A 288,358-nucleotide genomic window follows, 5' to 3' on the forward strand; every position below is an offset into this window, starting at 1 on the left:
CAATAAACGTCTCATTTTTACTAAAATAAAAGTACTGATGGTAGAGACATAAAATATTCATAGCATGTAAAGTGTGAGAATCAACACATATAACTAGAATAATTAAAATATCCTGAGTTGTTTTGTATTTATTTTCATTTATTTACAAAATTCTGTCAAAACTTGAGCGTTTGAAAAACAAAGATAACTTGTCCCACTATATAATTTTAGTAATGATTCTAGTTCAGTGTATCTAGAAAGGTGCATTCAATAATTATGAAAAATTGTAAGTTGGTGTCCTAAAAAGTTTCCAAGATAATGGCTCACGAAATTCGATAATTTAACATTGGCGGCATAGGACATACAAAGTCCCCTTAATTATATCCAAAACACTGTGACAAAGCAATGTTGGTGAGGCTACCGTTGAAGTTACTTGAGCCTATAACTAGTTGCAACTCGTCCTCGCAGTTCATTTGTCATGGACTTTTATCGCCGATAGCACACAGCTTGCTATCGGAATAAAGAGTTTAGACAATAATGTGGAAACATCAGGGGGAAACGCTTGCTTGAACATAAATGCAAGCTTGTAAGCTGCGCTGTTGTATTTGTCCGCGAACGGCACCTCACTTTGCAAGTATCAGTGGTGGTCACAACATTGTTTTGTGTTGTGAGTGCATTATGTCGGATATAAGTGACTTCGAACGTGGGCAAATGGTTGGAACTCATATGTTGAGTGTTTCCGTGATCGTAACGAAGATTTATACCGCATACACGGAAAGAGGAAAAAGCATCCGCTAAGTCACAATGCGGACGAAAGTGTGTGTCGAGTGACAGGCTTGCGACGAAAAATATGAAGAAAACAGTTCAAATGGTTCAAATGGCTCTGAGCACTATGGGGCTTAACATCTATGGTCATCAGTGCCCTAGAACTTAGAACTACTTAAACCTAACTAACCTAAGGACAGCACACAACACCCAGTCATCACGAGGCAGAGAAAGACAACAGTTGCAGAAGTCCCTGCAGGACTGAATGTCGCATTCGTGAACCCTTTCACAACGAAAATAACACCAAGCGATCTCCATATGCAAGGAATTGCAGGGCTAGCTGGAATCTGAAAGTCGCTCATCAGTGATGTGAATGCCCGTAACAGAGAAACATGGAGCCGAAGCCGTAAAACTTGGAATATGAAGCAAACGAAGATAGTTATTTGGTGGGATGAGTCTTCTTTCGCACTCCCTCGAATTTCTGGTCGAGTTTATGGCCCAAGATGAAACGTGGTGGGTTCGCTGATGACATGGGTAGCCATATCGCGATATTCCATCGCCTCATGGGTAATCCCAAGGACAGCATTATTTCCAAGGACTGTGACCACTTTAGCTGACCTGCCCCACCCCATCGAACAGTGTGTTTCCCAATGTGGAGATTGTGTTTTAAGATGACAGGGCCCCTGTTCACACAGTTCGAATCGTCCATGACTGGTTTTATGAGCACGAGAAGAATTTACCCGTCTCCTCAGGCCTCTACCACCAACAAGTCAGTATAGCTCAGTTTTATTGATCCTTTGTGCTCGACATTGGTCAGCAGGGTGCGTCATTGCTATCCGCATCCATCAACGTTACCTGCGTTTACCACTACTTTCTAAGAAATACGGAAAAAGATTCCATGGAAACCGTACAGGATCTTATTTTATCCATTCCGAGACGATCGGAAGCTGTTTCAAATGCCAATGGTTATCCTACACCGTATTAGGCCTGGTAATTTGTCATGTTTTTAGTGTTTCCAATTTTTTTCTATCCCTCGTATGTGTAAAATAAAGCCAGTAGTGCTGAATCCAAAAATGTCATAATGAAATAATGGAAGTACTCACCTTGTAGCACCATGTGACTAACTGGAACACTGCTAGGCTAAAGAAAATATGAAATAAAACCTCTCTCTCTTCCTGTTTCTCACTCTGTCTCCAGCCACCAATGAGAATACCTCATTATTTAGTAATACTTAACTCAGAAAAAATCGTTGAATACCAAACAAATGCAGCTTCCCCACGTTGAAATGAAAGATGTGGTACATATCTTTATTATTTTATTTTTCTCCATACAATATACAAATTAATAGTTCCGTAAACACTTAATATGCATAAATAAATACTTTACAAGCAGTCAAAAATTAATTCATTAAACATGCAACAACAGCATTTTGCCCAATGTTCTGCAATAACTTGAGTAGACAATTTCAACAGGAAAGCTATCGTTATTTGTGCAGTATGATATGTTCGAAGTAACAGGGTGACAGACATATTGTTTTTTAGAAAAAGACAAAGTGTTTCATTTAATTTATGAAGTTGGGGCAGAAGCTGCACTCGATAACAGGAAGTACAGTAAAAGATTTTTAACTTTTTTTTGTCATAAACAACAAAGGGTTCATACATGATCAAAGCTGCATAAATGGTACAATAATCAGTATCCACATAGATATAATTAAAAAATTCCACATAGAACCAACAGAGTTATAAAAGCGAAGTAAAGATATTAATAAGGCAGCCAGTTCACAGTGTGGAAAATATCTTCACATAAAGTGATTCGAGAGTCTATCTCCCAATAATTTTGAAATCAACCATTTCACAAAGAAAATATCTACACATACATTCACCCTAGATATATTTTCCACTAGTTTTCAAATCAACCGTTTCAAAAACTCCGTGCAGTTGCAGCAGACGATAATCTTTGCATGACTCATTTATTTGCATTTTAACGAGCGAAGAAATTCTGTGAAATGGCACCTTTAGCGTAGAAAAACAAGATATATGAAAAGATGGTAGTAAATTACTGGGTGTTAATGAGACGAATCATGATAAAGAAGCTGTGGAATAATGTTGTGGTAGAATAGTTCTGTTTCGTAAATAATTAGAGAAGTATTTTTGCTAAGTACGTTGAAAAAGGGGAAAGAAATTGTACATTTTCAAGAGAATAAATGAACAGTTGTGAGCGACAGTTGCCAAGAGATTTGTAGTACTTTCGTTTAGTATGCTTATCGTTGTGTGGTTCGTAAATTTTGAAAGAGAGTTATTATCTCTTGCCTTTTTGTGATACAGAGACAAGATCTTATACCACTGAAAGTAGTACTAGGTCAGTTTTCATCTTACAGATGAATTTAAGTAAACAAAATTCAGTGGCAGGAATTATTTCCAGTTTTGGAAGTTTAATGTCATTGCAATCGCTGCGTACAGCGTACGTAGCTTTTCTTAACATTAAATACAAAGTTATTTCACATTTTTTTTTACCAATTCACGTTTACAAATTCTGATTCTAAATAACTAGCTTCTCTATAAAATATCGCTACAGCGTACAATTTCTGCCTTTATTTGTTGAGTGCTGAAAGCGCTTTTCTACCGTAATTATCTTTCGTACTTCGTAATCTGGAACCTTCGCGGCTACCGTGCACTAAATCCAAACACTAAACTAACTTTTGACTGTGGTGTTCTGCTGGCGTTGTTGATAGTACAAATTGAATACTACTTAGCACTTGCCGATCCGTATTATGAATACAGGACTGCAACCTCACTTTAGAATCTATGTGCCTAATAAGCTTTCTAAACATTCTATACTCCGATTTAGCACGTTCTTGTAGTCGGCAGGATTCTTCACAACCGTACACAGAGAAACGTACAAAAAAGGAAGGGCCTTGAAGCGAAACGTTAGTTTTGTATTGAATCAGCTCTTGATATAGTGTGTAATTTGATGATCGCTTGTTCGAGGTTCATAATTGACTAATGGATGGGTCATGGATACGGGAGTTTACGATTCGCATTCCCAGCACTCCCAATGGCAAAAGGCTCCCGGCCAAGTGGGAAGTGCGACGATGTTCAACCAGTTGCTGACTGCAAGTGCAAGGCATTTGATAGCCGGTTAATCATACAACGAAAGAAGTGTGCGATGTGCAGCAGGTTATAAGAGTGTAATCGAATGCAGTTGTCTTTGATCAAAAAAGTCTCATTAAAAAAATTAATATAATTAGAGTATTTTTGTAATAGCCGAGTCGTTCAGTTCATTTGAAACAGTGAATCAAGTCTTTAAACATGCTTATGTAAATGTTTCACTGGAGAATATATTTTATGCGTTAATGTATTAATTTTACATAAAAGGTGGAGAAAATTTTGCGAATGACGATTGGGAAATACGCAAGAACCATTGTCAGTCATGACGGATGTTGAGACACAATGTTGGATACGCACATACGTGCTACATCGTACGTGGCCGATATTTTCTTTCATCAACTCATCTCTGAAATCTTACGTTGTCAATAAGGTTTTTGTTGGAAACAGAAACACGGCGTTACTTCCGATTGAATATATTTACAATCATTACGGCAAACAGTGGGGAGGAGAAACTGTGCAGAATTTCAAAATTTGTGCTTCAAAATTAATGTATAGCTGAACAACATGTATGTCGTTTCGTGTTCTCGTAGATTTTCAGTCTTTGAAATTAATTACAATGAAGTCTTCATTGTCCTCGCGTTATCTTAATACTGCTTAGAGAGGCAAAGTTGATCAAATCAAAGACATTGTTGATCCCTAAAAAGCAACTTACGACTGTCAAGATTAAAGCAAAACAACATATAATCTCTTCACTTTCGTAGCTACTGCACTGTCAACGTGTTTTTAGGTTTTACTTTTCTAGCGATAGTGTTGCCTTTCTCAAAGTAAATTATGATTCCCAGAAACGACTGCTTTATTTGTTCTGGTAACATATGAAAGTGACAAGAATTGGTTCTTATCTCAAGCACCAAACGTAAGCATCTCTGGATATTTTATACGACAGCATTTCCTCTTTCTAGGCTGTGCATTTGTCCCGAAGGAATACTTTAAAATTGCCGGCATTAAAATTATACGTTCGACGTTCTTTAGGGTCTTAGGGTACGAGAGACTACACAACAATTTTTTACTGGGAACTACAGTTGGTGGGTGAAAACTTTATAAGATTGTTACCTCCTAAGCGTCGTTAAAGACCGGTAGTTCCTCGTCGATCACTAAACGTCATACATGTATTTATACACAAACATTTTTACGTATGGGAAATTTAAATAGAAAGTAAATATAGTTTTCTAAAGACGTTGAAATAGTGTGTTAGTGTGGAAACTAAACGGCACACCAAAAAAGCGCCGACTGCGGCGCCGGTTGGCGGCGTCCGTCGACATCTCACTTCGGCCTGGAGTCTGCAACAAGAAACATCAAAAGTAATCCATTATAAATATAACACTTTGGGCACGCTCATTAGAATATAAACAGAATGCCAGCTGTTAGCGACATTATTATGCATTGATTTCTACAGGATGCTTAAGGAAGAATTACAGACGATGTAGGAAGCTTTTGCACAAGCTGTTAGAGTTTAATAAATCGTTTGAACGTTACTGATGCACCGTCGTTCTGCTACAAGGCTCCAGCAGACGGATTTCTATATGAAGTGCTGTGTGCTGCCGGCAAGACGTGGCGAATAATACACTACTGGCCATTAAAATTGCTACACCACGAAGATGACGTGCTACAGACGCGAAATTTAACCGACAGGAAGAAGATGCTGTGACATGCAAATGATTAGCTTTTCAGAGCATTCACACAAGGTTGGCGCCGGTAGTGATACCTACAACGTGCTGACATGAGGAAAGTTTCCAAATGAATTCTCATACACACAGCAGTTGACCGGCGTTGCCTGGTGAAGCGTTGTTGTGATGCCCCGTATAAGGAGGAGAAACGCGTACCATCACGTTTCCGACTTTGATAAATGTCGGATTGTAGCCTATCGCTATTGTAGTGTATCGTATCGCGAAATTTCTGCTCGCGTTAGTCGAGATCCAATGACTGTTAGCAGAGTATGGAATCGGTGGGTTCAGGAGGGTAATACGGAACGCCGTGATGGACCCCAACGGCCTCCTATCACTAGCAGTCGACATGACAGGCATCTTATCCGCATGGCTGTAACGGATCGTGCAGCCACGTCTCGATCCCTGAGTCAACAGATGGGGACGTTTGCAAGACAACAACCATCTGCACGAACAGTTCGACGACTATCTGCTCGGGGACCGTGGCTGCGGTTACCCTTGACGCTGCATCACAGACAGGAGCGCCTGCGGTAGTGTACTCAACGACGAACCTGTGTGCACGAACGGTAAAACGTAATTTAATCCACGTTCTACTTACAGCATCATAATGGTCGCATCCGTGTTTGGCGACGTCGCGGTGAACGCACACTGGAAGCGTGTATTCGTCATCGCCATACTGGCGTATCACCTGGCGTGATGGTATGGGGTGCCATTGGTTACAAGTTTCGGTCACCTCTTATTCGCATTGACGGCACTTTAACCGTTAGATTTCATATGTGTTACGTCCCGTGGCTCTACCCTTTATTCGATCCCTGCGAAACCCTGCATTTCAGCAGGATAATGCACGAGCGCATGTTGCAGGTACTGTACGGGCCATTCGGTATACAGAAAATGTTCGACTGCTGGCATGGCCAGCAAAGTCTCCAGATCTCTCACCAACTGAAATCGTCTGGTCAATAATGGCCGAGCAGCTGGCTCATCCCAATACGACAGTCTCTACTCTTGATGAACTGTGGTATCATGTTGGAGCTGCATGGGCAGCTGTACCTGTACACGCCATCCAAGCTCTGTTTGACTGAATGCCCAGGCGTACAAAGGCCGTTGTTCTGGGGACTGATTTCTCAGGATCTATGCACCCAAATTGCGTGAAAATGCAATCACATGTCAGTTCTGGTATAATATATTTGTCCAATGAATACCCGTTTATCATCTGCATTTCTTCTTGGTGTAGCAATTTTAATGGCCAGTAGTGTACTCGCCGCGTCCTTGACGTTTGATACGTAACGAGTGCCAAATGGCGAACAACTCAGTAAACTAGTCCAATCTTGGCGAACCGCAGGTTCCTGAGTTGAGTCCTGATGGGCAAAGCAGATCTCGTAATCGTGAGCTCAGTGCGTGTTTCGCAGAGTACTGTGCGGAGTGGTGGTGCAATATTGTGTAGTATGTGCTGACGGGGAAAAAAATCGTCGCACCAAGGAGTTGTGCGACATAAACGAAAGCTGGTAGGCGTGTTTCTACATCTGAAAGATGATGTCTGTTTAATTTTCGCACCAGTTTTGGGTTCAGTACGTGCTGTAACGGTCTTGAGCGCTAGTTACCTTCGATATAGGACATGGTTAATTGAAGTTAGTCAAGAACGCCTTAAGGCGACAAAGGCGCCATTATCAACAGCTCACTGAGCTTGAACGAGGTATGTAACAGGGCTACTAGAAGATGGATACTCCTTCCGCTATGTTGTGGAAATACCTAGACGGAGAGTAGTAACTCTACATCATTGTTGGCAGTGGTTGTCACGAGAATGTAGGGTCGGAAGAACGCCGGCCTCCTGATGGCTACGTAGCACTACCAAGTGGGAAGACCATCGTGTCCGGCGTATGGCTCTGGCGCATTGCAGTGAATCTACAGTGGCACCACAGTGACACAACGAACTGTTACAAATCGGTTACTTAAAGTGCGCCTCCGAGCCAGACGCCCTGTTGCGTGCATTCCAGTGACCCCAAATAACGGCCACTTGCGACATCAGTGATGTCAAGCCAGAGTCACTGGAGGCAAGGTGGAAGTAGATGTATTTTGTGATGAAAGCTGGTACTGCCTCGGTACCAGTGATGACATCGTGTTGGTGAAGAGGAGGACAGTTGAGGGCGTGCAGCCTGGAACCAACCTCCCTGCGTGGTAGACACACAGGACCTACATCTGGAGTTACGGTCTTAGGCCTTCCTGGTATGACATCAGGAGCACTCTCGTGGATATCTCATGCACCCTGACTGAAAAACTGTACGTCAGTCTCGTGAATCGACCTCTTGTGCTACTATCCATCAACAGCATTCCAGAGAGTGTTATCCAACAGGATAACGCTGGCCCAGATACGGTTGTTGCAACCCAAGATGCTCTACAGAGTGCCTTTGCCTGCTCGATCACCACATCTGTCTCCATTCGATCTCTTATGAGATGTAATCGGATGACAACTCCAGCGTCAACCACAAATAGCATTAACCGACGTTGTATCCACCAACCTAGTGCAACAGGCATAGAACTCCATCCCAGAAAGTGACATCCGGCACCTGCCTAACATAATACATGCACGTTTACATGCTCGCGTTCAAAATTCTGTCAGCTACTCCAGCTAGCTCTTTATTCCCAGTAAGTAATGGCCGCTATCGACAGGGGATCTCAAGTTGATTCCGTATTTCTAGATTTCCGGAAAGCTTTTGACACCGTTCCTCACAAGCGACATCTAATCAAGCTGCGGGCCTATGGGATATCGTCTCAGTTGTGCGACTGGATTCGTGATTTCCTGTCAGGAAGGCCGCAGTTCGTAGTAGTAGACGCCAAATCATGAAGTAAAACTGAAGTGATATCAGGTGTTCCCCAGGGACCAGTATCAATTGCAAAGCGCTTTAGAAAAGATTGCTGTATGGTGTGACAGGTGGCAGTTGACGCTAAATAACGAAAAGTGTGATGTGATCCACACGAGTTCCAAAAGAAATCCGTTGGAATTCGATTACTCGATAAATAGCAGGATTCTCAAGGTTGTTAATTCAACTAAGTACCTGGGTGTAAAAATTACGAACAACTTCAGTTGGAAAGACCACATAGATAATATTTTGGGAAGGCTAGCCAAAGGTTGCCTTTCATTGGCAGGACAGATACAAGACGCAACAAGTCCACTAAAGAGACAGCTTACACTACACTCATTCGTCCTCTGTTAGAATATTGCTGCACGGTGTGGAATCCTTACCAGGTGGGATTGACGGAGGACATCGAAAGGGTGCAAAAAAGGGCAGCTCGTTTTGTATTATCACGTAATAGGGGAGAGAGTGTGGCAGATATGATACGCGAGTTGGGATGGAAGTCATTAAAGAAAAGACGTTTTTCGTCGCAGCGAGATCTATTTACGAAATTTCAGTCACCAACTTTCTCTTCCGAATGCGAAAATATTTTGTTGAGCCCCACCTACATAGGTAGGAATGATCATCAAAATAAAATAAGAGAAATCAGAGCTCGAACAGAAAGGTTTAGGTGGTCGTTTTTCCCGCGCGCTGTTCGGGAGTGGAATGGTAGGGTGATAGTATGATTGTGGTTCGATGAACCCTCTGCCAAGCACTTAAATGTGAATTGCAGAGTAATCATGTAGATGTAGATATAGATTTGTTGATTTGCAGAGGGGACCAAACAGGAGGTCATCAGTTCCATCGGATTAGAGGAGGAAGGAAAAGGACGTCGGCCGTGCCCTATAAAAGGAACCATCCCACAATTTGCCTGAATCGAATTAGAGAAATCACTTTAAACCTGAATCTGTATGGCCGGATGCAGGTTTGCACCGTCGTCCTCATTTCACATTTGCAGTGGCTTATTTCGTGATTACATTAATCCGTCATCTTTCAATTTTAATCTCGTGAATATGTTACCTTGACAAATGTATTCCCAAAATTTCATTACTCTATATAATTAATTTCTCGTCTTGTGATTTTTTCCGCCAGTGATTATAGGAAGCTGGAGTCGTCGCTTACACGCCCAGATGAAAACCTCAATGTTGAGACGTTCCACGTGCCGATGGAGTGGATGACTGTGGAAGGAAAACAGCTTTCAGCAGGCAGCCTCAGGAACAGGTAATATACCCCCGCTTGTATAAGCCTTACCTACGCGAACGGGGTACTGTCAAGGTCGACCAGAAGTACCATCATTACATCAACTCAGCTCACTAGAACACTCCGAATGGGTGGAACGTCTAGGAGGAACAACATCCAAACTAACCGAATTACTGTGGAGGATAAGGAACAAGCTCAGCTCTTAAGATGTCAGTTACCTTTATCGTGTAACGCAGATGTTTTCTCAGTATTGAAATTAGTTGCCGGTATTTTTTTTTAGGTTTTCGCATTTTATACTCAAAAAGTGCATCCCAGGTATCCTTAAATTAGTGAAGCGGGTCAGAAATGCACTTATTTGGAAATAAGAAAAAGCGCATCGGAAGGATATGGTGTTCATGTAAGAAGCATAGGCAAACGGGTGAGTGGCGAGCTTGACGAAACACATATCTCAGGCTTCCTGGTGCATTATTATGTACCGGATGGTTATAATTAAGCTTTCCCCGTTTAACACGTTATAACACGGAAAGTAATTGTCGTAAGAAGACCAGGCTTGATAACATTAATGTCCAGAGTATGGGGCGTATGATTTCCATGTGTCACAGCGCCACCGTCCAGTTCTAACAATGGTCACCAGGTGCCGTGATCAGAGTCAATAGTGATTCATAGTCTCACGCGCATGACAAGTCGCAGTGCACTTTTTCACTGGTCAACATGAGCTTGGACACAAGGAGCAGTGCATTATTGGCGAAGCTCTATTATCAATACAACAGTAATGCTGCAGCTGCTCTTCGAAAATTTTGCAGACTGAAAGTATTATGGAAGGGTTCTCTTTCTCTACCTGTTGTGCAGAGCATGATGAAGAAGTTCGAATCATCTGGAGAGCTGGGCGTCGCACCGGAAAGAGGCTGATGACCGGTTCCAACACAGGTGGTTGATGACAACTCTGCTCGCAATTGCGCAATTCCCTATCTTCAGGCAGTGTGTGTGCTGTGGCATGACAGTAGAACATCTCGTGGTCCACTATATGGAAGGTGGTCCGAAAGTTTCATGCGGTATCCGTCCAAGATCCATATAGTACAGCAGCTTACACCACAGGACTCACAACGACGTGTTGACTTCACTCTTCACTTTCTCGGAAGGATTGCAGTTGACGAAGCCTGGCCCTGCGCCATCCTAAGGACAGACGAGTCTCATTTTTCTCTGACGGGCCAGTGAACACACAGAACTGCCGAGTTGGGGATCTTCACATCGTATCAATGTACATGAAGTTCGTCTGTATGGTGAACGTGTCACAGTGTCGGATTGCTTCACGGCTACTTCATCATTCGCCCAATCGTTTTTGAACAGGTTGACGCTCAAGGACCAAAGACGTGCAGTGTTACTGGCCAGCGTTACTGCGATATGCGTCGACAACATCTTATACCCGCCCTACAGGAGAGAGACGCATTGAACTCAACAGTTCTCATCCAATATGGGGCATCACCGCACATCACTCTTAAAGTTCATCTGTTTCTGCGAAACACATTTGGAAAATATCGAATTATCAGCCGATCGTTTCCACAGTCTTGTCCGGTACGATCACATGATCTCACTCCCTGTGATTTCTGCTTGCAGGTCTACCTGAAGGACAGAGTTTAATAGGGGAACATTCACACATGTGCTGATTTGAAGCACAGCATATCAAGAGGTAGGCAGCATACCAACGGACATGCTTCGTTCTGCTGTACAGATTGCAATCCTGCACTTTCAGACTCTGCTGGACACTGATGGTCGCCATATTCAGCCGCTTTTGTAGCAGTAATTGTAGCGGTATGTAATGGTATGATACACCCTAGCAGCACATTAAAAGTGCTTCAATTGAACTTATTTTGCGTTATTTCTCTTCCCCATATCCTTGACATTAATGCTAGCAAGTTTGGTCCTCGTATCGTAATTAGTTTCCGTGTTATAACGTGTTAAATAGGGAAAGTGTCATTATAACCACGTGCTAGAACTGCTCTTGAGTATTCAGCCGTCAAGATAGTGACATCTTACGGGAAACTAACTTGTTCCATCCTCAAGCGCTCATGATCACTGAGTATCTTCAAGAGGATGACGAAACGTTCGTGATATATCTTATTTCGCGAAGATGGCCCATAATTAAAATTGCTGCCACCAACTCGATCACTAGACGAGCCAGTCAGGTCCCGTCCACAGCACTCGATAGAGTCGACAACGTATCAGCACTCCCCCTTCCCCCTTGATTGAAGAGCGTGTGTTGATGTCAACAGAGCACTAGAATTGGCGACATGCACATTTTCCGGGAAATAAGTACATCTAGCGAGTAAGCCGACGAAAGTGGAACAGCGAAGAATAACTGTAAATAGGCCTATCTCTAGAGGGAAGACAGTGGTGAGGCGGCTTTATCTGTCCCTGAGGAGGAACTTAATTTCGTAGCGACCTGTAAGCGTTCAAATGTCTTCGAGAAGTCTCTAAGACAGCCATCTTTCAGCAAAAAAAGGGAATTCTTTAGGACTGCTCCAGCTTCAGAAATAGTAGCTGAAAATTTACTTAACACGCCTACTGGAGAAAAGAAAACGAAATAACTAACAGAGTGACGAGGAAGAACATCAAACTCCTCTCTGTCGCTTTCCAGGAAAAACTGGATTACTGTGCTCACAAGCAGCTACACTTTCTTGAGTTTGCGAAATCGGAACGCCGACTAACGAGACAGCAAAACACTTAAAAGCTCTTCACTTGCCAACTGTCAACACCACGTACGGAATTCAACGCATTTCGTACAACTGCTTCTAAACCTGCGACTAGGCCACAGAAACCTCAAAGTGAGTTTAAACGTGATTTCTCTCCTTGCTAGGGTACGTGGATAAACATCAACGAGAAGAGTTGAGGCCATATGAAGAAAACCTTTGAATTCGTGCCCACGACAATCTATTCTTATTTAACGTATACTGTTACGTCCACGGCGTTGGGATGACGATGGCCTGTACATTGTCACCAGTGGTAACTAACATATTTGTGGAGGTTTGGAGGAGGAAGCTCTCATTTCGGCCTTTGCCCTCCTTTCAGTTGTGTAGGTGACACGTTTGTAATCTGACCACACAGACGAAAATACCACATGGGTTCTCCCAGCCAGTAGCTCCATACCGTCATTTCATTTCCTTTTTTGTGATGTGCAAGTGTTCCAAGTGCACTAATTCACAGCGTTCGTGACTAAAGCAGTCTAATAACGAAGCAAAAGCAAGAACAGGCGGTTTTTCGGAACAACAGCTACAATAATCGGCACATCGAATGCTACTTAAGCCTATACCCTGCCCGACAGAAAAAATGAAGCACACAGAAGGTGAAGAGAAAATGATGTGAAACTTCACAGGTTGAGAGAGTATGTGACGTTATTTCAGTTACAAAATCTAGCCAACTTTACAAAGAACATGACAGGATGAGCCCACTAAGCAGTACTACCTCACACTCCCCCGATGACGGCTAGAGTGGCCGAGCGGTTCTAGGCGCTTCAGTCTGCAATCGCGTGACCGCTACAGTCGCAGGTTCGAAGGTTCGAATCTTGCCTCGGGCTTGGATGTGTGTGATGTCCTTAGGTTAGTTAGGTTTAAGTAGTTTTAAGTTCTATGGGACTGATGACCTCAGCTGTTAAGTCCCATAGTGCTCAGAGCCATTTGGACCATTTGAAACCCTCCCCCCTCCCACTGACTCGGTTGAAGAGTGTGTCATAAACCTGTAATATCTCTCTTGATGCGTGCTGTCCAATAACTATTCTAGCAGATCCTTCACATCTTGTATACTGGCACTGTCACACAGATGTGCTTTGGGAGATAGAGCTGCCTTGTTGAAAAGTGGTACCACGACACCGTCACATGAGAGGTGAAACAGGAGGACGCAAGACGAGCGTCAGAATTCCCTTAATCATAACCAACCATGACCTGAGATCTTACCTGAGCCGTGCACTGCTCGTGTTCATCCCATTAATTGTTTGTCGTATTATATTACGGTAGTGCCGCCCCGTTTTCTTATCCCATTTACTGGTCTCACTAACTTCCTGCCTTACTTGCCCGTGAGTGGCAGCAGCAGCGCGCTTAGATAAGCGCACTGTCGTACCATCTCTACAGCAGCAAGCAAGCACCGTGGCGCGGAGTCGGGCTGGAGCCGCTGGCGGTGTGCACGAGCGGTTGGAGTGTGAGGTGCTGCTTGCGAGTGCTACGAAGTTCGTCGCCCACCGATCTTGGACATGAAATCTGAGTCCTCACTTAACTTACTATCGAGCCCCAACCGTTTACATCTCTTCGTTTGATCCTGGTTGTCGCTTTTGGGATATTCCTGCAAGCAACAACGTGTGTGTATTTAAATTGGCTAAGATTCCAGCCGTCTTCCTGTGAAATTTAGCTTAATTTGTTCCCTGTTATGTAAGTTCACCAGTGGTATCTTCTGCCTTGTGGCCGTTGACGTTCCGATTACCTGCCCTGGTCGATGACGTAATTTTAGGCAGTGTATTTTCCTCGTCGTGTTATTGCTGTCGAGCGTGGCGTGTAGTTCGAATGCGGAGGTGTTGTTGCTCGTTGTGGGCTTCAATTTTCTATGTGTCATGTATTGAAACCTTGTGGTCGTTTTGCTGGTTGCATGGAGCCGAACTGAATTGGTTGATTGGTCGGTCGTCTGTCTGTTGGTTGGGCTGCCTCCAGATTAAGAAGTAGTTGGACAGGCTGTCTGTCTCACCTGTACGGGCGTCAGTGTTACAATCCCACGCCAACCATAGGAAACCTCTGAGCGCCGTTCCTTGCGTAGTAATTTCCATGCTTGGATTTTAGTTATTTAGTTGATGTGTGACTTTCAGCTGAGTATCAACATCTCTTAAATTAATGTTCTTTTCTTGGCCTTAAGGCATGAGATTGTCATATTTTTATCTCGGGCCTTCAGCCGAATTTTCCTGGTGAGGTTTTAAGATAAGCCCTTCTGCCTTTTGCCGAGCGGAGTGGCCGTGCGGTTCTAGGCACTGCAGTCTGGACCCGAGCGACCGCTACGGTCGCAGGTTCGAATCCTGCCTCGGCCATGGATGTGTGTGACGTCCTTAGGTTAGTTAGGTTTAATTAGTTCTAAGTTCTAGGCGACTGATGACCTCAGAAGTTAAGTCGCATAGTGCTCAGAGCCATTTGAACCATTCGAACCTTCTGCCTTTTGACTGAAACTCCTCTTATTGCTTAATATGCGATATGCGGCCTACTTTCCTAAGTTGCTAAGGCCTTCAGCCGATTAGATTGAAGCTTTAGAAAATATTCTTGAGTGAAACCTCCAGAAGAACATTGTATTTCAAATTTTCTTAAGCCTTCTGTCTGGGATTTTGAATGTTGCCCTCAGCCGATCTAAAGTTAATCAAAGGAGGTCCATTAAAGTTTTGGGTGTTTTTCATCCTTGTTGTAATATTGTGTGTTGATAATTAAAGTTTGTATGTTGAGTGCAACTGATAGGAACTCATTTTGACTCCTTTCCACAACCTAAACCACTCTGTCTTGCTAGCCCGGGCATTTCAATACCTGGTAGCTTTAGAAAAGGTAAAGGCACGAGACAGGCAACTCTGACGTTACGGTTAATAATGGAAGCAAGACTAAAGAAAAATCAAGACACGTTCAAAGGATTTTTAGGCCTGGAAAAAGCGTTCGACAATGTAAAATGGTGCAAGATGTTCGAAATTCTGAAAAAAGTAGGGCTCGTATTAAAAAGGGTGTAAGACAAGGATGTAGCCTTTGACCCCTACAGTTCAATCTGTACATCGAAGAAGCAATGATAGAAATAAAGGTTCAGGAGTGGAATTAAAATTCAAGTGAAAGTATATTAATGATACCATTCGCTGATGAAATTGCTATCTTGAGTGAAAGTGAAGAAGAATTACATGACCTGCTGAACGGAATGAACAGTCTAATGAGTACAGACTATGGATAGAGAATAAATCGAAGAAAGACGAAGGTAATGAGAAGTAGTGGAAATGAGAACAGCTAGAAACTTAACATCAGGATTGATCGTCACGAAGTAGATGAAGTAAAGGAATTCTGCTACCAAGGCAGTAAAATAACCAATGACGGACGGAGCAAAGAGGACATCAAAAGCAGACTACATCTACATCTACATGACTACTCTGCAATTCACATTTAAGTGCTTGGCAGAGGGTTCATCGAACCACAATCATACTATCTCTCTACTATTCCACTCCCGAACAGCGAGCGGGAAAAACGAACACCTAAACCTTTCTGTTCGAGCTCTGATTTCTCTTATTTTATTTTGATGATCATTCCTACCTATGTAGGTGGGGCTCAACAAAATATTTTCGCATTCGGAAGGGAAAGTTGGTGACTGAAATTTCGTAAAAAGGTCTCGCCGTGACGAAAAACGTCTATGCTGTAATGACTTCCATCCCAACTCGTGTATCATATCTGCCACACTCTCTCCCCTATAACGCGATAACACAAAACGAGCTGCCCTTTTTTTGCACCCTTTAGATGTCCTCCGTCAATCCCACCTGGTAAGGATCCCACACCGCGCAGCAATATTCTAACAGAGGACGAACGAGTGTAGTGTAAGCTGTCTCTTTAGTGGACTTGTTGCATCTTCTAAGTGTCCTGCCAATGAAACGCAACCTTTGGCTCGCCTTCCCGATAATATTATCTATGTGGTCCTTCCAACTGAAGTTGTTCGTAATTTTAACACCCAGGTACTTAGTTGAATTGACAGCCTTGAGAATTGTACTATTTATCGAGTAATCGAATTCCAACGGATTTCTTTTGGAACTCATGTGGATCATCTCACACTTTTCGTTATTTAGCGTCAACTGCCACCTGACACACCATACAGCAATCTTTTCTAAATCGCTTTGCAGCTGATACTGGTCTTCGGATGACCTTACTAGACGGTAAATTACAGCATCATCTGCGAACAGTCTAAGAGAACTGCTCAGATTGTCACCCAGGTCATTTATATAGATCAGGAACAGTAGAGGTCCCAGGACGCTTCCCTGGGGAACACCTGATACTAGCAATGGTATAAAGGGCATTTCTGGCCAAGAGAAGTCTACTAATATCAAATATCGGCCTTAATTCGGGGAAGAAATTTCTGAGAATGTACGTCTGAAGTACAGCATTGTATACTAGTGAAACATGGACTGTGAGAAAACCGGAACAGAATGCTGCGGGATGACGCGGATGTTACGAGGAGTCTGTTACTTGTTCTTGGATGTTAGGCCCAAATATGAGTGCTTACAGTACGCTTGATGCACATTCCTACCTTGTGGTGGTCAGGCGTGAACGACCAGAACCTTCGTACATGTTTGGCTGTCCTTGTGTTCCTACGCAATATATAAGGTCACCGTCACATCCGAATGCCACACGAATCAGGATATTTCGCGATTCATCTGCATCTACATCTTCATGATTACTCTGCAATTCACATTTAATTGCTTGCCAGAGGGTTCATCGAACCTCAATCATACTGTCTCTCTACCATTAAACTCCCGAACAGCGCGCGGGGAAAACGAGCACATAAACCTTTCTGTTCGAGCTCTGATTTCTCTTATTTTATTTTGATGATCATTCCTACCTATGTAGGTGGGGCTCAACAAAATATTTTCGCATTCGGAAGAGAAAGTTGGTGACTGAAATTTCGTAAATAGATCTCGCTGCGACGAAAAACGTCTTTTCTTTAATGACTTCCATCCCAACTCGCGTATCATATCTGCCACACTCTCCCCCCTATTACGTGATAATACAAAACGAGCTGCCCTTTTTTGCACTCTTTCGATGTCCTCCGTCAATCCCACCTGGTAAGGATTCCACACCGTGCAGCAATATTCTAATAGAGGACGAATGAGTGTAGTGTAAGCTGTCTCTTTAGTGGACTTGTTGCGTCTTGTATCTGTCCTGCCAATGAAAGGCAACCTTTGGCTAGCCTTCCCAAAATATTATCTATGTGGTCTTTCCAACTGAAGTTGTTCGTAATTTTAACACGCAGGTACTTAGTTGAATTGACAGCCTTGAGAATCGTACTATTTATTGAGTAATCGAATTCCAACGGAATTCTTTTGGAACTCATGTGGATCACCTCACACTTTTCGTTATTTAGCGTCAACTGATACCTGACACACCATACAGCAATCTTTTCTAAATCGCTTTGCAACTGATACTGGTCTTCGGATGACCTCACTAGACAATAAATTACTGTATCATCTGCGAACAACCTAAGAGAACTGCTCAGATTGTCACCCTGGTCATTTATATAGATCAGGAACAGCAGAAGTCCCAGGACGCTTCCCTGGGGAACACCTGATATCACTTCAGTTTTACTTCATGATTTGCTGTCTACTACTACGAACTGCGGCCTTCCTGAAAGGAAATCAAGAATCCGGTCGCACAACTGAAACGATACCCCATAGGACCGCAACTTGATTATAAGTCGCTTGTGAGGAACGGTGTCAAAAGCTTTCCGGAAATCTAGAAATACGGAATCAACTTGAGATCCCCTCTAGAAAGCGGCCATTATTTCGTGCGAATAAAGAGCTAGCTGCATTGCACAAGAACGATGTTTTCAGAAACCATGCTGATTACGTATTCATAGATCGTTCCCTTCGAGGTGATTCATGATGTTTGAATACAGTATATGCTCCAAAACCCTACTGCAAACCGACGTCAATAATATAGGTCTGTAGTTCGATGGATTACTCCTACTACCCTTTTTAAACACTGGTGCGACCTGCGCAACTTTCCAATCTGTAAGTACAGATCTATCGGTGAGCGAGTGGTTGTATATGATTGCTAAGTAGGGAGCTATTGTATCAGCGTAATCTGAAAGGAACCTAATCGGTATACAGTCTGGACCTGAAGACTTACCCGTATCAAGCGATTTGAGTTGCTTCGCAACCTCTAAGGTATCTACTTCTAAGAAACTCATGCTAGCAACTGTTCGTGTTTCAAATTCTGGAGTATTCCATTCGTCTTCTCTGGTGAAGGAATTTCGGAAAACTGCATTCAATAACTCCGCTTATTTGCACAGACGTCGGTAACAGTACCATCGGCACTGCGCAGCGAAGGTATTGACTGTGTCTTGCAGCTTGTGTACTTTGCATACGACCAGAATTTCTTCTGATTTTCTACCAAATTTCGAGACAATGTTTCGTTGTGGAACCTATTAAAGGCATCTCGCATTGAAGTCCGTGCCAAATTTCACGCGCCTGTAAATTTTAGCCAAACTTCGGGATTTCGCATTCTTCTGAATTTTGCATGCTTTTGTTGTTGCCTCTGCAACTGCGTTCGGACCTGTTTTGTGTACCATGGGGGATCATTTCTATCTCTTACCAATTTATGAGGTATGAATCTCTCAATTGCTGTTGCTACTATATCTTTGAATTTGAGCCACATCTCGTCTACATTTGCACAGTCAGTTCGGAAGGAATTGAGATTGTCCCTTAGGAAGGCTTCTAGTGACACTTTATCCGCTTTTTTAAATAAAATTATTTTGCCTTTGTTTCTGGTGGATTTGGAAGAAACGGTATTGAGCCTAGCTACAACGACCTTGTGATCACTAATCCCTGTATCTGTCATGATGCTCTCTATTACCTCTGGACTGTATGTGGTTAAGAGGTCAAGTGTGTTTTCGCAACCATTTACAATTCGCATGGGTTCGTGGACTAACTGCTCGAAATAATTTTCGGAGAAAGCATTTAGGAGAATCTCGGAAGATGTTTTCTGCCTACCACAGGTTTTGAACTAATTTTTTTTGCCAACATATCGAGGGAAGGTTGAAGTCCCCGCCAACTATAACCGTATGAGTGGGGTATTTATTTGTTACGAGACTCAAATTTTCTCTGAACTGTTCAGCAACTATATCATCGGAGTCTGGGGGTCGGTAGAAGGAGCCAATTATTAACTTAGTTCGGCTGTTAAGTATGACCTCCATCCATACCAATTCGCACGGAGTATCTACTTCGACTTCACTACAAGATAGACCACTACTGACAGACACAAACACTCCACCACTAATTCTGCCTAATCTATCTTTCCTGAACACCGTCTGAGACATGGTAAAAATTTCTGCAGAACTTATTTCAGGCTTTAGCTAACTTTCTGTACCTATAACAATTTCAGCTTCTGTGCTTTCTATTAGCGCTTGAAGCTCAGGGACTTTTGCAGTACAACTACAACAATTTACAACTACAGTTCCGACTGTTCCTTGATCCAAGCACGTCCTGTATTTGCCATGCACCCTTTGAGATTGCAGCCCACCTCGTACTTTCCCGAGGCCTCCTAACCTAAAAAACCGCCCAGTCCACGACACAGAGCCTCCGCTACCCGTGTAGCCGCCAGCTGAGTGTAGTGAACTCCTGACCTATTCAGCGGAACCTAGGCGATCAAACAGAGACACACACTGTGGGCCCTTTCAAACTCCCTAGGGCTCTTATAACACTGTCTTACAGGAATCCATAGCATCTCCGTGTCCTTCACAGTGATCTCACAACATCTGACGTTGGTCACGCCCTTATATACCCTATCAGGACTGGTAACGATACTAATTCACTCTGACGACAGTTCTTCCTGTAACAGAGAATTGCAACAATAGTCATTTACAAACCTTCAAATGGCGTATACGTGTACCAAGTTACATTGACATCCGACCCTGCCGTGCTTAGTCAGGAGAGCAAGAAACCCATAGTAAGGGTATCCGTCCTTTACATCGGAAATAAATCTGCCAGAATTCGAAGGATTATCCGGAAACACAATCGCTAGTGAACGTACCGCTCGGCGCCAAAGACTGAAGCTTTGGAAAGGTCTTGAATAAAGAACTCATTTTCAGAAAATTGGTAGCCAACGCTGTTCCAAGCCAGTGAGATATATCCGACCATTGGACTGTAAAAGACACGTGCACAAAAAGCAGCCGGCACGTGCATGAGTAACTACCAGGGAAGTCTTCTACCGCAGATCGATAACTCCGACAAGGATGTGCATGGAATATGACTAGACGATGGCGTCACAAGCCAGTAAACTTTGAGACAGCAACCTCAAGAAATCAGAGGAGAACCGGCTATGTGGAGGGCTTGTAAATACAGGCAGAATTTTTTTGCCAAATAAAGCGTGGGACTCAGCTTTATGCGTGCTCAAAGCACAACTTCATTCAGCTTGAAGATTGGTTCGCACCGAGGCAGCTGAAGAGCTGAGTCTATGCCACGAAGACGTACCTCCTCCACCCTAGTAGTGTCACGAACACTGTTGCTATACCACGCCAAGTCTGCCTTCGAGCTAGAGGGGGTTCATTTATTAAGCAAGCAAGATTTTTATAATCTCAGACGTTTGTACAACCCAAGGACTCGCATGCAGAGCAGAGAAGCACAGACTTCATGTCAGTCACGAAAATGCAAAGAGAAAAATCGTGACCTGCGGGAAAGGCTGTACTTAGATTGATGGTACACTTCGTTGTGTTTGTGTTGGATAAGTTCACTGAAATGTTTTGCATAAGGCTTCATGGAAATTCGCTTTTACAGCATGGAAAGCTGTCATGGAAGCACCTTGGGGCAGCTCATACTCATGAGCCAGAGGGGCCCATCCTCACTAGAAATTTTGTGGTGGAATTTTATTGTGAGTATTTTTTTCAGTATTTTATCATACATTTTGAGAGAGACGATTCTGGTGTAATAAGGGTGAGGCAAGCACGTCCGGTCTGAGTCTCGCCTGTTGTGCTGCTTGCGAGCGAGTGGATGTTTGTTTCATTCTGCGTAGCGGCTTGTCTTCGTGTACGTCTCCATCGACCATCATGACGTTTTCCTACCGCCAAACCACGATTAAATTAACTTTCCCATCCGATCATGAACGATCAGAAGCGTATGAATTCGAACTCTTTACACGGGACGAAATGCGTCTCTCACAGCAAGATGTTCTTGAAGTTTTCATCAGTAGTACCGACGTGTAAGTCAGGATGTCGAATGAAGATATGTGCGCCTACGTTATGTGGCGTCATGCTAACCATCTCGGCTTCCGATAGACTTCATGTAAACTGAAGATGGAGGAGAAGAAAGGAAAGGGAAGGGAAGGATTTATTGGTGTCAGTTGCATCGGAACTTTATGCGGTATCAGCGGCGACGAGTGAAAATGTGTGCCCGACCGGAACTCGAACCCGAGATGACCTGCTTACTAGGCAGTTTTGTTAACCACTGCGCCATCCGGACACAGTGTTTATTACAATTGGGGACTGATTACTCAGATGTTAAGTCCCATAGTGCTCAGAGCCATTTGAACCAAGTTTAATGGACTAGCCACGAAGAGTCAATGAGCAAAGATGTGGGACACAGAAATCCTAAGGAACGAAGAGATGCGCTTGAAGGTCTCTTTTTGAAGAGGAATGGACATCTCTAAAAAGTGCAATCACAGAAGTTGGAAAGGTAAGCACCGTTACAAGGAAGGCAAATGAGAGGAAACCATGGGTAAAAAATGTAATATTTCAGCTGATCGAAGAAAGAAGAAAGTACAAAAAGGCCTAAGTATGATACCAGTACACTTCCCTTGGCCACGAAAATCCTTTTTGCCAGTGCTAGTCTGTTTTTTATGTCCTCCTTGATCCATCCATTTAAGGGATAATTTTTCTGCCTACGTAGCAGAATGCCTTAATTTCGTCTACTTCGTATTCATAACTCTGACGTTAAGTTCCTCGGTATTCTCACTTCTGCTACTTCTCATTACTTTCTGCTCTCTTCGATTTACTCTCAGTCCATATTCAGCACTAGAGCTCTCCATTTCGATGACAACAACCGCTCGAGCATTTCCGATTTCGTGCCGCTGCTCGACGGCTGGGAAAGGCCCACGCTGCGATGCGGCTGTGGCCGTCTAATGCACCACGTGGCCGCTTGTCCTCCACCTCTCGGATATCGGCTGGACTGTCGAGTTCTGCCGGGCGGTCGAGCGTACTCACAATCTCGGACGGCGACAGTGCAGCCGCCGCGCGCTCTACAGTGCCGAATCGCATTAGAAACCGTGTGTAATCGCAGTTGACGACCTGGCTTTGAGCAGCGCAGACAGCGTTATGGATAATCCAAGTATAGGTAGTAAACGTTCCATTCATGAAACGAAGAGATGTATTATGGAGAGAATTAAGAGCGGCTCATTAGTCCTGAAGAAGAAAGACACGTCGGAAGAGGAGGCGAAAAGTGAATCGTGGAAATCGTTTGCACTTGTAGTGGATCCTGTCACGCAGGTTTCTTCTGGTTTCGTGCAATGTACCACATGTGATACCATACTTTCGTACCAGTCAAGGACAACAGGTATGCTTCGGCACTACAAAAGTAAATGTGGAGCAGAAGTCCACCGGCCGCTTGCAGTACCAAGTAGCATAAAGAAAGTTGTTGTTGATAGGTTGTTCGATATGAGTGGAATAGATTTGCTACCGTTAAATACTTGTAGTAAGATTGGCTTCAAGAATTATTCACAGGAGCTCATCACTGTTGGCTCCACTTACGGCAAAGTCAGTGTAGAACATGTTCTTCCGCAGCCTACCACTGTATAGCGGCATATTAAAGAAAAGGCAGACAAAATACGGGTGACAATGGTGCCCAAGCTAATATGTGCCTTAAAGAACAAAATGTGGGCTTTAGACGCTGATCTGTGGTCTGATAACTACAAGAAGAGAAATTTTTTGACTGTGACGTCGCATTATGTGAATGGAGAGTGGCGGGTAGAAAGCTTGTTTTGATAACAACCGAGTTTCCGGACGTACCTTAGACAGGAGAGAACATACGGCACGAAATCGAAGAGCGGATGCTTCAGTTAGGAATTAACAAGAATGATCTTACGAAATGTTACTTTGTCACCGACCAAGGAGCTAATATGAAGAAGGCACTTGAATCTTACGACCGTTTGCCTTGCTTTGATCACTGCTTGATGACTGCGCTTCGTCAAACATTTCCAGAGACGTTTTTAGAAGACGAAGCCCCTGAAATCCTGTCGTGTCTACTATCAGCAAGAGCTATAGTAGGCTATTTGAAGAGATCGGGTCACTCGGGGCGTCTGCGGCACGCTGTAAAGCAAGAAGCTGTAACTCGGTGGAACAGTATACTGTTAATGCTCAATTCCGTCATAAGTCAAATCGACGATATTCCAGATCTACTGGAATCCCGGGGGCAATCGACTCTCTTAGAAACCTTCCAAGAAGGGTGCGTGCGAGGTGTTGTCGCTTTCCTAATCCCCTTTAAAGAAGCGAGTTTGGATTTCTAAATTGCAAAGATAACAACGCTGGAACGTGTGCTGCCGTGGTACAAGAGTCTGTTACATCATTGTGAACCAATAGACAGTGACAACGAGGTAAGAACACTTTCTATAGGTTACGATCCTTCATACAACTGTTGAATTATCAGAGTGCAATTATGTATATAGGGTTTCCTTTTCAGCTCATGGCGAAAATAAAAAGGAGAGCAGCATACTTCTTCACAGAGAAGTGCAAAATTGAGGCTATCCATTACGTTGCCACGGTTCTATGACCATCACGGCTTCATTTGAAGAAACTCACAGCAGACGAAAAGCAAGCCGCGTATGCTGTAGTTCGACCATTGTACTCGGAACTGCCCGTAAATGGTAAGGTTCATGCACTGAAACCAATTAGTAAACGAATGTTTGTTTCTTTAATCTGCTATCTTGATCTGCCATGTTGATTCATACGTGATAAATGAAAATGTGATATTTGGGGAAAGTTTCGCAGCTTGAACATTCCACAATGCGTTTTGATGTAATTTGTGCGATATATATAAAATGTCACCGTAAATATAGTCGTTTAGTATCCAGTAATTCTAACTACGATGAATACATATTTGAAGGTGACCTGAATATGTTACGAATGTTTTCATTCATGTTACAGTCCATCGAAGCAAACAGTGACCAAGTTCTTCCCATGAAAAAGTCCAGGATGGACTGGAGTTCGAATGAGGACGACGAAGATGGACACACAGATGGACAACAGGTTCCTTTCGCTCTCCAAATCCGACTGTAGCTGTGCCGAAGGACAAATTTTGCAGAGGTGGAAAACTCACGCGGGGTTATTTCCAAGGCTGTCGGTAGTAGCCAGAAGAGTTCTCTGTATTCCTGCCACTAGTGCTGCCAGCGAGAGAAATTTTAGCCAGGCCTGTCACCTGGTGTCCCGCAAGAGATCGTGCCTGGAATCAGACAAGGTGGATGATCTCTTATTGATCCATCACAATTACGGAAGTATTCACAACATACCACGTATCACAAGGAAGGAAACATTCCTCGGACTCTATAAATATACGATTCCACTTTCATTGGCTTCACAGGAAGAAGTTCAAACCGCCATCTGTAGTAATAGCTCCAGGAACACAAATGACGCCTGTGTATCAGAGAGAACCAATGACGAAAAACGAACTGTATAGTCCTGATTCACTTGTAACGTTATTTACAGATCTTCATTTGTTCAGAAATTAATGTTTGTGCAACAAAATAGCGTGAGTATTACTTTTAACTCCGTCATTCCTTCTCGATCCTGCATTCAATATTAGTACAACGTATATGTGGCCGAGTTTGGAGATAGGCTACACATAGTCATGATTAGACTACTGTGTTCCCGTGGCTAGTCGTGAACAGCTTCCTTCGCCGGCGGCCAAGCATCCCTCAGATACAGGTCGACTAGAGCGCCGTCTCCAGCCCAGACGGACTGGCAGACACGTTTGCTGAAAACTCTACAGCTATATGGAAGGACGCGGAAATAGAGGCAGTACCGAAGACAAAGGATGCTCATCTGGCCACCAGCCACAGACCCATCAGCCTGCTTCCGTCTCTCTCGAAAGTGTTCTAACGGCTCTACATCGAAAGGCTGCTGCGTCACGTCGAAGAAGAGTCGATCAAGAGCAGTTTGGGTTCAGGTGCGCAAATTCCAGCACCCACGAGCTGCTGCGGTTGGTAAAAGAAGCTATGCGCTCCTGGAGACGCGAGAGTACCTTGGGGCGGTGCTAGTCTATATTTCTAGGGCCTTCGTGTGGCACAAAGGCCTCGTGTACAGACGGAGTAGTGACGTCACGCGCAGTCCTGATCCGCTGCTACCTCACCGGACGGACATTCCACATCTGTACTTACGACGCAAGATCGACGCAACGGCCGACACGAGTGGGAGTGCCGCAGGGGTGGAGTTCGGCCCTCTGCTGTACTCCATTTACGCTACCGACCCTCCGCGGGTAGTGCGCGTGAAGCTGGCACCATATGTCGACGACACGGCGCTACTCGCGCGCAGTATGAACGCGGCAGAAATGAGGCGACTTTCTACAACTTGGATGCGGTGCCCTTGTCGCTCGGACAACCAAATGGAAATTGAAGTATAACGCCACCAAGTGCCAGGCAGTGGTGTTCACGAGGAAGCTGTTGCCGCCACATCTGCCGCCGGTCACCGTCATGGGAGGCCCCCTACCATGGAGCAAGACCGGCCGCTACCTAGGGGCTACTCCTGACCATCGGTTGACATGGCTGCCGCACATCAGAGACATAAAGAGCACAGCAATAGGGTGACTTCGCGCCCTATACCCTCTACTCAACCCGTCGTCGTCGCTGCCTCCAAGCCATGACGTAACACTGTATCTGACACTGATAAGACCAGTAAGCAGCAACAGCGTGGGAAAATGCAGCCGACACCAACATCGGAATGCTGCACGGGGTGCAGAACCGAGCGCTCAAGCTCGCTCTGAGCCTTCCGAGAACATACAGCACGCAACTGCTGCACCAAGGCACTGGCATCCCGCTGTTGGGCGAGAGATTCAAACAGACAGCACGCCAGTTCTACGGAAAAGCGGAACATTCCTGGAACAGGCTCATTAAGGACCGCAGGCCGACCACGAGTTGGCCTGAACTGTTCCGGGAGTATCCAACTACTACAGCAACCTGAGGATGATACAGAAGCCAACCAAACAAGAGGAAAATCCGCAAAGAGAGCCAAAACAAAAACAACACTGCCACAGGGATAGTGTACCAAACGCTCAGCCTACGCAACAGTAAGCCCAGGATATGCTTGTCATTTTCAGCCACCACCGACCAAGATGAGATACTTCGATAGCCGTTATATTGTCGCAGAAGAAGCTGAGTAACATTACCACCGTGGTTAGTGGTTATGATACTGGACTGTTGCTTGGCGGGTCGTGAGTTCAAAACTCACCTGAAGTGTAAAGAATCATTTTACTGGAATGTTCTGTAACTGTATATATACCGTATGTGTTCTGGCGAGGCAGTTCGCTACGGGCGCTTGTATGTGCAAGTGCCGAATAAACCTTCGTTGAGTGAAGTTAGTGTTAGTCATTCACATTATTCTACGTGACAATATTCTAGTGGAGAGGTCGGGTATTGGAACTTGTGACAGCGCACGTTATCGACGACACAGTGGCTCCCATCAGGCCAAGACAGAGCAGCCGCTTACGTGGCGTGAAACCCCCGAGTTCGAGCCATATTCAACAGATTGCAATCTATCGGACACAGAAGAAGAAGAGAACATTACGATGACAGCAACTATGTGCCACCATATGAGATATCCTTCCGGGTAGTCTGATGACGATGGCCAAGATCCAAACAAGGGGCTGAAGGTATACGAGCGTATAGCAAAATTTAACAAATGGGATGAACCGGTGTGTTTGGCTAACGTATTTTCCTACATGGAGGGCACTGCCAAGCAATGGTATGAGAACAACGAGGAGAAGTTGACAAGCTGGGAAGTACGAGGGTCAGTCAAAAAGTAATGCCTCCTATTTTTTTTCTATGTTTAATTGTCAGGAAATTTAAATGCAATTACATAGGTTGAAAACCACAACATTGAGGATCATTTTGTCATTTTTCAATGTAATCTCCGCCCATCTCTACAGTTTTGTTCCATCTTTGAACAAGGGCATGTATCCCAGCACGGTAAAAATCACAGCTCTGCTTCCTAAGCCATTGACGCACGGATGTTTTGACGGCCTCCTCATCTTCAAAATGAATCCCACGATGAGCTTCTTTTAGTGGCCCAAACAGATGGAAGTCTGATGGTGCCAGGTCAGGGCTGTATGGGGGATGAGGCAAAACTTCCCATCCAATTTTGACAATCTCGTCAGAGGTGTGACGACTGGTGTGTGGTCTTGCATTGTCATGCAAAAGAAGAACATCTGCCATTGATTTTGTTGGGCGAACTCGCTGAAGACGTGCTTCAAGTTTTTTGAGGGTTGTGACGTATTGAACAGAATTTATTGTGCATCCCTGCTCCAAAAAATCAACCAGAATCACACCCTCTGTATCCCAGAAAACTGTTGCCATAACTTTCCCTGCCGATCGCACAGTTTTGAATTTTTTCTTCCTCGGCGAGCTTGTGTGACGCCACTCCATTGACTGCCTCTTTGATTCGGGTTCAAAAAAATGCACCCATGTTTCGTCCCCGGTCACAATTTTTTTCAGAAACTCATCTCCCTCCAAACGGAAGCGCTGCAAGTGTTGGGAGGCTATTGTTTTCCTTGCCTCTTTATTCTGATCGGTTAACATTCTTGGAACCCACCGTGCACAAACTTTTGAGTACCCCAATTGTTTAATAATCGTGATCACACTGCCTTTACTAAGAGAAATAATGCGACACACTTCATCTGCAGTCACCCGACGGTCACCACGAATGATGTCATCAACTTGCTGAAAGTTGTGTGGAGTCACTGCACTCACCGGCCTGCCGCTCCGCTTTTCGTCAGTCAACGGTGTTTGCCCTTCAGCTTCCTTACAACGACGAACCCATCGTCTAACAGTGCTGACATCCACTGTCACAACACCATACACCTTCTTCAGTCTTTCATGAATGCGTATGGGCGTTTCACCTTCTGCATTCAAGAATTCAATCACACAACGCTGTCTCAAACGAACATCGATGTCGGCCATCTTACAAACTTCTGCTGTGCTGCCACCTGTTGACACAGAAAGTTACTACTGCAGTGGATTGCAGAAGAAGGTTTGAGGAATGGCGCCAAATTCAAATTTTTCACTTAACTTAATTTTTTTAAGTAGAAAAAAAATGGGAGGCATTACTTTTTGACCGACCCTCGTATGTCAGGCGGAACTGTGCAAGTATTTTGGGCGCCACACGACAGAAGTGCCAGGCTGAAGATAAATTAAAATGCACGGCACAGCGTCAAGGAGAAACAACAGCATCCTGCATTTAAGACGTCTTGGTGTTGTGTTAAATAGCGGATCCTGATGCGGCATTGTAGGAACGTAACTTCGCCTGGGTCTCGACTTTTTCACTGTTTTAAAGGGAAATGAAGGACAAGAGATTGGGTTCAATGTTTGTTCAACTTCCTCCCTTATGACTTCTTGAAGCGTCTCGGTTCTTTGCTCGCCGTGCAATCCAAGTGCCTTCTGAACTTCCTCTCTCATTATCTGACGAAGAATGAAGGAGGAAGTAAGCTTGCACATCTAATGAAGGGTATTGCTGAGGACTTGTATCAAGCTCTACTCCTGAAGGACGTTTCGACAGCAGACGACTTCATAAAATGGTGCCAGTATATCAAGACAATACATCAAAAAAGAATTACATGCAAGAAGTTTGAACGGGTTCCAAACGTCGTATCGATGTCGGTGATTGAGGAAGGAACTGATTTCACAAATGTTTTTCGTCAGACAGTGAGAGAGGAAGTTCAGAAGGCACTTGGATTGCCCGGCGAAAAAAAAATCTAGGCTCTTCAAGAGGTTATAAGGGAGGAAGTGGAACAGGCATTGAACACAATCTCTCGTCCTTCATTTCCCTTTAAAACGGTGAAAAAGTCGAGACCCAGGCGAAGTTACGTTCCTACAACGTCGGAACCTGTTTGAGCACCAAGGAAGACTGACGTCTGGAGGACCAACGATAACCAGCCAGTTAGCTTCCAGTGCGGACGACCGTGACATGTGGTGCGCTATCGTCGAGAAAGGCGGCGGATATTCGATGACGACCGCGCCAGAAGACAGCAGACCGATCCTAGGCGACGCTAACTCCGGGACGACAAAGATGAACAAGAAGATGTGGGTGCAGGACGACATAGGTCACCATCACCGCAAGCTAGCCGCTCCCCAACACGCCGATCAAAGTTTCCATCGCCTTTTAGAAACTCCTACAAGATTACTTTGCAATTCACAAGTAAGTGCCTGGCAGAGATTTCATCGAACCACCTTAAAGCTGTTTTTCTATCGTTCCACTCACGAACAACAAGCGAGAAAGCCGAACACTTAAATCTTTCAAAAAATGGTTCAAATGGCTATGAGCACTTTGCGACTTCTGAGGTCATCAGTCGCCTAGAACTTAGAACTACTTAAACCTAACTACCCTAAGGACATTACACACATCCATGGCCGAGGCAGGATTCGAACCTGCGTCGGTAGCGGTCGCTCGGTTACACACTGTAGCGCTTAGAACCGCACGGACACACCGGCCGACTAAATCTTTCCGTACGATCTCTAATTTCTCTTATTTTATTACAATGTTAATTTCTCCCTGTGTAGGTGGGCACCACCAAAATACACTCCTGGAAATTGAAATAAGAACACCGTGAATTCATTGTCCCAGGAAGGGGAAACTTTATTGACACATTCCTGGGGTCAGATACATCACATGATCACACTGACAGAACCACAGGCACATAGACACAGGCAACAGAGCATGCACAATGTCGGCACTAGTACAGTGTATATCCACCTTTCGCAGCAATGCAGGCTGCTATTCTCCCATGGAGACGATCGTAGAGATGCTGGATGTAGTCCTGTGGAACGGCTTGCCATGCCATTCCCACCTGGCGCCACAGTTGGACCAGCGTTCGTGCTGGACATGCAGACCGCGTGAGACGACGCTTCATCCAGTCCCAAACATGCTCCAGGGTAGTTGACTTACACCTTCTAGAGCACGTTGGGTGGCACGGGATACATGCGGACGTGCATTGTCCTGTTGGAACAGCAAGCTCCCTTGCACCACTGGAGGCGGGCTGCACGATGTTGGGGCGTGAGCGGAAGACGGCCTAACGGTGTGCGGGACCGTAGCCCAGCTTCATGGAGACGGTTGCGAATGGTCCTCGCCGATGCCCCAGGAGCAACAGTGTCCCTAATTTGCTGGGAAGTGGCGGTGCGGTCTCCTACGGCACTGCGTAGGATCCTACGGTCTTGGCGTGCATCCGTGCGTCGCTGCGGTCCGGTCCCAGGTCGACGGGCACGTGCACCTTCCGCCGACAACTGGCGACAACACCGATGTACTGTGGAGACCTCACGCCCCACGTGTTGAGCAATTCGGCGGTACGTCCACCCGGCCTCCCGCATGCCCACTATACGCCCCCGCTCAAAGTCCGTCAACTGCACATACGGTTCACGTCCACGCTGTCGCGGCATGCTACCAGTGTTAAAGACTGCGATGGAGCTCCGTATGCCACGGCAAACTGGCTGACACCGACGGCGGCGGTACACAAATGCTGCGCCGCTAGCGCCATTCGACGGCCAACACCGCTGTTCCTGGTGTGTCCGCTGTGCCGTGCGTGTGATCATTGCTTGTACAGCCCTCTCGCAGTGTCCGGAGCAAGTATGGTGGGTCTGACACACCGGTGTCAATGTGTTCTTTTTTCCATTTCCAGGAGTGTATTTTCCATTTGGAGAGAAATATGTTTGAAATTTCGTTATAAGATCCTTCTTCAGCGAAAAAAAGCTTCTGTTTTAATGATTGCTGCCCAAATTTACCTATCATATCCGTGACACTCACTCCCCTATTCCGCGATACTACAAAACATGCTGCCCTTCTTTGAACTTTTTCGATGTCCACCGTCAGTCCTATGTGATGCAAATCCCACATAGCGGAGCAGTACGTCAGGAGAGGAAGCCCACGCCTATCGTAGACATTAATAGATCTGTTGCATTCTCTAAGTGTTCTGCCAGTAAGTCAAAGTCTTTGAATTATTTTCCTCCAAACATTATCCGTGTGATAGTTCCAGTTGAAGTTATTCGTAATCGTAAACACTGTGTGTTTCGTCAGTGGATCACTTCATGGATGCTGGACATGTCAAGTTGTTATACTTTTGAAAAATATGCGTGTACAGATATTTACGTAGAGATCTAACTGAACTAGAATGGAACAGAACAATGGCAAGTAGCTTCTTCTGTTGTTCATAGTGAGATCAGGTGATAGTCGAGCTAGAAGGTCTTGTCTCTTAGTGGTAGCGCTAATTTCGTACACAGACTCGGCATGGGAGGTTTCTGTGACGCTAAGCTATTCGTCAATTAACGGCTCAGCGTTTGCTACATACATGCGTTTTGGAAGGATCTGCGGTTCTCGGCGACAGTTAACTATCCACAATTCACCGAATCCGTTCTTAAACGAAACGACAGAGGCTGGGATGACCAAGTTATTCTTCAGTGGTATGCGTATCTTACATTCCACTACAAGATCCCTGGGTTGATGCATGGCATGACACATGACTGCAGGAATGATCACTTCATCGAACACATATAGCCTCCACACACTCGGATGCTCATCTTCCTGTCCACAGTATCTCATCCCGTCTAGCATAATCTTCCAGCGACCACAATCTATCATTGCTTGAGAAGCTCTCAAAAAGTCCCATCCGAGAATGACGTCATTACTACTCTCTTGTGAGACGATGAATTCTAAGGGCTGTGAATGACCACTTATACCCACACGAACGACACATCTTCCTGTACGTTTTACATATTAGGCACCTTCAGCACAGATGTTTTGCTTTCGGCTAATACGGTTTTCTGCAACTGGCGACGGTACTTGTCCGAAATGACTGAATATGATGCTCCAGAGACCACAAGAGCTTGGGCTGATCGGCCATCCACGAGGATATCGTCGTACTTTCCTATCAGTTTTGTAGTGATCGACGGCGGAGTATTTTTCTCTTCGGCGGTCTCAACTCCAAGGAAGGTAGCACCCTTTAGTTTTTCAGGTTGCGCTACAGTCTGGAACCGAGCGACCGCTACTGACGCAGGTTCGAATCCTGCCTCGGCCATGGATGTGTGTGATGTCCTTAGGTTAGTTAGGTTTAAGTAGTTCTAAGTTCTAGGCGACTGATGACCTCAGAAGTTAAGTCGTATAGTGCTCATAGCCATTTGAACCATTTTTTGAAAGATTTAAAAGTGTTCGGCTTTCCCGCTTGTTGTTCGTGAGTGGGACGATAGAAAAACAGCTTTAAGGTGGTTCGATGAAATCTCTGCCAGGCACTTGCTTGTGAATTGCAGAGTAATCTTGTAGGAGCAGATCTGAAAAAAAGCTGCGACTACTACCGCTGCCATCTTAGGGACGCAGAAAAGGCCTCTTGAAGTAAAACGAAAATAAAGGATTTACAAAACAGAAATGGATGGTTGAAATTACTAGTGAACTCCTTCTCAACGCAACACAAACTGCTGGAAATGCGGAAGGTGAAGTTCAGTAACAACTTATTCATAGCGTTACATCGTTCTTCAGAACAACAATAGCACCTAAAGTTCATGTGTATCTCATAATTATCACAGGCTCTAAAATAAGTGTTAGATTAACTTTTCCTGTATGTGGTATTTAGTGGCAGTGTCCTGGTATCTAACAGAGCTTTCAGATTTCTTTAACAGAGCTTGTTTAAAGAATCTTTTGATACCGCAAGTACCACTTGGTCAAACAGAAACCTCAACTCTGGGATATGGGATTATCTGGACTAACATTCGCGAGCTTTCCAAACAGCTCCACGCCACAGACTCATTGGTCAACAGGAAGTAAACGCGATATGTGAACGAAAAAATTTATAGTTGTTTGATATCATAAACTGTGCCATCTTAGAAAGCTTGAACTTAGATCTCATAAATGGCTCTGAGCACTATGGGACTTAACATCTGAGGTCATCAGTTCCCTAGAACTTAGAACTACTTAAACCTAACTAACCTAAGAACATCACACACAACCATGCCCGAGGCAGGATTCGAACTTGTGGCCGTAGCGGTCGCGCGGTACCAGACTGAATCTCCTAGAACCGCTCGGCCACAGCGGCCGGCGTTCTCATAAATCTCTTCAGTTGGGATGCGTTCGAGAGCTGTTATTATGGAAACGAATTAAGTTTCATGCTAACAGCGGTTTACGAAAGACCACTGGCAGAGCCGTAAAGAGTCAGAAAAAAAGCTGATAACACTGGTTTCTTCGCTGTTACGCTGCAATAGAAGTAGCACTATGGAGCAGCTAATATTAACATAACAACGCTGAACAGCGCATGTTTGCACATTTCACAAAACAATGGCTAACACACACGTAGCCTTAACAATAGCAACTGCAATCTCGATATCAAATCCCACTTTTAGTCGGGCAAGAAGACAGGTTCTTCGACTATTCCCTGTCTGTACTCCAGTCCATATGATCTGTGGTGTTAGCCGCATGAGAATAACTGTCTATGTTGAACGCTGTCTTCAGCAGATGCGAGAGACGCTAGGTATATTACGTGCGCAATACTCGTATTTACGTGGTACCATAGTCTAAGAAAACGCAAGATAAGTTTTCAGACGCAGAGTTACGACCTGTTCGCCACCTGGGTGCTTTGAATAATGTAGCTTTTTTATCCTTTTCCTTTTTCTACCGAGCAGCAAATATATATTCTAAGCTCCCAAGGCATCCGAAGAGCTTTTTAACATTCTCAGTGTTCCTTTAAATTCATCGTATTTCTGGGGTGTTGTTCGCAGTACAGCATCGAGCGGCATTTGCCATGCAACAAATCTACTACTGGCATTTGACTACAGCACGCCGATATCGAATCTTTTCTGTGTGGAAGAAGAACCGAGATGGTGTTCGGAGGATGTTGCTGGTTGAGAAACACCGAGTGCTTATAGCTGAAGTGCAGCTACTCACAGAGCTCCAATGTGGGCTTCAGCAATCGTATGGCAGCGAAGCTTGGCAGACATTCTAATGCGTTAGTGCGGAACTGATCAACGCTGAAAAAAAAGTTAGTTCCAGTTTTGGCCATCTGGTGCAAACCTAGCGCTGTGAATTCAAGAAAGAAGCATAGAAATATCGTTAATTGTATGGAACGTTTTCAGTCTATTTTACATAGTTATCATTACAAAACCCAGACGGTACAGTTGCTGAAACCTCATGATCCGCAGCAACGTTCAAATTTGTTCTTCTGTTGTTGATGCGGTTAGAAGTTGATGACATGTGGCCGGCAAATATTCTATGGAATGACGAGGCAATTTTACTCTACAGGTTGTAAGTATACACACGTCAAAAAACGTTTTGCATCACCTCGGTTCCGATAGTTCCGGAAACTGTTCAGAAAATTGGAATAGAGATCAACATAAACATCATAACAGCCCTTTTTATTGTTCATGAAAACGACACATTCTATGTCGTACCACCTTACAGCGAGACCTTCAGAGGTGGTAATCCAGATTGTTGTACACACCGGTGGCCAACCGGCGTGGCCGAGCGGTTCTAGGCGCTACAGTCTGGAGCCGCGCGAACGCTACGGTCGCAGGTTCGAATCCTGCCTCGGGCATGGATGTGTGTGATGCCCTTAGGTTAGTTAGGTTTAAGTAGTTCTAAGTTCTAGGGGACCGATGACCACAGATGTTAAGTCCCATAGTGCTCAGAGCCATTTGAACCATTTGTACACACCGGTACCTCTAATACCCAGCAGCACGTCCTCTTGCATTGATTCATGCCTGTATTCGTCGTGGCATTCTATTCACAAGTTCATCAAGGCACTGTTGGTCCAGATTGTACCACTTCTCAACGGCGATTCGGCGTAGACCCCTCAGAGTGGTTGGTCGGTAACGGTGTCCATAAACAGCCCTTTTCAGTCTATCCCAAGCATGTTTGATAGGGTCTGGAGAACATGCTGACCACTCTAGTCGAACTGTGTCGTTGTCCTGAAGGAAGTCATTCACAAGATGTGTACGATGGGGGCGCGAATTGTCGTCCATGAAGACGAATGCCTCGCCAATATGCTGCCGTCATGGTTCCACTATCTGTCGGAGGATGGCATTCACTTATCGTACAGACGCTACGGCGCCTCCCATAACCCCCAGCGGTGTACGTCGGCCCCACATAATGCCACCCCAAAACAGCAGGGAACCTCCACCTTACTGCACTCGCTGGGCAGTGTGTCTAAGGCATTCAGCCTGACCGGGTTGCTTCCTAACACGTCTCTGACGATTGTTTGGTTGAAGGCATACGCGACACTCATCGGTACAGAGAACGTGGTGCCAATCCTGAGCGGTCCATTCCGCATGTTGTTCCGTCCATCTGTACGGCGCAGCATTTTGTCGTGGTTGCAAAGGAGGAACTCGCCGGGGACGTCGGGAGTGAAGTTTCGCATCATGCAGCCTATTGCGCATGGTTTGAGTCGTAACACGACTTCCTGTGGCTGCACGGAAAGCATTATTCAACATGGTGGCGTTGCTGTCAGGGTTCCTCCGAGCCATAATCCATAGGTAGCGGTCATCCACTGCGGTAGTAGCCCTTAGGCGGCCTGAGCGAGGCATGTCATCGACAGTTCCTGTCTCTCTGTATCTCCTCCATGCCCGAACAACATCCCTTGGGTTCACTCCGAGAGGCCTGGACACTTCCAATGTTGAGAGCCCTTCCTGGCACGTAGTCACAATGTGGACGCCATAGAAACGCGGTGTTGATCGACAGGTATGGTTGAACTAAAATAATACGAGCCATGTCCCTTTTTCTTCGTGGAATGACTGGAACTGATCGGCTGTCGGGCCCCCTCCGTGTAATAGGCGCTGCTCATGCGTGGTTGTTTACATCTTTGTGCGGGTTTAGTGGAAAAAATTGGAACACATTTTTCCGGTGTAAATCGGCTTCACATTAACGCATTAGCATATCTACCAAGTCTCGCTGCCAAAAGTTAATTACCTCCGCAAGTAGCTGCACCCGGTACTACTGTCTATAATGCATACGTGTGCTACAGTCACCTGTCCGAGGCGGAAGACCACCCCCGCCGCCACCACCACCGCCCCCGCCGCCACCTGGACCGCCGCCGCCGCTGCCACCGCTATCCGAATTCTTGGAATGCCGCGACTGCTGCTGCTGCTTATGTTGTTGCTGTTGTTGTTGGTTATGATGTTGCTGTTGCTGGTAGTGCTGTTGCTGTTGCTGTTGTTGTTGCTGCTGCTGCTGGTGCTCTGGGGAGTCGGGGCTGTCTTTGCTGTCCGCTTTGCCTGCAACAAGAAATACGTATGTTTTACAACACGTGATAGTAGAATGTGAGATTATACCCGCAGTAGTTCTCCTGAACAAAGCAGCTCTAGGACAGACGCAGGTGAACGAGTGCACACAGTACTTTACACTCACATTTCCGCAAATGCTTGTAAAGTTAGCAATTGGCCCCCCACCCACCCCCCTCACAAGAAATAGCTCAGTTGTACGAAGAAGCACTGGAGTGGAACACAGCTTTATTTCTTATCTCACATGATAGTTTAAACATTCTTTCCAAAGATTTCCGTAAGTAAACGTGACTGATTCCTAAATGCTATCACTACAAATGCCCTTTCAGGCTAATCATAGTGTAATTAAGAGGCCACAACTACCGCCCAGTGGTAAGTCCTATCCTCATAGAATATATCCTTGCGCAACCAGGTAGCATGCAGTTCAAAACCTTGTTTGTAAGTGTGTCCTGCGAAAGACGCCCTGATTTCAAAATTAAATATCTACAATACTAAGATCGATAAAGGAGTGAAAAACAGATATATTTATTCTGAAATCTAAAAGAATTTTATACAGAAGTTTCGAAATAGTTCGAAAAACTGCTAACAGATGGCGCTGCACGATCTTCAGTTCGTACAATACAAGCGTGAATAGTTAAACTCGTCGTCTTCAACCAGTCTTAGCAAATGATATCACAATCTTTTCGAAGTGTCTACCACTCGCAGTATGGAGTTGGTACGAAGAACAATGGAATTTTCCGTCACATCCTGTACTGTCTCAACGGAAATCAATTCATGTGCCGCACAGATCGCCGATTGAAGCTCTTCCAGCGTGGTGGGATGGTTCCGGTAGACAACGTCTTTCAATACACCTCACAAAAAGAAGTCACAAGGAGTTAGAGTTTATGGTTTTAGGGCGCAAAACTGCTACGGTCATTAGCGCCCGGTCTGTGACTTAGGAAAAGGTAAAAAAAAACCAAACTGGAAACCAGCAGCAATGGGAGCGAAACTCAAAAAAGTGGAGAAACTGAAAACAGAAAGAGCTTCAAATGACTGACGTCATCTCATTGCCACTAATAAACTCGAGAACGCGATCGGCTGAGCGCGTGTCATCTGCTAAAATGGAAGATGTATCAAGCGACAGCTGTAGACGGACGCGCAACGGAGTAAAATAGGGGCACTCAAGTAAAATGTGTCTCACCATCCACAGTTAAGAGCACTGGGGACAAAGAGGGGGAGGATCGCCACTTAAAAGATGTCGATGGCTAAAAAGACAGTGCCCTATCCGGAGTCTAGTTAAAATTACTTCCTCCCGACAACGAGTTCGGGAGGAAGAGGTCCAAGCACAGGGAAGAGCTTTCACGTCCCGCAATTTATTATTGGGAAATGTCGACCAATGCGCGTGCCATAAAAGAGCAACACGACGACATAAAATACTCCGTAGATCGACGAAGGGAACCATGCGAATAGCAGGCTGAAGAAAAGAGACTGCAGCCTTGGCCGCTATATCGGCCATCTCGTTTCCACAGACACCAACATGTCCTGGGATCCAGAGGAATGCCACAGAGACGCCCCCAAGTGGAGCACGTGGAGGCAGTCCTGAATCCGGTGGACTAGAGGGTGGACAGGGTAGAGAACTTGGAGCGAATCTGAGCATATAATATACTGTATCCGCTGATGGCGACGGATGTATTGGACAGCCTGGAGAACAGCGTAAAGCTTCGCATTAAAAACCGAATGCTGGTCGGGAAGCCGAAATCGATTGGGGCTGTCGCCAACAATATAGGCACTCCCAACACCAAATGGTGAGGAGTCAGAGTGCGTGAATATTTGCAATAATCCAACGCAGTGACTCTATTCCTCAAGTATTCCTCAAGAGAGTGAAACACCTTTTCGGTGCGATATGGTTTGGCCCCGTCTCGCATGAAGCACTCGGTGCCTGGTCGATACTCCAACGCTAGCTGTGTGGCGTAAAGTGTTCCAAAATTGCAGCGTACCGTTCACGAGTGATCGTTTTTAGGCATGAAAAGTGGCTAACAACGCCTCCACTGCATACCGCAGTCCGGGAAGTAACTCTTGAAGAATAAAGTCGTTCTGTTTCATACATACGGCTATTTTCGGAACCCCAAAATCGGTGGTTTTATTTATTCAGGACCCTATTCGTATGGAAGTGTGCTTCATCTGTGAACCAGGTGCAGCCAACATCACTTCCTATCAGTACTAATCATCGTGAGACCCTGGTACACAAAGTCAGCTCTCTGTGTCACAGCCTGTACAGGTATGGTCTGGTGACATTGGATTATGAATGGAAACTTGTGTAGGCTCTGTCTCAGTAACTTCTGCATGCCGAAACACTTAGAAACAGTCTCTTCTGTAATTCTTCGGACGGATTTCCTTAAATTTTGCTGAATAATTCCAGAGATTATGGAAACATTTTCATGAGTAACTAGAGTTTACCTGGGTGTCTATATTCGCCATTGGATCATAAGCCACGCTGCCTGTCCGTTAGAATTGTGAAAGGGTTTGCGAATGGTTTCAGCAGCAGGTACTTTTGGAAAATTAAATCGTGTTTGAAAATTGCGCTTTGTTGGCGTAGGACTCTGTTTTCAATTGTGATACTCCAGCATCAAAGCAAATAATTTCAACCTCTTCATTTGGTACGCTAACCTCCTTTCATGTTTCGAAGGTGGAAGTGATCACTGAGCTGCGGCACCTTATTCAAATGCTCCAAGTATTGCAATTATATCGCTATCTGTTAGTAGCTTTTAGAACTATTTCTATATTTCTGTATATAATTCTTAAAACTTTCAAAATAAACATACCATTTCCTTCCAGAACGATATGTTCACTCTGCAGAGGAGTGTGCTCTGATATGAAACTTCTTGGCAGATTAGAACGGTTTGACGGACGGAGACTCGAACTCGAGACTTTTGACTTTCACAGGCAAGTGCTCCACCGACTGAGCTACCCAAGCATGACTCACCATCCCTGCCAACAGCCTCATTCGTGCCAGTACCTCGTATCTCGAGTTCGAGTCTCGGCGCAACATACATCTTTAATCCGCCAGGAAGTTTCATATCAGCGCACATTCCGCTGCAGAGTGAATATCTCATTCTGGAAACATCCCCAAAGCTGTGACTAAGATATGTCTCCGCAATATCCTTTTTTCCAGGAGTGCTAGTTCTGCAAGGTTCCCAGAAGAGCTTCTGTGAAATTTGGAAGGTAGGTGACGAGGTACTGGTAGAATTGAAGCTGTAAGGAACGTGAGTCGTGCTTGAGTAACTCAACTGCTACAGCACTTGCCTGCGAAAGGCAAAGGTCCCGAGTTCGCTCTTGATACGGAACACAGTTTTAATCTACCTGGAAGTTTCATACAGTTTTTGCCCTCGTCTACCGATCTTAGTTTTCAAGATATTTAAGTTTGAAATCAGGGACTCCTTCGCGGGACTCTCTGTATCGTTACAACTTCGTGAGTGTGAAGAAGGTGTTGTATCTTGGCCAGGTAGTGAATTCATCATCTGTAAATTACGCTGCTCCGCTTCCAGATAGTGATAGACAATCATGAACGTATACTATCTGATCAAAAGTACACGGATACCTTTTAGTCTACAGTAATACTTCCAGCCTTCGCTTTTATGAACTCTGCTGGGGCCACTTTCAATGAAGTGTCTCAATGTCTATGGAGGAATGGCAGCTCATTCTCTCCCAAGAGCCGAAATCAGACGCTGGGGATCTGGAGCGAAGTCGATGTTCATACTCATCCCAAAGGCGCTTCACTGTGTTTACTTCGGGATAGGTAGGCCAGTCCATTTCAGAATATGACTGTCCATAAACCGTTGCCTTTCAGATGCTATTTTGAGATAGGATGCATAGTCATGCTCATACTAATAGTCATTATCTATGAACCTACTGTACGCACTACAAAATGCTGTAAAATGTCTTCAGATCCTCCTGAATTGAAGAACAATGAGGGGACTACATTCTAAACACAAAATACACCAGCATACCGCAACTATACCTCGTTCGTACTTAATTGTTGGTTTTGTGCATGATGGCAGGTAATGTTCTCCAGGCATTCGCCAAACGCAATCCCTTCCATCTGATTTCCATTAGGCACAGAGTGGTTAATCCCTCCAAATAAATCGTTTCCAGTCATCCACCGACTAGAGACATCTTTACACCCACTCCAGCGTCTCTTAGAAGTGACCTCATTGAAATGTATGGCTTACGGGGAGCTGCTCGACCATTTTGTCCGTTTCCCTTTAACACCTTAGGCCCATTAATCGAGCTTGCTGGGCTGCTGGTAACACTCTGGATCCCACGAGTGATTCCATCCGCTGATTTCGTGAGATTTTTTACGACCCTCCTTCTCAGTCATCGACATTCTCTGTCCGTCAACCGACGAGGTCTGTCTGGTCTTGGTTGAGCTGTGGTTGTTCCATCGCTTTTCCACTTAACAATAACACGAATGGTCAAATTGGGCATCATTAGAAGGGTCTGAAAGGTCCCTGATGGATTTGTTACTCTCGTGGCAGCCAGTGACTAGTCCACGTTCTGAGTCACTTAGCGGCGCTGACCGTCCCATTGTGATGTTATGACGTTACTGTTTCTGTGCTGATAACACAATATCCTCGCCTTCTGTCATACTGGCGAGTCCGTCTCTTTTGTCATCTGACATTCATTGCACGTTGCATTGGAGTGTTCGGGTACCTCATATCATATAGTGCATCTTCCGAAGTCATTAATAGCCATTTGACATCAGGTAAATACCTCTTCCAGACTTTTCCATATTAATCGTCTTTGTCTCTTGTTTTGACCATCTACCAACCATACGCCTGTTTACACGTCCCACCCACAGGTATTTAATTTTCATTGCAGTAATAATTACACTACTGGCCATTAAAATTACTACACCACGAAGATGACGTGCTACAGACGCGAAATTTAACCAACAGGAAGAAGATGCTGTGATATGCAAATGATTAGCTTTTCAGAGCATTCACACAAGGTTGCGCAGGTGGCGACACCTACAACGTGCTGAGGTGAGGAAAGTTTCCAACATATTTCTCACACACAAACAGCAGCTGACCGGCGTCGCCTGGTGAAACGTTTTTGTGATGCCTCGTGTAAGGAGGAGAAATGCGTACCATCACGTTTCCGACTTTGATAAAGATCGGATTGTAACCTATCGCGATTGCGGTTTATCGTATCGCGACATTGTTGCTCGCGTCGGTCGAGATCCAATGACTGTTAGCAGACTATGGAATCGGTGGTTTCAGGAGGGTAATACGGAACGCCTTCTGGATCCCAAAGGCCTCGTATCACTAGCAGTCGAGATGACAGGCATCTTATCCGCATGCAGCCACGTCTCGATCCCTCAGTCAACAGATGGGGACGTTTGCAAGACAACAACCATCTGCACGAACAGTTCGACGACGTTTGCAGAAGCATGGACTATCAGCTCTGAGACCATGGTTGCGGTTACCCTTGACGCTGCATCACAGACAGGAGCGCCTGCGATGGTGTACTCAGCGACGAACCTGGGTTCACGAATGGGAAAACGTCATTTTTCCGGATGATCCAGGTTCTGTTTACAGCATCATGATGGTTGCATCCGTGTTTGGCGACATCGCGGTGAACGCACATTGGAGGCGTGTATTCGTCATCGGCATACTGGCGTATCACCCGGCGTGGTGGTATGGGGTGCCATTGGTTACTCGTCTCGGTCACCTCTTGTTCGCATTCACGGCACTTGCATTGTAAGCAGAACATAAAACATTCGTGGTTCACATACGTTGCGTTAACCCGAATGTTATGGAGTATTGTTTAACGTATGAAAGTATAAATACAAAATATGCACCAGTCCCAGCAACAACCGTGTGTGGTTAACTGGCTCTACTCTCAGTAACATACCGCAGTTTGATGGTATACTATGCTAACTTCACATAGTTTTAGTGATGGTGAAGCACTAATGAAATATTCTGTGCCTGGTTGGGCGCTCAGTCTCCATTCGCCGTGAACAGCACCGCAGTACGAAAATCCCCACGGCTAGGAACAGAAGTCGCGTTAAAAGATACAAACATCTTCACGACGAAGACAGTCGATTATTTTCTGACAGAATGCCCTCGCTGATCCCCACATCATGCGTTCAGAATCGATTTTGTATTGGACGTATGCCACGCAAAACTAAAGGCTGTTTACACTGTCCGTCCACCACAGTTGTGGAACTTCAAGATGCTGAGGGCTATTAGGATTCTTCACTTAAAGTGCGATAATCATTTTGGCTTGTTTTTAGAAGTGAAACTCGGACACCTCAAAAAACTTGTAAAACTTAAAAGAGAACTCTCATTTGACGTTATGGTGATTAATTATCATCATAACCATTACACTGCACACATTTTTTTTTCTGCTGACCTTTTTACAAGCAATCCATCCACCATTACTCATAATTTGAAACCGAACATGTAGTTTTTTGCAATGGAATTCATAAATGAAATTTCGTGACAACTGTAATATCTCTTTATATTCTACTAATTATCCCTGCACAATTCTATGAGTAAATTACGTTTCGTACTTGACCATCTATATACTCGCAGAATCGATGCGCAAAGTAGTACAGTACTATTAGTATTCCATGAGCGCATAATTACTCTTTGTAATATTCTCTCTGGTGTGTGTTGAGAGGACTTTTAGGATTTTCTCCGTGCCGAATAGCCGCATTGAGTAATTGTAATTTTGCTATCAAGATTACTGAAAGAAAGAAATTGGAAATATATTGTACGCTAATCAAGAGAATATATGCTGAGCATTAACGTCAAAAGTGTATGAGGAATTTCATTATATATGTATTTTCTAATTGGAAATTTGCACGGATGTGTCGTTTCGTTGGTAATCAGAAGGGAACTTCCGATGAATTGGAAACGAACCTGCAGTTATTAGATCCAAGAGCTCCATTATTACATCGGATAATTAAACTCTATCAAAGCAAACTTTCCGCTTGATCCGAGGTTAACAGACTGACTACGCAACGCAAGAAAACCAAGACATTTTATTTACACAGGGTTGCAGATCGCTTCGAATCATCGAGACTGCGGACAAGGAGAGTCATCGTCCTATTCTGATTAAACGAGTAAAGCTTAATTATAACCTTCTTGAGCGACTGCGATGACTGTGATATGGCTGCTTATGAATGTGATCATTAATAAAATACTAATAACCAAATTTCCTCCTCACCAGCAACCAGTATAGACACAAAATTAATTAAAATTATACAACGAAAGACCGAATTTTCATTCTAAGTCACACAACTTAGTAGTCATTAAAAATATTCATCTCGATTGAAGCTAAGGATTTGCGACGATCAGCGCTCGCAGAGCACAAAAATAGCTACACAATCTGCGAATAGTGAGCATTGAGCAAAATGGTTTATTATTTACGGTGGGCTACTAACGGCTAATCGCTGTCACAATTAAAGTTAAAACTGACGTTTCCGGTAGCACGTTCTTTTCAAAACTGCCAGACGACCGGTATGAGCAGAAATATCTGTGAGAGGAATGGCAGTGCAATAATGGAAAGTCGTTGGCAGAAACTCCGCTTTTGACGCAGCCTGCATTGCATTTTCTAGGTTGCACTCACTACATTGCAAGCGACATCTGCTAGCCGATTTCTGAGTGGAAAGACCTGCTGGATGTTCACCAGCAATAGGGCCTGTGTGTCAGAAGAAATCGACCTGTAATAAAAACTATTAAGATCCTTCCTCTCGTGTAGCGCCCGGTTTATTCGATAAGCCACTTATCTCCACGATCTACCCACGTCCCCTTTCCCCTTGCAGATTGTAATACTATGTTTATCTATTCGGTTCTTTTTCTAGGTTTCAAACTAAACGAAGACTAGTTCCCACATGGGGAAAGAGAAGCTAAACAATAAAACAGTGAAAAGAAATATGCGATACTCCCGGCAGTGTTCTGAGAGCGCATTTCTAAAAATAAGTAAATATCTGCGTTTATTTCATATTATTTAATTTTGAAAGTATGTTTCAAATAGCGTGCCGTAGTTATAAACCATGTCTACCATCAGCATTCAATGGATCGATATTATAATGCTTGTGGAAAAGTGTGAGTAGAAAACATAGGAACTGGCGAATATAATCTCTTAATGTAACACGCTAGTTAAATTAGGTTCCATATTAATATCCGATTCTATTATTTTCACAAAAAGAGTTCTGGCCCATGTATGTTAAAAATTTGGGTTGAAAATCTACAAATTTGTATTTTGTTTTCATTTATTTTTGTTCGGCTATCACGAATCGAGCCATTTCCGCTACGATTTAATTCTATTTCGTTGGCATATTATGATAAGACTTTCATTTTGAACTGAGTACAACATATTACTTTTATTATCATTATTTTTCTCTATCTTCTTTGGTGAACTCTTCCTTATGTGAACTGAATTATTTCTTTGGAGCAACACAGTTATTGAGTTCTAGCTTACAGTATTATTTGGGTGGCTGCGCAGTCCAGCTTCATATGTGAATGCTGCATTCAGCTATCCAGTGCAGCTTCATATGTGAATGCTGAATGTTGTTTTGGTCTGAAGATAGGAACTCATCCTCGGTGAGTACGTGGAGAACTGTTGAGAAGAACCCCTTAAGCTGTCGTGTCTATGATATTTATGAAATAATTTCTACCGCTTCACTCACTTCTTACGAATATCTAATTAGCATGACGCGTTTCTGCAGCATGCTGCCAACATGAGGTTCATTAGAATTACATGTACATTACAGTACTCTTAAGTGCCATTACAAATTAGGTTAATTTGCTGTGTCTTCCAGTGAGGTATCGAAATAGTATCACTGATTGTATGTCGATACATGATTTCACTTGCAGAATTCCAGAGCTATTCAAAAGCATTCTCCCCAATCGAAGTAAAAAATTCCGCCGACTTCTTAATGTGACGTCACACCGCCCTACTAGTGGTTCAAATGGCTCTAAGCACAATGGGACTTAACATCTGAGGTCATCAGTCCCCTAGAGCTAGAACTACTTAAACCTAACTAACTTAAGAACATCACACACACCAAGCCCGAGGCAGGATTCGAACCTGCGACCGCAACAGCAGGGCGGTTCTGGACTGAAGCGCCTAGAACCGCTCGGCCACAGCGGCCGGAACTACTAGTGGGACCAGCAGAGTAGCAAGGTCTTCTGCTACCAGTATATGATATGTCGGGAGCACAAATGTTACAATCACCCGAAGAGGAACCCCTTTCTTGACGATCTTCGAAAGACCATTTAACGTAGCGGGGAATAGCTCAATATCAATTAACACTCTTGGTAGTTTCCTACGACAAAGAACCTTTCTTCAGGAGGCTGCTAGTCTTTCTCTCAATTCTTTTTGTGGGGTCAGCACCGACCTTGAGATACACTGAATCAGATGGTAAACGCTGCATCTTCTAAAAGTAATCCTGCTTGTCCCAAAACGCTGTGGCACTTCCCTGTCCGCGAGTTAAATAACAATATCCGGCTCAGCTCTAGGTGAATGTTAAGCAGCCTTCTCAGTTATTGTTTGGCCTCATGGCTGTGAGAATTTGGACAGATTTTTGTAACACCTGAATTCAGTCCACCCAAATATTCGTTTCACGATGGAGGTAGGAAAACATGGTTGCCTTCTCTTTCTCGATGTGTTGGTGAAGAGGAAGGTTGATGTAAGTTCGCACAGGCCTTTTATAGGAAGCCTACTAACGCTGACAGGCAGATAGTTGTCACAGTCCGGCTCAGCTTCATGGGGTGCTTCGTCCGTTGCTTCACAGGGTGAACGTCATCTCAGATCCTGAGAGTTTCAGCTGAGTTAGCCCACTATGAGGCCACCTTTCGCCATAATACACTCCTGGAAATTGAAATAAGAACACCGTGAATTCATTGTCCCAGGAAGGGGAAACTTTATTGACACATTCCTGGGGTCAGATACATCACATGATCACACTGACAGAACCACAGGCACATAGACACAGGCAACAGAGCATGCACAATGTCGGCACTAGTACAGTGTATATCCACTTTTCGCAGCAATTCAGGCTGCTATTCTCCCATGGAGACGATCGTAGAGATGCTGGATGTAGTCCTGTGGAACGGCTTGCTATTCCATTTCCACCTGGCGCCTCAGTTGGACCAGCGTTCGTACTGGACGTGCAGACCGCTTGAGACGACGCTTCATCCAGTCCCAAACATGCTCAATGGGGGACAGATCCGGAGATCTTGCTGGCCAGGGTAGTTGACTTACACCTTCTAGAGCACGTTGGGTGGCACGGGATACATGCGGACGTGCATTGTCCTGTTGGAACAGCAAGTTCCCTTGCCGGTCTAGGAATGGTAGAACGATGGGTTCGATGACGGTTTGGATATACCGTGCACTATTCAGTGTCCCCTCGACGATCACCAGAGGTGTACGGCCAGTGTAGGAGATCGCTCCCCACACCATGATGCCGGGTGTTGGCCCTGTGTGCCTCGGTCGTATGCCGTCCTGATTGTGGCGCTCACCTGCACGGCGCCAAACACGCATACGACCATCATTGGCACCAAGGCAGAAGCGACTCTCATCGCTGAAGACGACACGTCTCCATTCGTCCCTCCATTCACGCCTGTCGCGACACCACTGGAGGCGGGCTGCACGATGTTGGGGCGTGAGCGGAAGACGGCCTAACGGTGTGCAGGACCGTAGCCCAGCTTCATGGAGACGATTGCGAATGGTCCTCGCCGATACCCCAGGAGCAACAGTGTCCCTAATTTGCTGGGAAGTGGCGGTGCGGTCCCCTACGGCACTGCGTAGGATCCTACGGTCTTGGCGTGCATCCGTGCGTCTCTGCGGTCCGGTCCCAGGTCGACGGGCACGTGCACCTTCCGCCGACCACTGGCGACAACATCGATGTACTGTGGAGACCTCACGCCCCATGTGTTGAGCAATTCGACGGTACGTCCACCCGGCCTCCCGCATGCCCACTATACGCCCTCGCTCAAAGTCCGTCAACTGCACATACGGTTCACGTCCACGCTGTCGCGGCATGCTACCAGTGTTAAAGACTGCGATGGAGCTCCGTATGCCACGGCAAACTGGCTGACACTGACGGCGGCGGTGCACAAATGCTGCGCAGCTAGCGCCATTCGACGTCCAACACCGCGGTTCCTGGTGTGTCCGCTGTGCCGTGCGTGTGATCATTGCTTGTACAGCCCTCTCGCAGTGTCCGGAGCAAGTATGGTGGGTCTGGCACACCGGTGTCAATGTGTTCTTTTTTCCATTTCCAGGAGTGTAGTTATAGAGATAGAAGATGTGCTTTGAGCTATCGATCAACTGTACAGCGGGTGACTGACGATAATACCGAGGTCGTACCAAAGTCTACAGACTTTTTGCCCTGCGCAAGGAGCATTTCCGACAGGATTGGTTGTATTTTGCGGAAATTGGTTGTATTTTGCGGAAATATGTTGTGAAATGTGTTTCTCGCCCACCATCTAAAATTAGGGTCCTTTAGATACTGTAAAGTATTATCTCTGTTTGCGGAAGACGCGTGTCTACCGTATTCCTTGTACTTGTGACATGTCATATATTGGTCATACTACCAGGGCTGTGGAGGACCAGTGTAGCGAGCAAAAGCATCACAGCCTAGCAAACATGTTATTGCAGAACATTGTCTTGCCACCGGTCACCATATGAAATATAACAACACGGATATTCTGGCATTTACTTCTAGCTACTGGGATAGTGTTGCAAATGAAGCAGGCGAAATTAAATTAGCGGGTAACTCGGAGATTCGAATCCTGCCTCGGACATCGATGTGTGTGATGTCCTTAACGTTGATTAGCTTTAAGTAGTTCTACGTATAGGGGACTGATGACCTCAGATGTTAAGTCCCATAGTGCTTAGAACCATTCGAACCGTTTTTTTTAGTGGGTAACCTTACAAATAAAGACGGAAATCTTGCTTCAATTATACATGGAATCCTCCCCTTTGTCAAACGTCAAAGGTGGTTATTAATTTTTAGCATCTTTGGTCGTGTGATGGTGCAAGTGTTTACAATGTGTGTGTGTGTGTGTGTGTGTGTGTGTGTGTGTGTGTGTGTGTGTGTGTGTGTTTCCTTACTCTCCAAATCGACGTTTTAAATTCTATTATACAGCGCTCGCTTCCATGCCACAGGTTTGCCTTGAAAATGACAGGGCGTGCACCTGTCGAAATAGCGGCCGTTGTCGAAGACGTCATCCGGCTGCATTCCTGTAAAGTTTTTGAATGTTGTTTATTTCATTTTCCTCTAGTACTGCCAAGGCATTAGTAATTCTTACACATTCCATAATACTTCTTCCTGTTGTGACACTACTTTTTTTTATTGGAATCAGTTTTAAGCTACATCACCTGATTCGAGTAGATTTGTCTAACCCCGCCACCGTATGTCCTACTGACACCTTTGTTCCTTGTGTTATGTTCAAATTCGTGGCTAGTGTGCTACCTTCCTGGGACGTGAGAAAAATTGGATTTCATGGTCGAACGGCTGCTCATAAGCCACACATCACACCGAGCGGTTCTAGGCGCTACAGTTTGGAACCGCGCGACCGCTACGGTCGCAGGTTAGAATCCAGCCTCGGGCATGGATGTATGTGATGTCCTTAGGTTAATTAGGTTTAAGTAGCTCTAAGTTCTAGAGAACTGATGACTTCAGAAGTTAAGTCCCATAGTGTTCAGACCCATTTTTTGAACACCGGTAAATGCCAAACGACGCCTCTCTTGGTGTAAGGAGCGTAAACATTGGAAGACTGCACAGTGGAAAAATGTTGTGTGGAGTGACGAACACTGTACACAATGTGTCGATCCGATGGCATGGTGAGGGTGTAGCGAATGCCCGATGAACGTTATCTTCCAGCATGTGTAGTACCAACAGTAAAATTCGGAGGCGGTGGCGTTACGGTGTCGTCGTGTTTTTCATGGAGAGGGCTTCCATCCCTTTTGTTTTGCGTGGCACTATCACAGCACAGGCGTACATTGATGTTCTAAGCACCTTCTTGCTTACCACTGTTGAAGAGCAATTCGGAGATGGTGATTTCATCTTTCAACACGATTGAGCGCCTGCTCAAATTGCGCGGTCTGTGGCGGAATGGTTTCACGGCAATAACATCCCTGTAATGGAATGGGCTTCACAGAGTCCTGAACTGAATCCTATAGAACACCGTTGGGATGTTTTGGAACGCCGATTTCGTGCCAGGCCTCACCGACGGAATCGATACCTCTGCTCAGTGCAGCACTACGAAAGACCGGGCTGCCATTCTCCAAGAAACGTTCCAGCACCTGGTTGAACGTATGCCTGCGAGAGTGGAAGCGATCGTCAAGGCTAACGGTGGGTCAACACCATACTGAATTCCAGCATTGCCGACGGAGGGCGCCACGAGCTTGTAACCTCACGTGGTTCCAATGGCTCTGAACACTATGCGACTTAACTGCTGAGGTCATCAGTCCCCTAGAACTTAGAACTACTTAAACCTAACTAACCTAAGGACATCACACACATCCATGTCCAGATCAGGATTCGAACTTGCGACCGTAGCGGTCGCTCGGCTCCAGACTGTAGCGCCTAGAAACGAACTTTCAGCCAGATGTCCAGATACTTTTGATCACATTTGTTGCTGTTTACACAGAGATACTGCCATTGAGTCTTCCTGCTGTCTCTGTTGTCTACCACGTGAATAAATATGCGTAATGAATATAGAGGTATACTCGTCAACTGCCAAGATCGCTAAATGTTATTCTATTTTGGAGGACTAGTTTCGGCAGTTTAAGTTGTCATCATCGGATCTCATGCAAGCACGAGTAAACTTCAAGGAATCCAATGGTTCAAACGGCTCTAAGCACTGTTGGTCTTAACATCTGATGTCATCAGTCTCACAGACTCGCACTACTTACTAAACCTGACTAACCTAAGGACATCACACACATCCATGCCCGAGGCAGGACTCGAACCTGCGACAATAGAAGGAGCGCGGTTCCGGACTGAAGCGCCTAGAACCGCTCGGCCACAGCGGCCGGCCTCAACGAATCTCCATCATCTGTACGATATATAGTGTCACATCAAAAGAAGTCATTCCAGGAATATGAAGTATGTGATGCACCAGCAAAACAAGGTTTAAATAATATGTGATGCATGTTGCACCGACTCCATTCATATGTTGTATGAACATGAGCTTATGTAGTTGGTGCCACATGCATGACATGTTCTGTAAACCTTGTTTTATACTTGACAAGTCGATGTGTCACGTTCTTCATGACCCTGGAATGATTTCTTATGACGCGACATGATATATTGTACAGATGATGGAGATTTGCATTTGTATCAGATCCGCTGACGGCAACCTAGATTGCTGAAACCGGCACCAAAAATAAAGCTACAGCTAGCGATCTTGGCTGTTGATTTTTTTTTTTTTTTTTACTTCTATATTCCATATTATCCTAGACCGGCCTCATACTTGAGTAATGTCAGACATATGAAATATGCATTAGGTTGCCTCCCACGTTTGCCCCTGCAGCTGTACACATCAAATAACGTGCCGCATATGCAAACATCATTCTCAGTCGTTTCTTTGAATTTAGAAGGCCGCAGAGCGTACTGCTTGAGGTACATTTACACCTGGGTGCCTTGCGGCTAGTCGCGGTTCCCCCAGACGCGAGTAGAGGCGCTCAGTGCGAAAACGGGTGCGAATGGAATCCACTCGCACGCACAAGCCGAGGAAGAGGCATGCACCTACACGCGTACCTTAAGTACGATACGACACCTCAGTGTCGTATACAAACTGAGATGGTGCAGTGTTTAACGAACTCGGATCTCTTCCTGAGGAGGGGAGGGTGGAGTGGGGGAGTGCCGGGGGGGGGGGGGAGGAGAGGGGGGAGCATTAAAATAATCTTCCAGTCATCAATATTTCGAGTTATCCGGTTCCCCAAATCATTTAAAGCGAATTTTGGAATGGTTTCCTTGAGTACTGGGACACAGTTGATTTCCTTCTCCCTACTACTATTGTCTTTTTCTATAACGACCTCGTCATTACCAGAAAGTTAAGCAGTGGTAGCCCTTTTTCTTACTTCCTGACGTGCCTCTGTGAGAAAACGCTATTAATCAGTCAACAAAACGTCACGTGCAGTGCTATGTAAGCATTAAAATATTGTCTGTGGAAATGTAATGACAGACCACAGCTGCATATAACCGTGATCAGCATCTATAAATGCCCTAGAAAGTGACGTGTAGTTTGGCTCCTCGGAACAAACGCTCTCTCAATTGTAACAGTACACTCAGATGGACACCACAGTGATGCTCTCACTCTTACTGAAACAGTCAGTGACGAAAGGCGATTTTCATTTTGCAGTCTTATTGGAATGATGGCCGTATGCAGCAAACGCCATATCAGCATGAAGTGTACTTGTATGCTTGGATATTCAAAAGATTAGCATTTCAGTACAATAGCACGAAGCGAATAGCGAATACTCTGCTCAACAATTACAGGACGAGAAGGTAAGGCTATTATGAAAAGGTCCGAAATACGGAAAGATTCCCATTAGGTTACATCATTATCTGGAATAGATTCCGAAATCAGATACTAGATTGTCAGGCATTCCCAGGAGGAGATGTAGACTCAGATCACCATGTAGTAACTTTGAAGAGTAGGCTGAAGTTTAAGAGACTAATCAGGAAGGACCAAGGCGCAAAGAAGTGGGATACGGAAGTACTAAGGAATGATGTTGTAACGGCTCTCCAACCCCAGTTCTCGATACCAGTAATATCGTACTACTTTTCTGCGAAGTAACAGACATATTTTTGTGACAATATTCGCATTTGGTTTTATTAATGTATAGGTATCGATGGCATGGTATAGGTATCGATATACTACAGTGATATGGTTCTTGTGTGTATTCATTTCTGTGAGACTGTCATAATCTTTGACTTACTTGTAACCGTTTTGGCGCGAATGCGCACAGAGCAGCCTTTGTTTCACTTTGCAGAAGTTAAGTTGTTATTTCGCTTTGTAAAAGAACAGTCAAGTCTCGTGTTTGGTGTAAGTGGAAATTAAATATATGAAGATTGATGCAAAACAGTTTTCTTGATGATGTGACAATTAAGAAGAAGTATATGTGAATTTACAAGAAGTTTAATGAAAATGTGGATAGTGAACACCAAGTCAAAAATTATTACTACCATACCATTATTCTGATCTGGGATTGTTTGATCATTAAGAATTTCCTGAAAAACGCATTTGTTATGTCTTCAAATATTGCTAAAATACAGATCTAGATCTTCTAGCACTCAAAGTGGAATCACCCTAGAATCAACAAAATGAGCCATAACAACTTCGACGAAATCTACATGGGAATCCATTCAAGATAAATGCCAAAATTAATGAATTTTTTACAGTGACTTCATTTATTTCCATTATGACAACACCATCCACAGTCAATAACTTTGTTGTTGCCCGATTAAGCGAACGTATGTTGCGTGAGGAACATTATTAATCTGATTTCTCTCCGCCCCCGGTAGCTGCGTGGTCAGCGCGAAGGAATGTCAGTCATAAGGGCCCGCTCAGCGACTGGGTATTGTGTTGTCATCATCATCATTTCATCCCCATTGGCGCGCAAATCGCCGAAGTGGCGTCACTCGAAACACTTGCACCTGGCGAACAGTCTACCCGACAGGAGACCCTAGTCACACGGCATTTCCAATCTGATTTCTAACCTACTTTGCAAGTGGTGGTATTGTTATAATTTGAAATACTTGAAGTTCTCTAAGGCTATAGATACTGCGATAATTAGTAGTTCATTAGCCAGTTCAGCTGAAGACTAAAGAGCAGTGGCCTATTCTAAAAAGGGCAATCACAGAAATTGGAAAAAAGCATAGCTATAACGAAGATAACTGCGAAGAAAACTTGGGTGAACAGAAGAAATACTTCAGTTGATCGATGATGGAAGGAAGCACAAGAACGGTTACGGAAATTCAGGAATACACAAATTCTAGTCACTTAGGAATGAAATAAACAGGCAGTGCAGACACACTTAGAAGAAATGGCTGTATGAAAAATATGAAGAAATCGAAAAAGAGATGATTGTCGGAAGGTCGACTCAGCATGTAGGGAAGTCAAACAACCTACCGTGAAATTGAAAGTAAGGGCGGTAAAATTAACACTGTCATGGGAACTCCACTGTTTACTGTTAAATACAGAGGAGAGAACGGACAGATGGAAAGAGTACATCGAAGGACTCTATGAGATGCCTGATGACGCAATAGAAGAAGAAACAAGAGTTGACACGGGACAGATAGGAAATACAGTATTAGTATCAGTATTTAAAAGAGTTTCAACAAGTTCAATTAAGGCAGAAGGAATAGATAAAACTCCATCGGAATTACTAAAATCAATGGGGGAAGTGGCAACAAAACGACTATTCACGTTGGTCTGTAGAATTTTGAGTCTAGCGATATACCATCAGACTTTCGGAAAAACATCATCCATCCAATTCTGAAGACAAAGATTTATCGCACAATCAGGTTAGCAGCTTATGCATCTAAGTTGCTGACAAGAATAATATCCAGAAGAATGCGTAAGAAAAGTCAGGACGTTTTAGATGAAGACCAATTTGGCTTTAGGGAAGTTAAACGCACCAGAGAGACAGTTCTGACGTTGTGATTGATAATGGAAGCAAGATTGAAGAAAAATCAAGACATGTTTATAGGATTTGTCTATCTGGAAACTTAAGATAGCCCAATATGTTCGAAATTCTGAGGAAAATAGGGATGAGCTAAGAAAAATAGGGGTAAGTTATAGGGAAAGATGGGCAATACACAATATGTTCAAGCACCTGTGTAAACAGTAAGATTGGAAGGCCAAGAACGAAGTGCTCAGATTAAAAAGGATGTACGACGGGGCTGTAGTCTTTCGCTCCTTCTGTTCGAAGAAGAAAAAAAGACAGAAATGAAAGAAAAGTAAAAGTATGGGATTAAAATTCAGGATGAAAGGATATCAATAATAAGATTCGCTGATGACATTGCCATCCTCAGTGAAAGTGAAGGAGAATTAAAGAATCTGTTGAAAGAAACAAACAGTGTAATGACTAACAGTATATGGACTGAGAATAAATCGAAGAAGAAATAATTAGAAGTAACAGAAATGAGAACAGTCAGAAACGTAACATCAGACTTGGGGATCACGATGTACACGAACGTATAGGATTCTGCTAACTCGGAAGCAAAATAACCTATGTAGGACAGAGCAAGGAAGACAAAGAGTAGACTATCACTGTCAAAATGGCATTCCTGGCCACGAGGCCTTAGTTAGAGGAAGAAATTTCTGAGAATGTACGTTTTTGAGCACAGCGTTGTGTGGGGAAACCGGAACAGAAAAGAATTGAAGCGTTTCTGCTTGGTGCTGCAGAAGAATGTTGTAAATAGGTGGACTGATAAGGTAATGAAAAAACTGAAGAACTCGACCATGGTGGAGAAGTGGGACCTAGAGAAAATAAGATCCAACAAAGAACAAATTACAGAAATGCTGTCACTTGAGTTTCTTAACACATTACGAGACAAAGAACCACCTGATAAAGGCAACGAGTACTGGAATATGATGAAAGAAGGAACTGTTAAAGCAGGACAGCAAAACATAGGTTATGTAAAAGGTAAAAGGGGAAAAAACCATGGATCACACAAGAAATTTAAAAACAAGAACACTGAAGATGCAAGATACATGTACCGAAGGTTAAATAATGAACTGCGAAGAAAAACAGAGCAGGCTAGGAAAAAATTGCTAAAAGCGGAATGTATTGCAATTGAAGAACTGGACTGGAAACGAAGATACGACTTACTATACAACAGAGTTAAGACTATGACATGGGATGAAAACAGAGCAGGAAGTGCTACTACGGAAATTTTGAGTAAAGACGAAGAGGTAGTGTACAAATATCGTGACGATGTCCTCTAGAGATGGGAAGAATATCTGAAACAGCTGTATGACACAGATCGCAAACCAGAAACTCTGGAACTTGAATCACTCAGCAATGTAAGTGATGACGAGAAAGGACCAACCATCATAATGGAAGAAGTAAAATCCCCCCTAGCTGCAATGAACAATGGTAAAGCAATAGGTACAGATACGATACCAGGAGAAATATTAAAATGCTTGAACCAAGTTGGAATACGAGAAATATTGAGGTTATGTAATAAAATATATGACAGTGGTGAATGGCCTGAGGACTTTCTGATAACAGTAATGAATCCATTACCGAAAAAACAAGGAACCAAGAAATGCAGTGAGCACAGGACAATCAGTCTCATTTCACATGGAGCAAACGTGATGTTAAGAATTATTAATAAGAGACTTAAAAAAGTAATGGAGGAGAATCTTGGCGATGAGCAGATTGGATTCAGACGGAATATGGGCACCAGAGATGCAATAGGGCTCCTACGAATCTTGGGAGAAAGGTTTACTGAAACAGTAAAAGACCTCTATATGTGATTCATCGATCTAGAAAAGGCATTTGACAATGTGGCTTGGGACAAGCTGGCGACTATAATGAGGGAAAAGAGAGTGGACTGGAAAACCAGAAGACATGTAAACTCATTATGCCTGAACCAAAAAGCTTCAGTTAAAGTGAGAGGAGAAAGTAGGAACTGGATCGGACTAGGAAAAGAAACAAGACAAGGATGCTGTCTATCACCTGCCCTTCTCAACCTCTACTTGGAAAATTTGATTGACCAATGAGAATTAGATGACAAAGGAGTAGAAATTGAAGAAAGAATAGTAGGGTGTTAGAGGTTTGCTGATGACATGGTCCTTCTAGCCATAGGGGAAAAGAACTACAGGATTTGCCGACCGCTGTGGCCGACCGGTTTTTGGCGCTTCAGTCCGGAACTGCGCTGCTGCTACGGTCGCAGGCTCGAATCCTGCCTCGGGCATGGATGTATGTGACGTCCTTAGGTTAGTTAGGTTTAAGTAGTTCTAAGTAGGCGACTGATGACCTCAGATGTTAAGTCCCATAGTCCTCAGAGCCAACTGAACAATTTTTCTGAATTACAGGATTTAGTGGACACCATTGAAGCTAACGGAAAAAAATATGGAATGAAAATTAACACAAAGAAAAGAAAAGTATTGGCACTAGGAGGTAATAAAGAGATAAAAATTATGCTGAATGGGGAAATATTAGAACAGGTACAAAATGTTAAGTTTCTTGGAAGCGGGATAGACACTGACTGGAAGTGCAGCACAGAAATTAAAACAACGATAGCAATGGCAAAAGAGGCATTTTATAATAAAAGGAGAATTTTCTGCAGCAGTCTTGACGGAGAAGTGAGGAAAAGACTCATAAAACGTTTTGTATGGAGTGTTCTTCTGCAAGGCGCTGAAACATGGACTTTGAGGAAGAAAGACAGAGGAAGGCTGGAGGCTTTTGAGATCTGGACATGGAGGAGGATGGAAAGAATAAGTTGGATGGACAGAGTAAAAAATGAGGAGATACTGAGAAGAGTGGAAGAGAAAAAACATTTACTAGATGCAACAAAAAGAAAAAAGTAAGTGGATTGAGCATATATTAAGAAAGAATCACGGACTGATATAAACAGTTTTAGAAGGTTATGTAGAAGGGAAAAGGAAGCGAGGAAGGAAGAATTTCAGATACTGGATGACGTGATGGACGGTACAACATACAGTAGCCTTAAGAAGAAAGCAATCAAGCAAACTGCTGTGAGCTCTGAGGCAATCATCCCACCGACGCACCAGGTTGACGATAGCCGTTCGAGAAAACACCGTGTTCTGCTGTGCGACGAAGTCCGTTACTGCCTCTAGCACATCATCGTCCCACAGCAATCGTCTTCTTTAAGGGACCTACGGCGTAATTATCGCATGGGAAGGGATCAGAACTGTAGGGCGGGTGCTCAAGTGTCTACAACTTGAGTTGCGTTACAATATTTGCTATATGGCGACGTGCGTTTTCATGTAGCAGCAACACCCAGCACGAAACTTGGCGCACCATTCTACAAAGCCGGCAGACACACTGCACAGGCCTTGGAATGAGAAAGAAACTTCTGAGAATGTACGTTTAGAGCACAGCATTGTATGGCAGTGAAACATGGACTGTGGGGAAACGGGGCCGGAAGAGATCGAAGCGTTTGAGATTTGGCGCTGCACGATCTTCACTATCGGATGATCGTCTGCCAGTATTTGTGCTTCGGCAATGAGCAAGAGAATAACAGCACCTTGGTCTTGTTTGGACGAATTTGGTAATAATGTCGCCATACTTCACGCTTTGCTTCTACCGCACGCACGTCGGAAAGACGCGAATGCCGCACTAATCCTTTGGCTTCAGGTCTGTGTCTTATACACCCGCCTCAGAGTTGCGCTACTTTGCAAATATACTGCAGCATCGCCCTCAAACCGAAACGTTTTGATCTCCACTTATGCAAAAATTACTCTGGAAAATTAAAGATTTTTTCCAACTGTGAAAACGGTGCCAAGGTGTGTGATCATATACCTAGGACCAAACAGTTGTAATCGAGTCACTTTTGTGAATATGTACGTAACGGACGATGTGTTACATTATTACTCTACTTCATACCAATTAATTAGCAAGTGAAATCAAATTAAGAAGAATGCTATCAAAAACCAGTTTCAGTTTAGAAACCTTTTGAGACAAAAGCTATTGTCAACCAACAGAAATTTCTATTTTCGACACGGGGAAATTATTAAGACATTTAAGAAACTCAGTCCATCTGCAAATATCACGTATACGATATAAAAATACATTCTGTTTCAAGGCGCAAGGTGATTCACAGCTAATGAAGTATGGCTTGACCGTTCACGCTTTACGTTACTGGTTTTAAAAATATAGAAAATCTTACAGACCATAAAACTCATAACTGAAGAATCACCAATATTCTCAAAATAGCTTCAATATATTACGCAACACTTAAATATGTGCAACTCTTAATATTTATAAATGCTGCACAAAGAGCAACCTCAAGCCTCACAACAACAAAAACGGTAGAAAAAGACGAAAAAGCTTATGGCAGTCCCCTGTGCTCAGTCTGCCATTTGATTCGAAACTGGGTCACTGGATTGAAGCACCGATCAGGAAACATCCTGTATTCCGAAGTACACTATCCACCAGACATAACACTCTCCCCTAATGAACCCAGAAATAATTGAAATTTCGTTGTTTGTCATCACTCCTGGTGTTGCAAATTTTAAGTGCCAACTGTGTACATCTCGATCCGATTATTCCAGCGAATCCCGGTATAGTATCTGCCTTCCTAAAACTAGTTGTATGTGGTCATTGCATTTCGAATGCTCACAGAGGTTTAGCAGTTGTTGCTGTTTTCAGTAATTAATGGCCACCAATGAAATAAGTAGACAGTACGGGGAAAGGGAATGTATGTTTTTCGGTAAGCAACAGTGCAGATCCTTATCAACAGCTTTCCGGAATTTATTATTTAGCTCGACGTCACTATTACTGCCTTTGGTATGATTATCTCGTTGTGTAAGGAAGCGAGCAATGAAACTTAGCGACATATGGACAGTGGCTCTGCAGAATCGCTAGACAGTTTTGTCTTTGACGATAATCGATAGTTAGGCGAACAAAGCCAGCGAGCAACCAAGAGGCCCATCTTCTTAAAAAAATAAATAAATAAATTCACGAGCGGTCTGTTGCGACCAATAACCACCTCAATCAATCTTTTTTTTAGAAAGGAGATAAGGAAAGGAGATAAAGATTTTTATTGTCTATAATAAATCATACAATCTCCATTGACCTTTATTTTACAATTACCATTCCCAACTTTGGCCCATATAAGAAGGTAGTCATCAGCATTTAATTTTTTCTTCTTTCTGGTACTCAAAACAAATGGCATGCTTGGAACAAGAGTACCATAAGGCGGTTTAGCCAACAGTCCTGTAGTCTCAGAAATACTCCATGTCAGAATGTTAGCGTCAGGAAAAGCTTCAAGGCCACCATATTCTGCTTGATTGCCCCATACAACAGCAAGAGTTAGCCAAGTACTACCTCCAAACACTGCTTGTACATCACAGGTAAAGTTGAGATGGAGTCCACGGAAAACATTTGGACCTCCAATCAACTGCTGTTTATTAAATTGACCAGCAAGGTCAATATCAATAGCTTTCAAACTGCGATAGACAGGTACACTGCGCCGCCAGCGACGACGCCATGCACGCCGCAGAGGCATTGCTGTGGCACGTTAACGTGCAGTGTTTGGAGGTAGTACTTAGCTAACTCTTGCTGTTGTATAGGGCAATCAAGCAGATTATGGTGGCCTTGAAGCTTTTCCTGACGCTAACATTCTGACATGGAAGACATGGAGTATTTCTGAGACTACAGGACTGTTGGCTAAACGGCCTTATGGTACTCTTATTCCAAGCATGCCATTTGTTTTGAGTACCAGTGCCGTGTGCATTCCGGTGGGGGGGGGGGGGGGGGGGGAAGTCATTCCGGATGTGGAACTGGTGCTTCCGGATTCCATGAAGAGTACAGGGTGCAGCCAACTGCAGGTGGTGGCTCATGTCGGTACCAACGACGTGCGTCACTTTGGATCGGAGCAGATTCTGTCTGGTTTCGGGCGGCTAGCGGAAATGGTAAAGACTTCCAGTCTTGCTTCCGAGATTAAGGCGGAGCTCACCATCTGCAGCATCGTCTACAGAACCGACTGTGGTCTTTTGGAGCAGAACCCAGTGGAGGGTCTGAATCAGTGGCTCGGGCGTTTCTGTGGCCTTGTAGGCTGCAGATTCCTTGTCTTGCGCCATCGGGTGGTGGGTTCCGCTTAATAGGTCAGGAGTTCACTATACACAGGGGGCGGCTACACGGGTAGCGGGGGGGCTGTGTTGAAAGGACTGGGCGGTTTTTTAGGTTAGACGGCCTCAGGTAACCACAGAAGGGACGTCCGTCTAAAAGTGGCCAGGTAAAACACAGTAAGGTAGTTGTAGTTGTAAATTGTCGTAGCTGTGTTGGTAAAGAACCAGAGCTCCAAGCCCTAATAAAAAGCACTGAAGCTCAAATAGTTGTAGGTACAGAGAGCTGGCTTAAGCCAGAAATAAGTTCAGCCAAAAATTTTTTCAAACGATCTAACAGTGTTCAGTAAAGATAGATTAAAAACAGTTGGTGGTGGAGTATTTATTGCTGTCAGAAGTAGTTTGCCTTGTAGCAAAATTGAAGTAGATAGTTCGTATGAAATAGTATGGGTAGAGGTTATACCAGACAATCCGACTAAACTATTAATTGGATCGTTTTACCGACCCCCAGATTCAGAAGATATAGTTGTTGAACAGTTCAAAGAAAACTTGAGTCTTGTTTCAAATAAGTATCCCGCTCATACAATTATAGTCGGTGGTGACTTTAATCAACCCTCGATATGCTGGAAAAACTATACGTTTAAAGGCGGCGGCAGGCATAAAACGTCATCCGAAATTGTACTGAATGCTTTCTCAGAAAATTATTTTGAAGAATTAGTTCATGAGCCCATTCGAAGCGTAAATGGTTGCGAAAGCATACTTGACCTTTTAGCAACAAATAATCCTGGACAAATAGTGATTGTTGTGACGAATACAGGGATTAGCGACCACAAGGCAGTTGCTGCTAGGCTCAATACCGTAACACCTACAACCATAAAAAAGAAACGCAAAGTATATCTATTTAAAAAAGCTGATAAAAATTCTCTTAACACCTTTTTAAGAGACATTCTTACCTCCTTTCAATCTGATCATTTAAGTGTAGAAAAGTTGTGGAATGTTTTCAGAGAGATAGTATTGACAGAAATTGGGAGCTATATACCGCATAAATTAATAAGTGATGGTATTGATCCCCCATGGTACACAAAACGGGTCAGATCGTTGTTGCATAATCAACGAAAAAAGCATGCCAAATTTAAAAGAACGCAAAATATCCAAGATTAGCAAAGTTTTAAAGAAGTTCGAAATATGGCACGTACTTCAATACGAGATGATTTTAATAGTTTCCACAACGAAATTCTGCCTGGAAATCTGGCAGGAAAACCCAAAGAGATTCTGGTCATACATAAATCACACCAGTGGCAAGACGCATTCAGTTCGAACATTATGAAGTACTTCGAAGAATACGATTTATTGACACATAGTCGGCACGGTTTCAGAAAATATCGTTTTGAGAAACACAACTAGCTCTTTATATTCATGAAGTAATAAGTGCTATCGAGAGGGGATGCAAAATTGATTCCATATTTTTAGCTTTCCAGAAGGCTTTCGACACCGTCCCTCACAAAGGTCTTCTAACCAAACTGCTTGCTATGGAGTACCGCCTCAGTTGTGCGACTGGATTCGTGATTTCCTGTCAGAAAGGTCACAGTTCGTAGTAATAGACGGAAAGTCTTCGATTAAGAAATAATATCTGGCGTTCCCCAATGAAGTGTTATAGGCCCTCTATTGTTCCTGATCTGTATTAACGACATAGGAGACAATCTGAGTAGCCGTCTTAGATTGTTTGCAGATGATGCTGTCATTTACCGTCTTGTAAAGTCATCAGATGATCAATACGACTTGCAAAATGATTTAGATAAGATATCTGTATGGTGCGAAAATTGGCAACTGACCCTGAATAAAGAAAAGTATGAAGTTATTCACATGGGTACTAAAAGAAATCAGCTAAATTTCGATTACGTGATAAGTCACACAAATCTGAAGTCTGTACATTCAGCTAAATACTTGGGGATTACAATTACTGGAACGATCACATAGATAATATTGTGGGTAGAGCAAACCAGAGACTGCGATTAATTGGCTGAACACTTAGAAGGTGCAACAGGTCTACCAAAGAGACTGCTTACACCACGCTTGTCCGCCCTATTCTGGAGTATTGCTGTGCGGTGTGGGATCCGCATCGAGTGGGACTGACGGACGACATCGAAAAAGTAGAAAGAAGGGCAGCTCGTTTTGTATTATCGCGAAATAGGGGACAGACATGATACGTGAATTGGAGTGGCAATCATTAAAACAAAGTTGTTTTTCGTTGCGACGGGATCTTCTCATGAAATTTCAATCACCAGTTTTCTCCTTCGATTGCGAAAACATTCTATTGGGACCCACCTACACAGAAAGGAATGATCATCACGATAAAATAAGAGAAATCAGACCTCGCACAGCAAAATTTAAGTCCTCGTTTTTCCGGTGTACTGTTCAAGAGTGGAACGGTAGAGAGACAGCTTGAAGGTGGTTCATTGAACCTTCTACTAGGCACTTTGTTGTGAATAGCAGAGTAATCACGTAAATGTAGATGTCTCTGACAAGGATTATCTCTGGTCATCACTTGTTACATTGACCACGCCCCCTTTCCGACAGTATTTATGTCGCTCTCGGATGACCGACCGGTCAGTCGGCAAGACTCAGCGGAGCAGAAGAGTTTCATGGACCACGACCTCACATCCCGAAAGATTTACCAGCATCTATGACATCCGGTCGTGAAAACCTTCATTCTATGATGTGTTATGAAATTGTTTTGGTATCGTCTATGGATTAACATTATAATTCCCTTTAGAATATGGATCAAGCAAATGAATTACATATTCATTCCAAATCAATGATATATGCAATGTCTACCCTGATCCACAATATTGGTATTCGTTTCGTAAACCTGCTCTGAGCAGAGGCAACTAACCTCAGAACTTAAAATTAGTGTTTTTCTCTTCTTCTCAAAAACGGTACTAAATCTCCCTTCAGCCACACCTCTTCGTAATTCCATCACATTATTTTCTTTGCCACTACACATTTCGCTCTTCGCATTTCATTACTGAGCGACTGTTATGTCTAGCTTTCTTGTGGTCTTTCTCTGTCAAGTTATATATATATATATATATATATATATATATATATATATATATATATATATATATATATATATATCCAGCACTATTTCCTTCGCAATCACTTCTAATGCTGTAGAACCAGCTGCCTTCAAAGCCGTTGCTTGGCATTGTGAATTCGACTCATGATTTCTCAATTCATGTTACAATCCTAGCAGGATGCATATTCTGAACATTAGATCGAATTTCTCCATTTGCCGTTAATGATTGTTGATGTCCCCAGTCGTTTCAGTACCTTTGTATGCCTTTATGCCATTACTACAGAACAAGATTTCCAAAATCTATGCCATGTATCAGGTAGCTCGGCAGTAGCTTCGTAACTCTCGATATGAAACAAGCATATGTTCTCCTTATGGAGCTTTTGAATAAGGAGTACTTGAAACCACATTTAATAATCTTTCTCTTGTCTTAGTCACTACCCGTAAACTGTACTCTATGAACTCACTTTTTTTTTCTTAGCGTTCATGTCTACCATGTTTATCAGATTTAAGTGCCTCCTTTGCATTCGCGTTGGTATCCAGTAATGTAGAAAAAAATCTCTACAACTGAGCTTCTCAGATACCTCTGATTTTGATCAGGATAATTCACTGACGGTGCTGAATCATTAACTGATTCTACGTCTCATTTTCGCATACAGGAGAATGTCTTTTCCGTAATTGGTCAACATTGTGGTTTCCACTTCTTCGTCAACACAGTAAATAAAGTTCTCTTTTTTACGTCACTCGGATTGATCCTCAGCAAATCTAGCGACTGTGTATCCATTTTCTTATAACGTAGAGCTCAGAGCCGCTATAATTGATTATTATAACCACTGTGCGAACAGACTTACACAGACAAAAGTTAAACGATGTATCATATAGTCCATCACCTGCTAACTTACGATCTTTGTACCAGTACATATCCAAAAACACATATCCAAAAACACATATCCAAAAACAAATATGAAGAAATATACAAAATGCGAAAGTCGTGAGCGAAACATTAGGTGCTGGTAGCTGAAACTGACGAATCGACAGACACGCTCTGTAATTTACTCCAAGAAATATGCGAGACGTCATCACAAATAAAAAACGAAGCAAAAATTTACATCCTGTAATTCAAACTTCAGTTACCAATTAAGTAAAAAGGAGTATTAAAAATTTTATACTAACTCTCAAACAATGACAAAAAACAGCATACGCACGTTATATGACAGAAACTACATACAATTACTTGTGCACTACTGAAAAAACACAGATCTAGACCACACTTGAAAGGTAGTTAATTAGACATAGAAGCATAGGAAATATTAAATCTGTCTTTTCGATTATTAAAAAGTTGTATTCATTTTACCATAAGAAATCATTTCGGTCCCTTAAAACGTAACCAGTGTTGCACTTTAGTCTGATTTCCGCTTGTATCTGGAAGTTTCGTCTCCACGCTAATTTAAGAAATATTCCCGCGTTTGGTAGCGTTGTTTTTGGCATAGTATCACATTGATTTGCAATACGTGAAACACTAAATATTTCCACACTAATGTTTCTCAAACGTATGTTACTCCAATTAATACTTCTTTGTATGAACGTCTTAACACCGTATCTTGGATGGAAAGTTATCGAGAAACGATAAAGCAACTTGAGGAGTGCCCCAGGGAAATGTGTTGGGACTTTTGCTGTTCATATGGTTAGAGATAATTAATAGTAACCTCAGACATTGTGCAGATGGCGCAGTTCTCTCTAACAAAAGTTCTAGGCGAAAAAGGGTGCACACCTATTCTGGCAGTCTTGTAACGACTTCCAATTGATGCAAACATTGCCAATTGTAATTTTCATTAATGAAACATTATGCGCTTCACATCACGCAAAATCTGTGGTTTCGTATGATTGCAATAACAAAGACTGACAACTGGAATCAGTCAGCTGGATGTGACAATTTCTAGCGATGTGAATTGAAGTGGTCATAGAGGCTCAAGTGTTGGTAAAGCAGGTGGCAGACTCGACACAATGTTCGGAAAAACAGTTGAGCAGCTCAAACTAGAATAGTGCTGAAGTGTAGAGGATCCATGCCAGCGAAGTCTAACGCAGAGAAAAGCAGCACGAATTGTTACTCACTTGTGTGGCGTACGTGAGAGCATTATTGAAATACCTGCAGTAGCAGATAAATTGAGTATAGACGCCATCCCGCGAGTTTCTAGTTATAAATTTCCAATGAAGTGAGAATGAAGAAACAATCTACAACTCCCTTTATATCGTTCTAGTATGAATTGCTTATACATTAATTACAGCAAGCAGAGAAGCATCTGAACAGTTGTTCTTGCCACGCTAGATACATGAATATAACAGGAAGAAACCGTAATACGTGATAGTATGATAAGTACCTTCTATGTTGTTCTTTACAGTGGTTTGCATAGTATGGATATAGATGTAGAAAATACCAATACACACAGAACATACAGTCATCAGTTATTTCATGAGCGATAAGACGTTGTAGACAATTATCAATAGTTACTGCCACGAACATGGTATTTCATCGTTTCAGTGCCGTAAGCAATGTGGATGAATGACGTCATATTGACGTAAATAAATTATGCTAATGAACCTACAAGATATGAGGATAATGAAGCAGCAGTATTTCTGAAGAACAATTACTGATAAACAATAAAACGAAATACGAAAAGGAATGACAGGAATCTGATACCGAAGTAATCGCTTTTCTTAAAATTACCAGATAGTGGAGCCGGTTAGAGTCCATTCCGAAAACATAGAGGGTTCTGGTTTGAATTCCAGTGTGCCATAAACTTTTAATCTGTTGAAATGTTTTATTATAACGCACATTCCTTTGCAACGTGGAAGATACATTCTTGAAAGCAGGTAAAACGTAACAGTAGAAGACGATAAATGAACAGCAACGGAAATCGCGACTGAGCCAGTAAGCAATTTCTCTTTTCTAAAATTAACGATGTAGTAGAGAATGAATAACATAGAGGGCGATGACAGCAGAAAAAAGTGTAAATGTAATGTGAACGAATAATAAATGCAAAGAAACAAAACGCTTTCAAAGTAACCATGATAACTATCACGTGCCAAATATACGGTTAGAATGTTACTTCCAAGTGTAAAAGAACGGGTCATTCACGATCCTTATGTGTGCGAAATAATTCCAAATTTATTCGCTGACTGCGAATTCCTTCACATTAGTTGCTTTACGTATAGAGATACCACCTATTAGCAACACATTAAAATTTGTGCCGGGCCAGGACTCGAGCCGGTTTTCCCACTTACTGCGAAGGGTTGCCTTAACCAATTTGGCTGTCCCTATACCTAACGAAACTGATGGTAAAGAATTGGCAGGCAGTAAATAAATTTCGAATTATTTCGGACAGCTGCGGATGGTAAATAATGTCTGTTCTTTGAGAGCTGCAAGTAAAGCATTACAAGCCTAGACGGGTACTCGACTATACCAACAGTGGTCTCGGTTCCCCGTAGTGTCATTCTCCCTGTGCAGGAATACAATTAGTAATGTTGGACAGCATTAGGTGGTGAATGTAGAGGACTATGACATAAGGATGTAGACAATGTGACATATGGAATATGGAGGTTCCGGTCAGTCTGGGGAGCCTTCAAATATAGCGGAGGTAGTTAAGTTGTCTGCTCCCGATAAACGGTGAACTCGGATTCCAGTCATGATACGGCAGAAATTTTAGGTGGTACATCTACACCTAATACAGCTGATGTCAAAGAATTTGCAGTCAGCGAATAAATTTCTAATACCGCTAGAAGTTACATATACTAATTGGAGACTTTTACAAAACAGATGTACAAGTGACAAATGTATTTTTAATGTCTCCTTACAAGCGGATAACGAGGCATGGCAAGAATACAGATATTTTCAGCAAGAATCGACGTATAAATGACCATACCAATTGTAGGGCTAAGCTAATTTCCAAGAAAATGACAGAACATTTCAGTCAGCTAAAGGAACCAGCTTCAAGAATTTAAAGAAACAACAAGCTGATGAAGCTAAATATCATTTCTATGAAATTATTTCCTAGGATATTGTCCCTCGAAGGAGGAAAAACACTATCAGAATTTGGTGATTAATGAATTGATTTTTACAACAAAATTTTGAACGCAAATTGCTTAAACAGATAGTAAACAACCATAACTGCATCAATGACAGCACGAACCCTCGGACTCAAGCATTACATTCCTCCCTCCCCCCCCCCCCCTCCCCGCCCTCGTTTTTTTTTAAGTCATCAGTCATTGGTCTGCCCAACACTAACTTCTCTCTGTCTACCTTTTCATTTGCAACATACGTCCTAAACTTCATGCTGGATGTATTCCAATCTCTGTCTTCCTCTATCTTTTTCAACCTCTACAACTCACTGTAGTACAATACAAGATATTCCCTGCTGTCTTAATATGTGTCCTATCATTCTCTCCTTCCCTTTTGTCAGTGTTTTCCATACAGTAGTTTCTGCGTCGATTCAGCAGAAAAGTTCCTCAATCCTTTCCTTATCAAATGGTTCTGAGCACTATGCGACTTAACTTCTGAGGTCATCAGTCACCTAGAACTTAGAACTAATTAAACCTAACTAACCTAAGGACATCACACACATCCATGCCCGAGGCAGGATTCGAACCTGCGACCGTAGCGGTCACGCGGTTCCAGACTGAAGCGCCTAGAACCGCACGGCCACACCGGCCGGCTTCCTTATCAGTTCATCTAATTTTCAACATCTCAGGTTCTTCGATTACATTCTGTTCCGGTTTTCCCCACAGTCTACGATTCACTACCGTACAATGCTGCGCTCCAAACGTATATTCTCAAAAATTTTCCCTCAGATTACGGCCTATGTTTGAAACTAGTAGACATACCGTGGCCAGTAATGCCCTTTCCGCCAGTGATAGTCTGGTTTTTGTGGTCCCCTTGCTACGTCCATAATGAGTTGTTTTGTTGCCTAGGTAGCAGAATTCCTTAGCTTCGACTACTTCGTGATCTCTAATTATGACGTTAATTTTCTCGTTGTTCGCCTTCTTTCTTCGATTTACTCGCAATCGATATTCTATTTTTTGTTAGACCATTCCATTAAGAGGTTCTATAATTCTTCTTCACTTTCACAGATGACAGCAATGTCATCAGCGAATGTTGTCATTCATATCCTTTCACCTTGAATTTTAATCCTACTTTTGAGCATTTCTGTTATTTCCGTCATGCTTCTTCGATGTATAGATTAAACAGCAGGGTCGATAAACTAAATGTTTGTTTTACGCTCTTTTTAATCAGCGCACTTCGTTCTTTGTCTTCCACTGTTATTATTCTCCTCTTGGTTCTTGTGCGTACTGTATATCACCCGTCTTTTCCTATAGCCTACCACTATTTTTCACAGGATTTCGAGCATCTTGCACCATTTTACATTGTAAGCTTTTTCCAGGCCGGAAAATCCTTTGAATCTCCCTTGATTTTTCTTCGATCTTACTTTCATTATCAAACGAAAAATCAGACTGCCTCTCTGATGCCCTTACCTTTCCTAAAGCCTAACCGAACGTCATCTCATAGACCCTCAATTTCCTTTTCATTCTTCTCTATATCATTCTTGTCAGCAATTTGGATACATGAGATGTTAGGCTGATAGAGCGATAATTTTCGGACTTGTCGGCTCTTGCAGTGTTCGGAATTGTGGTGGAACTACCGTTTTCCGAAAGTATGATGGTATATCACCAATGTAATACATTATACACACCAATGTGAACATTAGATTTTCTTTTTGCCACTTTCCACGATAACTTTAGAAATTCCGATCGAAAGTTATCTATCCCTTCTGCCTAAGTCGTCCAAAGCTCTCAAAAATTCTGATTCTAATATTGGATACTTCATCTCTTCCCCGTCGAAACCTGTTTCTTCTTCTATCACGTCCTCAGCCAAGTCGTCTCCATCACAAACACCTTCAGTGAACTCTTTAAACCTAGCCACTCTCTCCTCTGCATTTAACAGCGAAATTCACATTCCGTTCTTAATGTTACCTCCCTCACTTTTAATTTCATCGAAGGTTGTGTTTATTTTTCTAAATGCTGAAGCAGTTCTTCCAACAATCATTTATTTTTCGAATTCTTCATGTGGCTGTATTGCCTTAGCTTCCCCGTATTTCTTCTTTATTTCATTCCTAAGTGACTTGTATTTCTATATTCCTGACAGGACTGTCAAGTTTGAGATAACCATGAGAAGAAGAATATATTCCTATAGATCAAATAAATAGTGACGACATCTGTATAATTGACAGTAACACAATTGTCAAAATCCATCTGGTAAGTTCCACCAGTTTCAGTATGAAGACATGAGAAATGTCAGGTGGAGATGAATGTTATCTTTAACCATTTAAAGTTTCACTCTGAAATAAGGTTACTAAATGTACTTGATATAGTTGAATTATGCAAAGAATACACAGAAAAATAATAAGTAATATACACAAAGCTAATTGTCATCTCATTAAAAGCTTAGAATATCTTCATGCACTTTAGGCAATATAGCTGAAGTAAGTACTGAATGTGGATTAGAAACGGATAACAACCAAGCAATAAACTTGGTCGTCATCTTGGTCGTTCCTTATCCCTTGGAATCCAATAAACAATTCGCTTTGTCATTCTACCATCGCTTAACCTTGCTACACTCGCGCTCTCCTCCACTTCTTCTTCATTATAGTCATGTTTATCACTGCAACTTGAGTTGGTTCTCTGATGCATTTTTTATCTCACTGTCTTAAGTCAAAACCGCTTGTAATCACTGACAGTAAACTTTCATTTTTAGTGACATCTAAAGATTACTTTGGGAACTCTCTCTAGCTTATTGAAAGCCATTCATCAAGTTGCCTTATGCAACACCTCTAAATTAAACTACTACTCACCCAGTTCTATTACTTCATTGTTAAATATATAATTTTCTTTCGATATGTAAATAATGAACCACATCAATCATATACATGATTTTCAGGTTAATTTTAAAACTTGCTCCATGAAAAGTTCTTGTACATTACTGAAATCTATTGTACTACAGACTACAGTATAAAGTCATTTGTAAAATGAAGAGTATTTGGATATGTCCTATTAAAATTTATTGCTTCCTCAGCTTTTTAGCTTATAGGATCAGAAGCTTCTTCCAGAACTGATAAAAAAGCTTGTACTATGAAATATTTTTGCTTGCTTCTTTATTAGTTTTCATTTTCTCAATATCTTTGTGAAGCTTAATGGAAGCTTCAGTATTGATGTACATAATCTTCAATATTCTAATATTGGCGGAATGAACATTTTGTTTTTCAGAGGCTGGTGGTACAAATTTTGTGAGACTGAATCAAACTCTTTACAATATTGATGATTCTTAAGAAAAGAATTAATAAAACTCATTGGTCCTTCCCATGATTTCATTCACAATTTGCAAATGTTCCATCTAATTCTAAAATCAGATTTCTTCTTTTGATAGATGAAACTTCAACTTATTCCTATACAATTCATCAATATTTTAATGACTATTTTATAGATATATGAAGATGGTAGCTCCTTAGTTTATTATAGCTCCTCAGTCCCATTACTGTCAAATACAATAAGTGTGCATTGTTCATGTTTTGGGGAATTTCCTGTACTGCATATCTTTTGTAATCATTTTCCAAGTTCAATTTGTATTAGTTTGCCTTCAACATTAACAGTTCCTGTTTAAATACCTTCATTTACCAGGCTTTTTCACTTCATTTGTTATTAACTGTGGGCTATTACAATTTTCATTTTGTCTCTGTGCCTCTGATCAACTTTTTAAACTTAGTAAACAAATGAAGAAATCTTGGAAGGCATGTATAATTTTATTTTAGTTCTTAGTTACAGTGCTGCTTGTCCTCCTAACTTATAAAATGTGGTATCTGCCAGATAAAAAATTCTGTCTTTTCTTCTTCATAATCTTACTGCTTTTAATTGATTTATCTTAACAAATCTGCTTTATATATTTTCTGTCTTGTCAAAGACATTTCTTAGTAGTTTTGTTTAATTTATCATATTATGCACAAAACCCAATATTAAATAAATGAGTAGACCTATACACTGCATATGTAATTGGATTCTCAATTCACATTTTAGTAGCAATGGTTGGTAACTGTAAAATCAGTTTTTTATCTGAAGTGAAATGCTAGTCATAAAATAAAAATACATTCTTGGATTTGGTGTCAGTACTTATTTCTTCTATATAACTTATTTTGCAATAAACTGATATGAAATTGTGAATGTGGGTTAGCTAAAATAGATTGTGTTGTAAGTTTTCCAACATCAAGTTTTTTGTATGATGAAGTTATTAAAATATTGAAAATAGAAAACAAGTGGTATATTAACTAATAATACAATACTTTACACTCATAAGTCATAGTACAAAAGAAGTGAATAAAATGGTGTTCAAACTACAAGTCAACAATACATTTGGAAATTTTGTAAAATTTATTTCTAATGATCTAAAATCTATTTTGGTACTCTAAATATATACAGCATGTACAATAGTTGTAATTAAAAGTTAAAGAAGTGAATCTGAAAAACTTAATTTGGAAGTACCAGTAACTATGTTACATTAAATACTATGTAGAAAAACTAAAAAAATAATAATGGGTAGAAACTAAGTGGAAATTACTTTGGAGGGGATTTGACTTGACAGTAACAAGTAATAAACAGTGGTTCAAACCCAGACCACAGATTTAACTTGAGCATCTGATTATATCTTAGGGTATCTATAGAGTAGTGACTATAAATGGCATTAGTTTTATAGAATTTAAGTTAAGAAATATATGTTTATGATTATATGACATGAATTTTTTATGATGGTTACAATGAGGTCATTGGAAACAGAAAGCTAAATGCTGATGAAGACATTATGAAGAGGCATTACTTTTTCAGCATTTTCTTTTGTCAATATCATAATATTTAATGTAAAATTAATGTGTTTGGTCATTTATCCGTATCAGACAATAACATAAAAGCCTCTTTCTGCTCCCAGTTACAATTCTTTATCTTTTTAGTTTCTGAGTTGGTCATGACAGTTTCTCTCATCCTCTGTAGATCTCTTGTGATGTATTGCACATTCCTCTGTCTCAACCTCTCCCACCCCTTCATTCATGACCACTGCTGTCACTAGCCCCAGTTTAAACCTACCTTCCTGTAATTTAATTTTTGTTCTACTTTTCATCATTTTGTGTTAACTGTTTTTTCTGTTGTAGCTACCACTATTTCCATCATGTGTATCAATTATTTCGAAGTGTTGGGTTCCATGTTAGATGTAAGGACTTCTAAAATGTGAGTGATAATCACTGGAATGTGTAACAAGCCTGATACCACTAATCTTGCCAGAGCAAACAAATAAACAAAATAAAAAGTAACATATTTATACCCTAACTATCTCATTCACACTGATGAGTGTATGTACGGATATCTAATCTCTCTAATATGACCTGAGTTGTCTTGGAATGTTATAACAGCTAGTCTTTTTATATGTTTTTTGATTTCCAAATTTCTTTAAGTTACATAATTCTATTGTTCACTGCACTGAGGTTTCCCCATTTTACTATGCTTTTTAATAAATATAAATCTTCATGACAGGTATAAAAAGGTAAAGACTTTTGTAAGTGTATGTATTACATATTAACACTGAAAGACAGATATAAAGACAATAAAAATTATGAGAAGTAACGATTTGTCTAAGATTCAAAAATTGCTATAAAGAGGCCTAATGGAACTATAGAAGTCTAGCATCAGAATGTGTTTATTTGGAGTGTAGTGCATTGTTTAAACAAATGTGGTACAATAAATAGACATGTGGATTTTAGAAATATGATGTTGAGGAGCTTTTAGTTTGAAATAATGGAGACTAGATGCATTCAGTAAGGTGTGGCTTAGGACTGATTTACGGGGAAAGATATAAACAGAATAAACATGTTAAGGGGAAGATCTCACTTGCAGAAAGTTAAACAACTGTAACAACTGAAGATATTTGTTTGGAACAAGGTATACCTCTGAACATGTTTTAGTCGTTGAGGCTTTCAGGAGTTACAGCAGTAGAATATATTACAAATCATACTGAAGGCTGTTAACAGAAGTATTGCTAGTGCAAACTTACAGTCTGTTGTGCCTAATATTATCTCTTTTCTTCCCATTGCTATGAATCTCAGAGAGAAATGGATTGACTGATCATTCAAATTCGAAATGTTTTTTAAAAAAGTACTTTTAATGCTGAAAGTGAAGTGGAACAAATACCTTTCAAGTAGATCATAATATTATTTATTCTTTCTCCCACAAACAGATTTTGCAGTTTGGTTCTTTATCAAGATATTGGGCATATTCCTTCCATATTTTACGTCCATATGTAAGAACCAACACAACAGCTCTGTTTGTTGCTTCATGTTTCACAAGGACGCTTAGTGCTGAAGATATTGGACTACTTTTTAAGAGAAGAAGGGTTCAAATCCAATAAAAATTATTTATGTTTTCTTGCTCATTGCCCTAATTCTATTAATTCTAATGTCAGATAAAGGTATCACTGTCCTTGACACCAAAATTTACTTGAACGCCACATAGCTTTACGTAGTGGTCATATACTCCTCTCCTCTGTCCTTTCAATTGGCTTATACAGCCATTTATAGAGGACCTATAGATTAACCCTCCTACTACCAGGATTTGTTTGTTTAACTGAGCAGCACTAGGATCATATAGCTCAATGTTATTCACACAGGATATATTGTTTGTATTTTAAGGAACTAACATAAAACATAGATTACAGTTGTTTGATGTAATAGTGAATCATAGTTCAGTTTTAGTAAATACTACATTCAAGAAATAAAAGTTTAGACTAGGGTCATATTTAGATAATAATAGCTTTGAAAACAAGGGAGATGTAATTTTCGAATGTCTGTAGGGGTCACAGTGACCCCAGTGGTACAAGGAAGGCTACAACAACGTCTGAGACAAGAAACCCTAACAACACATACAAAAATAGATGGGAAAAAGGATTTTAATTCTAGCAGATGTTTCGGATAACACCTGTTCAACGTAAAATCATCATTTTGTCTTCGTAAATGCCACATTCAAGAAATAAACAAAATTTGGGTCATATTGAGCCCACTGATACTCTGTGCTAAAACCACGAATAATTTTTAATGTGTTGTAAATATAGAAATGAATGGGTGAAAGAAATATATTCTGAAAATAATGGTTTTTAAAACCAGGAGGAATATAATTTCATTGTTGTTATAGGGTCATATTGGCTCCAGTGGTACTAGATCAGTTAACGTGCACCTGCAATCACAGTGCAGTTTGACATTTTTCACTAATACAAATCATTGACAGACATGAAAGAAGGAAATGGGCCTGGTCGCTATATGTCATCTTTTCACAGTAATCCTGCTGTCTGACATTACTTCATTTATAATACTCATTTACTATGTAGAAACCGACAGCTCATGAGCACAAATTTAATTTCCTTTTGAAATTCCCATTTTCTTGGAAAATGGGATTTAGCGGAATTAATTTGCATTTATTGTAAGCTGCCCAAAGTTTTCTGTAATTCATGTCAACAATTTTATTTTGTCCTCTTCTCTTAGCTTACTTTATTCGGAACAATGGTTGCCATTTCTCTGCGTATTTTCAATATTACTTTATTCATTGAGCTACTCCGCCTACATGTCCGTAAAAGGCATGACTGTCCTATAGCTCTAGAACATATATCTTGCATAACTATCGAGGTCTGCGATTCAGAGGAACTTTATCCTAGTTCCAGAAGATTTCAGGCCATTACTTCTTGCCGTTTCATGATTTCTCTGTGGATACCGATTACTGCTCACATACTACACGTATTATGTAGCTTTTTCTAAATTTTCTAAAATATGGTTCATTCAACTTTACCCTCATTTCCTTCACTATCTGCTTAATACGTGGCTTATCTTCCACAATCTATCTATTTTCTAGATATCTCCATGCTGTGGTTCTCCATGAGGCATAAGAAAAAACTTTATTTCATTTGCTGTGAAAATGAAGACTATAATCGTTACAGCAAAAGCAATACATGATCTTACATAAGTCTATTCCTCGCGCACACACTGCTTGTAACTCGTTTCTGTCGTATGATTCAGATCGTTATAAATATATGATGTCTTGCGATAAATGTTCATACTTGCGGCGGCAAAGACAGTACTGCTCTGCAAGTAGAGTAATGGCTACTGCTGAGTTTGCTAAATAAGAGAACACGGGAAGTGCCATAACCCGATTCCCAGAAATTTCTCTCAATGGAAGAGGAGCAAAAATAGGCGAACACTTGTCTCGGTTTATCCCTAGATACTCGACCGTCTCTGAAGAAACGACCGTCAAAATTGTTGACGTAATTTAGACGACTTTTCCCTCGCGATCAGCTCATTTCAGGTGGTGGCATAGTGGCTAGGGTCGCGGCTTCTCACTTTTGTGTCCCATGTTCGAAATACAGTAACTGTTTTTATCTGTTTTCTTTTGTTCATTTCTCTACTCATGCCCGTAGAAGATCACAAAACGAATGTTTCTTATCATCTTATCAACTTAGGGAATACACAGGCGAACAAAAGAAACTGGTACGCCTCCCTAATATAGCATAGAGCCCCCGCGAACACGCAAAAGTGCCGCAACACTACATGGCATGGACTCGACTAATGTCTGAAGTAGTGCTGGAGGGAATTGATACCACGAATCTTGCAGGGCTGTCCATAAATCCGTAAGAGTAAGAGGGGGTGGAAATCTCTTTTGAACAGCCCGTTGCAAGGCATCCCAGATATGCTCAATAATGTTCATGTCTTGGGAGTTTGGTGGCCAGCGGAAGTGTTTATACTAAGTAGAATAGCTCTGGAGCCACTCTTTAGCAATTATGGGTGTGCGGGGTATCACATTGTCCTGCCTGAGTTGCCCAAGTCCGTGAGAATGCACAATGGACATGAATGGATGCAGATGATCACACACCGTCAGGTGGCTTGCGGAGTACGGATGTAGATGTAGATGTAGATGGATGCTTACGTACGTATCACCTTTCAGAGTCGTATCTAGACGTATCAGGTGCCCCATATCACTCCAACTGCACAGGCCCACACCATTACAGAGCCTTCACCTGCTTGACAGTCCCCTGCTGACACGCAGGGTCTATGGATTCATGAGGTTGTCTCCATACCCGTACACATCTATCCGCTCGATACAATTTGAAACGAGACTCGTCCGACCAGGCAATGTGTTTTCAGTCATCAACAGTCCAATGTTGGTGTCGACGGGCCCAGGCGAGGCGTAAACCTTTGTGTCTTGCAGTCATCAAGGGCACACGAGTGAGCCTTCGGCTCCGAAAACCCACATCGATGATGTTTTGTTGAATGATTCGCAGGCTGACACTTGCTGATGGCCCAGAATTAAAATCTGCAGCGCTTTGCGGGAGGGATGTATTTCTGTCATGTTGAACGATTCTCTTCAGCCTTCGTTGGTGCCGTTCTTACAAGATCTTTTTCGGCCGCAGAGATGTCGGAGATTTGATGTTTTAGAGGATTCCTGATATTCACGGTAACTCGTAAAATAGTCGTAAAGGAAAATCCCCACTTCATCGCTACTTCGGAGATACTACTTTCAGACGCACTTGAATCTTGATAAACTGCCATTGCAGCAGCAGTAACCAATGTAACAACGGCGCCAGACACTTGTCTTACATAGTTGCCAACCGCAGCGCCGTATTCTGCCCTTTTACAATCTCTGTATTTGAATACTCATTCCTATACCAGATTCTTCGGCGCTTCAATGTATTAACTGAAAATTACAACTGGGTTTCTCTATAAGCGCCATACATCTATTATTCTTATGCTTATTCTTAAGGCAGATTTAGTGCATTCGCTTGGATGATACAGATCATGGAAACATTCGGAAACACAGAAATTCTGAATATCAGGAGCATCACGCGAAGACAGGTCTGACACAACGTCATTCTTCGTACGACTATCACAAGGAAAACAAGCATCGTTAACATTGCTGAAGATTTCAAACGTTAGCAGCAATTTCACGGCACTCGACGCTTAACGGATCATTATTTCAAAAAACGGGTGCTTGCAATTGATTATGAATCTAATGTATCAAGATACACTACAACAATCACTTATTGTGGGTGTTTTTATTCTTTTTTTTTTTTTCATTCACCACATCTACAGTTAGTAGAGGAATAGGGACAACGTTATTTCAGTATACACTGGAAAACATTCGTGTAGTTATCTTCTAAGGACATTGGTGGATAAATGAAAAACAATAACAATAATAGTAATCGGTTTCCGAACACGGGAAACAAAAGACGTAAAGCTGTGCCGTTAACCACTGTGCCACCGTTGCAGTTGGGTTATTTAGTCGCCAAAGGCCACAAAGATTTCGAAAACTTTGACCGTCGTTTTGTCAAAAACGATCGAATATTTACAGATAAGCTGAGAGATGTGTTCGCTTATTTTGATCCCTCTTCCACTCAGTGAAGAAGTGTCTGGAAAATCAGGTTATGGCACTTGTATTCTACTCGTAAGGAACAACTTTAGCTTTCAAGCTATGTCCCACGAAGCTCAAACCTAGCCTTCGAGAATTAAACCCATAATTTTTATTGAAGTCAAATGAGGCGTCAGAAGAGTTACAATAAGGACTTCTATTCGTGAGCAGCGAGTTCAGGACATCCCAATTAGTTTTTCTATCATTTCGCTGAATCAATCCAGCAGATAACGAAGTGGATTACTCAGCAAGACCCGTACCACCTGCCGAACCTCACTACCTGACAGAACCACTGCCACGTACCAAACGACGTTAATATACGTGTACTCGACATTGGTGCATGCGAACGTGCACCGGTTTAGAAGTGGCCCTGGGCTGTTAAGAGGTACGAGGCACGAAGTGTTCTGAGTCTACGGTTTACTGACTGCTGTTTGTTAGAGCTAAGAAACTAACTGCATGTAAGCAAAGTGTAACGTGCAGGAGGAGAGTGGTGCTGTGGGTGCGTGTGTGGGTGTGGGTGTAAGTGCGTGCAGACTCACGCAGGCTGCCCCTGAGTTTGCGCTGGTGGCGCTCGCTGTACTCGTCGTGCGCCGTCATCCGCGCCGAATCATGCCCGTGCAGCGCCAGCGTCGGGAACACGGCTGCAACAGCAGCGCCGTCAGTGCACAGCGGCTACAGCAAGAAACACAGGCAAGCGGCTGCCGCGAGCACTCCGCAAAGCTCTGCTGACAAGTGAGTGTGCAAAGGAAAAGGAAAAGCTCAAGCTCTGGCCGAATGCGTCCGCGCGGGTGAGTAGAGTACGTGGTGCGGTCCACGTCTTTAAAACAACAAAAGGGACAAGAAAGAAAGAAATCGTGGTGTGCGACAGCCGATCCTGTAGTCTCTCTCGTATTCCAGCAGCCTCTGGTCGGACGCCACCACGCAGCACTTTAAATACAGAGCTACAACATTTAGATGCAAGCTCTGTATTTCATGTAGTCAACTGACGCAGCTACAAAGCTGTGCAACGAGTAAGTAATAAGGCTGCGAAGCATATATAAGCTTACAGGACAAAATAACAGCTACCCCCATAAAACATGATATTGGTCGATCTGTTGCGCTGTATATGGTGTAGGAATGTTTACATACGGTCATGTTACCCTCCACCGCCGACTAGAGTCATGGCAGTAAAACCTTTGGTATGTGACACTCGGCTGTGTGAAATTATCGCAGTACGAATGGTCGACTTCAACAGACGACCCAGTGGCAGAAAGGAGCTATCCTGTTGCGACTTGCCAGTGGTCATACCGTGAAGAAACATGCTAAATTGTGCCGTATCAGCGCGGGTAGTCCAACGTGTCTGCAAAAGCTGGCGTTTCTCTCGCAGCCATGTGACGCAGCTCCGTCTACGGCTACATCTACATCAATGATCTGCAAGCCACCCAACGGTATTGGTGGAGGGTACTTCTGGTACCAGTAACAACTGATCCCTCGTTCTCTGTTCCACACCTAAATGGCGTCTGGTAAGAATGATTGTCGCTAAGCCTCTGTATTAGTACTAATTCCTCCAATTTTCTGATCTTGATCATTTTGCGAAATTTATTTAAGACGAAGAAATATACTGTCCGACTCTTCCTAAAAAGTACTCTCTAAATTATAATAGTAAACCTCCCCGTGTTGCAGATTGCCTTTAGTCTGCCACTGGAGTTTGTTGAGCATCTCTGTTGCGCTTTCGGGCCGAATAAATGATCCTGTGGCGGAACGCGTCGCTCTTCGTTGCATCGCTCTCCCTCTCTCTCTCTCTCTCTCTCTCTCTCTCTCTCTCTCTCTCTCTCTCTCCTGTCAGTCCTATCTGGAAACAGTCCCAGATCAATACTCACGAATCAGTCAAACAAGCGCCTTGTAAGCAACTTCTTTCGTGGATGACTTACATTTTCTTAAGATACTTCCTCGATGGAGAATATACCTGGCATTTTCTTTTAATGTTATTTGTTCTGTACCGTCAGACCACTTAATGTCGCTCTGGATAGCTCCTCCGAGATACTTAACGGAGGTTATGTTTCCAGTACTTTGTTATCATTAGTGTAGTTGTACAGTAGTGCATTTCTTTTCCCATATATGGGCACCATGTTACATTTATTTATATTCAGGGTGAGCTGTCACAGACCGTGGCATTCATCAATCCTCAGTAGGTCATTTTGCAAGTTCATACTATCTTCTGGTGTTGTTACTTCATTACACACAAGCGTGAAATCTGCGAATAATGTTAAAGTGTTTCCGACGATTTCTGCTAGATCATTTATATACACTGTAAACAGTAACGGTCCTATCACACTTCCTTAGGGTTCTGCCGAAATTACCTTTATATCAGTTGATTTCGTTCCGTTCAGAGCGAGTGCAAGGAAGTCTTGAATCGAATCGCAAATCTGGTCCAATACTCGGAAAGCTCTTATCCATCGCAGCTAGTTTCCGAGCGAGCATTTTAAACTGCGTCTCAGAAGGCCACTAATCAAACCGGCACACAAGCTGCACTGCTTCAGTGGGCCAAACAACGCTGAAATTGCATAGCACTTGACCAAAGTCGTGCACTGTGACTCAGTGTGACTTCACGAGTCACGATTTTGCCTCTTTTCAAATGATGTACTGCGACGTGGGCATCGACGGCCGAAAGAAGCGTTGAACACGCCTTATGTGGAGGGAGGAATTCAGACCACAGACGGTTCTGGAATGTTTTGTGGTGTGTTTTTCGCGCCATGACTTGGACCTACTCATTCACATTAGCGTGATTATGAACCATTTCAACATTGTCAGTGACTTCCAAATCGGTACGATGTGTATGTTGCAGGCAGTTCCGTCTTGCATTATGACACGAGCTGTGTTCACTGTGCTGTACCCATTAGGTCCATGTTCGACGAACACTCAAGTAGCGAATAGCACCTCGACTGAACCGCCATATCTCCCGATCTCTGTCCCACAGCAGACGTCTCTGCGACTGTTTCGAACAGCAACACCAGCTTATCAGTCAGCATTCCCTTAGTTTGGTGATTCTACGGGATTTTACCATCAGTTAGTCGGTTCGACTGAATATGGCTTACATGAAGAAACTTTGTGCAATATCTTCGTCGAAACGAGGCCATTAACAGTGCCAGTGCCGGTGTTACACGGTACTAGCGTAATGTCTCTTGGGTGTTACTGTTCCTTTCCTCCAGTCTGGTGATGTGGTTTAAACTCAGCATTAAGCCCAAAAAGCTCTCATAAATAGAGAAGATAGCAGTTGTGAATTAAACACTGGCTATCTGTGAGAATTACAGAGCTGAAGAACAGAAATACTTGTTTAGCATTGTACCCGACCTACAACGAAACTTATACCGCAGTATTCAGTACGTCCAGATTTTCAAATTATCGTTGTGTGATCTATATTTATTCCGTGATTTCCATTAAGTACTTGAAGCGAATGCTGGGATAGGCCCATAAACTAGGCCACGACATATTTCCATACCAACTTTTGTCCAGTGGACGGTTGCGTTCCAACTAACCTTAACGTCGACATGACACTTACCTATAAGCTACCTTCCTGTCATACCGCCCATTAAGAAAGGGAGGACTCTTCGACTCCCATGACTTCTTCACCGTTTACGAGGGACAGTCAAATGAAAACCGAACGCCCGCCACAGTGGGACCATTCAAAAATAATCACCACCAGCGTTAAGACATTCATCGCAATGAGACGAGACGATCAGTTCCTGATTCGCAGAACTCGGTCGGCCGCTGACGGATTCACAACAGCACCCACTCTTTTCGGTCGGACGACCGAAAATGACGTCCGGGCATGTCTTTCTTTGGGGCGCCAAAGATGTGAAAATCGCACGGTGAAAGATCCGGACTGTACGCAAGATGCTGCAGTGTTTCACAAACAAGCGCAGCCTTCGTCCAATCGGCGTTGTGGGGGTGGGCGCTTTCGTACAACGGAATGATTCGGTCCGATAGCATCCCTGAGCGTTTGACATAATGGCGCGTACAGTGTCTGCTAAGTGTCTTCATAGCTCTGCGCTAGACTGTGGTTCCAACTCGACGAGCACAGGAAGCATACTGTTGCAAGATAACGCTAGCCTGCACATTGCCAATCGGACGAAGGCTACGTGATTTGCGCTTCTTTGGAGATCTGATGAAAGACTTGCATGGACGTCCGTTTCACTCGGACGAGGAAGTGCAAGAATAGGTGCCGTTGTGGATCCGTCAGCGTCAGACCGTATTCTATGAAACAGGAATTTACTGTCTCGTCTCCCAGTGAGATAAATGTCTTAAAGTGTATGGTGATTCCTTTTGAATGGAACTATTCCATGGCCCTTTGTGGCTGGTGTCTGGTTTTCTTTTGACTGCCTCTTAGATCCTTCAGGGTAACAACAGCGGCAGTGAATTGATGGAACGTTAACACGTTGTGTATCAGTAGATTTCACAGCGGCTGACAGAACTCTTCCTTTACCGTTTTTATTAATGTCGTTACCCAAACGAGAGATGATCATGGAGTCAAATAATGCGGCGTATACAGCACATTTTGTATTTTGAGTGTCATGAAGTAGTTAAGCACGTATTAAGGCATCAATGACGCGATTTTGCGGTCAGAACCTCCTGTGGGTGTAGGCGCGCACAAACGGAGGATATCAGATAGGCTTAATTGTTCCACGATTATGTTATTACTGTCTACGAGATCTGAAACAAGCACAGTACCGACACGAGGTATGACATAACTTCTCTTTTTAACATGAGACCTCTGATACTTTTCTCATTTACCAATATATATCAGATTCCTGTTTCACAGCACCCTGTTTACGGCAAGGACAAGAGCTCCAGGGAAAACACTAGCTCAGCGGAGTCGCTTGAGACAAGCAGTGTGCCAATTAACTGGGATGAATAAATAACACGCACCGCAGCGTCCTTCCGCAGAGCCTGAGGTGACTCTGTTACAAACCGGTTAGAAATGTCGACAAGTTGGAATGTTTTACACGAAATGATATCCGTTTTTAGTGCAAGAATTTATTATACTACAATCCGTGCGTTGTAGTCTCTCGTATTTCGTATTTTTCAAGTGCTTAAACTTGTTCTACTACAATTTACAGAATTTTGTCGAAGCAGACTTTTAAAAATTAACAAAACTTCAAGTTCACTCTCAACGATTGTATTTTCTATTATATTTCGTGTATGAGCTGAACACCCTCCTCCCCTCCTCCCCCCCCCCCCCCCTCACCAAGCTCGTAGACATTTGAAAAAGCCACTTTTCAGAATCTCCGATAACTTTTGCTTTTTTCCCTCTATTTAACGAACTCTAAGCAGAATTTCATCAATTATGTTTGCGGTATAGCCTATTTTAAAATAATTTACAGTTCATTGTGGAAAGATCAGTTACCAACCCTATGACTATCAAGATTGTTTTCACAGTTGATTCCACAAGGGCCTATTTCCGCCATTATGACCTTTACATCAGTCATATTTACTTGCACGTCAGAAATACGCAGATCACCAATCACAGTGGGCTGAAATAGAGGGAGATGTTACAATGCAGAGAAAGTCTGACACCTCTCGTGAATATTTTATTTTAAATCGCTGTTTCTTACTCGTAACGAAGGAAAATATTTAGTTTTCATAAAAGCCATTATACGTTTACAAAGTACACATTAAACACAATTTCAGTGATATATATTGCGTGATTTACCTGGTAAACTGTAGAAGTTGAAATTATATGTTAATCCGTGAGTGGAAAGTGCAATTACATATACACTGAAATATTAGATGCGCCAGCTGTAGGGAAGGTGTTCTTTCACACGAATCGCTGACTTAAGACAACATCTAAATTTTATTATGGTTAATCATTTCAGAAGCATAAAATTCTGGACACACAAATTTTACAGTATTTTAAACTTTATTACAACTGATTAGCATTAATGTTACTACAGTCCATTCGATGTATGATCTCTAGGAAAACTGACTAGCTGACTTGCACTCATTTACACCGCGGTTTTTTTTTCCTTCTAGATGGGCAACAATGGCAGCATTATGAATTAAATTATTTATTAAGAACAACAGTCAATTTAGGCGATAGACTTCTCGTCGCATTCTATAGTAGCTCACAAAGCAGTTCCATCCAAAAGCATTGAGACAGATAAGCCACGGCATCAACATCTGTTCCCCAAGATCAACACGCTTCAAAAAGGGCACATGCCTTCGGATCAGATTGGCGGTTCCATTCTACCTGTTACCTACATCAAACTGCTACTGAACTCTGTTTCATATCTTCTCCTGAGAACTGCTGTCCATTCCTCGTCTAGAAACGTGGGGACGAACAAGATGCAACGCGCACCCTACTGTGTAATGAGTCACTCTCTTAGTATGTCTAATATGAGACTCCTTCCTTGAAGAGGCAATACACTGGTCTCGAGTAACGCTGGACAGTTTGTAGTAGGGGAGGGTGTTGTCCCTTGGAACACACTTCTTACTTTCGCCTCTAGTCAGCCCAGTAATTTATCTTTAAATGAAGGCATTAACTTTCCATTTGCTGCAGTCTTTCTCCCTTTCTCCGAATTTTCAGAAACTGACCCAGAAAATTAAGTTTTTTTCTAATGTGAAAACGTGTTCCGAGGTAAAGTATTTTTGTACTACCTAGGAACAATTAATATTCTATTGAAAGTTAAAAGTCCTGCACTCGATAAAATCTTATCTTTACAGTATTCAGTCGTCAGTCTATTACAAAGAACTTTATTACACACCAATAATCATGAAGCGAAATTATATTAAACAGAAATATTATGAAAATTAGGTTAGAAGTTAAATACTATTTGGAATTTAAGGTACCGGAAACAAACAGAAATTTGCTGTTTCAAGACCGGTCAAATTGTTAAGACATTACAGAAACTCAGTTCATTTGCACTCATCACATTTTCGATGGTAAAAGACCTCCTTCTGCTTCAAGGTACAACATGGTGCTCCATTAATGAAACATGACTTCGCCGTCCATGCGCTCTGTAAGTTGTGTTAAAAATATATAAAATTTTACTTGCCATAAAATTCTGTAATTGAAGAATTAATAATATATTCCAAATTGCTTTACTGTATTATAAAGAATTGATACATGTGGAATTCCAAATATTTACAAATGCTGCACAAAAGACAATTTCACGTTTAGCATCAATATAAAGCGTAGAAAACGGTGGCAGTTGCTTATGCCACTCTCCAATGCACGTTCCTTCATGTAGCTCTAAAACCAGTCACTGGACGAAATACAGACCGTAAAACATAATATATCCCTAGGTACACTATCCTCTAGGCACGACACTCTTTCCTCCAGTACTGTGTTGTCAGCAAACACACACACACACACACACACACACACACACACACACACACACAAGCAGTCAAAAGATGGATACTGAAAGTTATAATTATCACATCGTGTGAGTGATTTGAAGTACCTCTCTGCAGTATTGGTACACATAAAATTCCCGCGGCACAGTGCTGTAGCGACAAGCGAACAAACACAAACATAATTATGCAAATTTAATTGAAACTTAATGACTACCACTCGAACTCTGTGATCATTTATCAACATTTTCATACCTCATCGGGCAATTTGTATCACATTATCACTAAGCGGTTGCTGTGGCACATACACTCTCATGAGCATTTAAGACAGACACAAATCTTGCACTTTGTAACAACACACTGCCTCTTCATGAAGGCAACATCTCATTGTGAATTGGAATCCATATGACACAAATTCGCGACACACTAAAAGCATCGAGGTCATCCTGATCCGAAACCATTCAGGCGCCGTCCACAATACAGGGAGTTGGATCGGAGCTGGTTCGTAGACGCACACACACACCGTTCGATGGTGTCCCAGACTTGTTCGGCAAGATTAAGCGCCAGTGATCTTGAGAGTCACATATGCACCCTCATGTCTGTGTAGTGTTCTTAGAAAGCTTCTCAGAAAGCATCCTGGCACAATTCGATAGCAGAGGGACGGGGAGGAGTTAGGGAGACGGTGCAGCTGGAGCATTGTCTTGCTGAAGGTACTAGACATGTGCCAGATGCTATATGTACACCGCCCAAAAATAAGCTTTTCATCTTTCGCCTGTAAGTGGCCATGCTTCCCATTTCATCCCACGTTAACATCAGACACAAAAAACAACCCAGCCACATGCCATACCGGTGCTCTGTTGGCGGTAGCCGTACATCCAAGATAATCATGGTCCCCTGTGAGATGCAGTGAGAAGAGATACAAATTTGGGGCGAAGGATTCTGAGTCCCATTGTGAAGAGATGCTTTTTGAAGCAGAATGGTGAGTAATTTTCTATACTGCGGCCCATCTGTCCCCTGTTAAAATCCACATCAGAGGAAGCTCTCATGTCGGCCCTTGCCCTCATTTCAGTTGTGTAGGTGACACGTTTGTAATCTGACCACACAGACGAAAACACCACATCAGGGCTCCCGGCCAGTAGGTGCATACCGTCGTCTCATTTCCTTTTATATGATGTACAGATGTTCCAAGTACACTAATTCACAGCGTTCGTGGCTAAAGGCAGTCTAATAACGAAGCAAAAGCAAGAACAGGCTGTTTAGGCGGTTTTTCGGAACAACAACTACAATAATGGCCACATCGAACGATACTTGAACCTATACCCTATCAGACAGAAAAAATGAAGCACACAGAAGGCGAAGAGAAAATTATGTGAAACTACACAGGTTGAGAGCGAATGTGACGTTATTTCAGTAATTACAAAATCTAGCCGACTTTACAATGAACATGACAGAATGAGCCCACTAAGCAGTACTACCTCGCATTTCCCCCCCCCCCCCCCCCCCAAGCCGGACGAAATGGCCGAGCGGTTCTAGGCGCTTCAGTCTGGAACCGCGCGACCGCTACAGTCACAGGTTCGAATCATACCTCCGGCATGGATATGTGTGATGTCCTTAGGTTAGTTAGATTTAAGTAGTTCTAAGTTCTAGGGGACTGATGACATCAGATGTTAAATCCTATAGTGCTCAGAGCCATTTGAATTTTAAGTAAAGATAAAATAAATAAATAAAAATAAATAATGTAAATAATGTAGGCAGGCAATCTCAACGAGCACATAGATGTAGAGGTTGGGATAGTAACGCAAATAATTCAGTGCAGATGGCGTACTGTGTTGTTATATGGTAGACGTATAAAAGGCTTATAAACATGGTATAAATGCATTTAACCGGTGACAAGGTGTCACATTTCAAAAGCTTAGGACTTTTTTTTTAATTACACTTTCACTGCGAACGGGCTGTGAGATTTGCTTCTCTTACTGTGGCAGTGTATGGCGTAAGGGCGTTGCACAGATGTGTTTAAAGTTGCTTAAAGCGAGATTGTGGACAACGTCAGAAGATAAGAATTGAGATGTAAGTTAAAAAAATGCAATACCTACACTCTTGAATTTGTAACTACACTAACAACATCAAGGGGAGTGAACATGACGGTGACTCATCATTTTTGTTTATATCATACTCCTCACTCTCTCGCAACACAGCTGGGTCCACACGGCGCCCACCGGTCGTCAGTGACAGTCGATGGAGAGGGTGAGCCGAAGCGCCAGGCGGCATTGTGGAGGCAAGCCGCATGGCATCCTGAACACGGGACCGCTTTGAGGATGCGGCAGTAGGTCAGGCGGTGCTTGGAGCAGAGGGAAGACCCACATTGGTTCGACAGCTGGCGCGGAGGCCTCGATGTAGACGTCCACGACAGTCACTATACGGCCGGGACAGTGGTTTGTCACACGGTTTCGCCCCGGTCCTATTTTGGCAAGGCGCAGTCAGGAAGAGAGACCTAAAGAGCGTGGCATGAGGTAACTCAGTGCTTCACGCCTACAGGCTAGTGTCTTGCATCAGGCCAATTCATCAGTAATGCCAGGACCTTTATGAAGGCAACATGCTGTCTAGCCTGGCAAGCATGCTGTGAGGCCTGTTTGGTAAAAGCGCTCGCGCAGCACTCATCTTCCCTTCAGAAGATCCACTCTACTGGATTGCTAACTGGTTTTAACTCTGCAGATTACTTACATATCAAAATTTATATTTTTCCCTTTTTTACATTTATGTACAACTCTAGTTCCAATTGCTCTTACACTAATCCATTTCAGTCCACAGTGGTCTATGAATAGTATGGTTAACCACTATTTATACTGTAAGGGTGACACTCTCAGTCCGTACATGGTGGACAAGAAGCTCAAGAGAATGGACAGTTCTCGTTCTGCACAACCTATAATGAGAAGCAGGATGGAACTTGAAGTTTTTTGTGCTGCTATCTATTTCAGTACTGTAGTATTCGCTGAAATATTTCCCCTGCGCTTATACGTCCCTCTTACACTGCTTTCCGGAGAACTAAATAGGTTGGGATCCAAGGTATTGTTCCGGTACATCACGTTCGTAGCACGTAGTATTCCCAAAAGTTTGTCGAGCAAGCAAAGCAGCGGATATGCCAGAATCGGAACTGTAGCCCATGTTATAGTTCCTAGGAACCGCTACGTTGGCCCTAAAATGTCAGAACCGCATCGTTTATCAGTATACCGCTACTCTGCCCCTCCAAACGTTCTGCTTGCTCATAGCAGTTTGCGATAACTGTCACTGGACAGCTTACAGAGTACACCCCATGTGGACACACTTCCTGGATATAAGTTTGTGGTACACAAATACTACGCTGGTGTCCTTCCACTGCTGTCACACATCCTTGGGGCAGTCTGGATAATCCTGTATAGCATTACACAAAAACTAATCGTCATCATCATCATCATCATCATCGTCGTCGTCGTCGTCGCGGTCCTCATAGTCACAGTCGTCTTCCTTTCAAGGATTAAACTATTGCCCGTTCCAAACTAAACAAACTAAAATCACTCCCCTGTTTCCACAGTTCCTTAAATTTTTTGCGCAATGTTACAGCCAGCACGGCCATATAGCGTCTGATGTCGATTCCTGCGTGAACCGAAATCGAGAACGTCTCCATGCCAGCCATCCACTCCGAACTGCCTCTTACACCTGACCTGCTACGGAACCACCAGTACAGCACTTTGATACGCCCTTCGCCTCCACAGCGTCGCCTCTCGCTACGAGCCACGCCCGCCAGTGCGTGTCACCGCCGACCAGTGCGCTCCGTTCTCGGCAGCCGCACTGCATCATCGCCTGACACACATCACTGGGACATAGTTCCCGCATTCCTATGCTCTGCTGAGCGCAGCAACTGCTGCCGCCGCTACACACGACTGCGTGTTTCCTTGGACGGGCACTGTAGCACAGGGTCAACAATGCTGCCGTGACGCCATCCACAGCAACTGTATGTCGTTTTACCTCACCTGTTATGACTCAATGGAAACCAAGAAACAGGTTCCTTGAAAGTACGACTGAGGAACATATTCTGAGAGGATTTCCTGATGTTTTACGATGTCAATAAAGCTCTGATCATCTGAATCTGTAGAAACTGGTCTCAGAAGCCTGCAATGACTCCGAGCATCGTCATGAGTGTGCGTTCAGCATCATCGGCGCAGTGCAGTGAGTGGACATACACTTTCTTCTCTGGCTGTCCTTTCTTCAACTCTTGTATGATGGTACACGAATGAAATTGGAGTACTGGTGTTAAAACAAAATTTATAAAGGTTGATACGGGAGTAATGGCTCAAGAACAATAAAAGAGTGACCTATGCCGGTATGCGCCCTGTCAGGTGAATGCAAGTGTAATCTACGAGTTCTCAATGCCCCCACTGCTCGGACATCAACCATAGTTTATCCTAAAAGTAGGCATTACGGTTATTGTATTCACGGAATGTCAACAGTATGGTTGGTCCTCACAATAAAGAGTAAATAATGTAGAATACGTTAAAGTACAGTTAAAATTCTCCCTATTGTGATTTGTCCTGATGTGTTAGGTACAGGCTTTACAAGGAGTGAATCAGAGAGAGAGGTGGGTACCACTCAGGAAGCAATTGAAGCGTTACTACACTGTGCAACACAAAGGACCAGTTTTTGGAAGCCCTATAACTGACTCCCATTGAGACGTATAAGTTTGAAATCTGGCTCAAAAGTGCTTGTAATCCTGCAACATCGTGGCCTGGGAAGTCACCCTTGGGCTCGACAACCCTTCAAACAGCAAGGCGTCGACACACGCAACAAAAAGGCCAGAGCTCAAAATTTCATGTGACGTGTAAGGTGTATTAATGTTATCACATTGGCACCAAATTTCGCCAAAATTCTGCCCAATGCCACAGTGGACATATCGCACGATCGGAAGATCACAACTCCTCTTACCCATATTTCATTCCTTCTTTTAATGTCTCTGCAATGGAGGTTAGAACAGTGACACCCAGCATTGAAATCATGCTATTTTATCGTGGGCGACGGAGGAAAAGATTTCAGAGACACCGGCGCTCAGAAACTACAGGAACAGACCTTAGGGAAAAGCACAAACTGTATCAACGAAATAACCCCTTCTCCTTGGGGCGTTGATTCTAGCCCATTTCGCGGTAGTAACGACAGTCCTCAGTGCCATGAGCAACAGGACGACAATCTTGACGACCTTTGACACTGATGATACCCCGAGTGTTTTAACCCCTCTCTAAGGACATTGTGGGAGTGCATCCCCACTGAATGAGATTGCACCCTGTTGCAATGCTGCGCGATCGGAATTTTTGCTCTCGTATACACGCTGGAACCACCAGGGACCGCTCCAAATCATTCGACGAGATTTGAACGTGTTCCAAAGCGGCAAAGGGTGCTTATGCGTTTTCAGCTCTATCGTATGATCACAAAGGGACGCGACATTGACATGTGTGAATACACTGGCAAATGGTCCTTCTAAGACCTTTCAGTGGCATTCGCCCACATTCATTCAGAATTTTAAAAACGTGAGTTTACAGAGGAAACGTGCAGAGAAGCTCTAGGCACCTGTAGGCAGGTAACCACATAACACCCCTACGATTATAGACGCCTTTTGCAGGAGTCTAGGACTATTTCACCGGTTTTCTCTGTAAACGCGTAATTATAAAATTCTCGATAAAAGTGGGTAGGTGTCACAGAGGCTATTGCTGAACTGGGGGATCTTAGAGGACCCTGTCTGTTAAATTCATACATATGTCAATGTCACACCCCCATCCCCTCCATGACCAAGCCACAAGAGGGCACAAAACAATAGTGCTGAAAAAGCATAAGCACCCTTTGCTGCTATGGATTACGTTCAAATCTCTTCGAATGGTTTTAAGCAGTCCCAGTGGTTTCAACTTGCATATAACAGCAAAAATCGTGTTGCAGACCAAAAGGGTGTGATCACGTCCACTGGGGATGTAGTCCCAAGTGTCAGAGAGGGGTTGAAACGTCCAGCGGTGTCAGCAGCGTCGAAGGTTGTCAAGAATGTTGTTCTGTTGCTCATCGCACTGACACTGTATTTTCGACCTCGAAATCTGACGTAATCAACGGACCAAGGAAAGGGAAGATATCGTTGACGCCCTTTATGCCACCCCTTGATGCCTTTTCATGTGTATTCTGAGCGGCGGAGTGTCTGAAACCATTTCCTCGCCCACACATAAGAAAGAGGGGATGTGACGAGCTTCCCACCTTGTGACTTATCTCAGGTGGCGTTGGACAAATATTTGGGCAAATCTGTTGCTAATGTCACATCACTAACCCACCTCACACGGCACATGAACTTCTGAACTCTGGCCTTTTTACGCACGTGTCGGCACGTTGCTGTTTGAAGCGTCGGCGAGCCCGACGACGCGTCGCAGGGCCCACACTTTTGCGCCAGTACAGAGGAAGGTTGTGGCCACCTTTGAGCGATGTTTCGAAAACACGCATCACAACAGGGGTCAACTAAGGTGTTTCGAAAAAGTGATCCTTTACTTGTGTTGCGCAGCGTACATCAAGTATCTCAAATGAGGGCAAATAATATATACTTGCAGAGACAGTTCAATGCTGTGAAGGAGGACAGATTCTTGTACAGTTTATTGGCGTACACCCAGGATGCTAATACTGCTAGCCTCGTTGAACGATTTTGGGCAAGACGGAAAGGATGTGGTAGAGTTTGTGGATAATCTGTTGACAGCTGCCAACCTCGATTGTTGTACGGATGATCGTTTGTTTCAAATGACCACATTATATTTAATAGGAGACGCAAAGGCACATCTAATGCACCATGAGAACCTGAGGGATGTGCATGAAGGGCTTAGTACCATAGTACAGAAAGCATAATGGTTGTAAGTACCATCGCGAACACACAAAAACGGGATGAATCCATCGAAAGTTTCGTGGAGGGATTAATAAAACTCTGTGTTAATATCTTTACAGATAATGGCGACACGAATAGGATCCTTCTGCAAGAAGCAGAGAATAGGGCATTAGACGCATTTTTGTGAGTATTACCACCCGATGTGTGGAGGGTTTACGCAGAATTTAGTTAAAGCTATAAGCGTAGTTGTTTTAAAAGAATGGAAAAGTCGAATCCATGATAGGAGAAATATTTCTTTCAATGCCATCAAGTGTTACTAGTATGGACATAGGGGCCACATGCGGCGGGGCTATTGTCAGCCAAAACGTGGGAAAATTGGACATCGAGAATGCGACTGTAGGCAAATTAAAGGGCATACATATTAAGAAGGGACGTAGTGGCATGAACCAGCTACTTAACTACAATGGGAGTCCCTAGGGCCACCGAACGACGTCTCCAGTAACTCAACGAAAACGTATGCGAAGGTGAAATGTTACTTAATTGGAGTAGTTGATGGAGGGGAGCATAAATTCTTATTAGCTACAGGTGACCAAGTGTCCGTGGCAAGTTTGGGCCTCGTGGGAAAGAGGCGGTTAAATCCTCCATGGTATAAACTATGTAGAATTGGTTGTAATGACAAACATTCGCTAATTAAGTTTTCAGGTGGAGCCAAACAATTCTGGGAATGCACGGATGTTTTACCTCGTACAGTTGATGCAAATCTAACCCCAAAATCGTGCAGTAACTTTTACAAACATCGCGCTAAAATTATCTTTGGACAATATGAAGTAGAATTTGGTAGCACTTTTTCGCGTCTGGGAAAAACTGTAGTCAGCGACACATTGCCGCAAGGCTCATACTTCGTGCAAGACAGACCAATTAAGCTATGCCCAAGAGCATTATAGATCAGTTCACACGGTAAAATACCGCAAGGCAGAGAAGATGCTACGTCTGAGCGTAGGCACAGCGCTGCCAATAAACTTGTACGCAGATAGGGCGCTGAGAAAAAAATTGTGGGTTAGAAAAAATTTCCCTATTACTATCCTAAGAATTATTATTGGACATTTAGGAGGTTATATCAAACGAGCAAAGACACCATCAGTTAGGCATTTACGGTCAATAATTAGATCATTAATTGTTAGAGAAAATGTTTGTGAACAGTGTTCTGTGACCAGTAGTGTTTTGTGCATATGGGAGACAAATGACGAGTGGATAGTTCCTGTCGGTATTAATAATTTTCGGACCGAAGACATGGATTTGTCTAAATGGTTGCCGGTCGCCAGTTTATATTATCTAGGCAATGGTGATATGAATATCATGAATTCAGACGCTAAACATAAACAAGCTGCTAGTATAATTGTGTTATGGGAGTAGATGAAATATTTAAAATGACAGAGCAAGTAGTGACAGAAGAATTATTATTAGACTTTGAGAACCTGTCTAATCCTTGTGGGTCTTTACCAGTGATCCCAGTGACGGAACATAGAATCCAACCGGGAATCAACCACCGATGTACAATAAGGCATATGAGATGTCCCATCACCTACAGTCGCTGATAGAGGAGTTCACTGATCAGCAGTTACGAGATAGTGGTATTGAGGAACGTGGCAGCTCGTTCGCTGCAACTGTGATGATAGGGCCGAAAAGGAGCTCGAACAGAATGGGGAAATATCTTTCCTGCTGTCAGGTCCCTCAATACCTGTACGATTACACACTCGCCAGGTTCTCGTGAGGCAATGTTGAGTATTTTTCCGAAATACACTGTTGGAACCAAAAATTATTACGCCTCGAAAGATGACATCGATTTTGATCTGATATCGGCATACCACCTGGGGGATAGGAGATGTACTGATAATGGCTCCAGCGCCGTCCTCAAACAGATAGCATATTGGCATAGCTATCAGAGCGCCATCTGTGCCTGCCCTTAGATAAGGAATGCTCGTAGCCAGAAGGTTGAGTGTGTTGCAAATGTGTGAAGCAAGTAGGCAACCATGCCACAGAGGTACACTGGTGCGTCCTAAAGCCAAATGAGCAAGTGTGAAAGAGGTAAAATCGTGGAATTCCGAGTGGTGGACGGCCTTTTCGATGAATTGCCACACACGCTGGACGTGCTGCGTTAGATGTGCAACGATACTGGTACTGTGAACATTTTCACACCAGTAGAAGAGGTTCTGGACGTTCACGCACCACAGACGGCCGCCAGGATCGACGTATTATGAGGCTAACAGTGATAGGTCGGCCACCTACCACATTACAGATAAGAGGGCCTGTGAGCCCAAACGTTGCAACACAAACTATTGCGAAGCGGTTATTACCAGCAGGAATACGGGCACGTACATCTCTAGCCCCTCTCCCACTCACGCCCAGCACCGACGTGCAGGGCGTCAGAGGATCACATGGAAGAAGAACGGGCGTGCCGTGGACTTCAGCGACGAAAGAGGATTCTGCCTGCACGCAAGTAATGGTCGTTTGCATTTGTGACGTAGACCTGGTGAATGCTGTCTTGTAGAGTGCATTCGTGTAGTCCCGTTCTCGCACTGTTGTATCAAGAGGAAGGTGAGATGATGTTCCAACAGGATAATGCTCGCCCAGGCACTGCCCTTGAAACTCAACGTCCTCTGCAAGACGTGCAGCAACTTTCCTAGATAGCACGACCTCCGGATTTGTCTCTTAACGAACACCTATGGTATACGATGGAATGAGAAAGAACTCATGCGATTCGTCGACCAACGACTATTACAGAACTACGTGAACAGGTCGTACATGCGTAGAATAATGTATACGAGGACAGTATTCGCCATCTGTAATATCAACTGGGTGATAGAATCAGCGCCTGTATTTCCAACTGCGGAAGCTACATGACATACTGTTATGGATGTTTCAGCATGGATCGATACCTAGTACCTCAGAACCACTTGTGCTATTGATATGTAAATGTAGTTATCTCATGTACGCCACACGTACTGTTACAACAATTAATCTTGAGTGAATTGGAAGCATCTATAAGGGTGTATTAGGTTTCTTCCGGCAGTGCAGATTTACAGAGTGGCTGTCATCAACTAGAGAGAGCACCGAAGGAGCAGCCTACAATGGCATTTACTGTTCCTTGGGTCACTATCAGTATCTCCATAAGCCATCTGGATTAAAAGATGCACCAGCCACATTCAACGTTTTTTAGATGTGGTGTTGACAGTATGATAATTAAAGCAGTGTGTGATGCATGTGCATGATTTTGTGTTTAGAAAATATATGGAAGAGCATGTGAGACGGATAAGGGAGATACGGTATTTAAAAGCGTATGTACAGCACACCTAACTCTCAATATGTAAAATTATCACTTCGTGCTGCAGGAAGTAAGTTAACTGACTACTGTAATTTCCCCATCATGGGATATGAGCAGGTCGTAGATCGGTGAACGCCGTACGAAGTTTTCCACCACCCCATACAGAGAAAGAATTGTAGTCGTTTTAAGGTTAGTAAATTAGTCTGGAAAATTTGTCTTGGAATTTGCATAAATAGAACAATCCGCGATGCATTTATTGAAGAAGTATATAAAATTTCATAGGACATGGAAACGCAAATGCGCATTTGCAAGGCTGTAGGAATAGTTGACAACTACTGCGGTGTTTGTCATTCCAACTATGAAAATGAATACATGATATTATCATGTGACGTTAGTTATCGTGTATTTGCTCTGTGTTAGTATGAATGAAGGAACATCCAGTCACCTACAAGTCACAACAATTAAAATGGAGAGGAACTATTCTATCACAGAGAAGCAGATGCAGAGCCTGATATGTGGAATGACATTCTTGCACTGTTATTTCTATGGTAAAAAGTGTAAGGTTGTAATGGATCACACAGTAATGAAATGTTTATTGGGATTAAAGCATCCATCTCTTGGACTAACGCATTGAGCTCTGAAACTCAGCGAATTTAATATCTATAACCCTGGTAGATATCACAGCAACGCAGATGGCATCATTTGATTGATTGGCCTCTTACGGACAGTAGATTGTATCATTCCAAAGTGCCAAAAAACACAAGCTTCTCACGAGGAACGTAAACAATTTGCAATGAAGTCACAGTTCGTTGTGCTTGCTGGTGTATGATGCAAGATGATAAAGCTTGGGCTGCTTGTCGAACTTGCAGTCGTGCTGTGAGGAGAAGTTTTAGACCAGGCATATGGTCATGTATTATCCAGTCAGAACCAGAGAACTGCGAGAAGCCAGACATTACTGGTGGCGTACACTGGTGTCGAAGACTTCTGGCATAAGAAGTGACTCAAGTGGGAGATGACGACGAGAAGTAAATTGAATAGCCAACGCCAAGATAACGTTCTACCAGTCGGAGCGTGAAACATCAGGAGTCTGAACGTGTTATGGAAGCTAGAAAATCTGCAAAGCGAGGGTTTCTGCCCAGTCGAGTATAGGGTAATAACAACAGCAGCAGAAAACCGTATAACGGGAGTAGGATTCGTAATGAATAGGAAGGTAAGGCTGTGAGTGAATTAATGTAAACAGTCCAATGATAGGGTTATTCTCATCAGAATCGACAGCACACCAACACCGACAAGAATAAATGAGGTGTACATGCCAACATAAAATCAAGAGACGGAGAGAGAGAGAGAGAGAGAGAAGGTACATGAGGATACTGAACGGGTAAAGCAGCCAGTAAAGAGAGATGGAAATGTAACAGCCATCGGGGTTTGCAACGGGGTTTAGGGGAACTAGTAGAAGAAAGGGTTATGGAAGGATATATGGACTCCGTAGTAAGAAGGGGAGAGGGCAAAGACTAAGTACTGCAATAAATTTCAGTTTGTAATAGAGAATATTCTGTTCGTGAATCACAAGAGGAGGTGGTAAACTTGGAAAAGGCCGGGATATAAGGAAATATTTCAGGTATATTACATCATTATCAGGCAGGGATTCCTAAATCAGAGTTGGATTGAAAGGCATACCCAGCAGCAGGTATAGACACAGATCACAATTCAGCAATGACGGTGTGTAGTCCGAAGTGTAAGAGACTAGTCCGAAAGAAGCAGTGCTCAAAGAAGTGGGATTCCGAAATATTAAAAAAAGAAAAGATGTGCTTGAAGTTTTATGATGATACGTAAACTGCGATAGTGAATGGCTCAGTAGGTACGAGTAGTTCAGTTGAAGGGGAATGGGCATCTCCTAAAAGGGCAATCGAAGAAAATGTTCAAATGAGTGAATGCCTAAGGGACCAAACTGCTGAGGACATCGGTCACTAGACTTACACACTACTTAAACTACACTCCTGGAAATGGAAAAAAGAACACATTGACACCGGTGTGTCAGACCCACCATACTTGCTCCGGACACTGCGAGAGGGCTGTACAAGCAATGATCACACGCACGGCACAGCGGACACACCAGGAACCGCGGTGTTGGCCGTCGAATGGCGCTAGCTGCGCAGCATTTGTGCACCGCCGCCGTCAGTGTCAGCCAGTTTGCCGTGGCATACGGAGCTCCATCGCAGTCTTTAACACTGGTAGCATGCAGCGACAGCGTGGACGTGAACCGTATGTGCAGTTGACGGACTTTGAGCGAGGGCGTACAGTGGGCATGCGGGAGGCCGGGTGGACGTACCGCCGAATTGCTCAACACGTGGGGCGTGAGGTCTCCACAGTACATCGATGTTGTCGCCAGTGGTCGGCGGAAGGTGCACGTGCCCTTCGTCCTGGGACCGGACCGCAGCGACGCACGGATGCACGCCAAGACCGTAGGATCCTACGCAGTGCCGTAGGGGACCGCACCGCCACTTCCCAGAAAATTAGGGACACTGTTGCTCCTGGGGTATCGGCGAGGACCATTCGCAACCGTCTCCATGAAGCTGGGCTACGGTCCCGCACATCGTTAGGCCGTCTTCCGATCACGCCCCAACATCGTGCAGCCCGCCTCCAGTGGTGTCGCGACAGGCGTGAATGGAGGGACGAATGGAGACCTGTCGTCTTCAGCGATGAGAGTCGCTTCTGCCTTGGTGCCAATGATGGTCGTATGCATGTTTGGCGCCGTGCAGGTGAGCGCCACACTCAGGACTGCATACGACCGAGGCACACAGGGCCAACACCCGGCATCATGGTGTGGGGAGCGATCTCCTACACTGGCCGTACAACTCTGGTGATCGTCGAGGGGACACTGAATAGTGCACAGTACATCCAAAGCGTCATCGAACCCATCGTTCTACCATTCCTAGACCGGCAAGGGAACTTGCTGTTCCAACAGGACAATGCACGTCCGCATGTATCCCGCGCCACCCAACGTGCTCTAGAAGGTGTAAGTCAACTACCCTGGCCAGCAAGATCTCCGGATCTGTCCCCCATTGAGCATGTTTGGGACTGGATGAAGCGTCGTCTCACGCGGTCTGCACGTCCAGCACGAACACTGGTCCAACTGAGGCGCCAGGTGGAAATGGCATGGCAAGCCGTTCCACAGGACTACATCCAGCATCTCTACGATCGTCTCCATGGGAGAATAGCAGCCTGCATTGCTGCGAAAGGTGGATATACACTGTACTAGTGCCGACATTGTGCATGCTCTGTTGCCTGTGTCTATGTGTCTGTGGTTCTGTCAGTGTGATCATGTGATGTATCTGACCCCAGGAATGTGTCAATGAAGTTTCCCCTTCCTGGGACAATGAATTCACGGTGTTCTTATTTCAATTTCCAGGAGTGTATATGCTAAGAGCAACACATACACCCATGCCCTAGAAAGGACACGAAACTCCATTGGGAGGGCTGCGCAGTCCGTGACAATCGAAAAAGTTGGAAAGAAAAACGTAGGTACAAGGAAGACAACTGCAAGTAAATCATGGTTTACAGAAGAAATACTTAAGTTTATCGACGATAAACGGAAGTGCAAAAATAGTCAGCGAAATTCAGAAACACAGAAATACAAGTCACTTAGGAAGGACATAAAAAGGAAGTGCAGGGAAGCTAAGACGAAATGGCTGCATGGAAAATATGAAGAAATCGAAAAAGAAATGATTGTCGGAATGACTGACTCAGCACATAGAAAAGTCATAATAACCGTCGGTGAAATCAAAAGTAAGGGCGGTAGAATTAAGAGTGAAATGGGAATTCCACTGTTAACTGCAGAGCAAGGAGCGGATAAATGAAAAGGGTACACTGAAGGCCTCTAAGCGGGGGAGAACTCGTCTGATTACGTGACAGAAAGAGAAACAGGAGTCGAGAGGGATGAGAAAGGGGATCCAGTATTAGAATCAGAATCTGAAACAGCTCTGGAAGAATTAAATTCAAATAAGACACAAGGGGTATTTGATATTCTGTCGCGATGTCTTAAATCATTGGGGGAAGTGTCAACAAGACGACCGTTCACATTGTTGTGTTTATGTATGAGACTGTGTATATACCACCAGACTTTCAGAAAAATATGATCCACACCATTCCAAAGGTAGCAAGAACCGACAAGTGCTATAATTATTGCACAATCAGCTTAACAGCTCATGCATCCAAGTTTCCGTCAAAGAAAATTGTGCAGAAGAAAGGAAAAAATTGAAGATGTGTTAGATGACCATCAGTTTGGCTATACTAAAGGTAAAGGCACCAGAGACGCAATTATGACGCAAATGATAACGGAAGCAAGCCTGAAGAAAACTCAAGACACGTTCGTAGAATCTGTCGAGCTGGAAAACGCGTTCGTCAATGTGAAGTGGTAAAAGATGTTTGAAAGTCTGAGAAAAATAGGGGTAAGCTATAGGAAAAGACGGATAATATATCTCACGTACAAGAATGAAGAGGGAACTATAAGACTGGAAGGCCAAGATCGAAGTGCTCGCATTGCAAAGGATGTAATATAAGGATGTAGTCTTTCTCCTGCCCCCCTCCCCCTCCCGTTCAATTTATACAACTAAACACCGATAGTTGTAAAAGAAAAGTTCGAAAGTAGAATTAATATTCAAGATGAAAGGATATTTCCTACGACATATCTATCCTCAGTAAAAATGAAAAAGAATTATAGGATCTGCTGAAAGGAATGAACAGTGTAATGAGTACGGTATATAGATTGACAAAAAATCAAAGCGAGATGGAAGTATTGAGAAGTAAGAAAAATGGGAACAGCGAGAACCCTAACATCAGAATTCTGGATCACGAAGTAGTCAAAGTTGAGGAATTCTTGTACCTTGAAAGTAAAAGAACCCATGATGGATGGAACAAGAAGGCCATTAAAAGGGCATTCCTGGCCAAGAGTAGTCTTCTGGTGTCAAACACAGGCCATAAATTGTGAGAATATACGTTCGGAGCACAGTATTGTATGGTAGTGAGTCCGGAACAAAAGAGTACTTGAGATGTGCTGCTACAAAATAATATAGAAAATTAGAAGGTAAATAATGAGGCGGTTATCAGAAAAATGGCGAGGAAAGGAACATACGCAAAACACTGACAAGAAGAAGGAACAAGATGATAGGACATTTGTTAAGACATCGGGAAATAATTTCCACGATACTAGAGGAAGCTGTAGTGGCTAAAACAGGATGATAGGACATTTGTTAAGACATCAGGAAATAATTTCCACGATACTAGAGAAAGCTGTAGTGCTAAAATGTGGGTTGCAAGTGCTACTATTTGATGAAGAGGTTGGCATAGGAGAGGAATTCGTGGAGGACCACATCAAACTGGTCACAAGGGAGACGACTCAAAAGGAAAAAAAAGACACGTAGAGAGGATTTGGAACAGTGTTAAAAGTTGCGTACCATGTACACAGCAGGCTGAGTTGATTAATTAGTGTATTCCTTTGCGGAAGTTCTTGGAAGCCTTTTTTTATATGACTGTAATGGATATTTTAGGGCCACTTTCACAAATGCCATTGGAGAACCGCTAGATTCTCACCATAATAGATTTTTCGTGATACGTGAGGTGGTAGCGATCATGAATCAAAAAGCAGAAATGGTAGCACAGGCAATGGTGAATAATTAGTTACCAATCTTCGGTGTCCCTTAATCGCTAATCATGGACAAGGGTGGCAGTTTTATGTCAGAAACAAGGAAATAGTTGCCTTATCTATTGTCTATTCAGAAGTCCATTACACACATAAGCAAGTGAAAGAATGGAGGGTATGCATCAAACAATCGGGGAAGTGCTAAACCGCTATGGAAATAGCCATAACAATTATCGTGATACTCCTTTGCTATACACCGTTGCAGCTCACAATTCTGTGTTCAGTGAAAGCGCGCTTCTACCACCATGTGAGATAATATATGGTCGGAATCGCAGTCGCGATTTGAGATCATCATACCTGAAGAGAGGATGAAAGGAGAGCCGGTATTAAGTATCACAAGGATGATACGCGAAGTGTGGAGGCGGAAGCCAATACGAAAGCTCTCGAACGTTAGGCAATGCTAAGTTACTGGATTACCGTCAGTGGTGCTAGCAAGCCCTTATATCGTAAAGGGGAAAATGAAGATACTCATTACTCGGTATCACGGTCAATATTAACTGATGAAATGACGTCACTAGTTAGCGGCAACCTGCAGCTACACGTACCATGGCTGTATATGTCAGACATATACGTCCTTTTCCAGGAGCCCCGAGTCACTATTACCATTGCAGCACCAGTCCTGCAAAAGGGGAAGTGGACAATAAGACGAAGGAAAGGCGGGTCACAAGCCTGCAGCCTGCACACAAACTATAATATGCATTAATGCCACAGAAGTGATGGCGTATTAAGATTTTAGGTGTATGGTGTCACATACCACAATAATGAGAACATGTGAACTGAATGTTGAACAAATGTTAAATGATTTTGTTGTTGTATTTTGCTTGAGACATTGGGCTGTGGCTTAAAATATGTGGGTGATGTCTATTTGTGTGATAGCTTATCGTAGTGGATATCATATCTGTAGTTTCTTGAATTGATTTTCCATGTTAGTGTAGTAATTTAGGGTGTGGTTGTGTTGTTCAAGGAATGTCAGATGACGGAAATAGTCTGTGTATTTTGTCGTGCGGTGAGTGCAATTATCGATATTTGTAGATACAGGGACATTTTTGCAATGTTCAGCAAAGGTGCGCATGTAGCAACAAGGTTGTTGCCAAACTGGGATAGGGGTTGGGGGGGGGGGGGGGGGCGCTGAATCGTCCTGAGGATGCCACCAGAGTCAAAGGTTGTTAAGAATGCCGTCTTGCTGCACATCGAATTGCAAACTGCCGTTTTCGGCAGTGAGACATTTGAAAATGAACATTTGAAAAATGGTTCAAATGGCTCTAAGCACTATGGGACTTAACATCTGAGGAGGCATCAGTCAGAAATAGTTCTAATGGCTCTGAGCACTATGGGACTTAAGAGCTGAGGTCATCAGTTTCCTAGAACTTAGAAATACTTAAACCTATCTAACCTAAGGACATCACACACATCCATGCGCGAGGCAGGATTCGAATCTTCGACAGTAGCAGCTGCGCTGTTCCGGACTGAAGCGCCTAAAACAGCTCGGCCACAGCGGCCGGCTGAACATTTGAAGAGAGGGGGCGGTTTAATTCGCACCTTTTATGCCACCTTCTGGAGTCTTTTCGTGTCGATCGTGAGCTACGGTGTGTCACAAAGTTTCCGAAATGTTTTTATTGGCAAACCACTACAAAATCGCATTATTTCAACGCTGGGCTTACGGTTCGCCGTCGCAGAGACGTCAAGGGAAGGGTTGAGAAGTGGATAAGGGGAGATGTGACGATCTTCTCATGGTGTAGCACGTTTACGGTGGCGTTAGACAGAATTTTGGTGCGATATGGTGGCAATGTAACAATAATAATTCACCTTACATCTTCCCATAAGGACTTGTAAGGTCTGGCCTTTTATTTGCAAATGTCGACATCTCGCTGTCTGAAGCATCGCCGTGCCCTTGAATGACGTAGTTGGCCGCCACGCTTTTGCACCGTTACAGAGCCAAATTTCGAACTTGATCATCGCAATGGGAGAAAATGAATGTTTCAAAAAGTGACCCTTTAACGTTTTTTGTGCAGTGTATTTATACTGGCTCGCCCCAATATTATTCTGAGAAGGCGCCACTTGCAGCCACGTAGCTATTCAGAGTGAGGTAACCTAGTACTTTAGTGTGCATAGATGGTGCCTTGCGCAACGTGACGTCAACTGTATTGTGAAATTTTGAAGGCAGCATGCTGGCTCAACTTACTACAGGTTGCGAGGCCTTGTATGGAGAGACGCTTACGCAACAGTGTGTGTACTTTCTTACAGCAGTGAATAGTCCAAAAGAGGAATATATTGATACAATACCTATTCTTAGAGTTGTTAATGAAAGGTTTGGCAAGGCTTGATTTTGAGATATTTGGGACAAGACAACGGACACAGCATAATTTCGATTGTTGGTCGCTTGTCTCGATACAATCAAAATACACTACTGGCCATTAAAATTGCTATACCAAGAAGAAATGCAGATGATAAACGGGTAATCATTGGATAAATGTATTATACTAGAACTGACATGTGATTACATTTTGACGCAATTTGATTGCATAGATTCTGAGAAATTAGTACTCAGAATAGCCACCACTGGCCTTAATAACGGCCTTGATACGCCTGGGCATTGAGTCAAACAGAGCTTGGATGGCGTGTACAGGTACAGCTGCCCATGCAGCTTCAACACGATACCACAAGAGCAGTAACTGGCGTATTGTGACGAGCCAGTTGCTCGGCTACCATTGACCAGACGTTTTCAGTTGGTAAGAGATGTGGAGAATGTGCTGGCCAGGGCAGCAGTCGAACATTTCATGTATCCAGAAAGGCCCGTACACGACCTGCAACATGCGGTCGTGCATAATCCTGTTGAAATGTACGGTTTCGCAGGGATCGAATGAAGAGTAGAGCCACGGGTCGTTACACATCTGAAATGTAACGTCCACTGTTCGAAGTGCCGTGAATGCGAACAAGAGGAGACCGAGACGTGTAACCAGTGGCACCCCATACCATCACGCCGAGTGATACGCCAGTACGGCGATGACGAATACACGCTTCCAATGTGCGTTCACCGCGATGTCGCCAAACACTATGATGCTGTAAACAGAACCTGGATCGTCTGGGAAAATGACGTTTTGCCACTCGTGAACCCAGGTTCGTCGTTGAGTACACCATCGCAGGCGCTCCTTTCTGTGATGCAGCATCATGGGTATCGCAACCATGGTCTCCGAGCTGACAGTCCATGCTGCTGCAAACGTCGTCGAACTGTTTGTGCAGATGTTTGTTGTCTTGCAAACGTCCCCATCTGTTGGCTCAGGGTTCGAGACGTGGCTGCACGACCCGTTACAGCCAGTTGGATAACAACCCTGTCTTTTCGACTGCTAGTGATAGGAGGCCGTTGGGGTCCAGCACGGCGTTCCGTATTACCCTCCTGAACTCACCGATTCCATATTCTGCTAACAGTCGTTGGATATCGACCAACGCAAGCAGCAATGTCGCGATACGAAAAACCGCAATCGCGGTAGGCTACAATCCGACCTTTATCAAAGTCTGAAACGTGCTGGGACGCATTTCTCCTCCTTACCGGAGCCATCACAACAACGTTTCACCAGACAATGCCGGTCAACTGCTGTGGTGTATGAGAAATCGGTTGGTAACTTTCCTCACGTCAGCAGGTTGTAGGTGTCGCCACCGGTGCCAACCTTGTGTGAATGCTCTGAAAAGCTAATCATTTGCATATCACAGCATCTTCTTCCTGTCGGCTAAGTTTCGCGTCTGTAGCACGTCATCTTCGTGGTGTAGCAATTTTAATGATCAGTAGTGTACTTAAAGTGAATTCAGACGAGTAACACCAGTGATAGTACCATTTTTTCTCCCCGATGGCTAACATGCGCCGGCCGCGGTGGTCTTGTGGTTCTAGGCGCACAGTCCGGAACCGCGGGACTGCTACGGTCGCAGGTTCGAATCCTGCCTCGGGCATGGATGTGTGTGTGAAGTCCTTAGGTTAGTTACGTTTAAGTAGTTCTAAGTTCTAGGGGACTGATGACCACAGAAGTTAAGTCCCATAGTGCTCAGAGCCATTTGAACCATTTGAAGCTTACATGCAGTCGACCACTTCCATTTCGCTAGACCATTTTTTTTTTCAGCTATACCCTCTGTGCGTTTTATAATTTTTTTGTACTTCCTACAACTGCGGAAAGGTACATTCTCCACACGGCACTTACGCCCAAGACGAAGTTGTGGTCTCGGGTTAGAGAGGTCGTCTGATGAAACTGTGCGCACGTGCCGAGCAGACCGAGCAGCCTGCCCTCGCCTCGAGCGGCAGCAAGTGGCTACAGCCGGCCGCCGCCCCTCACAAAGGAAATTCCCTTTCTCGAGCAGGCGCCGCGCCGGCGCCCCTGCCTACAGCCGAAAGGTCGCCGGGTCGCCGAGGTGCCCTCAAAAGCGTTGTCGCAATTGACTACAGTGACGAAATATTCGCTACGACCCTACTCCCCCTGCCAAAATTACTTCACCTTTGTAAAGCCACTATGAGGCTAGGGGCGCCAACACGGCATTTCTATTCTGTTTCGATTACTCTTAAATATGCATCATCATCATCACACCTCAAAGTGACAATTTCATACTCGCTTCGCAACCGTAACCCAGTTTCGCATCGCGAAATAACATGCAGAGAACAATGAAGGAAGAATAGTTTATTTTTAACGTTTAACCTGTATTACCCTCTCTGTAAACGATGTACTAACAGCGAACGAAGAACTAAGTAAATCTCTTGATATTCAACTGTGTCCTTTTAAGACGCAGAACTTGTGAGTCGCCCGGGATTTATGACAGACGCGCAGTATTAATGTTTGAAGAGCTGGTCAAAATATGAGGATGTTGTTTGCGATGAAACAAAAGTTCAGTGCTGCTATATTAAAGGTTCCAGAAGAACATGGCGGGTCTATACTTGCGAATTAAATTCAGACTAAACCGCTGTTTTGGTGGTCGCTTTTACCCATGTGAATTTATGATTTCCATCCATTAAAATTATTAACTAAGTTGTTTGAGGTGTTACAAAAAGACTGCAACTTCTAAGTGGTTCAAATGGCTCTGAGCACTATGGGACTTAACATCGGAGGTTATCAGTCCCCTAGACTTAGAACTGCTTAAACCTAACTAACCTAACGACTTCACACAAATCCATGTCCGAGGCAGGATTCGAACCTGCGACCGTAGCAGCAGCGCGGTTCAGTACTGAAGCGCCTAGAATCTCTCAGCCAACTTTTAAGTGAATTGCGATGAAAAATTGGGGTTAATTTTAATTTACCCATATGACTATATAACTTTAATTTTCGAAAGAGAAATCTGACATTTTTAATGGTATGTACGCTATATGTATGCACACACAACAATGAGATACGTTTTTATAATTACGTTTAGGATCTAACCTTTCATTTACCTTTCACAAATGTTCATCATGTCCGTTGCTGGACGCTTGGCAAACATCCACACCATCGTTAAACTCAGCCCATACTTTTGTGATCGAGCCTGAAGTTGCTGCAAAGCGTCGCAGTTCGCCTCAAATTACTGGGAGGGGAGAGAAGTCATCCAGAATTTTAAAAAAAAAGAAAATCGCTTTTCCTAAGATCATTCGACGTTGGTGGCAAACGGTACCATGAGAGAACCAAACGCTCCTTGACTGCACAAGATGCAGTGACGTACTCTGGATGAAAATCACTTTGCACAGTGTTAACAGGATTGTTCTTTGAAACGCAGAACACAGACTGTCCTCCTTCGTTGTACTACCGTCACCTCTAGTCTAAGCACATTTCGTAAAAAACGAACAAACGAGCAAATTATCCCGCCCCGCGACCCCCTCCACTCCTGTCACCAAAATGAACAAAAACCTTACGACTGGCGTCAGCTAAATTCTAAATACTATGCCTAAGTTAAAATTCACCTCAAATTACCATCTTCATCATATAAAGCGGGTATATCACGCTGTATTGTAACGTTCTGCAAATCAATAGACATAAATTTCTAACAAAATACGAAAGAAATTTAATTTAATCAATAACGAAGTAAGAGAATTAAAATAGGTATTACACTCAAAATTGATTGTTGATAATTTATTTTTATTTTGTAAATTAAATCTTCAGAGAGAGATATAGCAGAACCATTTATTGTCTGTGACAGCGTCACTGTTTCTTCTAACAGAACTTTTATTTTGTACGTTTTGTCCTCACCGTATCTTGTAGCCTTCATATAGTTCATGAAAGACATTTTCATTTGTGTATAGAAGAACAGTAAGAACACAGCACACACCATTTTATAGCCAACCAACAGAATTTTCCATATGTACAGCTGATAAATTAAAATAAAATGACTGGGAGAAAATACATATCCGTCAAACAGGAAGAAATTTTAAAAGGAAAGTTTGTGGGGACATGAACAGCAGTGAAAAGAGAAGCATTGAGTACACATCTGAGAGAGCAAAATCACGAAATGAAAGACATAGCACAATGCATATCAGTTCCTGACACAGCTGATGAAGGGAAATATCTGTACATTCTGCATGAACTAGAAACTTTCCTCACATGAAAAAATATCCGAGTAATATTCGTAACGAACAAACTAAAGACCAAGCAACCGTTTAAACATAAGACTTTATGCCCCTCGTATTAACCTTTACATATTTTGCTTTTATACTAACGATCTTTTTTACGTATTTTAGCAGTAGGGGAAAGAAATACGGAGATTCAGCCATGGAAGCTTCGCAATGCACCGCACCCTATAGGAATTACTCAAATAACGCTCTGAGTGCAATAACACTACAGAAGGTGGTATCAATCGCATTCTCTTTGGATGTAGGAAACTGGAGACTTTTTTTGCAAATATTACGTCGTCTGAAAGCAGAGTTTCCTACGACTGACACCATTCTACTTTCTTTGAATAATGCTGCATATAGCAAATAGCTTTCCAACTTCTTATAAGCTACCCATATATCTTTGTACACACATCAAAAAAGTTTTGCAACAACCCGGTTCCCAGAACTCAATAAGATGGACTTGCCTGCCGATATTGTATCTCAGACACAGTCCCTTTGACTGTTCAGATATGTCACTAAACCAGCCCAAAGATGTAAAGAACCGGGCATGAGCAGCGCCTACTAGAAGGAGGCGGTCCGACAGCGATCAGTTCCAGTCATTCCTATAGGAAGGAGGAACACGGCTCGTGTTGTCTATAGTTCAACCATGCCTCGGCGTGAACCAAAGTGTTGTTGTTTGGACATGGAGGAGGTACAGAGAGACAGGAACTGTCGATGACATGCCTCGCTCAGGCCACCCAAGAGCTACTACTGCAGTGGATGACCGCTACCTACGCATTATGGCTCGGAGGAACCCTGACAGCAAAGCCACCGTGCTGAATAATGCTTTTCGTGCAGCCAGAGGACGTCGTGTTACGCCTCAAACTGTGCGCAGTAGGCAGCATGATGCGCAACTTCACTCCCGACCTCCTTGCCGACGTCCATTATAGCAACCACGAAACCATGCAGCGCGGTAGAGATGGGCCCAACAACATGCCGAATGGACCGCTCAGGATTGGCACAACGTTCTGTGTACCGACGAGTGTCGCATATGCCTTGAACAAGGCAATCGTCGGAGACGTGTTTAGAGGGAACACGGTCAGGCTGACACATTGTCCAACGAGTGCAGCAAGGTGGACGTTCACTGATGTTTTGGGGTAGCATTTTGTGGGGCCGACGTACGCCGGTGGAGGTCAAGGAAGGCACCGTAACGGCTGTACGATACGTGAATGACATCCTCCGACCGACTGTGCAAGCATATCGGCAGCATATTGGCGAGGCATTCGTCTTCATGGACGACAATTCGCGCCACCATCGTGCGCCTCTTGTGAATGACTTCTTTCAGGGTAACGACATCTCTCGACTAGAGTGGCTAACATGTTCTCCAGATATGAGCCCTATCGAACATACCTGGGACAGATTGAAAAGTGCTGTTAATGGACGACTTGACCCACCAACCACTCGGAGGGATTTACGCTGAATCGTCGTTGAGGAGTGAGACAATCTGGACCAACAGTGCCTTGATGAAATTGTGGATAGTATACCGCGACGAATACAGGCATGCGTCAATGCAAGAGGACGTGCTACTGGGTATTAGAGGTACCAGTGTGTACAGCAATCTGGAATACTACGTCTGAAGGTCTCGCTGTATGGTGGTACAACATGTAATGTTTTGTTTTCATGACCAATAGAAAGAGCGGAAATTTTCCGTACAGGTTGCGGAACTTCGAAACCGAGGCGACGCAAAACTTTGTTTTATGTGTGTAATAAGAGCCTAGGGCTGGGAACTATGTTAACTCTTTTGTTAATACGTATTTTATATGTATAGGCTCCGGACACTTGTATTTCTAATGCTCCTATTTTTTGGTTTCATGTAAAAAGTGTGGTGTTAATAGTTAATGTCGTTGTGCACTGTTAAGTCATCATTATATTGGTTGCGCTACGTGTCTGTTATTTAACATTTAACTGGCTGAAAGGCCGATAGCTGCCGGAGACCAAATAAATAAATAAAATACAGAAGAAAAAAATACAAAAGAAAAATATACACGATCTTGGGCATATTTGACAACAAAATATATCACTGATATTTGAAATCACGATTTGTCTCATTTATTATCAAATGTGTGTTAGAAAATATATAAAATTAATAGAACATATGAAAAATTCTGTCAAGGCGTAAAAGTGAAATGTAAAGAAGTACTGAACAGTCCACTCAAAGCATACCTAATTATAAACATATTCCATCGCCCATAATGTATAGCCTACAGCATTTAGTACGTATTATTTTCACATGTCACCTGTAGGGCCGCTGATGTTGGATATGAGCCCATACCGGTACCACAAATTAAAAAACGAATAAGCTAAGTAGCCTTGTCATTATATATACAAATAAAAATGTCGTTCATCAACTTTAATTTTATGTTTGATGGAATAAAACTTAACAACATATTCGATATTTTCCTTGTGTGGGAGATATTTTATGATGAAAATCTGATATACACTACTGTGCAAAACGTAAGAATGAAAGTAACTTTCACTTGATGCATCAATGCCAAGTAACATAGCTCATTGTAACTTGAACCAAACGAACTGCTGTATTATCTCAAGGAAAGTAACGAAAGGAAGAACGCAATGAGACGAACAGAAGTAACACCTTTATTCAAAGACAATAATTACCTGAAGTCACCGCGGTTTATGGTTGTCCCCTGAACGTTATAAGCGGCAGGACATGATTCTTAATAAGTAGTGTGACACCAAGGACGGCACGGCATATTCTGCCACGTACGCCTACGCTGGCCAGAAGACTGGTAAGTCATTCTTGTGGCAGGGAGTTCCATTCCTGCACCAGTGCTGTTGACAACTGCTGCATGGTCTTGCGTGCACGTGGGCGCAATGCAGCTCCCTAGCGCATCCCACAAATTCTCAGTGGGATTTAAGTCGGAGTAACGGGAACCCCAGTCCATTCGCTGAGTTTTCGTTAGTTCCTAGAGCTCTTATTCCTGCGCTGTTCGATACACTCGCGCAGTGTCATCCGTAGTATTAGTGACGAATCGAATGCACCTCTGAAAAGACAAACATTGAGAGGAGTAGAATGTCACTATAACGTTGAACGATGATTGTATCCTGTTTAAAGATTTATAAGTCAGTGCGTCGATAACGTCATGCCTCCTGAGACCATAGCATGTGGACCACCAAATCTACCATGTTCGACAGTGTTCCTTGGTGTATTACGCGTTCCCATCTCGCGTCATCTGAAAATATGTCCAGAATCACTACACAGAAAATCCGCTCTTATCCGAGAACAGCACGTGATCTGAATCCTCGTTGGACCCGTTCCTGTCCTCTTGGCACCATTGCAGGCGGTACCCCCAATGTTTGGTTGTCAACGGAACAATGTCCTGGTCGTCTTGCCCCTGTGGAGAGTATTCATACAACTCCCAAGTACTAACACTGAAGCTATTATTCAAGATTCGTGCATCAAACCTCTGTGGATGGAAGTTAGTATGCAAAAACAACGAATAAACTTTATAAACAGTCAAATTGTTCTGATAACATATTTAGAAAATTTGTCGATATTAATGTGAATCGCGTTTGGACTTACTTGTAGCACAACGTGAAATCCTATATAGAAATTTCAGCAGATCCCAGTTTTAACAAAGATCACACAAGAGAAAATAAATACTTAACGATTATATCCTCGAGCAATAGTTCCATTTCTATTGGAGCCCTTGTTTCTTTTTCTCTCTTGTCGTTTTAACCATTTCTGAATTGTTTTCTTCCACGTTTGTGCAGATTTTGGTTCCGAGTGATATGATTATTGCACTTCAGGATCGTCCAATTATTGAATTTCTCTCCCGATTGTTTAATAGTCCAGACGCGATTCTTTAGTTGCAGAACTTTATTTTTGTGCGTTTACGGCTACAGCAATATTTCCATACTTCTACCTAGAAGATAATTCTTTTCGTAATGATAAAACACATCTCAATATCATTGTTTACCAAACGTAATTTATAATATTTAGTATTACGAAACTATCAATAAATTTGTGCAATTATTAATTTTGAGTAATTTGAGTAGCTTACAAAACTATTATTTTAATCCATTCTCTTCTATGTAGTAAGGCTGGGAGACCAAAAACGAACTGCCCGGATTAGAAAGTGTTTATACAGGGACGTAGCCTTTCACTTTAATATTCAATCAATACACTCAAAAAGCTATTATGGAACTAAAAGAAAGGTTCAAGAGTGAAATTAAAATTCAAGAGGAAAAGATATCAACGATAAGATTCGCTCATGGGATTGCTATCATCAGTGAAAGTGAAGAACTGCAGGATCTGGTGAATGGAATGAGCAGTATAATTAGTTAACAATATGAATTGAGAGTAAACTGAAGAAAGACGAAAGTAATGAGTAGTAGTAGAAGCGAGATCAGCGAGAAACGTATCATAACAGGGGATTACGGAGTAGACAAAGGACGGCCGGTGTGACCGAGCGGTTCTAGGCGCTTCAGTCTGGAACCGCGCGGCTGCTACGGTCGCAGGTTCGAATCCTGCCTCGGGCATGGATGTATGTGATGTCCTTAGGTTAGTCAGGTTAAAGTAGTTCTAAGTCTACGGGACTGATGACCTCTGATCCCATAGTGCTTAGAGCCATTAGAACCATTAGCACACAAAGGTACGGAATTCTGATATCTAGGCGGAAAAGTAACCCACGGCCGACAGAACAATGAGTATACAAAAAACAGACTAGCACTGGCAAAAATGGTGTTCGTGGACAATAGAAGTTTGCTAATACCAAACATAGGCCTTAATCTGAGGATAAAATTTCTGAGAAACCACATTTGGAGAACAGCATTGTACAATAGTAAAATATGGACGGTGGGAAAACCAGAACAGAAGAGAATCGAAGCGTTTGTGATGAGGTTCTACAAATGAATGTTGAAAATTAGGTGGTTTTCCGCAGAATCCGCAGAATCGGCTAGGAAAGGAATATATGGAAAACACTGACAGGAAGATAAGGTGGGATGAGAGGACATCTGTTAAAGACATGAGGGAGTAACTTCCATGGCACTAGAGAGAGCTGGGAGGGTAAAAGCTGCAGAGGAAGACAGAGATTTGAATACATCAAAAAAGTAATGGAGGACGTAGTTTTCAGTGGCTACTCTGAGATGAACAGGTACGCACAGGAGGGGAATTCGTGACGGGCCGCATCTAATGACTAGAAGACTGATGACTCAAAAAATTATTTTAATGTAATCTGTCTGCTATTACGATTTATCTAGCTTACGTAGTGGCCGAGAAGTAACCCAATATTCTTTTCTGTGGCAGTAGGCATTTAGATGTATCTTAAACATCTTCTCCAATCGCAACTTCTTACCAGTTACTTTGTTTTTACTAACTGTGTGAACACATATCTCGCACCATAATTTAAATTAATTCTTCTAAAAAAGTTATATTTCATGAATAATTTTCATTTTCTTTTGTAAGAGATACGGAACATTTAAATTACATAAAGTAATTGTCGTGAAATTATTCTTGTTTTTAAACAATATCATACATTACACATTTCAGAAATACCTTTCTTGAATAAAGATTTTTAACTCAATATCCTGACTCTCATAATGGACGTATGTGCACACTGTCATAGAACAATCAAAAATGGCAATCATTGAGCGGAATGTCAGTGTTATTTTGATGTAGTATGTTCTGATAAAACTACATGACGAATTATGCTGCTCATTTCTAGAAATGGAATTATTGTCACTAACGTTACACAAAATTGAAAAAAAAAAATCAGCTTATTCAGAAATATCGAGCTGACTCTGCAGTCCTGAAGAAAGGGTGAGAAGGCTTGCGTGCTGTGGGCTGCAGCAGTAATTCTAATATTAGACCGGAAGACTGGATTATAGTCAAGCCTTGCAGATCAGTGGAAAGATCTAGGAGACCTTGCTAGACTCTGTCTCCAATAGTTTCAAAGTTATGGAGACTAGGGACAATATAGGGCATAAGGTGCAAGCGAAGTGAAGGAACAAAAGTTTCAATAAGAACGGATACGACTTCTTCCTGGACAGTGGTCATGGGACAAGACTGTCAGAACTAGTTCACTCTTTGGGAAGTGATTACCAGGCAAAAGAATTTTTATGCAAAGTGCAGTTTTCAGTGGTGTCATCTGTTATATAGGCTCTTTCATAGAAGAAGGCTGAAAGAGAAGATTATGTAATCATAGTAGATGGCACAGGTGACAGTTTGGACAGTAAACACAATTAGACTATTAAGAACGACGTGAGGCACATTGCTGAGTATACTCCGCGCAGTAATCTGATGATCGAAGTACCGTTTTCGCAATTTACGAACACATTTCATGAACTAATACGGTTATAAATCGTCAGCAGTGTCTGTTCATTTTGGCATGCATGCATGTCAGAGGGATCACAGCATCGAACTTTACAGACACTGTCAAATACACTGCCGGCCGCGGTGGTCTCGCGGTTAAGGCGCTCAGTCCGGAACCGCGAATCCTGCCTCGGGCATGGATGTGTGTGATGTCCATAGGTTAGTTAGGTTTAAGTAGTTCTAAGTTCTAGGGGACTGATGACCACAGATGTTAAGTCCCATAGTGCTGAGAGCCATTTGAACCATTTTGTCAAATACACTCTGCACCAATGTATTTCATGTCAAAACATCTTACATCTTACAAAGACAGCATACATCTTACAAAGACAGCGTACATCTTACAAAGACAGCATACATCTTACATAGACAGCATACATCTTACAAAGACAGCATACATCTTACAAAGACAGCATACATCTTACAAAGACAGCATACATCTTACAAAAACAGGCACTGCAATGTCGTACAATATACAATGGTCAAATGTTAACTATAAGTTTTATTTCCCGGTTAGATATAAATCGTAGACGAAAAGTATTGTACAGTAGGACCATAAACACTAACCCGTTCACACGGTTTGAGAGATTAAGGAAAAAACGCTGCGGAGAAATTTATAAAGCAGACACTGTAGATGGAAAATTTAACTCTTTTTTTTAGACACATTTCTACAGCACTGAGTTTTGTCTTCCACTGAAACAAACAATGAGAAGTTGAACAGAAGCAAGGACAAGAGGCGGATAACTCGTGGGATTAAAACATATTTTTCTTGAAAGAGTAAGCTTTACGTAATTCAGGTAATAAACATTAGTCAATATTACTGAATTACCACCAGTGTATTGAAACTTCCACTCTGTCATTATATCCAAATTCTCACACTACGCTCAAAAAATACAACGCTCCAAAAATTGCAACGTTGTTAAATAAGAAACAAACGAAATTAGTCATCCTGACATCCCAGAAACAGCTTTGAAAAAATAATGACGCATTCAAGTAATTGAACATAAAATTCACTGATTACCTCCTCACAGTGGCTACAGACACACTCCACCCAGGTAATAAGCAACCAAGCACAGTCGCATTAGACTCTCTAGTGCAGACACTGCATGCCCTACCGACAGATATTAGTTTCAATATTGCTACAGCTCAGGAGATTACAGAATTCTAGCAGAATATTGAAGTCTCGTGCTGACTTTATAGGGTTACCATTAAGCTATCTTTTTCAATCAAGCAATGAGCAAGGGCATACAGGGCGTTACAAAAAGGTACGGCCAAACTTTCAGGAAACATTCCTCACACACAAAAAAAGAAAATATGTTATGTTGACATGTGTCCGGAAACGCTTACTTTCCATGTTAGAGCTCATTTTATTACTTCTCATCAACTCACATTAATCATGGAATGGAAACAGCAACAGAACGTACGAGACTGACTTCAAACATTTTGTTACAGGAAATGTTCAAAATGTCCTCCGTTAGCGAGGATACATGCATCCACCCTCCTCGCATGGAATCCCTGAGGCGCTGATGCAGCCCTGGAGAATGGCGTATTGTATCACAGCCGTCCACAATACGAGCACGAAGAGTCTCTACATTTGGTACCGGGGTTGCGTAGACAAGAGCTTTCAAACGCCCCCATAAATGTAAGTCAAGAGGGTTGAGATCAGGAGAGCGTGGAGGCCATGGAATTGTTCCGCCTCTACCAATCCATCGGTCACCGAATCGGTTGTTGAGAAGCGTACGAACACTTCGACTGAAATGAGCAGGAGCTCCATTGTGCGTGAACCACATGTTGTGTCGTACTTGTAAAGACACGTCTTCTAGCAGCATAGGTAGAGTATCCCTTATGAAATCATGATAACGTGCTCCATTGAGCGTAGGTGGAAGAACATGGGGCCCAATCAAGACATCACCAACAATGCCTGCACAACGATCACAAATAATCTGTGTTGATGACGTGATTGCACAACTGCGTGCGGATTCTCGTCATCTCACGCATGTTGATTGTGAAAATTTACAATTTGATCACGTTGGAATGAAACCTCATCCGTAAAGAGAACATTTGCACTGAAATGAGGATTGACACATTGTTGGATGAACCATTGGCAGAAGTGTACCCGTGGAGGCCAATCAGCTGCTGATAGTGCCTGCACACGCTGTGCATGGTACGGAAACAACTGGTTCTCCCGTAGCACTCTCCATACAGTGACGTGGTCAACGTTACCTTGTAGAGCAGCAAATTCTCTCATGCTGACATTAGGGTTATCGTCAACTGCAGGAAGTATTGCCTCGTCCATTGCAGGTGTCCTCGTCGTTCTAGCTCTTCCCCAGTCGCGAGTCATAGGCTGGAATGTTCCGTGCTCCCTAAGACGCCGATTAATTGCTTCGAACGTCTTCCTGTCGGGACACCTTCGTTCTGTAAATCTGTCTCGATACAAACGTACCGCGCCACGGCTATTGCCCCGTGCTAATCCATACATCAAATGGGCATCTGCCAACTCTGCATTTGTAAACATTGCACTGACTGAAAAACCACGTTCGTGATGATCACTAACCTGTTGATGCTACGTACTGATGTGCTTGATGCTAGTACCGTAGAGCAATGAGTCGCATGTCAACACAAGCACCGACGTCAACATTACCTTCCTTAAATTGGGCCAACTGGCGGTGAATCGAGCAAGTATAGTACATACTTACAAAACTAAAATGACCCCTAACAGGGAAATTAAGCGTTTCCGGACACATGTCCACATAACATCTTTTCTTTATTTGTGTGTGAGGAATGTTTCCTGAAAGTTTGGCCGCACCTTTTTGTAACACCCTGTATATCCTGACAGACTAAAATATGCTGTAGTAACTCCCTCTGTAAAACTGGAGACAAACAAAGCACCTCTACCAGAAATATATATCATTCGTCCCAATGTTTTCAAAATATTTCATAAAATAGTCTGTCGTAGAAAATTGCCTGGTTTAACGGAAGAGAACTTGTTACCCCCCTCTCGTTTTGGCTAACGTACTTGATCTTCTACTCAGAAAACAGTACAAGATCTTACAAATGAAGTGCTAGCAGAGTTAAACAATAAAAATTATCCTAATGGAATATTTGTGACTTTGATAGTGTCGCCGATATTTTTGATCACAAAATTATACTCAGCAAAATTAAGTGTGGCAGTAATGGTATCGGCCCATAACAGAAAGTAGGTCTCATTGACAAACTGCATCTTGGACGTAGAAATAACCTCGGAGAGTGGGTATATGTGAAGTACCACAAGGATCGGTTCTGGACCTACACTTGTTTCTAACCTATATAAACAATTTTCTAATAACCTAACAGGGTAGGTCAAAACTTTAATGTCTCCTGCGACACAAGCACACTAATAAAAAGTCCAAATTCAAATCTAGCCGACACACCTCAGATCATTACTCTACAGGCCCACAAATGGTTCACAGCTTTTTCATAATCTCATATTATCATGTTACCCAGTTTCAAAGAAGCAATAAAACTATCATGTAGCGTGAAAAGTAGACTTAATGGTCATACACTGAATGAAGAGTAGAGGGTAAAATTCCTTGGGTCATGATGGATAACAAGTTAAAATGGACTTAACATATGGATGAAGCAGCTCATTTCGGCGTGATGTCGCCTTAGAAACGTCTCTTACTGTGTTGACCTATTTTACGTATTTAGCCTCTGGGGCAGTACACCTAAAGTAAACAAAGTATGTCCGGAAGAAGCTACTAATAAGAATATTGTGTGAAACAGATAATCGTACATCTTGCAGAAGCCTTTTTAAGGATCTTTGAACTCTTACATTCACTTCCCAATACATTCATTCCTTAAATGCTTTTGTTGCTGATATTAAAAACCATTTTCAATCAAACTTGATGTAGAGAGTCACAATACAAGACACAAAAACTTTTATCAAATAGACTGTCTCCTTGGAAGCAAGAAATTGGGAATCCCTACAAATTCCGAAGAATATTAAAAACACCCTCACAACCACACTCTATAAATCATCCGAATATCCAAGCACGGTATTTTTATCGTTTTTCTTTGAAAAAGATTATTGTAATAAAGTAAATAGCTGTCATGTGGTAAAACGGATGAGGTTACAGTTTTCTTACTCGTTTACTGAATCAAATTGAAACAGCTTAAGCGTACATATTACGTTTCTATGACGTCCTTGTCTCACGTCAGTGTACGTCTTGACTCGTTCCACATCCATGAAGGTTTTCATTCAAGGTGGGATCCACGGAACACGATGAATGAGTGAATGAGCTGAATGAAAGGATGAAAGGATGAATGGTAACATGACAAGACAAACGAGTAGCACGTCCGTTGCAAGCTAGGAAAAAGACAGTGCAGTTATTAATCTAAAAAAAAAGTAAAAACTGATTCTACACCATTATGTGGGTTATGACAGAAAGATATACAAAATGAAACATCGTTCTTTGGTTGTACTTCTTCATTTTTCATTCGAAAAAATTAGCTTGTTCACCCAAAACACAATGACGAAAGGGAAATAAAATACCACAGTAACGGTGTATGAATAATGAGGTAATATAACTGCAAGAATTTCTTTCAGGTAGTGAAATTTCATTCTACTTACTCGTACACATTAACGCATTAGCAACCCATTTACGTTAATTAACATATATTCTTCAATTTTGGAAATTGTATCTTGGCAACCCAGTTTATCGAAACACGACGAACTTAGGGCCTAAATGTGAAATTTTGGTCCGTCCTTATTTGAGGACACTGAGCTGTTGGCAATTGTTTTAACCTTACTCTCCTTAATAGAGAAATTAGAAGGGATAAGAAAATTGGTAATAATAAAATCATAACATAATTTCAAAATTATTATTTACTTTACAGTAACTCACATTTACAGAATTTTTAACCTAAAATCTTTCCAAAACCAAAATTTAGTTAAAGTCTCATATAATACTTGGGAAAGCATTACACGCATAGCATAGCACTAAGCTTCCGACAATATGTTCCAGGATTTCCTTTACAGTTCTCAAACTGTCATCTTTGCTTTTCACTCTTCTGGATGATTTGCAGCTTCTAGTCATACTGTATGTCTGGTACATTAATCCTAGTAGATGAGAGGAGTTTTGTTTGTCTACCCTTAGTCGATCTTATATCAAGACCTTCCTTGAGGTATGTTCTGGCAATCTGTCTTCTGAATTCTTTCGCTTGAACAGAACTTCCTTCATGGCATCTCTTGATAGCCAGGTACGCATTTATAACAGTCATATCTACCGTCCTCGTAAAAAGACACCAATGCCACTTTTTACCACTCACTGCTACTTTATTTCCGTCGAAGATCGCAACTTCTCACTAAACTCTTGAATGTGTTCAATGCAAATGGTAGTGAAACACTGAACTTTCCATTCTCTGATGGATTTCAACGTTGGACTTCGATGGTAGGGTGCACAGTATCAAAATTAGTTGCTAGTGCAACACACTTGTTTTTCCATTTCATGACCAAAATTTCCTTCCATCAAATCTGAACTCAAAATATCCCCGTCTTTCGTGTTTGATTACACTTTCTAGTGATAGGGGCAATTCCCTGTTCTGTTTTCTCTGATGGTTTCTAACTCCTTCGGGTGAAAGAGCAGGTGAAAAAACTGTCATCTTTGTGGTACTTTCCTCAATATAGTAAGAAGTTTTAACAGAAGCCATCAGTACCATTTGATGCCCCAAAGTGTTTGGACTTGAGTCTGATCAACTGCTTTACAATCATTTCATCAAACTGATAGATTTTTCTGAAAGACTCGATTTTTTTAATATTTTGGACCACAGCCTCTTATTTTGAAAGATCTGCCATCTTTGTTTTTATTATCATTGAAATTTAGTACAGATTTCAATTCAACATGTCTTTTACGACTCATTGCATCTTTCACTCTTTGAACACCAAGATCATTAGCTTCAGAGCAATAATCTTTTTAATGGACAATTAATGAAAGCCAGTAAAGATCAAGAACCCAACAAATGCACGAATTTCATCAAGTGCAACTGAAAAATGTATTTTATTTTTACTCTTTCTTCTTTTCTATTTTTACACTACCTAGCGTGTCTTCCTGTTTCCTCAGTCATGCTTAAAGTTTCTTCTGAAAATAATTCTTCGAAAAACTGTGCTATACTTTTCTTTCAGTTCATTCCTTCATTTTCAAGTTTTCTTTCGATTCATTCGACGAAGAATAATCTTTCTTTCCTATTTCACGAAATCAAAATTTAGGACCCTGAAATTTAATTTCCTCTTTACGAGCATGAGGAACGTCTTCCAAGGAAAATTTCACTAGTATCTGCAATATAGCTTGCACGTGTAATTTCTACCAAATCATTTTCAATGTTTTCCTCATTTGTCTGCTCATTTATACCTGGAGGTAACACTACCATATTTGCGTCTTTCTACTGTCCTTCCACAGTTTTAAAAATTTAGCGAGTCCTCACAAAGAAACCGGAAAAAACCGAAAACCATTTACTACAGAAGTGTCCAGTGTACTCAGATGAGGACAGGAATTTTTCATGCAGCAGAACATAAAATGCAATAAAGTATTTTAACCTTCACTAGTACTAAACGCTATACAGTTTTATTCAGCAGCCATAAAATGGCTGTGGTCATACCTTAAACGCGGAACACTAATAAAAACAAAAACAACCAGCAGTTTCTACAAAAAAACTCGACTCTTCTTAACAGTCTTTAACTAAATAGTTGTAGCAGAGAGATTACAATATTACCCATTGTTGTTGAAGGAAGCCGCACTTTACCTCAACAAAACCCATTGTTAAAGTAGCATACATCGTAATAATAACGGACAAACCCGCTGTCCTCAATCGATGACAACTGGTGCCAATGGGCTAATGCGACCACTTGTCAAAAGCATGAATATGCTCCCCTAGGATAGATATATATTTTTTCTGATCCACTGTGCATTAGAAAATGACGAGATCACCCAGATAATGCCAGGAAAACATTCCCCAGATCATAACGCTCCCTCCTCCGACATGGATCCTTCTGATGATTATTGCATTGTGTTTGCTTTCAGACGTTCCAGGCGTTTCAAGCCGTACACGTCACCACCCATCTGTCCGGTGGAGCATAAACCGTGATTCATCTTAAAAGGCCATATGTCGCCACTCAGTTGATGTCCCCGAAGAACTGCAGTCAACATGGCTGCTTGAAACAGGCACCTGCTACATAGGCCTGTACGCGATAACGTTCGCTGAACGGTCATTAAGGAAGCACTGTTGGTAGCCCCTCGTTTCATCTGATTGATCAGTTGCTTAACAGTAGCATGTCTATTTGCCCGTACACATCTCCGCCGCCTTCGTTCACCCGTGTCATCTCGGCGCCAGTTATGCATGGCGCCATTTTTGCCATGGAAATGAGCGTTTGGTGTCATTGGCCGGAAGGCCCCTTACGGGGCCATGCATCTTTAACCACGGAGGCAGTGAACATTTTGCAGCCTTAGCCGTTTTGGAAATGCTTCCACCCTTGGCCCGAAAGTCAAAAATCGTGCCCTTTTCCACGTCTGATAAATCTCTCCGTTTCCGCATTACGACGAAGAGTGCACTGTTTCCTGCGTCCCCGGGTACGTTTTTTTTACACTCTGATGCTAGTTCTGCCACCTGCCATCTGTGAGTGGTTATTCCACTCTGACGTGCTCACATTAATGTCACTGGACAGTGTAGTTCAGCACGAAAGAAAAAGTTTACTCAATTCAACAAAAAACAGTTTTGTTGAGAACTAAGTACTTATTTAAAAAATTAATGACTCACGAAAATCAACAACTATTTGATATACATCCTCCTGTATTCTGGTTTTTAGAAATATTTCTTGTAGAATAAAAAAGACTCATTCTTATATGTTTGACAATGTATGTGTGTTAGTTCCTCCAGTACCCTGATGAGAATGGTGAAAAGCACTGTTTGCTATCGCCTGAACTTCCTTCTGGAAACGCAATCTGCGCTCGGCTGTGATTTATGTTGTCGCGGTGCTTGTCACATTCCGTTATTTTAGTACTGTTATTGCCTAGTGGTGCGAGTAGAGAGGCGATGGAGAAACCATGTAAGTATATATCGCAATTGGTTTAACAGCCCAGATTTACCCACTAAACACCACTGCAATTTACGTCTAATCAAACCTGTTGTAGACGGGTATCTTTATTTGGCCTGAAGTTGACCGTTCATCCGAAACCATTACCCTCGGCTAATTTAATTGCTAAATGTGGCCTTTAGTGAAACAGTAATTAGTTCGGGCAACTTAGGTTAATTATAAACGCTTCTCCTTCCACGTCGTTGATTGACTGTCGTTTTATGGCCGGAGCTACAAAACTGTGTGCTTCTGACCTGTGATTATTTGTACAATTCAGGCCGGTTCGATCTACCCTGTGTTCCTGCTCTGGGCTTCGTCATCGGCATGTTTTTTCCTGCCTATATGGCGTTGTATCTACTAAACTGGCAGAGTTGGATTTCTCCGATAGAAAATTTTGTATTAGCTGGTGATGTTCAAACTGTCCTATATACGAAGCAATCGAATTTCAATTTATATTAAAACCTCCCCTAAATTATTGCGATTTCAGCCCCCGTTAGAAGCAAATGACGCGCCCATGCGCCTTTTGATGTCATCGGTAAGGTTCGGCCCTTATTTCTGCGGTTCCCTTCTTTGGAGGTGGTAGGAAGGGGAGGGGTGTGGGATCTCCTCTGTGTTTGGTATAATACTGTTTCTGCTAGATAGGAGATCCTGCTTATTGAGCTAACCGTACATCACCTGTCCGTAATCTTAACCACTTTTGTCGATTCTCTGCAGATCAGAATACATTAAGGCCAATCGTCAGTGTTGCTATTTTCACAAACGTTGGTACACAGGGTGAACCTGACATACACCGACGAAATTTCAGAAGTTGTTCAGGGACATTATGTGAGGATTCTCGTAGAAGATATCTGGTGGTTCTTTACAAAGTAATTCTTACCACGGTACACCTCTGTTTGCATACTGTATTGAAAATATGTACACAATAGTGCAAATGTTGTCAGAAGGCCAAGGAAAACATTTGCTGCATTCGGTCACGGTACCTTCAGTTACGGCGTAAAGTCAGCTCTGGAACGACAGGGAAGAGAAGGCTATAAGAAGAAGTCAGCCAGTCGCACGCTGGCCGACCTCCCTCCAGGACGACAACGCGAAAGCAGCGGCCCCTACGGGGAGAGGACGTAAGCGCCGAGCCCGACTGGTGGCAGCCCGCTTCGACAACAGCGCCAACGTTAGCTACTCCGTTAGGAATTGTGTTTGACTATTCTAAAGAAGACTGATTATTTGTATGTCACCATTTTCTTACGACACATATATCAAAGTTAGGTATTGTATCTTTTCTTATTATGATAAAGCTCATTAATATGAGTTGTTTGATTGTTTGACTAGCGAACCGACTACGCAGGATTCCTAGACACAACAGTTGCTGTTGAAAATAGCAATACCCACTTCAATCTTCGGCCTCAGGCTGGCCTTCATTACTGTTCTAGTATTGTTTCCTGTCTCGGATTGTTTTTCCGGCTATGTAAGTTGTACCTTACGCTGAAGCACATGAAAAGTTGGTCGATATGCACCTCCGATTTGGTTCATTCTATGCAATAAAAGAGTGGTACATCGACGATATTCTAAGCTTTTCTTTCAGGAACAACAACCACAGAACAATACTTTCCGATTTACGGCTAAGAGAAAGCGCATCCTACAGTGTCAGGGTTGAAGATATTGGCCGACCGTGATATGCTAGATCACCAGATCTATAAGAGAATGTTGCGAGCCACTGCTGACAATTGCGTCACTAGTAACTGGGACATTACATAAGCACTGAACAAAGTCAAACAAGAGTTTTGAGAATCTCACATGAACAAAAATTCATCAATATCTTGATCACATATTACTGGATTTTTGACTACCGTAAAAGTACATTGCCTGAAAGAAAAATCATCCAGAAGGGAGGAAGAAACGAACTTCACGAGTTGGAAGAGTATGTGACATCATTTCCACTAGTAAAAAATCTAGTCGAATTTACGAATAACTTCGCAGTACGGGCCCATTTATCAGAATGACATTACGCGCACTTCCCCCTTGCCCCCACCCCCACCTCCTCGCCCCCCGCCGCGCTCCGCGCCCTCTCGATCTCTCCCCTCTAGCTTGGATGCATCAGTGGTTCAGTTTGGATGGATGTCATAAAGCTGTTGTACCCTCTCCTGAGGCTAGCAGGCCCACCTGTTGTAACTGATCCTTGATATCCAGCATACTGGCACTGGAGCGGAGTAGACGCGTCGAGCTGGTGCCACACATGTTCTGCTGGGGGACAGGTCAGAGTATCTTGTTGACCACGGGTGTTCCCCAGTATCACGCAGGCAGATCATAAAAACACTTGCTATGTGTGGACGAGCATTGTACTGTTAACAATGGATCCGCACCATTGTTGCTTGAGAAGGTAGCACATGAGAAAGCAGGATGTCCGTGGCGTACTGCTGGGCCGTCAGAGGTTCCTCAACTACTACCAATAGTGACCTGAAGCTGTAACGGCTCTCCACACCACGACGACGGAGCAACATGCTGTGCCTCTACATAACAATTTAAGAATCCAACCTCTCCCCAGCTCGCCACTGTATTTGCCAGCGATGGTAATCCAGGGTAGTGCAACATCGCAATTCATCGCTGAAACAACATCAGCAGTCCGTGCTTCCGATCGCGTCAACACTCCAGACATAGCCTTTCTGTTGTGCTGTTAATGGCACCCTACGCATGGAACAGTAACTCCTTAGTATGGCCGTCGCCAGTCCCCCTCCCGGCCCCACTCCCCCGATGCGGAATGACATAATGTTGCAGGAAGTCCATTCCTTATTCTCAATTGGCAAGCCCAACTATGAAGAGGTTTCGGTGTGGTCGGTGCACAACACAGCGATCCTCCCTTGTGGTGGTCATTCGAGGTCTACCGGAGCTTTGAGACGACTGTGCCTGCCTCACGCTCCCATACAGTCAAACACAGGACCACTGTCCCGGACGATTAGACCAGCTGGCCAAGAGGGTACACACAATGAGGCCTTCTTTCATTGTCAGGTTCTGATAACGCTAACGCATACGAGAGCGTGACATCTCCGTGTCTTCAACAGCAATCAGTCCTCATCTAACTCTGTTCACGCCCCTTATATACCCGAACAGGTCTGACAACAATACTAAACACGGACAACACTAATGCACCCTGGTGGCCGTTCTAGCTTCAACAGAGATTTGCTACTGTATTGTATTTTATGTATTGTATGTTAAACGGGAACCTAGAAACGACGGTGAGGCTCCGTCCCCGCTGCAGGTGCAGTGGTCCACAACCCCACGACGACTACCGCAGTCCAATTCACCCCTCCTCCGCCTCACACCGAACCCAGGGCTATTGTGCGGTTCGGCACCCGGTGGATCCCCCAGGGAACGTCTCACACCAGACGAGTGTAACCCCTATGTTTGCGTGGTAGAGTAATGGTGGTGTACGCGTACATGGAGAAATTGTTTGCGCAGCAATTGCCGACATAGTGTAACTGAGGCAGGCAGATGGAAAACCGCCTGAAAACCATCCACAGACTGGCCGGTTCACCGGACCTTGACACAAATCCGCCGGGCGGATTCGTGCCGGGAACCAGGCGCTCCTTCCCGCCCGAAAAGCCGTGCGTTAAACCCACAGCCAACCGGGCGGGCTATGCAACTGTAATCACTTACATATTCGCCAGTTGTGTGTAAGTGTTCGAAGTTACATTGGCGTCCGACTATGTCTTCTGGGTGCTTCACTATTTTGTCAAGCAGCATGTTTTGACAGAAACAAACTGGGATAATAAACTGAATAAATGGTTCAAATGGCTCTGAGCACTATGGGACTTAACTTCTGTGGTCATCAGTCCCCTAGAAATTAGAACTACTTAAACCTAACCAACCTAAGAACGTCACACACATCCACGCCCGAGGCAGGATTCGAACCTGCGACCGTAGCGGTCGCGCGGTTCCAGACTGAAGCGCCTAGAACCGCTCGGCCACAAAACCAAATAAATCTGTAGCGAGCCACCAGGGAGCGCAGATCACCGACGACGAAATCGAAAAACGTTCCTGAATAACATCCGAAACTTCATCGGTGGAGTTCGTATTCACCCGATACATTCCTCGTAATCTGCTAAACGTCGTCAGCTCTTGGTCAGAGGAGCAGCTGTAGTGGAGCGATACAGCTGGTGGCAGTGCTCATTTAACAAGTGGCTCTGGGTCCGAGGGCAGTGATTGGCGCGCCAGGCGGCGGCTAAGTGAGGCGGCGGTGCGTGGCGCCAGCCCAGCCGCCCCCACCGCCCCAGACTCCGCCTCAGTCGCCCCCGCTGCCTCTGCCACAGGCCCCGATCAATGCGCGCCTCATTCAGCCAGCACCGCACCCGAAATAGCGCGCAATCAGCCCTCACCACTCTCAGCCGCTCTCGCTCACTAAACTGCCGCACGGCTGTTACCTCTGGAGGAGCACTACTGGGCGACAATGTCCGATGCAAGAAACTTGCTTCCCCTATATGTGACCTTTTTAACGAGACAGAAGCTGGTGTTTAATCGTGTAAGAAGCAAGTGCTTTCAGACCTCACGTATAACGAAAACTTTTAAAAAAAAATCGCCCACCGAAAAGCATACTATCATTTGAGATGTCCTCCTCATATAGTATGTAAACAAACTGCTCCTCCTGCCCCGCATCAGCCTATTTGTATTGCAGGAATGTGGGTTGGCTAGTCTTCGGTTACTGCCCATCTGACGCTTTTATTGTATGGACAGAAGGTGGTGGTGATTGTTTGGGTGAAGAGACTAAACTTCGAGGTCATCGGTCTCATCGGATTAGGGAAGGAAGTCGGCCGTGCCCTGTCAAAGGAACCATCCCGGCATTTGCCTACAGCGATTTAGGGAAATCACGGAAAACCTAAATCAGGATGGCCGGACGCGGGATTGAACCGTCGTCCTCCCGAATGCGAGTCCAGTGTGCTAACAACTGCGCCACCTCGCTCGGTGTATGGACAGAAGCCGAGCTTACTGACAGAATTACAGACAAATGGTAACAGAATAACGACTTTAAGACCATGTTGTACGTATTTTGCGTGCCTGAAGCGAAAAGCAGTATCATCCCAATTGCTACAGAAACGGCTGTAGGGATTCGCTTAAAAGTCGCATACACACTTAATTGTGTACACCGTAAAGCGTTGTTAATTGGGCATGCTGTTTCGTTTGGTTCCTGACCCACCTCCCAACCTCAGACTGTAGCGCTGAAAGTATCGTACAGTGGTTAACAAGCTAACAGAACCTTTACAATTAAACTGAATGTTCAAAGTCATGGGAAGGACTGTCCCATTTGAAAATGTGCCGTGTATGCCACCCGAATGTTGTGGCTGAATGCAGGATATAGTGCAAGTGTAGGCAAGATTTCCGAACAGTATGTTACGGACAGGTGAGCGCAGAACATGGCGAAAGACGCTAGTTAACATACAGTAATCTGAATGCGGGATGATAATCTGTATCAGAGATTATACAATATTTCGGATTCCCTAGGACAAAAGTGTCTAGAGTCGATGTTTAGTGTGGTGCTACAAACTCCGCAGTATAACAGAGCAAAATTTCGTAAATGAATTTTCATTACGTTTCCGAAGACAGTGCCTAACGCAAAGGAAAATGGAGTGCTAAATAACACCATTCTATTTTGAAGTATGTCAATCTTTTGAAACCTTGTCACGGAACTCTCGCGAAGTGTCACGGTATATTTTTGGCAGACGCTAAAGATGTGTCTATCTATTCCTGTGTCAGAGAAATATATTCCAAAAAAGATATATTTCCTGTACCAAGTTGCCTCTCGCCTAGATGAAGTTAAAGAAAAACGAATTATTCTTTTCACATAGGCCAATAAACAGCAAATCCTGTCCGTAAAGTGGTATATGTAAGTTATTTAAACAAATTTTTCATGTCGACGAGGAACACTAAGTTAGTTGAGCCCATATGTCATCAGTTAGTAACGACTGTGCTTTTTCTCTAATGTCCAAAAACATGGTGATCCTTCGTCGAATGTCAATGAAAAAGCAGAGTTTCAACTTTTCAGTTTTGAACATGGTTGTTAGATCAGTGACCGTTTACAAAGTAAAATTAATGCAATAACAGCCCTCGGTGGCAAAAAAAAGTCTTTTGACCCAGGTTTCGGCACTACTATGAGTGCCTTCATCAGAAGTGAAACACTCAAACTGTCATATCACGTATAAAATAAAAATCAAGTGATAAAGTTTGAGTCACAAAATTTTTTTGGATTAGAATACATGGAAGGCAAGCCACTATGGACTGCTCACAAATGTCGAGTTACAGGTAGCATCAGACTTGCCTTCAATGCACTGTATTCCAAGAAAAGTTTTGTGAGTAAAGCTTTTTCGCTTGATATTTATTTTATATGTGACATGCTAGTTTGAGTGTTTCACTTCTGATGAAGGCACTCCTAGTAGTGCCAAACCCTAGGTCAAAAGATTTATTTTTGCGAGCGAGGGCTGTTATTGCTTTAATTTTATCGTTTTTCACCTTTACTATCTTACGGTTTAGAGATGGGTATACAATATGTGTGAAAAAAGTAATAAAATTGATTTTTTTTATTCGACAAAGTTTTTAATTTTTTGAAACAGTGATATCGTCCCCTTCAAAAGCCCTTCGGCAGCTATACAGCGGCAGAGTCGTCGTTCACAGTCTTGGCAGCAGTGCTGAAAGACTTCAGTTGGTAGGACCTTTAGAAGGTAGGTCATATTCTTTCGAATGTTCTTCGAAATCCCAAAATGACGACCTTTCAAGACATTTTTCAACTTTGGGAAAAGAAAGAAGTCACAATGACTCAAATCAGGTGAACAGGGGTGTCTCGGAACAACAGGAATGCGTTTCGAAGTCAAAAATACCGTCATGGAAGTGGCCGTGTGACACGGGATGTTGACATGATGCATCATTCTCTTTTTTGCACTGTCCGATTTTGCTCTATTCATTCTTTTCCGAAGTGTTTCAAGGACATCTTGGTAACAACTGATTGACAGTTTGTCCTGGAGGAACAAATTCTTTATGCACGATATCCCTACTGTCAAAAAAAAAAAAAAATCACTGCTCTATGTCTTAGGGCGCCACTCCTCGCTTTGTATCAGAATTCATCACCAGTGGTCACATGACTGAGCTATTCGTAGTCATTGGCAATCATCTCAAGATCAGCGCTCATGTTTCTCCGAATGTCCTTCTGCTTAGTTGTGACGTTTTTGGGAACCATTTCGGCACATAGTTTTGCATGTGAAACAAAAAACGTTAGCACGGGGGCTGTTGCCTAGTCATGTTGGTGCGCTTTTTCTTGGCTTGGCTTGCTTGTGAGTACATGGAGAAACTTCATGGTGTTTTTCTTGGATAAAATATCTAGAATGCTTTATCATTTCTTCCATAATCATGGATTTTAATGATGCAATACGTGTACGATCAGTTCCAGAAGGGATAGGACACAAAATATCAGCAAATTCATCTGACTGGAAGAGGAACAGAACAAAAATCATGAGGTAATGTTCAATCGTCAGCGATCGATTTTTTGCTGTTTCAGTGCCTGGTATTAATAAGAACTTCTTATCAGCATATCTGCAAACAGCAGTTTATGCTGTGATATGTTAGGTTCTCCAGGAGTTCCTTTACACCACTCGGCTGCTGTTGAGTACTAGCACATGTTACTGCATCTCCAGATTCTGCAATGAAAATTGTTGAGTAGCTTTCCTTTTATGTTTGTCTCCATTTCCACTTCAGGTTTTCTGTGTCGTCTGCGGCTGGCAGCGGTGCTGACAGCGCGATATGAGCCATGGCTGGCCTGAGATCAGGAATCGAAACGTGAATTGGGTCAGTAGTGGACTTGGGCGCCGCCCGTTGCGTAGACGGCTGTGCTGCTCGGGCACCCGACGTCACTACTTCAGAAACTCGTCGCAGCATCTGGACCAGATGTGAAACCTATTCGAGCGCCGTGGACAGTGAGGCGACGAGTGTGGCCGGGTCTTCATTGGCCACGGTGGATGGTATGACGCGGGAGGGCGAGGCCTCGTCAGGGACGGCGTTGGAAGCACTTGCGATACTGGCGCCTGCCGCTGCTATGGTGTCTTCATCACGGCTGTTGATTTTCCCCTAGCACGCTTGTTGGTGCATCCGTGCCGTCTTCTGCTACCCCCAGATGCGGAGGCTGTGGCGACCGGCGTCTGCTCGTTTCAGGCGGTGTTGTTCGGCGTCTGAGCGCCTGGCCGCGAACACCGGACGGGACAGTCGGCTAAACGGACCAATTTGCAGCAGGACATTTTAATATCCATTGACTATACTTTTACAAAAAAAATCATAAAATTTTGTTAGCATGACCAGGAAGGATTCAGGATTCACATTCACAGCAGTGGAAGTTCAAAAACATAAGAACATAATTTATTTTACATATGAAATATCAACACTTTTTTCACTTACTATTTGCTGCATTTGTTGCTGTAGGTACATTTTTGTTCATAAGTCAGAAAGATTCTTCGATGAATTTTGCACAGCATACAAACCATATTTACAGGTGTATGAAACTCTAGAATTTGTTTAATTTATGATAAAATGAATGTGTTATTATATTATTATATATTAATATTATTATATTAATGTTTAGAAAAAGCTCAAATTTTATAGTTAACTATCTCAATTTTTACCACAGTTTTTAATACATTTGGAAAATTCTAGAGTTTCATACACCTGTAGGTATGGTTTGTATGCTGCGCAAAATTCATCGAAGAATCTCTTACTTATTGTAAGACGTGTATATTTCTATTGTCTATTTTCAAACCACAATCTGAAAGATGTTTATATTTTATTAATAGGATTAAGTAGGAATAATTAATATTTATCGTGTTGGAAATAATTGTGGTAGCAGGGAATGTCTGCACCAAAGTATTGTTGACAACAGAGACCGCAAATTGATATAATTTTAAAAAGGGCGGGAGAGACCGCGTATGGATACATTTTAAGAAAAGAGCGGGAAAGACCGCGCATTGATACATTTTGTAATGGTAGCAGGGAGTGTCTGCACCAGAAAGCATTGTTGGCAGGAGAGACTGAACTTTAGCTTTCGTAGGCAGTGAGTAGTAAGCGAGAAGTGAAGCGAGTCGGTAGCAGGTCTGAAGCGAGAGGTTGAGAGGAGAAGTGTACCTGCCGGCCACCAGCTATGATTTACAAGAGATTATAAACGGATGTACAGAGGCATCACCTAACTATTATCATAAGAGGAACTAATATTATTGAATTAGTTTCTTTGCGAAACTCAAGACTAATGAAGGTATGTTTCCGAAATGCTAATTGTAAGATTATTGTAAAAAGTAAGTCACATTTGAACGTTTCTAAAATCATTTCATTACCAACAGTAAATATTTGAAGCATTTTCAGAATAATTAATTTTTGCCAGCAATATTGCGTTACTGATTATAATCCATCCCTAAAACCATCAACATAAAACTTTGCAAAAATTTTATTGGTCTCAAGAAAAAGTATAACTATGAATTACGTAACTTCAGCCAAATTAATTAAAGAATAACGTCAGCTTTGGTAATAAATACAGCCACTTATTATGACAGCCCACCAGCGATTAATAGAGTATAGTAAACCAGAGTAAGTATATTCATGTCGCAGTTCGATGTAGCACTCAGATGGCGATACAGTAAGAGTAAAAAAAAAAAAGGTAAGGAACAGTTTTGGGTTATTGCAGATAACGACTGAGGGCTACGACGACGACACATTCTATGTTTCGCCGAAATAATCAGAAAATCACTTTTAATAAGCAGCAATTAAATTTGTATGCGAAGATTGAGAAAGAGCATAAATTTCAAAGGGAAGATTTCATTTGTTGTTATTAAGCAAGAGATAGAATTCCTAAGGAATGGTTTCATAGGTTATTGTAGAAGGTAAGGTTGAGTAACAAAGGCCGAGCTTCATTACGCAGACTACTGACGTGGCCTGAGTGTCAGCCACCCTCATCACCAGAAAGAGCTGCTTGTTCTCCTTATTCTTACAGCCGATCACCAGAAGTGAAGGTGACGCCCTCTGCGTCTTTGTGGATTTGATGCGCTCCACTGTTCGCACATCAAATCTGATGTCCTCTAGGACTTCTTTTAGAGCCAAATCTGCAGCAAAAAACAAAGGAAGAAACAAACACTGATAGCTGCCAAACGTTTTACTAAAAACAACGATTCTCTACCCCGAAATAATTTCCAAGTTATGATTTTTGGAAATGATAACGAAACGTTATGGACACCCTGTATGTGATTAACGCACTATTCGTGACTTCGATGCTCGGTTCTATTCAAACAGCTTGGGCGTATTGCTGAAGAATTTTACGATTACATTCTGAAAATACGATATTATTACCCATAATGCTGTTCAGTGGTGGAAAAGGAGTATTGAAACTCTTCTGCTAGCATGACAAAATGCTGAGAACGTTAAATTATTCAGTATATCTTTCTGCTCGATGGCAGAAGTAGGTAACGACTGCTGGTATAATTTCTGATTTATCGGGCACATTTCAGTACGGGAGAACCTTTTAAAGAACTTGATACAAACACGGAGGAAGTGGAACGTGGAGGCGATGCTAAATCCTGCAATGAATGTTAATGCACTCGAGGGAATCCAGTAGAGAATATTAACTACTGCTGTGACGTAAGTAGGTCATTAAGCAGACGGCGCTTGCTGCCGCGTAAAGTCATTACGGCAACACCGCGCCGCACTGATCTAATCAAGAATCAATGACTCTGCACAACCAGCTCGTGTTTAATTTTGTCCTATGGCAACACGATCGTCTGCTATAGTGTGAAAAATCCAATAGCAACACAATCAATTAATATATCAGTGACACGTAGGCTGTGCCACCTTCACCGCTTCTACCGTAGTACTGAAAAGCTTGTCGGTTTATGATTTCGCATGTTACATGTCCACACTAGAGACGAACGAATCTAGAATCTTGAAGCAATAGGTAGACCGTCATTGGAGAGAAAGTCAATTTTACTATCATGAAAATCGTTCAGTAACACGTTGACTGAAATGGAAAGTGTTAAGGAATGAAATGATTCTCCAGTATTCCCAAGCCTGTGAGATACGTTGACGAAAATTTCCTCATCAAGTGAGTTCGTTTCATTACAAAAAGAAAGCCAATCTTACAGATGAAGTTTTTTGTGAACAGAATAACTGTGATGATGGATATGGAAGCTTCATACTGACGAATTGCACAGACATTTGACTGTGAAGCAATGACAAAAGAACGCGAGGTGACGAGATGGACTCAGGATAACAGCGTTGCAACAAGAGTGGGCATAAGCCTTACCACTACACCACGAGATCACAGTAGGATTGTTCAGATGGCTGTGACAGAGGACCTACAAACAGTGTGCGTCCACGAACCGTCGGAAACACATTATTAGAATATGAGTCCTGACTTCGGGTTAACAGCTGTCATGTACCACTAACGCCGTCCTAGAAACAACACAAAAATGCGTGCAGCACACTTAGCGTCAATTGGGATATGAGTGGTTTTTAGTGTTCAGCGATGAGTCTCACTTCTGTATGTGATGGCTCTGAGCACTATGCGACTTCTGAGGTCATCAGTCGACTAGAACTTAGAACTAATTAAACCTAACTAACCTAAGGACATCACACACATCCATGCCCGAGACAGGATTCGAACCTGCGACCGTAGCGGGTGCTCGGCTCCAGACTGTAGCGCTTAGAACCGCAAGGCCACTCCGGCCGGCTGTATGTGATGGTCTCCCTGATACTGACATGACTTTATGGTGCAAGGAGCTATTGGATATATAACAGGCCTGATTTGGTAATTGTTGAAAAGAGTCTCAGTGAACTCCAGCATGCGGGAAGAAATGTAATCCTCACTATTATAACCTTAATGAGCAAGGTATCAAATGACACATTTCAGCAAAAAAATTCACCACCCACACTGCGGTTCACACCCCTAACGCTTTCATGAATTTACGGATCCTAGACTGTTTTGCCCAGCCCATTGATTTTATAACCCAGTGTGGCTCCAGCCAGCAATATTCATGAACTGATTCAACAATGGCATTCGGAAGCTACTGGATCCCAAGTTAATGACGAATAAGAAAGTGTGTTGACGTCCATCTGGGGTCACACCTCTTACTGGTGTTGACGACAAGCATGAGTTTCAAATGGAATGAAAGTTTAATTACTTAAAACCTGTTACATGATGAACATTTTCACAAAAACTTTGAAACACACCAAACATTTGCTTCTTAATGTAGCACTTGCCATTTCTGACAGTGTATGAGAAACTGTTGTTACGGTATTATGTCTTTACTATGTGAACTGGGTTCAAAGATAGCTTACAGTTCTACAGTCTGCTGTCTTAACTCTAAGTTACGTCCCCAAATAATGATGTGCTGAACTCTCTTTAGGAACCCACCAAAAATTTTGTTGCTGAGCTCTCTTCATTCCACATCTACACACTGCAGTTCACCATGAAGTAAGCGGCAAATAGACCTTTTTATTTCATCATTTATTATGGCTTCTTCCGTTCCGTACAGGCGTGGAAAGTAGGAAGAATTACTGCTTGCACGTATCTGTGTAACCCGTTGTTTGCCTAATTATATCTCAGCGATCTCAACAGGATAAATACGTACAGGGCTGGAAAATAATCTTAGTTAATTGTCCTAAAAGTCAGATCTTGAAGTTTTCTTAGCTGGTTTTTGTGATACGTAAAAAGTAGTGTATCTACAGTGCGTAGCGTCTGCACAGCGTGCAGTGTCTCTAAAAAGTAGGAGCAGTGTCTTCAAAAAATAGTGTCTGGGAGGTAAACCTTTTCAACTCTTTTTGTTTCATTCTCTCGCTGGTCACATAAGCTTCTACCCATTCACTCCGCCGTTCTTTGTATTTTTCGGTATTCCTTATCTGCTCGACTTGATTTGGTTTGCAAGCACTTCATCGGCATTCGAGTACGGGCCACACACGTGAATTGTATACAGTCTTTTTGTAGACAAACAGCAATTTCCTACTTACCTACCAATAAATCATAACCTATAATTTGCTTTCCCTACAATTATGTCAATAAGTTCACTCCATTTCATAACTCTGCACATAGAATATGGCACAATAGTGCTATTCTTCCTTTTCTGTCTTTTTATGCACATGCGTGTGCTTGTCTGTCAGATTCCATTAATGTACATCCCGTGGTTCCAGACAAAGTTTTAATTTGACGCAAATATGAGATCGTCGTTTTCTTCGAAAGTAAAATGTAGAGGGTGTCCCAGGAGCACTGGTCAATATTTAGGGATATGACGAGGTGTAATACATTTAGTGACATTTGTCTTTGGACTTGAGATGCCAGCCTCTCTGGCGTCTTATTATAGCCCAACCCACCTCGTTGCGTACGTTCTCTTTCCTCGGGATGTCTTTCTGCCATTAAACTAGCCCGCTGGAGACAACTGTCCATGGTGTGAGTGAGATAGTGCAAGAGATTAAGAGTGTACCACAGAGAGGCACCGACAAAAGCAATACGCCATGTTCTCCCAAGAGTGCATAAATGCAATGAATCTGATGGTGGGGTATTCGAACATTTATTGTGAAGTCTATAACAGTTGTAATGTGATTTGTGCAATATTGTTTAGACGTGAATATCTTAAAAATGCGCGTTTTCCAATTGATATGCATGAAGTAAAGTTAACTAACTAACCTGACAGTGTATTGAATAATACAATAATACAGAAAATAAAAAACTACGTACGTTAAATGCATTCTATAACGGAAACCATTCTGAATACGACATAGATGCATATGAAGTTTTAGCTTCAAATGACCATTCCTGTCGTATTGCTGAATATTGATCATTCTCCTGGGACACCCTGTATACGACTAGACATGGCAACGCTTCAAATTCAAAACATTTTTTTTTTTAATTCGAGTTACAGTACGTGACATTTGCATTTCCATTCTGCATTTTCATTTGCATTTAGCCTCAGCCAATAAGAAAAAGAAACTATATATATTAGGAAGTATGTGCAGAGCCTTGTAATCACGTGTCAGTTGTTCATCCACTTCTCTTAGGCGCTGTACGATGATACGTAAACACAGCAGCGAGTCATTGGACATGTAATAGTCTCATAATCTGCAGTAGTGTTACAGGTGGGAGACATCATTGTCACGACGCCGATTTCATTCAGTAAAACTGTAAGTGCAACAGTGCACCCATGTAAGTAACTGAAGTGAATTTGTAGCAGAGAAACGGTACTACAAGTTAGGACCATCCAAGAGAAATAATCCACTCTTTGTATTTGAATATTTTATGGTTCGGTCGACATGTCATTGCAATGCTACGCTTTTTGAATGTAGATGATTTATCAAACAAATATTCAGATCGTGAGTACTGTTACAGTGCAAGAGGTACCAAATCTGAAAATGGAAGACTGTCTTCGCCCGCAAGTGAGTTTGCTGCTTAAGGATCACTGATGGCAAACATAGATCGCTGCTGTTCATATCAATCCGGAGCCCATCACCGCGGAGCCGCGCGGTCTTGGGCGCCTTGTCACGGTCCGTGCGGCTTCCCCCGTACGAGGTTTGAGTCCTCTCTCGGGCATGGGTGTGTTTGTTGTTCATATGGTAAGTTAGTTTAAGTTAGATTAAGTAGTGTGTAGGCTTAGGGGCCGATCACCTCAGCAGTTTGGTCCCATAAGACCACGCATTTTCACATTTCCTGTCACGGCGGCAAATGCAATCCTTCGCCCACGACAATACTCTTAATGACACTTGTTTGCGTTAATAAATAAAGAGCTAAGTAGCGTCGTTGTACACTTCTGTACTGCATTTCAGGCATTATTCGTCGATTAGCTCACACTACTTTCCAACCAGAGTTGCAAAAAACATTTCAAATTTGGTACAAAAATAATCACGTTTTGACAGACTTTCCTCGCTCTCTAAGATATTTCTGTTGCCATTACCAACATACACTAGCTAATCAAATGTATCCGAAAATCCTTATGTAATGCGAAGATGATCACTAAATGCTACGATAGGCGGACGCGCCAGTATAAAAGGAGGCGGGTAGTATTACGTTGTCAGTATAGATGGAGTAACAGAAAATGCATCCGTCAAAAACGTTCAATGGCCTACTCGCTGGATCTCACCTGAGTAACAAATCCGTCAGGGATATTTCGATCCTTTTAAAGCTGCCCGGGTCGACTCGACGTGATGAGACTGTTAAAGTGGAAATGCGAAGGAAAAACCACAGCGAAACCAAGGTCGAACAGATCAGACGGACAGGGCTACAGATCAGACGGACAGGGCTGCCGATCATTGCAGAGGGTGATTGGGAAAGAAGAGTGAGAAAAGAAAGAAAACGGGAAAATGCGAGTAGGCACGCGCTATGAGGGTTCCGTTCAAACTTAGTTATGTATATAGATAGTTCATATATAGATTTTCATGAGTGAGTTTGCCAGTATCGAAATGTGTGACATAAATGGCCGTATCTTTTGACTCACTTCGAAGCTTAAATTTTTTGCACCGCCAAGGGCCCCGTGCACCGTAGTATTTGACATAAATTTCAGGTTGATACCTCTCCCCGCTCCTGCTGGTAAAAAGGGGCATTAAGAGACGGGCAGGCAGACAACAAAGTGATCCTATTATGGTTCTGTTTTTACGAGTTAAGGTACAGAATCCTAAAACCGCATGAAATCTGCGGACAGAATGAATCAAGAGTTCCGAAATGCTACCAGTAGTGGTCCTTGCAACACAATGACTGGATATGGGGAGTTGAAAAGAATGAAGTACAAGAGTCGATGGAAGGGTTTGGTTTTGGCGAAACCCTGGAAACGTTGCATGCTATTACGTGTAGTGCCAAAGCTGAAGTAAGAAGATAGTGGTGTTACGGCACCGGTGATTTTTCTTGGCTAGCGTGCGGTCCTCTTATTGCGCATAAGAAAACGCTAGGCATGAAAGAACGTGAATACATTTTACAGCATTATTTAATGTATGCAGTACAGGAACTTCGGAGACGATATTTGTATCATCGTGGCAGTGCACCCTGCCATAAAGCAGCATCTGTGAGGCAACGATTTGTGGACAACAACATTCCTGAAACGCGCTGTTCCTTGCATTGTCCCCCACCTGAACCCGCTGGAACACAACTAGGGAATGAGTTAGAATGTCGACCTCATGTCCAACATACTACACTCTAATTCTGGCTTTTTAGACAGAATGGGGTGCCATTCCTCCACAAACAACCACACACTTTACTGAACGTGGCCCAGCAATGTCATCATGAAGACGAACTATGATAACACCCCATATTAATGTACACTAATAGGTGCGCAGATGCTTTTGATTACGTAGTGCCTAATGGGTATGATTGTGATTTATTTTTTACATGTTGCATCTCGTCTGAGTGTCTTATTCTTGAGTTTTACTGGTTGGACTAATTGTGTTCTCTTTCTGTCCTGGGAGTGCATACGTCACGTCTAGCTTAAGCCAAATAGGAGGCTAAAGAGAGACACGGACTCAATTCGGAACCACTGAGAAAGTTTCGGAGAGTTATGTGGTTAATACAGGAGGTACAACTGAGCATTTACAATGTGTGCATACAGATCGAAAGAGGGATCATTCACAGCAAAATAAAAATGTTGTCAGGCGACAGGAATGCTCACAGTGAAATAAACTTTTGTAGTGCTCTTCCAATCATTCTGCGGTACTCCCAGGCAACAAGCGTATGGAGAAGATTTGCCGAACAAATCTCTAAAAAGATAACTCTGGTGAAGTTCCTTTGGACATACATGCATGCATATATCTCCAAAAGAACAGGCGCTACGGCGACTACAGCTATTATGAAATATATTAAACTAATTCGCATTTGCGAATATGGACAACCATAGGCTGCAGAATGGAATGACGACAGTAAAAATTGTGTCAGACCGGGAGTAGACCCCGGACTTCCCGCATATCGCGAGCGGTAGCCTTACCATTTTTTATCTTTTTTTTTACATGATTACATTTAGGAAAGTAGTACAAATGATAATTCTAGTAGTTGAATGTTACAACAACAAAGGTGGCATTCAAGGACTAAACATAAAATGTAAATCACTGATGTAATTCCAGCTAAAAAGTTCTTCAATAAACGTAACTGGTTCCATTTGGTACTTCGCCATCGTTATCTGATATCTCCAACAGCACCTTTGAAGGGTATCTGCAACGGAGGCATTCTGCTTCGCTAGTGCCTCAAGGAAAACAGCAACCCATGAAGTAGCCTGTCTCTTCCTTCTCTCTTCGCTCACAAGACAGGACGCTCGGCCATAAGTTTTATGCGGCACAGAACATTAACCGCAGCTTGGCATTCCCCAGCTGAGTGGGGGATTAACGAAAACACTGCGGAAATAATTTGCGAGGAGCATACGGTATCTCGGTGTACGTTCGAGGGTATTGTGAGCATTTTGTAGGAACCACCAGTAATCAAGCAGCTCTTTCCCTCCGTCGCTAAAGATATAGGCGGCAGTACTTCCTTTCAGCCATGTAAGCGCATGATATTCTGCGGCAGGAAAGTAAGATTCATCTGGACAGAGTAGGGTCTGAGGGTCAATCATATCAGGCGTGACGCGGAGGTAACGAGCCAATATCTTCTGTGTTAGTCGCCAAACTCCGGACGACGATAAGCATGTAAAACGATGTTCATCGGTATCCAAGAGATAACAATCTGGGCAATAAAGTGAGTCTGCCAGTCCAATAGCGTGTAGTCGTTATCGTGTGGCATTTTTTTGTTGGCGATCTGATACCACTTCCAGCGCACCGTGGACGACAGACAGTTGTGGTATTTTCCACACTCTTGTCCAGTGAACCATAGGGCACTTGTTTTCCATAACGTTATATGGAACAGCCCGCAAAAGGTTGGTATAAAAGTCTTTCGCCTTTGGTGGACGTGGGGCGGGGAGGTGGGAGAGCTGTGGTGCGACGTGCGCAACCGACACCGGCGGGATGTTAGAGACTGGCATCAGAACCTGTAGTAAACGACCTGTGACTGAGATATGTTGACTTTTCCATCGTTTCCTCATGTTGCTCATGTAAAGGGCAGCTGCTCTCGTCCTGACGTTGACCAATCCCAGTTCCCCTTTGTGCAATGGGAGGGTAAGAGTGTCGTATCGTACTTTAAAAGTATGACCTGCGGGAACGTAGTAACTGAAGGCCGCCTGAAGCCGGCGACCTATCTGCAGCGGTAGGGGGAGGACGCGTGCCACATGGTTGAGTTTTGATGCCACGTAGAGGTTCAGGTATTCAACACGTTGTAGCTGATTCAAGTCCCGGAGCAGGTTCTGTCGCAACATTACGCGTATGGTCTGTAGTAACCGTCGATAGTTTGCTGCAGCTTTTTTGCGTACATCCTTCGTGAACGTGATTCCCAAATATCGCAGATCAGAAACTGGCGGGAGGGGAGCGAGGGCTTCCGGTCCGAGGCTACGCCCAATATCCAACGCCGCCGTCTCGTTGATGTTCAGAAGACTACCTGAAGCCTGTCCATATCGCTCGATCCAGGTTAGTACGCTTTGAACTTCGTCATTGGAACGAACCAGCAGTAGCAGGTCGTCAGCGTATGCCCTATAGCGAAAGGTGACGTCCCGCAGCTTGATGCGTGATAACCGGTGGTTAAGGCCCCTAGGAGTGGCTCGAGTGCGATTACATAAAGGTTGGTAGAAAGGGCACAACCCTGTAGTAGAGACCTCTTAATGGGTACTGGTCCTACCGTCCTTCCATTGACCTGGTCGTGTTGGCAGCGGTCCAAAGACGCCGAGGGGGTATCAATGAGGCCCGGGGGGAATCCCATATCCTCCATCCCTCGTAGGAGGAAGTTATTGTGCACTCTATCAAAGGTGCGATTGAACTCGATGTACTATTTGGCTAACCGTGCACGACTCACGGTCATACCCAAACTTTCATCTGCCGTCAAGCATACGTTGTCCTTATTCGCAATCACGAATTCATTTAATGTATATCATACGGTTGTAATCGTCGGAGTGCCTGTTTCTTCAATCGTAATCAGAATAACACAGGCACTGCAATATAGTATATATCTGCCGATACCGGGCAATCTACACTACTGGCCATTAAAATTGCTACACCACGAAGATGACTTGCTACAGACGCGAAATTTAACCGACAGGAAGAAGATGCTGTGATAAAAACGCAAATGATTAGCTTTTCAGAGCATTCACATAGGGTTGGCGCCGGTGGTGACCCCTACAACGTGCTGACTTGAGAAAAGTTTCCAACCGATTTCTCATACACAAACAGCAGTTGACCGGCGTTGCCTGGTGAAACGTTGTTGTGATGCCTCGTGTAAGAAGAAGAAATGCATACCATCACAATTTCAACTTTGATCAAGGTCGGATTGTAGCCTATCGCGATTGCGGTTTATCGTATCGCAACATTGCTGATCGCGTTGGTGGAGATCCAATGACTGTTAGCAGAATATGGAATCGGTGGATTCAGGAGGGTAATATGGAACGCCGTGCTGGATCCCAACGGCCTCGTATCACTAGCAGTCGAGATGACAGGCTTCTTTTCCCATCTCTGTAACGGATACCTGAGTCAACAGATGGGGACATTTGCAAGACAACAACCATCTGCACGAACAGTTCGACGACGTTTACAGCAGCATGGACTATTAGCTCTGAGGCCGTGACTGCGGTTACCCTTGACGCTGCATCACAGACAGGAGCGCCTGCGACGGTGTACTCAACGACCAACCTGGGTGCACGAATGGTAAAACGTCATTTTTCGGATGAATCCAGGTTCTGTTTACAGCATCATGATGGTCGCATCTGTGTTTTACGACATCGCGGTGAACGCACATTGGAAGCGTGTATTCGTCATCGCCATACTGGCGTATCACCCGGCGTAATGGTATGCGGTGCCATTGGTTACACGTCTCGGTCACCTCCTGTTCGCACTGGCGGCAGTCCGGAACCGTAGAACTGCTACGGTCGCAGGTTCGAATCCTGCCTCGGGCATGGATGTGTGTGATGTCCTTAGGTTAGTTAGGTTTAAGTAGTTCTAAGTTGAGTCCCATAGTGCTCAGAGCCATTTGAACCATTTTGATAATGCATGACCGCATGTTGCAGGTCCTGTAAGGGCCTTTCTGGGCACAGAAAATGTTCGACTGCTGCCCTGTCCAGCACGTTCTCGAGATCGGTCACCAGTTGAAAACGTCTGGTCAATGGTGGCCAAACAACTGGCTCGTCACAATACGCCAGTCACTACTATTGATGAACTGTGGTATCGTGTTGAAGCTGCATGGGCAGCCATCCAAGCTCTATTTGACTCAATGCCCAGGCGTATCAAGGCCGTTATTACGGCCAGTGGTGGTTGTTCTGAGTTCTGAGTACTAATTTCTCAGGATCTATGCACCCAAATTGCCTGAAAATGTAATCACAGTTCTAGTATACTGTATTTGTCCAGTGAATACCCGTTTATCATCTGCATTTCTTCTTGGTGTAGCAATTTTAATGGCCAGTAGTGTAGTAACGGATGTACGAGTACAGGTTGTGGACGCACGGTTGACGACATACGGACATTTGGGTCTGGCCATGAGTCGTGCTTGGGTAACCAGGTGGTAAATCGACCGCTCGTGATAAGCGGGAAATTCAGGTCCGATACCGTCTACGCACAAATTTTCATCGTCATTCCTATCTGTAACTGATGGTTATCCTTATTCGCAATTGCCAATTCTTTTAATGTATATGATGATTTACATTCGTACAGGCCAATGACTTTTACGCATACGATTTCAGTATTACATGATTTGGATAAAATGCCGACATTTCGAAAGTTAATAGATATTAGCAAAATCAGACGGCATAAACCAAGTTTTATTCAAACAAAAGGGCCGCAAGGAATACTAGAAATTTGTTGTTTTTCTTGTCTTCGTTAAGGACATGGTCTGGGGCGGAATATGAATTTTCGTTTTCTTAATTTTACCGAACACCGTACTCCAATGTCAAACGGGCAGTCTCAGTTGTAAACCAATATTTACTGGATTGAGGAAGGATGTGTATTGCTTTAGGCGCAACTGACGAAGTATCTCAAGTTTGCCCGCATCTCGTGGTCGTGCGGTAACGTTCTCGCTTCCCACGCCCCGGTGCCCGGGTACGATTCCCGGCGGGGTCAGGGATTTTCTCTGCCTCGTGATGGCTGGGTGGTGTGTGCTGTCCTTAGGTTAGTTAGGTTTAAGTAGTTCTAAGTTCTAGGGACTGATGACCATAGATGTTAAGTCCCATAGTGCTCAGAGCTATTTGAACCATCTCAAGTTTGAAAATGCTTGGTTTGGTCCCCTTTTGATGTCAAAAAGTTATTTTCCTTATTGCATTCAGTCTGCTAAACTATCCTTTGTTTGTTTCTATTTCCCACAAAAGAATTAATAATATCGACAATAAAAGTTTGTTCTAAGTTCCCCAGTTTGCATATAAACTAAGAGCCCTCTTCATCTCTTTCCCTCCAGAGTGAAACTCAAGCATTGTGCCCTGATAAAGCACACAATTCACTTGGTCAGGCCATATAAGTAGAGTCTGTACAATTGGATCGCTTCATGCATTTTTATAGGGCAATTTATTTTTCAGTACGCGGTATTGGACCTCTTTTCCTTTCTCACATTCCGAACAAAAGTGTAATTCACGAAGTTTTAATTCGCAGACAATACCTAACAGCTACCTACAAGGAATGAACTTGCCTTCTTTCTCAGAGTGTCGATGAATCATTCCTCTGTTATAATTGAAAAGAATATTTAATGGTGATGTGGACTGCGTAGGATGATCTAACTTCTCGGTTTTGCCGCAACAGCCCCAGTTTTACGTAAAAGATGTACTGAGGAAATCGTTAGGGACATACAACTGTGCAGGTTTCTAATCGGGAAATAAAATGCGTGCAATAATATTTCTCATTTAATGAAACATTTGTGGAAAACGATTTTCCTGCAAGTGGAGAGGTATAGAAATATATAGTTTCACAATATATACAACATTTAGTTTAAGTCGTCTTACATCTAGCTAAAGAATGAGACATATGTTGAAAAGAAAAGCAGGCATTACCTACCCCTACCTGAACACCATGACCAAAAACTTTATGGCGTTCGAGACAAGTAAATCGACAACAAAAGGAGGTAAAAAGGAACATCACTTGAACCACTTCTCATAACTGGACTTCAGACATTTGGAGGATAATTCTGTGCAGAATGTGAGCGATGTGGCGCGTGTTAGCAGTCAGTGCTGTTATGTATGTATGCTTGTCCCTAACAGATTGCAGTCAAACGAAAGCGCGGCTCATTATTGGCAGATTTAACTCAGTGACAAATCTTCAAGTTACCGATTTTTGAAACAACGGACAACATTTCTTACTTAGAAGAGAAAGTCGGCGGATAATAAGCGTGACGAAAGACTTGCTACCTACTGTTGTTAGTAGTAAGTGAATGTGAATTTTAAACTCAGCGGGTATTGTGTCTCGCGAAAATGCCCAAGCAGAAGTGTTCGTACAATGAAACGTTAAAAAAGATTTTACATTTGTTAAAGAAATGACAGACCATAAAGTTGAGTGAACAGTATGCACATCTGTGTCTTCGATAGCTCACAGTGGGTGTAACGACATAAACGCTCACGCCCATAAGAAGAAGAAGCAGAAGGAAGCGTCACCGACGTCTACAACTGGCAAGAATATGAATTCGCTTAAAACACTCCGGGAATGCCGAAATGAAACTGGCTGCTGAAGAAAGTGCATTTGCTTATCATGCCGTCTGTCAAAATTATATCTTTAGATCGTATGACTGACTCTTTGATTCGTAAGCTTTTCGACGGACCTAAATATTGTTGCGTATAGCTAAAAGTGAAGCAATTAGGATTAATCTGTTTGCTCCCGTGCTCGTACTGTAATAGCTAATGAATTAAATAAGCAAAACTGTTTCTAAGATGACTGTTGCATGAAATCGCAAATCAATGAAAGTGATTCCTTTTGTGGCTGCGTTTATATCCCTCCTTTCAGCATATTAGTCAAAATTTCATATGTTACCGATGTCCTAAACTAAAGATCCCATACACAGATACAATTTATTGCGAATATTTTTAAAAAACATCGTTTAATGGACAGATTAATTGCATTTTCTGCAGACGGTACAAATACCAATTTTGGGGGAAACATCCGTAGTGAAACACAATGTTTACAAGAAACATCAAGCAAAATTAGATAAATCACTTGTTGGTGTAGGCTGTGAAGCTCATGTTTTGCACAGTTGTGTTCAGTCAGCAGATGGTCTGCCAACTGACACTGAAGCGACTTTGTCCAACCTTAACTAATATGTTGTAACCAATATGTTGTAACTTGCCTTAAAAGAATTCTGTGAGTTCACTGGCGTTGAATGCAAGTCCCTGTTAATTAATCTAAAACTACGTCGGCAATCGCCCCTTCCTGTTTTGCGTAAGGGTAGTAGATATTTTCGAAGTTCTAAAGTCATATTTTCTGTCCCGTGACAACTGACCTCAAATTTTGCTAAATTTCTTCTCTAAAGGTCTTCCCCGTTGTGGTTCAGATTATTAGCACATCAGTTAGAAGTTTTTGTTCTCACCATTAAACAAATTTAGAGAAAAATATGTCCCTCATTGAAACTTCTCATTTCATTGACAGTCTTATATAAAATGACAGTCTTATATAAAAATTAATTTCTAGGAAGGTGAACAGATTCGCAACAGTAGCAGTTTAAAATGAAGAAAAAATCTAGTGAAAGACGGAATTATTATGGAGAAAGAGCTCTTCAAATCACTCGAAACATTTGATGGCTAGAGTCATTCACAGAATTACATAAAGAAGTGAACCCCGTGTCATTATTCACACATCAGTGATCTGTCTTGGATTCGTGGCAACAATCTGGCTCACTGGACACCTCGTGTTCAGATCGGTATGCCTCCGTCTGCTTTCAATGATAATTCATCATTTGATGAGATTGAATATGTTAAGAACATACTGGAATAGCATATCAACGACTGGATAAAGAAGAAAGGGCCTCTAGAAGAAATATGGACTGCAGTACTTTTTAAAAAATGTGACATTTGTAGTATTTCTTTGGGAAAGTAGAGAATATTGCTAATTTCGAGTTGTGCCTGTCAGGTGTAAATGATGCAATAGAAAGGTGCTTCAATTTAAGATGCTCTGACATGATGATGGACGTCGTGCTGGTTTTGATACAATGACAGCTATTATTGTTGTGAAAATTCATTCCAATCTGTTTTGCAAAAATGATATGATTATCTTCTTTTTAATAAGGAACTGACAGAATCAGTTCATTCATCTGATAAAGACAGGAAAGGTAAATATTAGGATGAAATGTATCATTAGCGTCTGATTACTGATTAGTAATACGAGTAGTACATAGTTACTAGGGTTAGCAAACTGCTCCCGTTGAAAATAGTAATTGATTTATCATTACATAAAGGGTATTAAAATAAAAAAGTATGTATCAGTATTTTTTCTGTTTTTGAGGAAAAGAATGTTATTAGTGTGTAATGTAACTACATTTTCCTTTCCAATTCACAAAATGAAGTTGTATTCCTGCAATGGGTTTTTCTTCTGCCGGATTGTCGTAGACCTATTACCGATTTCAAAATATCACGATAAGTGACAAGATAAGTGCTAGTGTAGTAATGAAGTTAAGCAAAAACATAAGAGTAGTTTTTTTTTCTCTTTGGAATCTGATCGGCATAGGATTGCAGAGTATTTCATATAAGTAGTGCAAAGCCGGAAATCTGACTAACAAGGAATCCCGTGAGTGCGATGTCGCAAAACGCCAATGTTGTCTACGGCATTCGTAGACCGGTATATTGTCTGCCATGCAACCACAATTTTAGCTGCTAATGGCTACAGGAGACAGGACTAGAGGTATCCAACGGTGAGCACAGCATGAGGTTGTGGAGAGTAGGTGAACTGCTTGGTAACCCACAGCAGTGCTACAGCGTTGTTGGCATTGATACAAAGCAGATCAGTGGTAACGATAAATAAAGCAAACATGCATCACATCTACAATTGCCGATGTTGACATGTCGTCAGAAAGAAGTGGCAGATGAAATATTAGCGTTCTTCAAGATGAGGCACTGGAATGTGTGGTGTCGTATACGCTCGACTGCGTGGACAATGTACGTGAGGGCTACAATAATGATGGTATGTGCTTAACAGGTGAACGTGATATTGAAGCAGGTATCAAGCCATGTAGTTCATCATCCTTGTCTGACAGGGAGCCACAAATCTCGTCTCCAGTGAAAAGTAGTATAGGACTAATCGTTGTCCAAGGAGCGGATATACACAAAATTACGTACATGGAAGATCACCCGCAGCACCGTAAAAACACAATTATGAACTGATTTCGGATGAGTCCGCAGCAATGCGACCGTGTAGTGCATAAGAAAAAGTACTGATTCTCAAGGAAAGGACAAGACGCACTTGTTACAAAAACCTATGTTTGCGCGTTTCAAGGATGCTCGATACAATTTACAGGACGTGTATGATAGTGACCTACTACGCTATGCACATCAAATTGCGCGCGACACAGATTACAGTGATTTCAAGGAAAGCAGTGGATGGTTGTATAACTTCGAACAGTGCTACAGAATCGGAAGACATAAGGTAAGGAACTTTCAAACAAAGCATCAACTTGACGATACATAACAAGCTGCAGAATCGGCCCAAAAAGTTGCAGATGATAAGAACATTATATATATATATATATATATATATATATATATATATATATATATATATATATATATATATATATACTGTGAGACATAACATCTGAGGTCATCAGTCCCCTAGTACTTAGAACTACTTAAACCTAACTAACCTAAGGACATCCATGCCCGAGGCAGGATTCGAAACTGCGACCGTAGCCGTCGCGTGGTTCTAGACTGTAGCGCCTAGAACCGCTCGGCCACGCCGGCCAGCTGAACAAATTTATCCCATCGTTCAATACCGTATCTGTTTTAAACTCTGACCAATCCGGATTTCAGGAAGAAATGTATATGAAAGGAATCCTGGTAATTAGACGTACCAAGAGAGTTTTATCAAGATCAATTAACATCAATGCCGTAACGCATTCGTGTATAATTATGGCCACTGATAATCTGGATGCTAAATCGTGCTACAGTTCCTTTTCACGTGCGTGATCTTCCACGGGCAGATTAGGAAAATGGGCGTAAGAGAGCTACAACTATGGTTTGAGAACTGCTTTTGGTCAGTAGCTGGTCAAAACTACTCACTTTTACTCGATTCCTGGTCTGCGTATAAAAATCTTACTCCTTTAGAGCAACAGCGTGTGACATTGCAATTTATACTATAGGGAATCACTGGGGCCGGCTGCTGTGGCCGAGCGCTTCTAGGCACTTCAGTCCGGAACCGCGCGACTGCTACGGTCACAGGTTCGAATCCTGCCTCGTGCATGGATGTGTGTGACGTCCTTAGGTTAGTTAGGTTTAAGTAGTTCTAAGTTCTAGAGGATGTTAAGTCCCACAGTGCTCAGAGCCATTTGAAGCATTTTTGAACCACTGGGCAAATTCAGCCACTGTATTTTTGTTTTTTTCGTGCTTCATATTAACACGCTATCTGCAGCTATGCCTTAAAGATAGCCAGCTTCACGACAAACTGTTTCGTATTCGGCTGCATGACATCACAGTCAATCAGTTCTCATCACTCTGTTACACCAAAATGATTCTATATGTATTCTTTAAGAATGGATACGTAGATGAAGGTCCGGCACGGTTTGCGACTCCTAAGGAGTTCACCTTCGATTCTGATCGTCCAAATCCTTCTGATCACTGGCGTTCTTTGTTCATGCTGCAAGTTAACAGTCTGTTTTTAACATTTCTTGAATGTCGACGATGTTCATTTTGTGAAGTATAATACATACATTCCATAGAAAGTTGGTCCCTGCACCTCCCGGGCACTCATTTTCTGTCACCCTCATGATGCACGTGGTCAGTCATTAACAACTAATATTTTTCTTATTTGTTAACGTAACACTTACAAACTAGCTTTCCTAAAGATTGAACTAGCACGCAAGATGTTCCCTATGAGCCGTGTCGTGATTGAAGTAGGAGCCATTCAGACAGGAAGAGGGTTGCGTTCCGACACGCCCATCCTGGGCAGCGAGGGAGGGCGTACGTGCGCGCGCGCTAACGACGTGGATATCGACGCGGCGAGCCGGGCCGCCCCTGGCGGCAGGCAGCTGGTCGATCCAGCCACCTGAGCGAGCGCGAGCGCGCACGCCGGCCGCCCAGCTGTTGCGCCTCTCGCAACAAGTACCGCCCACGGCCGCACCCCCGAGCACGTCCGGGCCATCTAGCGCCTGTCACCGAGGTCCCCGTCCCAGCGGAAATGTTCTTCTTCCTACCAGTCGCACCGTCAGAAGCGACAACCAACGCTTCAGGGGATTCAATCACACAGATTCCATTAAGAACAAAATTTGGCCAAGTGCAAGATGGACTCACGTTCTGAGAGTTCCGTACATCCCAGGAAGCGAGAATCTCGACGACTCTTGCCTGTTACCGACACTGATACTGGCAAGATATCGGGCCCGGAAGTTTAGAGACTTTGAAGAATCTAAACCTTGGTTGGTTTCTTCATTATAGAGTTTTACTTTAATACGCGGTACGATGCCTAAAAATTTTTTATATCAAGTAGCTCTGGCTGCGGAAACCTATGCGATCACATTTTAAGTGTGAAGTCTAATAACAAATGACAAAAGATATATTCATTTGCGTGATATAGTTACAAATTGCCAGTTATATGATTTTTTTCTTTACTTGTACTGTGAAACCTCGCTTCCTGCCTAATTCCATGATTCTACGTCAGCAGGGAGTACCCTATAGGTTTTTAATGAGTGAGGTAACGAGTATCAAAAAATATGACATAAATGGCTGTATCTTTTGACTCCATTCACTAGGAAGCTAACGTTTATCAAACTGCCAAGAAACCATATATCTCACTAGGTGACATAAATTTCAACTTCATACGTCACCCCTTCCTGAGGTGAAGGGGTCGTAACAGAGAGACGGACAGACAGTCGGAAAACAAATGACAATTTTTTTACTATAATTACAAATTAACTATTTTCTTAATTATTTCCTTTATCTGTACTGTGAAACGTTGCTTCTTGCCAAATTTCATGAGTCTAGGTTAATGGGAAGTACCCTACTGCTTCTGATTAGTGAGTTTGCGAGTGTCACAATATGTGGCATAAATGACCGAATCTTTTGATTGCATTGAGTTAGAAGCTTAAATTTTTTACACTGCCAGGCGACTGTAAACCTTAGTGTGACAAACTTCACCTTGTTACCTCAACCTGTTCCTGAGAAGAGGATTTTTGATAGTCGGACAGACAGACTGGCTGACGGACAGTGGTGTAGGCAGGCAGACAGACAGACAGACAGACAGACAGACAGACAGTGGTGTAGGCAGGCAGACAGACAGACAGACAGACTGGCTGACGGACAGTGGTGTAGGCAGGCAGACAGACAGACAGACAGACAGACAGACAGACAGTGGTGTAGGCAGGCAGACAGACAGACAGACAGACAGACAGACAGACAGTGGTGTAGGCAGGCAGACAGACAGACAGACTGACAGACAGACAGACAGTGGTGTAGGCAGGCAGACAGACAGACAGACAGACTGACAGACTGACTGACAGACAGACAGTGGTGTAGGCAGGCAGACAGACAGACAGACAGACAGACTGACAGACTGACAGACAGACAGACAGACAGACAGTGGTGTAGGCAGGCAGACAGACAGACAGACAGACAGTGGTGTAGGCAGGCAGACAGACAGACAGACAGACAGACAGACAGACAGACAGTGGTGTAGGCAGGCAGGCAGGCAGACAGACAGACAGACAGACAGACAGTGGTGTAGGCAGGCAGACAGACAGACAGACAGACAGACAGACAGTGGTGTAGGTAGGCAGGCAGGCAGGCAGGCAGGCAGGCAGACAGACAGACAGACAGACAGACAGTGGTGTAGGCAGGCAGGCAGGCAGGCAGGCAGGCAGGCAGGCAGACAGACAGACAGACAGTGGTGTAGGCAGGCAGGCAGACAGACAGACAAACAGTGGTGTAGGCAGGCAGGCAGACAGACAGACAGACAGTGGTGTAGGCAGGCAGGCAGGCAGACAGACAGACAGACAGTGGTGTAGGCAGGCAGGCAGGCAGACAGACAGACAGACAGTGGTGTAGGCAGGCAGGCAGACAGACAGACAGACAGTGGTGTAGGCAGGCAGGCAGACAGACAGACAGACAGACAGTGGTGTAGGCAGGCAGGCAGACAGACAGAGAGGCAGTGGGGTGGGGTGGGCAGGCACACCGTGGGGTGGGCAGGCACACCGTGGGGTGGGCAGGCACACCGTGGGGTGGGCAGGCACACCGTGGGGTGGGCAGGCACACCGTGGGGTGGGCAGGCAGACCGTGGGGTGGGCAGGCACACCGTGGGGTGGGCAGGCAGACCGTGGGGTGGGCTGGCAGACAGTTGGGCAGGCAGTTGGGCAGGCAGACAGTTGGGCAGGCAGACAGTTGGGCAGGCAGACAGTTGGGCAGGCAGACAGTTGGGCAGGCAGACAGTTGGGCAGGCAGACAGTTGGGCAGGCAGACAGTTGGGCAGGCAGACAGTTGGGCAGGCAGACAGTTGGGCAGGCAGACAGTTGGGCAGGCAGACAGTTGGGCAGGCAGACAGTTGGGCAGGCAGACAGTTGGGCAGGCAGACAGTTGGGCAGGCAGACAGTTGGGCAGGCAGACAGTTGGGCAGGCAGACAGTTGGGCAGGCAGACAGTTGGGCAGGCAGACAGGTGGGTAGGCAGACAGGTGGGTAGGCAGACAGGTGGGTAGGCAGACAGGTGGGTAGGCAGACAGTTGGGTAGGCAGACAGTTGGGTAGGCAGACAGTTGGGTAGGCAGACAGTTGGGTAGGCAGACAGTTGGGTAGGCAGACAGACAGACAGTTGAGCAGATTGACAAAGTAATCCTATACTGCTTCCGTTTGTAGTGATTGAGATAAGGAACCCTAGAAACAAACTTTTTATATTTTTAGTCCAATCGCTACATTCCAGTCCTGCATCGAACGTGAATCTCCCGATACTTATGCTAATACATTAATACAAATGAAAAGTATTACACCGTGAAGCTCCAGTCCGAATTTGGCTGTGGGCCAGGATTGCCAGGTGTCCTGATTTAGGTGCGGTTTTCCCAAATTTGCAACTGAATACCTACCCCCCCCCCCTTAAATCTTGGCGGGATACGTAAAAATCCCGATTACACAAAAATCGACGGTATTTCATATAATATTATGGTCTCCACTTTAAATTGTTCATTAAGGGTTTAAAACTGAGAGGTAATCTTGTAAAGTTACTGTAATTTAAAATTCTGCTGTTACTTTTAGCCAGATACCTAAGTTGAAAAACCTGACTCAGCACCCGTTGCTTTAGAGTTTCGAGTCAGGAGCCGATCAAACAATGTTTAGTCATCTCTGCAAGAAATCTAAGTAGCCTTGTGCAATCTTCAAAAGAGCAAATAACTGAGCACTTCGGTAAGTCTGTTTATTAGCTTCTTCGGATGCATCCAGCAAAGAACACATGGAAACCTTTCCACTGGTATTACGTTATTTTTCTCGTGAAGGAGATGTACACAGATCAGCCAGAACGTTATTGTATGTCCACCTTTGGCACAGATGACAGTGGCGACAAATCGTGGCGTAGAACTAGTGAGGCCTTGGTACGTCGCTAGAGGGAGTTGGCTCCACATCTGCTCACACAAGTCACCTGATACCCTTAAATTACGGGGAGGGGAGATATGAGCTCTGACGCCACGTTCCGTTACATTCCAAATGGGTTCGCTCAGGTGCAGGTCTGGCGAGTTGGGGAGCCGGCACATCAACTTCAAGTCTCCACTGTGTTCCTCAAGCCATTCCATCACACTTCTGGTCTTGTCATAGTGCGCATTAGCCTGTTGGAAAATGTCACTGCCGTCAAGAAAAATGACGACCATGAAGCAGTGTACATGGTCTGCAACCAGTGTACAATACTCCTTGGTCATCAGGGTGCTTTGCACGAGTTCCACTGGACTCATGGATGTGCACATGAATATTCAGACCATAAAGGAGTGGCCACCAACTTGTCTCCGTCCTGCAGTACAGGTGTCGAGGAGCTGTCGATCTGGAAGACGACAGATACACACCCTCCCATCTGCGTGATGAAGAAGTTATAAGGATTCACCAGACCATGCAACACTCTACCACTCGGCAAACATCCACTGTCGATGGTCACCTGCCCATTTCAGTCATAACTGCTGATGTCATAATGGTGTTAACATTGGCACATGCGTGGGTCATTGTCTGCCGAGGCCCATCATTGAGAGTGTTTAGTGCACTGTGTGTCCTCACACACTTATACTCTGCCCAGTATTAAAGCCTGATGTTGGTTCTGTCACAGTTTGCTACCTATTCTGTTTTGCCACTCGGTTTAGACTACGACAGTGCCTACCATTTTGTTAGTGCAGCTTGTCTATATGAGGGGCAGGTATGCACTCAGAGGCAACCCTATTGTTCTCCTTTGATTGACAGGTACTGAGAAATTTTGTACATACCGTAATTAGACAAACATTATGAGCACCGACCTACTATCTATACAGGGTGAGTCACCTAACATTACCGCTGGATATATTTCGTAAACCACATCAAATACTGACGAATCGATTCCACAGACCGAACGTAAGGAGAGGGGCTAGTGTAATTGGTTAATACAAACCATAAAAAATGCATGGAAGTATGTTTTTAACACAAACCTACGTTTTTTAAAATGGAACCCCGTTAGTTTTGTTAGCACATCTGAACATATAAACAAATACGTAATCATTGCCGTTTTTAGAATGCAACAATGTTAATTACATCCGGAGATATTGTAACCTAAAGTTGACGCTTGAGTACCACTCCTCCGCTGTTCGATCGTGTGTATCAGAGATTCCGAATTACGCAGGGATCCAAAGAGAACGGTGATGGACCTTAGGTACAGAAGAGACTGGAACAGCACATTACGTCCACATGCTAACACCTTTTTATTGGTCTTTTTTCACTGACGCACATGTACATTACCATGAGGGTAGAGGTACACGTTCTACGGGCGTTTCATAGGACGTGGAGGACGCATAAATTGGCCAGCCCATTCTCCTGATCTTACACCTCTGGACTTCTTTCCGTGGGGTACGTTAAAGGAGAATGTCTACCGTGATGTGCCAACAACCCCAGAGGATATGAAACAACGTATTGTGGCAGCCTGCGGCGACATTACACCTGATGTACTGCGGCGTGTACGACATTCATTATGCCAGAGATTGCAATTGTGTGCAGCAAATGATGGTCACCACATTGAACATCTATTGGCCTGACATGGCGGGACACACTCTATTCCACTCCGTAATTGAAAATGAAAACCACCTGTGTACGTGTACCTAACCCCTCATGGTAATGTACATGTGCGTCAGTGAAAAAGACCAATAAAAAGGTGTTAGCATGTGGACGTAATGTGCTGTTCCAGTCTCTTCTGTACCTAAGGTCCATCACCGTTCCCTTTGGATCCCTACGTAATTTCGTGCTCTCCGATACACACGGTCGAACAGTAGAGGAGTGGTACTCAAGCGTCAACTTTAGGTTACCATATCTCCGGATGTAATTAACATTTTAGATTGCAACAAACGGCACTGATTACGTATTTGTTTATATGTTCAGATGTGCTAACAAAACTAATGGGCTTACATTTAAAAGAAACGTAGGTTTGTGTTAAAAAACATACTTTGGAGCATTTTTTATGGTTTGTATTAACCAATAACACTAGACCCTTTCCTCACGTTCGGTCTGTGGAATCGATTCATCACTATTTGATGTGGTTTACGAAATATATCCAGCGGTAACGTTAGGTGACTCGCCCTGTATAAACCAAAGCACGCGACAGCAGTGTCACCTGGTGAGGAACGACTGCTAGGCAGGCACACACACACTGCATGTAGTATCAGTGAGTGTGCTCATGTGTAGAATGGGGAAGGCGTGCAATCTGAGTTTGACTGAGGACAGACTGTGATGGTTTATCGTTCTGTTAAATGCTATTCCAAGTCGTCCCCATTTCCTTTTGACTGACTGGCACTTAGCAGAACACTAGGTTAAGTACCTGTCAATCAAAGGAGAGCAATAGGTTTGCCCCTGAGTGCGTACCTACCCCTGATGTAGGCAACCCGCACTAACAAAATGCGCCAGAACAAATGTAGCCCCCCAACATCTATAATGAGGGGCGGCTGCCCAACCCCAAGATGTCTGGACATGGTTTCACCTTGGATATGACAGATGTCGAAGACACACACCACTGCACTCCTTTGAACACTCGACAAGTCATGCAGTTTCCGAAATGCTCAAGCCAGGCGCCTGGACCATCACAGTCTGTCCTCGGTCAAACTCAGACTGCGCGCCTTCCCCATTCTACACTCGAGCACGCTCACTGATACTACATGCAGTGTGTGTGTGTGTGTGTGTGTGTGTGTGTGTGTGTGTGTGTGTGTGCGTGTGTGTGTGTGTGTGTGTGTGTGTGTGTGCCTGCCTGCCTAGCAGTCATTCCTCGTCAGGTGACACTCCTGTCGCCTTTTCTGGTTTATATAGATAGTTGGTCGGTGGTCATAATGTTTTGGCTGATTAGTGTATGTACAAAATTTCTCATTTTATAGCAGTAATAGGGAAACGTCTAACTCAGCTACAGCAGGAATCGAAAGTGAGCTTACCAAACGATTTGAGTTCAAAGAAAGCGTTTAAAAAGTTTTCAAAATATTTTCATTAACAGGGAGACAGGTCTTTGTTTAAGAATTTATGCACGTGACTCCTCGTGTAGAAGAGAGTTCTTAAGGGGAGCCGGAGGTGCCTATGCTGCCCATGTTAAAATCACTAAGTTTGAGGAACATTTAAGAATAAACTACCAAATAGAAAAATTTGAATTTTTTTACATATAGAGTGGTTTAGTATTGCAGTTATGACAGAGGGATTTTGGAGTATCTTTTCTAGTTTCCTTCCAATTATTTTTTTTATTAATGACCCAATTTTTTTTACAAATAATTGCTTTATAATTAAACTGAAATGAAACAACTGAACATATTGCCAAATGGCTGTGTTACAATGTAAGTTTGACCACTACGAGTGCTGTATAAAAATTTCATCTCTCTAGCTTAAGTGTATTTTGAGAAAATGTTCCTTAAATTCGAAAAATCCTAATTTACGGGAAATGGCTATCAAAGTTTCTCAATACATTCCTGCACTATAGGATGGATTATCAGGGTCTTCTTCTTCACCCTCCAAAAGCTTCCTCTTCTGTCTTCTTTTCTGGCCTGTTGTTCCATCATACTTCATATGCCTTTTTCTTCTTCCTGCTCCTCTTGTCCTCTCTCTGTCAATATTTCTTAGTGCTCGTACAGTGTTCACCCCAGCTGTAAATCCTAATGCCTTCAGAATTTCACACTTCACACTGTTCCCTTGGTTGTAGGTTGCTATTGCATAATAAATGCCAAAGTGCAGTGTTTTTATGCTTACAAACACCCTTTTAGGAACCACTTTCCAAATCAAATTGTTTACGCTCTCATTAGGATTCTGCGTCTTTCCGTGTAGACATTTGTGTAACAATTCTGGCTGTGCTAAGTCATGAAAAATTGGTTTTATTGCATGTATCACAGCTGCTGGCAAACCATGTTTGTGATCAGTCCTTTTTTGCATTATATTTGTACCAGGAATCTTTTGGGCACAGGCTGTGTTGAGGGTATTCATTGGAAGAGGCAGTATGAAGGAACAATGTCCACACTGCTTCTCGCATGTCACTAACATTACTAGTGGCTCTGAGCACTATGGGACTCAACGTCTGAGGTCATCAGTCCCCTAGAACTTAGAACTACTTAAACCTAACCAACCTAAGGACATCACACACATCCATGCCCGAGGCAGGATTGGAACCTGCGACCGTAGCAGTCCCGCGGTTCCGGACTGCAATGCCTAGAACCGCACGGCCACCGCGGCCGGCTAACATTGCTAGTATTTTGCCTTATAGCATACCAACAGTATCTCTGTAGACGTTCAATCACCTAATCAGTAAGCCTTCCTCTCCCTCCTATTGTCTTTCCATCACTGAGCTTACTTGAACCCAAAGTTTCTTTGAGCCTTCGAAGCCGTGAGCCCATACGCTTTTGCACATGCCCAATGCATTCCAACTTTTCAACTAAAACCCTTGCACACTCGCTGTATGCGTAACAGGCCGACAAAATCCCAAGCAGTTCTCCAGGAAGTCACAAGAGGGTGTTAGATGCATTCAGCGGCCGCTCATTTCCTCTGCAGGCGTGGGGGAAAATGGTAATAACTCCACTTCTAGGGCGAGTAGAACAATAATTCAAAGTTTACATTAAAGAGGAATGTTCCAAGTAATTTTCGGTAGCAAAAAAATTTTAATTTTTTGGATTTGACCACCTCTGGCTCCCCTTAAGGAAGAATTTAAATTTTAAGCTGGAGTGCGATAAGAGGATGAAATTTTTTCGTTATGTAAACTCTGAAAACTTGTTCAGAGTTGTCTGTTTCATGTTTTGTACATCTCATTCGAATGCTGCTCCAGAAAGAATTTTTACTTTCATGAAGTCTCGTCGAGCTGAAAGAAACCTTTTGTCAATATGGAACAGAGTTAGTGGTGAAGATAAAATACTCATTTACGTGCCTGCAGTTCTGTCGGTTTCTCGACGGGGAAGAAGTAAATCTATGTAAGGGGGTTGGGATATGATCAGTAATATCAATCGTAAAATGCCACACATTGTTGTATTGCAGTTTGAATCTCGATTTTCTTCACAAAAAATCTGGCAGGTCCACGGTGGGCTTGTATTCATTGCGTTTGTTGCTTGATCTGGCCGGTGTGTTACTATCGTCGACGGCTTACGTACTGCTTCTGTAAATTATTCATTGTAATTGTGTTGTACTTTGTTCAGTGCAGGAGTTCAGTAATAATGCACGGCACTTGGTACACAGAGCTGGCTCCTGCCTGGAGCAATGCAGCGTGTGTGGACCTGCCAGCGTTGACGGCTCAATCTCGCCTGCTGGCGCGCGGCCCTGTCCATTGTATCTACTTCAATAAGGCTCCCCGCCAAACGGTAGCGACACACGACTGGTAATCTCGGTGACAATATCGCCTGCAGTCGGTCGTTCTTTTCGATATTACGAGCGATGCACTGCGCAATTTCAAGCAGTATTTCGAACGGCGCTGCCATGGAAAATGAACTGCAATGTTTAGCATGCTCGGGAAGTAAACCGAGAACTTTTTATGCAATGTTTAGCACCAGTGACACTACCAGTAAATGTAAATTCATTCTCAGAAAAAAATCTTAATTTAAATTCATTAAATTTGCTTTCGTACATTTACGGGAGGGATATATTGCCAAATTCGTCCACTTGGTGTGTTAGATCGTCAAAATCCCGAGATGTTTCGAGGGCCCTGCCCATAATGCTCCAATCGTTCTCAGTTGGTGAAGGTCCAGCGACTTTGCTGCCACGGTATCGTTTGGTAAGCACGGGTACAAGCAATGGAAACTCTCACCGTGTGCCGGCAGGCATTATCGAATATCGTCGAGTTATCGCTGTCCTACGACGGTGTCGCGAATGACAACCAAAGAGGTCTTGCTTTTTTTCTTTTTTTGTCGCCCGCCATACGGCCCGACAACCAGATGTGATAGTCTGGGGCGCCATTTATTTTCAAAACAGGGCCCCTTTGTTTGCATTCGTGGCACCTTTACAGCACAGAGAAACGTCGACGATATTCTACGCCCTGTTTTGTTATCTTCACGGCAAACCAACCTGGTCTTGTGTTTCAGCACGATAGTGCCCGTCCGCACACGGCGAGAGGTTCTACTGCTTGCCAAAAGCTACCTTGGGTACCAAAGTCGCCGGATCTCCCCCCAATTGAGAAAGCTTGTAACTTTATGGGCAGGACTCTCCAACCAACAAAATATTTTGTACATCTAATGCAAGAACTGGACTGAATTTGGTACGATATCCCTCAGAAAGACGTCCAACAACTCTGTCAATCAATGCCAAGCCGAATAACTGCTTGCATAGGAGTCAGAGTTGGGCTAACGCTCAATTTGTGACGCTCTTTCTCTTGAATAATTGATCCAGTTTTTTCTAAAACTGCAATCATTCGTTTTTCTGTACATGAACATCACATCTACCGATTTCCATCCCATTTGGATAATTTATTCTTAGGGAGTCTGTTTTTTCCTCTTAGATGATGATGATGGCGTGTGACGAGGGCCTCCCGTCGGGTAGACCGCTCGCCTGGTGCAAGTCTTTCGATCTGACGCAACTTCGGCGACTTGTGCGTCGATGGGGATGAAATGATGATGATTAGGACAACGCAACACCCAGTCCCTGAGCGGAGAAAATCTCCGATCCAGCCGGGAATCGAACCCAGGCCCTTGGGAATGACAGTATGTCGCGCTGACCACTCAGCTACCGGGGGCGGACTTTCCTCTTAGAGTGTACATATTCTGTCGCAAAACGCTGTTGCGGTCTGCTGACCTTACATGATAAGCTGCTGCGCACACGTTTCGCGCAGTACTAGAGCACTATGCGTACGAGATAACGTATCTGGCTCACTGTCGCTGTTCTTCAACCTGCTTTGTGTTCATTGGCTACTAATTTGGAAAACTTTGCACTCCGTGGTTCAAATGGCTCTGAGCACTATGGGACTTAACATCTGTGGTCATCAGTCCCCTAGAACTTAGAACTACTTAAACCGAACTAACCTAAGGACATCACACACATCCATGCTCGAGGCAGGATTCGAACCTGCGATCGTAGCAGTCGCGCGGTTCCGGACTGAGCGCATAGAACTGCTATACCACAGCGGCCGCCTTGCACTCCGTGATTTGATTGCATATCGAAAATGTTCGTTTGCTTATGCAGTGTCGTACAACCAATTCATTTACCCTGAGCCAGTAAATAAGCTAGTTTTAGCCGAGGCAAGCATTCACAATTTAGGAGCACCGCGGACAGCCGGCTCAGCAGCCACTCTTGTGGCCTGCCGTTTCTCAGAGGCAACACCCTAGACACAGAAGCGACTCCTCGTCGTCGTTCCAGATAAGAACCGGTCCATCCTACAGCCATGGACATCTTCATGTGTGAAGAATCCGAGCAGAACGAACACAGCCAGATTCTAGGATGTCATTGAGTACACAATACGACGATAACTGGTTCATGCAGTAGGCAATCTGGAAAGCGCCACTACATTTCGGACGGGATGAGACTAGAGGCAGAGTGCTGTACTTGAAGTCTCTGTGGGGTTATCTTTCAACAGGGTAACCCAATACCGCTTGTTCGTACTGTCCTGGGCAATCTTGATGCTTAGGATGTTCAACTACTGCTCTGGCCAGCACGTTCTCCAGATCTCTTGCGCATAGAAAACATGGTGTCATCGGTTGCAGAATGACCTGTCACCCCTCTGCTTCGCTACGACTGATGATCTCTACCGTACATCCTCTACTGCTGCCTGCTGTGGCAGCTCGGTGTACTGAATTTCGCTCCGTGTATTCCGACAAATTACCAAAATTTAATTATTTACTCTTCCTTCTGGTACTCGCACCCAGCGACTTTCCATGCCCACCGCAGAGCATGGAAGTGGGTCCTCGGCCGCTGGGTGGAGCTGTTATAACCGTGAAGCTCGTGAGTCGGCCGCCGCGGAGCTGTACGGTGTTCTGTCGGTGCCTCTTAAGTTAAGCTGGACAGCAACACGGAACTTAAGTCAGTGGTGTATTCGTCTCTTTGCCGTAACACAATGCTGTCTCTAGGCCTCCGCCTTCGATACGTCAGATTTTGTCTCTCCAGATTACTCTTGGACTTTGTCACTTTGTTCTACCGTTTCCTCGTTGTTTGTCTTTTCTGTTCACACTCGACTATCGGCGTTTGACGCCCCAATTGGTCCCGGCCCTTCCTTCTCCAGTCGTTCACAATATTCCTCTGTGTCTCATCGGATATTGGAAGAGGTGATGCTCGGATTGCGCAATCGACAACTCTTACGGTGTTAAAGTATTCCAGCCGTCGATACACAAGGCAGTAAACCGACATTGTCGAATATATACTCACAGCAAGTTACACTTGTGGCAGTCTATTCAATGTTGACGTTTCCAGATGTTGAACTTTTTACGTAATAGCTTAACAAGTGAAATTAATACTCATTCAACAAACTGAAAATAACTTCACTATATAAACATAAGCTAAGCGAAGTTATCTTGTCTACTCAAATAATATAAGTGGACACGTAACACTGAAGAGTTGTGGTCTTTGTGTAAACTGAAAACCAAACAATGCTAGTGATGAGGGAGGTCGCTTTTCCCGGAAGACGACTACAGCTGCAGCATAGGATAATTAAGAATTAGTTTCCCCTCTAGCAGTGTAGAATACAAAGGTGACAAAGGTCATGGAATAGCGATATATGTATATACAGGTGGTGGTAGTACCACGTAGACAAGGTTTAAAAGGGCAGGCCATTGGCCGAGCTGTCATTTGCACTCAGGTGATTCAAGCGAAAAGATTCCCAACCTGCTGTGCGGCTGGTCCCGACGGAGGTTCGAGTCCTCCCTCGGGCATGGGTGTGTGTGTTTGTCCTTAGGATAATTTAGGTTAAGTAGTGTGTAAGATTAGGGACGGATGACTTTAGCAGTTAAATCCCATAAGATTTCACACACATTTGAACATTTTTTTTCCCATCCTGATTATGACCGCACGACGGAAGTGACAGACTATGAATGGTAGTTGGAATTTGACGGATGGAACATTCCATTGCGGAAATCATGTGGGAATTCAGTATTCCGAGATGCACAGTGTCAAGAGTGAGCCGAGAATACCACTTCACGCCTTACCTCTCACCACGGACAACGCAGAGGCCGACTGCCTTCACTTATCGACCGAGAGCAGAGGCGTTTGCGTAGAGTTGTCAGTGCTAACAGACAAGGAACACTGTGTGAAATAACAGCAGAAATCAATGTAGGTCATACGATGAACGTATCCAATAAAACACTGCGGCACAATTTGGCGTTAAAGAGCTATGGCAGCAGACGACCTACGCAAATGCCTTTCTTAAAAGCACAACATAGCGTGCACAGCTTCCCCTGGATTCGTGACCATCTCTGTTTGACGCTAGACGACTGGAAGAACGTAGCCTGGTCAGATGAATCCTGATTTCAGTTGGTAAGACCTGATGGTTGGGTTCGGGTGTGGCACAGACTCTAAGAAGCCATGGAACCAAATTGTCAGCAAGGCACTATGCAAACTAGTGGTGGTGGTTTAAGCGGAATAGAATGGGTCCTCTGATCTAGCAGAGGGGAGTGCTAATGTTCTGTAGATGAGGAGCATTTGCAGCCATTCATGGATTTCATGTTCCCATGACGACGTGATGTATCATCGCGCCTCATCTGACCACGATTGTAAGCTATTGGCTTGAAGAACGTTCTGGACAAGTCGAGAGACAAATTTGCCCACTCAGAGTGCCAGGAACGAATCCCACCAAAAAACTGTGAGACATAATCGAGAGGTCAGTCCGTGCACAAAATCCTGCACCGGCAACACCTCAGCAGTCTTAGAATGCTATAGAGGAAGCATGGCTCAATTTCTGAAATGCACTTTCAACGACTTGTTAAGTCCATTCCACGCCAGCCAAAAGGAGGTCCAACACCATATTAGCAGGTATCCCGTGGCATTTGTCACCTCAGTGTAGTTTGCACATATTTAGGTAGAATCTGTCCATAGGCTTTAGTATCATTAGTCTGTCGTACCTTTATTCCACGTAGTATCTGCGCTCTTTGTGGAAAATAAACACGCCCCGGACGTGTCTCCCCACTGTATCGCCAGTGATTCATAAGCTGAACTGCTGAAAAGTCGATAGAACTCCGTGAATCAGCCTGTGGTTACTTCTTGTGTCACAGTGTGGCAGAGAGAGTGGGAAATCGCCTGCTTGCTCTTCAATTTGCGATGTGTGAAGGATGACAGTGCTTGGCCACAATCTGGCGACCTACTTTTCCCTCACGCTTCTACCTTCCACTTCCCCTCCTCCTTCACCCATTACATCCCCAGAATACCATTTATCCCTTATATGGCTCTACTGCACTTAGACATGGTACTCACATTTATTATTTATTGCATTTACTAGGCTTCTTGTATTTTAATAACCGTTTAAATTTTGTGTCGAATTGTTTGTGCTCTCTGTAGATTAATTCAGACGTTCTTTGCACAACAGTTTTTAGCATGGGTAGGGACTGCAACTGCTGTGTTCGGATGCAGGCTGAGTTGGCATCCCTTCGTTCCCAGCTTCAGGCATTGTTGGCTTCGGTCACACAGCTTGAGGCTGTTGCCAATGGACATCACTGTGGGGGTCCGGATGGGGGTTTGTCGGGGACGGCCAGCTCGTCCCACGCATCCCCCGATCGGACTACGACTGTGGCTACCCGGGATACTGCCCACATTGAGGCTGATCCCTCACCTGTTGTACAGTGGGAGGTCGTCTCGAGGTGTGGCAGGGGCGAAAGACATTTCCAGAGGGCTGAACGGAAGGCCTCTCCAGTTTGTCTGACGAACCGGTTTCAGGCTCTGTCTCTGGCTGATACTGATGTTCGGCCGGAGATGTATGCTTGTCCTGTTCCAGAGGTTGCCCCTCAGTCTGCAAGATCCGGGCAGTCGCAGAGGGTGGGCTTACTGGTACTTGGGAGCTCCAATGTCAGGCGCGTAATGGGGCCCCTTAGGGATATGGCAGCAAGAGAGGGGAAGAAAACCAATGTGCACTCCGTGTGCATACCGGGGCGAGTCATTCCAGATGTGGAAAGGGTCCTTCCGGTTGCCATGAAGGGTACAGGGTGCACCCATCTGCAGCTGGCCGCTCATGTCGGCACCAATGATGTGTGTCGCTATGGAGCGGACGAAATCCTCTCTGACTTCCAACGGCTATCTGATTTGGTGAAGACTGCCAGTCTCGCTAGCGGGATGAAAGCGGAGCTCGCCATCTACAGCATCGTCGACAGAACTGACTGCGGACCTTTGGTACAGAGCCAAGTGGAGTGTCTGAATCAGAGGCTGAGACGGTTCTGCGACCGTGTGGGCTGCAGTTTCCTCGACTTGCGCCATAGGGTGGTGGGGTTTCGGGTTCCGCTGGATAGGTCATGAGTCCACTACACGCAACAAGCAGCTACACGGGTAGCAGGGGCTGTGTGGCGTGGACTGGGCGGTTTTTTTAGGTTAGATGGCCTCGGGCAAGTACAGAAAGGGCAACAGCCTCAAAGGGTGCGGGGCAAAGTAAGGACATGCGGGGACCAAGCAGCAATCGGTATTGTAATTGTAAACTGTCGAAGCTGCATTGATGAAGTACCGGAACTTCAAGCGCTGATAGAAAGCAAAGAAGCTGAAATCGTTATAGGTACAGAAAGCTGGCTGAAGCCAGAGGTAAATTCAGCCGAAATTTTTACAAAGGCACAGACGGTGTTTAAAAAGGATAGATTGCATGCAACCGGTGGTGGCGTGTTCGTCGCTGTTAGTAGTAGATTATCCTGTAGTGAAGTAGAAGTGGATAGTTCCTGTGAAATATTATGGGTTGAGGTTACACTCAACAACCGAGCTAGGTTAATGACTGGCTCCTTTTACCGACCTCCCGACGCAGCAGCATTAGTGGCACAACAGCTGCGAGAAAATTTGGAATACATTTCACATAAATTTTCTCCGCATATTATAGTCTTAGGTGGAGATTTCAATTTACCAGATATAGACTGGGATACTCAGATGTTTAGGACGGGTGGTAGGGACAGAGCATCGAGTGACATTATACTGAGTGTACTATCCGAAAATTACCTCGAGCAATTAAACAGAGAACCGACTCGTGGAGATAACATCTTTGACCTACTCATAACAAACAGACCCGAACTTTTCGACTCTGTAAGTGCAGAACAGGGAATCAGTGATCATAAGGCCGTTGCAGCATCCCTGAATATGGAAGTTAATAGGAATATAAAAAAAGGGAGGGAGGTTTATCTGTTTAGCAAGAGTAATAGAAGGCAGATTTCAGACTACCTAAAAGATCAAAACGAAAATTTCTGTTCCGACACTGACAATGTTGAGTGTTTACGGAAAAAGTTTAAGGCAATTGTAAAATGCGTTTTAGACAGATACGTGCCGAGTAAAACTATGAGCGACGGGAAAAACCCACCGTGGTTCAACAACAGAGTTAGGAAACTACTGCGGAAGCAAAGAGAGCTTCACTCCAAGTTTAAACGCAGCCAAAACCTCTCAGACAAACAGAACCTAAACGATGTCAAAGTTAGCGTAAGAAGAGCTATGCGTGAAGCGTTCAGTGAATTCGAAAGTAAAATTCTATGTACCGACTTGACAGAAAATCCTAGGAAGTTCTAGTCTTACGTTAAATCAGTAAGTGGCTCGAAACAGCATATCCAGACGTTCCGGGATGATGATGGCTTTGAAACAGAGGATGACACGCGTAAAACTGAAATACTAAACACCTTTTTCCAAAGCTGTTTCACAGAGGAAGACCACACTGTAGTTCCTTCTCTAAATCCTCGCACAAACGAAGAAATGGCTGACATCGAAATAAGTGTCCAAGGAATAGAAAAGCAACTGAAATCACTCAACATAGAAAAGTCCACTGGACCTGACGGAATACCAATTCGATTCTACACAGAGTACGCGAAAGAACTTGCCCGCCTTCTAACAGCCGTGTTCCGCAAGTCTCTAAAGGAACGGAACGTTCCAAATGATTGGAAAAGAGCACAGGTAGTCCCAGTCTTCAAAAAGGGTCGTTGAGCAGATGCGCAAAACTATAAACCTATATCTCTGACGTCGATCTGTTGTACAATTTTAGAAGATGTTTTTTGTTCGAGTATCATGTCGTTTTGGGAAACCCAGAATCTACTCTGTAGGAATCAACATGGATTCCGGAAACAGCGATCGTGTGAGACCCAACTCGCTTTATTTGTTCATGAGACCCAGAAATTATTAGATTCAGGCTCCCAGGTAGATGCTATTTTCCTTGACTTCCGGAAGGCGTTCGATACAGTTCCGCACTGTCGCCTGATAAACTAAGTAAGAGCCTACGGAATATCAGACCAGCTGTGTGGCTGGATTGAAGAGTTTTTAGCAAACAGAACACAGCATGTTGTTATCAATGGAGAGACGTCTACAGACGTTAAAGTAACCTCTGGCGTACTACATGGGAGTATTATGGGACCATTGCTTTTCACAATATATATAAATGACCTAGTAGATAGTGTCGGAAGTTCCATGCGGCTTTTCGCGGATGATGCTGTAGTATACAGAGAAGCTGCAGCATTAGAAAATTGTAGTGAAATGCAAGAAGATCTACAGCGGATAGGCACTTGCTGCAGGGAGTGGCAACTGACCCTTAACATAGACAAATGTAACGTATTGCGAATACATAGAAAGAAGGGTCCTTTATTGTATGATTATATGATAGCGGAACAAACACTGGTAGCAGTTACTTCTGTTAAATGTCAGGGAGTATGCGTGCGGAACGATTTGAAATGGAATGATCATATAAAATTAATTGTTGGTAAGGCGGGTACCAGGTTGAGATTCATTGGGAGAGTCCTTAGAAAATGTAATCCAGCAACAAAGGAGGTGGCTTACGAAACACTCGTTCGACCAATACTTGAGTATTGCTCATCAGTGTGGGATCCGTACCAGATCGGGTTGACGTAGGAGATAGAGAAGATTCAAAGAAGAGCCTTGCGTTTCGTCACAGGGTTATTTGGTAACCGTGATAGCGTTACGGAGATGTTTAGCAAACTCAAGTGGCAGACTGCAATAGAGGCGCTCTGCATCGCGGTGTAGCTTGCTCGCCAGGTTTCGAGAGGGTGCGTTTCTGGATGAGGTATCAAATATACTGCTTCCCCTACTTATACCTCCCGTGGAGATCACGAATGTAAAATTAGAGAGATTCGAGCGCGCACGGAGGCTTTCAGACAGTCGTTCTTCCCGCGAACCATACGCGACTGGAACAGAAAAGGGAGGTAATGACAGTGGCACGTAAAGTGCCCTCCGCCACACACCGTTGGGTGGCTTGCGGAGTGTAGATGTAGATGTAGTATTTGTTCTTAACCCACTCTATTTTACAAAAAACAATTTTTTTGTCATCAGTCTTCTGACTGGTTTGATGCGGCGCTCCACGAATTCCTCTCCTGGATAACCTCTTCATCTCAGAGTAGCACTTGCAACCTACGCACTCAATTATTTGCTGGATCTATTCCAATCTTTGTCTTCCTCTACAGATTTTACCGTCTGTAGCTCCCTCTAGTACCATGGAACCATTCCCCGATTTCTGAACAGATGTCTTATCATCCTGTCCCGTCTCCTTGTCAGTGTTTTCCACATATTCCTTTCCTCTCTGGTTCTGCTCAGAACCTGCTCATTCCTTACCTTATGAGTCCACATAATTTTCAACAGTCGTCTGTAGCACCGCATCTCAAATGCTTCGATTCTCTTCTTTTCCGGTTTCCCCACAGTCCGTGTTTCACTACCATACAATGCTGTAATCCAGTCTTAACATTCTCAGAAATTTCTTCTTTAAATTAAGGCCGATATTTGATATTAAAGGAGACAATATAAAAATGCAGTAAACCTGAACACTACGGGACTTAATTCTGAGGTCATGCGTCCCCTAGAACCTAGAACTATTTAAACCTAACTAACCTAAAGATATCACATACATCTATGTCCGAGGCAGGATTCGAACCAGCGACCGTAGCGATCACGCGGTTCCAGACTGTAGCGCCTAGAACCGCTCGGCCACCCCGAACGGCCTCTGTGTTTATTTAGGATTAATGCGACAGATGCGTTATTTGTTCCGATAATCTGAAATCCAACCACATATTAAGAGGCCCTAGGACCAGTGCTTTTTCTTGCTTTTATCCCATTTTTTCTTTCGCGCAGGGGCAAGTGGGGGCTCACGAGGCAATTTATAGCGGAAGCAACAGTTGTAAAGTTCACCGTTACACAGGTATTGTCTGATAGGAATCAGCAAGACGCTTCCCACGTCCGGGTTCCCGGGTTCGATTCCCGGCGGGGTCAGGGATTTTCTCTGCCTCGTGATGACTGGGTGTTGTGTGCTGTCCTTAGGTTAGTTAGGTTTAAGTAGTTCTAAGTTCTAGGGGACTGATGACCATAGATGTTAAATCCCACAGTTCTCAGAACCATTTGAATCAGCAAGAAGAGCAGTGTGAACATTCATGGTGACCGAAATCGTCTTCCGAAACCGTTTCACTGCGGAGTATCGTAACGCGGTCCCTCATTAGAATCACCCTATGAACTTCGAAATGGTAGGTATTGAGATAACTGATAGCGGAGTAGGAAAACAAATAAGTCGCTTTGTATTGTAAAGGTATCAGGACTATATGAGTCCTGTAATATTCTACAGAGAGTATGCGAAAGAATTTTCTCCCTTCTTAGTAGCTGTTTATCATAGATCGCTTGAGCAACGAAGGGTATCTAAGGAGGTAATTCCCGTTATCAAGAAGTGTCGCAGGACATATGCACATAGGCCCATACCGTTGAAGTCACTCTGATGTAGAATTTTGGAACGTGTTTTATGTTATTGTATTATGACGTTTTAGGAGAACAAAGATCTCTACAAAAATCAATATGAATTCTGCGAACAGAGATCTTGTAAAACTCAGCGCGCTCTGTTCCTCCACGAGATCCACAGCGCTGTAGTCATCGACGCTCGGGCTTATGTCGGTTCCTCGACTTCAGGAAGGCATTTGACATTGTGTCGCACTGCCGTTCAGTGAAGAAAATACGAGCTATCACGGAGGGGTTTGCTATTAAAATTTCCAGGGAGTTCCTTCCAGGAAGGGTCTGGCAACATATTACTTCGTTCCACAAACGTCTTGTCAAAAACTATGATGCGAAAATTCGGGAAATTAGAGCTAAAATAGTGGCTTACCGACAGTAATTCTTCCCACGTGGCGTTTTCGAATGGAAGAGCAAAGAGCGAACAGTTATTGGTACCAGAAGCACTCTCCACCACACGGCATCAGGTGGCTTGCGGAGTATTGATGTAGCTGTAGATGGACACCACTTCCGAATGGAATGAAAATGTAAACAGTTAATACCAATTATGGGCTGAGCATCTCTGCAGTGTTCAATAAATAGACTGCTGTTTCGTGGTGTATAGTGTTAGAGTAACCTATTAAGAAATATTCACACTCTAGCTTTTTCCCTGCAACTTCGCTCTCATATGCATTCGACAGATACATTGAACACACCTCTTTCTCTGTCTGTCTACCTTCTCCTCACCACTCTATCTCTCCCTCTCCTCCTCCCCCCTCAGTGAATTCCTCATCCCCTCTCTCAGACCACATCTTCCCCCCTCCCTCTGACCATATCCTACTCCCCCTCTCACTATCTCCATCTCCCCCTCTTCCTTTTCCACCTGCACACTACTGCCTACACCTTCCACCTGCTTCATGTATCTCCCCTCCTTCACCCTCAGTTTCCAACTGCTCCTCCCTATTGCTCTGCTCATCCCCTTCTCTATTCGTCTCTACCTAGACAGGTCGATAGTACTGCTACAACATATATGTCATGCAGAGCATGCTAGACATCAGGGGTTTGAAAATCGTTTATTTGCCCCTGAGGTAGACGGAAATGAAAAGCCAGCTGATAAGTCAGGCTGATACTACTCCCTACTCCAGCACGACACACTTCTCACTCAGGGTAGCCTATATGTCAGGGCCCAATGAAACCGTTCGTTGCCCCTGACATGTAGGCCTACAAAGAAGGTCGATTCCGTAGGCCAATACTGTTACCCAACAACGTGCATTTTGTGCAGAGCAACCTCGATACCAGGGGCTGGGAAAAAACACTTTGCCTGTATCTCCGCTCCTAGTGGAAATAAGAGATTAGAAACCCCACTGCTGATATTTGTGAAGCCTACTGTTTCTGGGCCAAATTTGGCTGAAATCGATCCAGGGGATTTGGTGGAGATACCAGACAAACACATGTACACCCATATACTCTGCTTTAAATATATACCAAACAGAGATAATCAGATTAGAAAACACATGCAGCGATGATCGGGGATTTCGTTGCTTCGCCAATGATCGAAGTTTTTAGGCAGCACAGGTCATACGCGTTAATTAAAAAATGCCGCATAGGAAAAAGAACAGAAAATGATGTCCCACTCAGTAAATCCTCTGTGGGTTTCCCATTCATTTCTGGAATCCCCCTCCAGAATATGAGAGAGCAAGATGCATAGGCCCTATGCGTAGCGGTAGGGAACAGCTGGCGCGCCAGACAAAGGCGAAAATAAGAGAATAAGAGGTGTCTCCGAGTGGACAGCGGAGAATGCAGTGAAGGAAGCCGGCCCCTCCCAGGCGCCCAGTGCCGCTACAAAGGAATAACGAGCCCGCGAGGACAATGGGCCGGCGCTTACGAATGCGGCGCCGCGGCACGAGAGGACGGCTGGTCTCGGCTGCGTTGGGCTGCACTCCAGACTCCACGCCTCGCCTCGGAGACGCTCGGAAAGGTCGGCGAATCTCGCTCGATTTGTGCGCTAATTACACCTGCGCCGCTTCGTTGCCGTCCTCGGAACTGCAATTAACGCGCTGGCTCCCTGACCCAGAAACTGTGACAGACAACGCCGAGGACCGCCAACACGGGCGCAGGCCGTGAATCCCGAACTCAACGTCGGTCGGACGTGGTCATTCTGACGGAAAATATTATACAGGGTGCATCATAATTAGCAGCGAAAACTGGCCGTGGTGGAAGTATATCTTAATAGAAAAAAAAATCACAGTAACATGGTAACGCGAAGGTCAACTTCTAAGTTAAGTTTCCGTCTAATTTATGCATGGCCTACCTTAACAAGAAATAAAAAGACCTACCTCTCCACGTTACATGTTAAAGTTTAAAGTGCACTTGCTTTCGATGCAGTAGTATGAATGCTATACCATGAAGTAAGTGACGAATCCTTTGGAAGATGTACGGATAATAGCGTAAGCCATGAAAAGTCTCTATAACGAGAGGCAAAAACAGTTTCCCGGACCGAATAATTTAGAGTCCAAGAACAGAGCATTGCGCGTGCCCAAGTTCAGAGGTGCCAGTTTTCAAAATTATAGCTGCCTAGCAGGCCGCGGTGATCTCGTGGTTCTAGGCGCGCAGTCCGCAACCGTGCGACTGCTACGGTCGCAGGTTCGAATCCTGCCTCGGGCATGGATGTGTGTGATGTCCTTAGGTCAGTTAGGTTTAAGTAGTTCTAAGTTCTACGGGACTGATGACCACAGCAGTTGAGTCCCATAGTGCTCAGAGCCATTTGAACCATAGCTGCCCATGGAGCTTCAGCTTTGTGTTTACATCGTCATATAGAAGCAATCCCACCATGAACCGTGGACCTTGCCGTTGGTGGGGAGGCTTGCGTGCCTCAGCGATACAGATAGCCGTACCGTAGGTGCAAACACAACGGAGGGGTATCTGTTGAGAGGCCAGACAAACATGTGGTTCCTGAAGAGGGGCAGCAGCCTTTTCAGTAGCTGCAGGGGCAACAGTCTGGATGATTGACTGATCTGGCCTTGTAACACTAACCAAAACGGCGTTGCTGTGCTGGTACTGCGAACGGCTGAAAGCAAGGGGAAACTACGGCCGTAATTTTTGCCAAGGGCATGCAGCTCTACTGTATGATTAAATGATGATGGCGTCCTCTTGGGTAAAATATTCCGGAGGTAAAATAGTCCCCCATTCGGATCTCCGGGCGGGGACTACTCAAGAGGATGTCGTTATCAGGAGAAAGAAAACTGGCGTTCTACGGATCGGAGCGTGGAATGTCAGATCCCTTAATCGGGTAGGTAGGTTAGAAAATTTAAAAAGGGAAATGGATAGGTTAAAGTTAGATATAGTGGGAATTAGTGAAGTTCGGTGGCAGGAGGAACAAGACTTCTGGTCAGGTGACTACAGGGTTATAAACACAAAATCAAATAGGGGTAATGCAGGAGTAGGTTTAATAATGAATAGGAAAATAGGAATGCGGGTAAGCTACTACAAACAGCATAGTGAACGAATTATTGTGGCCAAGATAGATATGAAGCCCACACCTACTACAGTAGTACAAGTTTATATGCCAACTAGGTCTGCAGATTAGGAAGAAATTGAAGAAATGTATCATAAAATAAAAGACATTATTCAGATAGTGAAGGGAGATGAAAATTCAATAGTCATGGGTGACTGGAATTCGGTAGTAGGAAAAGGGAGAGAAGGAAACGTAGTAGGTGAATATGGACTGGGGCAAAGAAATGAAAGAGGAAGCCGCCTGGTAGAATTTTGCACAGAGCACAACTTAATCATAGGTAACACTTGGTTCAAGAATCATAAAAGAAGGCTGTGCACATGGAAGAAGCCTGGAGATACTAAAAGGTATCAGATAGGTTATATAATGGTAAGACAGAGATTTAGGAACCAGGTTTTAAATTGTAAGACATTTCGAGGGGCAGATGTGGACTCTGACCACAATCTATTGGTTATGACCTGTAGATTAAAACTGAAGAAACTGCAAAAAGGTGGGAATTTAAGGAGATGGGACATGGATAAACTAAAAGAAACAGAGGTTGTACAGAGTTTCAGGGAGAGAATAAGGGAGCAATTGACAGGAATGGGGGAAAGAAATGCAGTAGAAGAATAATGGGTAGCTCTGAGGGATGAAGTAGTGAAGGCAGCAGAGGATCAAGTAGGTAAAAAGACGAGTGCTAGTAAAAATCCTTGGGTAACAGAAGAAATATTGAATTTAATTGATGAAAGGAGAAAATATAAAAATGCAGTAAATGAAGCAGGCAAAAAGGAATACAGACGTCTCAAAAATGAGATCGACAGGAAGTGCAAAATGGCTAAGCAGGGATGGCTAGAGGATAAATGTAAGGATGTAGAGGCTTATCTCACTAGGGGTAAGATAGATACTGCCTACAGGAAAATTAAAGAGACCTTTGGAGAGAAGAGAACCACTTGTATGAATATCAAGAGATGAGATGGGAACCCCGTTCTAGGCAAAGAAGGGAAAGCAGAAAGGTGGAAGTAGTATATAGAGGGTCTATACAAGGGTGATGTACTTGAGGACAATATTATGGAAAAGGAAGAGGATGTAGATGAAGATGAAGATGAAATGGGAGATATGATATTGCGTGAAGAGTTTGACAGAGCACTGAAAGATGATCACCAATTTAGTGTTGGAGGGCAGCGTAGAGGGTAAAATTCATAGAGGGAGACCAAGAGATGACTACACTACGCAGATTCATAAGGATGTGGGTTGCAGTGGGTTCTGGGAGATGAAGAAGGTTTCACAGGATAGAGTAGCATGGAGAGCTGCATCAAACCAGTCTCAGGACTGAAGACCACAACGACAACATAGAAGCAATATAATAGGATATCGTATTTGTCGAGATCGATTCCAATTTAAGTCATCGTATCATTGTTTTTGAAAATCATTATTCGAGCACGTAAAAACGGTTGAAATACGGGGTGATGTTTCCCACTGTGTACAAACTCTAGGGATTGAAAGGATGCGAAATAAAAAAGGTCTAATGTCCGGAAATGCATGGCTTCCATGATAGAGACCATTTATTCAACCACACATTGTTACAGACATTGCGGTCTAATACGCGCTGTGCCATGCAGCCACAGTTACAGTATGCATAGTTTCCTCCCAGAGTATGGTACTGTTCCTCATACCTCATGCCCTCTCCTGCCATAGTCGTTGTGTCCGATTCACTTCTCTTGCTGACTCACCTCGTAGTGGATGTGATACGGCGTTGTAGACAATGGTTCTGTATTGGTATCGAGAGCTTGCCGACATCGTGGTAACTTACAGAAAGGCAAATGGCAACTGGCGGCGAACAGCAAGGTTGCGTCACGAGATCTATCCCCGCCGATAACAACCACAGCAGTCAATGTTTGCATCAGTGTTTCGCTGTTTGTCTGAGGCAGGGTCATTTCAGGAAGCAGAAAATCATGAAGCATGTACCCGAAATGTTCGGACACCAGCCTTGGCGGAAAATGTGATTAACACTGTGGAAGGCGACCGCCGTGTCAGTACCAGGCTGTTGGCCCAGTACAGGGTAACCCAGACGACCTTGTGGAACATTTTCCATGACAATTGTTACTACCTTTATCAGTTACGGCGTGTGCAGGGCTTGCTAACGGAGCAGCTTTGTCGCTGGTTTCTTCACCAGACAAACACGATTCTGGGATTTGTGTCTCCCGTCCTATTCACAGATGAGGCCACCTTTACGCAGAGTGGTCTACATGATGGTGCTCCAGTCCACTTCGCGGTGAACGTCCGTACGCATCTCAATCGTGTCTTTCCTGGTTGATGGATCGGACGAGGGGGTCAAGTAGCACGGCCTGCTCGTTCACCAGATTTCAATCCGTGCGATTTCTCTTTATGGGGCCATCTCAGAAGTATCGAGTGTGCTGAGCCCATTCCAGATGTGGAGACAATGAAGCTGCGTATTCATGCTGCCTTTGACATTATTCGGTTGCAGCCTGGCCATTATGCACGCATGCGTTGAGGCACATGGAAACCATTTTCGACACATACTGTGTGGCTGCATAGTACACAGCGTATTAAGACCGCAGTCTCTGTAAAAAAGTATAATTGAATAAATGGTCTCCAGCATGGAAATCATGCATTTCCGAACTTCATTAGACCTTTTCTGTTCCGTATGCTTTCATCGATCAATCCCTAGAGTTTGTAGATGGTGGGAAAAAAAATCACCCTGTACAAGAACTCCACGGCAGTAGAATTACTACGACGACGAGATTCACGTCTGTTTCAATGGCATAATTATTGTTGTCTACGTGAATAACATGGGGGACTTTGTCTTACAAGCTTTCTGTTGCTTTTTTTTCCTCACTATTGAAGTCTCCCACCTTAAACTTAAAAAAAGGAAAAAAGGAGAACTGGTTTATTTTAAAAATATATAACGAAAAGTTTCAAAGAAAGGCTTAATGGATAGACTGACGGTTTACGAATTTAAGGAGGAGAGTTCGAATCTAACTGTAGTCAACTGTCTTTTTTTTTTCATTTAAAGCTGTGCAGGAGACATTTTAAACCTTAGTTCGTTACAAACTGTCCAGTTGTAGACTTTTCTAGGTTTCTTTCAGAATATTCCATTTTATAATAGTCTAATCTTTAAACAAACAGACAAATGGCCATAGTAAAAATATTGAAAATGTGTGTTTTTATTTGTAATTACTTTGACTGCCACCTAGTGTCTCTATAGTTTTTAGCTAAGAGAAACGTATAAGATGATTGACGTACTTTACTAAGTCTTTACGCGTGGTTAACACGAGCTAGTGAGTGTGCCTTCCAGTATCTTGTTTCCAGTTTGATATCCGTTCTTCAACTACGGTAGGCCTATTCGACAGTTACGCTAAAAAGAATAGACGGGTAGCGTCTTTGTAGCGCGTGGGCTTACTGTAATGGTAGCTGTAGTATGTGTTGAGTCGAATCTCACCACGTATTTTCTTGTCGCGTCGCAAATGTTTCTTGCTTTATTTACTTTCGGTTATTAATGATTTTTTCTTTTCACTTTTCTCAATATTCTTTTCAGTAAATAATTATGGTTTGTGAATTTGAATTCTAAAAATAGTTTTCCTTGGAAGATAATATTTATCTGACTTCCCATAAAAATAAAAGTAACATAGTAGCAAGTAGATTTGAATTTTGAAATTAATTCTGTAGGCCTAATAATTCTGTAGGCCTTTCACAGAAAAATGAAATAAAATAAAACGAAGAGTAGGCTACGTAAAGCTTCAGTATTTTGTCCACATGCCATTGGCATCAAGAACAGTTTGGATCCATCGAGGCAAAGGATTGACAAGTATATTGACAAAGTCCGCATCCGTGGCAGTTCTCTCCCATGAAGAATGAACCAAATGCCATGGGACTTTCACAGTTCTGGCCAAATGTCCCATGGAGTCTTCTTAAGTTGAGCCCATACGTGCTGTACGGAGTTGAAATAAGATGACTTTCAAGGCCACAGAAGGCACTGAATAATATTCTTCCTCCTTGAAGACCAGCTCTGAATCCTAATGCTAGTGTGTAATGGATGATTATCACGTTGGTAAGTGAGACGTACTTCAGGGTACCAAAGTCGGGCTCCAGAGATGATTACATTTTTAAGGAAATGTTCATAGCATGTTGAATTCAATTTGCCTTTGATACGCTCTGAAGTTCCTGCAACCACGTAAGACATCCAGTCAAAACATTTCACCTTTACGCGTCCGCTTCCAGCGCGTGTGGCCACGAAGCGCGCCTCAGGTCGTCGTCGGTAAAAAAGAGCAGGACCTCAGCTCGAGAACTCAGTAGTGCACTCGTCGAAGAAAATGACTTTCCTCTTCCCAGGAACTCACAATTGCTAGTGTGTTCACAGCTTGTTCATCAGACAACAGTTCTTTGAAAAGAGCACGACGGGACCTGATTCCATGGTCCTTTTAATCTTCTGAGAGCAGTTCTCGACGAGTCCGGGAAATGTGAAGCTCTCCTTACTCCCCGGATGGGTGACAAAAAAGCATTCTGGGCCGCCCTGATCAATTCTTCATCCTGTCTACGAGTAGAGACTCGTGGTCTTCCCGGTATTGAACGTCTCGCTACCTCACCATTACTTCTAAATCGTCTAATCAATCTTCTTGCTGTGAAAGCATTAACACCATAACGACATTCTGCCTCACATTCACTAACATCGTTTCCAAAGAGAGCAATTATTCGCTCGCGAACATTCACATCAGTATTTTTGAAGCAGACCTATGGCTTATGACAACCAGCTGATACATTTCTCTTAGCTGAAAACTATTGAGACACCAGGTGGCGGTCGAAATAATTAGAAATAAATACATCCATTTTCAATATTTTTACTATAACCATTCGTTTATTTGTTTGAAGATTAGGCTATTATAAAATGGAATCTTTTGAAAGAATGTAGAACTTAGAAGAGCCTTTAACTCCATCATTTGTGACGAATTAAGGTTTAAAATATTACTTGCACAGATTTAAATAAAAGAAGACAATTGAACCCAGTTGGATTCAAACGCCCGTCCTTTACGTTCGTAAAGTGTTAACCTATCCATTCAGCCAATGAAACAACGTGGAGGTACCGTTTCTACGTGTTCGATTAGTGATTTTCAAAATCAATGATACGATGAGTTACATTGCAATGAATCTCGACCAATGCTGTTTCCTAACTATTATATTGCATCTTTTTGACGATGTGCCGGATGGGGTGGCCGAGCGGTTCTAGGCGCTACAGTCTGGAACCGCGCGACCGCTACGGTCGCAGGTTCGAATCCTGCCTCGGGCACGGATGTGTGTGATGTCCTTAGATAAGTTAGGTTTAAGTAGTTCTAAGTTCTAGGGGACTGATGACCTCAGATGTTAAGTCCCATAGTGCTCAGAGCCATTTGAACCATTTTTTGACGATGTAAACAGCAAGCTGAAGCTTCACAGGCCGCAAAGGTTTCCAACACTGGCGCTTCTGAACTTCGGCATGGGCGTTAGTCGGACCGGACAAACGTTTTGCCTCTCATTGTAGATTTCGCTGCTCCAGATCTTCAACCGTATCAACGAGAGTGCTGTAACTTCACTTTTGAGATGATGCCAGATATAAAATGAGGTCAGATGAACTTGGATATCAAATTACGGACCTCATTCAACCTAACCCTTTTAGACTTTGTGGGTAGTTAGTTGCCGTCTGGCGTCTTGCATGTACCACACTCCCCTGCCATGGGTCATAGATCAGATTCAAAGCAAATGAGACGGGGGGTCAATAGCAAAGTTTAATTTTCATATAATTTTGAACTAACCAGATAATATTTCATACTGAAGCGGCTCGTTTCTGGATCACGTTGCTTCTATTATCGTATATTTTCACCTTTGTCTGGTCTCTCTATTTATTACGACACGTATTATATATGTCTGCAGAACTAAAAGATTTTATTTTATTTATTTATCTGTCCTTTTGAAATCCCAAACAGGGAGCTCGACTGCAGACAATATATTGCTGCTCTTCGACCTTTGAATAAATTAATAACGAATACACAGAGATAATTCCGAAATAGTGCAACTGATGATACTTACAAAGAGATCACATACTAATCCGATTTTTAAATTTTTTGTATATGTGGTACGTGAAGTTCAGAAGTCGAATATCAGCCTCGATGGTCCGCAGCTCGTGGTCGTGCGGTAGCGTTCTCGCTTCCCGGGTTCGAATCCTGGCGGGGTCAGGGATTTTCTCTGCCTCGTGATGACTGCGTGTTGTGTGATGTCCTTAGGTTAGTTAGGTTTAAGTAGCTCTAAATTCTAGGGGACTGATGACCATAGATGTTAAGTCCCATAGTGCTCAGAGCCATCAGCCTCGATGCAACTCTCAAAAATCCTTGAAAAAAAAAGTTTTCTGAGCATCTGTATTACCCTAAACTAAGGTCGATTCTTCGTCAGGCACGATGGTTGTGTGTTAAAGTGCTCGCTTTCCATGTGGACGGTCCAGGTTCGATTGCCGGGGAAGCAAATTTTTATAGAAAGGTCCATATTCTATGGGCATTGCCGTAAAGCGTGAAATACACAGACGGGAGAATTCGGTAGTGCTCCAGATTGATCTTGTTTCGGACAGATTTTTTTTTTCCTTTTTTTTCATTTGAGTTCGAATACCTGCGTCATTTAAATACAAACTTCATCAATTAACTGCTAATTTACATATATCTATTTACCATCGTAATGAAAAATACACGTTGTCTCATTTCTAACTACACTCAAAAATCCAGTTTTCTTTAGAAATATGATTCTTTGTTACCTATCTTTTGTAAATACTTCCTAAATTAAAAGGACATTACAAATTAATTATTTTCATCTTTACGGATTTTACTTTTCATGTTAACGCTCGTAGAACATGCACTTTAAAAAAAAATGCCATCGGCTGGGACTCGAACTGAGGCCAAGCTCGTGGCAGACGACCACACTACTACAGTGCCATACTGCTTGTCGAAAAAATCAACGTTAGTTTAGGTTTCTAAAGATGTTCAGGAACCTAAAATTCTATTTTCGAGAGTTGCATCGAACTGCTATGGGGACTGGTATTTGAGTTCTGAACATAACGCCCCGTTAACATAAAAAAATATATACAAAGATCCAATTGCTGGGTGGTTACTTATTAATGCTTGTGGTTTTGAAGCCTGTGAGGATGCAGCTGCTATGTGCTCCTGGTACCATTCTCGGAATGGGATTGAGAGTGATATGAAAGAACGACGTGGGATGAATACCGAGATACATAGTCTGTGGTAGGAGGCGAGTACTGTTGCAGTTATGCAAGACAAGTAGACTGGAGCTTTGATTTAGTACCGAAAAGGTTGAATGGGTTATTATTGGTGCGATAGATACATTATGGGAGAGGAGGAGTAGCATACAAGATGGTTGAAATCACTCATCATAGGAAGTGGAGTAGGACGAATTAAATAAGGCTGCTGGGAATTGTAATGTTACAACCTGAAGAGATGGCAATAAAAATTCATCATTATTTACACCAGAAAATACAAAGCAATAGAGGATAGAAATCAGTTCAGAAGCTTCGAAAATTAATGATTGCTCAAATTTACATATCAATTTTGTGTGTGATACGATGGCAGACGAGAGATGACAAACAACGAACGACGATGCATATTTACAGAAATAATTTTCTCTGATTTTTGCAGATCATTACCTCGTTAGAGTAAAAGCTATTCGTCACCGTAAAGATGACGATTTTCCCTAAACTAAAGTTTTTGATGGGATTTTATAGTTTTCACGTGCAGTAATATATTGGCAAGATCAAGTTGGCAGTTAGGAAACGTCAGTGCCGGGCAAGCTAACGCCGTAAGTGGATTTTCCAGAACTGCTGCCCAAGATACAGATAGGCTGGTCATAAAAGCAGTTCCTTTGGTCTGTGGGCTGTTTTTTGGGAGATGAGTTTTTAAATAGGACATAAATGTTTGGAAGGCTAAGGCCTGAGAAGTTTAGAGAAAGTTACCGGTTTTCGATGAGCAATCATTTAAACTTCTTGTCCCTTTTGAGAAAATTGTTTCCTCTCAGCGAAAGTGATGTAATTACGACACACGGAAGAACAGGGTTCAACATTCGTGGTTTCAAGCACTTATAAGGTCATGAACGCGATTTCTTCCGCCACGCCGGTCTGAGTGGCCGAGCGGTTCTAGGCGCTACAGTCTGGAACCGCGCGACCGCTACGGTCGCAGGTTCGAATCCTGCCTCGGGCATGGATGTGTGTGATATCCTTAGGTTAGTTAGGTTTAAGTAGTTCTAAGTTCTAGGGGAGTGATGACCTCAGAAATTAAGTCCGATAGTGCTCAGAGCCATTTTTTTCTTCCGCCACTGTGTGACCATAAGAAAAGGAGCGATCCATATTATAACGAGTGCATATATACGACACCACAGTTCTTGATCCGCCTTGACTGATGAACACGATATGCCCAAACTCACGGAACATTTGGTTGCCACACTCTTGATAATTATCCTTGCAACGAACAAAGAGAACTGCCTACTAGTACGGTTTTGTCAGTTCAGCTGTACAACCGAAATTCTTAAACTCTGTAATCAATCTACAAGGATTTAGCAACGAGCGCGATGCCGATCAATACTTTAATCACAGGAAATTCGTAGAAACTTTGGAAGAAACCACTTAAGGCAACCGAATTTTTTAAGCTTCCACTATAGTTTAACACCTGACCACTGGTCTCAGGCAGACTAATTCATTTGGAATCTCTCGGAATTCCACCGCTGAGTGAACAATGTTACGGTTGTTTGCAAATTAATCTGCATAAGTTGGCAGACCAAAGTACGACAGAGTATCGCCAAGAAAGAAAGGGGGAGGAGGAGACTACTAGGACATTGTAATAAAGCTCATGACAAAGGAGAAGTGTGAACATCTTAACGAAGACCAATGGAGCGAATCCCTCTGGTACAGGAAAGATGCAGGTGGTAGAACTTTTACAAGCCTTTGCGCAGGGGGAAATAGGTATTATTCCTCTGATTCGTCGAAGTCAGGCTAATTGTCGTATTCCACTGACTGACTGCTCGTCCAGCTGAGCTTTGAAGGAAGTTCACGTCGCCTTTCTTGACCGAAACTGAGATTTTGTCCAGTGTATAATTTCAGTTTGTTGCAAACGAATACAGTCACGACGAAAAATAGAAAGAAAATAAAAACTATGCCGTAACGCCGCCTCCTCCGTATTTCATTGATTCACTGTTGCCACTAACTTGATGGCATTTAAGTTCTCCATGCATTAACAGCACCCAAACCCTTCCATCAGATTGCAGCAAGGTACAATGTGATTCAACGATCACTCCTTTCCAGTCATTCAGTGTCCAGACGCGTCGCTCTTTACATCACCTCAAAGAGGCACTCAGCTCTGACTACAGATAGGGCTTATGACAAATGATAAGCTGTAGACCATTCTTGTTAACTACCTACTCACATTCATTGTGCTAGCCGGACAGCTGATAGCAATTTGGAACTAAGGGACGATTCCCTCCGCAGATTTCATGCGATTTTTTTACAACCACCCTCCATAGCGGTTGATATCCCCATCCGTCTGGTACATGCGATCTGTGTGGTCTCTGTTTAGTTTTGGTTGTTACTTCGCTTTTCCGCTTTCCGCTTCACAGTCACCTCACCAACAGTCGACTTGGACACCTTTGGGTGGGTTGAAATGTTCCTATTGGATTTGTTACTTAGATGACGTCCAGTGACTATCCCACGTTGAAAATACAAACTCCTCGCCTCCTTTTACGGTAGCGGGTCAAACTGAATTACACAGAGGTGTCCCCATACTTTTAGACAGACACTGTACATTTAGGTGACACTCACCATCAATTAAGCGCATGTCGGCCAATTCTTCTTTAGTGAATGGCACTGTGAAAATGAATTTCGTATTATTAACAATTCGACTACGACGATATTTTCCAAGCACCACATTGTAAACAAATTGCAGCACTCACCGAAACAGATCTGATGTACGTAGAAAGTTATTCCACTGCGCTTCAGTAGATTCTTTCTAAAGGCAACATACAGCTGACGACGTATCTTTTGTCTCGAAAACAAGTATCCGTCGAGACATAACGTAGCTGTTGTCTCGACAGCACAAGTTTCCTCGGAGAGTGGCGTAAGCCTTCGGGTTGTGAGCCATTCAACGGCCGCAACGACAGAAAAAATCCCAATATTCGACAATTTTACTTTGTTATTTCTTATTAGATCTACAAAAGAGAAATCACTGCATTAAATAAACGTAACGTGTATCCACAAGACATGTGACCTGTAACTAAAAAATTTTCATGATCTCTCCATCGGCAAAAGATTCCGGAATAGTTCCCCATTCGGATATCTGGGAGGGGACTGCAAAGGCGGAGGAGACCATGAGAAAAAGATTTCATAGCCAACGAAGTGATGGCGAGTCGGGTGTGGAATGTCAGAAGCTGGAAAATGGTAAGCAAGCTAGAAAATCTCAAAAGGGAAATGCGAAGGCTCAGTCTACATATAGCACCTCTCAGTGATGTGGAATGGAAATAAGATAAGGATTTCTGGTCAGATGAGTATAGGGTAAAATCAACAGCAGCAGAAAATAGTATGACGATAGATTTGGCTTTCTGATAGGTAAAGGCACCAAAGAGGTAATTCTAACGTTGCGGTTTATAATAGAAGCAAGACTAAAAAAAAAATCAAGACGCGTTTATAGGATTTGTCGACCTGGAAAAACCTTTAGGAAATGTTAAATGGAGCAAGATGTTAGAAATTCTGAGAAAAATACGGGTAAGCTATAGGGAGAGACGGTTAATATGTACAAGAGCCAGGATGGAACAGAAAGAGTGGACAAACAAGAACGAAGTCCTCGGATTAGAAAGGGTGTAGTACAGGGATGTAGTCTTTCTCCCCTACTGTTTAAACTGTACATCGAAGAAGCAATGAAGGAAATAAAAGAAATGTTCAAGAGCGGAATTAAAATTCAAGGTGAAGGGATATCAATGATACGATTCGATGATGACATTGCTATCCTGAGTGAAAGTAAAGAAGAATTACGTGATCTGCTGAATGGAATGAACAATCTAATGAGCCCAGAATGTGGATTGAGAGTAAATGAAAGAAAGAATGGGGTGTAGGATTCGATATGAACAGGAAGGTTGGCTGGATACTGTGTTACTGTGAAACGTTCAGTGACAGGGTTATTCTTATCAGAATCGACAGCAAACCAACACCGACAACGATAGTCCAGATATACATGTCGACGTCGCAAGCTCAAGATGAAGAGAGAGAGAGAGAGAGAGAGAAAGCATATGAGGATATTGAAAGGGTAATACAGTACGTAAAGGGATACGAAAATCTAATAGTCATAGTGGACTGTAATGCAGTTGTAGGATAAGAAAACGGTTCAAATGGCTCTGAGCACTATGGGACTTAACATCGGAGGTCATCACTCCCCTAGAACTTAGAACTATTTAAACCTAACTAACCTAAGGACATCACACACATCCATGCCCGAGGCAGGATTCGAACCAGCGACCGTAGCAGTCGCGCGGTTCCGGACTGAAGCGCCTAGAACCGCTCGCCCACCGAGGCCGTTGTATGGGAAGAAGTAGTGGAAAAGGTTATAGGAGAATACGGGATTGGGACAAGGAATGGGAGAGGAGAGAAACTAATCGAGTTCTGTAATACTCTGTTCAAGAATCACACGAGGAGGGGATATACTTGGAAAAGGCCGGGTGATAAGGAAATACTTCAGTTACATTACGTTATGGTCAGACAGAGATTCTGAAATGAGATACCAGATTGTAAGGCGTACCCAGGATCAGATATAGACTCCAATTACAATGTGGTAGTGATGAAGAGTAGGCTGAAGTTTAAGGGATTAGTCAGGCAGGATGAATAAGCGAAGAAGTGCGATAGGAAAGTTCTAAGGAACGACGAGAGAGGCTTGAAGTTCTCTAAGGCTATAGGTAAAGTAATAAGGAATAGCTCAGTAGGCAATACAGCTGAAGTGGAATGGACATCTCTAATAAGGGCAGTCACAGAAGTTTGAAAGAAAACCATAGGTACAAAGAAGGTAACTGCGAAAAAGCCACGCCTAACAGAAGAAATACTTCAGTTGATCGATGAAAAATAAAAGTAGAAAAATGTTTAGGGACATTCAGGAACACATAACTATAAGTCGCTAAGGAATGAAATAAGTAAGAAGTGCAAGGATGTTAAGACGAAATGGCTGCATGAATAATGTGAAGAAATAATACAAAAATTTGTAGGAAGGACTGACTCAGCACAAAGGAAAGCCCAAACAATCTATTGTGGAATTAATTAAAGGCCAGGATGGTAACATTAAGAGTGCAAAGGGAATTTCACTGATAAATGAAAGGAAAGAGTACACTGAAGACCTCTGTGAAGGAATTGTCTAATGACTATGTAGAAGGAGAAACGGGCGTCGATAGGGTAGACAAAGGAGATCCAGTATTAGAATTTAAAAAAGCTCTGGAATACTTAAGATCAAATAAGGCAGAAGGGATACATAACATTCCTTCAGAATTTCTAGAATCATGGGAGGAAGTGGCAACAAAACGACTTTTCCGTTGGTGTATCGTAGAATGAATGAATCTGGCGACATACCAACTGACTTTCGTAAAATTATCATCCACACAATTCCGAAGGCTGCAAGAGCTGACGAGTTTGAGAATTATCGCACAATCAGTTTAACAGCTTATACATCGAAGTTGATTACAAGAATAATATACACAAGAATGGAAAAGAAAATGACGATCAGTTTGGCTTTAGGATAGGTAAAGGCACCAAAGGGGTAATTCTGATGTTGCGGTTTATAATAGAAGCAAGACTAAAAAAAATCAAGACGTGTTTATAGGATTTGTAGACCTGGAAAAAGCATTCGACAATGTAAAATGGTGCAAGATGTTCGAAATTCTGAGAAAAATACGGGTAAGCTATAGGAAGAGACAATTAATATGTAGAAGAGCCAAGATAGAACAGTAAGAGTGGACAAACAAGAACGAAGTGCTCGGATTAGAAAGGGTGTAGTACAGGAAAGTAGTCTTTCGGCCCTACTGTTCAATCTGTACATTGAAGAAGCAACGATGGAAACAAAAGAAAGGTTCAAGAGTGGAATTAAAATTTAAGGTGAAAGGATATCAATAATACGATTCGGTGATGACATTGCTATCCTGAGTGAAAGTGAAGAAGAATTACGTGATCAGCTGAATGGAGTGAACGGTCTAATGAGTACAGAATGTGGATTGAGAGTAAATGAAAGAAAGAAAAAAGTAATGGGAAGCAGCAGAAATGAGAACATCCAGAAACTTAACATCAGGATTGATGGTCACGAAGTAAATGAAGTTAAGGAATTCTGCTACCTAGGCAGCAAAAGAACCAATGATAGGCGGAGAAAGGAAGATACCAAAAGCAGGACAGCATTGGGAAAAAGGACAGTTCTGGCCAAGAGAAGTCCACTAGCACCAAACGTAGGCGTTAATTTAAAGAAGAAATTTCTGAGAATGTACATTTGGAGCACAGAATTGTGTGACAGTGGAACATGGAATGTGGAGAAATGGGAACGGAAGAGAATCCAAGCGTTTGAGATATGGTACTACAGGCGAATGTTGAAAATTAGGTGACTGAGAAGATAAGGAATGACTAGGTACTGCGTAGAATAGTATTGGAAAGGAAATTGTGGGAAACACTGACAAGGAGAAGGGATACGATGATAGGATATCCACTAAGACATGAGGGAATGATTTCCGTGGTACCAGAGGGAGCTGTAGAGGGCAAAAACTGTAGAGTAAGACAGAGATTGTAATATATCCAGCACATAATTGAGGATGTAGGTTGCAAGTGCCTTTATGAGACGAAGAGGATGTCACAGGAGAGGAATTGGTGGCGGGTCGCATCAAACCTGTCAGAAGACTGATGAAAAAAAAGTCTGTTGATAATAAAGCTTAGAGAACGCATTGCCGTTTGTTTCACGAGCCCTTCGTCACAGTTCGTGTAGGTGAAAACAGATCACAAATGTCGGATCAAAATTTATTTGAGGTAAATTAAGTATGTAGCCTCACCCTGTGTATTCTGTACAGTAATGGTCTCGAGAAGAAACCGTCACGTCTGAAGATTTCTCTCCGTTATGAATGACCTACTGCGTCCTGTTTGCTAGGAACTGTTCAGTCGAATCGAGAAGGTAGTCTGATACTACGTACTCTCATATTTTGTTCATTTGACGACGGTGCGAAACTGTATTACAGAACGTTGCTGCTAGTGACCAATACGGGACTTGTCCATCGATGTGCTACTTGTTTAGCGCTTCAGTGTCATATTCCGTAACTAGTACCCGAGGAGGTGAATGGGGTTGTGACTGCGAGTGGTCCGCTGCCGACAACGGAGCATGCTGCGCCGCCCTCGTCGCCGCCCACGCTCTGTGCTCGTAGACAGGCGTGGGCGGCTCCCGGCAGGATTGGCGGGGGCGGGGGTGGTAGGTCGCAGCCCCGGCACAGCCGTGGGCGGCGTGGGGAGGCAGCTTACAGCCTACAGCCGGCCACACACGCACGAGCACCTGCGTTTCGTCACACAGCAGATTATTGCGCAGCTTACACCTGCACTGGAGGAAGGAGGAGGGTGCGGTTGGTGTAGTTTATGTAACTCACCACTTTCAAATTACGTAACATCCTTGTTAAGAGAAGGGTACTGATGTCAAAAGACTACACTGCGCGATTGCTTTTGGGATCGTAACTCTGAATCTATATTTTCTGTTGCCCGTAAAGCCAGAATGTGGCCTTCCTTCTTTAATAACTATTTTCCCAAGTCACTACACTGCGTGTACCCTTGCACATAGCTATCGAACGGCCTACTTGGGAACTAAAGCGAACATCCTTGCCAGATATCTGGACAGCCCCAAACCAGCTGCAGCATCCGATCCAGATATAACTATGTAAATAGCTTTCCGCAAGATACCACAATAAAAACTGTCATTCGGGAAATCAACTGAAAACGTGGCTGGGGGTAGCAACACTATAATGTTTACGTAATAGCTACAGAGAAAACATGTGGCAGTAGCGTACATCCCAGCATATAGGGTGGTCAGAAACAGTCTGACAAGCTTGTAAGGGTGTTGCAGTGTAGGCTGCCCTCAGAAGTAATTATAAAGAAAAAAGTTTCGATACTTTGTGCCGTTTCCCAGTTAATTAGCATTGAAGTTAGCCAGTCAGGCCGTTGTTATGCAGATTCAAGTAGTCCTCCAGAGAGGGTGTCCCAAAATGTGTTCTTCGTTTGATTTCTTAAATCCAAGCAAGAGCGCGATACAAAAATTGGACACAGGACTGCAGCAAGGATCAAAGTTGAGCCAAAGGCTGAGCAATCTCGTGCGCTACCATCTACGCGCCATAGCGGAAAATCCATAAAGCGTCAGCAGAAATAAGCACCAGCCCCACGGCAGAATAAAAAGGAAATAGTACTGCTACATTCGAGTGTAGCACCTAACATTTCTGATTATCATTTTATGTCTTAGCGATTTTTCAACAGCATAGAGCCCCGCTGCGCTACTGGAGTAGAAGACTAGAGCTTTGTCGAGTAATTTTAACACACAAATTTCATGGCCCAGTGAATTATCAGACACGCTTCAATCTTTATTATCCAGCATCTGATCTCTTCGGGCTAATGATTTACTTGAAAATGAAACGTGAATATGACATCCGAATTTGTCTCAGAACCTACTTTCAGCCATTGTATGACGTCCAGGTACCGATCCTGCAACTTCTGGATATAATGATGAATGCTGTGGAGCACCCGTGGGGTCTTATCTTTTCAAAGCTAATATTTCCTGCAACAAGAGCCTGAAACAGGATATTACTGGCCATTAAAAATGCTACACCACGAAGATAATGTGCTACAGACGCGAAATTTAAGCGACAGGAAGAAGATGCTCTGATATGCAAATGATTAGCTTTTGAGAGCATTTACACACGGTTGGCGCCGGTGGCGACACCTGCAACGTGCTGACGTGAGGAAAGTTTCCAACCGATTTCTCATACACAAACAGCAGCTGACCGGTGTTGCCTGGTGAAACATTGTTGTGATGCCTCGTGTAAGAAGAAGAAACGCATACGATCACGTTTCCGACTTTGATAGAGGTCGGATTGTAGCCTATCGCGATTGCGGTTTATCGTATCGCGACATTGCTGCTCGCGTTCGTCGAGACCCAATGACTGTTAGCAGAATATGGAATCGGTGGGTTCAGGAGGGTAATACGGAACGCCGTGCTGGATCCCAACGGCCTCGTCTCACTAGCAGTCGAGATGACAGGCATCTTATCCGCATGGCTGTAACGGATCGTGAAACCACGTCTCGATCCCTGAGTCAACAGATGGGGACGTTTGCAAGACAACCACCATCTGCACGAACAGTTCGACGACGTTTGCAGCAGCATGGACTATCAGCTCGGAGACCATGGCTGCGGTTACCCTTGACGCTGCATCACAGACAGGAGCGCCTGTGATGGTGTACCCAACTACTAACCTGGGTTCACGAATGGCAAAACGTCATTTTTCCGGATGATCCAGGTTCTGTTTACAAAAAAATGGTTCAAATGGCTCTGAGCACTATGGGACTCAACTGCTGTGGTCATTAGTCCCCTAGAACTTAGAACTACTTAAACCTAACTAACCAAAGGACATCACACACAACCATGCCCGAGGCAGGATTCGAACCTGCGACCGTAGCAATCGCACGGCTCCGGACTGCGCGCCTAGAACAGCGAGACCACAGCGGCCGGCTTCTGTTTACAGCATCGTATGGTCGTACCCGTGTTTGGCGACATCGTGGTGAACGCATATTGGAAGCGTGTATTCGTCATCGCCATACTGGCGTATTACCAGCCGTGATGTATGGCGTGCCATTGGTTACACTCTTCGGTCGCCTCTTGTTCGCATTGACGGCACTTTGAACAGTGGACGTTACATTTCAGATGTGTTACTAACCGTGGCTCTACTCTTCATTCGATCCCTGCGAAACCCTACATTTCAGCAGAATAATGCACAACCGCATGTTGCAGGTCCTGTACGGCCCTTTCTGGATACAGACAATGTTCGACTCCTGCCTTGGCCAGCACATTCTCCAGATCTCTCACCAACTGAAAACGTCTGGTCAATGGTGAGCGGGCAACTGGCTCTTCATAATACACCAGTCACTACTCTTGATGAACTGTGCGATCGTATTGAAGCTGCATCGGCAGCTGTACCTGTACACGCCATCCAAACTGTTTGACTCAATGCCCAGGCGTATCAAGGCCGTTATTACGGCCAGAGGTGGTTGTTTTGGGTACTGATTTCTCAGGATCTATGCACCCAAATTGCGTGAAAATGTAGTCACATGTCAGTTCTAGTATAATATATTTGTCCAATGAATACCCGTTTATCATGTGCATTTCTTCTTGGTGTAGCAATTTTAATGGCCAGTAGTGTAGTTCATCTCGCCTGTTCACCTTTCTTTTGTATAACTCAGACTTGATCCAACCCCCCCCCCCCCCCCCCCCAAAGAATGTAATGGCGTATGATCTGGCGATCTCGGTGACCAGTTAATTCAGCCAATCCAGCTGTTACGGTAGAGTTGAGGTGTTCCTCACACGTCTGATAAATGTGGAGGGGCTCCTTCACGCTATAAGTACAGTGCACTTATAAAATAGTAATTCTGTCCCGTCATTCGCTCTTCTAAAATTAGTGTACCTGTCAACATGTTATCCGTCATCCCGCACCAAACACTGATCTAAAAATGTGGGAACTTCGTTTCCAATGTAGCGCCTGAATTTTCCCGAGCCCATCCATGATTACTACGTGTGTTTGGTTTCCAACCCATGTAAATGTGGCTTCATCAGTGAACAGTGTTAATGTATGTAAATGACGATTGTCATTTAGCCAGTAACAAAATCCAAATCGTATTACATTGTCCCGAATGTGAGGGACCTGGACTCGCTGTTTTTGAAACAATCACAAGTTTTCCGCATGTAGTGTTCGCTTTCGCCGTACATGTCTTCGTCGGACATTAACACTAGCAGAAAGTCGCTGTGTGCTGGTAATAGGTATGCACTGTACCATTTCAACAATGTGGTGATATTTCTTCTTAAGTTGTTGAATTCAGAAAAAAAGGAACTTTGAAGAATACTTGTTTCACAGAATTTGCTGAAAAGTCCCGTAACACTCTACGGTCAAGAATTTGACGTGTCTGAAAGCGCCGATGCGTCTTGTCATGGTCCGTGCCGCTCCCCCCGCCGGAGGTTCGAGTCCTCCCTCGGGCACGGGAGTGTGTGTCGTCCTTAGCATAAGTTAGTTTAAGTTAGACTAAATAGTGTGTAAGCTTAGGAAATGATAACCTCAGTAGGTTTTTTTTATTTTTTTTTTATTTAACGGCCACTGTCCGTTGGTCAGTCAGTGTGCTCCCTGCCGCCGTTGGATAAGCAGCTGCAGCAGCAAGTTGTATACTGTTAGCTCACTCATTTGTTACATAGTTTAATTCTTAATTTCTTTACGTGTTTTTGGTACTTGCATTGTTTAATTCATAAATTTCGGGCGTATTATAGTACTTGAGACTTGTAGCATCGCGTTTTTAGTACCTGAATAGTATAAAATCGCGTAGTCTCCTTCCGCCGCCAAGCAGTGTGTCAGCAGTGCGCAAGTAGCAGCATTACTGCATTTACTAGGCACTCTTTGTATTTTAACAACCGTTTAAATTTTGTGTCGAATTGTTTGTGCTCTCTGTAGATTAATTCAGACGTTCTTTGCACAACAGTTTTTAGCATGGATAGGGACTGCAACTGCTGTGTTCGGATGCAGGCTGAGTTGGCATCCCTTCGTTCCCAGCTTCAGGCAGTGTTGGCTTCGGTCACACGGCTTGAGGCTGTTGCCAATGGGCGCCACTGTGGGGGTCCGGATGGGGGTTTGTCGGGGACGGCCAGCTCGTCCCACGCATCCCCCGATCGGACTACAACGGTGGCTACCCGGGATACTGCCCACATTGAGGCTGTCCCTCACCTGTGGTAGAGTGGGAGGTCGTCTCGAGGTGTGGCAGGGGGCGAAAGACATTCCGGAGGGCTGAACGGAAGGCCTCTCCAGTTTGTCTGACGAACTGGTTTCAGGCTCTGTCTCCGGCTGATACTGATGTTCGGCCGGAGATGGCTGCTTGTCCTGTTCCAGAGGTTGCCCCTCAGTCTGCAAGATCCGGGCAGTCGCAGAGGGTGGGCTTACTGGTACTTGGGATATGGCAGCAAGAGAGGGGAAGAAAACCAATGTGCACTCCATGTGCATACCGGGGCGAGTCATTCCAGATGTGGAAAGGGTCCTTCCGGTTGCCATGAAGGGTACAGGGTGCACCCATCTGCAGGTGGTCGCTCATGTCGGCACCAATGATGTGTGTCGCTATGGATCGGACGAAATCCTCTCTGGCTTCCGACAGCTATCTGATTTGGGGAAGACTGCCAGTCTCGCTAGCGGGATGAAAGCAGAGCTCACCATCTGCAGCTTCGTCGACAGGACTGACTGCGGACCAATGGTACAGAGCCGAGTGGAGAGTCTGAATCAGAGGCTGAGACGGTTCTGCGACCGTGTGGGCTGCAGATTCCTCGACTTGCGCCAGAGGGTGGTGGGGTTTCGGGTTCCGCTGGATAGGTTAGGAGACCACTACACGCAGCAAGCGGCTACACGGGTAGCAGGGGTTGTGTGGCGTGGACTGGGCGTTTTTTTTTAGGTTAGATGGCCTCGGGCAAGTACAGAAACGGCAACAGCTTCAAAGGGTGCGGGGCAAAGTCAGGACATGCGGGGACTAAGCAGCAATCGGTATTGTAATTGTAAACTGTCGAAGCTGCATTGATAAAGTACCGGAACTTCAAGCGCTGATAGAAAGCTCCGAAGCTGAAATCGTTATAGGTACAGAAAGCTGTATGAAGCCAGAGATAAATTCAGCAGAAATTTTTACAAAGGCATAGACGGTGTTTAGAAAGGATAGATTGCATGCAACCGGTGGTGGCGCGTTTGTCGCTGTTAGTAGTAGATTATCCTGTAGTGAAGTAGAAGTGGATAGTTCCTGTGAAATATTATGGGTGGAGGTTACACTCAACAACCGAGCTAGGTTAATAATTGGCTCCTTTTACCGACCTCCCGACTCAGCAGCATTAGTGGCAGAATAGCTGCGAGAAAATTTGGAATACATTTCACATAAATATTCTCAGCATATTATAGTCTTTGGTGGAGATTTCAATTTACCAGATATAGACTGGGATACTCAGATGTTTAGGACGGGTGGTAGGGACAGAGCATCGGGTGACATTATACTGAGTGTACTATCCGAAAATTACCTCGAGCAATTAAACAGAGAACCGACTCGTGGAGATAACATCTTTGACCTACTCATAACAAACAGACCCGAACTTTTCGACTCTGTAAGTGCAGAACAGGGAATCAGTGATCATAAGGCCGTTGCAGCATTCCTGAATATGGAAGTTAATAGGAATATAAAAAAAGGGAGGGAGGTTTATCTGTTTAGCAAGAGTAATAGAAGGCAGATTTCAGACTACCTAACAGATCAAAACGAAAATTTCTGTTCCGACACTGACAATGTTGAGTGTTTACGGAAAAAGTTTTAGGCAATTGTAAAATGCGTTTTAGACAGATACGTGCCGAGTAAAACTGTGAGCGACGGGAAAAACCCACCGTGGTTCAACAACAGAGTTAGGAAACTACTGCGGAAGCAAAGAGAGCTTCACTCCAAGTTTAAACGCAGCCAAAACCTCTCAGACAAACAGAACCTAAACGATGTCAAAGTTAGCGTAAGAAGAGCTATGCGTGAAGCGTTCAGTGAATTCGAAAGTAAAATTCTATGTACCGACTTGACAGAAAATCCTAGGAAGTTCTGGTCTTACGTTAAATCAGTAAGTGGCTCGAAACAGCATATCCAGACGCTCCGGGATGATGATGGCTTTGAAACAGAGGATGACACGCATAAAGCTGAAATACTAAACACCTTTTTCCAAAGCTGTTTCACAGAGGAAGACCACACTGCAGTTCCTTCTCTAAATCCTCGCACAAACGAAAAAATGGCTGACATCGAAATAAGTGTCCAAGGAATAGAAAAGCAACTGGAATCACTCAACACAGAAAAGTCCTCTGGACCTGACGGAATACCAATTCGATTCTACAACGAGTATGCGAAAGAACTTGCCCCCCTTCTAACAGCCGTGTACCGCAAGTCTGTAAAGGAACGGAAGGTTCCAAATGATTGGAAAAGAGCACAGGTAGCCCCAGTCTTCAAAAAGGGTCGTCGAGCAGATGCGCAAAACTATAGACCTATATCTCTGACGTCGATCTGTTGTAGAATTTTAGAACATGTTTTTTGCTCGAGTATCATGTCGTTTTTGGAAACCCAGAATCTACTCTGTAGGAATCAACATGGATTCCGGAAACAGCGATCGTGTGAGACCCAACTCGCTTTATTTGTTCATGAGACCCAGAAATTATTAGATACAGGCTTCCAGGTAGATGATATTTTCCTAGACTTCCGGTAGGCGTTCGATACAGTTCCGCACTGTCGCCTGATAAACAAAGTAAGAGCCCACGGAATATCAGACCAGCTGTGTGGCTGAATTGAAGAGTTTTTAGCAAACAGAACACAGCATGTTGTTATCAATGGAGAGACGTCTACAGACGTTAAAGTAACTTCTGGCGTGCCACAGGGGAGTTTTATCGGACCATTGCTTTTCACAATATATATAAATGACCAAGTAGATATTGTCGAAAGTTCCATGCAGCTTTTCGCGGATGATGCTGTAGTATACAGAGAAGTCGCAGCATTAGAAAATTGTAGCGAAATGCAGGAAGATCTGCAGCGGATAGCCACTTGGTGTAAGGAGTGGCAACTGACCCTTAACATAGACAAATGTAATGTATTGCGAATAAATAGAAATAAGGATCCTTTATTGTATGATTATATGATAGCGGAACAAACACTGGTAGCAGTTACTCCTGTTAAATATCTGGGAGTATGCGTGCGGAACGATTTGAAGTGAATGATCATATAAAATTAATTGTTGGTAAGGCGGGTACCAGGTTGAGATTCATTGGGAGAGTCCTTAGAAAATGTAGTCCATCAACAAAGGAGGTGGCTTACAAAACACTCGTTCGACCAATACTTGAGTATTGCTCATCAGTGTGGGATCCGTACCAGATCGGGTTGACGGAGGAGATAGAAAAGATCCAAAGAAGAGCCGCGCGTTTCGTCACAGGGTTATTTGGTAACCGTGATAGCGTTACGGAGATGTTTAGCAAACTCAAGTGGCTGACTCTGCAAGAGAGGCGCTCTGCGTCGCGGAGAAGCTCGCTCGCCAGGTTTCGAGAGGGTGCGTTTCTGGATGAGGTATCGAATATACTGCTTCCCCCTACTTATACCTCCCGTGGAGATCACGAATGTAAAATTACAGAGATTCGAGCGCGCACGGAGGCTTTCAGACAGTCGTTCTTCCCGCGAACCATACGCGACTGGAACAAGAAAGGGAGGTAATGACAGTGGAACGTAAAGTGCCCTCCGCCACACACCGTTGGGTGGCTTGCGGAGTGTGAATGTAGACGTAGATGTAGATGTAGATGTAGATGTAGATGTAGTTTCGTTCCAGAAGACCTTACAACAAATTTCCAAAGCGCCGATGGTTTTCTTCAACACAAACCGTAAGCATTAACCATATATGCATATTCTTCATTAATGTAGATGTGTGGTACTGCAGCCATCGCGTGTACAAACCCAAGCTTCTCTCTGATACACTCTTCATCCCCCACGCTACTTCACTCACTGCGCACGATGCATCGAACGGGCTATTTTAATGGCAGGACAACATCCCAAGCAAAGAGGGTGAAAGCAGCGAGGTAGTTTGGACTAGAATAAAATGTCGATGGGGTAGAGTGGATAAGTAATACGTGTGCGACACTAGGCCAAAAACAAATGTACATTAAATGTTAAAGTGGTTTCTTTCGCATTATTTGATTAAGTGTCCTGTCCAGGTACGTCATAAAGTCTCAAACAAAAGAATCCACCTCAAAGACATTGAAAAGAGGGAAGTGAAATTAATGTTATTTGCAACTGAAATTGTAAATATTGATTATTTCTTTAACATCAAATAAAATCAAGTTCATTGGCTTTACTTGCTTGAATAAAAATTAAATTCAGGCCAAAATGGCCATGTTGATTAACGGTGCACTTGGTGACGAATGATCGTGTACGCAGTTAATGTTCATACAAAACAAAGAAATTATTTTGTAAAAATTTAATCGGAATTCGAATTAATATGCAGGTTCGATTTTCTAATAATAAAATAACTTACGACAGAGCGCTTACGGTTCTCGGTCGCTGCCTCACCAATCAAATCGCTCACAGCTTAATTTAAACGGTCAGAAATTAGTTGTATCATGTAATTCAAACAGGAGAACTTAGAGATAGGTCATTTTACAAAATAACGCCTAGTTCCAAAAAAAAAAAAAAGTTAAATCTTGTGGGACTTAACTGCTAAAGTCATCATTTCCTAAGGTTACACACTACTTAACCTAAATTACCCTAAGTACAAACACACACACACACACACACACACACACACACACTTATGCCCGAGGGAGGACTCGAACCTCCTCCGGGACCAGCTGCACAGTCCATGACTGCAGCGCCTAAGACCGCTCGGGTAATCCCGTGAGGCATCACCAACTTTGAAACATAATGGTCCAATTATTATTATCATCAAAATTGAAGCAATGAATAGATTTATAGGCTTATCGTGCCGCTGGAAGATATGGAAGAAGGAAATAACCTGATGTCGCTTTTCTCATGATGAAATAATTCCACAAACTTTTTAACTGAAATAACATTAGGAAATATTACGTGGAGTGTATAAGCAGGAACATTACTTGAGTTATTATCAGGTCCCTTAAGAACTCTTCAGTTAGGCACAAAAGTTCAACTTTTTGGTTTTAGCAAAAGATATGCTACAATGTGTTAAGCAAAATACACGGCTATTTTTTTCGACTTATCTTATTAGTAAGTTGGACCATCTGTAAGCAACAGCTAGTCTTCACTCCGTCGTTACATAGGGCAGACTTAGTGTCGCTAGAGTGTCTGGGCTACATCCTATGGGGAGTGGCGCCAGTAAACTGCGCATCTGGGAGGGGGGTCGCCAGTTTCGGTGGCAGTCCTCCTGGAGGCCGGGCGTTGCTACGCTGCAGGCGCCAGCGGTCGATGCCAGCGACGGCCGGCTGACACCTCTGCCAGCCAGCCCGGGCTAACGACCTCGCAGGCCACCGCCACCGCCACGGCAAGGGCCAGGGAACATCAATTTCCTTAGCGGTAGTGACGCACTGGGCGTTGTATTCGGATGAAATACGTAGTAATTTCTGAATCACTGGTCAGATGTTTTCTGATGATCGATAAATAAACCCATAGTTAGCAAAATACCAACATGCCGAAAGGAAACACTACGCACTTAGGCAACAACCTAATACTTAAGTTGGTGGCGTCTCGTTACAATACAATGGCTTATCTCTTAAGATGCTCCTTTGTGCAACCATTTATTTGCTTCCATTATCGTTTAGGATCCCCTGTGTCAGTTTTCGCTGTTAGTTATGATACATCTTGTATTAAGGATGGATGTGACATGATGCGACCAGACGTGCAACGTATCTGCTACGTACTTTAGCGGCTTCTTAGCCGCTGGGATCCTCAGTATCGCTCACCATACATCGTTCATCGTCCTGAAATACGTTCTCAGACAGTCTGCCCCTCGTAGCTGAGTGGTCAGTGAGAGGGAATGTCATACCTAACGGCCCGCGTTCGATTCCCGTCTGGGTCGGTGATTTTCTCCGCTCAGGGACTGGCTGTTGTGGTGTCCTTATCATCATCATCATCATCATCATTTCAACTCCATCGACAAGCAAGTCGTCGAAGTGGCGTCAAATCGAAAGACTTGCACCAGGCGAACGGTCTACCTGACGGGAGGCCCTAGCCACACGGCATTTATTTTATTCTCAGACACGTCCACCATCTTAGATTAAACATGTGTAGCGCTAAAACCTATTCGAACTATCCCATTCGAGTCATATATCACTGAAACATCCGATCTAAAACCGTGAGGCATTATGAAGCAAAGCAAAGCATTTTCTGTTTTTTGGCATGGCAAAGAAGCATTCGTCCAGTCGAATAGCATAACATCAACATTCTCATCCTCACCTATGTTTTTTGTTTTCTTTCCTCTCTTCACGTCACTTTATCATTTTTTTATTTCCTTTGGGACTCCTTCCCTTTCTTTCAGAGTTTCTGGGTAACACAAAAGCAAGACATAACTGAGGACAATTATTCTGCATCTTTTGCTATGGCTACTAATATTATCCCCGCTATCTTTCTTTCTATTTTTTTTTTAGATGGAGCACAATCTCGGACAGGGAAATGAGATCGGCCGTGAAACAAACATCTCGCCATTTTCCTTATGCAGTTACCACTGAGGTAACAAAAGTCATGGGATATCAATAATATCTTGTCGGTCTTCCTTTTACTCGACGTACTGCAGCAGCTCGACGTGGCATGGACTCGACAAGTCTTTGAAGTCCCCTGTAGAAATGCTGAGCCATGCTGCCTCTACAGAGTCCATAACTTCAAAAGTGTTGCCGGTGCAGGAGTTTGTGCACGACCTGACCTCTCTATTATGTCCCATAAATGCTCGATAGGATTCATGTCGGGCGATCAGGGTCTCTGAATCATTAGCTCAATCGCCCAGAATGTTCTTCAAACTAATCAAGAACAAATGTGGCCCGGTGGAATGGCGCATTGTTGTCCACAAAAATTCCATCGGTGTTTGGGAACATGATGTCAATGAGAGGCTGCAAATGGTCTCCAGGTAGCCGACCACAACCGTCTGCATCCAATGATCGGTTCATCTTGACCAGAGGACCCAAGCCATTCCATGTAAACACAGCCCACACCATTGTGGAAACACCACCTGCTTGCACAGTGCCATGCTGTCAACTCGACGCCACAGCTTCGTGGGGTCTGTGCACCACTCGAACCCTACCAAACACCTATTACCAACTGAAATCGGGACTCATTTCACCAGGCCACAGTTTTCCAGTCCTCTACGGTCCAACAGATACGGTCAACAGCACAGAAGAGGCACTGCACATTATTTCGTGCTCTGAACAAAAGCACTTGCGTCGATCGCTTGCTGCTATATCTCATTAACGCCAAATTTTGCCGCGCTGGCCTTACGGATTCGTTCGTCGTATGCCTGATACTGATTTTTGCGGTTATTTCAAGCAGTGTTGCTTGGCTGTTAGCAATGATAACTCTACGCAAACGCCTCTGCTCTCGCTCGCTAACTGAAGGACGTCGGCCATTGCGCTATCCATGGTGAGAGACAATGCCTGAAAACTGGTATTCTCGACACGCTGTTGACACTGTAGAACTCTGAATACTGAATTTCCTAACTATTACCTAAATGGAATGCCCCATGCGTCTAGCTCCAACTACCGTTCCCTCTTCAAAGTCTGTTAATTCCCGTCCTGTAGCCATAATCACGTTGGAAACATATTCACATGAATCAGCCGAGTAGAAACGACAGCTACGCCAATGCATTACCCGTTTATACCTTGGTTCGCGATACTACCGCCATCTGTATATGTGCATGTCGCTATCCCATGGCTTTTATCATCTCAGTGTGTATCTAACATTTATATTTTTATTCCGCAAGCCACATTACGAGAAGTTATATGTTACCAGACTGTTCTTCGATTGTAGGCTCTCGATTTTTCAACAGTAAACGTCTCCTCGGTATTACCGATTTATGAAAACCTATTAAGGTCGTGACACAGATGGTCTGGTTGTCGTATGTAATGTTAAAGACTACATCCAAGAACAAACATTCTGCTGACCGTCTGGCGGAAGTATGGCGAGCAGGCACAGCACGTCGCATACAATAAACTGTACCAGTCAACTGCTAGAAACCAGCAGCACTCAGAGGTCCTCTGCAGGCCCCCTGTATTTTGTTGTAGTCTCCTGACGTTGAAATTTTGCTATGGACGACAGTGTCGTCTGGGATCAGCTTCATGGAAATTCCGACGTTATTCAGCAGATCATTTACATTCTAACATAAAAAAAGACGCACCGCACACGGATTATCCGAATAAGATGGAAATTTGTAGATGTGGTCTACACTTAGACAAACAAATGACTACAATTTCAGAAAAATTGGATGATTTATTCAAGCAAACGAGTTTCACAAATTGATGAAGAGCCGGCCGCTGTGGCCGAGCGGTTCTAGGCACTTCAGTCCGGAACCGCGCTGCTGCTATGGCCGCAGGTTCGAATCCTGCCTCAGGCATGGATGTGAGTGATGTTCTTAGGCCAGTTAGGTTCAAGTAGTCTTAAGTATAGGGGACTGATGACCTCAGATGTTAAGTCCCATAGTGTTTATAACAATTTGATTTAAATTGATCAAGGCAATAAAGCGTTAGATCAACTCTGGTCCATGTTGTTGTTGTGGTCTTCAGTCCTGAGACCGGTCTGATGCAACTCTCCATGCTACTCTATCCTATGTAAGCTTCTTCATCTCCCAGTACCTACTGCAACCTACATCCTTCTGAATCTGCTGAGTGTATTCATCTCTTGGTCTGCCTCTACGACGTTTACCCTACACGCCGCTCTCCAATACTAAATTGGTAATCCCTTAAAGTCTCAGAACATGTCCTACCAACCGATCCCTTCTTCTAGTCAAGTTGACCACAAACTCCTCTTCTCCCCAAGTCTATTCAAAAAAACTACCTCCTCATTAGTTACGTGATCTACCCATTTAATCTAAGGTCCTTATGCAAGCATTTATTCGGCTTGGTATTGATTGCAGGGTTGCTGGATGTTTTCCTGAAGGATATCGTGCAAAATTCTGCCCAACTGGAGCCTTAGATCGTCAAAATACTGAGCTTATTGGAAATATCTACCCATAATGTGCCAAACGTTCTCACTTGGGGAGGTATCCGGTGACCTTGTCGGGTGTGGTAGGGTTTGGCGAGCACGAATACAAGCAGCAGAAACTTGCGCAGGCATTATCTTGCTGGAATGTAAAACCAGGATGGCTTGCCACGAAGGGCAACAAAATGGAGCGTAGAATATCATCGATCTACCACTGTGCTCTAAGAGTGCTGTGAACGACAAGCAAAGTGGTGGGTCCTGCTATGGAAAGAAATGGCCCGCGAAACCATCACTCCTGACAAAAGGGCGGTATGGCGGGCGACAGTTTGGTTGCCACCGCTATCCAGGCCGTCTCCAAACATGTCTTCCCTGGGTCTCGGGGCTCAGCTCGAAGCGGAACTCTTAACTGAAGACAATTCTGCTCCAGTGAATGAGATTCCAGGCCGAAAACGCGTCTGGAGACGCCCTGGAGGGCGGTGGGATACCAATCTGACTGTCGCTCGCCAGACCCGAAAACCAGCAGTGCTGGTCTGGGGTGTCATTTCATTTCATAGCAGGGCTCCTTTGGTTGTCATCTGCGGCACGCTTACAGCACAGCGGTAAGTCGACGAAATGTTACGTGCAGTTTTGTTGCCTTTCATGGCAAGCCAACCTGTGATCACATTTCAGAGTTCTTGCCGTTCTGGGCATCGCACTGTGGAAGAAAACAGTCTGTACAGGCTATGAAGACACGAGCGACAGTTTTTGTCATTAACGTAAAATCTCTGCACATCGTATTGTACGTTTTCAAGATGTCTGGTGCGCCTACAAAAGAATATCTCGCCACATTCGACGTGGTTTGTAATTTGTGTACCAGTGTCTGTGTCTCGGCAGCTCCAGGAGATACTTGGACGTTCCCTTGGTTTCGGAAGGCTGGTGGTGCGTAGTGGCGCAATAGTTCTGGCAATTGGCTGCCCTGATTTCAGGTGTCAGGCAAATCCAACACCTTCCATGAAAACCCTGACATCATAAGCAAATCCAGTAGTATGTCACATAGCTCCGAATAAATCGTGACATTAAATTAACCAAAGTAATACGTGTAACGAGTGAGCAAATGGAATACCACAGACTAACACAAGAATGTCTAAATGCATGCCGTACCTTCCCACCGTGAGGCAGACGCAGTTCCGAGGGGAGAAACGAGGACAGAAGCCGAGAGCAGAACCGTGTTAAGCTAGAAGGCCCTACGATAAGGGAAGGTCTGGACACCTACGGCGCCAGCTAACCAGTAGGGCCACACAACCCGCACGTTTTCGGGTCTCAGGTACGTCAAGGACCACCCCCCAGCCCATGTTAAAAGCTAGAGCCCTCCAGAAGGACAGTATAGATCTTACGATAACGCTAAAAGGACCACACCAGCTGCAGGTTTTAGCGTGAGACTTTTTAGCGTCTCTGTTACGTTGCAAACTTTAAAAACATTGCCCCACCACGAAAAGTATAACGTTTCTCATTGGATAGACAGAATTTTTGTAGGCGGAGATTAAGGTTAACATTGAGACCCTGATTGGTCAGATGAAAACACAGCCAGATAGGTTTGTTTTTAAACCAACTTCGGTAAATTGTAGTAAGAAGAAGTTACAGAAGAGAGTTAGTTCCGAGACGGCGAGCTGGATGGCTGGTGCGCCGGCCGCTGTCGCCCTGACACTGTGTAAACACCGACAAGGTAATGAACGCACGCGATGCCGCATTTTTGAGCGCATAAGGCTTCACTCAGAACTGCAGAAGTCTCATCTGTTACACCCCCTTTTTGCGTAATACTAGTGTCGATCGTTAATTAAAACTCATGGTGTTCACATTTTCCACTTGAAGTAAAAATCTGAATTTTTCTGTTATGTAGTTATTGAGAAGCCACATCAGCCACTGTAATTTACGACAAGTTAGATAAGTAATTAAAGATAATTGAGGGTCACTGTAGACCATTTTGATAGTTTTCTCTTTTGTGAAACTTAAATTTAACCTAGATTATAGATGTGATTTGGCATAGGTCATCCTTCGATCGATTGTAGAACTTGGAAACCCATTCAGGGAATATTCGTTCACATTTTTGTTGAACGCAGTTGGTTTTTACCATCCCGTATTAAAACATTTCCTTTTATCAACAGTGCAGTTTATAAACGATGTTTTGTGAGTAGAATAAAATTTCCAATGGTAAACTTAACTGCTTTTTCGACGTTATTTTACCAGCTAACTAAAAATAGGAAAGCCTTGAACCCTTTCCACTAAATTTAGTTAGTATTAAGATTCTTTTACAGGGAGTGCAGTGGAGCTGACGCTGAGATCATTAAGTATTTGGTTATATAATCGATAGTCTCACTGAACTCTTCTGAATTCTACATGTCATGTGTGGTCTGGCGTCTCCTTACTAGCAACAGGTCCCAGGTTCAAACTAGTTAATTCCCTAAAAAACACTCAGAGCGTCGTTGCGCGAAAGTGATAGGGAGACACGATATAGAACAAACAGACACCACCATGAATGTTTAGACGCTTATAAAAATATTTTTTCGTTTTTTGTACGTATAACCGGGTATGCACCTGACATATCAGTTTTCCATAGCAGCACTACCAAAATTTTTGGTTTTTAAATAAAACATTTTTAGAAAACGAGCAATGTTTACTCCTGATATTCCCATGGCTTTGAAATATTGGGAAAAACGATCAATGACAACAACGACGACGACAGTTCTGAAGTAGGAACAAAGGCACGATATAACAATCGATATAGCAATGCAGATAATGGCGTACCTGTTGGTGTCTGATGTGGCCTAGTAGACGGTACACATGAACGTGCAGTGTGCAAGACTTGCTCCGACCTGGTCTGTACAATAATTTCTCACTGTCGTCCTCATAAATCGCTTGTATCGGAAAATGGTACCTTTCCTAGACATGAAGTATTTCATGAAATGCGGCAGTAATGAAGTACAATGCACTACTTACTTTAAAAAATTAAAAATGAGAGGAGGCACAACAAATCTGCGACATCCACATATACACTCCTGGAAATTGAAATAAGAACACCATGAATTCATTGTCCCAGGAAGGGGAAACTTTATTGACACATTCCTGGGATCAGATACATCACATGATCACACTGACAGAACCACAGACACATAGACACAGGCAACAGAGCATGCACAATGTCGGCACTAGTACAGTGTATATCCACCTTTCGCAGCAATGCAGGCTGCTATTCTCCCATGGAGACGATCGTAGAGATGCTGGATGTAGTCCTGTGGAACAGCTTTCCATGCCATTTCCACCTGGCGCCTCAGTTGGACCAGCGTTCGTGCTGGGCGTGCAGACCGCGTGAGACGACGCTTCATCCAGTCCCAAACATGCTCAATGGGGGACAGATCCGGAGATCTTGCTGGCCAGGGTAGTTGACTTACACCTTCTAGAGCACGTTGGGTGGCACAGGATACATGCGGACGTGCATTGTCCTGTTGGAACAGCAAGTTCCCTTGCCGGTCTAGGAATGGTAGAACGATGGGTTCGATGACGGTTTGGATGTACCGTGCACTATTCAGTGTCCCCTCGACGATCACCAGAGGTGTACGGCCAGTGTAGGAGATTCGCTCCCCACACGATGATGCCGGGTGTTGGCCCTGTGTGCCTCGGTTGTATGCAGTCCTGATTGTGGCGCTCACCTGCACTGCGCCAAACACGCATACGACCATCATTGGCACCAAGGCAGGAGCGACTCTCATCGCTGAAGACGACACGTCTCCATTCGTCCCTCCATTCACGCCTGTCGCGACACCACTGGAGGCGGGCTGCACGATGTTGGGGCGTGAGCGGAAGACGGCCTAACGGTGTGCGGGACCGTAGCCCAGCTTCATGGAAACGGTTGCGAATGGTCCTCGCCGATACTCCAGGAGCAACAGTGTCCCTAATTTGCTGGGAAGTGGCGATGCGGTCCCCTACGGCACTGCGTAGGATCCTACGGTCTTGGCGTGCATCTGTGCGTCGCTGCGGTCCGGTCCCAGGTCGACGGGCACGTGCACCTTCCGCCGACCACTGGCGACAACATCGATGTACTGTGGAGACCTCACGCCCCACGTGTTGAGCAATTCGGCGGTACGTCCACCCGGCCTCCCGCATGTCCACTATACGCCCTCGCTCAAATTCCGTCAACTGCACATACGTTTCACGTCCACGCTGTCGCGGCATGCTACCAGTGTTAAAGACTGCGATGGAGCTCCGTATGCCACGGCAAACTGGCTGACACTGACGGCGGCGATGCACAGATGCTGCGCAGCTAGCGCCATTCGACGGCCAACACCGCGGTTCCTGGTGTGTCCGCTGTGCCGTGCGCATGATCATTGCTTGTACAGCCCTCTCGCAGTGTCCGGAGCAAGTATGGTGGGTCTGACACACTGGTGTCAATGTTTTCTTTTTTCCATTTCCAGGAGTGTACATTTAGTGAAGTGCCAGCCGCGGTGACCGGGCGGTTCTAGGCGCTTTAGTCCGGAACCACGGGACTGCGACGGTCGCAGGTTATAATCCTGCCTCGGGCATGGATGTGTGTGATGTCCTTAGGTTGGTTAAGTTTAAGTAGTTCTAAGTTATAGAGGACTGATGCCCTGAGATGTTAAGCCCCGTAGTGCTCACAGCCATTTGAACCACTTTTTAGTGACATGCCTTGAACGTCGGATAGTAAAATCACTTAATTTTGCAGTTGATAAAAGTGAGGATGAACGAAAGCTGTCGACTTGTGACCTTCTGCTCTTTGCTGTAGACCAATTTCTGCCGTAGTCTGAACATAATATTGGTCCAGATCTTACTCCTTCTCCTTCATTAGAATTTTTCAATCTTTGTTCGAAGTCTATGTTTATTACTTGGAAATAATAACAATAAAAACCCTAAAATCGGTTACTTCTGAAATCGGCTATTTTGAGCAGTTTTAACAGTCAAATTAAACTAGAGAGATGAAACGCCCCGTTGTTTCAGCAACAACCACAGTCCCTATTACCTGTGCACAGAATTGCCGAGTTCGAGTATGGGTTTAGAGACCCTTCACAATACTTTTCTTGTGGTCATTAAAAGCGGCCGTGTTCTACTGTATCCGATGCAGCTCTCTGTACTAGGCTATCGTTTGCAAGCTTCTTCATCCCTAAATAACATCCTAGATCATTTGAAGGTGCTTACTATATAACAAACTCGGAAAACTCATGTAGCTTCCAAGACACAGAATCGATCTTTAGAGAAAATAGTCATTACTGGTTATACATCAATTAACAATACTCTATACTTCGAGGTCCACCTGGGTGATAAAGAAGATTCTAATGTATAGGTAAGTTATGCGAGCAGCATGTTATCCAAAGTCTACACTGACGGCAAAAATATTGCAACAGCAAAAAGTTATGTAGACTGATGAAATTCCCAGAATTCATTAGTCAAGGTGACATATTCGAATTATTAACGTACAGGATCACCGTTTAATGTAAACGCGAGTCAAGCTATTGCAAATGTGAAATGGTGGTGCATTAATAACCGGTGTAACCGCCACAATGATGAATGCAAGCGTGCATGCATTGTGTTTCACAGGCGCCGGATGTCAGTTTGTGGGACGGCGTTTCACGTCTGTTCACTTGGTCATTCAATACAGTGAGGTTTAATGATTTTTGCGGATGACACTGGAGGTTTCAGATAATGTCACTTATTTGCTCGATTGGGAATAGATCAGGTGATGGAGTAAGTCAAGTCAACATGTCGCTACTCTCTAGAGTATTACAACAGCGGTACGTGGGAAAGCGTTAAGCTACTTTCACATTGAGGGATTTGTAGCGGAGATCTGTGCCTGGTACAAGCCGCGGATAAAAGTATCTCCGCACATGTATACCCCGACTTAGGTCAGGGATATGTGCCCGGCAAAAGTAGTCACAGCGAGCCTTCTCACTGGCCACGTATAGCCCGTCAGTGTTACCGAACATGGAGTCCGATGCAGAACTTCTATTTTTTTGCGCTAACGCTATGAGCATAATCGTGAAAATGATGAATAACAGGAGAAAGGAACGTAGGTGGTGGGTGCGTAACTTTCTCAGTAAACGGTGTAGTCACGGAGCTTACAGTTCAGTGAGGAGTGACCTAAAAGTTCAAGACACACAGGATTTCAAAAATTTTGTTCTTATGTCTACGATGAACTTTGAAATATTACTAAATACGACAGCACAATACTACTCATTGAAAGGTAAAAATTTTCGAGAAACTGGAAGCCCTGTAGTAAAACTTCCCGTTACATAACGCTTTTTAGCCACTGGAGATTGTATAGCTACTTTATGTACTTGCACGTTACATTACGCTTTTTAGTTCCTGGAGATTGTATAGCTCCTTCATGTACTTGCATACGATTTCCAAATCCAAAATCAGTGAAATAATACCAAAAGTATGTCAGGCTATAACAAAGACTCTTCAGAGAGAAATGAAGATAGTAACTGTTATATTTATCGATCTTTAATTAATTAAAAATACCATACACTGCATTACAAAACATTTTTATATTATGTTAAAATATAAACATTTTCTGACTGCCTCTCACTTAAGTTTAATTCAGTCACTGTACTTGAAGACATGTTTCCAAATTGTTCAAGCTCCTCAACTTTAGCTGTAAAAATTACGTCTGATATCGTCTTTTGTAGAATTTCTCGAAGTTCGAATTCTACATACTTCTAAAAAGACGTGAACTTTACTTCCTTTTTCCCAAGAATGTGTTCACTAGTACCTTTCAAAATTTCGAATGCATCATATGCGGAATTTTCATTTGTAACTTTAACCTTCTTCCATGGTAGATTGGTAGAAGGCTTTGAATTAGTACTTTAAGTACTTTGTTCCTCTTCCAGTGGTGTTGACGGCTCTTCGCGTCTCTCTTCCGATGTACACTAAAAATGCAAAAAGCATTCTTCAGATTTTTTGAGATACTGAATTCAGAAGCACTGTTGTTGTTGTGGTCTTCAGTCCTGAGACTCATTTGATGCCGCTCTCCATGCTACTCTATCCTGTGCAAGCCTCTTCATCTCCCAATACACCCTGCAACCAACATCCTTCTGAATCTGCGTAGTGTAGTCATCTCTTGGTCTCCCTCTACGATTTTTACCCTCCACGCTGCCGTCCAATACTAAATTGGTGATGCCTTGATGCCTCAGAACATGTCCTACCAACCGATCCCTTCTTCTGGTCAAGTTGTGCCACAAACTTCTCTTCTCCCCAATCCTATTCAATACATCCTCATTAATTATGTGATCTACCCATCAAATCTTCAGTATTCTTCTGTAGCATCACATTTCGAAAGCTTCTATTCTCTTCTTGTCCAAACTATTTATCGTCCATGTTTCACTTCCATACATGGCTACACTCCATACAAATACTTTCAGAAATGTCTTCCTGACACTTAAATCTATACTCGATGTTAACAAATTTCTCTTCTTCAGAAACGCTTTCCTTGCCATTGCCAGTCTACATTTTATATCCTCTCTACTTCGACCATCATCAGTTATGTTGCTCCCCAAATAGCAAAACTCCTTTATTACTTTAAGTGTCTCATTTCCTAATCTAATACCCTCAACATCATCCGACATAATTCGACTACATTCCATTATCCTCGTTTTGCTTTTGTTGATGTTCATCTTATATCCTACTTTCAAGACACTATCCATTCCGTTCAACTGCTCTTCTAAGTCCTTTGCTGGGCCGGCCGCGGTAGTCTCGCGGTTCTAGGCGCGCAGTCCGGAACCGTGCGACTGCTACGGTCGCAGGTTCGAATCCTGCCTCGGGCATAGATGTGTGTGATGTCCTTAGGTTAGTTAGGTTTAAGTAGTTCTAAGTTCTAGGGGACTAATGACCACAGCAGTTGAGTCCCATAGTGCTCAGAGGCATTTGAACCATTTCCTTTGCTGTCTCTGACAGAATTACAATGTCATCGGCGAACCTCAAAGTTTTTATTTCTTCTCCATGGATTTTAATACCTACTCCGAGCTTTTCTTTTGTTTCCTTCACTGCTTGCTCAATATACATATTGAATAACATCGGGGAGAGGCTACAACCCTGTCTCAATCCCTTCCCAACCACTGCTTCCCTTTCATGTCCCTCGACTCTTATAACTGCCATCTGGTTTCTGTACAAATTGTAAATAGCCTTTCGCTCCCTGTATTTTACCCCTGCCACCTTCAAAATTTGAAAGAGAGTATTCCAATCTGCATTGTCAAAAGCTTTCTCTAAGTCTACAAATGCTAGAAACGTAGGTTTGCCCTTCCTTAATCTAGCTTCTAAGATAAGTCGTAGGGTCAGTATTGCCTTACGTGTTCCAACATTTCTATGGAATCCAAACTGATCTTCCCCGAGGTCGGCTTCTACTAGTTTTTCCATTCGTCTGTAAAGAATTCGCGTTAGTGTTTTACAGCTGTGACTTATTAAACTGATAGTTCGGAATTTTCACATCTGTCAACACCTGATTTCTTTGAGATTGGAATTATTATATTCTTCTTGAAGTCTGAGGGTATTTCGCCTTTTTTATACATCTCGCTCACCAGATGGTAGAGTTTTGTCAGGACTGGCTCTCCCAAGGCCATCAGTAGTTCGAATGGAATGTTGTCTACTCCGGGGGCCTTGTTTCGACTCAGGTCGACTCAGAAGCACTATGGGAGGAAATTACCCGAGAATTTGATATTCGCTTGAACTTTCCTCATTGCAAAGGGGCTTTAGGCAGGAAACATATGCAAACTGTTAGTCCTGCTCAGGCTGGAAGCATTTATTACAACTATAAAGACACTTTCAGCATTGAGTTGCTGGCGTTAGTGGATGCAGATTATCAATTTATACAAGCAGATGTCAGAGTGTGTTTGATCGTACAACCTTCAACAAAGCATTTCAATCAGGCGAGTTGCACATACCAGAACCGGCATTTCTGTCTGGAAGAGATGTGCCAACGCCCTACGTAATTGTTGCTGACGATACCTTTGCACTACAAGAACATGTAATGAAACATTTCCCAAGTAATTATAATAAAAGGCAGCAAAGGAAGAATTTTTAATTACAGGCTCAGTAGAGCCTGACGAATTATTGAAAATGCCTTTCGCATTTTCATGTTCTACTAAAACCTATTCACATTTATCCACATACAGTTACTATTGTGACTTTGCGCTGCGTTCACCTACACAATTTCCTAAGAAGATATCGAGAAGCTCGCCTAACGTAATCACAACTAGGAAGGTTTGATTCTGAAAACTTGGAAACAGGGACTGTAGAACCTGGGAGATGGAGAGACCACCTACCACTTCCATCGCTATCAAGAATCGGAATTAATGCTGCCTAAGACTAAGAATTGAGGAATGAATTTCCAGCATTTTTTTGTTACAAGTGGAATGGCAACATTTGTTTGCTTAATGTCGAAGATAGTTCAGTGATAGTTATCAAGTTCACAGAAAATGCTTTCTTTTTCATGCGCAACTGTGAATAACACATTTACATTCTTCGTTGTTATGTAAGTAAATATTTGTGTTAAAAAATTATAAAATAAATATGTTCTAACTTACCTCAAACGTTTTCTTGTTTACTCTTTCTTGTTTACACCCCTCAGGAAGAGCAACGATATGTGGGCATACCCTTCAGAAATGTACACATCTTCTCTTCCCGACCCTGATGTCTTCGACGAAGCTCATTTATTGAACTCACGGAGGAATTTTGACCTCTGGTTATGCAGTTTTCTGTCCAATTCTTTATCAGAAACTTTGAATAAACATTCTAGCTGGTGAACTGCATCCTGTTTTGCGTTCCGGGTTTTACAATTGGGGAATGTGGGATCCCACAACAAATGTAAACAACCACTCTGGTTGTACACAGCTGCTCGCTTGTTCCCAAATTGCAGCAGGAGTCAGCCCGTGAACTGCGTATGAGCAGTAAAAAATGTATCTGGAATTTTTGCCGTGTTTTCGCTAAGTGAACAGATACAGGCACTTGCGCCAGAACAGAGTATTTCTCATTCTAGTGCCAAATTTCAGGTACATGTCCCAGAAACTTGCAACTTGTGCCACATCGCATCGGTTACATGTGCCGGACACAAATCTCCGCAACAAATCCCTCAGTGTGAACGTAGTTTTATCCTGTTGGGAAACATCCTCTGAAATACTGTTCGTGAATGGCAGAACAACAGGTCGAATTACCAGACTGACGTACAAATTTGCAATCTGGGTGCGCGGCATACTCAGAAGAGCGTCTTCTAGCAAACGTACATTCTCGTGACCACCGCTATCAACAATCATTTACAGTGCTATATTCCTGCGATGTCTTTCTGCAGTGTCACGGAAGGAACATCCAGCTTTTCGTAGCCTTATTGGACGACCTCGTTCAAACTCTGTCAGAAACTGATAATGCCGTCTTCGTCGCTTTGAAGGCATTCTTGACTAATATCAGCTCACCACGACCAGTCTCAAATGTAGCTAAAGCTCACGATCATTACAGCGCTTGTTTAAAGCAAACTTGATTTGCATCTTCATAGTGGCGCTACTAGCGCCATTCTTATGCGACTTGTGCAAAACTTGAAAAGACATCGTCTCTCAGATGTATAAACACGCCTGAAAAGTTTCGTTTATAGTACACAACTCCTTTTTGGTGTTGCGATTTTTTTCTGTCAGCGTAGGTGAATCTCACATGACACGTCGTAAAATGGCAGCCAGAATTGTATTTTTAAGAAGAAAAGTTGCGGATCGTACAGTTTTAGGCATAGGGATATTGAGAATCTTACCCATGCGCCACACTGGTACACGGACTAGCCGCTGTGCTGTTACCACTGTGTTTCTTGCACCATTAAACGAATGCCAGGCTGAATTAGCATCTAGTCTTCGAAACCTGGTTTACACTATTCATCTATAATCTCTTTTACTATTTTTTTCTTATTAGGTTTAAGGGACAGTGAGATGTCTAAAATGACACCAAGGCGGCGGAAACAGGTAGATACCTGATCACCGATAAATACTTACCTCTGTTGCGCCCTCGAATTTCGTGTGATGCCCACAAGAAATGGTACCATAAAGGACACTACAAATTAAGCTTTGTGCTTTTGTTTCAGCCGTAGAGAATATCCATGTATATTAAATAAACACTCTTATAAAAAGGATCATCATCTCTCACAGTAATATGCTTAAATTATTAAGTGGCCCGCCTCATCTTCATCATAGTTTTAACTACAATTCGTTGTCGACCACATTTCGTCTGATCATTGTTAGCTATACAACATAATTCACTAGTTTAAAAGCAGACAGAATTTCAGATCTGTTGTGAAAGTAACCCTAGAATCTCATTTAAAGTCATGATGCTTTAATAATAAACGAAAACGTTTCAAATTACGTGACAGATGAATTGCTACATCCGCAATGATGAGCTCTAACTGTGCGAGGGACTGAAATCGAACTGTCAGCTCCAAATAGCATATTCTGATGCTATCCAGTCACAGATCGCGGTTACACATAATTAACGCTTGTATGCATGCTATTTCCGTTATATCTGTGGCAAAGGGAACACTGATGGTAAAGGGAATGCTGCAAAGTGTATCCACCATTCAGTTTTCACTTCACAGTATTGTCTGACAGGCGGATATGTGGACGTAGAAAATTAATAATGCGAGAAATGTTTGTATTTTCGAGATAAGACTGGCAGTGGGACCATGGTGAATACCCAGAAAGAATGAAGAAACCATTAGACAGATTACCAGATATGGAAAGTATTACGTTTTTAAGTCTTAAATAGAGCCGATGATGATTCTTAATTTGTGATGTCTGTAGTAACACAACTAGGTCTACATGTTGCGACTCACTAACAGAGCCGTGTCTCATCATCGAAATAATGGAACTGAGCAGTTTTGGTTCGTGTGGTAAGTCGTAAGAGATGAGAGAGACTAGAGTATCTCCTTATCTATGAAGTTCCGACATAATACAGGAGCGAAGACCGGTATCTCGGATTATTAAATTTTATTTTTTCAATTTCCGTCATAGATAAGGTCCACGCATAAAAAGTTTTGAACACAACTGTGGCAGAAACCGAAAAAATGAAATCTCCTTGTCTGTTGGTTTACATTTCAGTTACAGAATTTGTAAGATGGCCGTCAGCAGATATTTCATTTTATTTGCTTACACAATTTAAAATCTGACAACATTAATGGATTTATTGCATTATTTTCATCCCTTTCATTATTTCATATTGACAGGGATGACTAAATCTAAAAAAAAGAGGTTTGAAAGCTACGTTTTGGGATCTAAGGCCAACATTCGACCAGATCTGTGTAGAATACTTCTCAAAATCACTCTCAAATCTGCCAAGACAAACGAATTTTAGAAGCCTGTGAACGAACCAAATTAATCCTCTTCTCCCCAGTTTGACACATTACTGTCCAGTATCTGTAACTCCATGATTCCATGTTCCAGAGAGCGGCCATCTTTTCGACCTTGACACGTTCACACAGTCTCTTCTCTCGGCCCGACTGATGATTTCGTGTGCACAGACGCAAAGATGTAGACACCAGTAGGGTAGCATGGCCGTTTTCTTCAGTCTATGACAATAGCTGTGTTGTATAGAACTGTTTGTATCGACCATGGATCATCTTTGCACGCATACAGATGGTTAACTACTCCTGCGGTTAAACTGTGCAGTATGAAATGTAGGCCAGTCCATTTAGTGCAAGAAAAGCTGTCACAATGGTAATCATTCCCGCAGTTCAAGTTCGTAATATGCTTTATAAATTGGCCCTCTATTGTAAGATCCAAGTTCTAGGCTTCAGAGCGCCTGCCCGAGCACGCGCCGCCTTCAAGAAGCAGCCAGCCGAAAATACGGAAAAATTGCTTCTTCCCCGTGTATCTCCTTTCCAACGCAAACGTCAAGTAAAAAAGCTCGAAGAAATTGTGCAGAGCATAAAATTTACCACAAATTTGTATTTGCAATTTTTCTTCAATTTCCTACACGTTCCGAGATGTAACGATCGGAAGTGGGATTGAACAACACAGGCCACGAATGCCAGCTGTGTACCTGCCGGAGCAAACACACGAGCCGACAATCCAGAACTGGCCAGCGCGCGAATAGGGTGTCTGGAAACAATGCTGACAGATACTACTAAAGCACGACATTATTGCACATGGCCTTTATCGAAAACACGTGATGACTAAGGAAAATGCGTAACACTGTCAATGCTTTCATGTCAGTTATATATGTACTGTCATCCCTGATCACGCGCTGTCTCACGATAACTGGACAGACTCGCCCTCACTCCCAAGTGCAATAATATTGTGATCGACTAATACGGCCGGCTGTTGTCAAAGGAACTTACTACAGCGGCCACGGAAAGGTGTGGCACTAGCCTCGTAATGGGAGATGCCAGCCGCGTCCACCAGTAGCGCGCCCATCGACGAAAGGATCGCAGCAATTGGGGACTAATGTTACCTGCGCGAATCACGCGTGCTCCGAGCGAAGAGCCGAGATCCTTCAACTGGGCAGATATTTAGGGCACCGCCCGGCCGCTACGAAAGCAGTGCAGTTCGCCGAACCGACCAAAGATCATCTATTCAAACCATCCAGCAGTTCAAGCACCGAACTCAGACCGAGCTGCTATCCACAGACGCTTTCGCTCGCTGAGCCTTCAACAAACCAGCCGGTCTTCCACCAGCAGCGCTCTGCAACCTTAGTCTCAACGGGCTCCAGCTCCAGATCTTGGTATCAGTGACCTTAGACTCTTACCTGTGAGAGTGAATATTGGACAGCGTCAAACTGTGATCCATCTAAACATATAATTACACCTTTCATACCTTCATGCTTCTTCCAGGAGTGCTAGTCACACAAGGTATGCAGGAGAACTTCCGAGAAATTTCGAAGGTAAATGATGAGCTACAGGCGGAAGCACAGCTGTGAGGGCGGGCAGTGAGTCATCCTTCGATAGCTCAACGGGTAGAGCACTTGCCTGTAAAAAGCATGGTCCCCGGTTTCTAGTCGTCGTCTGAAACAGTTTAATCTGCCAGAACGTCTGCTTTTTTCAGAACTAGACCTCACTTTGGTCAATGTGATGCTCTATTTTTAGGTTTCTCACTATTCCTTTGACTATGAAAATTCGAATATCTGTGCGATTTAAGGGGAGTGTTTGTTTTGGCTTCACTCAGACATTCGACCAAAAAGTACGGAATATAGACGTCGTATATGGAATTTTATGCTCTACTGTTGGTACTTCACCTCTATCAAAATTGCTCTAGAATCGTGGAACTCAGGGAAAAATCAGACATACTCGTCTATTTATGTGTGTTTTTAAACTGTTGTTATAATTAATAAAAGTACATTCACTTCCAAATCTATGTCTATAGCTATTATTATTCTATACCTTACTTCCCTTATTCACTCACTAGTATACACTGTAATAATTGAAACAATGTATGAACAGTAATACCATATTCCACAAGGCACTTCATTTGCGTGATCCGCGGGTACAGCATACCGGTGCTGAATCACTGTAGAGGGTATTGTGGCTCCACTCTGGTGTTACCACCACCGTATATGTGCTGTTGGCTCTTAGTCTACCGCCACTGTCTATCTGACAAGGAGAGTTCCCCAGCAATGGGATCGACTTTTTTAAATCAAATCTACGGCAATTTGGATTAAGATCCCAGTTATCACACCCTACAGCCATTCACCGTGGTGGCCCCTCGTTTGCAGGTAATTGTCAAAAAAATCTGAATTTTACGCGGTCCTCAATAACGTTAACAAAAGGTCGTATTGTGTAGACTGGCTGCGGAGTGCAGTTGACAAGATAATAGCTTCACATGCAGGAATTTGTGGGCTCGAAGCTCGTCCGGAGAAGTAAATTTTTTACTTTTAAATATTATCGAAACGACTTTGATCATTTCGATAAATAATTCAAAAGTAAAAGATTTACTGTACCTAACGAAATCCGACCCCATAACCTCCTGCCTCTGAAGACGTCATCGAATCTACTACACCACGTAACTACATTATATAACTAAACTTTTTTTTAACGGTATTGAGTGTCACACAAAATTCCGAGATTTCTTTTTGTCAATTACTTGCAAACGAGGGCCCACCAGGGTGGATGGCTGTAGTAACTTTGTAGATGGTTTCAAAAAGTCCATCCCAACGCTGGTGGCCTGTTCTCGTCAGATGTCTTAACAGCAGTACTTCCCCGTCTTCTATCTCTCGTAGTTCAATAGACAGGACTTGATTGATAAGGAGCGACCCAAGCCTTTCTTGGAACAGCGTCGGCGTTATTGACTAGGATCTGCCTCTCTACCTCGCAACATAGTATCTTCTTGACATCAAGTCCTCCGTTTCTATTCAGACGCTGCCGATCAGTATCAGCAACATCGGCATATAGCGGACATCCCCAGACATACTTTACTACTGTACAACTACAGTATTGGTGAGAAGCTGCTGGAAACAGTATCTGCAGAAAAATGTCTAGGAGTAATCATCCAGAGGGGCTTTAAAGGGAATTACCAAACGAAAAAATAAAAACAAATAACAAGAAAACCAAATGCCAGACAGGTTCATAGAAAGAATCTTAAGGAAATGTAACTCATCCACTAAGGAAGTGGCTTACAAGGCACTTGTCCAATCAATTCTTGAGTGTTACTCACCAATACCTTCCCTCATGAACCATGGGCTGGGCCGTTGGTGGGGAGGCTTGCGTGTCTCAGCGATACAGGTAGCCGTACCGTAGGTGCAACCACAACGGAGGTGTATCTGTTGAGAGGCCAGACAAACGTGTGGTTCCTGAGGAGGGGCAGCAGCCTTTTCAGTAGTTGCAGGGGCAAAAGTTTGGATGATTGACTGATCTGGCCTTGTAACAGATGGCGACCTCTTGGGTAAAAGATTCCGGAGGTAAAATAGTCCCCTATTCGTATCTCCGGGCGATGACTACTCAGGAGGACGTCGTTATCAGAAGAAAGAAAACTGGTGTTCTACGGATCGGAGCGTGGAATGTCAGATCCCTTAATCGGGCAGGTAGGTTAGAAAATTTTAAAAAGGGAAATGGATAGGTTAAAATTAGATATAGTGGGAATTAGTGAAGTTCGGTGACAGGAGGAACAAAGAAATCAAATAGGGGTAATGCAGGAGTGGGTTTAATAATGAATAGGAAAATATGAATGCGGGTAAGCTACTACAAACAGCATAGTGAACGCATTATTGTGGCCAGGATAGATACGAAGCCCACACCTACCACAGTAGTAAAAGTTTACATGCCAACAAGTTCTGCAGATGATGAAGAAATTGAAGAAATGTATGATGAAATAAACGAAATTATTCAGATAGTGAAGGGAGACGAAAATTTAATAGTCATGGACGACTGGAATTCGTCAGTAGGAAAAGGGAAAGAAGGAAACTTAGTAGTTGAATATGGATTGGGGGTAAGAAATGAAAGAGGAAGCCGTCTGGTAGCATTTTGCACAGAGCACAACTTAATCATAGCTAACACTTGGTTCAGGAATCATAAAAGAAGGTTGTATACATGGAAGAAGCCTGGAGATACTGACAGGTTTCAGATAGATTATATAATGGTAACACAGAGATTTATGAACCAGGTTTTAAATTGTAAGACATTTACAGGGGCAGATGTGGACTCTAACCACAATCTATTGGTTATGACCTGTAGATTAAAACTGGAGAAACTACGAAAAGGTGGTAATTTAAGGAGATGGGACCTGGATAAACTGACTAAACCAGAGGTTGTACAGAGTTTCAGAGAGAGCATAAGGGAACAATTGACAAGAATGGGGGAAAGAAGTACAGTAGAACGAGAATGGGTAGCTTTGAGGGATGAAGCAGTGAAGGCAGCAGAGGATCAAGTAGGTAAAAAGACGAGGGCCAGTAGAAATCCTTGGGTAACAGAAGAAATATTGAATTTAATTGATGAAAGGAGAAAATATAAAAATGCAGTAAATGAAGTAAGCAAAAAGGAATACAAACTTCTCAAAAATGAGATCTACAGGAAATGCAAAATGGCTAAGCAGGGATGGCTAGAGGACAAACGTAAGGATGTAGAGGGTTATCTCACTAGGAGTAATATAGATACTGCCTACAAGAAAATTAAAGAGACCTTTGGAGAATAGAGAACCACTTGTATGAACATCAAGAGCTCACATGGAAACCCAGTTCTAAGCAAAGAAGGGAAAGCAGAAAGGTGGAAGGAGTATATAGAGGGTCTATACAAGGGTGATGTACTTGAGGACAATATTATGGAAATGGAAGAGGATGTAGATGAAGATGAAATGGGAGATACGATACTGCGTGAAGAGTTTGACAGAGCACTGAAAGACCTGAGTCGAAACAAGGCCCCCGGACTAGACAACATTCCATTGGAACTACTGACGGCCTTGGGAGAGCCAGTCCTGACAAAACTCTACCATCTGGTGAGCAAGATGTATCAGACAGGCGAAATAACCTCAGACTTCAAGAAGAATATAATAATTCCAATTCCGAAGAAAGCAGGTGTTGACAGATGTGAAAATTACCGAACTATCAGTTTAATAAGTCACGGCTGCAAGATACTAACGCGGATTCTTTACAGACGAATGGAAAAACTAGTAGAAGCCGACCTCGGGGAAGATCAGTTTAGATTCCGTAGAAATATTGGAACACGTGAGGCAATACTGACCTTACGACTCATCTTAGAAGAAATATTAAGGAAAGGCAAACCTACGTTTCTAGCATTTGTAGACTTAGAGAAAGCTTTTGACAATGTAGATTGGAATACTCTCTTTCAAATTCTGAAGGGAGCGAAAGGCTATTTACAATTTGTACAGAAACCAGATGGCAGTTATAAGAGTCGAGGGACATGAAAGGGAAGCAGTGGTTGGGAAGGGAGTGAGACAGGGTTGTAGCCTCTCCCCGATGTTATTCAATCTGTATACTGAGCAAGCACTGAAGGAAACAAATGAAAAATTCGGAGTAGGTATTGAAATGCATGGGGAAGAAATAAAAACTTTGAAGTTCGCCGATGACATTGTAATTCTGTCAGAGACAGCAAAGGACTTAGAAGAGGAGTTGAACGGAATGGATAGTGTCTTGAAAGGAGGATACAAGATGAACATCAAGAAAAGCAAAACGAGGATAATGGAATGTAGTCGAATTAAGTCGGGTGATGCTGAGGGAATTAGACTAGGAAATAAGACACTTAAAGTAGTAAAGGAGTGTTGCTATTTGGGGAGCAAAATAACTGATGATGGTCGAAGTAGAGAGGATATAAAATGTAGACTAGCAATGGCAAGAAAAGTGTTTCTGAAGAAGAGAAATTTGTTAACATCGAGTATAGATTTAAGTGTCAGGAAGACATTTCTGAAAGTATTTGTATGGAGTGTAGCCATGTATGGGCGTGAAACATGGACGATAAATAGTTTGGACAAGAAGAGAATAGAAGCTTTTGAAATGTGGTGCTACAGAAGAATGCTGAAGATAAGGTGGGGAGATCACATAACTAATGAGGAGGTATTGGATAGAATTGAGGAGAAGAGGAGTTTGTGGCACAACTTGACAAGAAGAAGGGACCGGTTGGTAGGACATGTTCTGAGGCATCGAGGTATCACAAATTTAGCATTGGAGGGCAGCGTGGAGGGTAAAAATCGCAGAGGGAGACGAAGAGATAAATGCACTAAGCAGATTGAGAAGGATGTAAGGTGCAGTAAGTACTGTGAGATGAAGCTTGCACAGGATGGAGTAGCATGGAGAGCTGCATCAAACCAGTCTCAGGACTGAAGACCACAACAACATCAACAACAACTCACCAATATGGGATCCTTACCGGATAGGGATGATAGTAGAAATAGAGAAGATCCGAAGAAGAGAAGTGCGCTTGGAAACGGGATCCTTTAGTCGGCGCGAGAGCGTTACTGAAATGCTCAACAAAAATCATCTGCAAATATTACAAGTGAGGCGTTGAACATCACGGAAAGGTTTATTACTGCAGTTTCTAGAGAGTACTTTCCAGTAAGAGTCGGGTAACATTACTTCCTCTTACATCATCTCGCTTAATGACAACGATGAGGAAATTCTAGAAATTAAAGCCAATACGCAGGCTTACCGACATTCATCCCTCACGCGCGCCATTCGCGAGTCTAACAGGGATCAGTTATTGGTACCAGAAGTACCCTCCGCTACACACCATCAGGTGGTTTGCGGTGTATCATGTAGATGTAGAATTTTTGGGGTGCCTTCTTTACCATAGGCACATTCACAGGTTTGTCTTTGACCAATTCGATGCCAATAGGTGTTGTAAGGTCCATGACCCAAAAAGAAGTGCGGATCATCTCAATTGGACCTTGGACCAATGGAAACATGTCGCTTTTCGAACAAATCATGCTTCTTGCTACACCAGGTGGATGGTTGTGTCCGAAAACGGTCATCCAGGAGAACAGTTGCTCGAAACATGCACCGCCATGGACCCACACCGATGGTGGCGTATTGCGGATATTCATCTGTGCTTCCGTGGGACCTGTGGCTGTTATGAAAGGTACAGTGACAGCTATGGACTACGTAAACATCATTGCAGGCCACCTGCATCCCTTCGTTGTCTTCACCGATAGCGATGACATCTTCCAGCATGATAGCTATCTGTGTCAAGAGGCCAGAATCATGGTACAGTGGTTTGAGGAGTATGATAGTGAATTCATGTTAGTGTCTCCGTCACTAGCTTCACCTTATCTTAACCCGTTGTAACGCACCCGAGACGTTATTGGTCACCAACTCTGCGCTCACAAACAACCATCCCGTAATTCACAAGCTGTATATACACATCTATTGCCACATGCGGCGAGACCTGCATCGTACTCGGCAAGCGGAGGTAACTCTTGGTACCATTAACTGATCCCCCTATCCTGTCCCACTCAAGAATGGCTCGTGGAAAGATTGGTTGGTTGTTTTAACGGAGGGGGGCAATGGACCAGACCGCTAGGTCATTGTGGCACGTTGGAAGAATGAGTGTCGGTAAGTTTCTGTATTAGTTCTAATTTCTAGAATTTTCTCATTTTACTCATTTCGCGAGATGTATGTGGGAGGAAGTAATATGTTGTCCTGCTCTTCCCGGAAAGTTCTCTCTCCAAATTTCACTTGTAAACCTCGCCGTAATCCACAACATATCTCTTGTAATATCTGTCACTGGAGCTTGTTGAACGTCTCTGTAACGCTTTCGAACCGACTAAACAATCCCATGTCGAAACACATCGCCCTTCGTTGGATCTTCTCTATCTCGTCCATTAGTCCTACCTGGTGAGGATCCTCGCCAGGTAGTACTAATGGACGAGATAGAGAAGATCCTATATGAATGAATAACACTCAAGAATCGTTCGAACAAGCGCCTTATAAACTACTTCCTTCGTGGATGAGTTACATTTCCTTAGGATTCTTCCCATGAATCGCACTCTTCATCTGCTTTTCCTGCTATTCGTTTTATTTTCTCATTCACTTACGGTCGCTCTGGATAGTTACTCCCACACATTTTACTAAGGATACTGCTCCCAACAGTTTGTCATCAGTAGTGTAGTTGTAGGGTAGTCGATTTCTTTTCCTACGTGTGGGCAATATGTTACATTGAGTCACGTTCAGGGTCAGCTGCCAGAGCCTGCACCGTTCATCAATGCTCTGCGGGTCAGTCTGAAAATCGATACTGTCTTCTGGGGTTGCTACTTTCTTATAGATAATCGCATCATCTGTGAACAGTCTTAAAGATCTTCCGACGCTTTCTACTAGGTCATTTATATACATTATAAACAGTAACGGTCCAGCACACTTCCTTGAGGTACCCCCGTAATTACTTCTACATCTGTCAATTTTGTTCCGTCAAGAAAGACATGCTGAATCCCATCTCCAAGGAAGTCTTGTATCCGCTTGCAAATCTGGTGCGGTACTCGATAAGCTCGTTTCTTTTTTACTAAACTCCAGCGCGAACAGTGTCCAATGCGCTCCTGAATCAATGAACACAGCATCAACCTGAGCGCAGATTCCTACAGAGCTGTGGATCTCACAGTGGAACAGAGTGAGCTGAGTTTCACAAGCTCTCTGCCTGCGGAATCCACGTTAATTTTTTTATAGAGGTTTTCGTTCTACAGAAGCATCATAATACATGAACATAAAACATGTTCCATAATTCTACAGCAGATTGACTTCAACTATGTAAGCCTATGATTATGTGCATTTGTCCTACGGCCCTAGTTGAAAACAAGAATGAATCACCCAATCCGTGGTTCCAGCGATCTGTAATGAACCGCTGCTAGAAGAGGAGAAAGTGCTTTCGCATAATGTTTGTAGAATCTTACAGGTATCAGATCTGGTCCTGATGCCCTCCCACTATCCAGTGATTGTAGTTGCTTTTCTACTCCGCGGTGGTTATATCAGTATCTGCCATTTCGAAGTTCGTATCATACTGAAAGGAAGAACCGAGTTACAATCTTTCACAGTGAAATAATTTCCGAAGACCGAATTCAACAGTTCGGCCTTCTCTCCTGTCAAGGACGTGTAGAGTTCATGGCGCGCAAAATCGCTGTTGTACTGCTCTCCAAAGGTGGACCAACAAGTATTAAGCAGCAAGCCGTAACGTTTCAGCTTGGCGGTGTATATTGCGTTGGGGAACAGAAAATGATCTTTAGACAGGGATTTTCACCTGGCAGAGTAGCAAGATGCCATCATTTAACATTATACGTACTTATAAGCGAGCTATCTGACCAACAAATCCCTACAAAAATATATCCATGAGTTAACCAAATACCAAATTGTTACTGTCAAAACCGCTTCCACTGTGATTCCGTCCTATTACACATGGGCTTCTCACTATTAAGAAACCATAGCCACCTGGGTTCTTCTTCTGGTCACTATTTTATTTAACACCTACGATGCCTAATTCAAAGACAAATGCAAAGACTGCCACTTGTTCTGTCGTCTACCGAATGAATGGTTACTTGGCCTCACTACTAAATCAATGGTTCCTTGACTTAATTCACAGGAAACATACGATGCAGTTATTTGTTCCTAACAGCCAATGGAATCCGCTACACTGCTATTTGCATTCGCAATTGTGACTACAATTAGACTTCGGCTGCACACAGTTTACTGGTGACATTAACATATACGCCGGACTGGGATTTGAACTCGTATTCCCTGCTTTACGCAAGAGTTCGACCTAACCACTTTGGCTATCCAAACACACCTTCCAGAACGAACCAGGCCTCATGTATCACCCTATGCCCACATCTTGCACTCTCACAGTTGCTTGATTCCCATACAGGGAAAACATTTATTACTGTCGCGGTGACACTCAGACTTCCGGATAAATATCATCCACACTTTATCGCTTACAGCTCATATAACCAACCTGCTGTTAATAACAATGTACAGAAGACTGGAAAAAAAGACGGTTAATATATAAAATGTACAAGAATCAAGAGGTAGCAATAAGACTGGAAGATCAAGAACAAAGTGCTCGGATAAAAAGCAGGGCTGTAATCTTTCGCTTCCACTGTTCATTCTATGCGTCAAAGAAGCAATGATGGAAAAAAGAAAGGTTCAAGAGTGGCATTACAATTCAGGGTGAAGGTACATCAGTCATAAGATACGGTGATTTTGTTTTCTGTAGTAAAAGTCAAGAAGATATGCAGCAACTGTTGAATAGAATGAACAGTCCAATTACTAAAGAATATGGGTTGAGAGTAAGCCGAAGACTAATTAGGTGTAACAGAAATGAGATTAGTGATAAACATACCAACAAAATTCGTGGACTGCAAAATAGACGACGACAAGGAATTCTTCTGCCTTGACACCAAGTTAACAACTGACGGATGAAGAAATGAGGCGTGGGTCTTAATTTGAGGAAGAAATTTCTGATAATGTACGCTTGGAGCATAGCATTGCAGGATAGTGAATTATGGACTGTGGGAACACAGGAGAGAAGAGAAAAGAAGTGCTTGAAAAGTGATGCTATAGAAAGATGAAAATTAGGTGGACTGATAAGGAATAAGGAGGATCACCTCAGAACTGGCGAGGAAGGAACATGTGGAAAACATTGACAAGAAGAAGCAACAGGATGATAGAACACTTGTTAAGACTTGAGGCAATAATTCCCATGGTACTACACACATACTCATAAATTAAGGATAACTGCAGAATGTGGTGCCACACAACGTGGCACTACACAAAACTGGCTTTAATAGCTTAGACACATAGGGAACACACACGACACAGGTCTGTACGTCCACGGAATTGGTGAATTGGTGGTAAGTTGAGAAAACCGTCCCGAAACACATGTGCTACAAAACACCACTGTTTCCTGTGCATGAACCCCGACATCTGTATGGGATATGATCGCCATGCACACATACACAAGCCGCACAACGGGCTAGCATACTCTGGATCAGGTGGTTGAGCAGCTGCTGAGGTACAGTCTCCCAATCTTGCACCAGTGGCTGTCGGAGCTCCTGAAATGTCCTAGGGATTTGAAGACGTGCAGCGATACATCGACCGAGAGCAGCCCAGACGTGCTCGATGGGTTTAGGTCTGGAGAACAGGCAGGCCACTCCATTCGCCTGATATCTTCTGTTTCAAGGTACTCCTCCACGATGGTAGCTCGATGGGGCCGTCCGTTATCATCCATCAGGAGGAAGGTGGGACCCATTGCACCCCTCAAAAGACGGACATACTGATGCAAAAAGACGTCACGATACACCTTACCTGCTACAGTTTCTCTGTCAAAGACATGCAGAGGTGTACGTGCACCAGTCATAATCCCACCCCACATCATGAAACCACGACCTCCATACAGGTCCCTTTCGAGGACATTAGGGGTTGGTATCTGGTTTCTGGTGCGTGCTATATGGAAACCCGGCGAGAATCACTTTGTGCCATATGGAAACCCGGCGAGAATCACTGTTCAGACTATATCTAGACTCGTCCGAGAACATAATCTGGGACCACTGTTCCAAAGACCATGTACTGTGTTCTTGACATCAGGCTTTACGGGCTCTCCTGTGACCAGGGGTCAGTGGAATACACCTTGCAGGTCTCCGGGTGAATAAACGATTTCTGTTCAGTCGTCTGTAGATTGCGTGTCTAGAGACAACTGCTCCAGTGGCTGTGGTAAGGTCCCGAGCAAGGCTACCTGCAGTACTCCGTGGCCGTCTGCGGGCACTGATGGTGAGATATCGGTCTTCTTATGGTGGTGTACACTGTGGACGTCCCGTACTTTAGTGCCTGGACGCGTTTCCCGTCTGCTGCATTCGTTGGCATAATCTTGAGATCACAGTTTGTGGCACACGGCGGAGGGCCCGTGCTACGACATGCTGTGTTTGACCAGCCTCCATTCGCCCCACTATTCTACCCCCATAACGTCATGAATATGTGTTCTTTGAGCCATTTTCAACACACACCATTAGCACGTCTGAAAACGTCTGCACACTTACTCGCTGGACATGCAACAACACACCTCTGCGTATGTGGACTGCAGCCAGCGCCACCGTGCGACAACAGCAGGTCAAACGCACCGCGTGGTCATACCCCGAGGTGATTTAAACCCGCAAACCGCCCAGCCGAGCGTTGTTTCACAATGTATTAGCATTATCTTTAATTTATGAGCATGAGTGTAGATGGAGCTGTAGGGAGTAAAAACTGCAGAGGAAGGCTGAGCTTGGAATACATAGCAAAAAAAAGAAAAAAGTGGAACTCCCGGAAGAGGGTAAGGAATTTAAATGAAATTTCATGGGTATAGAGGGGATGTGATATTATTTCAGTGATTACAGTCAAATTTACGAAGAACTTGGAAGTATGCTATTACATCTATTCTGGTCTGGATGTCTGTCCTGATTCTGCTGGGAAGGATGTCGTGAAAACCTTGTACCCTCTGCTGAGGCAATCTGGCCCACAACTGTTACACTGGGTGCTTGATATCCGTGATACTAGCAGCTGGATGGAGATGACATCCAAACTGAACCCACACATACTATCGGAGTCAGATCTGGATTCGTGCTGGGCACGGGGGTACCTGAACACAGGCAGTTTATAAAGATACAGGTCATATATAGACGACCATTGTTTTGTAGGAAAGTGGCACCATGATACCGTCGCTTGAGCGGTAATACATGATGACATAGGATATCGATCGTAGGATATCATCGTGTCGTGAACAATGGCGTTAGACTTAAAATCGCAGTTGATAGTAATTGAGGGAACTCTGACAGCGTAGCCGTACCTATGCCGTCAGAGTTCGCTCGATTACTATCAACTGCGATTTTAAGTCAAACGCCATTGTTCATCACACGATGTCTCCAGGAGTAACACCACTGTGTCTCTACAATCAATGGAAGAATGGACCGCTGCCCTGATCACCGTTCTAACGATGGTCGTGCGGGATACTGCGGAACCGCCATTCCTCGCTGAGCACAGTCCGTGTTTCTCGATCTTGGTGCCCCTCCAGAAGCAACCGTTCTGTCGTGGGGCTAAGGTAATTCTACGTGTGAGAGGGTAATTCCATAATTCTGCCGCTGCTAGTCTCCGACAAGTGATGTGGGACGGCGCAAAATGTTTCAGAGAATCCATTACTTGTTCTCGAATGGCAGACGAAGATGTGAAGGGGTTACAATGTGTTTGCCATACAATATGACACTCGCCTCTTGTGGTGAGAAGACGTGGTGGACCGGAATCTTGACGACGAGCACGCCTGTCCTCACGTCCCTATACAGTCCATCTGGCCACGTTAACATCCGAACGTCCCACAATTCTGAATAGTGTACCAGTCGACCAACCGGCCAAATGGAGAGGCATAATGAGGTTTTTTTCAAACTCTTGTCAAGAGATGATAATGCTGTCTCGCACGAATACACCGCATCGCCGTGTCCATAACTGTAATCACTCAACATCTGACGCTGTTCACGCCCCATATATGCCCTAACAGGCCTGATAACACTAACCACAAACAACACAAATTCACTCGGGTGATCATTTACAGGTCACAGTGAATTACTGTTCTATCCAATTACATAGCCAGCGATCGTGTGTGCATGTACGAAGTTACGTTGACATCCGATCATGTCTTCTTGGTACTTCACTTTTTTTGATGAACAGTGGACATCCAACAAGTAATTCAGGATCTAGGGTGGGAATGATACTCTGAAATAAAACGGTTGACACAAAAGAGGAAATCGTGGAGGGCCACATCAAACTACTCAGAAAACTGAAGACTAAAGAAACCCTATTTTTAATTAACATATTTTTATTTGCGCTCTTCTGTCATGGCCCATCAGCCGTCGAGCAAAAGTGTTAGGATATATGATGAAAAGTCTTTTGGGTTCTGTGCCATGCCTCTGTACAAAATAAAATACTTCGAACATAAATCATAAAATAACGATCTTCCTCAGAGCAAGACTGGTTTTACGAGAGGAAAGATGACCCTATATATTACAAACTATCGGTGTCAAAACACCATTTTGGTGGAACTTTATTGGCCCTAGAATGTAATTGGCTAGTCAGGACTAGAAAGAGAGGATAGGAAGGATGCTGTTCGCAGAGTATCCCGCTTGTCAATGATCAGCGCCAGCCTGAAAATCGGCGCCTGGCTTCTGGTGGGCATGTCTACTGGATGCCATTGGGAATACAAAACCATCACGTCTTCCTTACAGAGCTGATAATCTGGATAGCCTGCGCTGCTTTTCTGGTGTGTTAACATCGTTGTTGTCTTTAATGCCAATTTAATCATACGAGGGGCATTCAATAAGTAAATGGTTCAATGGTTCAAATGGCTCTGAGCACTATGGGAATTAACATCTGAGGTCATAAGTCCCCTAGAACTTAGAACTACTTAAACCTAACTAACCTAAGGACATCACACACATCCATGCCCGAGGCAGGATTCGAACCTGCGACCGTAGCGGTCTTGCGGTTCCAGACTGTAGCGCCTAGAACCGCTCCGCCACCCCTGCCGGCATTCAATAAGTAAAGCAACACGTATTTTCCTTGGCCAGCTTCGGTTGATGAAACGCGGGAGTTGTTGTGGGACATCATGGAATATTCCAGTTTCAACCCCTACAGTTTTACAGTTTTATGAAGTTCTCGTAGGTAGCGGCGCTATACGTAGCTTTTAAAATGGCGTCTGTAACGGAGGTGCGTTCCAAGCAGAGAACTGTCATTCAGTTTCTTCTGGCTGACATCCAGAGAATTACAGATATTCATAGGCACTTGCAGAATGTCTACGCACGGAGACCTGGCAGTTAACTAAAGCACGGTGAGTCGTTGGGCGCCGCATCTGTCATCATTTCAACAAGGTGGTGCAAACATGTCCGATCCGCTGCATGCCGGCCGGCTGCGCACAGCTGTCACTGTTGCAGTTTTGGAACGTGTGGACACTCTCATCCCAGGTGATCCACGGATCACAGTGTAGCGCCTCGCTGCCCAACTGGACATCCTTGTTGGTAGGGTGGACACACTCGCCCACCAGTCAGGGTACTCACATGTGTGTGTGCCCGCTGTGTTCGTCGCCGTCCGATAGAATAATTTCATCTATCTTGCACAATGAAGGACACACTGCGCGAGAAGCATTATGTGGATGATGAGGTTATTGAAGGAGAAAAACGTTGGCTGTGTAGTTGGTCGGTAGAGTGGTACCATGCGGGCATAACGACTCTCCCAGTAAGGTGCCTGAAAGCCGTCGCAGTGAACGGAAGTATGCTGAAAAACAGGGTTATGTAGACAAAAGAGTGGAGAATAATATGTTTTATTGGAATCCTGAATAAACCCAACAAGCTTTCATAAAAAAAAGTGTTGCATTACTTACTGAAGCCTGTCGTGTATTCTTCCTACTACGTATATTGTATAGGCACAATAAGTAAAATTCGTCATTTTCTCACCATCCTTCCTGTTGCTGAAATTGTAATTTGAAGTTTCTTTGAATGGTGCTTTCATGATACTGCATTTTAATAATATTTATATCTCATTACTGTGATGTGCTGTTATGATCTGTTATCAGCTGTTATGTGCTTTGCATATCCTTACACTATTTTAACAACATTTACCCCACCCCTTGTATTAAGATGCTGCCAGCACCACTTCTACAACAACCGCTAACAAATAAAAACAGAAAATAAATTCTCCATAGGTGTTCCACTCTCTAGCTACTCTTTGCTGCACTATACAGGAACAACCGTTTTACTCGAAAACGGACTCAACGTTTATTTTATCAGTGTATAAGAGAGGCAACTCATCCTAGAGCAAGTCGAAAATACAGTAATGCGACGATTCGATCTCTAACCTCCTGAAACGGTAAAAACTAAGAGAATAGTACAGTACTATGTAGTAATGTAGTTCTTTAACGTTTAAGTTAATTTTCATGGGATGATTGCGTAAATACAAGCAACCAAAGTAAATTTCAGTTTTACATCCAGTAACATCTTTACAATTTCAAATTTTGCATAGACTCTGAGGAACACTTAAAACGATACGACATGTGAGATCATGACATGTAAATAGTTATAAATATAGCATTATACAGCTCCCAAACGAAACTAATGGACGATTCAGAGTTGGAAGCAAGCAAGGACTGAAGTGCTCGCCCCATCCTACGGGCTCCACGGCAGTCCGTGGGCGGGAGAGGCTATTCTTCCACCAGGGGGAGGACGGCATGCGTCCGCCCACTGCTGTGGTAAACCGTCACCCCTTGTTTCGTGCATTACTGGAAAAACGATTTAGTACGCTCTGAAACGATTTGAGGTTGAAAACACTAACGAGAAAGAATGAGATAATCTTGAATGTAGACACCGTAAAAAAACACGTTTTCATCTTCAGCTTTTATAATACGTCAGACAAACGTATCAAAATTCAAAAAACTGACTATCACTCTACCGAGGCAAAAAGGGAATAATGTTATACAAAACATGTATTTCTGTGCAGGTTAAGTCCTCAATGAGGCATATAGTCATAATGAAATACACCCAGCACTCTAGATGCGCTATTTCGTTCCGAAAGAACACTGTGTACTTCCGAGACTGAACAGTCGTTCTGTTGAAAATTCAATAAAACTTCCATTCTTCGTTTCATGATGTATTTCCGAAGTAAAAATTTACTCACAATTTTTTTTCAGAATAATAATCAATTCTACGAGGATAAAAATCAGCTTCTCTTTCAGCAACGGCGAACTGAATATTTTAACGCTAAACACAAATTAAAACAGAATAATTCGGAGGAGATGAAGCTTATTTAAGAAAGAAGGCACTGTAAGTTCATATCAATTTCCGTTCGGCTGCTTCAGTCATTCAGGTAGCACATTAATATTTCACGTGAAGAATAAGCAAGGAAGAATTGCGAATTTTATTTTACTGTACATACCATAACAGTACATTCGAAACCCACGCCCACGCCTGGCGTGAGATTCTAACCGACAGTCTCTGCCTCGTTACGCAGCGGAAGTAACCCACGATGACAAAAGCCAGTTATTTCAAGAAATCCTTTCCAGGGGTCAAGAGAAGTACAAACGATCGATAATACTGTTCAAGTAAGTTACGCTCTATGCAATAAAGACACTAAAAAATTCCAAATGCAGACTATAAGATCGCAGTTGGGAATCACGTCTTAAAATTTCGATAATCTGTCTTCTAGACCGAAGTTCTTTTCCTTACATACAAAAGGATCGCAACGACGAAATTTATTAGGACGACCACCAAAGCCTGGACCTTCTGTGAATGGAGTGGAGTGGAGTGGAAAAGGAAGAGTGGGATATGATGGTAACACAAATTATTGATTGCTGATTATCAGACGCAGACGCAGAGGAAGCAGAATACGTCAAAACTGCGGTAAATATTCTGCGGTTACCAACAATGCTACGTTCGATGTAATGCTACTACGCATTAACAGTTTGTGACGAAACTTGAGTCTTAACGAGGAAAATGAAATGAATTACAAACAGATAACAGACACATATCTCCGTGTAAGAGCCACGCTAGCTTCTTTGTCGGCAATTGGCAGGCTTTTAGCGACGTGCGGCACGCTGAAACGCCACAGGTAGAGGGGGCGTCGCGGAGCGGCTGCGAAGTGAGAGCGGCGCACTCACCCTTTTTGACACCTCCTGGCATGACATAGGAGGGTCTGGCCGTGTTGGCGGACGAGCTGAGCCAACAGTAAATGGTGCCGGCTGTGCGTGCACGTTGTCGGGATGAACAGCGGGCCGTGTGCCCGCGCCGTCAGCTGTCGAGTGTCGAGTGTGCAATCTGGGCTGCGCAGCGCTGCCGGGCCCTCCTCCGCGACGACAGCGCAGTCTGCCGGCTGCGTGCGCAACCGCCGCCGAGCCGCTCCGCCCGGGCGCACCGTCAGAGGTCACGGCGCTCCTTCTATGCGCTGACGCTATTTTCTTTCTCTCTTTTTGTCGGCTCTCACGGTAAATCTAACTGTTCGAATAATATTTCATGGTAGTGGGGCAGAGGGAGTCCCCACTGGGAACACACTGTTGGCGATTAAGAAGCAGCATCAGAAGGTATAGCAAATAACACTATTTTACTTATTGTGCTTTTCCAGTATAATAGGAAGAATATATGATAAAATCTGTAGGCGAGTTGGGAGTGTACAGGGTGCGAAATTTAAAACACAAAGGTGACATCTCTGGCAGTAACAACGGATCTAATCCGGAGGGGCTTCGAGTCGCACTGATCAGAGGACCCGACAACTCGTCATCATCGATTTCTTCAAAATTTGTGGTATATCCAATTTTGGCCAGAAACGAGAATGACTAAATTGGGAACCGCAGATTACCGAGCGTCTAAAAAAAAATATATCATTTTTTTGTGTGGATCCGGAGAGGTATGAGTCACTTACGGGAACGTAGTTTCGAAACAGTAGGGTTGGGTTGTTTCGGGAAAGAGACCAAACAGCGAGGTCATCGGTCTCGTCGGATTAGGGAAGGATGGAGAAGGAAATCGGCCGTGCCCTTTCAAAGGAACCATCCCGGCATTTGCCCGGAGCGATTTAGGGAAATCACGGAAAACCTAAATCAGGATGGCCGGGCGCGGGATTGAACCGTCGTTCTCCCGAATGCAAGTCCAGAGTGCTAACCACTGCGCCACCTCGCTCGGTCGAAACAGTAGCCGGTGGAAAGAGTACAGAACACTAATTCCAGGGTCGTGGAATCGAACCTCTATACGGAAAGCTTATTTTTCATTTTGAGTTCTCACGTTTCTTACTCTGCATATAAACGGAGATAACGTCCAATATATTGTATTGGATGTGATGAAACCCTGTTTGCAGGAGAACAAATTTCTCGTGTTACCTGTCTCGTGGGGAGAATAAACAAGTCCACAATCATACGACAAGATTTTTCAAGATGAAGAAAAATTGCCGCTGTGCAGTATTAAAGTGATTCCCACGAAATGCACACCGCTAGTGCCACCCTCCGTTATCTATTTTTATCGTCAGCTTAAAAATTTGATCAAAAACCTTCAGTAACAACTCTTACGTCATTGAGAAAGAAGGAAAAGTCACGTACCAAGAAGTAAGTTCCATTGCACATCACGAATCTCTTCGCCAATAGTTAGTAAAATGATGCAATACGCGTGGTTTAGTGCTAAACTGTGCGATCAGAGGGAATCTCTTATGGATGCAGACTAAGTCTGTTTTGTGTAAAACCTTAAAACAACCATGAACTGTAAAAATGTGGGGTTTATAAAGTGTGCAATATGCTGAAAAAACTATTGCTTCCCCCTTTTTACGGTGACTACTAACGCAGCACGTTTAAATCGTAATCTATCAGATAATAGGCTAAGAGTATGTAATTTTATAAGCGAACTTCTCATGTCCGACTTAAAATCCCGTTCTTGACATGTATTTACAGTCTCAAATATTCCTTTGCCTTTCCTTTCCATGGCTTTTATGAAAATATTAATAAATGCAACGTAGTGAGCATTTTTTTGTTTTATTTGCGGTATAAGTAACGCAAAAATGAAAAACAAAAATTTTTCTGAGTAAGGACTCGGACCCACGACCTCCGGATTACAGTTCTGCACCCTTTCTACTGCATCAGCCGATGCTTGGAAGCTATGGTAACGCAAATACACTCCTGGAAATCGAAATAAGAACACCGTGAATTCATTGTCCCGGGAAGAGGAAACTTTATTGACACATTCCTGGGGTCAGATACATCACATGATCACACTGACAGAACCACAGGCACATAGACACAGGCAACAGAGCATGCACAATTTCGGCACTAGTACAGTGCATATCCACCTTTCGCAGCAATGCAGGCTGCTATTCTCCCATGGAGACGATCGCAGAGATGCTGGACGTAGTCCTGTGGAACGGCTTGCCATGCCATTTCCACCTCGGTCGTATGCAGTCCTGATTGTGGCACTCACCTGCACGGCGCCAAACACGCATACGACCATCATTGGCATCAAGACAGAGCGACTCTCATCGCTGAAGACGACACGTCTCCATTCGTCCGTCCATTCACGCCTGTCGCGACACCACTGGAGGCGGGCTGCACGATGTTGGGGCGTGAGCGGAAGACGGCCTAACGGTGTGCGGGAGCGTAGCCCAGCTTCATGGAGACGGTTGCGAATGGTCCTCGCCGATACCCCAGGAGCAACAGTGTCCCTAATTTGCTGGGAAGTGGCGGTGCGGTCCCCTACGGCACTGCGTAGGATCCTACGGTCTTGGCGTGCATCCGTGCGTCGCTGCGGTCCGGTCGCAGGTCGACGGGCACGTCCACGCTGTCGCGGCATGCTACCAGTGATAAAGACTGCGATGGAGATCCGTATGCCATGGCAAACTGGCTGACACTGACGGCGGCGGTGCACAAATACTGCGCAGCTAGCGCCATTCGACGGCCAACACCGCGGTTCCTGGTGTGTCCGCTGTGCAGTGCGTGTGTTCATTGCTTGTACAGCCCTCTCGCAGTGTCCGGAGCAAGTATGGTGGGTCTGACACACCGGTGTCAATGTGTTCTTTTTTCCATTTCCAGGAGTGTAGCTCGCGCCTCACCCGACCCTCGGAAACTGCTAAACTTTCTGAATGTATGCCCATTTCGTCGAACTCCCGCTTCTGCCATTTACATTTTTTGTCGAGCCCTGCATATACTATTAATACTTGTGAGTTTGGACGACAGATAAGATTACGTTATTCTGTATGCATCAACTCTATGCCAGAGATAATAAATCGTAGTGGTTTACATATGGACCTTGTCGTTGGTGGGGAGGCTTGCGTGCCTCAGCGATACAGATAGCCGTACCGTAGGTACAACCACAACGGAGGTGTATCTGTTGAGAGGCCAGACGAACGTATGGTTCCTGAAGAGGGGCAGCAGCCTTTTCAGTAGTTGCACGGGCAACAGTCTGTATGATTGACTGATCTGGCCCTGTAACACTAACCAAAACGGCCTTGCTGTTGTGGTACTGCGAAAGGCTGAAAGCAAGGGGAAACTACAGCCGTAATTTTTCCCGAGGGCATGCAACTTTACTGTATAGTTAAATGACGATGGCGTCCTCTTGGGTAAAATATTCCGGAGGTAAAATAGTCCCCCATTCGGATCTCCGGGCGGGGACTACTCAAGAGGATGTCGTTATCAGGAGAAAGAAAACTGGCGTTCTACGGATCGGAGCGTGGAATGTCAGATCCCTTAATCGGGCAGGTAGGTTAGAAAATTTAAAAAGGGAAATGGATAGGTTAAAGTTAGATATAGTGGGAATTAGTGAAGTTCGGTGGCAGGAGGAACAAGACCTCTGGTCAGGTGAATACAGGGTTATAAACACAAAATAAAATAGGGGTAATGCAGGAGCAGGTTTACTAATGAATAGGAAAATAGGAATGCGGGTAAGCTACTACAAACAGCATAGTGAACGCATTATTGTGGCCAAGATAGATACGAAGCCCACATCTACTACAGTAGTACAAGTTTATATGCCAACTAGCTCTGCAGATGACGAAGAAATTGAAGAAATGTATGATCAAATAAAAGAAATTGTTCAGATAGTGAAGGGAAATGAAATTTTAATAGTCATGGGTGGCTGGAATTCGTCTGTAGGAAAAGGGAGAGAAGGAAACGTAGTAAGTGGATATGGATTCGAGCTAAGAAATGTAAGAGGATGCCGCCTGGTAGAATTTTGCACAGAGCACAACTTAGTCATAGTTAACACTTGGTTTAAGAATCATGAAGCAAGGCTGTATACATGGAAGAACCCTGGAGATACTAAAAGGTATCAGATAGATTATATAATGGTAAGACAGAGATTCAGGAACCAGGTTTTAAATTGTAAGACATTTCCAGGAACAGATGTGGACTCTGACCACAATCTATTGGTTATGACCTGTAGATTAAAACTGGAGAAACTACGAAAAGGTGGTAATTTAAGGAGATGGGACCTGGATAAACTGACTAAACCAGAGGTTGTACAGAGTTTCAGAGAGAGCATAAGGGAACAATTGACAAGAATGGGGGAAAGAAGTACAGTAGAACGAGAATGGGTAGCTTTGAGGGATGAAGTAGTGAAGGCAGCAGAGGATCAAGTAAGTAAAAAGACGAGGGCCAGTAGAAATCCTTGGGTAACAGAAAAAATATTGAATTTAATTGATGAAAGGAGAAAACATAAAAATGCAGTAACTGAAGGAGGCAAAAAGGAATACAAACGTCTCAAAAATGAGATCGACAGGAAATGCAAAATGGCTAAGCAGGGATGGCTAGAGGACAAATGTAAGGAAGTAGAGGGTTATCTCACTAGGGGTAATATAGATACTGCCTACAAGAAAATTAAAGAGACCTTTGGAGAAAAGAGAACCACTTGTATGAATATCAAGAGATCAGATGGGAACCCAGTTCTAAGCAAAGAAGGGAAAGCAGAAAGTTTGAAGGAGTATATAGAGGGTTTATACAAGGGCGATGTACTTGAGGATAATATTATGGAAATGGAAGAGGATGTAGATGAAGATGGAATGAGAGATACGATACTGCGTGAAGAGTTTGACAGAGCACTGAAAGACCTGAGTCGAAACAAGGCCCCCGGACTAGACAACATTCCATTGGAACTACTGACGGGCTTGGGAGAGCCAGTCCTGACAAAACTCTACCATCTGGTGAGCAAGATGTATGAAACAGGCGAAATACCCTCAGACTTCAAGAAGAATATAATAATTCCAATCCCAAAGAAATCAGGTGTTGACAGATGTGAAAATTACCGAACTATCAGTTTAATAAGTCACGGCTGCAAAATACTAACACGAATTCTTTACAGGCGGATGGGAAAACTAATAGAAGCCGACCTCGGGGAAGATCACTTTGGAATCCGTAGAAATACTGGAACACGTGAGGCAATACTGACCTTACGACTCATCTTAGAAGAAAGATTAAGGAAAGGGAAACCTACGTTTCTAGCATGTGTAGACTTAGAGAAAGCTTTTGACAATGTAGATTGGAATACTCTCTTTCAAATTCTGAAGGTGGCAGGGGTAAAATACAGGGAGCGAAAGGCTATTTACAATTTGTACAGAAACCAGGTGGCAGTTATAAGACTCGAGGGACATGAAAGGGAAGCAGTGGTTGGGAAGGGAGTGAGATAGGGTTGTAGCCTCTCCCCGATGTTATTCAATCTGTATATTAAGCAAGCAGTAAAGGAAACAAAAGAAAAATTCGTAGTAGGTTTTAAAATCCATGGAGAAGAAATAAAAACTTTGAGGTTCGCGGATGACATTGTAATTCTGTCAGAGACAGCGAGCTACTTGGAAGACCAGTTGAATGAAATGGACAGTGTCTTGAGAGGAGTATATAAGATGAACATCAACAAAAGCAAAACGAGGATAATGGAATGTAGTCGAATTACATAAGGTGATGCTGAGGGAATTAGATTAGGAAATGGGACACTTAAAGTAGTAAAAGAGTTTTGCTGTTTGGGGAGCAAAATAACTGATGATGGCCGAAGTAGAGAGGATATAAATTGTAGACTGGCAATGGCAAGGAAAGCGTTTCTGAAGAAGAGAAATTTGTGATCATCGAGTATAGATTTAAGTGTCAGGAAGTCGTTTCTGAAAGTATTTGTTTGGAGTGTAGCCATGTATGCAAGTGAAACATGGACGATAAATAGTTTTGACAAGAAGAGAATAGAAGCTTTCGAAATGTGGTGCTACAGAAGAATGCTAAAGATTAGATGGGTAGATCGCATTACTAATGAGGAAGTATTGAATAGGATTGGGGAGAAGAGAAGTTTGTGGCACAACTTGACCAGAAGAAGGGATCGGTTGGTAGGGCATGTTCTGAGGCATCAAGGGATCACCAATTTAGAGTTGGAGGGCAGTGTGGAGGGTAAAAATCGTAGAGGGAGACCAAGAGATGAATACACTAAGCAGATTCAGAAGGATGTAGGTTGCAGTAGGTACTGGGAGATGAAGAGGCTTGCACAGGATAGATTAGCAAGGAGAGCTGTATCAAACCGATCTCAGGACTGAAGACCTCAAAAACAACAGTGGTTGGCATGATTAGCTCTCGACAGTCCATCACCGGGAGTGGGATATCTGGAAAACTTGCTAGCCAGAGCAACTGTCAAAAACTGTACCTAGGAAGGTTAGGACAGCAGTGAAAACACGCGATACTGCGTCATTTTGCTGAAAGATAACATCGTATAGTTCTCGAAAATAGGACACAGTCATCAGCCTCAACATGTCAGAAATGTAACGTCAGTGTAAGTTGACTTGGTGGGTGGAGGAAGTTATATATGTAAATGGAACCCACATCTGACATTCATACATTTAAAACCCTCCAAAATTCAGAATTACTTCAGTTTATTCCTGTAAAACTATTCGTAAATACAATATTATTATAATAACTTTGCCACATCTGACAAAATGGTCGGTGGGAAAGACTCTAATAATAGCGCAAGTGAAATAATTGCAATTGCGGAGTCGCACGTTGATTATGATGATATTATTGAAAAGACAGGTAGTAGTACAGAACGGAATATGTTGTATGTGTGGTTGGAGCTGACTGTAAATACAAATCAGTAAAAGGAAACTTGAAGTAATCGAAATACCATAAAGTGACTTTAATGTCCATACGCATTGTCTCGCAGTTGCCACTCATTCTCACCATAGTGCACTGTAGATGGAGGCTGAGGTGGCTGCAGAACCAGTCACTGTCGGCACCAACGACCCACACCAATGGCAAAATGCAAATCAGTCTGAAAAGTCCCTCGATACATCAGCTCAGATAGCGACGGGCCATTGGCGGCTCTCAAAAGCAAAATCTGATGTCAAAGCCTCCCGAAGATCAAGACAAGGTCAAGTAATTTCTGATGGAATGTTTAGCAAAAGAAAACCTCGCATTGCCACATTTTGCGTCCCTGGCTATATTTTCTATTGGCTGGGCTTCGGATCTTTCGAGCACTGAGCTATAGAACAGCTCCTTAGAAAATAATAATTTCCTCTGGGCTATCCTCTAGCTGGTTACCAAGTAACGTGCGCTGTACCACTTAACACAGAAAAACGTCATATCACTTTCTTTCCCTCTCTCTCTTTGTTACCAATGAGACGGATCCTAATCGTCAAAGTAGAACTTTTCTGTCTAATCTCTAGTTTATTTATGTTACCCAATCCCAGCGACTCTTAAGTTCCGTGAACGTTTCGTTTCTATGAAGTTAAACGTCCAGCTCCTTGTCACATTTTCAAACGTCCGTAACTGTCTGTTCCCATTACATTTTTGAGATATTTACCTGTGGGGTTTGGTTCTTTCTGGAGAAAATCTCAGCTTTCTACTTTTGTGAACAATATTTCCTCTTACTAAAAAGTATTCCACCTCCTTCCAGTCCGCGTTTGTAAATCAGCTATGTCTGGGGGCTTGCGCCACATAAGATCCTTTCTGTGTTTGTCTGCAATACTCCGGGTGCCCCAGGCAGGATTACAAAACGCTGTCTAGCAGCCTGCGAGCCATTGAGCTGCATCTCTCCTAGCGCGTTCGTTTGATCCCCTGGCTGCCCGAGTGTTTCTGCAGCGTCCCAAATTTGCTTTCAACGTCCTCTTTGTATATAATGCTTGTTTTCCAAATAGAAGAATAAATTAACAATAATGTCCCATTAGTCAGCTACCAACAATCATGACCGAACAGTGTGGTGCAGTGGTTAGCACACTTGACTCGCATTCTGGAGGACGACGGTTTAAACTCGCGTCTGGCTATTAAGATTTAGGTTTTCCGTTATTTGCCTAAATTGCTCCAGGCAAATGCCAGGATGGTTTCTTTGAAAGGACACGGTCGATTTCCTTCCCTATCCTTGACACAATCCGGGCTTGCACTCCATCTCTGATGATCTCTCATGGACTGTGCGGCTGGTCCCGGCGGAGGTTCGAGTCCTTCCTCGGGCATGGGTGTGTGTGTTTGTCCTTAGGATAATTTAGGTTAAGTAGTGTGTACACTTAGGGACTGATAACCTTAGCAGTTAAGTCCCAAAAGATTTCACACACAACAAAAAATCTAATGATCTCGATGTCGAAGGGACATTCAACCCAATCTTCCTTCCTTTCCTTACCAACAATAACTAGTACTGTTAAGTATCACATTCCTCAGCCACGATTAAATATTCCTGTCATACGGATCTTTCATTGTGATTTTACATATGTTAAGGAATTGTTTCCACAAAACCGGCCACTTAACACAAGTGAATGCGTTGTATATCTAAGAAAATTTCAAATTATTACGCCAATTGCTGCACGTGTACAAAGATGACAAATGAAATCTCACCACGTTCCTTCCCCTCAGAGCCTCCGCACACAAATACCGCCATCGTCATCCTTCACATAGAACCAGGACGCATTTTTCATCCAATGTCACCTTTGGATATACAACTGACGGCCAGCCTCTCTCTACTACTGCTCCAAGCGAAGCCGCAACAGTGGTCACCCACTTGACAGTTCCTGGCGCTTGGCGCTTCAGACACCGTTGCACTGTCTGTATCGATAGTCGTCTTGCAGCAAACAGTATGTCTGACCTCTAGGGGCGCTACACACATGAGGGGCTGAGATCCAGCAAGGTGCTGAGTACTGCCGACCTGAACCGAGTCTTATCGCGTCCGCATGACAGTCGTGGCATTCCAACCAACGTGAGCAGCAGTAGCACCGAATGATAAAGTGCCGTCTCCACAGGCCACCGCCCTCCCGCAGTCGTATTCCGACATGCACTAGTAGACATTTCTCCTTCTTACGTCGAACGTAACACTGTCTTCTCACAAATGAACATCTCTCAAATGCGATTTCTGTGTGGGAAACCCACTGCCTAAGCTGCCCTCATTTGCATATAGTACTACAGAAAATCTTCAAACTTCTACCTTTTTTTACCCTGTCTATCAGTTATTGTCTCTAACTTCCCTGTATACAGTTACTTATCGACTCTTTCTGTGAATTCTTTGTAAATCTGTACTATTTTCTTCATGATGATTTCATTATAATTTATTTTAGTCCTATTACAAGTGACTTCAATGGCCGTTTAGACACTTGTTCAGTGATGGACTGTGCGACTGACCCCGGTGGAAGTACGAGTCCTCCCTCGGACATGGGTGTGTGTATTTGTCCTTAGGATAATTTAGGTTAAGTAGTGCGTAAGCTTCGGGACTGATGACCTTAGAAGTTAAGTCCCATAAGATTTCACACACATTTTGAACTTGTTCAGTTAAGTTATTTGACTAGCTGTTGAAGCTTATCTTCACTGCTGGCAAACAGTAAAATCTCACTAGCAAGTCAAAGGTGCTTAGGAATCTTTCTGTTAACATATATTTTATCACCGTTTCTCCATTTAAGGATATGAAACCTTGCTCCCGGACTATGGTGGCATGAAATCTCCTTACCCAACTAAATTTCGAAATTCTCACTATCGTCATGAAAATGGGTGAAATGTGTGACGCGGACGTATACGCTGTATCACTGTGAACTCGAACGTCCCCGTCAGAATTTCGGAGATTGTTCGGGGATTCTTCACGAGTAACATATCTCGGCCGAGCGCCTACACTCATAGGCCACCTGCGCAACAGATCCGTATGGCGGGTCCCGTTCCGGGTAGGGGCCCCCGTCGGCCGTCAAGCAGAAACCGGGTTAAGCCGACAGCCTCAAGGAGGCGTCAGATACCCCGCTAGTAGAGGTCTCGGCGTAAACTAACAAGCATGGACACTTAATTGAAAATAGTGCACGGAGTATTCTACGACGGGTAGCCCATTTAAGTCCTTACACAGACCACAGAAAGCAATCTTCATCGAGTAAGCCGCTGGGCCAGTCACCGAGAGCAACGGCTGTTCCACAATCAGGGACTTACTACGGGGCATCCAGGACGACGCGTCGCAACTCACCGCCAACTACGCCACCGAGTCGTCCTCCCGAGGGAGCGCAAGACTCCGGTACATTACCAGTCGATGTGTGGCCTAGGACGCAATATCCACAGATTTGACTTGTAATCAATACTGGCTCTTAACTTTGGCTACATTTAACTCTAAAGCTTCTCACCCATTGTATACATTGACTATCAGTAATTGGTGTTTAACACGCGATTATCCGCCAGAACTAGTTAGCTGAAATAGAAACAGATATTCTTATTAGAACTGGCCTTCTGCTAAAAGTCATTTTGCTGTCTGGGCATTTACCCAGAAATTATTTGTTCGTTTTGCAATTCGTCCTTCAGCTCCACTGTTTCATAATTAGGCCTTCAGCTCTCAGGTTACCACAACTGGAAGAAGGACTTGTGTTTACGTGCAGGAAATATAGTTTCTTTTACGTCTTGAGCATCTTTCTCGTCTTTTGTCCCTGGACATAGCAACGAGAATTTTGGAATAATGAACCCGTGTTCCTCCTCTGTCTCATTTCAAAGTAATTGTATTCGATTTGATTTCTAAATGCCTTTTATATTTGTACCTGCATTGCACAAAACATATCTGACAAGTAAACGTCAACAGTGTGCACTGTGGTCTTGTTTGGAAACAAATTATTTCCAACCGCTCATGGGGCTTACTGTTGTCAACAGTGATAGCGCCCACTTTACCCTTCCGTCTCAGGCTTGTATTCGGTGCTGCTCGATTCTTGTTTTCTAGACAGTATTTGTAGTAAATTGTAACGTTCTTAAAAAAATGAAAACTTTAGGATTACGTTGAATGAATCTGAACTGGAACGGCCGGACTCAGCAGGACCAGCCATACCTCTGAAGATGTCCAACGTAGTATTGGACGAAACGTTAGGAATTGAAGAATTCCATGGACCACGGCCATGTAACCCGGAAGAATTATCAACAACAGTACCATCCGGTCGTGAAACCCTTCATTGTATGAGTGGATACTAAACTCAAATTATCGTATAACTTGTTGTAGGTGCAAATGGTGTGCTTATTCTGTGTTTCTGTTAGCAAAAACTTTCTACGAACTGTTTGGGCAATGCAACTCCCATTACCAATAAAAAATACAATCACTGCAAAATACATTCAGCCCCTTAGGCACTGAGCCCTCTGGCCCTGTTCAGAACTGATAAAATTCGTCCCTTTGCACATAACAATAAATTAAACTGTCTTACCTCTAAAGCAGCAACGGTGAACCACGATATATTCTGTTCTATTATAAAAACATAAAAAATATGCTACGTACAGGTTCAGCAGAATGCAATGCTGGCAGTAATACTTTCAAATGCACATGAAATTCATTTAGCTGATAAATGAAAAAATTTAGGAAAAATCAAACTTCTTTGAAAAACATATGACCTGGATAGGGAGGCAGTACTGATTGTGGTGAATTTCTAACACTGATTCTTTTCTTTAGCGAAATTATATTGCAAGTTAAGTTTGTCTTTTCAAAAAAATCTGACAACTGAAGTTACATTAGTCAGAGAATTACATCATATTTACTGACTGATTCACGAACAATGAGATTTACGCAGCAAGTATTATCTAACCTCACCAACATAAATGCAGATCAGCAAATTACAAATAGCTCTGTTAATAAATCTTAGAAACATTAAAAAAGTGAACTATCTAACTAGCCTTTTTATCAGTCAGCTTACCTACATTCTGGAGTTACTCAACAATTACAAATTATCAACCAACTCATCTATACTAACGGGCTGACAAAACGAAAATCGTAGTTATTTAACATCTTTATTTACCTGCATGAAGACTTCTGCTTTCATGTTCTCGTAATTCTTACATTAATCTAACGCTTAGTGACATCACAGAGCACATCACAAAACCTGCCTACACCATCCGCTTACACTCACAGACAGCTACCTACAACTGTGCGCCAAGCGCTTTCTTACTCCAACACCACAATATCAGATCATAAGCAGTATCTTTGGCTCTGCGCTCGTGCACAGTCAGCGAACCTCTTTATAAAGCCTATCAGAGACATACCTCGTTTATAGTATTATTATCATATTCGGGTGCCACATACAAGTGTATCGCAGTAGACTCCTTTCAAAGGTAACAATGATTCACACCAGAAGTGACAGTTTTAATGACGAAGATTTGGCCGATATGCACCTCGTCTGTTGGTTCACTGAACGTATGTAAGAACGGAACAACAACGCTATGTTGAGTTGTTCCCGCAGCGACGTCAACCACATATGTAATATACTTTGAGTTTTGTTCTATTACTCGATGTTTTGTGTTGTACATTTGATGACTAACGCGCTTTTCACTGCTGTGGAGTATTTCCATAGCAGCATGGGTAATTCATGTAACAAACTGAATAAATCACAATGAAATTGTTATTCCGTAAATAGCTACCGGAAACCACGGGGCTTTGATACTAAAATGCTCAAAAAATATCTCTGGTTAACACACAAAACTTTGACGGTAGAGTTAGGCATCATCTTGCATAGTCCTCAGTAAACTAAGGTAGAGAGGATAACCGCTTGTTTCTCGAGGGCTGCTAGTTCAGATGTTCAGATTTCGTTAGAACTGAGTCCAAAGCCTCCTCAAATGCTGATTATCCCGGACTTGGCGGTAATTCGCACTCTGCAGGTTCTGGCAGGGAGGTGTTACACTTTTTAAAAAATTCTAACACTTTTTGATACATTTCAGTTGCTATATTTCTCTGAGATTACAAATACAGTGCCATTTAGTAAACATAAAGCACAAACAACAATGCATTGCAGTTCATATGCGAAAAATGGCATCATCCAAGTGGCGGCTGTTCTTGTCCAGGCATTGTTGCAGGCGAGTGGAAAAATTGTCCATACACCTTTCACAAATAGCAAAGGGAGTTTCCCGAATCTCTCGATTAATAGCTTCTGAAAGAGATTCTAGAATCCGATGTTTTTTTTTTTTTCAATGTTAACCTGAGATTTAAGGTAGACCCCAGGAAATAATCGCATGGACAAAGATGTGGAGATCGAGAAGGCCTCTCCACATCACCATGCAAAGAAATGAGGCAACCTGGAAAGTGTTCCTTTAGAAGGCCGTTGGTGGTGTTGAAGTGTGGGAAGTAGCCCCTTACAATTGAAACCAAACATTATCGTGGTAAATCTGGTATGTTTCCAGTTCTGGCATAAAAGGTTCTTGCAACATCGGGAGGTAACGCTGTGAATTGACAGTCACAGTGCGTCCATTTTTCTCGGAAAAAGTAGCGTTTAATGGTGCCAAATAGGGCTAACCCACATCACACAATTACCTTCTCTTTATGCTGAGCCCTCTCGTGAATATCCCATGGATTGTTTGCCGATCAGTACCAACACTTTTGTTTATTCAGAATGCCCGATAAGTGAAAATGAACCTCATCACTCATTATTACCGGACAGGGTAAAGTAATGATTAGCACCCTAAACTCGCATTCGGGAGTACGACAGTCAAACCCGCGTGAGGCCATCCTGATTTAGGTTTTCCGTGATTTCATAAATCGCTTAAGGCCAATGCCGGGATGGTTCCTTCGAAAGGGTACCGTCGTTTTCCTTCACCATCCTTCTATAACCCGAGCTTGTGCTTCGTCTCTAATGATCTCATTGTCGGTGGGACATTAAACGCTAATCTCCTCCTCTTCTTAATCCACTCCGTATCAGAATACCGTCGTTTTCCAAGGTCTCTAGCATAATTTTTGCATCAATTGTTGAACCAGCACGATTTTAAAGGATGAAAGTGGAGATCAAAGTGCAAAATATGGCGAACTGACCTGTCTGATATGCGCAAAGTGCCAGCATGTCATACCGCTGAACGCTGAGGACCGGCCTCCATAGTTTTTCTAACTTTCTTGATGTTTTCTGCCATTCTGACTGTCCGAACATCTCCCTGATCTGTTCCAGGTCTAACCGCTCCTGTAGTTCTAAAGTTGTTGAACAACTTCATTATAGTTGAGCGGGATAAGACAGCACCGTTATGACCAACATTGAACTGACCACAAAGTCTTCGCTGCGTCCGCACTACCGAATGAGGGGTTGAAACAAAGATGTCGTAAACAAAGATGCGCTGTTCAACTGACCAAGGCTTCATGGCTACTGAAATGGTAACTAATAAAAAATGTGTATATCAACCATTGCGCGTGTGCTAGTTCCCCCATCACTTAAACTACGGCGTACCCTAAAACGTAACACCTCCCTGCCGAACCCTGTAGAAACCCGCCCGGATGGCCACGTATGTTAAAGCGACCACATCCGATTTTTCGGAAACAATGCCGGGAAACACCGTGTGGTTGGATTCAAAAAGCTTGTTCTCTTTCGATCAATTTCGATGTGAACCACGCGTATTTGATCATAACCAGGTCCACTAAATTGAAATTGGTGCATAATGAATTAAAGTATTTTTATGAAACCTTTCTTTGAAGCGATTTCTCTATTGGTCTTTAGAAAGACGGAAACATTTAGAATTTCTTTCCTGAAAATTATTAACCCGCCTGGAAAAATAAACATCACAGGGTTCGCAAAGTGGAGTAAATTTGGATGTGATAATTCTTACGGTGAAAGTGCGTGCCCGTCTTTCCTCTACAAAGATTTGTTCGTAACGTGTCTGATCAGTCTGCCACCTCAACCAACCAATAATGTAACTAAATGTTTCCTGTCCCACGTATGGAACTATGACACATTTTAAAAAACTGCTAGCACAGCACTTCCGTCACCTTATCTGATTTCGTGCAGGTCAGACTTATAGTGCAACTCGCAAACTCTTCTTTTGAACATTTCGATCAAAATCATTCTTGCACAGGTAAGAAAACGTAGCATAATATGCAGTGAAGGAATGATTTTAATCTTGTTAAAATGGGTTTTCGCCCCTTACTCTGCAAGGAATCTATTTTCGGTATTAGCTACATAATCGAGGTCAAAATTAGGAATGAGTACTTTCTTCTTTATCTGGAAACTTCCAGCAGCTGCTGATACTTTGTCTGTCGTTGAAGACTCTTTGGAGCTGCCCAAATACTTAGACTTTTAACTTCGAGCCACAAATGTAATACACATTTGAAGAAAGTGTGCTGCAATGATTCATTTATTAACGAAATTACTACCGTGAAAATAAATATTTTTGAATCAGTTTGCATAGCGTGTACTATTTAATGATATTCTGTAAGATGAGATTAAAAAAAGTTAAAATTAATAACACTAGAAATTTTGAACCGTACGGCCATCTAGGTAGCTGTGAACCTCATTCCCTGGACTAGGCTTACTCAGTCGGCACAGAATTAACTCTGCGAGTATCCGAGGTATGCCCCGAAATTTAACATCGATTTTCTCGGAAACTAGGGTCCGTCGCATGAAGAGCCGTTAACCAGGTACTCTGGAAAGATCCCTCTACAACACGTCTAAGTCATCAAAATTCGTGATTAACAGGTTTAATGATACCGTTGTCAGACACCAGCTACACAAACATTTAGAACACTTTCCCACATTGATACACAGAATTTACTCTACATGCACACAGTTTGGACACACTGCTTCTGTCTGTGGGATAAATAGAAGACTGGTGACCTTCTCTGTTTAGTCTCCTTAAAATCTCAATTAGCATCAGCCATACAATTTCGTTCATGACTTATAAGTAGTCCATTATGACACTACATGTAGTACACATTTTGTAATATCAGGGACTTAGTATTATGCCACTAAACCACTGATTCTTTAACGAATAGAAAGCCCATTTATGTAACAACTTCAAACGTCTCATAACTTTTTAAATGAGTTAATTTTTTAATATTTGACTTCAACATGTAAGGGAAAAAATGTTTCGAATAGGTTTGGAATTACGTATCAAGTTTGTGGAAGACGTTAAGCCCTGCTCATTCTCATATACTGAATGGTCATAATCTGGGTAGCTGCTGGTGTATTGAGTTACGATGCCTCAAGACACATACACCGTTTCTTACTGAAATACTTGTCTTACTGTGTTAAACCTTTGACATAAAAGTATACTGCTTGAAAAGTAGATATGACATATTATAAGTTTTTAATTCGATCAACAATTATATTAAAAACTTTAAACCGAAAGGAAAATGAGATTCTGGCAGACCGAGAAAAAGACGGGAACCGTAACAGACTACAACTGACTTAACACGCAACGCGCAGAAGAAGAATTATACGAAATAGAGAAAATTGAATTTTTGTGGCCTTGCGTAGGTAGCCTGCAACAGGGATGTGCACCATGAACTGGGTCAGCCATTTACTGGGATATTAGATAAAGTGGTGGTAATGCAAAGCAGAATCTTCTGAGTGGTACCAAAAATCTTTTAGGATCTTTTAGGAGAAGAGTGGTAGGCTTTCAGCTGCAAGAAACAGAGATATAGAGAGAGATACAGACAGAGATACTGAGAGAGAGAGAGAGAGAGAGAGAGAGAGAGAGAGAGAGAGAGAGAATAAGAGAATGCGAGAGGTGTAGGGGAGGAGGCGGGTAGCATTCCGTGGCTTTGGCGCAACGGAAATCAGAGCAGCTAATTCATGTCAACACTAGCGTAGGATATGAGGCCACGATATGCTGGCTACTAATGCTGAGGCCCTGAGATACATAGCAGCAATCACCTCACCATTGCCAAGTGTCGGAAACATTAAAATCGGCAAGACAGCATCATGTTGTGGAAAGAAAGAACGCTGCCGCTACCGAGCTTCTACTTCCCGTCTGCAGCAGTAAAATCTGTAAGATCATACTGCTACAGACGTATAACTGTGTGAAAGACTTGTCGCTGTTTTGCATAATAAGTACCAACAATATAAATTTTGTATGAAATGTACAGACAGCGGTGAGCAGCTCCCAGAATCGTTGTTATTTGGTTCAGGAATCAGGATAGAAGTTCCGTTGTCGTATATTCTCTGAGCCATGATATGATTTTATAATTTTTATAGTCAATAAAAGTTATAATCATTGTCAGAAATTGAATTTTTTTTTCAGTTTACAAGTTCAGACACAACAGTCTCTAAATACACTCTAAGACAAAAAACTGATGCATCAAGAAGGAATTATCCGAAAATGAAGGGAACCGATAGTTGTGATGTATACGTACAAACAAATGATTACAATTTCGGAAAAATTGAATGATCTATTCAAGAGATAGAGCTCACAAAAAGAGCATGTCAGTAACGAGTGGGTCCCTCTCTGGCTCTTATGCATGCAGTTGTTAGGCTTGAAACTGGTTTATAGAGTTGTTGGATGTCCTCCTGAGAGAAATCGTGCAAATTCTGTCCAATTAGCGCGTTTGATCGTCAAAATCCCGAGCTGGTTAAAAGGTCGTGCCCGTAATGCTCCAAACGTTATCAATTGAGGAGATATCAGGCTACGTTTCTGGTCATGGTGGTGTTGGGCAAGCACGAAGAAAAGCAGTGGAACTTTCGCCGTGTGCGAGTGGGCGTTGTCTTGCTGAACTATAAGCCCAGAATAGCTTGCCATGAGGGGAAACAAAACGGGGCGTAGAATACTGTCGACGTACCTCTGTATTGTAAGGGTGTCATGGATGACAACCACAAGAGTACTGTTATAAAAATAAATGGCAGCCCAGACTATCACTCCTGGTTGTCGAACCGTACGGCTGGCGACAGTCAGGTTGATATCCCACAGCTGTCCGGAGCGTCCCCAGACACATCATCGTCCTGGAATCTCATCGACTGGAGTAGAAGTGTCTTCCTTGATGAGTTCTGCTTCGAATTTAGTCCCGATGACCAGCCGAATAATTGCTTCCGTGAGGCTCAGAGGTGGACCAAGATGTTATTGACTTGCTCACTTTGTGAAAATCTTTCTCTGGAGTCAATCATCCTATTTTGCTGAAATTGTAAGCATTTGTGTGTCTGTAAATATACATCATATCTGACAATTCCCGTCCCATTAGGACAATTCCTTTGTGGTGCGCCGATATTTTTATTTATTTACTCATTTATTTTGTCTTAGATTGCCTTTATCTCGTTAATGCAAATTTGAATAAGAATAATAGAATCTTTCCTTAGTAGACTCAGACTATTTTCTGTCCGGAGAAATTCGATTTACTAGAAATAAATACGAGGGATATTGAATAAGTAATCCAACAAATATTTATGTGTCAATTCCGATTGAAAAAAGTTCGGAATTTGTTATGAAACATCGTGGAATATTCCCATATTCCCGCTTAAGCACTTATAATTTTATGAAGTTCAGACAGGTGGCAGCGCTGTATGTAACCTTCAAAATGGCGTCTGTAAAGGAGCTGCGTTCCAATATAAGAGCTGTCATTAAGTTTCTTTTGGCGGAAAATCAGAGCATCGGAGATATTCATAGGCGCTTGCAGAAAGTCTACTAAGACCTGACAGTGAACAAGAGCACGGTGAGTCGCTGGGCGAGGCATCTGTCATCATCGCAGCAAGGTCGCGCAAACTAGTCTGATTTCTAGCGAGTCACCCAGTCGCGCACAGCTGTGACTCCTGCAATGTTGGAATGTGCGAACACTCTCATTCGAGGTGATCGACGGATCACAAACATCTCGTTTCACAACTGGACGTCTCTGTTGGTAGTGCTAACACATTTATCCACCAGCTGGGCTCCTCCAAGGTGTGTGCGCACGCTGGATTCTTCATCACCTAACAGAAGGCTTAAAGAGGAACGAAGGATCGTCTGTGCGGAATTGCGTGTGCGTTACGATGCTGTTCGTCACAGTTTTTGTCGAACATCGTCACAGGCAATGAAACACGAGTTCTTTTCTTCGAACCGGAAACAAAACGGCAATCCATCGAGTAGCGCCATACCACCTCTCGTCCGAAGAAAAAGTTCAAAACCGCAACCTCAGCCAGTAAAGTCATGGTGACGGTCTTCTGGAACTCTGAAGAAGTTATTCTGCTTGATGTTCACTCTCATGGCGCAACGATCAACTCTGAAGCGTACTGTGCTGTCCTCAGGAAACTGTTCGTCGACACAAAAAATGCAAATGAACTTCTCCTTCTCCATGACAACGTAAGGCCTCACCAAAGTCTGCGCGCCCGAGAGGAGCTCTCAGAACTTCATTGGATTGTTCTGCAGCCCTGATCTCGCACCTTCCGACTTCTATCTGTTTGGCCCAATGAAGGATGCACTCCGCGGGAAGCAGTACGTCGATGATGAGGATGTGATTGACGCAGCAACAAGCTCGCTCCTGCATCGATCAGTAGGGTGGTACAGTGCAAGCATACAGAGCCTCTCAGTAAGGTGGCGTAAGACCATAGCAGTGAACGGGAATTACGTTGAAAAACAGGGTTTTGTAGCCAAAGAGTGGAGAATAATATAGTGTACTGAATAAAACTAATCTGCTTTCACAAAAATATTTCTTGCTTTACGTATTGAACTCCCCTCATAGATTTAAACAAATCTTATTTAAAATTCATTACATGCGGATTGGCATAGTTTTGTTGATGTGATACTAAAAAAAAAGGTACGCCCGCTTAGACGATCTTCCATAAGCACATTTTCCATACTTCTTTACTGTGAACAATAAGAAGCCGCTGACAATCGGCCATAGCGGAACAGAAGATGTAAATAAAACTCTTACGCTAATTTGTAAAAAATGATGAATGATTTAACAAAACAGAATTAAGCTGAATGTATTGTTCAAACTTTCTGAGATCACAACTTCTCGTCAATGCCTTCCTATTTCTAGTGTTTTATAGATACTACACTTCCATGCGCGTGTAATCTTAAATAATAGGCCCACCTTCTTTTCAGTTCAAAATTGCTAACCGTTAATTCTCAGCCGTAGAGACATCGAGGCTACGGGGTATCTGACAGCGAAGGTCCCATAGCAAGAGCTACTTGTGGCGTACAGATAACCGCGTTTCAGTGCAAAGGTCGTAACATTAAACGTATTGTCTGCCGGCTAATGTTACCAGCGACCAGAAAGCAATTAATACCGCTCAGTATCAATTGATTTCTATCAGTTCAGTTGCTCTCATCAGTCATTGCGCCCAGTCTTTCTGAAGTATACGTATAGTTTATCGTGGTACTACCTCTACGATCTACTCTTAAGTATATTGTCCAGGTTCTATCTGTTGTCCTCTAGTAAGGGTCGCGCGGCCTTGAATGCACATTATCGACTCAACAACATTCTTGTCGGGGCTTATGCGCTATAAATTCAAAAACAGTGTGCTACAAGTTTTGTAACTGTCAGTTTGGGAAGGAAAAGAAAGATAATGTCGAGAAGCACCTTAAAGTAGCCCTCTCTCCACCAAGGAGAAAATGATGCTGCTTCTCAAAAGAAACAATCATAGGTTGTTGAAATCTTAAATAGAGCTTAAAGACTATTCCGTAGCCGGCCGGGGTGGCCGAGTTGTTCTAGGCGCTACAGTCTGGAACCGCGCGACCACTACGGTCGCAGGTTCGAGTCCTGCCTCGGGTGTGGATGTGTGTAATGTCGTTAGGTTAGTTAGGTTTAAGTAGTTCTAAGTTCTAGGGGACTGATGACCTCAGAAGTTAAGTCCCATACTGCTCAGAGCCATTTGAACCATTTTGAACTACTCCGTAAATAAAACTGTTGATGATTTTGCAAAAGCAGATATTCTCCTCGAAAAGCTGGATAATCGTACGTTGCGGGTGAGCATTGCTGAATTCGGGTCTTATCATGAATGAGGACTCAGAGCAGTATCTGCATGGTAAGTAATTTGTTTTTCAGATTGTAGTGTATGTTATAAACAAGGGGGAAACGGTACGGTAACTCATATATGTAGAATAATCTTTTGCTTTTACGCAACGCGAATTTCACATATCTGGAGTTCTTAAGTAGTGAATTGAGCTAAAGGTCACTTTTTTTTATCCTCACGTGATTTGTTACTAGGCACTCTTAAACGTCACAAGAGATGTTATCGAAGTGGCGAGTAGAACTACACGTTTAAAATAAGTTTTTGTGCATAACAATACTTCATGTTGATTAGTCGTGCCTTGGGCCTGAGACACAATTTTAAACGTTGATTAAGCCCGTTCTACGTTGTGCTTAACTGCGAATCTAACACTGAGACAATCTGTGGAACGCTGGCTCATCTGAGAGGGTTAAACTTTAAAGCACATATGTAAAGTTTTCAGAGAGAGTTGAGGTATGATAGGCGAACAGCCCTGAGTGAGCTAGGTTGTCACTAATCTTAATTCAAACGAGTCTCTGCCAGACTTTGCCACTATTCTGGTCATTCGACTGTGTCGGTCTGCTGGCTACGTCGTTCCATGTCATGTTATACCAACAAACGACTTTTATTCGAGAGATTTTTGTTATCTATCAATAATATTGTGGCGAAATTTGATAACAATGGACAGCAGACTATTGCAGAACAACACATGTAAATAAAACTTTCGTGTCAGTTTGTAATATGTAAAACGTGGTTCAGTGTAAGCCAATTACGGAGAAATATCAATAACGTAGGAAAAGAAATTCCTACTTACCGTAAAGATAGTAGGCTGAGTCACAGGCAGGCTTAATTGCATTGATGCACCAAAAACATTATGACCATTGCCGCAGGATTATATGGTACCTGGTGGCGCTGAGAGCAAGTGATACGGCAAGAGAACTGTATGAACGGAGCCGAGAGGAATGGGGAATCCTTCTAGCGTCGATAAGTGGCGCAAATGCGGAAATCCGTCGTCTTATGTGACTCTGACAAAAGCTACATTGTTGTGGCCCAGTGCCTGAGAGCGAACACCTCGGAAACGGTGAAGCTGGTCGAGTACTGACGTGCTACTGTCGTAAGCATCTATAGAAAGTGGTTTAAAAACGCTGAAACCACGAGTAGGTGGCAAGTTGGACGTCCATACCTCATCACAGAACATGGAGATCGGAGGCTTACCCGCTCTCTAAAGCAGGATAGGCGGCGATCTGTGGCAGATCTGGCGACAGAATACAGTACTGTCACATGCGCAAGCGCCATTCAGCGCACAGTGTTGAACATGGTGTTCTGCAGCAGATGGCCCCTACGAGTCCCCGTGGTGACCCAACAACATCGTCAGTTATGACTACATTTGGCAGGGGATCTTAGCAATTGGACAGCAGATCAATGGATTCGTGTCGCATGGTCGGATGAATCCCATCTTTTGCTATTTTTTAATCAGGTCGATAGTCTTGTCCAGATATACCGTCATCTATGCAAACGGCTGCTCGAAACATGCAGCACGCCGCAGACGCAGGCCGGTGGGAGTAGTATCACGTTATGGAGAGATTCACCTGGAGTCCCACGAGACTTCAGTAGTAATCGAAGGCACCGTGACAGCTGCGAATTGCGTGAACATTAATATGGACTACCTGTAACGTCTTACGCCTGATGCCTTCTTCAACAGCAACTGCATCTTCCAACAGAATAACTGGCCATGTCACAAGGCAAGAATCGTGCTCCAATGGTTTGAGGAGCATGTGGCTGTAAAGATTGCTATGGAGGGGTGGCGGTAACGTAGGTCATTGTTTGTGCTGCACTGGTAGATGTTTGGTAGGCAATAGCGAATAGGAAGCATGCACCCAGGTGTGTTTTCCTGCAACGAGACGTTGACGCCGCACGGCAATTCCCTTGTTGCCACTTGCTTCTACTGTTGAACTCGCGTCATGTGGTGCTACTCACTGGCGAACACACGCGGCTCTATGGGCTGGGATTAATGGCAGCAAGGCCGTCGTTGACTTTCAGCCATCCTCCCTGCTCATGTTAACAGGGCGTTTAATTATTTCGATTGCTTTTATTTTTCTCTGCTTCATCCACGGCTGCCGAGCGAGTACACGATGTTCTTGAAAATTGATACAACGGCCACAGACCGTGATAGTATAAAATTTGAAATTTTCCCGGCGATTCAGTAGTTTAAAAAGATTCCGGACTTGCAGCCGGTCGTCGCAAACTTCATTGCACGATATTTCGGCTGGACAACCGCCAGCCATCTTCAGGTGAGCCGAACGAGGACTAACGAAGACGTTCTCCACTCCGGAGATGGCTGGCGGTTGTCCAGCCGAAATGTCGTGGAATGAAGTTTACGACGACCGGCTGCAAGCGCGAAATCTTTTTGAACAGACCTTGATGGTGTGCAGCTGTAGTTGATTTGCTCCAACAGGTGAGTGCTAATCGGTCTCCTGGCTTCACCAATATAGATTTCGCCGTATTCTCATAGACGTTCATCAACGCCTACAGTGCAGAGAGCATCTACGGAATCTCTCGTGGGCCTCTATAGATCTCGGACTGCCCTGAAGCAAGGATGCCCATACCCGGGAACAAAGGGGGAGGGGGGCGGCCGCCTGCCCTCCCCTCCCTGGCTCTCAGAGAAAGGAAGATAGATGCAGTATAGTCAGGCGTTTCTCTTTCAATAAAATTATTTAAAAGTAGGTATTACGCAGTTTTTTAACAGGGTCGAAGCTGAAATTTTTTTATGGCTACTTACAAGAAGCCACTCGTCTTCCAGAATACTAAAAATACTCCATTCCCTCCCCCCCCCCCTTCTTACAAACGATCGTATGGGAGCTCTTGCTCTGGAATACAGATCTAATTCCTCTGAGATGCAGCACCTTGCCTACACATGCGCTGAAGCCTTCACATTAGGTAAGCTCGGAGCAGGAGGGCGCTCTTCTGTTCCTGTCCCTGCTTTATCTTCATTGTATGTCGTAGCTCGTTGTTTGTTCTTGTCGCTGTATCCATTCACATGGAATGTTCTCGGGAGGTGTTTTATTGTTTGGTAATTTGGTGAGCTCAGGCTGCCAGTGTACGTAGCACAACGTTCCTCTGCTCTGGATGGTGGTGCGACTCCGCATGCAGGTGTCTTTTAGTGTGCATCTGTTTCCTGTACACTTAACGTCATAGTTTTCCGCTGTATGTTCTGTACACTTCTACTCCATGAAAGTAATCGCTCCATTGTTTTTTACTGCTAGAGTGAGCTGTACGTTTTTATGGAAGCTGTTAAGGTGCTAGAGGGACATTGCTGGGTGTTTTGCCGCTCTAGGCGAGAACTGAAAAATTACGCACTTTCTTTTTGTATATCATCGTGCTCCCTGACATCCCCCTCCCTCCACTACTTCCACCACCAACAACAACAACGTCCAACGGCACAACAATGCAAATCTCTTCTTATACTTTTAATTAGTAAACTATGGTGATCAGACATTCTTATTTTCTGAAGACGGTCCTTAGTTCCTTTAAAAGTGACTGAGGACAACTAATGTCCTCAGTTTCTGAAATTTCCCAAAATAGTTCATACTAAGAATGTACTGAACATCTAAAATTATAACTCAAGTGAATATACCAGCGCGACCAAATTTGGCTTCAATTACTTATTATATTTCATTGGAAGAAAATCGACTAATAAAGATGTGGAACCGTTTGTTGGTGAAATGTAATTTCTCCTTGAATTTAGAAATTATACCGTACTGATGGGCGACATGCCGTAACATGAAACTAGTTCACCTGTATAATCATGGTGTTGTTTCATTTCTGTTTTAAGTGAAATATTTTTAGAATGAGAAATAAGTCTCATCTTCTTCAGCATCCACTTTCTTGCGATTAAACAAATGACGCCTTATGGCGCAGTAGACTGGGCCATTCTCTCTGCCATGCACCTTATCGTGGTTTGCAGAGTATAGGAGCAGATGTTGAAGCGATTGGCTTCTGATGATTCATCCGAGATGGGTCCGGATTCGAATCCTGGTAAGACCTAGATGTTGTGTTCCCTTCCCTAAAGTCATCGCCCCTACACCAGTGACAGGCTACTGCTTATAGTCCATTGAGTTGCTCGCTGTAGTCGTTCAACTCTTAAGTCAAGTCTCAACAGTGGCTGCTTTAGTTTTGAGGCAGGCAGAGGTAATTTGTTTACTTTCATCTAATTAGGTAATGACTTATTAAGGAACTGTTCAGTATGCTTTTGAAACGAATTCGGTGTTTTAATTTTTCCTCTTTTTTATTTCTCTCCTCATTTGCTCTGTTTTTCCGCTGTTTGACTTCAAATTAATTTTTACGCTTTGCCGCCTCCATTTTGTTCCCGGTTCGAAGTGTGAACCCATGTTTCATAGTCTGTGATATTGCTCCACAAAAGATTGCCACGGTCAGCCACGTAATGTGCTAGCAAATTCGAACAGACGGTCCTTCGTTGATCTTTATGGTCTTCTGTTAGGCGGCGAGGAAACCAGTGGTCACACACCTTTGAGTACTCCAACTGGTGACGAGTCACTCGTCACTACCATCAGAGACGTCCAGTCATGCAATGAGTTGTTTCATTGTAATCCGTCGAACACCTCGAATGAGAGTCCATACGTTCCAGCATTGCAGAAGTCACAGATGTGTGCGGCCAGCCGGCATACGAAAGGTTGGTCAGGACTGCGCAACCCTGCTGCGATGATGACAGACGCCTCGCCCAATGACTCACAGTGGTTTTGCTCACTGCCAGGTTTCTGCAGACATTCTGCAAGTGCCTATGAATATCTACGATGCTCTCGTTTTCCGTCAAAAGAAACTCAATGACAGCTCTCCGCTTGAAACGCATCTCTATAGAAACGTCATTTTGAAGACTGCATATCGCACCGCCACCTATCGGAACTTCATAAAACTATAGAGGCTGAAGCGGGAATTTTCTACCATGACCCACAAGAAACTCCGTATTCCTTAGACCGAAATTGGCCGAGAGAAAAATGTATTGCATTACTTACCGAATTTCCCTGGTAATACCAAGTGGTTGTAATTAAAGTCTAGCTACTCATAGACGTCCAGTGCGGGCTGTAATTTTCGTAAGGCAGCGAAACTTGGTAGCTATGCTAAAGCAGTAATGCAGAACAGATTTCCGCTATAATAAACAGGTTCCAGTTTTGGTCACCAGGTCCAGACTTGGTCCTGTACACTGTATGACATCCACTCTGTCATTTGACAAGCCGTAACGTGAGTGAACAGCATGCCTTTCGAGAAGAGACCATGTACTGTTAGTGATACTGTTTTATGTGAATTGCAGCAATTATAGTGCTGCACTGAGAGAGTATCGCTGACTGAAACGTCTGAGAAGAGACCCGATGTCATTAAAGAAGATGATAATGAAATTCAAAAACACAGTTGAGCTTGGTAGGATACCTGGAAGAGGAAGGCGTCATATGCTGGTGGAAGCTACTGATGGTGACGCCTGTATATAAGAAGGGTAGAAGGATGGATCCTCAAAATTACAGACCAATATCCTTAACATCGGTTTGTTGCAGGATTCTCGAACACATTCTCAGTTCGAATATGATGAATTTCCTTGAGACAGAGAAGTTGCTGTCCATGCATCCGCACGGCTTTAGAAAGCATCGCTCCTGTGAAACGCAACTCGCCCTTTTTTCACATGATATCTTGTGAACCATGGATGAAGGGTATCAGACGGATGCCATATTCCTTGACTTCCGGAAAGCGTTTCACTCGGTGCCCCACTGCAGACTCCTAACTAAGGTACGAGCATATGGGATTGGTTCCCAAGTATGTGAGTGGCTCGAAGACTTTTTACGTAATATAACCCAGTACGTTGTCCTCGATGGTGAGTATTCAACGGAGGTGAGGGTATCATCTGGAGTGTCTCAAGGAAGTATGGTAGGTCCGCTGTTGTTTTCTATCTACATCAATGATCTTTGGGATAGGGTGGATAAAAATGTGCGGCTATTTGCTGATGATACTGTGGTGTACAGGAAGATGTCGTCGTTGAGTGACGGTAGGAGGATACAAGATGAATTGGACAGGATTTGTGATTGGTGTAAAGAATGGCAGCTAACTCTAAATATAGATAAATGTAAATTAATGCAGATGAATAGGAAAAAGAATCCTCTAATGTTTGAATACTCCATTAGTAGTGAAGCGCTTGACACAGTCACGTCGATTAAATAATTGGGCGTAACATTGCAGAGCGACCTGAAGTGGGACAAGCATGTAATAGCAGTTGTGGGGAAGGCGGATAGTCGTCGGTAGAATTTTGGGAAGATGTGGTTCATCTGTAAAGGAGACCGCTTATAAAACACTAATACGATCTATTCTTGAGTATTGCTCGAGCGTTTGGGATCCTTATCAGGTCGGATTGAGGGAGGATATACACTCCTGGAAATCGAAATAAGAACACCGTGAATTCATTGTCCCAGGAAGGGGAAACTGTATTGACACATTCCTGGGGTCAGATACATCACATGATCACACTGACAGAACCACAGGCACATAGACACAGGCAACAGAGCATGCACAATATCGGCACTAGTACAGTGTATATCGACCTTTCGCAGCAATGCAGGCTGCTATTCTCCCATGGAGATGATCGTAGAGATGCTGGATGTAGTCCTGTGGAACGGCTTGCCATGCCATTTCCACCTGGCGCCTCAGTTGGACCAGCGTTCGTGCTGGACGTGCAGACCGCGTGAGACGACACTTCATCCAGTCCCAAACATGCTCAATGGGGGACAGATCCGGAGATCTTGCTGGCCAGGGTAGTTGACTTACACCTTCTAGAGCACGTTGGGTGGCACGGGATACATGCGGACGTGCATTGTCCTGTTGGAACAGCAAGTTCCTTTGCCGGTCTAGGAATGGTAGAACGATGGGTTCTATGACGGTTTGGATGTACCGTGCACTATTCAGTGTCCTCTCGACGATCACCAGAGGTGTACGGCCAGTGTAGTAGATCGCTCCCCACACCATGATGCCGGGTGTTGGTCCTGTGTGCCTCGGTCGTATGCAGTCCTGATTGTGGCGCTCACCTGCACGGCGCCAAACACGCATACGACCATGATTGGGACCAAGGCAGAAGCGACTCTCATCGCTGAAGACGACACGTCTCCATTCGTCCCTCCATTCACGCCTGTCGCGACACCACTGGAGGCGCGCTGCACGATGTTGGGGCGTGAGCGGAAGACGGCCTAACGGTGTGCGGGACCGTAGCCCAGCTTCATGGAGACGGTTGCGAATGGTCCTCGCCGATACCCCAGGAGCAACAGTGTCCCTAATTTGCTGGGAAGTGGCGGTGCGGTCCCCTACGGCACTGCGTAGGATCCTACGGTCTTGGCGTGCATCCGTGCGTCGCTGCGGTCCGGTCCCAGGTCGACGGGCACGTGCACCTTCCGCCGACCACTGGCGACAACATCGATGTACTGTGGAGACCTCACGCCCCACGTGTTGAGCAATTCGGCGGTACGTCCACCCGGCCTCCCGCATGCCCACTATACCCCCTCGCTCAAAGTCCGTCAACTGCACATACGGTTCACGTCCACGCTGTCGCGGCATGCTACCAGTGTTAAAGACTGCGATGGAGCTCCGTATGCCACGGCAAACTGGCTGACACTGACGGCGGCGGTGCACAAATGCTGCGCAGCTAGCGCCATTCGATGGCCAACACCGCGGTTCCTGGTGTGTCCGCTGTGCCGTGCGTGTGATCATTGCTTGTACAGCCCTCTCGCATTGTCCGGAGCAAGTATGGTGGGTCTGACACACCGGTGTCGATGTGTTCTTTTTTCCATTTCCAGGAGTGTAGAATCAATTCAGAGGCGGGCTGCTAGATTTGTTACTAGTAGGTTTAATCATCACGCGAGTGTTACGGAAATGTTTCAGGAACTCGGGTGGGAGTCTCTGGAGAAAAGGATGCGTTCTTTTCGTGAATCGCTACTGAGGAAATTTAGAGAACTAGCATTTGAGGCTGACTGCAGTACAATTTTACTGCTGCCAACTTACATTTCGCGGAAAGACCATAAAGATAAGAGAGATTAGGGCTCATACAGAGGCATTTAGGCAGTCATTTTTCCCTCGTTCTGTTTGGGAGTGGAACAGGGAGAGAAGATGCTAGTTGTGGTACGAGGTACCCTCCGCCACGCACCGTATGGTGGATTGCGGAATATTTATGTAGATGTAGATGTAGATGCTTTAACTCACCATGCAACATGTGCGCCAGGTAGTGATGGTGCTCGTCCAGTGTCACGAGAAGTGTCCATACTGTGGTCAACAATGCAGAAAATTTTGCAGTCTATTTTACACTGATACCCATACAAGATCCATATCGTGCAACAGCTGAAACTTCGTGACCCGCAGCAATGTTCTGAATTTGCTCCTCGTTTTCTGACATGGGTCGAAGTTGATGACATGTGCTGGTCACTATTCCATGGAGTGATGAGGCACACTTTACACCATAGGGTGCAGTGAATACCCACAACTTCCAAATTCTGTGTACTGTTAGACCGCTTCTTGTACACGAAGAGCCTTGACTTTAGTTATATGTTGCTGTGTTATGTGTATTCACAAGCACCTTTATTCTTGGTCCACTTTTCTTTGAGAAAAATATGCCGAGGGGGCATGTCAAGTGTACCATGATGTTCCCGTGTTATCGTGACCTACTTGCACAACATGTGGTTCCTCATTTGGAAGAGAACAACTATATGGAAATCAGTTTTCGTGAAGGTGAGGCAACAACTCCTGCCACTCGACCAGTGAAAGATGTGCTTAATGCAACATTCCATGAACGTGTTATGTCCAGGGGTTTCCTAGATTAATGGCCTGCAAGAGCACCTGATCTCAATCTATGTGACTTCTGGCTCTGCAGTTGTAAAAGAATGTGTTTATCAGACACACGTTCGGTCTCTACCTGATCTGAAGGCCCGTGCACTGGAACACATTGCTGACACCAGAACTGCAGCAAGCAACTGTTGACCGCATCATTTCATGAATGCAGCATCTCCTTGACGTCTCTGTTGCTTATGCTGAACAAGTCTGCAGACACTCTGCAAAAGTTAAACAAATCTACAAAAAATACTGTTGCATTAAAGCCATATGTGAAAATTTACAGGAAAGTATATAAAAAAGTTATAATAGCGGCTAAGAAACTAAATAATGACTCATATATCAGGAAAGGTACTAACCAAATAAAATCAACCTGGGAGGTAATAAATAGGAGCAGAGGTAAACAAAACAGTAAAAACAGCATTCTTGTTATTATAAGTGAAGGGAAAACAGTTGAGGACCCACTACAGATAGCCAACATATTCAACACACATTACACAAATATGCAAAAAACTAATTCAAGGAAGATGTGATTTCAACTCCAGAGCGCAACTACCAATTAGTGATAAAACCATGTTTCTATACCCTGTTACTGAGTTAGAGGTAGAAAATGCCTTAAATCAGTTAAAAAATAAAATGGCATGTGGCTGTGATAAGATTCCAGACAAAGTAATAAAGAACAGTGCAAGATACATAGATTCCCCACTTGCTGACATGATTAACAAAATTTAGCCCATGAGTCTTCCCAGAAAAACTAAAGAAATGGATGTCAAGCCTATTTACAAGAAGAGTGACCAGTCTGATGTTATTAGTTACCGGCGTACATCATTGTTATCTGGATTTTCAAAAGTAATTGAAAGGGTAATGCATGAAAGACAATAAAAATCAAATTCTAGTTAAGGGGAAAAACGATTTTAGGAAAAATAGGTTAACTGACACAGCAATTTATAACTTTTTAAAACTGATCATAAATTCTGAAGACAAAAATTAATTAAACTGTGGCCTGTTTTTGGACCTGTCTAAGGCTTAATATGTCATTGACCATAATTTACAGCTCATGGAGTAGCACACGATTGGTTCAAATCCTATCTTTCTAATATGTATCAGAAGGTAGAGATACAGATTGCAGGTAAAGTCTACCCATCGGTATACCAAAGAGTCAGGTACGGCGTGCCACAGGGCTCTGTATTGGGGCCATTTCTGTTCTTAATATTGATAAATGATTTTTCAAGCCATTTATCAACAGCAGATGCAGTATTGTTTGCTGATGACACCAGTCTATTTGTCAAAGCTACAAATGAAACTGACTTACTGGAGAGAGTCACAGTAGCCGCAGATGAAGCAAACATGTGGTTTACAAACAACAAATTAATTATTAATGACAAAAAAACAGTTTGGATGAATTTCAGACATATAAAAAACAAAGTTAAATCTGACCTAACTGTAAAACTTGTGCAGTGTAAGACAAAGCAAACCCAACTCCCCTCTCCTCCCCCTCCGCACACACAAAAATTTTTAGGATTATGGCTAGATGAATATTTAATGTGGGAGAAATACACAGAAATGTTAAACAAAAATTAAGTCAGTATTGTTATGTTCTTAGAATATTAAAAAATTCCTGTAGTGATGATGCAGTGTGATGTCATACTTTGCACTCATACATGGAACACTAAGATATTGTGTAATATTTTGGGGGAATACCAGTTTGGCCAAACACTCATTTGTACTTCAAAAGAGGGCAATAAGGATAATCAGAGGCACAACACACAGAGAATCAAGTAAAAAAGTTTTCAAGGAACTACAAATCATAACTCTAACATGTATCTACATTTATGAAAGTATATGTTTTATGATGGCACACCAGGAACACTCTTTGTTAAACAGTCAAGTTCATAACTGCAAAATGAGAAATAGAGACGACTTTCATAGGGAAAGTCACACAAAAGCTCTGTATCAAAAATGTGTTCTCTATCAGCCAAAAATCCTATTTAGTGCTCTTCCAAAGGAAATCAAAGGCATACTAAGATTCCACATATTCAAAAAATAACTTTAAAAAAATGTTAATTAGCAAGAGCAATGTTCACTGGCATACACTAATGAACCTATGTTGCACTTCAGCTGTAACCAAATGCTGACAACTGGATGGATCGTTGCAAAGACAGTAAGAGTCTATCGAAAATTATGTGACTAGAATGCGGAAGATTGTAGTCAATACTGATGTGAGGTGCTGTCATTTTGGGCGTTCGGATCGTGTTGAAAGGGTAGAAAATTCGGGAAAACGTGGCATTGGAAGCAAGACTGCAGAATTAAGGGACATAATCGGAAAGGACAGAGCACAAACAATAAGTCATTAAAAATCAATGGGAACAACATATGTGCTGAACGGTATTGCTAGTACGTTCTGATGCTACAAAAATGCTGCAGTCCAGAACCTCGGGACTGCTACGGTCGCGGGTTCGAATCCTGCCTCGGGCATGGATGTGTGTGATGTCCTTAGGTTAGTTAGGTTTAAGTTTTCTTGGCATAGGTGATAGTACATGGTAGGAAACAGAGATTTATTTTAGACACAGTGGCTCACAGGACTGTGGTGGGGCTTGATCTCTTGGGTTAGGCAGTCAAACCCTTCTTACTATAGGTTATGTGAAACTCAGGAGCCATAGGTTCAGTGGTGTTAAGTTTCCAGGTTGGAATAAAGTGAGTTCTGAAAAATATGGAAGTCTTGATCCATATAGGTGAGAGATTCTGCATGATACTTCGGTTAGATTTCCTGTATATTAAACGTTTATCATAACATTGCATTGTATCTGTGAACATCACAGTCAATATCAAACTTATCCATTGACATCAGGCAAGCAACTGTCAATTAAAATGTCTCCTCTGTATAGGAATATCCACAATGGATGGTACGAGAGCAGGTTGTAGACGCATGATTGACTACGCATGAAAGTTTGGGTCTGGCAAGGAAGCATGCTTGGATAGCCTAATGATAAAGCAACTGCTCAGGCTAAGCAACAAGTCTGGTTCGAATCCCAGTCTGGCACAAATTTTCATTGTTGTCATTCCATTGCACAGCTGATGGCTGTCCATATTCACAACTGTGAAGTCATTTCATATATTTATTATAATAAGCCCTGTTTTCTTTAAGCCTTCTTTTTACTTGTACAATATACTGTATAATTGTGAAGCTTAATAGCCATCTTCCAGTTTGTGGAAAAGATATAAGGCATGATCAAAAATTTCTGTTCAAAGGCCATACTGTCCAGTATCAATATGCCAGTCATGCAAAATTACCTTGAGCATTGAGACAATCATCCCACTAATGCATCAGGTTGAAGATCTCATTTGGTAAAACACCGTGTCTTGCTGCATGAAGAAGTCCATAACTGCCTGCTGCAGATCGTCGTCTGACAGGAATCGTTCAAGCTTCAAGGCCTTTTTAATGGGAATAAAGGCATGATACATATGTGCATATCAGGACTGCTTGGCAGCTACTCAAGTGTTCCCACTTACGATGGCATATTTTCTGCATTACAACATTTGTGATATGAGGATGTTATCATGAAGTAGCAACACCCCTTGGCACACCATTCCACAACGGTGGTTCTACACATGCTGCCCCATACATGCTCTTCATTCTGTGACCGAGAACTACCAGTGTTTAAACTCTGACGACCAAGAAAAGAATGTTTGTGCTGTTTGGAGCATTAGGCAATAAAGTCGTCATAGAAAACATTCTTATGAGGTGGAAGTTCGGGTTGGTTACACCAAACAACACCATTCTAACAGTAGTTCATTTATTCAGCTCTTTACACAAGCAAGGCTTACAAAGAACTGACTTGGCAGAATAGCCCAAAGGCAATGCTCAGCGTCCAAAGACGATGCTTGGAGTCCAGAGACAAACGTATATCAATGCTGGTGTCCACCTCATTGGAGCCACATAGCCACCCCCCCCCCCCCCCCGTTCCCACAGTACGGGGGGTGACTAAGGCGTCGGCAGGGGTGGTCTGCGGGAGCCGAACCACGGTCAGCTCGACAGTGTCGTAGGGGAGCTGCGTGGGTAGATGTCGTAAAGGAAGGTCCGGCCACCGAACCTGGAAGTCTTTGAAGCGCGCCGGGCGTTGTACTGGGCGTGCTGGTCGTGCGGTGACAGGTAGGTTTGTGGTTTGCGGGAGAAACGGAGCGACGACGACAATATCTCTGGTGGGTGTGGCAAAGACACGAATCATGTCCTGGTTGGCGTCGACGAGAGGGGAACACATTTCACCAGTTGGCGGGTTTGTAATGGCTGCAGCCACGGGTTTGTGGTCCTTTAAACCACAAAAAGGGCGTCCTCAGCGTCAGTCTTAAAATGCTTGATCGCTTTGTACATCACGAGCAACTCCCTGTCAAATGCGGAATATTTCTGTTGTGCCATAGTGAGCTTGCGCGAGAGGAACTGCAGAGGCGAAGTATGGTTGTCGATTGTTTGCCTAAGGACAGCGCCGATGGTAGTATGGCTCGCATCTGTGATGATGAAAAGCTGCGCATTGGGATGAAGATGCGCGATGGAGCAGGCCTTGGCAAGAAGATTTTTGAGGGCAGTGGAAGAGTCTGTCATAGCAGGGGTCCATGATACGGGCCGAGATCCAGAAGTCTTGGTGCCTGCCAAGGCGTCCGTCAGTGGAGCCTGAATCGCTCCAAACCAAGGTAGATGGCGGCGATAATAATTAACCATCCCCAGAAAGCGCCGCAGCTCTTTGATTGACAACGGTCTGGGTAGGTTTAGTACTGTTTGTACTTTGTCAGGGGGCGGTGAAATGACGTCGGCAGAGACCCAAAAACCAGGAAAAGTGACAGCGGGTTGATGTAGCTGCAATTTGTCCTGGTTGGTCTCGATGCCTGCTACCGCGAGAGTGTTCATAACAGTTTGCACATATCGAATGTTGTCCTCGATGTAGGAGCTGAAGATAAGAATGTCAGCAAGATATGCAAAGAAGAATTTTAGTTCGAATAGCACTTCATTGAAGAAGCGTTGCGAGGTCTGGGTTACGTTTTTCAGGCCAAAGAGCGTAAATCGAAACTGAAATAACCTGATCGGAATGGTGATAGCTGTCTTCTCGATGTCTTCAGGAGCCATGGGGATCTGGTGGTAAGCCCATTTGCAATCAATGACATAGAACGTGGTCCTACCTGCGAGGGAACTGGTAAAGTCGGCAATGTTGGGTATGGAGTAGGAGTCCATAATTGTTCGTGCGTTTAGCCGACGGTAGTCTCCGCACATGCACCAGAACCCATCTTTCTTGGGTGTCATATGAATGGGTGTAGACCAGCTACTGGCAGAGGGTTCAATGATGCCGGAGATTAGAAGTTCAGAAATCTGATTTTTAAGGTCGTAGAGGCGCTCGGAACAAAGTAGACGTGGTTTAGTGGAGATCAGAGGACTTGGCGTGAGGAGAAGCTTGTGAACCGTGCTGTTGGTGACGACAGAAATGTTTCCGGCGGCGCGGGAGGCGGTTTGTTTACAATGTGCGCCGTGTGGGGCAGGCGACGCTTGGTCGTGGTGTTGGAGCCACTCGGCGGATCTGACGGGAGCCGACGTGGCAAAGTGTCCCAGGAGTCAACACGACAAGCACTGAAGCAGTGGCACTGTGGTTGGGTGAGCTTGGTAGAGCTCGTGAGCCATTAGAGAGTCCATTGTCCGAGGGCGCGGCCTGTGGCAGCACGGTCACGGGCGAAACGCTTGGTGCGAGTGCACTGTTTGTGTTGTCAGAGGCGGTAGCACGGAGGCGCGCAGGAGCCGTAGTTGCATAGTTTGAGGTGCTGTCCGCGAGGGGCGCGGTAGGAGCCGTCAGTTCGGGAACACGAGATGCTCGTCGCGCATACTTGTGTCCGGCCGAGTGTCAAACGCTGCCACGTTAGGAGCGTGTGGCCCTGCGGAGCTGTCAGTACATTTTATGGCAGTCTTGGTAGCACAGTTGTGAGGGGTAGCGGGAGGTAAACACACCGAGGTTCGATTGCTGAGAGTGCAAGCAGATTTGGCTCACTTACTGACCTTGCTTTGTCCTTGCTGTAGTGTCTGTAATTCCTTTGCTGCATTGGAGAGCTGGCGCTGAGTTTCGTGGAGCCGGAGGGAGAGCTTGAAGTTTTCGTTGTGCAGGCGAGCGACGTTTTCAAGCTCGACAAGGCACTTGTGCGTTGTTTCTTGTAACGTCATCGACGAGCATGTATGGATGAGATGAGCCAGGACCGATGTGCCACGGAAGGGGGGGGGGGGGGGGGGGGGGGTTCCTCGACAGAGCACAGGGGAAGTGAGTCTTGGACGGATGATGAAACACGGTGTTTCGCACTAGGTCCGGTGAAAGTTTGTGATGTCGCAAGAAGTCAATGCCTAATATAGGTTCGTCAGTTTCGCACACTAAAAAAGTCCACTCGAGTTTGCAGTTTGCGGAGAGTGAGACGACGTAGGAAGTTGAACCCGAGCATTGTAGTTTAGTAGAATTCACCGCTTGCAGTTAAGTATGATGAGGGCGGATGTTGGACAACAGTAAGGACGTAGGCAGCAGAGAAACATCAGCTCCTGTGTACACTAGGAAAAAGTGTCCCGACGAAATGTCTTTAAATATAAAGTCGTCCGTAATTATCCGATTGTTTCCAGACAGAATGGTACACTGGGGGGTGCCTGTCATGTTGTGCGCAGGAGGCGGCACCCGGACCTACCTGAGATTGGTGTTTGGGAAGCAGCAGGGTGGTCTGCAGTTCCGTGCCGCCTCACCAAAACGTGTGTGGTAGTAACAACATGGGTGGTGCGGTTGCATTTCCTGCGGAACGTTCGTTGCCAGAGGCAGTGGTTGAGATTCGGTGGCCGCAGCCCGATCGGTTGCAGGAGGCGGCGTGACCGAGGGCAGAGCATGTGATGTCCCAGTTGCTTGTTTACTGCGTCCCGGAGCAAGCGGAACGGTCGGCACAGTCCGGCCCCGGTCGCGTCCGGCCGCAGGACGAGGAGCCTGAGCCTGAGACTTGTCAGGTAGGCAGTCGTTGGCGAAATAGAGCAGTGATGCATCGCGTAGCTTGTCAGCAATTGTCATTCTTTGCTAGACAGGTTCAGGAGACCTCTGAGCCAGAGCAAAGGGGATTCAAGAAGATATTATATCTGACCAGATGGCGAGGAGAGCAGTGTCGGAGAGTAGATCGGCGCTGACCAGGGCATGTAGCCGTCTCCAGAGCTGGGAAGGTTTGTTGTTGCCTAATTTCTCGAAGTGGAGCACTTGCCGTATTGGTGCCTCAGTTGAGTGTGCAAGCCGACGTAGAATTGTCTTTGTGGCTAGAGTGTACCAGGTGGATGAGTCCGGGGTGACGACCAGGTCAGCAATCAAGTCGTCCTGGTCGTGCAGGTGGGTGATGAGGCACAGAAACCTGGTTGACTCGTTGAGTTTGTAATGTTCGAACACTTCGTCTTCAATTTTAAACCAGGTTGTAGCTCTGTCGGGATTAAACGGCGGCATCGTCGGTAAGTGTTGTAGAATGTTGGGAAGAACAGGTTGAATTGAGTTCGTCAGGGCACTGCCTGAAACGAGCTGTTGTTGCTGTAGTATTCCAGGAGAATGTGAGTCCAGGGCATCTAGCAACGTCGGCTGTTTGGGTGGCAGCGTGAAGGTGAAACGTTGTGGTTGAGCACGACCCAACGCGACGAAGAAGGCTGACGTGGGCGAGACACCATAATGTGTCGATTGCGGATGCGGAAGCTCAACACATTGTGGGTGTGATCGGATTGACACGTCGTGGAAGACAACGCGGATGAGGCACCAAGACGTGACGAGAATGGTAGCGGAAGGTCGTCTGGAGCCGGCGCGGGGACGACAGGTGAGAAAAAGTTCAAAGTTTGAGAATGCGTGTTAATCCACGGAAAGATCGAAGTATGATCATAGCCGGAGCTACCTGTGTTGCAGGGAGGCTGCGGAGGTGATTGCTGTCCAGAAGCACAGTGTGGGAAATCATGTCAAACGTGGGACGGAATGTGTGAATGTTCCCTGTTCATAGTCACTCCACCCAAAACGATGTGCCGATAAGGTGAATGACATGGTACAAACACTGAGGCGTAGCAGTGGGACGGAGGTGGAAGTCAGGCAGAGATAACAGGTTATTGTTCCTGTTGCAGGCCGAGGTATCAAAGTAGGAAGGCACGAGTTGATGCTGAACCAAGGCAGGTGCGGGTGTGGTCACATGCAGAGGAGGTTGACCTGTGAACAAAGCAGTTCTGGCCACGTGGCAGGTATCCGCGTGGTACTCCACAGATTGCAGCGTGGCAAATCGTTTTTCTGGCGGTGGTAGGTTTTCCAACGAAGTTTTTGCAGAAATCGGCATTGGTCCCTGCACGGAGATCCATAAGAGGTAACTGCACAGTCGATGAGGGAGGGCACATGTGGTGGGAGCGAAGGTGTTCGATAGCCGGAGTCATGCACACTCCCAACCTCACTTACTATTGCAGGCTCGAAAACGTTCGGCGAAATCGGCATAATCGTCGAGTGAGAGGCATCGTGTTGCAGTCCTGGCGTGAGCACATCGCCCGCAACACGATGCATGTGGATCACAAAATCCGGCGTTAGTGGCTGGGCCAAAGTCATTGTTCGAATGCTGTGTCTATGTAATACACGTAAAATAACCGACGCGGAGGTCGCGGACACAGTAAAATGGCGAAAACGGAAGACATTACAACTCGGGGTCACCAGTGATTCGGAAGTTCTGGTTGGTTACACCAAACAGTACCATTTTAACAGTAGTTCATTTATTTACCTCTTTACACAAGCAAGGCTTACAAAGAACTGACTTGGCGGAACAGCCCAAAGACAATGCTCAGCGTCCAAAGACGATGCTCGGAGCCCAGAGACAAACATATATCGATGCTGGTATCGACCTCATCGGCCTCACACTCACATGTACTGCATGCTCATTGGAAACACACGAATGCCTCAGTAATCCCTTGCCTACATGTTGATGCTTATCTAGCTGTATCAGAGTTGCACTGAATTGCACGTGAACTGCAACACTGTGGTGTCTGTCTGTTGTGTGAATGTGCACATATGGAGGTACATGTGAGGCTACAAAGAATGAGAGCACTATTTCTTCCTCAGTAGAAACGCTGGCAGTCTTGTGGAAAATGGTTTGTGTGTGTGTGTGTGTGTATGTGTGTTTGTGTGTGTGTGTGTGTGTGTGTGTGTGTGTGTGTGTGTGTTTGTGCTTATGAACCACATAACATATTCTTGAATGTACAAGTGTAGAATCAGATTATTATCCTCCTGAATTTCAGCTGTTTCATTTGATTCATTTCTGTTATTCTTTTATTGTATGCAATACTTTAACAATGGCCTTGCATCCCTAAGAAATAAATTCTACAGACCTCATAGTAAGTGAACTGAAACAGCTTAAGCTTTTCACCATTCCATAAAAATGTTACAGCTAAGAAAAGGTCAATCAAGACCAGGTACTCCAATACCTCTGCCATGCATAAGCAGCAACAATAAATATTTTCATACCTTAATTCTGAATGATACCATGCACTGTTTTGCTTTTGATTTCCGTGTTAGCTCTTGCAAGTTGATTATATAGTTTCACTGTCACTTTTAGGAACAGTAAGTATGAAGGTGAAACATAGCAAGACAAACAGACATTCAGTCAATAGGCGTTTAATAGACTGCATTTTTTTCAATGGAAACTTCGAAACTCCCATGCATATGTATTGATTCTACTGGGAAAACACACACAGAATTAAGCAGAATGTTTGTAAATGCAATTGACACACTCTTTATTACTGACAACTGACATACTTCTACAACAGAAATGCACGCACACACTAAAATTGTTCATAGCGAACTGAGCAGGCCAGAATGTAGCTATTCCTCCCTGCAGAAGAGCTAAACTCATATCACTGAGAGCCACATTTATGTAATATTTTATGTCATCAATGGTGAGGTCCCCACAAATGGACATAATGTAAAAGACCATTCAGAAAATGCAGGGATATTTAGAGGACTAGAAAATTTTGTATGTAAATTACATTCAAATTTGAAGAAATTAATTCTGTTTTCAAAGGCCTTTCAAAGATCATTCAGAATGAGACTGCTTGCTATGAATGTGTCAGGAGGAGATAAGAATTGAAATTACAAAAGCTTCCTTTGTAACTGTTATGGGTGAACTTTCATAACACTCAAAACTGTCCTTGTTCTGTACTATGTATTGAATGGACAAATATGTGAGCACTTTTGGGAATTCTTTATCCCAGAAAACCAAAATATGTTTTAGTACAGTTGGGCATAATTCTCCAAGTACATGGAGAAAAACAGATAATTCAGATATTTGATAGTGCAAATTTTATCAATAATTGACTGTTTTTGTTGTTAAATGTTAATGAAAGACATAAAAGCTGGAGTTCAAACTAAAATAAAAACAGTTTGTAGCAATGTACATTTCATTCGCTGTTATGCACATAGACTTAGTTTTAAAATGAGAAATGCACCAGGTATTATATTAAACACTAGAACATATGATTCTTTTACATTATGACATTTATCTCACAATCACCACAGTGTGTGTCCATTCTCAAAAGATATAGACATCTGCCTTGAGAGTCCATCTTCTACAAGGTGGTACTAGAACAGAGTTCATAAAAGTTATATCACTGAAACACGAATGGTTTTCAAAAATAACTGTCTTTCAAAACTGAGTGTGGTATAATAAATACTGAACTGTAACAAAAGGTGGTTGGTTATTTCTGAAAACCTCTATTCACCACTGCCTCAGTGTTCCACAGCCATAATAATAAACTTTAAAAAACTACCTCACTGAAATTCATTCAACATCAAAAACAGATCAAAAATGATATAACATGCATTGCTGGCGACTGAAAAGAGGTATATATTTGGATGGAGCAAAGACTTGAGTGCGTCCTGTACCGTACCGGTTGTTGTGACTCGCCGATCTTTCAAAGTGCCGCTGCGCAGTTACGCGCGTCCTCTACATGCGACGCTGTCTGCCAGCCATGCAGCAGCAGCGCCACCTAAGGGCCAGCCAGCCAGCGGGCGCTAGACTTGGACTCAGTTTATGATTTGACTGTTAAAGTGACACACATCTTACTCTGTTTACTTGATCTGTGACACACGTCTTACTCTGTTTACTTGATCTGTGACTTTCATGTATAGCGTCGTCCTTGAAATATATTTGTTCAACTTGAAGTCTTAACAATTGGCGACGAGGTAGTGAATTTTTCTTTTTCATCATTGACCCACGTGTTTCCATGGCTACTTCAGAGCAACAATTGCAAGGTCTCACAGAACAGCAAACGCTTCTCACAAATGCGATTCGTGATTTCGTCGCGGCATCAAATGCGGAGCGCCTCTCGTCGTTGTCTCTACCTCCTTTTCCTCCTTACGACGAGACGGCGGAAGACTGGCCTGTTTACGAAAGACGTCTTCGACAGCACTTCTTGGCATTTCATGTCGTGGACGAACAAACACGTAGGTCTCTGTTCCTTTCATGGATTTCATCTCAAATGTATCGGTTGTTGTCGCAATTGGCTCCTTTGAAAGATCCTGCGTCTTTGTCCTTTGCTGAAATGTGCTGACTTTTGTCCGTTTATTTTCATATGCATGTGGTAGCCTCTCGTGTTGCCTTTTATCGTTGTCAAAAACAACCGAATCAGTCCTATTGCGCTTGCGATGGTGAACTTCACGGCCTCAGTAGAGAGTGTTAATTTGTTAGTGACGTTCACAAAGAATCCTACGCCGATTCCATGGTACCGGATGCTATTGTCCGGTCGGCGCCAGACAAAGAAGTTAGGCAACGTGCCCTTCAGTTGGCAAATCCGACTTTAGATGAAGTCCTATCCATCGCTCAGTCTTTTGAAATTTCTCGCGCCGCTGGAGCACAAATAGAGGCGTGGGTTGACGTCGGGGAAATACAACCTCTGTGCGCTGTTGACGAAGCGTGTGGCGTGTCCCCTCCAGCCGACGTGCCCACAGTACGCTCCCAAGTGCAGCCTCGGCCTAACCGTAAACAAACCTCTAAGAAACTGCAGCAAAACCCATGGCAACTTCCTTCATGTCCGCTGTGTTTTACGAAAGATTCACGAGAGGATTGTCCACAACGTTTGGCCGTGTGTCACAAATGATAAAAAAGGGTCATGTGTCATCCATTTGCAAATCTGACCACATACATGATGTTCATGAACTCGGCGCTGATTCTGATTCTGTGCTGTCTGTCAATCGTAGTTCTTCCCTTTCAGGGAAGTTATTCCTCACTGTCCAAATACTTGGTCGAGGTGTTCGCATGCAGGTGGATACTGGTTCTGCTGCCACCATCATTAATTCTCAGACGTGTCTTAAGTTGGGTTCTCCACTGCTATCACCTGTCACTAGGCAATTACGCACTTACAATAAACAGAAGATTTCTCTCTTGGGACAATTTGATGCTAAGGCATCTTAAAAATCTGTCGTTCGCACTTTTCCCGTATTTGTGGTCGACCACAGTAACGCGGAGAATATTTTTGGTTTCGATGCCTTTCGCGTTTTTTGGGTTCTCCATAGATGACTCTATCAATCTCGTCTCTGGTGCTATTCCTTATGCTCAATTGGATTCCTTATCGACATTTTCGTCCTTTTTTTTTCCCCTAGGTTAGGCCATGCAAAGGACTTTGAAGCTCATATCACTCTCAAACCCACTGCTCGGCCTAAGTGTTTTCGAGCTCGGCCCATTCCTGTGGCCCTTCGTGGTCAGGTCAAACGGGAGCTGGATCGTCTCACTGCTTCAGGGGTCTTGCTACCTGTCACTTCCAGTGAGTGGTCCTCTCCTGTCGTTGCTAAGCCAAATGGCGCTATACGTCTCTGTGGCGATTTCAAGGCCACTGTAAATGCTCACTGCCCTGTCGACACTTACCCTTTGCCTCTACCTGAAGAATTGTTCACTAAACTTGCTGGAGGCCAGTATTTTTCTAAACTTGACCTGTCAGAAGCTTATCATCAACTTCCTCTCGACGCTGCTTCCCGGCAGTTTCTGGTCCTTAACATGCCTTTTCGTCTCTATCAATACCAACAATTGCCATTCGGGTTGCCAGCGCCCCTGCTCTCTTTCAGCGATTCTGTCCTTGGGTGTATAAATTACATGGACGACATTGTTGTCACTGGCTCCACCACTGAAGAACATCTTCAGAATCTCTGCACACTTTTTCATGTCTTACAGACTGCCAGTCTTAAGTGAAATCTTCAGAAATCAACAATTTTCAGGCGTCTATCACGTACTTGGGGTTTCAGCTCTCTCGGGATGGTATTCGCCGCTTCAGCAAACTGTGGCTGCGATCGATGCCCTTCCTCGCCCTGCATCTGTTAAGGAACTGCAGGCCTTCTTGGGGAAAATCACAGGTTTTTACCATCTGCTGCTTCGGTGGCTCAGCCGTTGCATCGCCTGTTGCATAAAAACGTGCCTTTTCACTGGTCCGCATCATGCGATGGAGCTTTCCAGAAATTGAAGACTATGCTGAAACAGGCCCCGTGCATAGCTACTTATCGACCTGGCCAACATCTTGTTCTTGCCATGGACGCCTCTCAATACGGAGTTGGTGCAGTCCTTGCGCACCATTTTTCTGATGGTTCTGAACAACCCATTGCTTATGCCTCCAAAACGCTCACGGATGCCCAACAAAAGTATTCTCAAATTGAAAAAGAAGCTTTGGCCATTATTTATGCTCTTCATAAGTTTGGTGTTTTCTCTATGGATCCAAATTTCATTTTGTTATGGATCACAAACCACTTGTTTCCTTGTTTCATCCATCAACGTCACTTCCCGACAAGGCTGCACACCGCCTCCAGCGTTCATTTCTGGCTGACAGCTCAACATGCGAATGCTGATGCGCTGTCTCGCCTTCCCATGGGTCCTGATCTGGCATTCGATAGGGATGAACTTTTGTGTTTCCACCTGGATGTTGCCGAGCAGCGGGTTGTAGACAGGTTTATTATTTCATTTGAATGTAGTAATAGGTTTTTGACATTTCTATTTAATTTCAAGTTTTGGAAAATTGTTGAATCAATGTGCATCCCTCTGAAACAAATAATCTCAAATCATACCCTGAAGTAGAAAACTCCACAAATTGGGGAGGTCAACTGAATGATCAGTTGATCTAACTCCTCTGCAAAATGGAGGTAATGGCTAGGAAAATGACCAGTGTTAAATCACATAGGTGAAATTTCAGAAACTCTAGTGCCTATGTCCTCAACATAGAAATTTTAGAAAGAAAAAGTTTTATGGGTGTCAGGAAATTCAGAAAAGCTAGAGGCTCTTGTGTCAGAAATTTCAGCGAATGAGATGCTATACTGATGGAAATCTCAACTGAAAATTCAGCATTAAAGTTAGCACAGGCATGCTTACCAGTGGCCATACAGAAATTAACCAATGAAGTACCTGAAGTAAAACAAGCACAAGCCAAGCACACTATTAGACACTGTTTGCCAGCTCTCAAAGTAAATAATTTTGCTGCCAGACAGGAAGAAGATGGTGCATTAACAGTTCAAAATGCAAAGGAAAAATTTTTCAGAGAAATTAGTAGATTATATGTCTGAAAAGGACACACTAATAATTAATCGGTAGATGTGAAGTTCCAAGCAGCAGTCTCCAAAGTAACAAACGAGATTGCACCTGAAGCAGATTGCTTAGTCAGGTAGAAATCAAAATACAAAATGTCACAAAAGATAAAGATTTATCACTATGGCAAAATGTTGAAAGTGAGCAGATAGAAAATTTAGAGGAGGAATTAACCAAAGTAAAAGACATAGCACACGATAATCAATCAGTTGCAAATGGCCCGGAAGATATTTATGCTTCCAAATCAATATCAAATAGGCCACAATGAGCATGATGTAGCTGCTGCCTCAATTATTGCATGAATTGCCATATAAAATAATAACTGTGCCAATATTTACTTCCACAGTACTTGATGATAATCTGATGAAATATCACAAATTATAAGAGTTTTTGCCTGATAAAAGGAACATCCATCCAATTGTTCTTATAAGACCATTTCGCAGAGCATTGCCATGTTTGTGAGCTGATGTTCAGAAAATAGGTTATGTAAATTATTACACTTAAGGTTTTCTTGGCCAGATATTGATCTACAGGGATACAGGTAAGATATTGCAAAGAGGTTTTCAACTCAGAACTATTTAATAACCATCGGAGTACCCCAAGAAAATACAGCCAAAAGTACATCAACGAAACTAGATATTGGGGTGACCCCATACCTCACTCCGTTGTTCAACAAATAGCAAAGGTAAAATTTTCAAAACACATATGAGAGAAGTTAAAGTACCTGAATCAAATATAGAGGAGAATAAAAACAATCCTCATCCCCATTTGGATATGAAAACCAATTGTGACCTTATGGAGTGTTGAGATGATTGTAGCAGAGTGGAATATAAACTAAATTGATATTTTATGGTCACAGGAATGACATTAGAAGTGAACTTCACTCTGATGTACAAGGGTTAGAACTTTAATAGTGGCAACTATTTATTTACAGCTTGTACAAAATAGATACGTATTTCAAAGTTTTATTGGCCATCAAAGTAGTCACCAGCATTGTGTATAACCCATTGCCAGTGATGTGTAAGTCGTAGGATACTCTTAGCAGTGTCAGTTTTGTTGACAGTTTGAGCAGTGCTGTCTATTGCCCGACAAATTTGTAGCAGCTCTGAAGTGAATACCGTGAAGTGTTGCCTTCAGTTTAGAAATTGAGTTGAACTCACAAGGGCTTAAGTCCTGGGAGTGCAGTAGGTGGTATAGCACTTAGCAGCCCCATCAGTCAAAAAACTCAGTAAAAGTTTGCACTGTATGTGCTTGAGCATTGTCCTGCAAAATAATGGTCAGGTCCTGCAGAAAGTGTCTTCACTTCTGTCTGTAAGCTGGTTGTAGGCTGTGTTCCAAAAATGAACAGTATAGAGACAGAAGTGATGACACTTTCTGCAGGACCTGGCCATCATTTTGCAGGACACTGCTCCAGCATGTACAGTGCAAGCTGTTACTGTTTTGTTTGACTGCTGGGGCTGCTAAGTGCTATACCATGTGCTACACTCACCTGACTTAAGCCCCTGTGAATTCAACTCGATTTCAGAACTGAAGAAAACACTTCACTGCATTCAATTCAGAATTGCTACGAATTTGTTGGGCAATAGATCGTGCCACTCAAACTGTGAACAAAACTGGCACTGCTAAGAGTATCCTACGACTTCCGCATCACTGGCAATGGGTTATGCACAATGCTGGTGACTACTTTGAAGGTCAGTAAAACTTCGAAACACACATATATTTTGTATGAGCTGTAAAAGAATAGTTGCCACTATTAAAGTTGCAACCCTTGTACATCATTGCAATAAGCAACATTCTACTGTATCACAAGCAGTGATTACTGCCTATGTAGGTAATCTTCCAGCCATAATAAGATCTGCTGCTAATGCAGCCTCCACTGACTTACTCAACAGAGTATGTGAGAGTGTAAAACCAGTCAGTAACAGCAAGATTCTAGGAGCTGTAAGACTGAATCTTGTAATACAGAGTTACAGGCCCACCTGCCTATTAAGCTGAGAAACATAGCCATTAGTTGTAGATTACTAGCTTTTGATTCCTTGGTGGTGGAATGTATATTAAGAATGAAGTGTCTCCAGGAAAAGAATGTGAGGATCAGGTTTTGTTCTAGGAAATACTTTCTTTTAATTGACAGTGCTGAAGAATCTGTACATCTGCTAAAAGTGGATGTTGGTCTCAGTACAATTTTTCATGATATAAAACTGAAGTTAATCTATGCAAACAGGCAGCAACCTGAGTTGACTGCAGTTCCTTTTATTAAAGAGCAGATGGCAAATACAGTAGCTGAATCTACATACTTAAGAAATAGTCAGCAGTCTGATTTAACCAGTATTTTGTTAAAGAATTCCAATGTTTATGAATAGAGATCTGATATAATCTGGTGTTATGAATGCCATCCTAATTTCATTCCACACAAAACTTTGTCAAAATCCCTGTGGGCAAAAAGACCTACCACCAAAAAGATTAAAAAATGCTATAATGGAACATGCGCCCAAGGTGTGCTGCATTACTTGCAATACAAAGCTGGCAGTTAATGTTAAACTGCTTATTTACTCCGAACCCATTAATAAAATCATTGTACCTGTCTGTATCTGACCAGTAAACATAGAGGAACAAATTCCAAGGTTTCATGGGGTCAAATTTCTAACAAGCACAGATCTCAGTGATCCTATTGGCAGATTTCTTTACCTGAGTAGTCATGGAAAATACTACTTTTATGTATGAGGTAGAAGCTATCAGTTTAAAATGCTGCCATTTGGCTTGCATGTTCAGATGCATTTATTGCAGCATTCAACTCCATTCTAGGACCATAGTTGCTGGCTGTGAAATCCTGTTCTAATTAATGGATTACATGGATAAATTATATTACCCTATTTGATGGAACAGTTAACAACCTACAACATACTTCAACAAAATGAATTGCTGCTTGACAAATCAGAGAACTATGAGTGGGTGCATCCACTTCCAAGCCTTCCTAAGAAGGAAAGAAACATATTGACTGAAATTTATCAAGCATACAATATTTTATTGTGGGAGATAGAGTACAAATCAGGAATCATCCTATGTCCTCAGTAAAAGGAATAAGAAATGGCTTGGTTCCATTCAATATTGCTAGGACGCCACATACTGAAGTTTATTTACTTATCTGTCCTGGAACTAACAGAATTAAGGGACTGTATCTTCAAACGATCTGAAAAAATGCTTCCATTAATGTTTTGTAGCTATGTCTGTATACAGTTAGATATGTACTTGGATTGTGCTTATTGATTATTAAAGTGTGAATCTACATAACTGAACATTTTATGTGCAGTGAAAAGATATACCTATACATAAAGTATTAGTAAACTAGTTTTCACTCATGTATGTTCACTGTACAAATTGTGTATACACGTAGACACAGAATGGAGAGAGAGAGAGAGAGAGAGAGAGAGAGAGAGAGAGTGTGAGTGTGAGTGTGAGTGTGAGTGTGAGTGTGAGTGTGAGTGTGAGTGTGAGTGTGAGTGTGAGTGTGTGTGTGTGTGTGTGTGTGTGTGTGTGTGTGTGTGTGTGTTAAAATTACCACTGTATTAATTACTACTTTTTCCACAGTGTAGGGAGTCCAAGACGATTTGTAGTGATTTGCAATTAGTAAAGGTAGTCATGTTTTATAGCTATTTAGTGATTTTTTTATCTTTACATAATGATGACCTTTGGTAATGAAGGGCATTTTTCATACTGTAGGACATCTTGATGTAAGATGACAGAGTGTCTAAATAAGTATGACAATAATTTTAACTACAGTAGAAGAAGAGCCATTAGTATGCACTTGTAACTAGAGAATTATCTTTTGCATTTAAAATGTTATAGCATTTTGAGCATTACAAAAGATAAAGTTATTTTCAGTGCTATTAGCACATGAGTTGGTTCATTTTTTTTTTTTTTACTAAAAAGAAATTATAGGTATGATTATTTCCTTGTAAAGTAATGTAACAAAAAATCATGTAACAGATGCTGCTCATCAACTAATGAAACAATGGAAAATACAGGATGGAATGTAACAATATTATGAAAAGGAAAGTTGCTTCTCACCATATGCTGAGTCACAGACAGGCATGAACCAATGAATTACAGATAAGTCAGAATTTTTGCTGAGTTATGAAAAGGAGGTTAATATAAGTTATGTGTATTCTTTCATTCCCAGTTAGTCTAATGCTGAAGATAACACTGTCTTTCTCAATTTTAGATTTATTTGCAAGTTTTACTGAATCATTGTGAAAGTAATGATTGTATGGGATTGGATGAGTAAAGGTATGAGGTGCACTCTGTACTGTCCATGCTCTGTACACAAGAACAACCTAGGTGTGGATTTCCAGATAAAAGTGTGTGCTACAAACTCAGATTTGAGCAGCAGAAGTATAAATTTTTTTCAGTAAAATTAGAGAACCAGATAGTTTGGTAATACTCTTTTAATAGTACATGTAGTCTGAAGTTGGACATGAATATGGATGGTAGTCTTGAATGTTATATTGCGAGGAGTGACTATAAATCTGTTTGATTTATATCCAGAGACTGGCAGTGTAACATACTGCCCATAGCTGGGTATGTCACTTGTGAGTGTATTGATCATAGAGTGCACTGGTTGAAAAACGAATTATGGCTATGTGTGATTAAAACTATGAATAACACTTTCCAGCAACAGATTTGATATTATAGATGAGAGCTGCTATTATGTGGGATGAGAGCAGAACTGTTCATCAGTATAAACCCCAGTGTGTTGATGTGTCATGAAGAACCGACTTTAGCATCACATACACAAATACTAATAAATATCAATTACTAATGGGCAGCTGCCACTGCAATGAAAATCAAATTTCTCAGGTAGTGTTGTTAGTGATGAATTGTGTGTGTCGAGCAGCTTCATAATATGCAATGTTCACTGCAATTAACTGCAAAGACACTTTGTGAATACATTACAAGCAGTGCTAAACTGATATTAAATACTATGTTTGCTGCAAGTCATGAAATAAGTTAGTGAACTGCTTCAGCTGGCAGACAAAATCTGCTTGACTTTGTTAAACAAGTTGAACTGCAGACCATTTTACATGAATCCTCAAGATTCCAGTTTTTGTTAAGTTAAGATGGTTTACAGAAGGACAAGTACCTCTGCCTCAAGTTAAAAGAAAATGTGTGTGGGCAGCACACCACTCTCCTGGTCTTTGTTGATTTTTGCAACCAGAGCTGCTTAATCAAGTAGTTGCTCCATTGACCACACAAGGGCTGAGTGGAGCCCATTTACCGAGAATGCTTCAGTGTTCAGCAAACCCAGACAGTCACCCTAGCCAAGCCAAAAAGCACTGGATTTCGGTGATCTGATGGGAACTGGTGTCATCACAGCAGCAAGGCTGATGGCCTCAGGAAGATATTGCTGCTGTATATTTGTTGACATTTGTTATACAACAGTTCACATGTTCCTGCCATCTATGTTGGATGGAAATTATGTGAGCAGTACCTGTTACCATCACAAAGGTCCTAGCCAAAGCAAGCATGTTACATGTTTGGCTGGAGCTGGAGCCACCTAACACCCGTATTGCTACATGTTGAATAATCAAAGATTATTGAAACTTTTTCAATATTATTTTATTATTCAATATGTAGCATGTTAGCACATCTAAATTCAACAAGCTTTCAATCTTCCACTTGACAGATGCATCAAAAGTAGTCAAAGCAATTCAGAATAATTGCTATATTCAGCTCACTATTGTATGTATCGCCTATAAGGAATACTATAATAAAAGATAAATCATACGAAAAGGTGAAATATCTCACAAGGCTGAAGACTCCTCCTGTAGTTTTCCCTGGTCTCCTGTAAGAATCTGACCAAAAGTTAGAGCGGCATAAAGAAAATTTTGTTCCAGTGTGACAGATATAATGCGACCTCACAAGTAGACAGAGACAGTGAATGCAGGCTGTACACCTATAAATGAAGTAAAATGTAATGGAATTTTTTAAAATTTAAACTTACCTTGTTTTGTGTCACTTCATCGTGACTTATATTGATATTTTAATGTATGATTGGAAAATAACAACCCTGAATTCCAGTATATTCCTATCTGTACCGTCTCATGTTAATCCAAAAGCAAGAGAGAGAGAGAGAGAGAGAGAGAGAGAGAGAGAGAGAGAGAGAGAGAGAGAGAGAGAGAGAGAGAGAGAGAGAGAGAAATGAAGCTGTGAAAATAATATGAGCCTTCTATAAAATTAAACTGTAGCTAAATAGAGATGCAAATTAAGTCAGAATTGCAGCAGTCACAGTTAAATAGTAAATAGTGCCTGCCACCATTTGGGTTCATTGTAATATCTTGTGAGTAAATTTTTGTGATTGGTGATAATATTAATTTCTGCTCTCAGTCATGTAAGAATTCAGAGGTTCCATGTGCATGTAATTTGAATCTTTGTTGCCCATCTTTCACACACTGCAATACAAGAACATAGAAAAAGATATGTCAAACAATTGAATATCCAGGATGGAATCTAACAATTGTGAGAAAGAAAGCTGCTTCTCATCATATAGCGGAGATGCTGAGTCACAGATATGCACAACAAAAAGACTCACAATTAAAGCTTCCGGCCATTAACACCTTTGTCAACACAAGACACACACACACACACACACACACACACACACACACACACACACACACACACACGACTGCAATCTCAGGCAACTGAAACCACAGTGTGAGCACCAGCACCAGCACCAGTGCATGATGGGAGTGTCGACTGGTTGGAGGTAAGAGGAGGCTGGGGTGTGGAGGGGGAGGGATATTAAAATGGGGGTGGTGAACAGTGAAGTGCTGCAGGTCAGACGGTGGGCAGGGGAGAAGTGGGAGGGGGGAGGGGGAGGGCGAAGTAGCAGAAAAGGAAAGAAATAATGACTGGGTGTGGTGGTGGAATGGCAGCTGTGTAGTGCTGGAATGGGAACAGGGAAGATTCTGGATGGGTGAGGACAGTGATTAATGAAGGTTGAGGACAGGAGGGTTACAGGAACATAGGATGTATTGCAGGGAAAGTTGACACCTGCACAATTCAGAAAATTTGGTGTTGGTGGGGAGGGTCTATATGGCAAAGGCTCTGATGCAGTCATTGAAATGAAGAACATCGTGTTTGGCAGTGTGTTCAGCTACAGTGTAGTCCACATGTTTTTGGCCACAGTTTGTCGGTGGCTATTCATGTGGGCAGACAGCTTGTTGGTTGTCATGCCTACATAGAATGAAACCTAGTGGTTGCAGCTTAGCTTCTAGACCACATGACTGGTTTTACAGGTAGCCCTACCTTTGATGGGATAGGTGATGTTAGTGGCCGGACTGGAGTAGGTGGTGGTTGGAGGATGTATGGGACAGGTCTTGCATCTAGGTCTATTACAGGGGTATGAGTCATGAGGTAAGGGATTGGGAGTGGGGGTTGTGTAAGGATGGATGAGTATATTGAGTAGGTTCAGTGGACAGTTGTATACCACTGTGGGAGGGGTGGGAAGGATAGAGGGCTTGACATTTCTCGTTACAGGGCATGAGAGATAATGTAAAGCCTGACAGAGAATGTAATTCATTATTCTGTGGTAGGATGATGAGACTTTGGGAGGTGGTGGGAGATTGGAAAACAAGGTGTGGGAGATTTGTTTTTGAATAAGGTTGGGAGGATAACTGTGCACCAGCCATATTTTAATGCTTGTGAGATGTAATTCAGAAGGGGCTGAAGCTGAAATAATACGAGATGTATCTTGTTGATGTTATTGTTGGAAAATATATGAAGGCACATGTACAATGCTCACAGAACTTTTTAAAATGTAGCATTCAGCAAGCCTGACCCAGAGCATAGAAAAATGTCTTCCACATTTAAATGTACATACATTATCCACAAACCACTGTATGGTGGAGGATACCTTGTACTGCTGTTTGTCATTTCCTTTCCTGTTCCTGTCTTATCTTCATGGTTCTTATGTGAAATGTATGTTGGTGGCAGTAGAACTGTTCTGCAGTCAGCTTCATATGTTGATTCTCTAAATTTTCTCAGTAGTCCTTTTTCATAAAAACATCTCCTTCCCTCCAAGGATTCCCATTTTAGTTCACAAAGTACCTCCGTAATACTTGCATGTTGATCAAAACTACCAGTAACAAATCTTGCATCTTGCCTCTGAGTAGCTTTGATGGAAGTGAATTATTTTGGACATGTAATTCGTCAGAATGGAGTAAAAACATATTGGAGATTAGAGCATACTGCACAAAGTTTCTCAACACCATAGATGAGCAAGGAATTACAGCTGTTTTTGAGGGTAGTGTATTATTATAGGAAGCTTCTGATGGGGTTTGCAGTTACAGCGTGACCCCATGCATACTTATTAAAAGAAGATATAAAGTTTCAGTGGATGCCAGAGCATGCAACTGTGTTTAATGTATTGCTACAAAAAAGAAGAGTTGTCTAATAGATTCAAAATACAAACTACACTTGATAGGTTAAAAGTTTTATCCCCATTTTCAACATTGGTTGTTCATGATTCATACTAAATTTGAAAACATGAATTACAAGAACACAAATTTTGCTTTTATCTTTAGTTCATAAGTTACAGAACATTAACACATCTTATTTAAAAATCATTATTTATCCAAGTATAATTTCACAATGTTATTGGAATTGTCATGAAAATACAATGCAAATCAATAGCTCAAAATATACAACACACACAATACATATCATACTTAAGAGTCTCTTGATACACGATTTTTTTGAATGTAGTAAATCATAGTCATGCATTGAAATGTGACAGGGTGCTTTACTTATTTATTTTCATTACTAACCACTTCTCTGAACATTCTAAGAAATCTTTAATTGCGTAGAATGCTTTAGTTATGAAGAACATTTTAGCTGCCTTTTTAAAATGGTATTGAGGTGGATGCTCAGGTTAGATACACCAAACACCACCTTATAATCAGGAGTTTATTTATTCACGTCTTCATACAAGTAATGCTTACACAGAACTGGATGGCAGAACTACAAAAAGATAATGTTTTGCTTAGCCCAAAGATGATACTAAGATCAATATTGGAGACAATCTCATCGGCTCCACATAGCACCCCCCCCCCCCCCCCCCTGCAGTGCAGAGTACTTCCGAGAGGCTGGGAGGCGGGTGGGAGGAAATGACTAAGGCGTCGGCAGGGGCAGGTCCGGCCACCAAATCTGGAAGTTTTTGAAGCGCGCCGGGCATCGTACTGGACGTGCTGGTCATGCGGCGACAGGTAGGCCGGTGGTTTGTGGGAGGAATGGAGAGAGGACGACAATATTTCTGGTGGGTGTGGCGAACACACAAAGCATGTCCAGAGAGGGGAACACATTTCACCAGTTGGCAGGGAATGGCGGAGGTTGTGTCATGAGCACCAGATAAAGGGAAACACACAACAAACAGTGTGTCATCATGTACCATTATAGAGATGTCATGGATTATGTCTGGGGGGACAGGCACAAACACCTTGAGCGAGGGCTCGTTCAAGATGGGGGGGGCATGAGAAACCTCGACAGGGCGAGGCAGGCAACGGTGGAGAGCTCGAAGGGACCAGAGAAGGGCCCGGCAGCGAGGGCATGATCGTAGGGAAGCTCAACATGGGGAGCTTGTGATCACTCAACGGAGTGCGTGAGACCAGAGTAGAGGGCGAGGTTGGAGAACTCAACAATTGGAGCTGGAAGTCACTCGACTGAGTAAGTAAGTCCGATGTGGAGGGAGTGGTTGGAGCGTCGTAAGCCATGACAGTGAGTGGCGTGGTCGTGGCCTGAAGGGGGATAGAAGTTGGCTCGACATGAGCAGGCTTAAATCTGTTGAGAGAGACTGTAACAGATGTACCTTCTATCTGTATGTCATAGGTGTTGGCTGAGCGCCGGAGAACTCGGTACGGGCCAGTATATGGTGGTTGGAGGGGAGCACAGACTGTGTCGTCTCGGAGCATGACGTACTCGCAATTGTTCAGAGACTTCGGGACATGAACTTTAGGGTGGGAATGGCTGGCGGGCGGAGGGATGTGGAGGTTGATGAAGTGGCGTCTGACGCAGTTTACGAAGGAAGGTAAGTCAGACTGAGGGAGAGAAGCAATAGGCTCACAAGTTCGCCACGGAAAACAATGTTCTGGCCTTATACGAATTCAGCTATTGTGCCTTTGAGGTCTTCCTTATCGATCGCACGAATGCCAAGTAGGTCAAAGGGAAGGGCCCCCATCCAAAGAGTGTCGTGGCATTGAAGAGCTGCCTTCAAAGTGTGATGCCAGCGCTCAACTAGCCCTTTACTTTCTTTACTTTACGGGTGATAGGCTGTGATATGGATGCGCTGGATGCCACAAATGTTACAAATCTCGTTGAACAGGACCGACTCAAATTGTTTGCCCTGGTCAGTCGCGATGATAGCTGGACATCCAAAACGTGATACCGATGACTCGACGAATGATCGAGCAACAGTTTCTGCCGTGTATTGAGGAGGGGGACAGCCGTTAGAGTGGGGGGAGAGGACGGACAATGTCAATGTGAATATGCTGGAAACGCCGAGGAGGGATCGAAAAGGCGCTGAGGGGGGGGGGGGGGGGGGGGTTGGGGGGGGTGAAGTGTGCTTGTGTGCTTTGCAGCGTTGGCAGGCGACGTAGGAGAGTGCCCACTGCTGACAGTCCCTGTTGACGTTTCTCCACACAAAGCGCTCTGCTACAAGGCGGGTGGACGCACAAACACCGGGGTGGGCTAAATTATGCAATGCATTGAAGACAGCTCGACGGAGCGTGGATGGGACGAAGAGGCGTAACGTGCCCGTAATGTCATTGCACCAGATCTCACCAGAAATGCCAGGGAAGGTAGTGCGGATGAAGTGTAGTGAAGAGGTAGAATCTGCGGGTTTGAGGTTAAGCAGTTCAGAGAGGTCTAACAGGGAATGAACGGCGTCGACTCGTCAAAGAAAATCAGCAACTATATTGTCGGCACCCTTTATGTGTCTGACATCGATGGTGAACTGAGATATAAAGTCGAAGTGTCTGAAAAGGCAAAGAACCGGGTCAGCTGGCGGGTTTGTAATGGCCACAGCCAGGTTTTTGTGCTCCGTTAAAACATAGAAAGGGCGTCCCTCAACGTCAGTCTCAAAATGCTTGATCGCTTCGTAGACTGCGAGCAACTCCCTGACAAATGCGGAATATTTCTGTTGTGCAATGGTGAGCTGGCGCGAGAAGAACTGCAGAGGCGAAGTTTGGTCGTCGATTGTCTGGCTAAGGACAACGCCGACGGCAGTATTGCTCGCATCTGTGGTGATGAAAAGCTGCGCATTGGGATGAGGATGCTCGATGGTGCAGGCCTCGGCAAGGAGATTTTTGAGGGCAGTGAAAGAGTCCGTCATAGCAGGGGTCCATGGGTCGGGCCGAGATCCAGAAGTCTTGGTGCCTGCCAAGGCGTCCGTCAGTGGAGCCTGAATCGCCCCAAAACAAGGTAGATGACGGAGATAATAATTAACCATCCCCAGAAAGCGCCGGAGCTCTTTGAATGACGAAGGTCTGGGTAGGTTTAGTATTGTTCGTACTTTGTCAGGGGGTGGTGAAATGCCGTCGGCAGAGACCCGAAAACCAAGAAAAGTGACAGCGGGTTGATGTAGCTGCAATTTGTCCTGGTTGGTCTCAATGCCTGCTGCCGCAAGAGTGTCCATAACAGTTTGCACATGTTGAATGTTGTCCTCGACGGAGGAGCTGAATGTCATCAAGATATGCAAAGCAGAATTTTAGTTCGAATAGCATTTCGTAAATGAAGCGTTGCCAGGTCTGGGTTGCGTTTTTCAGACCGAAGGCCATGAATCGAAATTGAAATAACCCGATTTGGGTGGTGATTGCTGTCTTCTCGATGTCTTCAGGAGCCATGAGGATCTGGTGGTAGGCCCGTTTGCAATCAATGACAGAGAACGTGGTCGCACCTGCGAGGGAGCTGGTAAAGTCGGCAGTGTTGAGTATGGGAAAGGTGTCCATGATTGTTCGTGCGTTTAGTCGACAGTAGTCTCCGCACATGCGCCAGGACCCGTCTTTCTTGGGTGTCATATGAATGAGCGTAGACCAGCTGCTGGCAGAGGGTTCGATGACGACGGAGCTTATAAGTTCAGAAATCTGCATTTTAAGGTTGGAGAGGCGCTCGGGACAAAGTTGACGTGGTTTAGTGGAGATCGGGGGACCTGGCGTCAGGCGAAGCTTGTTAACTGTGCCGTTGGTGACGACGGAAATGTTGTCGGCGGCACGGGAGGCGGTTTGTTTACAAAGTGCGGCGGGCGGGGCAGGCGAGGAGATGTCGTGGTGTTCAGACCGCTAGGCGGATCCGACGGGAGCCGAGGTGACAAAGTGTCCCAGGAGTCAACGTGACAAGATGGTCACCGTCCCGAAGCAGTGGCACCGTGGTCGGGTGAGCTTGGTAGAGCTCGTGAAGCATTAGTGAGTCCATTGTCTGAGGCCGCGCCCTGTGGCAGCACGGTCACGGGCGAAGCGCTAAGAGCGAGTGCACTGTTTGTGTTGTCAATGGCGGTCGCACGGAGGCGCGCAGGAGCCGAAGATGCATAGTTTGAAGTACTGCCCATGAGGGGAGGGGTAGGAGCTGTCAGTTTGGGAACATGTGACGCTCGTCGCGCATGCGCACTTGGGCCCCAGCTGAGTGTAATATGCTGCCATGTTAGTGGGGTGTGGTCCTTTGGAACTGTCATTACACGTTAAGGTAGACTTGATAGCACAGTTGCGAGGGATATCTGTAGGTAAGCACATGGAGGCTTGATTGCTGGGACTACAAGCAGATTTGGCTCACTTACTGACCTTGCTTTGTCCTTGCTGCAGTGTCTGTAATTACTTTGCTGTGCTAGATAGCTGGAGCTGAAGATCGTGGAGCCAGAGGGAGGGGTCAAAGTTTTCGTTGCGTAGGCGAACGACGTTTTCAAGTTCGACAAGGCACTTGAGAAATGTGTTTTGTAACCTCGTCGATAGATCCAAGCATGTATGGATGAGATGAGCCAGGAGCGACGTGTAACGGGGGGGTTTGCTCGACGGAGCACAGGGAAAGTGAGTCTTGGACGGGTGATGTAACACGGTGTTTCGTACTAAGTCCGGTGAAAGTTTGTGGTGTCACAAGAAGTCAATTCCTAGTATAGGTTCCTCAATATTGCACACTAAAAAACTCCACTCGAGTTTGCAGTTTGTGGAGAGTGAGACGATGTGGGAGGTTGAATCCGAACATTGTAGTTTAGTAGAATTCATAGCTTGCAGTGAAGTATGATGAGGGCGGATGTTCGACTACACTAAGGACGTAGGCAGTAGAGAAACATCAGCTC

General features: G+C 43.4%; 1 protein-coding gene across 1 annotated transcript; it reads right to left on the bottom strand.

The window, feature by feature from the left end:
* Positions 1–2,042: 2,042 nt before the first annotated feature.
* On the bottom strand, positions 2,043–230,881 carry LOC126273254 (developmental protein eyes absent-like). Its single transcript, XM_049976801.1, has 4 exons — positions 230,675–230,881; positions 78,752–78,853; positions 36,591–36,836; positions 2,043–5,188 (listed from the first exon to the last, which is right to left on the bottom strand). Exons 1-4 carry the CDS (start codon positions 230,694–230,696, stop codon positions 5,172–5,174), a joined length of 387 nt encoding a protein of 128 aa, XP_049832758.1. The 5' UTR covers positions 230,697–230,881; the 3' UTR covers positions 2,043–5,171.
* Positions 230,882–288,358: the final 57,477 nt, after the last annotated feature.

This window comes from Schistocerca gregaria, chromosome 1 (assembly GCF_023897955.1).
Source record: "Schistocerca gregaria isolate iqSchGreg1 chromosome 1, iqSchGreg1.2, whole genome shotgun sequence".
NCBI lineage: Eukaryota > Metazoa > Arthropoda > Insecta > Orthoptera > Acrididae > Schistocerca > Schistocerca gregaria.

Bases quoted from the DNA above. Each gene is read 5' to 3' on its own strand.
- LOC126273254 (XM_049976801.1), bottom strand. From the start codon at position 230,696: ATGCCAGGAGGTGTCAAAAAGG. The intron at 78,854-230,674 runs GTGAGTGCGCCG...CTGCTGTTGCAG, and splicing joins GCCAGGAGGTGTCAAAAAGG to CCGTGTTCCCGACGCTGGCG. The intron at 36,837-78,751 runs GTGAGTCTGCAC...TTCTTGTTGCAG, and splicing joins CAAACTCAGGGGCAGCCTGC to GCAAAGCGGACAGCAAAGAC.